The 238932-nt window shown below is 39.9% G+C and overlaps 2 protein-coding genes across 6 annotated transcripts; both read left to right on the forward strand.

The window, feature by feature from the left end:
- The first annotated feature begins 5428 nt into the window (after positions 1-5428).
- On the forward strand, positions 5429-9176 carry LOC135289018 (transcription initiation factor TFIID subunit 4-like). Its single transcript, XM_064402403.1, has 2 exons — positions 5429-5787; positions 6034-9176. Exons 1-2 carry the CDS (start codon positions 5526-5528, stop codon positions 7686-7688), a joined length of 1917 nt encoding a protein of 638 aa, XP_064258473.1. The 5' UTR covers positions 5429-5525; the 3' UTR covers positions 7689-9176.
- A 35221-nt stretch (positions 9177-44397) lies between these two features.
- On the forward strand, positions 44398-215563 carry LOC135289153 (nipped-B-like protein). 5 transcript variants are annotated; one of them, XM_064402560.1, is made up of 47 exons: positions 44398-44849; positions 86054-86197; positions 87839-88004; positions 89119-89249; positions 97748-97847; positions 98787-98938; positions 100675-100835; positions 107362-107455; positions 128319-128951; positions 148729-150231; positions 167076-167258; positions 169588-169785; positions 169933-170004; positions 170089-170178; positions 172143-172246; positions 173753-173839; positions 176010-176241; positions 176528-176679; positions 177034-177114; positions 178195-178295; positions 181196-181334; positions 181546-181628; positions 182648-182780; positions 184604-184747; positions 188171-188260; positions 188504-188718; positions 188815-188917; positions 189674-189772; positions 189879-190025; positions 191761-191895; positions 193307-193405; positions 194602-194655; positions 194947-195055; positions 195625-195761; positions 197074-197214; positions 197541-197634; positions 197745-197899; positions 198165-198255; positions 201516-201689; positions 202220-202410; positions 204191-204298; positions 208473-208673; positions 209077-209223; positions 211104-211399; positions 211722-211896; positions 212532-212717; positions 213281-215563. In XM_064402560.1, exons 2-47 carry the CDS (start codon positions 86134-86136, stop codon positions 213644-213646), a joined length of 8316 nt encoding a protein of 2771 aa, XP_064258630.1. In that variant the 5' UTR covers positions 44398-44849; positions 86054-86133; the 3' UTR covers positions 213647-215563. The 5 variants fall into 5 exon arrangements, with proteins under 5 accessions (XP_064258630.1, XP_064258632.1, XP_064258633.1 ...); XM_064402562.1 differs by having other exon boundaries at positions 212532-212758; positions 213281-213422; XM_064402561.1 differs by lacking the exon at positions 44398-44849 and adding an exon at positions 72417-72436.
- The last annotated feature ends 23369 nt before the right edge of the window (positions 215564-238932 follow it).

The raw sequence follows: 238932 nt of genomic DNA on the forward strand, positions 1-238932 counted from the left end.
CAAATTGAAAAAAATGGGACTGTCTAAACTCAATGGGGAATGGGTAACTCGGGATAAGCGGAAAATATTGCCAAAAGCCGTAGCCCAAAGAGTCCTGTATAAACTACACCAAGGTACACATTAAGGAGCACAAGGGTTAGCAGACCACTTCGCAACCCAATATATGACTATAAGGCTACATGATATTGCCAAATACATTACCAAGAGTTGCCCAACATGTTTACGGGTTAATCGAAACAACCTGAGGAAGTTGCCCCCAGGGGGTCGGCCGTTGGCAAAGAGACCATTCTCACACATACAAATTGACTTCACTGAACTTCCAAAGGTAGGGCGGACACAATACCTTTTAGTAATGGTAGACCACCTTACCCATTATGTAGAAGCATTCCCAACTACCAGGGAAACCGCCCATACTGTAGTAAAAATCCTATTAGAAGAAATAGTGCCAAGATATGGGGTACCTGAAACCATAGACTCAGACAAAGGGCCGCATTTCACCTCAAAGGTAACCCAAGATCTAGCCGACTCCCTAGGAATAAGGTGGGAGCAACACACCCCCTATCATCCCCAGAGTTCGGGAAGGGTAGAAAGAATGAACGGGGAAATAAAAAAACAGCTAACCAAATTAGTATTAGAAACTAAATTGTCCTGGGTAAAGTGCATACCCCTGGCATTACTAAACATTAAGACACAACCCCGGGCGGACACAGGGCTATCCCCCTTTGAGATGTTATATGGAATGCCCTACAACTTGGAAAAAGTACAGATAAACCCCAATATCAGTAATAAGAGTTTGAACAGTTATTTGGTTACCTTGGAAAAATACAAGAAGAAACTGTGAAAGAAGGGAATGTGGGTTCAACGACCTCCTTTGAATCTTGTATTACACCAGGTTCAGCCAGGAGACTGGGTGTTAATCAAGAGTTGGAAGGAAAATCCTTTAACCCCAAGGTGGGAAAGCCCATATCTCACCCTGCTCACCACAGACACTGCTGTGAGAACTGCCGAAAAAGGGTGGACTCACGCCAGTCGAGTAAAAGGACCAGTGAACCCTTCCAACTTCCCTGAGCATCCACAGAACTCTCAGTGGAGAATAAAAAGACCCCCAGACGGCCTAAGACTGACATTCACCAAAACACCAGAAATGGGCCGTCATCCCGATAACTGAGCAATGAGAAAGGCTAGGACCAGCGGACCAAAGGAGAGTCCAGCAGAAACTGTCATTAACTTTGCAGCCGTATCTACTAAGTTTAGCACGCTTCAACTCAGCAGCTCAAGAAGCCATAACGAACCCTCCAGACAATTGAGTTTGGTAGATTGAAACTTATGGACCCCGAGAGGAACCCTCGTTCCGACCTCTTAAACACAGTCCCTGCTGTAGCTGCGGAAAAGAACTTTGTGAGGCATGGGTAGCCTTTAAATGCGGAGGTTGTAATAAGGTTTATTAGATAAAACAAAAGTCGATATATCACTTGTGGTGCGGGAGGTGTGCAGGCAAGGATATTAGGAGGGGAGATTGAGCTCTAGCATTAGAAAGAGAAAACGGAATACCTTATACTCAATTTCAGAGTGTGTATGAAACCCCAGAACAGCTCTTGTTAGCATAGGCAAGGTAGCAAATTAAATGTTGGTTGAAAAGGTGCCGACAAATCGCCAATTCCCGTATTCTAACTGCAAGGTGCCGACATACGGTACCACACCTAAGGACCTCAATAGTCAGACCCCTAGGAAAAGACACAGACCCAGATACAGCTTTAAATAATTAGATTGCTAATTTTGAACGCCTACATATCAAGAAAAGCCGGGTCAATCCGTCCCTGTCATAAACTTTGTAAAAAGTTGTGGTGAGTCCACTGCCAGAGAGGGAGGGCTCCCAGAAAATACTTGCCAACCTTATTGGGAGAGATAACTTGGAAACAGACTCTAGAGTATCCTAACCAGTCTCTTAGTCCTTGCGAGGGTAAACTCGCGAGCGAAACAACAGCTACAGGTGCAACTTCCTGTTAACCCTCTTAAGAAGTGAAAGAGGTGTAAACTCCATCCCTCAGAAGATCCTTGCCGCCAAGAAGATAACAACCCTCGTAACTAGTCGCAAACTAGTTGACGAGCGAGGCGGAGGGATACTTAGTGAAAGGATGGAACTTCACAAAATGGGAGCACCAATAGAGCTTACAAGCAGGGATCAAAAAGGCCAGGAGACTCAAGTTGAAGGAAGGGTAAAATTGGACAGGCTGATTATTTATACCCATACTGGCAGTGGATGTTACTCAACTTTAATGCGAATATTGATGATATGGTTATTAATCAGGGAAACACTAGGGGGCAGTGTAAGCCATGAACCCTTCAAATGGTCACTTATCAGATGAGAAGATCAACGAGTCATAACAACAACTACAACTTCAAGAGTCCCCTCCTTTAGGTGTCAGCTATGTGACATTATCCAGACTCAACCCTGTTTAAATAAGATAAGGTTTTATATGTGCCCAGCGTCGAATCCAGGGAAACCATACTGCAACTATCCTGGACACTTTTATTGTGGATATTGGGGATGTGAAACTATAGCTCATGGCTTTACCCCAGGAGGAGGGAGGGACTCATATATAAGAGTCGGATGGTACCCATGGGGCTGTACCCCTCCCCGATTTGATTTTGCCGGTGGAGTGACAACGGGGGGGAACTGCCAATCCATTCAGATAAACGTGACCAATGACAAAATTAACGATCCAGTTTGGGTCACAGGAAAAACCTGGGGAGCAAGATTATGGGAACCAGAAAAGGATCGGGGGGGGCACTTTCTGATAAGAAAAGAACCAGTCCCTCATGACCCAGAACCTGTGGGGCCAAACCCCGTAATTACTGAAGAAGGGAGAAAAAGAGAAAGGGGCAATTATTCATTAGTAGAAAATCTCACAAGGAAGCCAACTCAGTCGGAAGATTAGCCACTAACAGCTCCACCTGCTCGAGAGTATAGTATGCTGTGGAAAGTGATGCAAGCTACATTCAGAGTTCTCAATACTACGAACCCAAATTTAACCAATAAATGCTGGTTGTGCTATACTGTTAACCCGCCTTTTTATGAAGCTTTAGGAACTACAGCAAAACCTAGGAGGATTAACGGAACCAATCCACGGGAGTGCCTTTGGAAGAGAGGCCAGGACAGAACCCCAGGGATATCAATAGTTCAGGTAACAGAGAAAGAGAAGTGCGTAGGAAAGGTTCCACCAGACAAAAAACATCTGTGTGAAATAAATATGACAGCCGTCAAGTCTGAGAAATCGGCTAAGTGGCTTCTCCCTACAGTAAATGCCAAATGGGTATGTAACACGCTGGGAGTGACTCCATGTATATCTATACCTCATTTCAATGAGACATTCGAATATTACATACAAGTTGTGATAGTTCCCCGAATTATATACCATCCAAAGAAATATGTATATGAACATCAGATCACTCCTGAACATCATTTAGTAAAGCGAGAACCCTTTACGGCCACAGCTCTTACAGTAGCCGTCCTATTGGGCTTAGGAAGAGCAGGAGTAGGAACAAGAGCAACTGCCCTAATAAATCAGCAAAGGGGTATGAAAGACTTGAGAGCCTCAGTAGATGAAGATCTAAGTAGAATCGAAAAAGCAATAGATGGGCTAGTCAAATCAGTGAGATCTTTATCAGAAGTAGTACTTCAGAATAGACGAGAATTGGATATACTGTTCCTACAACAAAGAGGGTTGTGCGTAGCATTACGAGAAGAATGTTGCACATATGCAGACCACACTGGAATAGTGATAGATACCATGGCCGAGCTCAGAAAACAATTGGAAAAGCGAAAAAGGGAAAGGGAAGCACAACAAAACTGGTACAAATCATGGTTCAACCACTCCCCTTGGCTCACCACACTCCTGTCCACTATAGCGGAACCTCTCATATTGTTTATCCTAACAATCACTTTCAGGCCTTGCATATTTAATAAATTGATTAATGTAGTAAAGGGAAGATTGGAAGCCGCCCACCTCATACTCATTAAGGCGAAGTATGAACCTCTAAGCAATGGGAACACAGAAGACTACTTAGAGCTCAGCAGAAAGGAGCTTGCCAGATTCAGTGAACAAAAAGAGTGACATAGAAAAAAAAGAGGGAGTTGTGATGGGAATGTGCCCTTTTTGTTCACTAAAAACAGGAGAGAGCATAAGGTTGTGATGGGAATGTGACCTTCTTGTTCACTAAAAACAGGAAGAAACATAGTGTAAACAAGTAACCGCCAACTAGCATGCGATAACATATGAGACTAAACATTGCTGAGCTAATCAACTCCAAGTTGTTCCAAGTCCCAGGTTCCCAGAAGGGGGGGTACCGAGGAAAAGTACCAGAAGCCTTCATCGACGACCACCAGAAGGCAGAAGGAGACCCTCTAACAACCGGGCAGACATGCGCAGAGAAACACCGGAAATGCGACGGGGCTAAAAAAGCGGGAAGGTACAAAAGGGAGAACGGAACAACTTTCGGCGCGGCAGTTGGTAGAGCGAGAACTCCCCTGCCGCCCAGCGCTGCAATTTACTTTCTCTTTTCTGTATTAATAAATTGGCTATATAATTGACCCGACTGGCCCATTGCGCTCATTTATAACATATTGATTTAATCTAAAGGATGGCATGAAGACAAGTCAAAGGTTAAAACCAAGCAAAAGAATTCATGGAACACCTGAACTCAAAAGAATGTATAAACTCATGAATATGCATGTACCCCCTGTAATGTAACAGTATATAGAGAACATTGTTTTAGGCTAATTTTAAATAGTGAGCTGTGTTTCTCACAGGGATGACGATCCTAAAATACCTCCGAAGAATCCCTTGGAAGAATCTGGAATTGGTTTACACATTCTCCCAGAGGTAATTAAGGACATGGATGCCCAAAGAGGGGCAATAAGGGAAGTCGAGAAAGGGTCTACACAATCCATGCTCAGGGAGGCAATAAGGGGAGTCAAAAAGGAGTCTTGACAACAGGAGATGGACAAATAGTGCTGATATGTTGAGAAAAGATTAGTTGAAGGGGAATGTAGAGAGATATGGTTGAGGCAAGGAGCAGCAGGACCGGGCGCGGAGATGCGGGACCGGAAGCACGAGCTGGGGGCCTGTGGGGAAGCCGGGACTCAGTGCCGGGCAATGCCAGACCCCGCCACCCCCGGGCAGGGGCAGCAGTGACATGTAGCCATGATATTTTAGTGAAAAAGCCTCTGCTAGGATTTTTCCTGTCCTGAGGAGCTGAGAGCCTCAGGAAAGAAATGTAAACAATAACTATCTGCTGCTGTGGAAGGCCACAGGTACATCTTTTATTGGTCCATGTGGATTGTTTTCAATCAGTGACCAATCACAGCCACCTGTGCCAAGGCTGTGAGCAGTCACAGGATTTTGTTATGCATTCCTATTCTATTCTTGTCTTTGTAGCCTTCTGATCTTCTTCTCTCTGTTCTTTTAGTATAGTTGTAATGTAGTATTTTAGTATAATATATAACATAATAAATCAGCCTTCTGATGAAAATGGAGTCAAGCCTCGTGTCCTCACACAAGGGGCAGCCTAAACAAGAATTGGTGACCCCTGGACGTGTGAAACTGGTCACCCCAGGAGTGACCACGGAGTCCAGCCTGGAGCTGAAGAAACGAGACCCTGAAGATGGGCAGAGTTCACAGCCGTGGCTGCAAACAGGAGAACCTGTTGGACTTTCCTGGAGATTGTGTCCAGAGACCGCAGAGCAGCAGAGCTGCACAGCTGGATCCACAAGGACACTGTCTAAAGGTACTGTTATTTTTTCCCTTCCTGAAGATCCTGCCATTCGCAGAAGGTGGGAGGAAAGTTGGGAAAATGTACCTTCGGAAGCTCAGGTTCCGTTTACTGCGTCAGAGAAGAAAGTTATTAAACTCTGGCGCAGATGGAGACACGAGAACGGAGTTAATAGTGTGTGGGAGAGACTGTGTTATGAGTTTTTCAGATGGGAAAAATTTCATAGATTTTTTACAAATGTTGTATACTCCCTTGATTTAGATCTTTGGGAGTTCATGGACGCTGCTTTTGAGTGGACAAAGGACCAGGGTGTTACACACCCAACAATGTATGGAGTGCACCTATGGCTCTTATTCTGTATTTTGGAAAAAAGGGAGGCTGCGGGGGACATCATTGCTCGGTGGCCCCGTCGCGCTCCGTTCCCACCAGGTTCGGCACGAGAGAAGCCTCCCAAAGAAGACGAACCGCGGGTTCGCAGCCCCCCCGCATTGCCCACGGCTGAGCAAAAGTTTTTCTCCGCTCCCTTGGAGCATGAGCAGACAGAGCTGCCTTCCCCCCCCCCCGCTCCTTCTCTTGGGGGGGATGGGAAGCCGGCCCCGCCGCTTTCCGGGCCAGTCCCGCCCACTTCGCCGCGGAATTCTCCACTCCCCCCACCCCGGGGGGACGCGGGTCCGCCTCAGCCAGCCCCGCGGGAGGCACCGGACCCTGTGGCTCCGCCTCAGCCAGCCCCGCGGGAGGCACTGGACCCCGCGGCTCCGCGTCACCCGGCCCCGCGGGAGGTGCCGAAGCCGGCGGCTCCGCCCGCGGCCCCGCCACCTCCCGCCGATCCGCCCGTGTTGCCAGGCAACGCGATCAACAACAATGGTTCCCTGGCGCCGCGACCCGCGGCTGTGCTGCTGTCCCTGGGAGCTGCAGGAGCTGCCTCCGTGCCTTCTCCCTCTGCATCACCGCCGGCAACTGAATTCGCAACGGCGCAGGCGGCGCCTGCGCGGGCCGATCCCGTGCCGAGCCCGCCGCCCCCGCCTGTCCCGCCGCTCCCTGCCGACCCAATTGCAGTGCAAGAGCATGCCGAGAATGGTGCTGAGCCCACGGGACCGCCTCAAGAGCCGACACCAGCGCCCGTGCTGCCCGCACCACCCACCCCAGTTGTCCCGCCAGTTTCCGAAGCTCCATCACTCGCATCAGACCCTGCGAAGAGCCTGTCCTTCCGTGGAGGAGGCGTGGCCCGCCAGCTGACCGCAGGAGCAGTTCGGCTGGCTGTGTTCAAAATCAGTGTGGTTCGCGGGTCATTTCGCGTGTGGTTGGGGGCTTCTCCCTGGGGGTTGGGGTGCCTGCCTCCCCCCGAGCGCCCCAGTGCTGTGGGGGAGTTGGGTCCTGGAAATTCTGCCTCTGGTCCCCAGCCCAGAGGGGATGGTGGTGCCGAGGGGCAGAAAGCAGGAGCAGTGCCATTTGCATTGCAGGAGCAAGAGACACAGAGCAAAGCAAGCATTGCTCGCTTGCTCTGGGGACAAGAGTCCCTCAGATGTGGGATGAAAATTCCTGAGAAAGCTTCTCTTCCCGAGCTGCCGGTGTGCACCGGTGCTGCTGGGGGGAGGAAGCATTGGGTCATTTCTGCACTCAAGACACTGGCAGCATGGTCCTGCCAGGTTCTGAGCACACAGAGCCCGCCTCACAGGCTGGTTCTGGGCCCTTTGGCTCATTTCCCTGGGCCAGGGCCACCGCCCCATCCAGTGCTGGGTTTGGGGACTTTGCTTTCCCCACAGGGACCTGGGCCACCATTCTGTGAGCCAGGTCTGGGTTCTCTGGTCCATCCACCAGGACCAGGGCCACCCAAGGGTTCTAGAGACCCTCTGCTGCTGCTCTTCTTCTTTTGGAAAAAAAAAAAAAAATTAATGAAGAAAAGTAGAAAGAGCTAGCAGCTCAAAAGCATTGAAAAGCCAAAAATTAGCCTCAGCCCAAGTGGTTCAATGAAGGGCTGTGGCCAGGGCATTCCAGAATTTTCTCTCTGAATTGTTCGATGACTGTCAAGGGATTTTGATAATTCTTGTTGGTTTTCGTTACCAGTTCTTTGTTTCAGAATTCTGCAAGCCTGTTTCAGGACCAAAAAGGACTTCCAGAGATGTCAAAGAGGAACATCTTCAGTCCATAGACTCTGTCCTGAAATTCAGCTGTTTGGACTTGAAACAATGAACTTTCTTTGCATGAGTTTTTACATTTTCTTATAATTTTTAAGATTGTTTTAGTGATATGATAGAATTTAATGTTTGATAGGTGAAGAATTTCCCTGAATGTTCTACAGGTGAAGAATTTCCCTGACCATTCCACATCAGCAGTTGATTGAGATTTTGATTGGCAACAGATGAACCTCAAGTGGTGTTTGTTCTCTCTTCTGCAAGGGCCCAGTAGAAGAGATTGCAAACATTTCTTTTTCTATTTAATTTAATAAATTTAAAAGGGTGAGATGTAGCCATGATATTTTAGTGAAAAAGCCTCTGCTAGGATTTTTCCTGTCCTGAGGAGCTGAGAGCCTCAGGAAAGAAATGTAAACAATAACTATCTGCTGCTGTGGAAGGCCACAGGTGCATCTTTCATTGGTCCATGTGGATTGTTTTCAATCAGTGACCAATCACAGCCACCTGTGCCAAGGCTGTGAGCAGTCACAGGATTTTGTTATGCATTCCTATTCTATTCTTGTCTTTGTAGCCTTCTGATCTTCTTCTCTCTGTTCTTTTAGTATAGTTGTAATGTAGTATTTTAGTATAATATATAACATAATAAATCAGCCTTCTGATGAAAATGGAGTCAAGCCTCGTGTCCTCACACAAGGGGCAGCCTAAACAAGAGTGACAGTCGACCCTCATGAGGCTGCGGGACGCCCCACCTGCCTGTGGTGCTGCCGGCTGTGCCTGCTGGGAGCGTCGGTGGCGGAGGAGCTGTTTGGACACTGCGGCAGGACAGAGACCCACTTTGGTATACCGTGTGTGATAAAGAGAGCGAGAACAAGGAGGAGGAGGAAGACCCATCTGGGAAATGCAGATTGTATGTGGAAGGATTAGGATTTTCTTTAAGGATTTCGTTAAGTTCAGTGGAAAAATGAATTATTTTAAGCTGTGGGAACATGAGTACCCACAGGCAGTAGTGGGGGGGGGACGGGACGCGACACTAGAACAAGAACAGAATAAGTCCCTATATGAACTGGTTAGAAAGATACAGCAACTGTATGTAACAAAGGATGAGGAAAAGGCAAAGGTGATGGCAGAGTTTTTAGAGCCCTGGAGGAATAAACCACAGAACCCAAGGAGCTCCCCAGGATAGAAGAGACAGGGTTGGCCACAAGGAAGTGGCAGAGGCATTCCCTCCCCAGCGGGGGAGAGCCAACGCAAACAGCGGTAGGGAAAGAATCAGTGTGCTATCTGCAAGGACACTGGAAGCAGGACTGTCCGCAGAGACAGCTGTATGGCCCCTGGGGGGAAGAAGCCCAGCGGGGAGGCCGGCCAGGATAGCTCAACGAGGGTCCAGGATCGCCCAGCGGGGGGCTCAGGCAACCCAGGCAAGCTATAGTGATTCACAGCTCAGCTCTTTAGTGATTTCAGCTCTTTAGCATGCCTGGGGCCGTCACCCTGGGTATCGCCGCAGCAGACGCAGAGAGAGAGAGAGCAGCGCTGTGTGGGTTCCGCAGGGTTCTTTTATTGGGGTCTCTGCGAAGGGTCCAGTGACAGCTCTCCTCTGCCGAACCGGGCAGAGTTTAGGGGTTTTTATACCTTACAGGGGTATTGAAAACTGTCCAATAGTAAAGGTCAGGGGAAAAGTGACCTATGGATATACAGAGAGATAACAGGGTCCCAAAGGCGGAAGAGAGGGGCTTCTAAAACCTTAGTCATGCTGACTTTGGTATTTCCTAGCTCAGGCTTCTGATCTCCAAGGCCTTGCAGGCCTTGTGCCTGCTACACAGCTGGATCCTCAGGAGGAGGAAGTCCAGAGGATAATGGAGATGCATTGTTAGGGGTGTCAGGGGCTTCCATTATACCAGGGACCCACCATACTGGAGCCCTTGCTAACTTTTAAGGTGGGTCTGGATCATGTGTGTTTCCTAGTACACACAGGGGCCTCACGAGCCACCTTGAATTTTATCCCTAAGGGGGGAAAATTGTCAAAAAGATATTTGATTATTCAATGAGTGAGTGGAAAGGATGAGCAAGTGCATTTTATTCTACTGTTGTTAGTAGATGTGGAGGATAGGTTTGAAATGCATGAATTCCTGTTTGTTCCTAATTGTGATTGCAATTTACTGGGAAAGGATTTGATGGCTAAAGTGGAAAAGCAAATTAGTATTGTGAAAAATGATACAGTATCTAACACTTTGGTCACTTTGTGTAAAATGTCTGAGAAGGCATATGCCAAAATAAACCCAGACGTGTGGGCAGCTCCAGGGAAATACAGAAAACTAGACATAGAGCGTCTCCAAATTACTTTGAAGCAACCAGGACAAGTGGTGTCTTCCGGGGTACCAGTTGTCAGTTTCTCTAGGCCTGGACTGAAGGCACTTGAGACAGTAGTTCATGTTTGGACTCAAGTGTTTATTATTTCTTATCAGTAAAACAGTCTCACTACTGTGAGTTTGTCAGCTTTTCATTAGAAGGCACAAAATGGCTAACAATCTCTTGTTACATGGTCTTTTAAGACTAAACTATCCAATTAAGAACTGACACCTAGATTATTTTCCCTTTTAACCCAATAACTGATCCCAAAAAGCCCACAATGCGGACTTTTCTGCCCAATTACAAAATGCCACCCAAACCCATGAAGAAGAAGGAAGAAGAAGCATAAATAAGAAACTCAGGGCAACACCCTGTGCCCTCCATCTTGCTTCCATCCTCAACATACTAAAAATCCCAAAACCTAAATTTCTCACCAAGTGATTGTCATGGTTTGATGCTGGCGCAATGCCAGTGCCCCCATGAAAATATATTCTCCCTAGTGGCTGCTGTGAGATGTGACCAGAAATAAAGCAAAGCAGGCTCCAGCTTAAGAATAAAGGGGAAAAAAATTATTAACTTACAAATATGTAAAAAGGAACAGACACAGAACTCAGAATGAAAACTTTCCAAACCATTCTTCCTCCTCCCCCCAATTTCCACCACAGCATGAAATAAAACCTTAGCTTTTCAATCCAGTCACCACCCCTCAGATGATCAACTCTCACTCCATCACCACCCCTCAAATAATCAATTCTCAGTTCATCAAGGAGAGAGGAGTCCCTCTTGTACCACAGGCTTCCCTCAGAAACATAGTTGAAACCTCTTGTGTTTCCATGTCACTCGTGGCACTGCCCAGAGAACATTTGCCCTCATGACTTCTTCCCTCCATGTCCAGTGCTCTCACCACTGCACAAGGACCAGGACTGCTTTTAGGGTTCCCCATTTAAGGATGCCTTGCCCAGTTCCAAAAAAGCAAGTCTCTCAGTTTCGGGACACCACTGCCCCCCAAATTCACTCCCTGGGGCTGAGAGGTCTTGTGAACAGAGATCTTCTTCACTGAAGACAGAAGGCACTACCACACCCTCCTCAGCCGTCTCTGTTCACGCCACTGCTTCACTCTTGGCTCCAAAGCATTGCCTCCCCCTAAATGCAGTCTCTGTGTCACAGGAAAAACATAGGTCTGTCCATGGCCATACAAGAAAGAGTCCAGCTCAAGGCCACTCCATCATCTCCTCCCACCTAGGATTCTTCTCAACCTCTTCTAACATCTTTCACTTGCACAAACTTTCACCACACTTGCTCATTTCCTCCTGTTTCATCTCTCTCTTCTCATTCATATCCAGGAGGATCAGTATTTGTAAGGTTTCCATCATCCAAGAAAAGGATTAAAATCTTCAGCCGTGCTGCCAGCACAAGATATCAAATTTCAAGGTAGCACAGGCACAGGCCCTCTCTCTCTCTCTCTCTCTTCTGGGGGGGCTGCCCAATGCCTCTCAGTGCTCCTCCAACTCTTCCATCCTGCAAGGCCTTCACCCCCCTTCTCTGTCCATGCTCTGGCCTACTTCACCCTGGGCCGCATGGCTTCCCCTCGCCCACCCAGCCTGTGGCCAGGCTGGGGAGGTCTGACCTCTTTCACAGACCAGACTGGAACCAAGAGAGAGAGTTCCTCTGGCAGTTCTCTGCTTTTTAACCCCCTGTTTTCTCAGAGGCAGTCCATGTCTTCAGTGGCCACACCAGGTGCCAATATTCAAATCTGACCACTGATTGGTTTGGCTATAACTTCCCAAAAAACTCACTTCCTTATGAAACCAGGACACCTACACTACTCTCTATAATCTATTTCACACTTTTGTGGATTTTAGTCTATCTTGACATCTAGGAAACTTTCTCCATGAATGAGGGTCAAAGTCAGTGCTCCCCTGGGCGTCAGGGCACCCCAGAGCAGACAGAGAAATATTCCCAGTGCTCTGGGTTTCCACATCTCCCCCTTCTCTTTGAACCAAAAACACTCCTTTGGCAGCCTCATCCATCAGATACACTAAAGTAGATATGGCACAAATATTAAAAGGACTGTGACACCAATCAGTATGTACACACCTATCTTCAAAAATTCTCTCCATGCTGATGTAAGAGTAAACCAACTGAACACACCATCCAGCCATGACTCATTCTCTTCCCCGAGTTTGGCCACTCCATCTTCCAACTGTTGTATGCTTTTGTGAATAGATTTTGAATGATCAGACAAATTCATGCAACACATTTTTTCAAATTCCTCACATCCATGTCCATGCACTAACAAAAGATAATCAATTGCTGCTCTGTTTTGCAGTCGCCTGTCTCACACCTTGAACATCAGCTAATAAATTGCTCAGTGCAAGAGAGGTAGCATGAGAGTGCTTACTCAACCAACGCCTCATTTGATCCAATTGCTTCAAGGCTGCTCCTGCAGCTGCCTGCAGCAGAAGCAGAGCTGTTATAAATTTCTGGCCCTTTTTCCATGTATTAACATTGTCATCACAATTGGGGTCGTATCAACTGACAGATCTTTTCCCTCTACGTCTTTGTTCTCTTATCATTGTCATGTTGGGGGTCAGTAAAGAAAGTCTCCCAATGCTGCATGGACCACCTTTGACAATGGATGGGATGGCGGGCCAAATTCTGTCCCCACAAATGAAAAAGATTCTTTGCAGTAATTGCAATGGAACCTTGTTGGACGGTGTGATCATCCTTGCTGTGAAATTGCACCAAGATGTTGCATTTCTATGTATAATATGATTTGGGGTTACATCTGTTATTTTATCCTTATTTTGTTTTGACCCAGGAAGATTAAATACTATACAGAAATCCATCTTCACTGAGCCAAGAATTTCCAATTCTTGAGGTTCATAAAGAGCCTCAGGGAGAAACGTGGTCCAAACTCCTCTTCTTGTTTGAACCATGAACACTGCATTGACAATTGTCAACCATCTGTCAGACACACATTCGACCACACCCCATATTTTGCTGAAGCTATCATCTAAAAAAAATTCTACAACATCACTGATCCCCACACCCATGAAGAAACCCAAAGTCCACAATCTTCTGTGGGCAAAGCACAGGAGTTGGAATCTCTGTGCAATCCACATCTGTGCGTCTTCTCTGCTTATGGAGTGGTCAGCATTTTCTTACACTTTATCAAGTTTCACATTCTTCACTGAAATCCACCTGGACTTTGTACCTGTTAAAACACAAACAAATCCACGTCCCCGCAGGGACTGGAGGATCTTCTCAAAACCCTGGAGGTGAAGAATGGGTCCTGATGTGAAAATAAAACACTGATCAGTTCTGTTTTGCAAAATTGTATAGAGAAATAGAAGATATCAACATAAGTTGCTATTACTAACATTCTTTGGTTATGAATGAGAGAAAACATCAAAAGCAAAACAATGCATGTAGTAAAAGAAAAAACTAACAGCAATTAGGAATCAGTCAGATAACACACATAATCAATAACACAGGTGAAATCATACAATTACCAAGCACTACAACATTGAACTGTCATCCCAAAGACTGCAATAGCTGATAAACCTTAAAACAACAGAAAATTGGACAAATCATGTCCAGATTCATGTTTCTCCAAACTCCCTTTAAAAATAGGCTCAGCTGTCATTATATGGTAAAATTGCAAAGTCAAAAGGACTTGAATACTTTTTGGTGCAGAAAACATCTGGGTTGATCGTCAATCACTCCATCCAAGTAGAGCTAGAGGTTGGCCAGAGCCTGAACTCTAATTGGTGGGTATCACTCAATACATTTTAAAACAAGACTCTTAAAAATAACAGTTATTAATAAGAAACATTAGGGTTAAAAACCAATCAAACTATCAAGTAATTGAATCGCTCTGAAGTTTCTTTCAGGATAGAGATTCTTCAAACACAGGAAACATCTTCAGAGTTCTGAATTTGGTCACAGTCAGGATTGTGAGCCTGGATCTGGACACTGAGAGTGGAAGAAGTGCAGCTGAATGAAAGACTTGTTGCAATCTTATTGCAAAGGTTTCATACCTTCTTGGTGATTTCTCATGGGCAGCTCCTCACAGCACTGATTCCTTCTCTGCACAGCCAACAAACTCCATCTAACTTCTCAACTAGCCAACCTACTCTTTTACAATACCCATCCTAATTGGATCTAGCTGTGGCCTATTAAGGGCAGGCCTGTTCCTAATGCTTGATAATTAGCACAGCTGTAACTCCTTAGGGGTGAGATTACCTTCATCACTATCTCTATTTTCTTACATTCCACCCATCCACAAAGACTGATTACCTAGTACAGACTTGAACCCCCCCAAAAAAAGAAGTTTATGTTACAACTGAACTCTCTGCTGGAGTACTTCTGTAATAATAACTGAAGAAAGCCACGAGACTAGCAGTCTGGATTTAAAAAAAAACAACATATGAGTAGTTAAGAAACAAAAAGGCAGGATCCTGAAGAGACACGTGTCTTGTAGGTGATCACACAAAGAGATAGTAAAACACATGAAAGCCGGCTACAATACCTTAATAATAATAATTCTTATCACAAAAATCTGAGAATTCACATTATATAATCAACTTATCAACAGGAAATATTTGAAGGAGTTAAGACAACCTTTTTAAAACATTCATATAACATTAACGACAATCACTATTTATCAGTATTACTTATAAAAACCAAAAATAACAAAGGTTACAAACTCAATACCAACAATGCCTAAAACTCTGAACCATTGAGGAATCAGCTGATGACCCCACAGATAGGATCTGATTGACGTGTCCCAAATCTTCTTTCTTCAGAGACGTTTTAGGTAATTGAATCATTACTAATACTTTTATCTTTACATGGTGGTTTCCCTCCCTGGGAAGAATTTTTCACAATAGAAGATTTCCATCTATTTCATATTTGGAATAACATTGATTTGCATAGTATTCCCCTTTTTTCTGCATCTTGGGCAAAATCCTAGTGCTTTCTCACTTTTCGCTGCTTCTGGACAGTTCTTTTTCACATGTCCATACCTTCTGCATCTGAAGCATGGTCCTCCAGCAAATGATGTTGCCATCACTTCTGTGGAACCGGCCTGTTGAAGAGCTGGAAGAAGTGCCTTGAGCGTTTTTGAGAATTCTTTGCGCTGCTCTTAAAGAATTTTTCCGACCTGTTCCGTCCAAACACCTGCTTGAATGGCTGTGATGTGCTGGGGTGTACCTGCCTTGCTGCATGCCTCTATCATTTCAGTCATGGTTGGTTAACCAGGCATGGCACTAATTATATGTTTGCACTCTGCATTGTCATTTGCAAAAGCGAGACTTTGAAGCAAGTGTGGCTTTGCCACTTCATCACTCACTTGTCAGTCCACCGCTTGCATAAGACAAATGATGAATTAAGTGAAAGGCTCGGAGAGACCTTGCTTTACTTCTGTGTAAATACCTTCTGGAATTCCAATTGGTTGAATTTGCAAAATTGTCCTTTCTGCTGCCTCTTTAATGTCTGCAGTCATGTCTCGAGGCAACTCTGCTGATTGATCTTCAGGTCTGTCATGGGATTCATTTCCTGCTAATTGAGCCAATGTGAGACCTGCGTGTGGCCCTCTTACATATCTGTTTCTCAGCTGAATGAGAGCACTTAGCCATTTCACATCTCACAGCAGGAGTTGTGAATCTGTAAAAATTGTCAAGGCAATGTACCTACAATCGAAAGGCACCAAGTCGTAATTGTTGAAAATGCATCTCAGAAGCTGCTTGAAGTATGGTGAGCCAAGGCCACTGGTTTTCACAGCTTCTGATAAATCTTTGATGACCTGATGATCCAGGGGTTTGCATCTAGAGTTTTCATTTTGTTTTCTGTATCTCACTGGTAATGCAATGCTATCTGTGTCTGATATATCAAAGTCTCTTTTCTTTCAATACTGTCCTTCTGATGTTTTCCCAATTTGTTGACGTGGCATCTTGTGAAATAAAGGGGCAGGAGATCTTTCTCCTTTTTAATGCCTTTATTAAGAAGAATCAGCTCAGGTGGGGAGAAATCGATGGGTTGCGCCCACGCTGCCGCTGCTCCCAGGTGTGGCACGGAGAAGGAGGAGGATGCAGCTTTGTCCGCTGGTCTGCAGACAGAGCTGGGGATTCTGTCCTCACGGGAGAGTAGCAGATTCCTGGCTTGTTTGTCCAACACCCCAGGGTGTCTCTTTAATCAGCATCTTTTCAGGTTAGGGTGAGAAGCAAAAAGGGTCCAAGCAGGTACGGGACTACGCTCCCATCCTTAGACATCACTTAAGTCACTTGTTGGCTCATGATTTTAGGGGTTTTTCTTGTAAAAACTGTAAAACTGTAAAAATTCGGGGCGCAATGCATTTCTCATCTGCATACTGGCTTTGATGTCACTCCTATGCTCCAGGGTCTGTCCCTGGCAAGCAGCTAGCATCAGGGGGACAATGGTTAATCACTGGCCATTAACAGGTAATTGAGGAGCCTCTCTCCGGCAGCGAAACCAAAGAGGTCTGACTGGTCTGACTTGTTTCTAACTCTGAAACTCAAAAAAAAAAAAAAAAAAATACAACTTTCTATTCATAACATCTTGCAGAATATTTTTTGGGAATTAAAACCAAATCTATACCTGTATTTGGTGGATTTGTATTTTGCCTGGATGCACCTTCTTCTGGCCCGAAGGGTGCATGCATCCCATGCACCCCTCCCCCTCTTGTTTGAGGCATGGGGAGGAACACCTGTGGTTATGCACACAGGGGACATGAGGGTGCAACGACTGAACCCGCCATCGGTGGCACTGCAGATGGCATCGATGTAGACATATAGAGTATTTACAGAGGATGCAGAAAGGGTGTTGACATCTTGCTCTGGAAAGGAAGTTTGAGGAAAGCGTGCACTATATCGTGGGAGGAATTCCCAAGCACATTCTCTGAGTTGGAGGAAGAGCTGTTGTAAAAAGTCTTTTGAAAATGGGAAAACGTGGGTGAATCGTGGAGCTGGACTGTTGCCCTGGGAACCAGGCTCTTGGGGCAGGCAGGTGAGGTGCTGAAGTTTTGCCTGTTGTGGGCCAAAAGCAGGATGGGATCTGTGATGGCATAGGAATGTCTTGTCCGGCTGTGATGGTTATATATATCTTGGGGTGGTGGAAGTTGTGCTCCTGAATCACCCATGGGTTGAGCTCTGCTCTCTTGATCAGTCTTTGGAAAATGTGCTGTGGCTGATGTGTCTTGTCCTGATACTTCCCATTTACCTGGGAATATATTCATTGAATTCTGTTAATCTGAAAAAGGAACTGGAAAAGGTGCTGTTTAATGTGGTTGAAGTGCCTGCAGTGGTGCTGTTGCTGCACGGATCAGCCATGAGCCGCTTTTCGCAGCGGCTGAGGCTGCCGCGGTTTAGGATGGTTTCAAAGCCTCCGCTTGGCGTGGATGGGGTGGGGAGGGATGTGATTCTTCGGGAGACGATGGCTGCCCAAACTCAGCGATGCTTGACCGCATCAGCCGTCAGCGAGGCAGGGCCATCGCTGCAGTGGAGGAAGGAGGGCGGCTGTGGCTCCAGTGGGAGGGGCAGCAGGTTGGCTCAGGGGTGCACAGAAAGAATGCACTGCCCCTGGCTGGGACTGAGCCTGCGCGGACCGGCGGGAGGGGCGGATGGTGACGTCAGACCCACTTGCCTTGGGTCTCACCCTTCATGCCACAGTCCGGGCCTCAGGGGCGAGAGGGGGTAGGACCTGGATGACGTCGGCCGGCCCCAGGACCACTCTAACTGGGCGATGGGGCAGGCGGGCCCTTTTGACGTCTTTTTCGGAGGTTGGGCGGCGGCAGAGGCTGTGGGTGGCCCGCCGAAAACAAGAGGCGTTGCCACCGAAGCCTCGGGTGCCTGTGACACCTCCCAGAATGGGGAATGGAGCGGGAAACCGGTGGAAAACAGAGTGGCTCCTCAAGCCTTCCCTCTTCCACCTCAGGGACATGCACAGGTGTAAGAAATTCAAAAAAGGACATATCGTCTTCCTCCTCTTCACCAAGGAGTAACGTAAATTGGGAACTGGTCCCCTCTTGGGGTCTGCTTGAGCCACAGTCTCCCGATCGTCCGCGGGGGACTCTTCAGGAGTCCCAAGGGGAGTGGCCTGTTCCGGGACCGGGGTAGGGGGCACACGGGGGGTCACGAGTCGCGGGGGAAGGGTTCTGGAAACCCGGGTGGGGGAGCAGTGAGCCCCTTCCCTTCTGCCCCTGGGGAAAAGCCCTCTATAGTTCAGGGGGTTTGCAAAGGTGGATGTGCAGCAGAATATGGGTATTTCTCATTATATGTTGCTTCATAAAGAACTCTGCAAGCAAACAACAGCGCTCCTGCTTTAGGGTCCCGCAAGGTAGCGCAGTGAAATAATTTCATGTTAGCATCTGTCCATAAACAGGGTTCAAATAGATTTTTTTTCTGTAAGAGATGGGTAGGTTTTCTTTGCTCACAGCAGCAGGGATTCAAATTCCTTTCTGGGAACTTTAACTGAATGTTGTTGATCCACTTGGGATTTGCACTTTGCCTGCCATATTTCATTGGCATGGCCATTAATTGTGTTGATGCCATGTCGAAATCTCCTTCCTTTAATACTTTTCAATATCTGTCCAATTGGTAGAATTGGATGTGTCTCTTGAAGAATCTTTTGTGTTATTATTTGAGATGGCTTCTGGAATATGAGGAAAGAGGACTGATACTTTGTATTTTGTGGGTTTGTGTCCTGCAAAGATGCTCTTTCTTCAGGCTTTGAAGCTGTATTCATTTTTTTCTTCTTATGTATAAAGAATTGGTGGTTGCATTCGTTGTTGCATATTATTAGAATTGGAGGGTGCAATACAATAAGCGACCAGTGGTGGCGCTGTAGCAGGAGGTTGATCATCTTGTTGGTGGCAAAATGACGTCGACGGAAATATGTCGCATTGTTCACGGAAGCGCTGAGCATGCCGCCATTTTGCTATACGGAAAACGTGTGCAAGGCGCCGCCATTCTGTTGTACTGAAGATGGGTGGAGGACGCCGCCATTGTCGAAAGGTACAGATCCTGCGCACGATCTCTGACCTGAAAGGTTTGTGAAGAATTCCCGCAGTACCGCGGCATGGTGTGTGACGGACGGTGCGAAGGGAGAAGCCATCGGTGCTGTTGAGATGCCTAAGGGCATCCAAGAACTCGGGAAGACCGCGGCTGTTGCCGTGCGGTCTGTCGGCGTTTGAGAGAAAGCAGGCAGGGAAGGGAGACTCCGCGCCGCTGCTAAGGGCATTAGTGAAACACCGATTGTGATTTCCGGGTCTGTCTTTGCAACCCCCGGTCCGGAACCCGGACCGTGTTCCCGTTCGCTCGTTCCGAGCGGTTTCTGTTCTCTCGCAACCTCCGTCTGCCCCCGGCTTGTCTCCGCCGGGCTCTGCGAACTTGCTGAAAGCAAAGCCGTGCTTGTGACGTTTAAAAATTGCCGCGGAGCCGCTGGAGCCGCCCCGCTGGCACTAAATGCAATTCCACCCGCACCGGGCTACGTTACTTCCTTATTTTCCGCTGTTTGCGGTGGCGGCGCACTTTGCGTAGCCTGATCTGGCTGTGCGGTTCCTGGCTGCGTAGATTGCGTATCTTGCGAGTTTTCCGCGGTTTTAACCTTGCGCGCCGGGAAGCGATCCGCCCGCTCTGGGGCTGGTCCCCAGTAAATCAGGGGGTCCCCTGTCTGTGGGGAGCGCTTCCGCAGGGTTAAAATGTCCCCTGTGTGAGCTGTGGTGAGCGATTTCTCAGGCTCTGCCGACGGTACTGGAGCAGGAGGGGGCGGGACAAGGCTGACGTCTCTTGGGGGCGGGACCGCCCCTGCTGACCGAAGAGGGTGGAGAGACCCTTCTGACGTCGGTTTTGGGGCATGGACGGGGGCAGGAGCTATGGGTGGACTATCAGGTAACAGGGGCGTTGCCACCCAAGCTCCGGAGGCTTGCTCAGCCGATTGGAACTGCCCCCAAGGTGTGGAGAGGGGTGGGGAAAACGGCGGCTTCCCGAGTTCCCCCGCTCCTGTGTCCGAGACACGCGCGGATAGAAAGAATCCGAAAAATGCCATGTCTGCTTCGACCGCCTCCCACACCAGCAGTTTCAACTTCGGAAATCCCCCTGGGTCCCTTTCAGGCTTTGCCTTGGCTGCATCACCCGCACCATGCACCTTCCCCGGACCAGTGGGTGACTCCATGCCAGCATTTGCAGGGATAAGACCTCCCTCTTGTAATTCAGGGGGGACAAGGGGGGCAGTCTCTTCCCCTGTGGGGGCCGCAGGTCCCTGGTCTCCTGCCTGCGAGGAAGCACCCTGCAGCTGCTGAGATGTTTGCAAAGCAGCCTCTGCAAAGGGTTTTTTGCATTTTGCCGCATGCAAAACTTCATGCACAAGTCTACCAACAGCAGTCTCACAGCACCCCTGTCCCCACGCACAGCCACATGGCAAAACTTAGCATCCACATCTTTCCACAGATTTGGGTCAAACAAGTCATTAACAGAGATATTTGGGCACATCTCCCTCACCCAGTATAGCAAAAGTTCCAGTTCTTGTCTTGGGACTCGAATTGGATGCTATTTCATCAATATTTCTGTTATTTACGATATCCGAGTCAGTTTTTGCGAGGTTACCACCCATCCTGACTCCTTGTCAGCTTACCCGACCCTAAGGGCCTGTCATTCTTGGGTCTGGTCCGTGCTGCGACATTGGAATCAGCTCTTTCCACTGGGTTCTCCCAATGTCCAAACACTGAGAAGTTCATCTGTGGAGGAGTTTTCCGGGGTCCTGGTTTTCATCAAGGGTTCCTGGCACAGTTTCTTCTTACTGAGCTGCTGCTTTTACATGGAGGCAACAGTTATCGATTTCTCTGGGTGTGGATTGAAGGCACTTGAGACAGTAGTTTATGTTTGGACTCAAGTGTTTATTATTTCTTATCAGTAAAACAGTCTCACTACTGTGAGTTTGTCAGCTTTTCATTAGAAGGCACAAAATGGCTAACAATCTCTTGTTACATGGTCTTTTAAGACTAAACTATCCAATTAAGAACTGACACCTAGATTATTTTCCCTTTTAACCCAATAACTGATCCCAAAGAGCTCGCAATGCAGACTTTTCTGTCCAATTAGAAAATGCCACCCAAACCCATGAAGAAGAAGGAAGAAGAAGCATGGAGAAGAAACTCAGGATGACACCCTGTGCCCTCCATCTTGCTTCCATCCTCAACATACTAAAAATTCCAAAACCTAAATTTCTCACCAAGTGATACACTTACACTACTCTCTATAATCTATTTCACACTTTTGTGGATTCTAGTCTATCTTGAAGTCTAGGAAACTTTCTCCATGAATGATGGTCAAAGTCAGTGCTCCCCTGGGGGTCAGGGCACCCCAGAGCAGACAGAGAAATATTCCTGGTGCTCTGGGTTTCCACAGGTGTCTAAAAAGCATTACCCTATTTCAAGGGAGGGAAAGAAGGGATTACAGCCTGTCATTGAGTCCCTGCTAAAGGCAGGTCTCTTGGAGCCATGTATGTATCCCTGTAACACCCCTATCCTGCCAGTTAAGAAACCAGATGTAACCTACAGAATGGTGCAGGATTTAAGAATATTCAATGAAATTGTCAAACCAAGGCATCTCATAGTCCCAGATCCCTATACAATCCTGAATGAAATCCCTTCTTCACATCAGTATTATCCAGTACTGGATTTGAAGGATGCTTTCTGGGGGTGTCCGATTACTAAGGACAGTAAACAGTATTTTGCCTTTGAGTGGGAACAGGAGGAAGAAGGGAAGATGGTAAAATGTTGTGGTTTGTGTTTATTTCATTAAGTTATTGTTAAATGGTTCATTCTGTTATCCCCCCACGTTTTCCCCAAGTTGTTTTTTCCCTAAGTTGTACCCTCCCTTAAAGCTGTCCCTCAAGCTATTCCCCTCCCTTTTTATAGTCCCTTCCCTGCCTGTCAGGGCAACCCTGCCCTTTTTTCCTGAATGTTCCCTGCCACTCACCCCCTGGGCCAATCCCTGATTGAAACACCTACTTGGAAATCCCCTAATCCAGGACGCCCCATTGGCCTGTGTGACCTTTCCTTCTCATTCCCCTATCCTGATTGGTCCCACAGTGTTGATGTAATCCCTTCACTCCTCCCCTGAAGATTCCCTATTGGTTAGCTGTTTGTATCCACCCCTGACTTGTATCTGAACAAAACCTCTTGCATATGAGAGCAAGGGGCTTTTTGTCCTGCTCCCTCCACCTGGAATAAACTTTCCCCGTGGAACCTCAAGACAAAGAGCCTTCTCCTTCTCCTGGTCCCTGCCGTGGCCGTAACAGTGTGCACTGTAGAGCTTGCAGCTCTTCAGGTTCAGCTGTGGGCAAACCCCAGTCCCTAGCTGTTCCCCACTCCTGTCATGGCTACCGGAGTGTACAGAGCTAGCTCAGGTTCCGGTGGGCTTTGGCAGTAGAACAATTGACATGGACAGTCCACCTGCAGGGATATACAGTCACCAGTTTTGTTCAGGCAAGCCTTGCAGAAAATAAAGAGAGTTTACTCCACCCTTAGGAATTAGGTTGGTGCGGTATGTGAATGATTTGCTTTTATCAGGGGAACTTGAAAAGGTGGTTGAAGAGGCTACTGTGAAGCTGCTTAATTTTCTTGCTAAAAAGGAACTTAGAGTATCTGAAAAGAAGGTGCATTTGGTAGAGGAAAACGTTAAATATTTGGGACACATTTTGACTGGAGGGTTACAGTGTATTATTGATCCAGAAAGAATACAAGGAATTTTACAAGTACATTTGCCCCAGACAAAAAAGGAGGTACGTGTTGGGAAGGATGAAAGTTTGACAAGAAAGCTTAACAGATACATATGCTTGGCAGAAAGATTTTTGAATGTAGAAGCTGAGGAAGGAATAGAGATGGAAGCAAGTTTTGATATATAATAATAGATGTGTAAATTGACAATAGCGGAGCCAGTCTTGCTGGATAACTAAGAAGGCAAAGGTTATGTCAAGATGGAAAGAGGTTTTATGACTTAGAGCAAAGGATAAGCTGACCACAAACAAAAAGATGTTTTTACCAAGCAGAAAGATACCACAGGCAAACAAGACTGCCAATGTTGCAAGTAGAAAAAAGGTCTCCGAATTTTCCACTGCAAGAGAACTGAAAAACAACTTCTAGCTTAAACTGTAACATACTAACTTTGTGTGATTAGAGAATAGTAACATAAATATGGTAATTATAGTAGTTATGATAGGCTATAGGTAAATGTAAAGGTATAGATTGGTTCTTCTGTATTAAGATGCTCAGCAAAGAAAAGTATATAATGCATTGTAACCAAAATTAAAGGGTCTTCAGGCTTGTCTACAGCTGGAGCTGACAGCTGTAGGTGCAGGCTGTCACCCACAACCCTGGACTGTTGTAACATCTTGGATACAATAAACTGCATTTTGCAGAGCTGCCTGAAGTCCCGCATCTCTCGTTCAGGCTCTTACTGGTATGGCAGTTTTTAGGGTTGGTGGGGTACTGCAGAGCATGAATTGAGGATTTTTCTGTTTTAGCCAGACCTGTATATGACTTTTTAACCCAAGACAGTCCTAATGTTGTGGTATGGACACCAGAAGGAAGGCAAAGCTTTAGAAAATTAAAAGACAAATTCATTAATGCCCCAGTCTTAGCTCTGCCAGACTCAGAAAAAGAAATTTGAGTTATATGTGGATGTTAAACAGGGCCATGCTAAAGGAATTTTGCTACAAGAGCATGAGGGAACACAGAAGCCTGTTGCTTATTTTTCTAAGCTGTTAGACCCTGTGGCCAGAGGCTGGCCTCATTGTCTGCAGAACTGTGCAACCACAACTGATGGTAACTGAGGCTTGAAAACTGACAAGGGGATGTTATCTGATTGTTAAAGTGTCACATCAAGTTAAAGTTTTGTTAACTGAAAGAGCCTCTAAGTGGATGACCAATGCTTGGTTATTACAGTATAAATCTTGTTTAATGGAACAGGAAGATTCAGAATTGAAAGGTAGGGAAGGGTCTAACCCAGCCTTCTGTCTGAATGGCCCTAGAGAGTGGGGCTGGGAAGAAACCCAGGACTGCATTCAAGTGATAGATCTCCTGACCCAGGCTAGGAAAGATTTACAAGACACTCCCAGGCCTGAGGGAGAAAATGTGTTTATTGATGGATCTTCAAGGGTGGTAGAAGGGAAGTGATTCACAGGATAGCTATCATTAATGGAAGGGAATTAAAGGAAGAGGGAGATCACCACCCACATGGTCAGCTCAGACAGCAGAGCTGTATGTGCTTGTGACAGCCTGTAAATTAGCTCAGGAGAAGACAGTAAATGTTTTTACTGATTCTAAATATGCATATGGGGTGATACGCGCATTTGGGAAATTATTGGAAGAAAGAGGTTTGTTAACCTGCAGGAGAAAAATGTTAGTTCATGAGAGCTTAATTTCTCGCCTATTGGAGGTGATGTATTTACCAAAAGGAGTGGCAATAATACACATTAGGGGACACCAGGCAGGGTGCTCAGAGGAGGCAATAGGTAACTGACTGGCTGATGAAGAAGCTTGGAAAGTTGCACTGTTGCCAGAAATCTTTAAGATCCTTTGCTCCCAGTAACCCCATCACTGCCCGAGAAACTGTCTTTTCCACCAGAGGAACTTGAGATAATTAAAAAGAGTGGGACAGAGGAAAGAGGGGATAACTGATTTACAAGGGATAGTAAGCAGTGGATAACAAAAGTTCTGGCCTTACAGATATTAAAACAACTTCATGAAGGGAGTCATTGGGGGTCTCGAGGACTGGCAGAAGCCTTCCTCAAAATTTATGTTGCTGTGGGTCTTTTTACTTTGGCAAAGCGAGCTTTTGAGGGTTGTTTGATTTGTGCTAAAACAAATAACAGGGTTAAAAAGAAAATTGTCAGGGGAGTGTCCCAGATTGCAAGGCAAGATGTAGTCTATTTGCCATCTGTATGGCAGTTGTCTTCTGTTAAGTGAGAAGTTTTCCTTATCTCTTCCACAACCAATCCTCTCTCAGGGGAGACATCTGCTGATAATAAGCCTATTGAGTGTCACTACATGACTGATAAGAACTATAGCATCCCATCGTGAGATGCTCTGCCCAGAGGGAGGAGCCAAGCATTCCTACCTGGATATAATCTTGAGTTCTGGAACACCAGCACAGCTTTCTCCACTGGATTTCCCAGAGGAACAGCTGCCTCTTCCACTGGATCTTCAGAGGAAGACTACACCTTTCTACAGGATCACTGCTCCAACAGAAGCACACCTTACACTCCAAGAGGACTGCAGCCACAATTCCAATTGGACTGCTACCAACACCCTGACCAACAGGGTGTCAGGTTGTGTTCTGACTCTGTCAGTGTTGTTTTAGTTTACTGCATTGTTTATTTTATCTTTTTATTTTCTTCCCTAATAAAAAACTGTTATTCCTGCTCCCATATTTTTGCCTGAGAGCCCCCCTTAATTTCAAATTTATAACAATTCAGAGGGAGAGGCTTTACATTTTTCCATTTCAGGGGAGGATCCTGCCTTCCTTAGCAGACACCTGTCTTTCCAAACCAAGAGAGGGAGGGAGGCCTTGGTCTGTACATCCCTTCCAAAGACGCCAGGTGGATTTTACTGAAATGCCCTGAGTGGAAAGGTTTAAATATCTTCTGGTTATAGTATGTCAGCTAACAGGGTGTCCAGAAGCATTTCCAACTGTTTCAACAACTACAGGATCAGTTACTAAAGTATTTTTGGAATAAATAATTCTAAGATGTGAGATTGTGGAAGCAATAGACTCAGATAGGGGAATTTATGGTACAGAAAAAATTCTTCAAGGGGTTATGACTGCTTTAGGAATACAGTGGAATCTCCATACCCCCTGGCTACCCTAGAGCTCAAACCAGGTTGAAAGAATGAATGGAGAAATTAAAAAAACCCCACCTTTTGAAGCTGGTGATAGACACTAAGATGCCATGGGTACGGCTGTTGCCATTAGCTTTGGCAAGAATAAGGGCCAGACCAAGATGAGTTATTCAATTATCTCCCCTTTGAATTCATGTCTGGAATTACTTACCCTTATAATTTTCAACCCAGTGGAGGGGTGGAAATAAGTGATGTATATTTAAAACAATATGTAGCCAAGATACTGTTTCTTGTGAAATTTCTTTGACAGGAAGCTCAGCTGACACAGACCCTGCCTTTGGACTTGGTTGTTTGTAACATCCAACCAGAAGACTGGGTCCTAGTTAAGGAATGAAAAAAAACCAAACACTGGTGGCAAAGTGGAGTGGACCTTTCCAAGTGTTGCTGACCACAGAAACAGCCATCAAGACAGATGAGCACGGGTGGACCCATCACACTCGGGTCAAGGTCTCTAAAGCCCCAGAGATTTGGACATCTCAGCTGGAGAAGGACGGGAGGCTGTGACTGACGCTGCAGGAGTGGACCGGAGCAGTAGCCAGTGCATCAACATTGGGGAAGCCTTGTGTGCCTACCCACAGCCTGCCTGCTGAAATAGCCTGTATGGGCATCCTTCGTTTCAGATTTCCAGTCACTTAGGGGCTAATAATTGCTGTCATTGTTTTCTTCATGTTACATTGTTTCTCTGCCTTCACTTGCCACAGGTGATGTGGAAGAAAATGTGAGAATTAGATTAGGAAATCAGATTACACCATTAAAATGTTTTTCTTAATGATCTCACCTTTTTATTGCCCGTTAGGTTTGGGCCAGAGGTGGGAGAATCGTTTTCTACTCCTAGGAGAAGAAGTAGCTGTCTCAAGTTTGCCTTAATTGAGTCTTTTTGGTAAGGAAAAAGAAGTGACCTTCCCTGTGGAAATATTAGTTTCTTCCATGGCTGACAGAACCAATAAGCAGCTAGAATTGCCCGACAAATCCATATATTTAAGAAAAGAGGAGCAAGAAAAGCTCTCTCTTGCTTCCTGGCTTTTGAAGAGAGAAGCTCCCCCCCACCCTGGCACAGTGGCCAGGCGGGGGAGGGGAGGCCACAGGGCCCCGGCCGCTAACATCCTGCCACTACTAAGCTCTGTCCTGCCACCGAGCTGGGCTGGGTCAGGGTCTGCTGGGCCCTGGGAGCAGCTCTGGGCCAGGTTGGGCTGGGCTGGGCTGCGGAGTGGGCTGCTGAGATTCTGCCTGGCCATTTCCTGCTGCCACTGAGTTCCTGCACAGCCCCCTCAGCACGGCCGCCAGAATCATGCTGCTAAATGAACCATCTGGGTGCCGTGAGAAATTATGCAGCTGAAATCAATGCTGTGAGCCTCAGGGCCACCGCCCCACAAAGATCATGTGACCAACAGCGAGACGCCATTACCTAATGCAAGGCCTGGGTAATATTAACTCTTTAAGTGCTGTAAAATTCCATTTAAAAACAAATCTACTGGCACCACTTCTCCTGAGTCAGAGAAAAGGAAAGGTAAAGACACGTGAAGAGAACAGCATAGAGACACCAATGTCAGTGAAGAAGGAAAAGCCAAATCCCAGATGGGATGAGAATGAGGAGATGCCTTAATCTTGGAATGAAATTCTCTTGTAAGGCCATGGTAATGGACTTTCATACACTAAAATCTCCCTGTAATTAATGAAAAGCATGGGGGGATGGAGCATTCAAATTGCAAACATGAGCAAAGGCACTTGTGCTGAAGCAAGCAGATGTTGAAGTAGCTGTTGTTATAGATAAAAATTGATAAAGCCAAATTAATAATCAAAAAAATAGAACTTATTGCACGACTGATATACAGTCTCAACAGCCACACTAAAAAGGGACAGCGTCAACCCCGGGAACTGGCACTGGGTGAACTGTGATCCGACCTCTATCGCATCAGAACCCTCTCTGTTCACGAAGTCAGTCTGGTGGAGTCAGGCTTTATACCCATTTTGTGGCCTGAAGCAGTCTCTCTTGTTATTTTCATAGTCAAACATATTCATGTTGCCTCCTTTCTTCAAGTACGACTGGAGAATGTAGTTCCTGGCCAGAGATGAATGCCAGCCAAACATATTCATGTCGTCCTCTTCCTCCAAGTCAGACTGGACAATGCAGTTCCTGGCAGACGTTAAACGTTGATGGTAGAGTTTTGGGAATCTGGTATTCGGATGCAAGTCCCCTGATAGCTTCTGCAATCTTGATCTTAGTGCTTGATGAGTGTTTATCATCCAGGTGTTCTCTGAGTCTCCACCCAAGCTAGGTTCTTTTGATTGCAAATTAGGCCTCTCCTCACCTCTGTGGTTTCACAATGGTATGCAGCAGCCTCATAGTATGAGGCAATTCCTCAGTTCCCGCATGTGGATTTGAAAACCCTCTCGAATATTTCTTTTAAACATTATAACATATATCTATTTCATATTCTACATAAGCACAAATTACCTATATATTACACTGTGATCCAATGAAAAGTTTGAACAGAGAAAAAAATGATGAAGACCCTTTGCCCCCAGGGAAGAAGAGGAAGATTTCTGTTCCCAGAGATTAAGATAATTTCAGAGATGTATGAAGAGAACCTTTGCTTCTGAAGAGCTCATCCTTAAATGTGTACCCCATTAGCTAAAGATTGAGCCCTCAAAAACAGTTGTGGGGAAAGCTGTAAGTGGAGGGGAGGGACTTTCACTGCAAAGAGATTTTCCTTTCCTGGGCGGCTGATTCACTGTGACATTGATGCCACAAAAGAACTGTTTCTTGTGGAAAAGTCTCCATGGCATGGCAAGAGAAACTCCTCTCCCTAAGTGAACTGAAAAAAGACTATTTTAGTGGTGGTAAACTGACTGACAGTCCCAAGTTTTGTCTCTTTACATTGTCAGGAGGAAAGAAAAAAATAGTTGGGGGGAGGAAGTGTTCTGAAAGTTTAGTCTGATTTCTTATTATTTTTCTTTTAGTTCTGTTAATAAAGCTTTCTTTATACCCTTCAAAGTTTTGAGTCTGCTTTTGCCCTTCTCCTAATCCTTATCTCACAGCAGAAAATGAATAAATAATTCCAGTAAGTGCACTGACGTTTGGCCAGCACTCAACCCACCATATCGAGTTGGTGCCATGACTTGGATGGCAAACCAAAACCACTACAGTAGCAAAAACCTTTAACCTTAGCAATTGCTGGATCTGCAGAAGGCCAGGAGGATCTGACGACAGGCCATGGGTGGCCAACATGCCTATTGCAGGTTACCTCCAAACTGGTCAGGAATACGTTATGTAAAGTATATTAAACCATTTTTCTTTTTTGCTACCACAAGTTCAGGGAAATCAGTTAGGATTCAAGATATATAATTATCTAATTAGAAAAAAAAAAAAGCAGTGAGTTGATGCATCCCTGGCTGGAGGGAGCACCCAAAAGTGGGGAAAAGATGAATGGCCACCTGAGAGAATCATAGAACACTATGGACCAGCCACATGGAATTCCTAATGAATCAATATCAGGTGCCAGGGAACCCATTTATAATTTAAATCAGATAATTAGGTTACAAGCGGTCTTTGAAATAATAACCAACCACACAGCTACAGCTCTTGACCTTCTTGCCGACCAATCCACTCAGATGAGAAATGCAATATTTCAGCATCGGATGGTATTAGATTATCTATCAGCAGAAGAAGGGGGACCGTATGTAAAATTAAATTACTCAAACTGCTGTTTGCAAATACATGACAATGGAAAAGTAGTGAAACAAATAACAAAGTGAATAAGAAAGTTAGCTCATGTACCAGTCCAAACATGGAAAGGATGGGAATGGGACATGTTTTCATGGTTACCTGGTGGACTATGGATTAAATGAATGCTTTTTCTCCTCTTATATGCTGTAGCAACTCTAATCTTTTTACCATTATCTTGGTTTACAAGACAGGTGTCTTCTAAGGAAGGCAGAAAAGCCTCCCTTGGAATGGAGAATGTAAACCCCCTCCCTCCGAATTATTAGAATTTTGAAATTAAGGGGCTCTCAGGCAAAGAGATGGGAATAGGAATAACAGTTCTTTACTAGTATGTATAATAAAGCAAACAAACAACAACTATGGCATTAACAACAAACAGAACCTGGAACCCAGTGACAGCCTTTTTGGCAGCGGCACTTTCCCCTTTGGTGTAGTTACGGTCACAGCCGGAAGGGGTGTTGGCAGGCTCCCAGTGGACAGGACAGGTGTGGTGATCCCCACATGGCTGCAGCTGCAGGGGGTGCTTCGGCATGGGCTCGGGGAGCACGTGGCAATGGCGGCTCGGCCAAGACAGAAAGAGATGGAAGAGAGGCTTTGCTTCACAAACCCCTGGGGCAGCCGATCCTGGTGCCCCTAGCAGGACTCTCAGAAGCAGCAGACTGGAATGGCAGGAATGAGTAGAAATCCTGGGGCAATAAATGAGAATGTCTCAAAACTTCACGGCAAATAGCTGGAACCTGCAGGGACGTGCCAGCCAGGCAGCAGGGTGCAGGCTATGACTTGGAGAAAATGCAGAGCAGTACTGAAGAAACAGCGGGGGCGGGACAGTGGCAGTCCAGCTCTGAACAGCAGAGGGAGAGGCTAAGTTCAAGATTCCCAGGGCATATGAGCAGATAGTTGACAAAAACAAGAGCAGGCTTCCGGTACTAAAGTGATTTCAGCACTTATTATAAGAAAAAGGAAAGGCCTAAAGCATGGGGGCCCACAGGCCGAGCAGGAGCATTCCTTTTGAGGATGCTGCAATGCCGGCACTGGGTCTTTTCAGCAGCAATGTAGTGATGTCCCCAATGTCCCAGATGGAGTGGCACAAGATTCAGTGGGTCAGAAGCCCCTTTTTATCTTCTTTTTTGTCCCTTTGGATTGGTTTCTTTTTGGATCCTTCATTTGCATGAAGGTTTTAAATGCTTGGTTGGCCCATTACAGTTCTGTCCAGGCTGGCTTGTTTCGCTTGGGGGGTGGTGCACTTTACATAGGTGTGTTATGGTACGTTGAGTACCGTATTTCTTATAACTACCCATTTAACTCCTTTTAGAATATAATGTGGAAAACGCCAATCACTTGTTTTTAAATTTTTAAAAGTTTAATAGTAATAAAATGGTTCTAAAAATAGCAATATAATTAGATAAAAATTTGGACAATTTGGATTAGGACAATATGAGACAATAAGAACAAAGAGTTACAGACAGTCTGGGTACCTTTTTCTGAGCAAAATAAGCCTGAAAAAGGACACACATTAACAGAGGATTCACCCTTAAAAACAACAGCCTGTTGCATATCCATACATCTCATACATGATGCATAAGCTCCATTCAAACAAAGGATTCTGTCTGGTCAGTGTCAACTTCCTCTTAATACTAATAGCGTCTTCAGGCCTAAACGAGGCGTGAAGAAGTTAGTTTCTCCTGATAAGGGAGCAATAAATTCTCTTTCTCTGAAAGATTTAGGTGTCCTGTGGCTGTTATCTGGTGCAAATACCTAATTCCTTTCTTTAAAAAAATATCCCACATACATAGATTCTATTTTAACATTATGTTATAACCTAAAACTATATTTAACACACTACTTAAGAAAATTAATGCAGCATAACTGTAGGAACGTGCACCCTGTTGATAGAGTGGCAAAACTATCCTCTGTCCCCCTAAAAAGGAAAGAAGCCTAGAAGTTTCTCTCCTCAATTAGGTGAAAAGGCATCTCATAGGCCTAGAGGACTTTACCTCAAACTTAAGGATAGCTAATTGGACAGAAGCCAAAAAGTCCCACCTGGGCAATTTACTAGAAAAAGAAGTGAACAAAGAAACTAATCGCTTTATGTGAGCTGTTTTACCAGGAGCAAGAACCTCTTGCACCTGGATCAGTTTTTCTGTTTCTTATTTTGCCTTTTAATAAACCTTTTTGTTTCCAACACTGCAACAGAAGCCATCCTGCTGATTTTATGCCTCCAAAGGTAGCTGAGCTATCTTGAGTGTCTTATAGACCTCCAAGAGCTTATGAGACCTGGCGCGAGGAGGCACATATAACACATAACTTTCTAACATAACACATATAATATTCATTTTAATATTTGTGAAAAGCCAATCATAAAATACACATTTTTCACAAATAACCAAATTAACAGTACATGCTTAATGATCTATCAACTGTTTTACAACAGTTTTTAACCTATTTTTAACATAGTGATCAGTCCCTGAGGGCTGAGCTCCAGCAATGCTGGTGAATTCTCATCGCAGTAAGCGACAGCCTGGCTGTACTCCTGTGATACCAGAAAACAAGAGAGGGCTGCCCCCAACTCTGTCTCCTTTTTTACCTGCCTCCATTCTCACGCTATTTCTGCCCCCCCCCCCCCCCCCCCGAAACCTCCAAAAGACCAAAGGAGTTTCCCCTCACCACCATCAGTACTTATTAGCAACTCAGTGGGAACAAGATTCCACAGATAACAAGAAAAGATCAGAAAAAACCCAACCCCCAACAAACATGCTTGTTCCCTTGCTTAGTGCAATTTATTCAACATATGATCAAGGGGATGCAGCTAGTAGCTGTTAAGAATAGGTTAGAAACTGTTGTAAAATAGTTGATCATTGTTAAGCATGTACTGTTAGTTTGGTTGTTATATTATAAAAGGGGCTAAAAGGGTAGTTATAAGAATTACGGTACTCAATGTACCGTATTTACACACAAGTAAAGTGCACCGCACCACTCCTGAAGTGAAACAAACTAACCTGGACAGAACTGTAATTGGCCAATCAAGCACATTAAACCTTCATGCAAATGAAGGATCCAAAAAGAAACCAATCTAAAGAGACAAAAAACAGAATAAAAAGGGGCTTCTGACCCAGGGAAGGTGTGCTGCTCCACCTAGTACCTCGGGGACATCGCTGCTGAAGAAGACCCAGCGCTGACGCTGCAGCATCCTCGACAGGAACGCTCCTGCTCAGCCTGCAAGTCCCCATGCTTTAGGCCTTTCTTTTATTATAATAAATGCTGAAATAAATCGCTTTAGTACCGTGAGTCTGGTCCCGTTTTTAACAGTAGCCATGTCTACAGATCCAGAAATGGCTACAAAACAACAGAAAATGATGTCACAGCAAATAATAGCAAAACCAAAAAGGACCCAGGAACAAAAAGTTAAGTCAATGACAACTAAGGTTTGTAAAGACAGTTGTTGAGTAAATAAGAATAGGAGGTGTTGCTATCTTATTGCAAAGGTTTCCTACTTTCTTGGTGATGTCTCATGGGTAATTCTTCATAGCACTGATTCTTTCTTCTTCACAGCATCAGCCAACAAACTCCATCTAACTTCTCAACTAGCTAACCTACTCTTTTACAATACCCATCCTAATTGGATCTAGCTGTGGCCTATTAAGGGCAGGCCTGTTCCTAATGCTTGATAATTAGCACAGCTGTAACTCCTTAGGGGTGAGATTACCTTCATCACTATCTCTATTTTCTTACATTCCACCCATCCACAAGGAGGGATTGAAAGGAATGTGAAGGAGGTGTCTTTACAAATAAACTGTGGACCTGATGGTAGATAAGGCCAGATACAAAATGTGAAAGAATAAGCAATGGGGGTGTTATAGATACATATAATAATATTGGCTTTTTGCAAATATTAAAATGGATTCTATATGTGTGATGTTAAAGTAACTGTATTATAAAGATATAGTTTTTATTTCTGTTGTTAATCAAGCTTAGGGAAATAGCTGATATAAGTATGCTTGTGTTAAAATGCCTGCTTGGATGGGATAACATCCAATGAACATATGAAGAGGACACCTGCTACAGATATGCCAACTATCAGCACCTACCGTCTGAAGACAATGTGGGCCAAGGCCAAAACTGAAGATGATGATAAAAAAGGACTAAAACCACAACCAAGGAATAAGCATGCTCTAAAAAGGTGGATCCAAGGAGGAGATATGCTAAACAGTTCTTGGAACATGTAAACTAGTTTGGGAAAAAGTTTACTATGCATAAGGGTCTATGAATATGCAACAGGCTGATGCAAGGGAAAAGGTATTTAAGGGGTATCCCCGAAGATAACAGGGTGGTCTTGGCTAAGTGCCAAGATGCACCCAGCCATAATAACCTTTGCTCTATGGTCCTTGTCTCCTATTGTCCTTTATTAAACTTTTTACCTTTTCACAGGAGAGTGAACATGTTTTTCAAAGGGGGAATCATAAATTCCATAGGAATTCCACTAATTGACACAGACTGTTACTCGCTCAAGACTGTGCTAAATCTCTGGATTTAGAAAAGAACAGAGACACAGGGAAAAAAAGAAAGCGGGGTGGGGGGGAATTACATTAGAAGGGGGTCTTAGGTATTAGGCATTTTGGGAAGTCTGTACCTCTCAAGTACCTCAGCCAATGCGGAAAGAAAGAGGGACACGCAGCTGGGAAATTAGGATAAAAAGGAGGCTGCATCCTCAAAAAATTTGAGAGACCCCAGGAGAAATGCCCCATAGGCCTTTCCCTTTATTTGAATAAAGTTACAGGACTTCTCTGTCTCCTTTTTGGACATAAACCTCTGGTGTTCATTCATTAATTTTCCTGACACCCCATGTCAGCCCAGACCCCCACGGCTTTTGCCACAGCTTCAGAGTTTTTGCTACACTTTATTTGCTCACCTCTGCTGTTCCAGCCTGCTGCTCCCAGATCCCTGCTACAGTCCATTCAGCTTCATGAGGGGCTCTGAGACCGGCTGCTTCTTGTGAATTGGCAAAGGAAAGCCCCTTTTCTATCTCTTCCCACCAGCTGAGCCGCCATTACCCCGTGAAGAGGAGGCTAAACTCGCACAACAGCGCCCTCTGCAGCCACGGGGGGATCATCGCACCTGCCCTGCCTGCTTGGGAGCCAACAGCGCCTCTGCCGGCTGTGACCATAACTAAACCAAAAGGGAAAGTGCTTGACAGCCAAGAAAGCTGTTATCGGGACTTTTGTTTGTTTGTTGTTGCTGCCGTTGTTGTTGTTTGTCTTGTTATATATATATATATCTAAAATCTTAGTAAAGAACTGCATTTCTTTTCCCAATCTTTGCCTGAAAGCCCCGTAATTTCAAAGTTATAGTAATTTGGAGACAAGGGAGTCATATTTTCCATTCCAAGGGAAGTTCCCACCTTCCTTGGCAGGCACCTGTCTTTCAAACCAAGACAGTATCTTCTCTGCATTTGTTTCTATGTCATATTATTTATTTTTTTCTCGCACGTGCCTATCCTCAAAATATCCAATAATACGCATGACACGTACATGTGCCTTTGTTTTGTGTTGTGACATGTATTCATATTCTCACGAAGGCTGTTCTTGTTCCAGAAAGTTTAACTATTTATAGTGATTTTAAAGAACATTGTTTATGATAACTAGCTATAATAAGTTTTCTCTAACAACAAAATTATGGATAACTGGCCATCCTAATACATTGAACTCTGCATGAAAAACATACTAGCAAAAGCAGAGGTATACATATTACAGCTTCTATGGAAGAGTCACTACATGATCTTTCATGAGTACTTGCATGGTATTGAAATATCTACTGGGAATACAATAAAGGAAGTTGGCAAACCTATAAAATGTTCAATAGTAACTCTAATCTATAAATTAATATAAATTAACAATGCTGTGCACACTAGTGATTTTTTACTATAGTCAAGATTTGTAAATAATTTCCATATACCTATCCAAAACCTTTAAGAAAACTGCTCAGGTTTATTCCATTATTTCTCAAAATATATACCTCTTAGGGCAAGGTTTTCTATGCTGTTCTTGTCTTCAAAGGGTAATTATGTTTAGGGAATCTGAGGGAAGTCATGTAGGATTTTAAAACAGTGGGAGGACAAATAGAGAAATTTAAACATCAAAACCTAGAATTTAAATACATCATCATACAGAAAAGGTTAATTTTTATTAATAGATCATTTTGACTTGATTTTTGAGTTATGGTGTTATAAGCAAAAAGCAGGTGCAGTTTCCCCAGGGATGAGGCACAACACTCATCAACTGAAATAATTTGCTTTAATGAAAGCACAGTATTACCATGGCGGGAGCCCTGGGACACCAATTCTAATGAAATGGGGACCTGACACAGTGGAGCCCTGCTAGGAAGTGAAGCTCAAAAGAAATCACAGGGGTGGATAATAAAACTTGCACTGATTAACATATAATATATATGAAATGTCTTGTTTTGCCCATTAGCGAACTCTGATGTAATGCAGATACTGTTGTCCGAATTCTGAGATCTTCATCTGGCTGCCAGGTTGGCACCCATACAGGGATATATGCAATTGTGGAGGGGTGGAAAGTGAATGATCTTGGGTTACCGTGATGACAAGATAGGATGTGCTCAGGACTTACATTCTCAGACAGGGGAGGTGAACTATCCTGAGCTACCATAACAAATCTCACACCCCACATATGGCTATTTGAAAATTTCATGCTAAGCATTCCTAAAAGGTGTATTCTTGATTCAATCTTTTTTTTTTTACACTATAACTGAGTTGCATCACCCAGGCAGAGACATTTATCTGTACTTAATTGCACTGTAAAACCATGGGCAGCTTCTCTGAGTCAATAATTCAATTTTATGGACCAGCTATTGTCCCCATCAAAAGTTGCTATTGCAAGTCTGTAAGAAATGAAATCACAAGTTAATACTGGTTTCTGGCTCAGTAATGGAGCATCCAAACATCTTCTGCAGTGCTGACAAAGTAGATAGACTGATGTTTGTCCCTATGACCACACTGAGAAGCAAATTGCAAATATGTGTCCACGTAGAAAATAGAAATTTTTTTAAAAAGTTATAAGAGGAGTACTCAGCATTTAGAAAACATCCACTGATGTATTTATCCTTAATAATTTTCCATTTTTATTTTATAATCAATAAATTACATTTCACTACAAATTTATGTTAACAGCCATAATTTAAAGAGTTACTTATGTTTATTTCATTTTATTGCACATGAAATTTCTGTTCTCACTGTACTGTCTTTTCATGAGGGCCACAGGATGTCTAAGAGGATTATCTGCTGCAGGTTAGAAGGCTGGTTTAGCCACTGTAGAGGACTTTCTAAAATGCTTTCACACGAAAAAATATCTAAATTGATAGCCAAATTCCAATCAACTGGCATTTGTCAGGTTTCTGGATTTTAAAAAAGGTGACTAATTTTTTAAATAAAGAATTAATTTGAAATATGAATGTGATTCATCTCTAGGTAGGTGTGTTGGTTTTGCATGGCCTAGTTTTCAGTAGCAGGGGGGCCACAGAGGTGGCTTTCTGAGAGAAGCTGCCAGAAGCTTCCACTATGTCTGGCAGAGCCAATCCCTAATGGCTCTGAAGATGCATATGCTGCTGGCCAAAGCTGGGCCAATGAGAGAGGTTGATAATGCCTCCGTGATGACATATTTAAGAAGAAATTCAAAACAAAGTGGGCCCAGTTTTTTTCTTTTAGTCAGAGAAGAGAAAGAGGTGAGAACATGTGAGGGAAACAACATGGAGACACCAAGGTCAGTGGAGAAGGAGGGGGAGGAGGTGCTCCAGGCACCAGAGCCAAGATTCCTCTACAGGCTGTGGTGAAGACCATGGTGAAGCAGGCTGTCCCCCTGCAGCCCATGGGGATCCACGGGGGAAGCAGAGATCCACCCGCAGCCCATGGGAGAGGTGCTCACACCAGAGTGGGTGGATGCCTGGAGGAGGCTGCGATCCAGTGGGAGACCCGGTGGAGAGAGGGGGCCCCTGCTTCCAGGTTTGAGCAGCCTGTCCTTGGAGGACTGCACCCCGTGGAAGAGTGACCCATGCTGCAGCAGTTTTGGGAGGACTGTTTGTCCTTGGAGGGACTCACGTTGCAGCAGGTGCAGTAGGACTGCTGCTTGTGAGAGTGGACCCATATTGGAGAAGTTCATGGAGAACTGTCTCCCATGGGAAGGGACCCCACAGCATAGCAGGGGAAGGACTCCTCTCCCTGAGCAGCGGAAGAAAATCTCGGGTGATGAACTGACCAAACCCCCACACCCTGTCTGCCTGCGCTGTCAGTGGGAGGGAGGGAAGGGCTGAGGAGAAAAAAGGTGGTTTTAAGGGCTTATTTTACTTCTCATTATCCTCCTCTGATTCTGTTAGTACTAAATTCACTTTGTACCTTTAAGCTGAGCCTGTTTTGCCCTTGGAGTGCTTTCTCCGGTTTCTTATCTCAACTCATGAACCCTTTGTTAATTTTTTTTCCTCTCCTCTGCCCAGCTGTGGCAGGGAACATGAGCAAGCAGCTTTCGTGGGTGCCTGGCATTTGGCTGGTGTCCAACTGCAACAGTAGGGGACCAGTTTCCTTTTACTTACCTTGCTTTTGGTTAATTGCTCCAAGAAGACTGTATTAGGTGTATTTGTAAAATGCAATGCAAATGTTTTGTGGTGGTTTAATTCATAGACAAATGGAAATAATTTGTCTACAAATTGTGTATTCAAATGTTCAAACAGACCTTGACACAGGCTAAAAGCATGCCATCTAGCACTTTGTCAAACAATTTCTGGGCACAGCTTGGGAGTGTGAGTCAGGAACCATTCCCAATAGGCAGTAGATGCATGTGACTATCCTGTTTTGAAGAACAAAATGCTTCAAGAATAAAGGCATGAAACATTGTGTGACTACCAGCCACAGTGCCAGAGAATAGTCCTGGGCATGGACTGTTTATATGTGGCTATTGAATCTTTTAGCTGAGATGGCTGACATTTAAGTATCTGAAGAATGGAAAAGTTCTGGGTTTTTTTCAAAGAAGCTGTTTTAAAAGGCCTAAGCCCAAGAAGCTCTTTTAACATACGAGATTTTGATAATTCTCTTTCAGTCTTAAATCTTTTTACTGACAAACCCATTAAAAAGGGAGTGGCAAGGCATTTTAAGTACAATATGATGTTTTTAGATTTCTTTAATCCATAGAACTGTGGCTTTCATCAGCTTATGCTGAATACAACAGTCCATTAGGCCATTTTTAAATTTCTGTCCTTTGCCAGAAGAAGAAGGTCCAAATTAACTTTCTGGCCTATGAAGCTGTATCAATTTACCTTTACACCTTAAAAGGTGAAAAATACAAATGCCCAAATGCTTTTATATTAATCTCCTAAATTAATCCATAGTGGTCCTCCCAGCTCTTGTATGAAATTGCACACCATTTGTTATGGAACTGGCATGCAGTTCTAGATCTCTATTATAAAACATGACAGTAAGTTGCATTCCCAGTGTCTGTCCAAAACAAGACTTTTGAGAGGATGAAGTCATATGAGGCTCAGATTAAATACAAAAATAATTGTGGGAAGTTCAGGAAGTTATAGCAGGAAGAGTACCTACTTCCTTTCTGGAGTTCACCAATAGCGAACCTAGAGAAAAGAGCCTAAGGAACATCTTTAGCCAGATTTCAAATTTCTTTCAATGATAATATATAACTCATAATTTATCTTCCCTACAAAAACAAATGTTATTAGGTCTGTTCTTACAGCCCTAATATAACAATACTGGGACAATCTACTTGTCCAGAAGAGTAATCGTAATCAATCACTGATTTATTTTCCTGCTATAGAATGTATTTCATTGTTATATATATTTTATAGCCTAAATTAAATATTTCAAATTATCTATATTTTAAATTTACTCAGAATCTCTAGTGCCTTGCATAATCAAAAACTGACTGTAACAGTCAAATTAAAATATTAGAGCTTTGCCTTCTATCATTTTTCTTCCAGAGAACTGTTTTTTACAAGTATACGTTTGTCCTGGGTTGGCTATATGATGCTTTTATCCCCAATCGTCTTGTTCTGTTTATACTGAATAATAAGTTTTACACCTTTAAGACTCTCTTCCAGAGAGTGAAGAGGGGAGGGAAGAAGCGCGCAGTTTGTTTTCAGACTGCACTCATTCCTCCACATTCCTGCTCCTGGACTGTGTTTTCTGCGGATGGACAGACAGCAGGACAGAGCTCTTTTTCCCCCTTTTTTTGCTTTTAGTTAGTTTTAGCTAGCTGAGGCAAAGAAGTTCCCTGGACTGTGATTTCCTTTTTGCTTGGATCTGTTCAAGCCTGCTCTGGACTGAACACCCAGAAGAGCACCGGCAGCTCCACCTGTGGCCCCCTGGCCGGGCCTGGGCCGCGGCGTTTCCAGCACCGCAGGGACTGATCAGAGACTGAGTGAGCCGAGCTGCAACCCGGGGAGGGGGCTGTTCTGAGTTTGCTTTTTTTTTCTCTTGGGGCAGCAAGAAGTTTTATTGTTTAATATTGTTTGGGTTCTATTGTTTAATAAACAGGGTTTTTTCCACTTTTTCTCCAAGGAGATATTTTCTCCCGAACTGGTTGGGTGGGGAGGGGCAATTGAATCTGCTTTTGTAGAGAAGCCCCTTTGGGGGTCATCTCCCAAACTTGCCCTAAACCAGGACAACGTTTTAAAAGATATAGCTGCCATAGAATTCATATCCCTTTTTCATACAAACAGAAGCACATTTTTACATAGTAGAGATAAGGCAAGTTTATCACTTAGAAAAAATTGAATTAAATAGCATAATTTCATTCCATATTAAATTATTGTTGGTAAAATATGCTAAATAATTAGAATTAAAAAAACTCCACAAACCTCCATCTTGCTTACCAGGAAAAAAAAAATATCCATAGTCACCATCAAGTTGTAAAATTAGAGCAAGTACCTATACAAATATTTTACTCCTTAATCTTCAGGCTTCCTCAGCTTTTTAAAATTTATTTTATTTTATTTTACCTGTACCACTGAAGGCTTCATCTGATACTTAGGTTGCTTACTTTTAATGATGAATATTCCCCAGTGAATTAATTACATGGTGCTATTGTTTGTTCCTTTGAACTAAAGTCAATGCAGAGAACATAACGTTCATTTTGTTATACAGCATTCATAATTACATTCTTTCTATTCACTGTTATAGTTCAGCCTTAACATCAGATCATTTGAATACTTAAATTTAGGATGATAGTTATATGTTGCATTACTATATTACATTCAGATAAGAAGCCGATTTCCTTTCAATTATTTTGAAAAAATATACCATACCATCATGATCTTAATTTTTAAAAATATTTTACTGACACATCACTTTTATTTTAAAATTCTGCACAGAAGTACATACTACTTATAAATTACTAACAGGCAAATAAAACAGTGTTTGTGCATCCCATTAACAAAATTACAGGCACCTGTATATTATACCTGTCCTTATGAAAGAAGCAACCTCTAAGAAAACATGGTGTCAGGTGTGAAGAATTTGCACTTTGCTTCTTAAAAGTGGATTACAGTAATACCTAATGGAGCAAAACATACTAAGTATTTAATTTCCCTTAATGGAAAAAAAAAATCCCAATTTGCTCATGTGTGTTACAGCACCAACTTCTAAAACAACTAATAAATTAGTTGTTTTCTTGTGCAGGTAATAATATAATACTCTGAGAAAATAGTAATTTCTACAAATTATTTTAGTTGAACAAGACTTTAAAAATATAAAATGGTGCAGTGAGGCTTTCATTGGGAAAAAAGTAGCCAAATGTGTTATGTGTTTACCATGATGTTTGCACTGGATAAAGCATATTTTATATTGCCCTGGGTGGCAAGATGTGGGTGGGGGTATGTATTCTATTATCATTTGTTAGAGGTGGAGCAGTTATCTTCTGTTAATTGGGAAATTTTCTTTATCTCTTCCACAACCAATCCTCCCTCCAGGGAGATATCTTCTGTTAACGGGCCACTGAGTATCACTGCATGACTGATAAAATTACATCATCCCATTGTGAGATGCTCCACCCAGAGAGAGGAGCCAAGCATTCCTAACTGGATATAAGCTGAGATTTGGAACACCACAGCAGCCTTTTCCCACTGGATTCTTAGAGGAAGACCAGGCCCATCTACACCACCACTGGATCTTCAGAGGAAAACTATACCCTTCTACAGGCTCACTGCTTCAACAGAACCACACCTGTCACTCCAGGGGGACTGCAGGCACCATTTCAATTGGACTGCTACCACCACCTTGACCAACAGGGTGTCAGGTCATATTCTGACTCTGTCAGTGTTGTTTTGTATTACTGCAATTTTTAAAAATTTTCTTCCATAATAAAGAACTGTTATTCCTGCTCCCATATCTTTGCCTGAGAACCCCTTGATTTCAAAATTATAAGAATTCAGAGGGAGGGGGTATATATTTTCCATTTCAGGGGAGGCTCCTGCCTTCCTTAGCAGACACCTGTCTTTTCAAACCAAGACAAATTTAGAAGACACCTAGCATTTGAAAAGCAAAATTTCAGTATTTACATTTTATTTATACACTAAATCATCAATTAAGGAAAAAAAATAGTTATATAATTAAGTTACTAAAATCACCTATGGACTCCATCAACATGAATTTGTAACAATCAGTTAGAAGCAGAATAAGTAGTATCCCTAGGCCAGCTTTGTAATTTTAGAATCCCATTTTCCTTTGAATTCATAGGTATATATGTCCACATACATATGGGTATGTGAATCCTAAAAACGTAGTTTATTAAACTTCAGTTTGTTACCAAAAAATGATAAATATTTCCCCCCTTGACTTACAGAGTTGCACTGTATTAAATTAAGCACAAATACTTAGAAACATACTTAATTTACTACATTAATTATCTTTATTGGAAATGGATAGCTTGAAGTTGTGAATGAATAAACATTTATAGGATTTGGACCTTTTGTATTAACTTGGAACAGAAGCATATAATACATTTCTTTCAGAGCCTAGTTTACTCTGTCTTCATTTAACTTACATGACTATGTACCCATTAGATATTAATATCTCCAGTACTGAAATACTGCATTCTCTAATAACATCTTCATTTCTGTACTTTCAAACAAAACCACATACACTTGTAAAACAAATTTTGATTCATCCAACATTATAGATTTAATAGCTCTTTAAGCTTGAGGGAAGCATTTTAAATCTGTATTAAAGACAGTGTTATTCAGGAAATCCTAAGACTTGAAAATATTTAAGTGCATTGGTACAAGATATTATCCCTTTGTACAAATAATATCCATCTAGCACTGAAAGAGTGTGTATATATGTCACAGGATATTTAAAGCTAGCTGTGTTCAACTGTATGGCTTAATCCTGAAGTCCACAGACAAGGACGGCTTCCTCTAAAAATCAAAATATTTTTGTCCAAGTACTGATGAGCAAAACGAGTAGGAAAAGACATAGTTAATTCATCAGATAGAAATGCTATTAAGCTGTTCTGTGATTGTTCACAGTTTTATCTGTACAGAGAAAAACCAGAAAAACTTTCAGACTAGGAGATTCTCTTTCACCAAACACTCCTTCATATTCCACAATTAAAATATTTCCAGTAAGTCTGGTGATGGCAGAGAGCATCAGCCTCCAGGAAAGGGCCCTTCATCCAAACATCAGCATTTCCCCCCCGTGTTCGTCCTAAAAGGTTGTTTTCAAAGCCACTCCACTTCGGTACGTCCACTTGTAAATTCCTCACCCCGGCAACGCTTTCAGCATCGGGTGTTTCAGTTCCTGCGATGCGGCCTATTTACACCCACACAGATGAACACGAGCGGTAACAGTAACTCCAGGAAGTGTCTCAAATCTGACACATCTCATCCACGGGGGCAGGGAGGTAAAGGAGGACGGGACTGCCACCTTTGTGAGTTCATTCTAAGACGCCTTTTTAAGCCTCCCTCCTAGGAGGTGTTATTTTGCAGTCCTCCTTCATATCCTTAAGGAAGGCAAAAATAAAACCCAAAACGTGTTCTTTTCAACGGTCAATTCATCACAAATCGCTAGCTGCCTTCCTTTCAGCGCAGGCTTAAGCATAAACTCCGGTCTTCTTCATCAGAAAGGGAGAGAAGAAAGAAACTGAGGCAGTAGTTGAAGGGGTGGGGAAGGGGAGAGAGTCACGCAGCGGAGACTCAATTGTGCCCGCTGCTGCTAGGCGAGGCAAAGTGGAGGAAATCACTCCAGCTGTAGCAGAGTTACGAAGGGAGCGGCAGGGAGCAGCGCAGTAACGGCGGCGGAAGCGACGCTGGTTGAGTGAGTAAGAAAGGGGAAGTTGTTGGTGTTTGGCGCCGGTGGAGGGAGTAATTCCTGCAGCTGTACTTCCGGTCGGCATTTTGTTCTGAGAGGGAGCGAGACGCACACAGGGGATCCTTTCCTTTTCTTTCCCCCTCTCCTCCTCGTCTTCTTCCTCTTCCCCCCCCCCCCCCCCCCAACCCCCCGGTACCGACTCACGGCTTACTCCGCTCAGGCCGTTCCCTCCTCCATTCTCCTGCACTCGCATGTACAGAGGGAGCAGCGGCCCCTTGGCAGCTGCCCTGCCCTCCCCTCCCCCACCCCTACCCGGCGGCTTGGAATGTGTCTCGGAACCGGTTTGGTTCGGCCCGTGTTGATGTTGTGAAGCAGGCTCGGAGAAAAAGGGATTTGTCTTGGCCGCTCACCCCCTGGCTCTACATGTTCGCTGCACTGAGGAGGAGACGGAAGAGGAGACAGCCCCCCTCCCGGCCCGGATTATTGTTGTTATATTATCTCCCATCCTCCTCCTGCTTGGCGGTGGTGGCGGCCGCGGCCTAGCAGCGGCGACAGCTCCTCTGAGGAGGGAGGGGGCGGATTTCTCTCCCCCTCTTTCGAATTCTCGTCGGATTCGGACGCCGATTTGCTCAGGTAATCCCCATTCATCTCCCCTTCCTCTCTCTGCCTTCTCTAGCAGCGGGCCGGGCCTCCCGGCCCAGCACTGCCGGGAGCAAAGGGGATCCTGCTATCCGGGATAGAGGGGAGTAAGTAGTGACCGGAGGTGTTTATTTACCAGCCCCCTTTTCTGCTCGATCGGGTCTGTGGGAGGAGATTAGTTCTTTCCGGGCTATCGGGAGGCCCGGGCCCGGCGGAGGGCGCAGGCCCGTCGGCCAGCGCATTTACTCCAGTTCGGGGATTAGAAAGACGAAGCGGTTTCTCAGTAACAGGCCTCAATCTGGAGAGGAGCAGGAGGAGGAAACAATACAATTAGCCGCAAATGTGCACTGATCCTTTGCCATATTTACAACTTCTGAAGTCGGGGGCGAAGTAAGTGGAGGAGTAGGGAAAGAGAGAATGTAAATACCCAGGAACAAAAATACCAGCTCTCTTTGCTATTACCTTCTCTTTTTAACGAACTCTGTTCTGAACATTTAAAACTTCGAGGGCACATGTATTTATAATGTAGAAGTTTCATTTCTACATAATATTGCAATTGATTAGTGTGTTAATCACTGACTATAGCATAAAGCTAGTGCTTGCTACATGACTGACACAACACGGATGCCCGCAGACCTAGAAAATACAGGTAGACAAGCATATTGTGTCTGGTACTCCACACAATCTCCATGTGCGTGTGCTGTATACATTACAGGAATATGTATCAAATGCAGATGAAATACTATTTTATGCTCTTAAGCAGAAAATGGGAGAGGGGTCATGTGTAGAGTGCTATGTTTATGACGTTTCAGGGGTCAAGGTGAAGATGAGATCTTAGCCTAAGTATTTGAGAATCAATAGTAAATTTAATTAAGTGAAAAGTAAGAAACGTTTAAAAAGTGTCATAATTTCTTATCAGGCCATATTCCTTTGAGATCCTGAGGTCGTTATTGGCTATTTGTGTCCATGATGTTTAAGTATGTAATTAGTTGTCATTTTAACAGGTCAAATGTGTTTTGTAAATGAGTGATTAAATGCCAGCTCTTTATTTATAAATGGTAGCTAATTTAGAGTAAGGTAAATCTTGGAGTTACTGTGTGGTAGAGTTCAGAGTGTTATTAAAAGTTGAGGTAGATTTAAAATAAGCACCCTGTGAACTAATAAAAATACTCATACAGAAATTACATAATTGAGGGAAATTTTAAGATACCAAGTTTCATATAGAAAAGAAATGTGTAAATGGCAAACACGTATCAACATTGCAGAATTTGTCTATTTTTCAGTAATTTTTTTAGTTGTTTAGATAGATCTTGTAATAATAAGTGGTAATGAATTTCTGGTATATTGTGTTTAGAGTCTTATAAACTCTGCTATCGTGTCTTTGAGTACCCATATACTTGTTTAAAAGGGTGAAGTCAATATAGCTATCATGTAGGTGTGTTTTTAATGCTGTAAATCCGTGTAGTACTCAGTGGTGTGTCCATGATTTGTATTGGTCAGAGAGCAGTTTGAATTTTAAAAAGCCTGAAGATCCTGCTGAGCCCCAATTCCTTCCTTCCTTCCTTCCTTCCTTCCTTCCTTCCTTCCTTCCGTCCGTCCGTCCGTCCGTCCTTGTGCTGCCTGGTCCTGTTGAACACTGCAACAGGGCCTCAGGCCTATGTGTGTGGAGGGAAACCATTTACACTTTGAAAAAGCAGCTTTTTAATTTTAAACTTTGTGAATTGCAGAGGGAGCCATTAGTTGTCTCTAACTGCCTCTATCTCTGTGTGTAGTTGCATTGCTGTTTTGTTTTGGTCCATGGTATGCATAGAGGCCGAGTGTAACTGCTTTACAGGACAGAAAGTAGTTTTAGTTCTTGGGTAGTTTCATCATCAAGAAGGGACACGAGCTCATTTGTTTCTTTTGTCCATCCTTCATTTTAATAAAAATGGGTTAGCTAAGCCATTGTTTGAACTTTTCTGACTTATTTAAGGAGGTTTGCTTTAAATATATATGAGCAGGAAATAAGCTACTGTAGTTATGTAGTTCCTGTCAAGTTTATCTTGCCTGGGTTGTGTTTATGATGTGCTCTTTTTTTCTTAAATCAGAAAACATGCACTTTTCTGGTATGAAAAATAGGTGTATTTATAGAGGAAACTTAAGATGATGCCTATTTGTAATGAAGTTTTTTGTTTGCTTTATTTGTTCTGAGTCATGTGTGCTTAATCCTGAATTAGTTGCACCATCACAGTTTATGTAGTTGTAAATTTTTTTGTCATAAAAATATATTTAACATGCAGAAATACTTAATGTGGAAATGTTTATAACATGACTTATTTTTTGTTTAGATCGTATTTTTAGCACATTTAAAGAGTGTGTGTATGCGAAGCATGAACCATCACTTTCATACTCCTTTTGCCCTAGTGTTAGGAGTTTATATTGGTCTACTCTTTTATCACAAAAGCGAACTGCTTAAGGAGGATGTAGTTATTTTATTCATGTTATGGAAATACAAAATTATTCTCGAGGTGTTAGTTGTAGCAATTATTTCAATTGAAAGAGGAAAATATTTTCTTGTTGTTATTTTTATTTTGTGCTTTTGACTACTGTGTACAGTTTGAATGTTTCTTGTGTACAGATTTTATTTCTTTGCTTCTTTAAAACTTTCTTTTAAAGCTGTTTTTATACTTCTTTTTTAAAATAATTTTTTTAACATTTTGATTTCGGAGAAACAGAACAGCATTAGAGAAGCAAAATTATACCCCTAAATAACTAAAAAAGTAAACATTGAAAAACTTTTTTTCATATTAAACTCTCTAAGTTGGGAAAAATTATAGAAAAAATGTATTGCTTTTAGTATGTGTATCACTTGGTTCTAAGTGTTTTTCCAATTGGAGATCTCAAAATTCTTTAAATGGTTAGATATTTTCTTTTTCAGATTATTTCTCTGTCTTGATTTGAAGCACATTATTTCCTGAAGGCGTGTATAAGTGTAGACAGGAAATGCATTTTACAGGAGCAGTTAAAAAATGCTGGGCTGCAGTCAGGGACTTTGATAAGGAAACAGCAGACTAAAATTGCAGAAATAAACTTAATCCAGCTCTCTTTCCCCGTACACTGGGCCTTTAACTACATTACTGTATTTCCCCCTTACCCTTCTGGTCCCAGTTCAGTGCTTCATACAGTGCATGGGAAATCATAGCTGACTGGTATACTGTTATAACCCACTTGATATATTTGTTTTTCTTCGTAATTGTGCAGCCTACTGCTTTACCTGCTGTATGCCATCCAAATAGTTAATGAATGCTGAAGTGTTTCAATCTATGAATTTGTAGGAATGATCTCAAAATACATATCTGTACTTTATGAACATTGGAGGGGTTTTTTTTGCACATCTGTTAAATATTTTCATTTTACAGATGGAAGACTGAAATTCAGTCAAATAGCAAGTTAACGCAAGATTTATAAGCAATTTTCAATTTGATATGCTTTATTCTTGAGATTTGTAGAGTTACTTTACAGCACTTAGGAAGTTCATAGCATTGTTTTCTTTGACTTAGTGGTTGTGAATGCTCTGCATTTCAACATATCAAGCTCATTGTTTCTCGTGGTGGATTCCTAAGAAGTAGAGAATGGGTTTTTACCCATGTCCTTAAAACATCTATTCATTTTCAGCTGTCTTGATCATGCCAAGAGCTGGAGAGGAATAAATTCTCTGTCCTGAAAAATTAAAAATAATCATCTTCCATATTGTGAAGAAACCAAAATCTCTTAAAGTTTATCAGTAAGAACGGAGACAAGAACTAGATAGTGACCCAAATCTCTCACAAGTAATTAAAACGGTGTGTCTGCAATATTGAAAGCAATTAATTTCGAGCAGGAACTAGCAACCCTGGAGAGAATGCTAAGCATTGGTTATTGGCTGTTAGGAAAAGAACTCTGCCTCTTAAACAAATAATTGTTGTAGTTGGTGTAAACTGGTTGAATGGAAACCTCTGCAGCCTAGTGGTCAGACCATTTCATTCTGATGTCAATTTGTTGTCCAGCTGCTGTATGGCTCTGTTAGGAAAGCAAGACTGTTCACAGGTATAGTAAGCATGTTCCTAACCAAAACATTGCTTTTGGGATGTAGGAAGTTCAGGTTCAAATGTCTAATCTGTATCAGACAGAGAAGTTGTTGAGCTTTTCTTCCACCATCTGTCTTTTTATGTTCTAAGCATGTGCTCCAGGCATGACCCAGAGACTGTGGATATATTGTGGAACAGGTAGGATTTTAAATTATTTCTTTCCTTGTGATAGAATTTTTTTTAAGAAGAGTTATTTTTTTTACAAATTGTCAGTTTCCAGCAAAAATTCTCTTGGATAGAAAACTTTTAAAAATTTATTTGATCTATTAACCATTTTATTCAATTTCCTTAGTAAAAAAATCTAGTGTCCCAAAGAAAGAATCTCCTTTTTTGTGTAACTCTGATTTGTTTAATGATATATATGTCATGCCATATATGAGGCAGGGATCCTGTGAACAACAAAAACAATATATGATCATTGAATGAATGACTATTATAATGCACAAGGGACTGAATTGTAGGTGTAAGTAACCATAATTTTCACATTTCTTAATACTTGAGTGCTTGGTTTTATAGTTCTGATTTTTTTTCTATCTTTTAAAAAATAATGTAATTTATCAAGCTTCTTGAATGTGAACACATCTGTGATAAGGGTTGCATTATCTCTCATGTTTGAGCTAACAATCTCTCCTCTGTGTTGACCAGGCACTCAGAGAGGATTAGGTAATGAGTTTTTAAAATTTTATTTCCAGATCTTAGGTTTTGATAGAGACTGTTCCACTGTCTTGTATGTTATTTTCCATTTAATTATGTTGCTTCCTCTTTTTTCTCCAGATATGCTTTCTGGATATTAATGATAGGGGGTGTTGTGCTTTAAGCCCAGCTGGAAACTAAACCCCATAAAGCTGCTCCCCTCCCTTCACCCCTTTGGGTGAGAGAGATAAAAGGCAGAAATTCTGAGTTAAGGACAATTTACTGGAAACAGCAATGAAATAAGAAAAATGAACAGTGACAGCAACAATATTAATAACTAAAGTATACAAAAAGTATACAAAAAAGGGTGATTTACATCCAAAAAATGCTCACCAAGCCTGAGCTGACCTGGCACGGCACGCCCCCGAGACAAAGAACAAAATTGCCCTCAGACCTTCTGCATGCATGTTTTTTCCCCCAAGCCTGAGACAATGAAAAACAATGGCTGACAAACCCTCTGGTCAGGACCAGCGTTACCCCACCACTCCATTTGCTCCTTGCTTCCCTTGGAAAAGGAAGAGAAGGGCTACAGACCTGCTGTGCCACCTTTTTCTTTCCCTGAAGTCACGCCCCCTTCTTGGAAGTAAGAATCCTTTAGTTCTGCTCCCTAGCAATGATGTGCATGGTATAAAATAACAACCTAGACACGCCCACACGGCTCCAGGCTTCGCCAGTCCTTGGCCAAAACTAGGACAGGGGAAAATTTAGAGATCCCTCATTGAATGCTGCATACAGTAACTACCTTTGCATGTGTAGAAAAAATAAGCTGAAACATGCTTTTTTCAGTCTATAAGCTGGGAAAATTTTGATAAGACTAATAAGACTGTGGTGAGAACTCATGGACAGTGCCTTGTACAGATCTAAAATCAGTTTGATTTTTAATTTTTTTTTCCTGAAGAGAAAATTAAAAATCTGCCTGATGATTTGTCTGTTAAACTCCTAGTTCAAACTGAGACTGTTGGGGTTTTTTTGGTTTTTTTTTTTTTACTACAGTACATTCTAGGTTGTTTTTTTTTTTTAAATAAAAGGAAATTATTCTTTTTTTTTTTTTCCTACTAGTACTCCCAGTGATGATTTGTTATTCCTGGCAGGTTCCTTAAAAACTGTTATTGAAGCATAATCTGTAATACAGAAAAACTTCAGTATATCCTATGAAAATTTCACAGTTATAAGCAATTCCTAGCAATCTGTTCTATTATACTAAACTTTCATAGCATCATAGAATGGTTTGGGTTGGAAGGGACCTTCAGGACCATCTCATTCCAACCCCCTGCCAGGGGCAGGGACACCTTCTACTAGGCCAGGTTGCTCCAAGCCCCATCCAACCTAGCCCAGAACACTTCCAGGGATGGAGCAGCCACAGCTTCTCTGGGCAACCCGTGACAGTGTATCGCCATGCCAATAATGAAGAATTTCTTCCCAATATCCCATCTAAACCTCTTTCAGTTTGAAGCCATTCCCCCTTGTCCTGTCACTCCATCCCCTTGTAAACAGTCCCTCTCCAGCTTTCTTGTAGGCTCCCTTCAGGTACTGGAAGGTGCTCTGAGGTCTCCTTGGAGCTGTCTCCAGGCTGAACAGCCCTAACTCTCTCAGCCTGTCTTAATAGATGTGCTCCAGCCCTCTGAGCATCTTCATGGCCCATCCTCTGGAGTCACTCCAACAGGTCTAGGTCCTAATGTTGGGGGCCCCAGACTAGAAGCAGTATTCCAGGTGCAGTCTTATGAGTGGAGGGGTAGAATCATGGTATCATTTAGGTCAGAAAAGACCTCTAAGATCAAGTCCAACCATTAACTCATCACTGCCAGGTCTACCACTAAACCATATCCTCAAGATCCACATCTACATGTCTTTTAAATGCCTCCAGGGATGGTGATTCTACCACTGCCCTGAGGAGCCTTTTCCAGGGCCTGATAACACTTTCTGTGAAGAAATTTTTCCAAATATCCAATCTAAACGTTCCCTAGACCAACTTGAGGCCATTTCCTTTTGTCCTATTGCTTGTTCCCTGGGAGAAGAGCTTGACCCCCTCCTGGCTCCACCCTCCTTTCAGGGAGTTGTAGAGTGAGAAGGTTCCCCCTGAGCCTCCTGTTCTCCAGGCTAAACACCCCCAGCTCCCTCAGTCACTTCTTGTGCTCCAGACCCAGCTCCATTGCCCTTCTCTGGACTCGCTCCAGCACCGCAATGTCTTTCTTGCAGTGAGGGGCCCAGAACTGGACACAGCACTTGAGGTACAGCCTCACCAGTGCCGAGTACAGAGGGACAATTGCTGCCCTGGTCCTGCTGGTCACACCATTTCTGATCCAAGCCAGGATGCCATTGGCCTTCTTGCCCACCTGGGCACACACTGGCTCATGTTCAGCTGCTGTCGCTCAGCACGCCCAGGTCCTTTTCCTGTGGCCAGCTTTCCAGCCACTATTTCCCAAGCCTATAGTGTTGCAGGGGGTTGTGTGACTCAAATGCAGGACCTGGCACTTGGCCTTGTTGAACCTCATACAATTGGCCTTGTCCCATTGCTCCAGCCTGTCCAGATCCCTCTGCAGAGCCTTCCTGCCCTCCAGCAAATCCACACATGGGGATTATGCTTTCCCTTTTCCAGTCAGTGGGAACTTCACTGTATAGCCATGAGCTCTCAAACAGGATGGATAGTGACTTAGCCACTTTCTCTGCCAGTTCCCTCAGGACCTTTAGATATGTCTCATCAGGTCCCATGGACTTGTGCATCTTCAGGTTCCTTAGGTAGTCTTGAACCTGATCTTCTCCTACAGTGGGTAGTTCTTCATTCTCCTAGTCCCTGCCTTTATCTTTTGCAACTCAGGCAGTGTGGCTGGAGAACTTGCTGGTGAAAACAGAGGCAAAAAAGTCATTGAGTACCTCAGCCTTTTACATATTCTGGGTAAGCAGGTCTCCTGTTTCCTTCTGAAGAGGGCCCATATTTCTGTAGTCTTCCTTTTATCACCAATGTACCTTTAGAAGCTTTTCTTCTTGCCCTTGATGTCCCTGGGCAGGTTTAATTCTCTCAGGGCTTTGGCTCTCCTAACCTGATCCCTGGATGCTCATTGTCTCTGTCTTCCTCCCAGGCTACTTGTCCCTGTTTCCACCCTCTGTTGGCTTCCTTTTTGTGTTTGAGTTTGTCCAGGAGCTCCTTGTTCATCCATGCTGGTGTCTTCTGGCATTTTTGCCCGACATCCTCTTTATTGGGATGCATCACTCCAGAGCTTGGAAGAGGTGATCCTTGAATAACAACCAGCTTTTATGAACCTCTTGTCCCTTCATAGCTTTATACCATGGACTTCTATGAAGGCGCTCCCTGAAGAGACCAAAGTCTGCTTTCCTGAAATCCAGGGCAGTGAGCTTGTTGTGTGCCCTCCTTGCTGCCCTAAGGATCTTGAACCCTACCATCGAGCTTCACATTCCCCGCCAGCCCCTCCTTGTTGTCGAGAGCAAGGTCCAGCATAGCACCTCTCCTTGTTGGCTCCTCTGTCACTTGGAGGAGGAAGTTGTCATCAACACATTCCTGGAACCTCCTGGATTGCCTGTGCCCTGTTGTGTTGTCCCTCCAGCAGATGTCAGGGTGGTTGAAGTCTCCCATGAGCACCAGTGCTTGTGAATATGAAGCTGCTCCTATCTGTCTGTAGAGGGCCTCATTGGCTCAATCTTTCTGGTGAGGTGGCCTGTAGCAGACCCCCACTATAAAATCACCTGTCCCTGTCCTCCCTTCAGTCCTGACCCATAAGCTCTCGGTCAGCTCCTCATCCATCTTTGGGCAGAGCTCCGTACATTCTAGGTGGTCATTGACATAGAGGGCAACACTGCCTCCTTGTCTTCCCTGTCTGTCCTTCCTGATACAGACTGAAGAGCCTGTATCCTTCCATTCCAGCACTCCAGTCATAGGAGTCATCCCACTATGCTTTCATGATGCCAGTAAGATCGTAGGTGTGTGCACGTCTCTCATTCTTTCTGTTTATTCCCCATGCTGCGTGTGTTTGCATAGAGGCGTTTTAAGTTGGGCCCTTGATGAAGCTGGCTTACTGGCTGGAGTGCCTGGAATTCCTTGGTGTTGTCCTTCAGCTGCTCTCCTGCTGACCTGAGATGCGTCTCCAGGCTCTGGACATTTCTTGCTGGCATTAAACTGGTATGAGTGGGATGGCTTGAAGTTCCCCTCAATGTAGTTTAGTTTTAAAAGTGCCCCATAGAAATAGCATCAGATATCAAAGAGATTAAATTTGCTGTACAGAACTTAGAGGTTTTATTATGACATTAACCTTGACAGAAAAAATTCCGTTTCATTTCATGTACATGGTTATGACATAAATATTCTGTAAATCAAGTTATGTACAGGTTCATTAGTGAAGTTGTTTGTCAAATAATGCTTTTAAATCATACTTCTGCAAATTAATTCCCTTCAGTGCATTTACATAGGTATAATTACTTGAAACTGATCTATATCAACATATTTGCTTCCTTAAATAAGTTAGAATTTCAGTTGGACTTTCAGTAAGTTTGTCCCTAAATCTTAGGGTATTAAAATATGATAAAATATTTATTCACTGAACTCTTTTATGAATTGGTGCACACAAGGCTATTTAAGAAGCGTTTTTTTTTCTTTTAATAATATATAATATTTTTGTAGAATAGTTTTACCCTGTGAAGACCAATAATAGTTTTAATGATTGTGTGATAGTTGCTTAGCATTGTTCTTGTGGTTAATTATGATAAAACCCAAATTGTTGTTAAACATTTTATGAATCTTTGTGAGTTAGAGATGGTTTTATTTTTGGGGAGTGGGGTGGGTTGTGGCCCAGAGTGCTCATTGCAAAGATATACTGGTAGGCTTTCACTTGTGATTTGTTTTCAGTAACTTTCTGCATTCTGGACACAGTTTAACAAATTCAGTGCTCATGTAGCTTACATATTCCTCAGTGGTATGTTAATATAGATGTTAATTAGCTTTAGATAATGTGAGAGAATTTTTATAATTACCTGTGTGAAAGGCATATAGATACTTTTCCACTGAAAAGGATAGAACTATCTTTGAAAACTTGCCTTAATATCTTTTAGAAATAAGAATCTCCTACTCAGCAGCCGATGTCTTAGGAGATATGGAAAAGGATGTTTGCTGTCAGTAAACACTGGGAATAATTAGCATTGGGAGGGGCTTGAGTTCTTTGTAACATGAGCCTGGAAAACAAATGTAAATGAATATTTATATTCAAGGCAAATTTATGCTAACAGCAGTACTCTATATAGTACTAAACTGCTATTTCACATTATCCAATATTATCATGTGTGCCAAAGCATGCAGTCATGTCAAATGTATGATCTGTGAAGGCCACTTGTGGTTTTACAAGCTTTAATTTATGGTTGCCCATGGCAACTGTTAAAGACAGAAAAAAGGGTGATGAATTGAGAATTCTCCCTGGATCATGTCCTGTGAGTTTAATGTGAAGAGTTTAAATTTTTTTGAGAAGATAAACAGCCTGTTCTCCCAAGAACAGATATTTTGCTTGATACTCTCCTCAGTTGTGTGTTTTATCACAGAGGTTGGTGCTAAGGTAAGATATTACACTGCTGGAAAACAGGAATGGAACTCAATAGTTTGAAAGCCTGGGTAAATAGCTAGCAAAAGATAGTATCCCTACCCATGTAGGTGCCTCAGTGTCAAATGAAAAAATGAAAGATGGGGAACTGAGAACTAGCTACTCTTTATTCCTACTTGAGTGTATATGTTAATCTTGATGCAAGTTTAAGGTAGTTGAGGCTTGATCCATTTCAGTCATTTCTGGTTTCTGTTTAAAATGCATGTGAATGAAACTAGAAGAGTATTATGCTTAATTTTTAATGCTTCTGTATTGCCAGAAGTTTCCCTTAAATGTGTAGTCTCTGGGGCTCCTTTGTACTAAAGTAATTTCCAGTTTGGAAAAAAAGAATATTGATTCTATACTTCTACAATAGCAAAGCTGTAGACAACTGAGAATCTTTTCCAAAAGTAGCCTGTGACTTGTGAAATTATGTTAATGTTTCACACTAGAAAGATTGAGCTATCTCTCTAAAATGTGGGTGTATATCACTTGCATCCCAGGGAAGAATGCAAAGATCAACTTTAGTTTTCCCTTGCAGGTGATGCTCTACATATATATAGAAACACTGTGCTCAATATCTTACTTTGTACACACTTATTTTCATTTGTCAGTGAGTGATGGTAGGCAAACAACTATAATTGTATTTTTCTCATAACAGAATGACCTGAAATACATAGAACTTATTTTGGGATATTTAAAAATGTTTAATTTTTGAGTAATTAAAAGATATAGTGATGATAATCCCATTTCAGTGGGGTTTTTATGTTTTTTTTTAAACATATGTAAAACTCTGTGACATTTAAAATGTAATTTATCTGCATTTTAAAATCTATCCCCTTGCTAGAAAAGAATGGATACTTCATTGCAAATTGTTGCAGTTGAACAAATTATGAAAATAAAGTGCTCAACATGCAATTGTGTAAATTCTATTAAAATTTTAAAAATAAGCATTACTGAGTAATCTAGTCTTAGTTTATTTATTTGATTTATCTGCATGGTCAATTGTGGCTGTTCATGTATCTGTAGCATATGGCTTACAGTTCACATTTGCCGTAGCAACAGCTGGGATAATAGTGCTGTCTGAATACTGTAGTAGTAAGCTTTGTTTTAAAGCCTCAGAGAAATTGAAGGGTATAATTAGCCTTTTCTTTCACAGTAGTGAGCTTTAGATCCTTAAGAAAAGAAGATGGTAGTCATTTAGAGTCAAATGTCTGGAGAATAAAGTACATAGAAGGTAAGCAGAACATCTGTAGGTTGGATACAGAGATGGAAGGATTCAGTGTGGATTGTTGTGGTGTGATCCTGCGAGGACTAACTTTATGGAGCAGTTCTTGGGCCTTCTCCAAATGCCCATAACATAGCTTGACAGTTTAGTCAGTAACTTGGAACAGTGTGGCCTAAGACTTGCTTCTTTTTTATTTTAACATATCCGTTTAGAATTTACATGTATTTATAGGATGCCTGTGGTTTTTTATTAATAAAATTATATCTGCAACTCATACAAATAAAGAAAATTCACAAATATGGGAATGCAGTTTTTGTGTTTTAGTCACTAATTGATGACCAACTTTCTCATACTGGAAGGTGTTACTTATAAATCATGAAAAAATATTTGTCATATATTAATGAATAGAAAAGTAGTAGCAATACATTTATCCTCTCAGATTTTACCAGTCACTTATTCAAGGAAGTAATTTTAAGACAACTTTTTTCTTTTACTATGTAGTTTGTTGCCATATTTTTTTTGTCAATGTTATTATCTCCTTACTTTTGTGAGAGCTTATATATTTGATATAATTTTGATATGCTTTCCAAAAAAGACATATGAACACTTCAACAATTGAAGTTAGAAACAGGTTTAACTAAACTAAAACGTTCTTATAATGAGACTTGTATTTCTGCATTTCTTTGGTGTTATTTTTAATATTCTACTTAAATAATTTTTTTTTCCTTTTTCATTAGTAGTCTTACTCATCTCTCCCTCTCCCTCCTCAATTTTGAAATCAGCTGTTTAATCATTAACTCACTTAAGGCAATGAAGAAGCCACATCATGAGAGACCTCTCTGGAGGGGGGGGGGGGGGGGAATTAAATTCTTGTTCTGTTTTACTTTGAAGCATTGACAGAAGAGGTTGGTTGGGTGGAATATAAGTCAAGCTGTCTTTCTCTGGTTTGTGTGTTATTACAGATTAGCAAATGAGAGCTTTGCAAGTGTGTGACATGAACAAGATGGAAAGACTTTAGTCCCTTTCGTACCTTGCAAAATATGAACATATTTCAGCTTAGGTGAGGTGGGCAAGTTTGTGGGAGAAAACTTAATTTCTGAGGAGGCATGTTTGATGATTTGCAATAATTACAGTTTGTTTTACAGTATTGCATTTTTAAAATTAAAAATATTTTAAAATGATTTAGGAATACTGACTTTCAAAGTCTGTTATTAAAATAGGTCTTGAGAAATGCTTTAGCTGATTGGAAGATATTAACAATTATGATGATTAGAGAGATAGAGCCCTTCTCCTATGAAGACAGGCTGAGAGAGTTAGGGCTGTTCAGCCTGGAGACAGCTCCAAGGAGACCTTAGAGCACCTTCTAGTACCTGAAGGCGGCTGAAAAGGAAGCTGTAAAGGGACTCTTTACAAGGGGATGGAGTGACAAGACAACGGAGAATGGTTTTATAATGAAAGAATATTGGTTTTGATTAGATATTAGGAAGAAATCCTTGACTGTGAGGGTGCTGAGGCCCTGGCACAGGTTGCCCAGAGAAGCTGTGGCTGCCCCATCCCTGAAAGTGTTCTGGGCTAGGTTGGATGGGGCTTGGAGCAACCTGGTCTAGTGGAAGGTGTCCCTGCCCATGGCGGGGGGATTGGAATGAGATGGTCCTGAAGGTCCCTTCCAACCCAAACCATTCTATGATGCTATGAAAGTTTAGTATAATAGAACAAATAGTATAGCTCTGCAAGTATCTTTTTGTTTCACTATATCTCTTATTTCCTTGGATTTTGGGGAAGTATGGAGCTGGATTTGTTTAGTCTGGAGAAAAGGAGGCTCAGGGAGGACTTCATTGCTCTCTACAACTCTCTGACAGAAGGTTATAGTGAGGTGGAGCCAGTATCTTCTGCCAAGCCTATGATGAGAGGACCAGAGGAAGTGACCTTAAGCTGAGACAGGGACGATTCATATTAGATATCAGAACAATGTTTTCTCTGTTTGGGTGTTCAGGCAGTGAAATAGGTGGCCCAGGGAGGTGGTGGAGTCACCATCCCTGGAGTTATTTTCGAGGTGTCTGGATCTGGCGCTGGGTGATGTGGTTTAGTGGTTACAGTGGTAATGCTGGATAGGCAGTTGGACTTTGATGATCTTACAGGTCTCTTCCAACCTTGATGTTTCTTCGATTCTATTCTATCATTATCATTTTTGAATATGTTGTCTTGTTTGCTTATTTGTGTTTACTTATAGCAATACTGTAAATAGTGTGAATCTTCTCTCTGTAGGGTATTTTGTATGGTTTCAATGATATTTTTCTCCACAGCAAAATAAAAAGAATGCATGGCGTCTCTGATGAAATTTCCTGAAAAGTTATGTCAGAAAAAATATTTAGATTGACATTTGAAAACAACATAGTGATATTGATGGAAGAAAATGCATTCTAATTTAAGGTCTAGCACACTTTGATTTTAACTAGTGTTTCATTTTAGAAATCTTTTAATGGTGTAAAGCTGAAATGCCTTAGTTCTGTTATTTTGAAATAAAGTCTGTTTAAATGGAAACATTTTCTAAGCTATGTCCACTTTGACAATTGACAGTTTTCAGTGAAACTTTCTAATTAAAAAAATTCTCATTCAGTTTAATGAACATCTATCTGACAATCAGGATCTACATAAATCCTTTCTCTCTACCCATTAATGGTAAGGGAAGTGGAATTTTCACCAGTGTCTTTCCCTTGTACTTTATTTATAAGGACCTTATATGCTGTAATGTAATTTGAATAATGTTCTTAAATTTCTGTCTATCAAATGATTTTTCTTTTGTACATATATAAGATAGTAGCCATTAGATCTCTTACAGATCTTGTATGTGCTTCTTGTCTTACCTGTTATTTTATAGCTCCTATCACAGTCCCCTTCAGAGAGCCTTAGCTTTGATCTCACAGATTATTTTAAATTTTGGTAAATAAGCAGGTATACTAAGAAGATGGCTACGACTTGTGGAGGAGGTTCAGTCATCTTGGGTCTAATGTGGTTTTTTTTTGGATATCCCTTTAGCAAACAGAAATTCTCTGTTTACCAGATGTGAATTTAGAAAATGCAGGACAGAGGGTTAAGATGCTAATAGTTCATTTTGTCGCCTCTCATCCATAACCCTATCCACTGTGCTTCTTTTTGTTAGGTTTGTATGATGGCAGTGGTCACATGATTGTGCAGTTTTCTATCTTCAAGACTGCTACCCCTAAATTTCCTTAAGCTTAAAAAAATACTATATGTACAGTGATTATATCAAGGCCAGCTAGGGAAATTATGGCAGTCAGCAAAGTATAGCTTTATAGCTGAATTTTCTAATTTCTTGTATTGTAAAATTGTCAGTTTAGTTACAAAATTTTGTCAGCATAATACTTGGAGAGCATAAAACCCATTAATATAAGCTTTTGTGGATACCGTGTCATGGCAACTAAGCACCACGACTTCTTTTCTTCCCCCTTCAGTGTGGTGTGGGAGGATTGGAAGGGTAAAAGTGGGGGGGGAGCCCCAAAACCAGAGAGGAAAGTAAAACCAATGAAAACAAGTGATGCAAATGGAACCAATTGCTTGCCACCAACTGACTGATGCCCAGCCAGTCCCTGAGTAGCAGCCCTGCAACAACCTCCCCCCTACTTTTATTGCTGAGCACGATGTCACGTGGTCTGGAATATCCCTTTGGTCAGTTGGGGGTCACCTGTCCTAGCTGTGTCCCTTCCCAACCTCCTACACACCCCCACCACCCTCCCCAGTGTGGCCGTATGAGGAGCAAAAAAGGTCTTGGCTCTGTGCAAGCTCAGCAATAACAAAAAACATCTCTGTATTATCAACTCTGTGTTTAGCACAAACCCAAACATGGACCCACAGCAGTAACTATGAAGAAGTTGAAGTTTATCCCAGCTAAACCCAGTACAACATGAATTCTCTCTTTTCACAGTACAGGTTCTTATTAGGAGTGACCATGCTTAGTCCTCCTAATTTTTTGAATACTTCCTTTGTTTAGTCAATTTATTTACTGAAACAATAATGCTTTCTCCACAACAGGTAGAGCATAAGTTTTGAAATTTATAAGAATTGTATAGATAGAGTTTATTCAACACTGTTGAATTGTAGTGAGAAATAGTTGATAAAAAGGGCTATGAGCTTCTGACTCTCTAGAACTGAAAAGTAAGGAAAATGTTTTTCTTTGATTAATAAAACCTGTCTATCAAGTTTTATTTACTTTTTGTGGTAAGAACCCTCCTTAATACTGCAGTTTAATTTTTATCTATGAAAAGGACAGTCTTTTAAAGTAGATTAAAAATATGTGATAGTGCTGCTGTACATAATCATGATGTATTGACTGAAGAGCCTATTCTGGATTATATATTTCTCCCTTGTTTCATGTTTGAAGTGGAAAACGTAGAGGTATATGCTTGTTTGTTTTAAATCATGTTGCCAAATAGGTTGTCAAATGCAAGAGTTTAACTGATAAAAACACTGGTGGAATCTGAAATCCTCTAATAATTTTCTAGTTTTACGTTTCTTCTCTTAAACCTCATTTTGATATTGCTCATCCAGCCACACCTGTAATTACAGCTTTAATTTGCCTAAACTAAAATAGTTGTTAATTTAGGTATTGTTACTGGGGAGGTGTTACTGGCCAGAAATGTTCTTGATAGACTTCATAGCATTAATCCTGCTTGTGTTGAGTGTGTCAATATATTACTAAAAGACCTGACAAATGTATAATTTGAAAAACCAGGCTGAAAAACCCCACCACTGGCAGGCAGGTGAGCTGTGACTTAAACAAAAAAATGTCCTTTCTAATTCCTAAAAAATAGTCTTTCAGAATATTTGATTATTTTAGTATGATGTTGGTTGCCTTTCAGTCTATTTTCTAAAACAGTGGACAACATATGTTGGTGCACTGGAAATAACTTTTTTTTTTTTTTTCTCATGAGGGTTCCTCTATGCAACTGACTGTATTAAACCACTGAGGCAGATAGTACAAGACCAGAATTTAATATTAACAGCAATCTACATAACTGTTCTCTGTACTTCAAGTTACCTGTGCAGTATATCTTCTTAGATTTTGAAGTTCCTAGCTCAAAGAGCAAGTGGTTAAAACATGGTAGGGTGGTGTAAAAGGTAGTGGTATTATAAAAGAAAACAACTCAGAGCCTTGCAACTTTCAAAGTTTCCAGCACCTACCAGTAGAGAGCATTCTGTACCCTTGTCGTGGTTTGGCCTGGAAGTGTGTTTCTGGAAAAGTCTAGGTCAAACCAATCAGTGGCCAGATTTGAAATTGGCATCTGGTGCTGGCCACTGGGGATTTGGGATATGCCTCTGAGAACACACAGGGGTTAAAAGCAGAGGATTCCCAGAGAGCTTCCTCTTTGAACCTCTCCCCTGCCCAGCTGTGTCTGGGCGGGGGAGGGGGAGGCCATGCGGCCTGTGGGGAGGAGGCCAGAGCCCCGAAAAAGATGTCTGGGCAGCCCCCCCCCCCCCCCCCCGGAGAGAGTGATAGAGACTGTGCTGGCAGCACGGCCGGCCAGAAGCGGGGGATGCGGCGAGAGAAGGTGCCCAGCAGCCGGCAGCTGTGGGAGTCCTGGGCAGACAGAGCGAAGATTTTAACCCCTTGGTAGAATAATGGAAACTTTACAAATACTGAATCCTGAATCAGAATGAGGAAAGAGAGATGAAGCAGTGGGCAAGTGTGAGGAAAGAGAGTACGAGTGAGAGATGTCAGAAGCGGTGAGAAGAATCCTAGGTGGGAAGAGATGATGGAGTGGCCTTGGGCTGGACTCTTTCTTGTATGGCCATGTACAGACCCGTGTTTTTTTCTTGTGACCCAGAGACTATTTAGGGGGAGGCAATACCTTGGAGTCAAGAGTGAAGCACAGTGGCATGAACAGAGACGGCTGAGGAGGGTGTGGGGCCATGAGTGACACGGAAGCACAGGAGGTTTCAGTTGTGCTTCTGGGGGAAGCCTATAGTGCAAGGGGGGACTCCTCTCTCCCTGATAGATTTGAGAGTTGATCATTTGAGGAGTAGTGAATCTGTGGAGAAAAGGGAGGGGGGAGGAAGAATGTATTTGGAGGGTTTTCATTTTTTAGCTTTGTGTGTGTGTTCCTTTTTAGATATTGTAATTAATAAAGTGTTGTTTTGTTCCCTCCATCCCCAATTGGGAGCCTGCTTTGTTCTGTTTCCGAGTCACATCTCACAGTAACCATTTTGAAAATACACCTTTCATGGGGGCCCTGGCATTGTGCCGGAGTCAAACCATGACAACCCTTTATCTATCTAGTCAGGTATCATACACATCTTGTGCCTTATGACTCTTGATATTGGATGAATGATATCAAATTGTAAAGAAATGCCTTTCCCATCTACTGGTTCAGAGATATCAGTCACGATGTGGCAGAAATCCTGACAATTGGATAACATTTTTTTTCCTGTTAACCAAGAGTTAACTTAAAAAAAATGAACAAAAAAACCCCAGTGAATTGCAATACACTGGGTTTTTCTTTTGTGAAATGGCATACAATATGATATTTTTAAAGAATGTTTTCTTACAGTCTGTTGGTTAAGCTTTGCTTTAACTATATTTTTTTGGATTTAACTTTCAATTTGCCATTTAGTAGGTTTCACTGAATTCCTGTGTAAGGTCATACCTTAGACAAAATATACTTTGATCTCCAAACCTGTTGGTGGTACTTGATCTAGGGAGTTTCAAAGAATGTCTTACTTTCTACAACCAAAGACTGACTTACCATTTGCTTATAATTTCTCAGAAGCACCAGGTGGTGGAACATAAAGGCTGAAACTGATAAAAGCAAGGAAATTTTTTCTTAGCTGACCTAAAACACAAGCAAGTATTATCACAATTAGCTTAAAAACATTAGGTAAATGCTTCGGGATAAGAAGGGTGTTTTGTGTTGTGCATTACCTAACATGTTGGATCTATTCCTAACTGAACTCTGTTACTAGTAGGGTTTTTTATCTGATCGTGAGTAGTATAAAAACTGACACACCTATGATTAAATAATTTAGTGAACTAATGCAGTTTCTTAAAGCAATTATAATTCTGAAATGAAGTGCCATATGTGCCTGGATAAGTTTGAGGTATGTTTTAGTCCTACTCAGGCAAAATCCTGTTTCTTCTTTCTGTTCATACCAACTGAAAGATTTGCATTGTTTTGAATGTCATCCTGCAAACAGTAATGGAGAAACTATAAGTGACTGAAAGTATCGGTCTTTCTTTTAATATGTTACTTAACAGGAAGGTCTTTTAAGTAATCAAGTTTTTGCTCTGTTATGTTTGTAACTTATACTTTTAAGTATTTCATGCAGTATTTTTTTCTCCTTACATGATCTGTGATAAATGTAAGATGAGAATTATGCATTCTATAAATTCATTCTTGTAGCTCTGTCCATGCTTGTCAGTCTTGTACTGAAGTGCTTTTGCTATTCATAATGTAAACCTCTTTTAGGTGGTGACTGCTAGTGATATTTAATAGAATCATAGAGTCATTAAGATTGGAAAAGACCTTAAACATCATGGAGTCCAACCATTAACCTAAAACTGCCAGATCCAGCACTAAACCATGTCTCTAAGCACCACAATGATATGTTCTTGAGCACTTGCAGTGCCCTTTCCACCACTGCCCTGGGCAGCCTATTCCAGTGCTTCATAACGTTTTCTGTGATGAAATTTTTCCAAATATCCAATCTAAACCTTCCCTAGACCAACTTGACGTCATTTCCTCTTGTCCTATTGCTTGTTCCCTGGGAGAAGAGCTTGACCCCTGTCTTGGTTTGAAAAGACAGGAGCCTGTGAAGGAAGGCAAAAGCCTCCTGTGAAATGGAGAAGGTAAACCCCCTCCCTCCGAATTATCACAACTTCAGAATTAAAAAAAAGGCTCTCAGGCAAAGATATGGGAAACGGGAATAACAGTTCTTTACTGGAAGAAAAAAAAAACTAAATAACAATGTAATTTAACACAAGCAAAACAACCACTGGCAGAGTGAGAAAAACCTGGCACCCTGAGAAGTCAGGGTGCTGATAGCAGTCCAGCCAAATGGTGGCTGCTCCTCCTGGAGCGGCGATCTGCAGAAGGGTGTAGATCCTTTCTGAAGATGCGGCGAAGGAGCAGCTGGGCCTCGGTTCCTGATTCCTCTCGGAAATCCAGCGAAGAAGGCTGTCTGTGGTCTCAGAAATGCTTGTTTTATGGTGGCAGGGATGCTTGGCTCCTCCCTCTGGGTGGAGCATCTCCCAATGGGATGATGTAACTAATCTTACCAGCCACAGTGAGTGATTCAATAGCCCATTAGCAGGACATTGTCTTCCTGGCAGTGTCATTGTTCTTGAAAGAGATAAGAAAAACTGCCTAACCCCCAACAGATGGCAAAATAGAATACATGCTTATTTTACAAGCCAGGACAACCCCCACCTTGCACCACCCTCCTTTCAGGGAGTTGTAGAGAGTGAGAAGGTTCCCCCTGAGCCTCCTGTTCTCCAGGATGAGCCCTCTCAGCTACTCCTGGTGCTCCAGACCCCTCCCCAGCTCCATTGCCCTTCTCTGGACTCGCTCCAGCACCGCAATGTCTTTCTTGCAGTGAGGGGCCCAGAACTGGACACAGCACTTGAGGTACAGCCTCACCAGTGCCGAGTACAGAGGGACAATTGCTGCCCTGGTCCTGCTGGTCACACCATTTCTGATCCAAGCCAGGATGCCATTGGCCTTCTTGCCCACCTGGGCACACACTGGCTCATGTTCAGCTGCTGTCGCTCAGCACGCCCAGGTCCTTTTCCTGTGGCCAGCTTTCCAGCCACTATTTCCCAAGCCTATAGTGTTGCAGGGGGTTGTGTGACTCAAATGCAGGACCTGGCACTTGGCCTTGTTGAACCTCATACAATTGGCCTTGTCCCATTGCTCCAGCCTGTCCAGATCCCTCTGCAGAGCCTTCCTGCCCTCCAGCAGATCAACACTCCCACCCAACTTGGTGCCCTCTGTAAACTTACTGAGGGTGTACTTGATCCCCTTGTCTAGGTCATCAATGAAGATGTTAAATAGGACTGGCCCCCATACTGAGCTTTGGGGAACTCCACTGGTGACTGGCTGACAACTGGATGTTGCTCCATTCTCCACCACTCTCTGGGCCTGATCATCCACCAGACAGTTCCTAGCCCAGTGAAGAGAGCACCTGTCCAACCCATGGGCTGCCAGCTTTTCCAGGAAAATGCTGTGGGAGACAGCATCAAAGGCTTTACTGAAGTGCAGGTAGTCACACACACAGCCTTTCCCTCACACACTAGGTGGGTCACCTGGTCATAAAAGGAGATCAGGTTGGTCAAGCAGGACCCGCGTTTCTTAAACCCCTGCTGGCTGGGCCTGATCCCCTGGTTGTCCTGCACATGCCACGTGATCACACTCAAAATGATCCATTCCATAACCTTCCCAGGTACTGAGGTCAGGCTGACAGGCCTGTTGCTCCCCGGATCCTCCTTCCGGCCCTTCTTGTTTATGGCTGTCACATTGGCACCTCCAGTCACCTGGGACCTCCTCAGTTGGCCAGGACCACTGGTAAATGATGGACAGTGTCTTGGTGACCTCTTCTGCCAGCTCCCGTAGTACCCTTGGCTGGATCCTATCCAACCCCATAGATGTGAGGGGGTCTAAGTAGCATACCAAGCCTTTTCCTCGTCGTTTGTCACTGTTTACCTCCATATCAAGTACAGGATGGAGATTCTCCTTGGCCCTCCTTTTGTTGCTGATGTATTTGTAGAACCACTTTTTGTTGTCTTTTACAGCCATAGGCAGATGAAGTTCTAGCTGGGCTTTGGCCCTTTGAATTTTCTCCTTGCATGACCTCACAACATCCTTGTAGTCCTACTGAGCTGCCTGCCTCTTTTTCCAGAGGTGATGCGCACTCTTGTTCTCCCTGAGCTCCATTCCAAGCTCTCTGTTTGGCCAGGCCGGTCTTCCCTGCCGGCTCGTCTTTCGGCACATGGGGACAGCCTGCTCCTGCTCCTTTCAGATTTCTTTTTTAAAGCACATCCCGCTTTCCTGGAGCCCTTTGCCCTTCAGGACTGCCTCCCAAGTGACTCTCTCAACCAGGCTCCCAAACAGGCCAGTCTGCACTCTGGAAGTCCAAGGTGGCAGTTCTCCTGATCCCCCTGCTTACTTCTCTGAGAACAGAAAATTATAATTTCATGATCACTGTGCCCAAGATGACCTCCAATTATTACATCCCACACCAGCCCTTCTCTCTTCACAAACAGCAGGTCCAGGGGGGCACTTCTCCTGATTGGCTCACTCACCAGCTGTGTCAGTTCCACACAGTCCAGGTACCTCCTTGACTGTTTCCTCTGCTGTGCTCTATTTCCAGAATAGATCTGGTAAGTTGTAGTCCCCCACGAGAACAAGGGCCAGCGATAGTGAGTCTTCTCTCAGCTACTCATAGAACATTTTGTCTTCTTAATCCTGGCTAGGTGGTCTATAGGAGATTCCCATCAGGAGATCTCCTCTGTTGGCCTTCCCTTTGATTCTTACCCATAAACACTCAACCCTACCGGTACCATCATCAAGTTCCAGACAATCAAAACACTCCCTAACATACAAGAGGTATCTAAAGCCTCTCCTTCCTTGCTGATCCCTTATGAAGAGTTTATAGCCATCCATTGCAGCCTTTCAGTCATGCAAGTCATCCCACCATGTCTCCATGATTGCAGCTATGTCATAGTTTCCCTGCTGCACCATGGCTTCCAGTTCCTCCTGTTTGTTGCCCATGCTGCGTGCATTGGTGTAGATGCACTTGAGTTGCATGTGCTGATGATACAAAACTAGGAGGAGTGGCTGATACGCCTGACAGCCGTGCTGCCATTCAGGGGGACCTTGATAGGCTGGAGAATTGGGTAGAGAGAAGCCTAATGAGGTTCAACAAGGGCAAGTTTAGGGTCCTGCACCTGGGGAGGAATAACCCCAAGTACCAGCACAGGTTGGGGGTGACCTACTAGAGAGGTAGTAGTTGGGGGATATATGTTCATTTAATGCCAAGAACAGCTTCTTATTTTGAAGAATTTGCATTGCTGAAGCAGAGACTGGGAAAAATACCTGATGAGATTGTGTATTATGATAGATTCCTTCATTACAAAATTCTCTTGTTGAAGATATCACTTCTTAGCTAATATTTTTCATCAGCATAATTCTTTCATTTAAAAGAGAAGGCTAATAAAACTAATAAGTCTTAGAGTTCCAGTGTACTAATCCCTGTAAGAAATTTAGGTAGCCTCGTGTTATCAATACACTTGTTGAATACAACAGTTTTTTGCTTCCACAAGCTAATTTAGGAAGACAAGAGTTGCCCCTAGTTTTCATAAGGTAAATTAAATACATCTTTTAAAAAAAGGTCAAAAAAAGGCCCGCTTGTCACCAGGTTTTGATCAAGTTTTGTAACTGTTGTAGGCATCACTAAGACCGCATAATTCAAAGAACTAAAAGCAAAAACTAAAAATGAAACTTAAGTGCTGTCTCCTTAAGAGGTTTTAAGAGACTGTGCCAAACTTGTAAAGAAGAGTCACAACATGCTTCATCCACAGATTAAGAAAGTGAAGAAGTTGAAAACACCATGGGAGAAAGTTGCTGATTTTTTTCACTTATATTCAATACTTTAGCAAGAATTTCTCCCACGTGAAATCAAGTCACTAGAAAAACATATTATAAATAAACCAGGCCATAAAAGCACATAATAGATCTGTAAGAAAAAATGTTAAAAGCAATTTTTGCCTTTGACAACACTACTGTATTACTGAATAGGTTATGGAATTGTCTCATCTAATTGACAGGTAGGGGAATCTTCAGAAAGACATGTTAACTATAAACCTATTTAGAATCTAGCATTGTTTACATCAATATATTGATACAATAATTGCAGAGAGACTCTACCCTCTCTTTATAATAAACTTACATGAGTAAGATTTTTTACTTTTCATACTTTCATCAGAATCAATGTCACAAACTGTTCCAAAGGACAGAGATCTAGAAAAATCTTAAAACTTGCACATTAAAGTTGCACATTTGAGTGCACACATCTGAAACCAAAATATATTTCAGTGGTTTTATTCATCAACAGCATCCTCATAAAATATTTGCCTTTTAAGGCAGCTAAGCACATACTTGGTTTATCACAGTAAATATTTGTTTTATCATCATAAACTGATCATACATCACTACTTATCCTTTGCACCATCTGTAGATAGTCTTCATTTGAGCCATGTCTAGAATTATCAGCATGATGATTAGCTGAATTTCCAGACAGTTGACTTGAAACTTTATTTTCATGGAGATTTCTCATCCCAGCTGTGACAATGGGACTGGATACTGAAGCTGAAATACAGAAAAATAAAAATAATTATACCAATATAGTCACAAAATCATTAACTCTAAAAAATCTCACAGAAAAGGCCATAATATTAATGAGCTGAATGCAAGAGGTCTAGGATTGGAAGAAGAATCCCAACTTACTTCACTGAATCCTTTTTCCACAAATACCTTGAATAAAAATATTATCTAAGTTTTAAATTTTCAAGAGACTCTTAAACCTAAATTCCATGAACAGATTAGCCAAGCTTCACTCCACATCTATCCTAATTACAGTCAGCATCACACTCATAGGTTATAGAAAACTTTATTTTCCTCTATATAATATGCATTCTCTACCTTTAATAACTTCCAAGGTATTCATGAGACACATAACTGTCCTAGGGTGAAGTTATGATGCTTGTATCCCCAGTCGTGTGTTCTGTTAGTGCTGGATATTATGTACTGTGCCTTCAAGACTGGCTCTGAAGAGCAAGGTTTGTTTTGGTTTGTTATCAGCCTGCTGGCGGGACAGAGAGACCGAGCAGTACATAGTGCGGCTTTTGCTTTTTGCTTTACTTTTTGCTGCTTGGTTTGCTCTTACTCCTGCTTCGCTCCTGCTTTGCTCCCGCTCTGCTTTTGCTTTTTTTGCTTCTGTTAGTTAGTTTAGCTAAGCGGTCCAGATTTTTTCCCTGGACTGTTTTTTCCCTTCCCTTTTTGGAATCATTCAAACCTGCTCTGGACTGGGGCCTGGGAAACACCAAGAGTTTACATCTGGTGGCTGCAGCAGCTATCCCCAGCGCTGGAGGGAGCAACAACAGAGCAACCACTCCCAGGAAAATCTTTATGAATTTGTCATCCTTTTCAGATCGGTGAAAGTGTTGTCATCTGGTATCGTTCATTTGTGTGCTAGGAGTGTTTTGCTTGTTCAATAAACAAGTTCTTTCCACTTCTCTCCGAAGAATCCTTCCCGAACCGGTGGGGGGAAGGGGCTGTGTGGGTTTGCTTTCTGGGGGGGTCCCTTTTAGAAGTTTTCTCCCAAATTTATCCTAATCCAGAACAATAACATTACATACCGGACAGCTATATAAATTCTAAGCACACTGCTAAACTTTAGGAACAGATGATTTAAAAGAATCTAACAAGAATTCTACTTCCAAGAAAGGATAATGCCTAGATACTTAACAGTGTTCATGTTGTTCAAGATTGTTTTTAGAAAAGGGAATAACAAAGAAATTCATTAATTCTGAAGGTCATCTTTGCCAGTTACTGCATACCTTGAGGATAATTCTAGCCAACGTAGCCTAGCCTACACTGCAAAGGTTTGGTACAGTTAAATAAGTTGGCAGCAAAATTTACATTACACAGGAAAAAATTATGTTTTTGCCAGTACAGATAAACAATTGCCATAGCTAACAAATAAAAAGTTTTAGGGTTTTAAAATTTTTTCTGTTGTCATGTATATGTGACAACTATGCAAAATCCGTGTGCATTAACGCCAAGGTCACTGGTTCAATCCCTATATGGGCCATTAACTTAAGAGTTGTGCTTGATGATCCTTCTGGGATTTTTTGAAATAAAATAAATACTACCACTGTACAGTCAGGAAAGCAAAGCTTAAGCATACCCAAAAAATTCCCTAGCAACTCCAAGATTTGCATTAAGCATGTGACTCCTTCAAAGAAATTAGAGAGCTGTGAAACACACACATGAAGATAAAGCTGACATGAGATAGAAGAATAAAATAAATATTAAAGACATACCTTGCTGCATCTGAGGATGTGGTGTATAACTTGCAGGATGTGAATATGGCATGTATCCTGCAGGACTTTGAGGAGCATATGGACTAGGCACTGGACTGTTCTGTTGTGCCAAAAATCTGTTACCAGACCTTTAAGACTTGGTCCAGAGAGTGAAGGGGGAAGGAAGAAGCGCGCAGTTTGTTTTCAGATACTGCACTCACTTCTCCACGTTCCTGCTCCTGGACTGTGTTGTCTGCAGATGGACAGACAGTGGGACAGAGCTCTCCTTTTAGTTAGTTTTAGCTAGCTGAGGCAGAGAAGTTCCCTGGACTGTGGTTTTTCTTTTTCTTGGACCTGTTTAAACCTGCTCTGGACTGAACACCCAGAAGAGCACCGGCAGCTCGCACCTGTGGCCCGCTGGGCCGGGCCTGGGCCACAGCATTTCCAGTGCTGGAGGGACTGATAAGAGACTGAGTGAGCCAAGCTGCAAGGCAGGGACGGGACTTTTCTGAGCTTGTCATCTCTTTTGGAGCAGCAAGAGGTTTTATTGTTTAATATTGTTTAGGTTTTATTGTTTAATAAACAGTTTTTTCCACTTTTCTCCAAGGTGATATTTTTCCCAAATCGGTTGGGGGAGGGCCCAATTGAATCTGCTTTTCTAGAGGAACCCCTTTGGGGGCTTCTCTCCCAAATTTGCCCTGAACCAGGACACCCCCTTTTACTATCCTTATTGACATGGTGATGTAATGTCTTCTATGGCTTTCTTTAGTTATAAGAATTAGAAGTTTTTTTTCATATTTCTGTATTGTAACTTTCAGATTGCGTATGTTATGTTCAAAAATTAGCCCTCTGTAATTGAGTGGAAGAAAATCAGCAAAACCAAACCACATCAGAAATGATAGAATTTTTAAATGCTTGTTCTTTGGAAATTTGATCATACGTTAAATTTATAAAGGTAATTAAAAAATTAAAGATGGAAAAGAAAAAGAGGTTTAAGGATGCTGTCACTGTATTAACCTTATTCCTTGTTCACAGAATTCAAGCATTTTGCTAAAAGCTGGAAACAACTACTGCAGTTTAATGGACAAGTGTTTCTCCCTGTCTACATTTTGATTGAGCGTCTTTGCCTATTACCTTCTAAAACCAAGACAACTCTCTATTCCCTGACAGGCCAGTGAACAAGTCTGCAAGACCCATAAATATTACTGAGAAGTACTGCTACTGAAACCTGGCCCTCTTCATAGAAGTGCTACTTATTTTCTAGTATTTACTAGTGATGTTATTCATGAGTCATAAATAATCTTGGGTCATTAAGCTTTTTGAAGAGGATTACCTGACAGTGTAGAAGGCATTGCCCAAGTATTCCTGAAGTTTTACCCAGAGGCCCTTACTGTTTGAAGGCATGTATGTGTAATTTGGATTAGGAGGTCAGGATGTTCACTAAATAGAATACAAGTTAGAGAAGAGCTTGCCCTTAATATCTGAAATAGGAGCCTGTACAAAATGATCCATTTTCATTGGACAGTGAGGATTCAATTAGAAGTATGCTATTTATTCATGAGTGCTGTCTACACAGTGTTAGATAATGGGTTAACCATCTACATATATACAGATATTTTAGAGGTCAGTTAGTGAGGTGGTTTTTTTTTTTCAGTCAGTTTATTCAGTAGACCAAAACTTTCAATGAACTGGTATGGGTTTGATGGCAAGTGAAACATCAGCTGGAGTTTGGTTCTCCAGAGACTAACAGGGGTGTTTTGTATACAGTATAAAAAGAGAAATATTAGTAACTTGTTTAAGTCTTAGATGTTTTTTTCCTGCAGTATTTCCAGGGAAAAAAGCCAGAGCTTGCCAGTGTTATGCTGCTGTATTGCAGAAGGTGTAAGGTAAGGTTTTGTGGACTGCACAACAATGTGTTAAAATTCTTAAGTCAGTTTGATTAGTGGATGTTATATTAACTGTATATCTTTATTTTAAAGTGGATATCGTATATGGTTTTATTTAAATTTATGGTTTTATTTAAAATTCAGCTTATTTTACGTTGTTGTTGCATGTGATTTTTGGCATATTGATGCTTGTCATTATAAAATTATCCTGCTAGAGGTATGGGTATCCTTAGGATTGGGCTATAATAGCTGAAGGCTTTTTTCTGGTACATGGGACTAGTAGGGTTTTTAACAGTGGACTGAAAAATTGGATGTGTTTGAAGTGACCAATTTTCCAATGTAGACAAACTCTTGATAAGATGGTAGCAACAGGTGAAACAAAAAAAAAATCTATTTTAGATTCCAAATAGTCTCTATAGTACTTGGAGATGAGATGCCTTTCATAAGCAAATGATTTTCATCGCTGATGATCAAGTTCCCATGATTTTTCCCCATCTCTTTTTTTTCCCCTTCTTTTTTTTTTCTGTGTAACTATTTGCCCATGTATATCTGAAGTCAGGTACACATCTCAAATTTAAATTATTACTGTATAATATTTAAGAATTTGGAAATACTAGCAGGCTAGACAGTAGAGTTTAGCACATGTGTGCTCTCAAAGATTTCATCACTTTGTCTCCACTGTTTCTACTAATACTTATGTTGAGTAAACCAGAGTATTGCCCTCTTGTCCTGAGAGAGCAGGAGCAGGATTAATCCTAGATTTTTCTTAATCTTTGCATGAAGCAGTGGGGGCAGTATAGAAAGAAACTTGTCCAATGAATAGAACTGAGAGAAAAGGAAAACAGTAAGACAGAATATGTGAATTTGAGGAAAGTTTTTTGCAAAATACTATTTTTGAACAGTTGGCAGTAGCAACAGTAGTAGGAAAGGAGGCATATTTGTTCTTGCTTTAGCAGTTGCAAATGCACAGGAAGCAGCAAAGGGAGATAAAGAAATGATTGGTGCTTTTTCCTGTTTCTCAATCCAACCCTTACTTGCATGAGAAATTTAATATATAGATTTCTTCTGAATACCCCCTTTCATAATAAGATTAAGTCATGTCCTTCTAACCCTCCTATTTATTTACTATATTATCCTTTCTCATTGAAATGAATAACAAATCAGAGTGGTGTGAAAACCATAGGTATCAGTGTCAGTAAGCCACTCAAACAGTTCAGCTGTTACTTCAAATTTTTCTTGTGCTTTATGTCAGCACCTGTAGTGCTATCACTTTCACTCAGCATCTCTGACTCTCGGGTTATCCTGCATTTATTGTTTTTTATATTACTTTCTGTTTGCTCTTCCTATTTCTTGATGCATTAATTTAGAGGAAGTCTTGGGACTAACTTTTGTCAACTGATCATACAACATTTTCTCCCACTTTTCTGTTTATGTACACAATATATTAGAAAATTTCAATTAATTTATGTTGTGAATGGTCTAAATTAAAATAACAGTGAGGTGATTCAGACTCCCGTGTCTCTTATGAAATCCAAACTTACAATATGAAATACATATTTCCGGGCCAGTGGTCTTTAATGTTTTTATAAATTATCTGGATGCAGGAGTTGAATGTATGTTAAGCTTTCCATTGATACTAAACTAGGAGGAGATGTTGACTCCCTTGAGGGTAGAGAGGCCTTACAGAGCAATCTAGATAGTCTAGAGGGCTGGGCAACCACCAACCATATGAAGTTTAACAAGGGCAAGTGCTGGATTCTGCACCTGGGATGGGGCAACCCCAGGTGTATGGACAGACTTGGGTAACAAGAAGCTGGAGAGCAGCACCATGAAAAAGGACCTGGGAGTCCTGGTCGATGACAAGTTGAATATGAGTAAGCAGTGTTCCCTGGCAGCCAGGAGGGCCAACCGTGTCCTGGGGTGCATCAGGCACAGCATCACCAGCAGGTCAAGGGGGAGGGGATTGTCCCACTCTGCTCTGCACTAAGGTGGCCTCACCTCAAGTCCTGGGGGCAGTTCTGGGTGCCACAATATAAAAAAGATATAAAGCCATTAGAGAGCATTCAAAGGAGGGTGACCAAGATGGTGAAGGGCCTTGAGGGCAAGGTTTACAAGTCACAGCTGAGGTCACTTGGTTTGTTCAGCCTGGAAGAGACTGAGGGGAGACCTCATCCTGTCCACAGCTTCCTCGAGGGGGGCAGCATAAAGTAAATGAAATGGAAAGCTTGCTGATATATAAAGCAGATGTTTTCTAGTGCTAAACTTCCATTGTCAATGTGTGATAGCATAATCATTTTGAATATTGACAGAGGTATATTTTTACTTTTACTGTTTTTCAGTTGCAAAGCTTCAGGAAGTCACATGCAGTTACCTTAGCTTACCTGATGCACAGTAGCCTGAAGAGCAGCCCTAAGCTAGAATATTGACAATATATGGATAGAGAAAATCTTGATGACCACAGTTCTTGTACCAAGCTAAATTAAAACTCATTCAGCAATTCATCAGGAAAATAATAAAATCAATTTCTGAATTTAGCAGTTCTCAAAAATAATGAGAGAGTAGCTCATTACTTCAGCTGTGTAACTGCCTTTTAAACCGAAAGTTGCAATAACCTTTCAGTCTCAGGAAAGATGGGATAATTTGTGGATATATGAAGTAGGTAAGTATAGTTATGTTTACAAGTTTATATAAGTAGGGTATACAAGTTGTACCTTGTATATAACAATCAACAAGTGTTCCATGCTTTTCAAAGAGAATATTGTTCACAAGAGATTTCAGGGTGGAGGATTGTCCTGATTTTTTGCCAGGACGGAGTTAATTTTTCACAGTAGCTGTGAGGGGGCAAAGCCTGGAGCCATGTAGGCATGTCTAGGTTGTTATTTTATACCACTCAGATCATCACTGGGAGGCAGAAGTAAGGAATTCTTACTTACAAGAAGGGTGTGTGGCTGCTGCTTGGGAGAAAAAGTATGGGTGCAGAGGGTCTCTTTGCCGTTTTGTTTATTGTCTTAGGGCCCACTTCATGGGTTTGGTCTGGGTGAGAATTTTTTGGATGTAAATCACCCTCTTTTTGTATACTTTTGTTATTAATATTGTTTCTGTTACAGTTTGTTTCTTATCTCATTTCTGTTTCCAGTAAATTGTTCTTATCTCAACCTATAATTTCTGCCTTTTGTCTCTCTCACTGGAGGGGCAGGGGGATGAGTGGCTTGTAGTTTTGGAGTGCCATTCTTAAACCCCAACAAGGATGCAAAGGACTTGTGGTAAATCTTGGAAATGTACTTTGTATACAGAAGACAGAACAAAGCTTTTGGCTGTTAGTGTGAAGGGGGCTAATCACAGAGGGAACTGGCTTTATTGATGGCATGGAGGAGGTGGAATGTGCATGTTGTGAGACAGTGTGTAAGTGATATGTAGCATCAGGTGGGGAAAAAGCTATGCCAGGTCTTAAAGCTGTAAGATAGTGGGGTAGAAATGGAAGTTGGTTGAAGGGAAAATATGAAAAAATGGACTCAAAATGCTGAGAAGACAATTGTAACAATGAAGTATGCTGTAGCCTGTGAGGACAAAAATGGTCTGAAACCAGAATGTAAATGACATGATCAGTTAAAAAAAAAAAAAAAGGATGCTGACAAACTGGAGGGACTGTGACAGAGGGACACCAAGATGGTTAGGGGGCTGGAGCATGAAATGTAGAGGAAGAATCTGAGGTAGCTGGGTTTGTTTACCTTGGTGAAAAAAAAGCTAAGAGGGCTTGAGATGTTGCTTTTAACTAGCTAATGAGTGTTTATACAGAGGATGAAGACAAGCTGTCTGAGGTGCGATGTCACATTCATATTCTCTGAAAAGTCCCTTTGCCCAGGATTTTTCTCCTGGGAAGCCCCTGAGAAAAAGGAAAACAATAATTATCTGATTTGCTTCTCCTCTGTTTGGCTCCTTTGGAATGTGTTCGGAGATTGTTTACCAACCGATGGTTGCTTCATTGGGTTTCTGCTGTGAATTGTTTTGACTCAATGGCCAAGCTGTGTCGAGACTCTGGAAAGAGTCACGAGTTTCATTATTATCTTTTTAGCATTCTGTAACTATCCTTTCTGTATTCTTTAGTATAGTATAGTTTAGTATTCTTTAATATAATATAGTATCATAAAATAATAAATTAGCCTTCTGAGAACATGGAGTCATATTCATCATTCCTTCCTGCCACGAGAGCACCCCACAAATACAGTAGTGCAAAACAAAAGACGCTACAGTTGCCATGTGCAGTAAGGGAAATACTGATTTGATTTAAAGAGAAATAAAGTCTCAGTGAATTTCCATCATTGGAGATATTCAGAAATACAGAATTTTCCATTGGCATTTATTGCAGATCTTCAAAGAAATGTTATAGTTGTGCATCGGTTTTCTTAGTGTGTATTAAAGAAGTTTAGAGGTGTTTTAATTGTTTTTCAAAGCCAAAAAAGAGGCAAAAATGGTGTGACGTCAAGTTTTGTGCAAAATCGGCTACTTAATCAACAGGTATATTTCTTGCCAATTTTGTTTTATAAAGGTTAGGAATCACCTGAGAATGTTCAAAGACAGAAGGGCAAGATTAAAAGTTGAAAAAGACTCCTGAATTGAATAGATTTTGGTCCAGTGTTTAGTCACTAAGTTTTCAGCCTGGTTAAGATCCAACCTAATTAAAAGCCTTTAAAATGTAAGTAATTTAACTACACAGTTGCTTTTAGAAAAGGATAATGATACTACCAGCTAACAAATGACAGTCAAGAATCTGAAAAAAGCTCAAGTTACTACTTCCTCTCTATCACTATTTTGTTAACAAAGATGTATGTTGCAACCTAAAATGCTTTCCATTTGACAGAGCTGACCTACCAAACCCTTTTAATAGCTCTTGCTCTTCTATACATTTTTGAATACAATGGACTGTATCTAATATCAGCTGCTGCTTGAAACATTGAAAAGGCTGTGCTCACCAAAAAGAGTATAATTATAGATATACTTTTTGTTGCAATGGAAGTTGCATGAGGAATATGTAGTACAGATGGGAAATAACAAATGTATGAACTGCTGAAGTAGCTTGGGGTTTTCCCTTTATGTTTGAATTTCTCAGTTAAGCTTAGTATCATGACTGCTTCCAAGCAAAGTTATGATTTTACAGTTTAATTCTATGTTCACTTCTGCAGAACAAAAATAATTCAGTAGCTCTCGGTATTGTCAGAATCTTTGATGTTGAAAGGCTCATAAAGAAGATACTTATTGTTTAAAAAGATATAAAGGAGCAGTAATAAATTTCCTGAATAACTGGATTCTCCTTGATAGTTTTAGCTGCTTTCTTTTGCAGAACTGGTGAACATAACTGCAAAACTAATGTGTATTCTATATAGCTTAAGGTTTTAAAACATACCAATTTTTGGTTTAGATTTTGCTACCTTATCAGTTGAACTTGATCTGGTACCCCTTTTTTAATGAGAAGGAGCCAGTAGTATCTTATTTTGAAACCAGGTGCAAGATTTCTTTCCATTCGCTTAAATTTAATCCCCGTGTTTTAAGGCAACAACTGAGCTTTCTCAACAGTAAGGCTCCTAAAACAGATTCTGTTTTGCATTAGTTCTCTAATGAAATAGCAGGAAATACACTTACCCGTAGAACAGTGGGAGTTTTTTTGGGGTTTTTTTGTATAGCTTCAATGATGCATTGGGCAGTTACCTTGAAAATCAGTAATTCTGAGATTTGCATTTTCCTCTTTGCCTAAAATAATGTACACTTGGTGATCATCACAATGTTTTGTAAATATAATTTCATTTTCCACAAAATTTTGATACATGTTGTGTTGCCTTAATGAATAGGCTTTTTCTTGATGCATAACTGATTTGTGTATGAAGGATGTGATATGGCCTCATTTTAAAGAGTTCTTAGTGCTAAGGCACCTGAAATAAATATTTGAGATGCTATTTTAAAGTGGAGAACATTGTTTATAAGTGCTTTTTAATTTTTATAGAAAATAAAATTAAAATCAAAAAGCTTCCTGTGCTTACAATAAGGAAATGGCTTTAACAGAAAAAGATGCTAATGCTGTTCATTCTTTTTGGGAAACTGTTCTAATGAATTTTCACCCTTTGTGATTCCAAAGTAGCAAGAAAAGTAAACATTTCCTGCTAGATAATCATGTAGTATAGGTCAGGGAAGCTGCATACTACCCATAGGTATCTGCTCTCTGCACATGACTTAGTCTGGTTGGGTTTTGTTTGTTGTTTGCTTGTCTCAATTCCTCACCTCCTCAGGGAAGGGTTATTACAGGTACAAAGCACAATTATGCTTTATGTTAGTCTACCCTTGTAGAAACTGGGTGCACACCTGTGTTAGGGGACATCTTTCCTTGAATCCACAGACCTAATTTTTTGTATGCTTCCACCACCTTTGTTGTGGCCTCTCTTGCCATTTACTGTGGTGTCACTGCCACTACTAGCACATAGGCAGCAGAGGCATCAGTGTCATTGTTATCAAATAGAACAGCAGAGGCCAAATCAGTGTGACAGTAGCCACAGAGGAAGAAGCTGGTTGCTCTAAAATTTTTTTCTAAAGGTTGCTTTATATTCAGAAGCAACTCTCACTTGGTCTAGTACAGTAGTTTTCACTAAAATTTCTTTTCTTACAGTAGCTGTAGTGATTTGAGCAGCTACTATTGGAATAGCTTTAGGAAAAAAACATTATGCTAATACTGGTTTAGAAGTTATGCTAAATAATTTTTATCTCAAGCTTTTTAATTTTTCATTTGCTTTGTCAGCATTATTCAGTCTGTTGGCTGATCACTTTTTGAACTAAACATATTAATTTCACTAGTACTCTGAATTTCATTTTTTGTGTTTCTGGGATTTCTGTATCTCTTTTTTCAAACTTAATTTTTTGTAGCCATTATTGTAGGTGAAACTATTCTGTATATGCCATAAACTTTATGGTTTTATAAATGCTGATGTGTTTAATGGGATTTTATCAGTAATAATGAGTCTTCTTGATTTCTGATAATACCCCCCCCCCCCCCCTTTCTCTCTGCCTCCCCCCACATGCTGCCCTCCTTTTTGGTTGTTCAAGTTAGCTTCATATCAGGTTTCCTGCATTACTATTTTAACCTTAGGCAGCTGCATTGGTGATTGATTACTGCTCACTTTCAATACTGACTTTTTCTGAGATTGAATTAAAATGCTTTATATTGTGATTGTGTATGCTTCTTTTTTCTATGTAACTTAAGTGTTAGACCACGTTTTGGCAACCCCATCTCCTTCCTTAATATTTTTTCAAGTATTTTTATAAGTGTTTAATTCAGGAAACTTGTAGCAAAGTACTGTCATTGTATCAAACTGTAGCTCTGGTATAGAAACCAGAAATTTGCCCTCTTGTACCTAAATCTGTCTGATCTACTCAATCATGACATCTTATTTGAATGAGAGGAAAACAATTCATTCTCTTTCTGCCTCTCTCATTCTTTAAGTGTGGGGGTTTTAAATTTTTAAGGACAGTTTATGAACTGATAACTAGCAGAGCTTCATGTAATAACTAATAAGAGTAGCAGTTTATTCCAAAATGTGGAAGCTTAAAACTGGTTGAGGCAAGGCTTCTTAAATTTATAATAGCATGTTTTATGTTTTAAAAGAAGAGTTCAATGCTTACCTAAATTATAAAGTAGCTAATAAATGAGTTGTACTGGTTTACTTTGTGCAGCTGCAGAAATCAACTTTGAGCATAATGCTGTGGTTATATCAGTACAATGCTATTCAACATATAAGAAATTAAACCAAATTTTAAAGTAGTTTCATCCAAACTAAAAATTTCATAATATAAACTACATAAAACAGAACTGTCTTTAACATGTTATATTTAATACAATATTTTAGAAAAAAAAAGCTATAGAGACTTGATATTTTAGCAGTTCTTTAAAATTTAATTTTAATCAATGTAATTTTATCTTTTTTTCCTCAGAAATATATTAGGTTAGTTATCTAAGGTAGCCAAGGTCAGTCCACTACAAAGTTACTTTTTAAATCTAAAGATATGATTTAAAGAATACTCTGGAGTATGGGGAATGAAACACTGAAATGTAAATACTAAATTTCTGAGTCCTGAGGTTACTTATCTTTCCATTACTACTGAGCCTGTGTATTACTGCACATAAACAGATTTTTCCCTTTATTTTGTTTTCCAATGTTCTTGTGAATGCACATAGCTAAGCCATGGAAGGACTGGTATTTTTGTTGAGGGGACAAGAATGTATTTCAACCAAGAGGAAAGAGAAAGGGGAGAAAATAAGATAAAAAAACCCCCTTGTAGGTCAAGATAAGGCAGTTTACTAAAGCAGCAGCAAAGGTCCTGTGTGCAAGCAAAGGAAAAAAAGCACAAAATATTTTATTTTCTACTTCCCATCAGTGAGTGATGTTCAGCCACTTCCCAGGAAGCAGGGCTTCAGCACATGTGGTTGCTTCAGAAGGCAAACATCGTGGAATAACAAATGCCCTCCCTTATTCCTTCCTTTAGCTTTTCTATCTGAGCTGGGGGGGGGGGGATGTTGGAGAGACAGCCCTGATGCTGTGCCAGTGCTGCTCAGCAGCAGCCAAAACACTGGTGTGTTCTCAACACCTTTCTAGTTACCAATGCAAAGCACAACTCCAGTTTAGCCAGACCCAATACCCTTTATCTCAACCCATGCATTTTACCTTTTTTCAGATTCTCTCCCCCATCCCACTGGGGAAGGGGGAGTAACGGTATGGCTTCATGGTGCTTAGCTGGGTTAAACCACAATACACTTTAGAAAACCCCAACCTATGAACAACATTTAAAATTTAACATTTCAGTAGGAATTTTCTTTGGAATGTTAGTTTGCAGTAAATGAGAATATCTATAATTGACAACAAAAAGGGAAGAAGATAACATACAGAAGTAGTGCTTTAAATGTGTAGTTATTACCTGTAGCATAAACTTTTTCAATATTACTGTCCTTGCTATCTTGGTTTCACTTTTTTTTTATTGTATATTATGTTATGATGATAATTTTTAATACATTATTCTCAGTATCTGCTGCCCTTTCACTGTTTCTCTTTCTCATAGGGGTTCTTTGTATCACTTCCTTTGTGCACTGTAGTTTCCTCCTCCCTGGAATGTCTTTTAGAATATCTGTTTTTTCTTATAAAGCAGCAGGAGTATATGTATATACTGAATATGCAAGTTATCTTTGCATATATGTAAATTGGGGTTCTACTTCTCTCTTTGAACTGCAACAATGATGCATTGTTTAAAAGCGTTTTCAGTGCAACAGTTTTTTTATTTCCTTAATTCAGTTAATATTAAGATGTCCTGGTTTAAAGGACAGGTGTCTGCCAAGGACAGCAGAAACCTCCCTTGGAATGGAAAATATGACTCCCTTGTCTCCAAATTACTATAACTTTGAAATTACGGGGCTTTCAGGCAAAGATATGGGAGAAGGAATAACAGTTCTTTACTAGTATGTATATGTATAACAAGAGAAACAACAACAACGGCAACAACAATAAACAAAAAAAAGTCCCGATAACAGCTTTCTTGGCTATCAAGCACTTTCCCTTTTGGTTTAGTTATGGTCACAGCCGGCAGGGGCGCTGTTGGCTCCTGGCCAGGCAGGGCAGGTGCGATGTTCCCCCGCGGCTGCAAGGGGGTGCTGTGGCGTGAGCTCAACCGCCTTTCTATATGGTTAATGGCAGCTCAGCTGGTGGGAAAGAGAGAGAAGGGGCTTTCCTTTGCAAACTCACAAGAAGCAGCCGGTCTAAGTGCCATTCGGGAAGCTGAATGGACTGCAGCACGCTGGAACAGCAGAGGCGAGCACACCCGGGGTGGCAAACAAAGTGTAACAAAGACTCCAGAGCCATGTCAGAAGCCGTGGGGTGTCTGGGCAGGCACAGCGTGTCAGGTTAAAGTATAGCAAAAAGCCCTGAAACAACGGCAGAAAACAGCGGGGTTGGGTGGGGGATCACTCCCTTGGACAGCTCACTAGTGATGGCTGGTCCCGGGGTCGGGCCAGCCCGGCGGGGAGGCCTCTCGGTGTAGCATGCACTGCCTCTGGGCTCCCAAGCAAGCAGAGGAGCAGAGAAGCAAGCTGGCAAGCCCCAGTCACAGTGCCGAAAGAAAAGGGGAAAAAAAAAGAAACGTGCAAAAACCATCGGGCAACAGGATATCCAGTCAGAGGCACCATGCCGCGTTGCTGCCGAGACTATCACCCCACCGGAAGGAAGCAGCAGCCCCTGGTCCCCAACCCTCGCAAGATTCCAGGTTGCCTCTCACCCATCACGATACTCCCGGAGCCGAGGGGGGGGGGGGGGGGGAGGGGGAGCGGCAGTGACCATTCCGGACACAAAACAAAACCAACCAACCAAATAGATGTGGGATTAAAACTATCCCCAAGACAGATTTTTTTGGTTTTTTTTCAGTCTAGAGGTAGAAATGCTGCACTACTACTGGTAGCAGCTACTGCACAAAGTTGATAATACAAAAGTTTCTAAATATTGATAAATGACTCGTTAGAGTTGGGAATGAAAAACCAAAACACATCAAAACTTGTTTGTTTTGATTTGTCTGACTTGTCAAGCCCTTAATTTTTGCATGATATTTTGATATTTTGTGTGAAATAACATGTCTTGGGCTGTCAGTTTTCTTCCCTAACTGCTCAATATTTTGAGCATTCTTCCTTTGTAACCTTCTTTGCCCTAGCCATAGCAACCACATCCCCTCCTGACTTTTGTTTTGTTAGCTAAACAAAGCAGCCCCTTCTACTCTCCTCTTGGAAAACTTAGTCTTTCCCTGACCATCCTAGCTAGCTGTCTGCACTTGTTCCACTCTTGGATCTGGATCTTATCTTACCAGTTCATGTTTCTTATGTATCTGTGGAGAAGGTATCTAATTTGTCTACTTTTGGAGGGATTTTTTTTTCCATTCAATATCTGTATAATTACTGTAGCAGTAATACCAGGAAAGAACTTGCATTATTAGTGACTGTCTCTGATGTTTAAAGCTTTCCAAGGTGAACAGGAAGGGAAACAAATTCCCCCCCCCTTGTCTTTGTGTTACATATGGGATTTCCAATTAATACTGAATAGTTATGTGACCTTAATCAGTTTTGATGCAGTTTAAATTAGGAGAGGGGAGAGCTCATCGGACATGGTCTCTTGTACGTACAACTTATGTGTGAAAGGTGTTCTTTAACTTCTTACCTTTAAATGAAAACTTAAGCTCTAAAAGTCTTGTTAGCTCTTGTGGGTTTGCTGTTACAGATTCATTGTGATAAAAGTTAGGTCCCCTTTTTTTTTTCTTTAAGAATTGCTTATTTATGGAACTAAGAAACAACTGAAATTCTTTGTATATTGGTATTCATTTCAGGTAAAGAAGCTTCAGTATCAAGTAGCATTTGAAACTGCTCCGTGTGTTTGAAGGTTGTTGTCTCCTGGATAAAAAAAACCCCAAACACAGCAACCCACACAGCATATATCTATCTGCAGCAGTTTCCTTAACTAGATTTCTGCACCTGTAATGTATTTTTTTAACAAGCAAAAGTAATTTAGTGGTGGGAATGAGCCTGTGGCAGGTTCAGCAAAGGAAGTTAACTCAGTGTTGGGTGGCAGTTTTTTGTGTATTGGTTGTGTTGTCCCTTGTCACACCACACCACCCCCACTCCCACCCAAAATAATTTAGTTGTGTGTAGATAGGGAAACACTGAAAAGTTAACTTCACTGGTTCATGAAAACTTTGTGCAGGAAAAATATTTAGAATATTATTCTTTGTTTTGCTTGGAATCTGTACATATGTATTAGCAGTGGTATTATATATTGTCATTGGTGTGGCATAAAAAAGAATGAGATAAAGATTATTAAGGAAATGCCATTGATATTTTGGTTTATATGTATTGTATATGTAATTTGCAAAACTGTTGACTTGTAAAGTAAGTATAAACAAATCACTATTTCAGAATCTTAAGTAAACAACAAAAATGCTGACAGAAGTAGTCTTACTAATTCATAAATTAACATGGGAGCCTGTCTATTATAGGTAAATGTACATAGAACAAGTTCCTTTAATTTATTTTGTCTTCAGAAGATATGCTCAATTATTTTCATTTCATTAGTATAACAATAGTGGATTGTAATGTATGGTATTTGTAAATTTTTGTTCTTTTGGAAACACAGTTCAAATTCTTGTGATGATCTTTTTTTGAGGGGGTTGATGGTGGTTGGATTTTTTTTGTTCTTTTGTTTTAAATAATGTGGACTTCCTTACAATTAGGATCTTTATAGTGAGTAAAAACTAGATGAACAAATTCCTTTTCAGTAGTTGAATATAAACTATGCTGTTTTATAGGAAATAAACTAGTTCAGTGGTGACTAAACCTTTTCTTTCTACGGAGGGGGTGAAACAGTACCTGGTAATAGTTTGATCAGAGTGCGTTTAATATTAAAGAGATATTTTCAGATAAATTTTGAAATACTACTGTTTTTTAAATTGTCCTGGTTTCAGCTGGAACAGAGTTTATTTCTTTTCACTAGCTGGTATAGCACTGTGTTTTGGATTCAGTACAGAATAATGCTGATAACACACTGATGTTTTGGTTGTTGCTGAGCACTGCTTACCCTGAGTCAAGGGCTTTTCAGTGTCTCAGGCTCTGCCAGGGAGGAGCTGCACAAGAAGCTGGTAGGGACCATGGCCGGGACAGCTGACCTGAACTGGCCAAAGGGATATTCCATACCATAGAACATTGTGCCCAATATATAAACTGGGGGAGTTGGCCGGGAGAGGCCGATCACCGCTTGGGAATGGGCTGGGCATTGGTCAGTGGGTTGTGAGCAACTGTATTGCGTGTCACTTGTTTCTCTTGGGTTTTATTCCTCTCTCTTTTTTTATCTCCCTTTTCATTAGCAGCAATAGTAGTATATTTTACTTTATTTAAATTATTAAACTGTTCTTATCCCATGGGTTTTTGCCTTTTTCTGATTCTCTTCCCCATCCCACCTGGGGTGGGTGACTGGTGGGAATGAGCAGCTGAATGGCACTTAAATGCTGGTTGGGGTTAAACCATGACAAAAATATACTAAGATTTTGTATTTGTCACTTTGCTTACTGTTTGACATTTGCACCTGTAAGTTATTCCTTTTGTTTTTGCTAACTTCTTATATGAAAAATGTCTCCTTCAAAACTGGGAAGTGAATATAGTAGCTAATTGCTTAAACTTATTATGGATTAAGTGCCGTCCACTGCATTATGAGCCAAAAAAAGTTTTGTTGCCAATTTTTGCATTGGTATTGTATAACCTGAGCAAATTGTCTTTTGATTGCCTATGTTGCATCTTTTTTGGTGAAGGACTCTACTTCTGAAACCCAGAAGCTTGCCTTTTGATTGCTTAATGCTATTTGATATTTAAATTCTACATTGTTCCACCCACTTTTGACAAAATTTGCTTACTATGCATTTGAGATTATAGTCTATGTTTCATTTATGTTATTGAATTTAAAATTATTTTAAGTAAACTGAGAGTTTTAATTTGGTTTTGTGTTTTTTTTTTTTTGTGTGTGTTTTTTTTTGTGATTTGTTTTGGTTTTTTTTTTGGTTTTTTAGTGCTTGGGAGATGGGAAGTAATGATAGCTGGCACCTGAACTAAAATATCTGTGTAGTCGCTACCATCCCAGAACTTCAGGATGAATGGGGATATGCCTCATGTTCCCATCACTACTCTTGCAGGGATTGCTAGTCTTACAGATCGTAAGTACTCTTTTTTTTTTGTCTTTGCTATGTTCCCTTCTACCTCTTCGCTTAATATACCCCCATTTACAAAATACTAAAAATAGTTTTATTTTTAAAGTTCTTAAAAGTAAATCTGTTCAAAATCAGATTTGGTATCAAACATTTCTTGTCCTTGCTAGAATTTAAAAAATATGTTCAAACAAAATATGCTAATTGAAACATGTAGGTTAAAAAAAGCACCTTTAAGTAAACCCAAAACAAAAAAATATAGGAATTCGTAGTTTGGAATATCATTTGGTAACATATCTGGGAACCCCACAAATAAAGAAAAACATATAAATGATGAAATACTTCTCTAAAACATACATATCATTATCTTCACTGGAGAGAGAGAGACATGATTAGACTGATGTTCAGATAAAGAGTTGTGGAATGTTCTGAATATATTTGAAACCTAGTTCCTTAGTTTTGGACAAAGTACAAAAAAGTTGCTCTAATTAAGAAGTGCAAAGAGTGGCTGCTAGAATGGAAATAAGCAGCTGAACCTGTGAGGCTTGTTTCTTGGCTGTGAGTAGATGAGGTGTGTGTACTGTCTTTAAATATGTCAGGAAGACAAAATGCAAGGAAAGAAAAATAACTATTTAAATTAAAAGCTGATGCTGGCACAAAACCAAATGGTTATAATCTGACCAAAAATAAATTTCTAGTGGAAACTTAGAGGAGATTTATTATTACTATAATGAAGTCCTACAACAGCCATTTCAATAAGAGAAATCGGGACAAAGATGCATTTTTTTTAAATAAAGTGTAAGCAAGAGTTTATAGCACAGTTGTCTGTCTGAGGATAACTGGACTCAGTGATCCAAGTGCTTATTCTGAGCTCTTGTTTTATTACTATGCTGTTGAAATTTGAAGACTTTTCAAGAGACACTGAAAGTATATACCCAGCAATTGAATTTAACTGCCTATAGTAAAAAAAAGCAAATACATTCAATGGGGGGGGAAAAACACTTCATGTCTTTCTGATATTCTGAATTATTGAACTGGAAGATGCTGCTTATGTGTATATATGTACCATTATGTGTGTATAATAATGGTCCATCAGAATGCAAATCATAAGTTTCTGGGCTATGGATAATTTTCCGGCACTAATTATTTGCAGGTATGGTTCTCAAGTCAAAATACTTACCTAGTAGAAGTCACTGGCCAGACTTCCAGTGCAAGAGTTTCTTAAAACACTGATTACCTTTGGTGGGATTAGCCCTTGTGTTAGGTGTGTTTGCTTCCTTCTCTGTCGTATTTCTCTGATGTTCAGAAAGTCAGGAGTGCGTGAAAGAGAAAGGCATGTCACTGCTTCACCTTATTTCTCTCTGTGTAGAAAGAAGGTACTGGAATTGACAAGTCCTGTTGCCCTAAAAACACGGAGGACTTGATGAGTAGAGGCAGTAGAGTAGGCTCAATTAACTAGCTGTTTTAATAAATGTTTTGCCGATCTTGCTAATTTTTCCAAGTTTCAAGTCACATTCAAGGTAATTAATGCAAGTAATGTAGTTGTCAAATTTTCTTCTTTAATCACATGAGGGAGTAAGAAGGTGTCCATCTTTGTATGCTTGTGTTTCATGAAATAATTGTGAACTCCTTTCTGTTTTCTGATAACAGTTTTGAACCAGCTGCCTCTTCCATCACCTTTACCTGCTACCACAACAAAAAGCCTGCTTTTCAATGGACGGATAGCTGAAGAGGTGAACTGCCTTCTGGCTTGCAGGGATGAAAACTTGGTTTCACAGCTCATCCACAGTCTCAATCAGGTGTCAACAGATCACATGTATGTATTTTGAACTTCAACTATATCAGATCACCATCCTTATTACTTTAAATTAAACTGAACTGAATTGAGAAGGGTGTTAGTATCTGAAAATTAGAAGGTGCAGGTTTTCTATTAGGCTAGCTTAGCAGATTACTGCAGTATAAGAATCAATTGTTTCTGATGGAATGCTAGTAATTGTCTGACAGCCCTTATGCATAACTATTTTTTTAATAGGTATGCTGCTTGTTCTATTCTTGCTAGTTAGGAGTGCAAACTTTGTGGTACTGATTGTGCAAAAGTCATTTGTGTTCCACTTGTGTTAGTTATGTGCACTGACAAATGTTATACCCAGTATTACACAAAAAAGATACTTTTTTGAGACACCCATGCAAGATCTATGTCAGTTCTGATTATATATTGAACTTAACATATTTAAGAATTGAACCAGCAAATATTTTGTTTTTTTCATTTTTCACCGGTGTTCTTTAAATTGTCTTATGTGTACAGCCCTGTCTTTTTCCTACGTATTTCAATCTGTTATTTTGATCAAGTGAAAGTAGTTCTTCAAAGTCATCAACGCAAAGAAAAAGTGAAAATACGGATTCATTTACAGAAAATTTTTGAAGGTTCAAAGGGAATCCTGTGATGTCAAAGATATTCCAATTTCCCCTTCTAAAATAAAAGATTTTCAAAGTGTTGGGCTGCAATGTAAATGTTAAGCATTTATGCTTATCTTATTTTCACTTCTACAGTAGTACTTTCTGGATGTTATGACAAACCATTCTTCTTTTATGGAGAAGACCACAATACAGAAATTAACATAAGAAGCATTATAATAGTGTGAAACTGACAGCCATGTATATATAAGTGCTTATTAACAGAAAATAATTTTGAAGACTAGTAGGAATACCTTTTCTACCATTCCTTTAGCATGAGAAGAAAAAAGTAGATTTAGAGAACAGTGGTGCAGTGCAGATTTGGTGGGGTTTTTTTCTGTATTTTAACAGTAAAATGCTGTCGTTTGGTTTGGTTTTGATTGGTTGTGGTTGTTTGGGTTTTTTTACTTGACTAATGGTTTCTTATAATTTGAAAATGCATTTGCCTCTTTATTTGCTTACTTCCACAATTCCAGAGAATTGAAAGATAACCTTGGCAGTGATGATCCAGAGGGAGATATACCAGTCTTGCTGCAGGCTGTCCTAGCAAGGAATCCTAATGTTTTCAGGGAGAAAAGCATGCAAAACAGATATGGGGTGCAAAGCGGTAAGGATTTTTGATTGATTATTGATTGATTGAATGATTTTTTTATGTTCTGTAAGTTTAGGGGGCTGATACTAACCACAAATATGTAGGGAGCACAACTGTGATATTTATGCCTTATCTTGTATTTGATAATGATAAAAAGGTATGTGTCATGACATCTAAGAGTAATTGTATTAGAATAAGCACAGAAATATACTCTACTAGGTGTTTTTGTAAAAAATAATGTTGAATTTCTCTACTAAGTTTAATTTCTAGGGTGAGTGATTGGGTTTTAAGTAATTTTATTTTATTTTTTTATAGGTAGGTTTATTTATTTGTTTTAGTAAATTGAAGTTGTGGAAAAAAGGCCTTGTTCTGTATTGAAAATCTGTACAATTAAAGTATATCACTGTAGTGGTTGTTTTTGATAGTCCTGAGGTAAAGAATAAGGTTGAATGAACCATATGTAACATCTCCTCCTTGCAATTCCTCTTCTCAGCAATTTGTCATGCCCTACAGATACAGTTTCAATAACTAATTATTTTCTGAGGTTTAGTGAGATATACTGCTGGATAGCAAAGATGGAGAAGGGGAGAGACCAAGCACAAGATTTATCGGACAGATTCTACTTGTAGATCTGGAGACTTCTTCATTTGCACCTGAAATATATTCTTTAAATACTTAACCATGAAATGAGTAGGGGGGTTTTCAGAGTTTTCACAACGTGAGGATAAAGCTTTGCTAGCATTGTAGAAATATAAATAGAAGTGTTACTGGAGTCCACAGGGAATAGAAAGTGTTAGGGCATTTTTGCAGGGGGGAAAAAAAATTAGATTATTAAGTTCATTCACCTAGGCTAGTGAGTAAAAAGCAATACAACATTTGAAAAGAATTTGCTAAGGACAGAACACATAATGTTCCTTGAAAGAATGCAAAAATTTCCATTAATGAAAATGTGAAAGGCAGTGCTAAATATTTAGTAGGTCATTGATACATATATCCTGAAATTTAAACTATTAAAAGAGTCTCCAGGTTCTGGGTTTGGAGGTAGCTGTTGCAGAGTATAATTTTTCCAGCTGCTGGATGAGTTGTGACTGTCCTGACAGTTTTTGCATAGTGGTTCCACAAAAAAAAACATATACTTGTCCTGGTTTTGGTTTGGATAGAGTTCATTTTTTTCTTAATAGCTGGTATAGTGGTGTGATTTTTTTGATCTAGTATGAGAATAATGTTGATAACACAGATTTTCCCACCAGTTTTGTAGAGTAAAATAATTATTTTCCAGTGCAAAAGGGAGGCATTATTTGTGAAATTATTTGTTCCAGCAGAGGCTTTTGAAAGAAAGAAGATAAAGCAAGTTAGTTTCTTTCTAATTTTTGCTAATTCTGTGCTTCAGAGGGGGAAACACTTGCTGCTTGATTTGATAGATTAAGAATAATCCTTATTGAAATAAAACCACCTATCTTTAGTTAATGTGCTTTTGCCTATGCTTGATTGGAGGTACTAGTACAGAATTAAAAAACGATTAAACATAAAAGAATAGTTGATGCTATTTTAATAAAGTTAACAAAGTGCTTTCAGAGAACCAAAAGAGATCAGACTTTAAATCTTCCTTGAATATTTAATTTTATTTTACATAATTCTAAATACTTGTACCAGTGCAAACATTGCAATGTAAGTGTGAAATTGGAAACATTGAAAGAAAGGGGGAAGAGGAGAAAAGTATAGCTGTACACAAAGTTTTTTGAGAGGAAGAAGGCTCTGTAATGAATTTTTGGAAAAGCTAGGTGAAGTGCCATATTTTTTTTTTTAATTTATTAATTTCTATGCCATACTCTTACCTGGAAATAGGAGGATCTTTAAGCTAGATGTTAGCAAATTGTGGCAGCCATGTTAGCTGTTAGTACATCCCATTCATATCTCCTAGGCCAAAAGAGGGTATACTGATGTGTTCTGGCAGCAAAGGTTGGGTTTTCTTCTGCTTTCTGAACATATTTTGTAATCTCTGTGAAGTCATGATTTGTAGAGCACTTGAGAGTTTGGTAGAGATCTTATGTAATGCATTTTGCCAGCCATAAGAATGAAATTTAGGTTCTTTTCTGCTATTTCAAATTAATCTATTCTGTTTTCCTTACTGTCTTCTTTCTGAGTATTGTTCTTTTGCCTTCTGTTGAGTCCAGCATGTGGTAAAGTCAGTGCTGGGTACTGTGGTCCAGTATTTGTAATGCCCAGAACTGAGAAGGAAAGAAGGCACTGGGACCCTGTGTCAATTTACTCTGCCTGGGGTGGGCCTCTACACCATGATCCCTTCAGCATCAGTTCCAGCAGTAGTATGGACAAACTGAATTCAAATTCATTTCTTCCAGCCTTCTTTTCTAATGCAAGATCAGAAAGATCACCTGGCTAAAGAATTACATTAAATGTGGAATAAAATTCTTGGTTCAGTGGAGTTTGTCAGGAAAAAAAGGCCTCTTCAGAAACCTAAATATTATGTGTTGAATACATGTTTATATAAGGTAAAGCACAATTGTTTTGTATCCTGGATGCACCACCCTCCTCCCCCCCCCCAAATTGCTGGCATATTTTGTTTCATGTAAAGTAGCAGCAGTGTTCAAACCTTTATTCCATGTCTTTTGATAATAGCCCCATTGTTGAAACAGGGTTTATACAGATAAGATTTTTAATTAGTTTTCAGACGGTTTTCTATTACTAGGTTGTCTGAACAGACTGTGTCACATCACTGTGGAGCATCAGTACAAGGGCAACATGTTAATTTTATTTTAGACCTTTTTAATCAAATGACAGAGAAAGTTCTGGGTGCTATCATAATTATTTATTTAAAATTAGGCTATTATTTAATTTCAGTTTTCATAATATTTTTTTCTCTTCTCAACACTGGCTTTGTCTTTCAGCAGATATCTGTTAGATCAGATAAAATACCAATAGGTTAGTCTTCACAGCATAGCTTAGGATATAGAAATGACTTAAAATTCAATTTAAACTATTTACTTGTGCATTTTTGAGGATTAAAATCTTATGCATCTTTCCCTAAGCATCAGTTGCTTTGATTTTTTTTCATCTATGGAAGAATTAAAATGCACATTTTAATGCATAAAAGGGAAAAACTTTGTAGACATATGCTTTCAATAAGAGTGTATATTTAACTTAAAAATTGCCTGATGGTGAGCAATTCTTGCTTAAGCATGCATGATGCTGTAATACAGTTTAATCATACAAGACCTTTTCTGTGATCTGGAGCCATGTTTTTGTATTCTTTGGCAGTAGGAATGCTCAAATGGATTTCCGCATATCCCTTTTTTCTGAGCCAAAAAAATTACGTTCAAGACTGGGAGTATATGTTAAGAATACAAAGCTGGCCAATACCCCCAAGTGCTGTGCAGCCTTTCGGAAGGACCGCAACAGGTTGGAGAGTTGGGAGAGAAGAACTGTCTGAAATTCAACAAAAGCAAATGCAGGGTCCTGCACCTGGGGAAGAACAACCCCAGGCACCAGTACAGGCTGGGGGTGACCTGGGTCTCCTGATGGACAAGTGTGTGCCCTTCTGACGAAGAAGGCCAACGGAATCCTGGGATGCATTAGAAAGATCATTGGCAGCAGGTCAGAGAGGTGATCCTGCCCCTCTCCACACCTGCAGTGCTGTGTCCAGTTTTGAGCTTCTCAGGACAAGAGAGACATGGAGCTCCTGGAGTGGGTCCAGCAGAGGCTGTGGGGATGATTAAGGGACTGGAGCACCTCTCTTATGAGGAAAGGCTGAGGGAATTGGGGCTGTTCAGCCTCAAGAGGAGACAGCTGAGAGGGGACCTCATCCATGTCTGTCAGTGTCTGCAGGGAAGGGTCAGAGAATGGACCAGGCTCAGCTCAGTGGGGCCCAGCAATGGTACAAGAGGAATGGGCAGGAATTGATGCCCAGGAGGTTCCACCTGAACTTGAGGAAGAACTTCTCTGTGCAGTGACTGAGCACTGGAACAGATTGCCCAGAGAGGGTGTGGAGTCTCCCTCCCTGGAGATATTCCAGACCCATCTGGAAACAATCCTCTGTTGTGTGTTTTGGGGTGACTCTGAGCAAGGAGATGGGACCACATTACCCACTGTGGTCCCTTCCAACTTGACCCATATCCCATGATTGTGTGAATGTTATTACTAGGATGATGTTTTCTCAAAACTGAGCATTACCAGCAATCAAAATTAAAGTTGCATTTAAAAGAAATTCTTAAGTATTTTAAGGTATGGAGATGCACAGTGGAGCCATAAATCTGCTGCTTAGTGATATGAACAACAGTGTAAAAAATGTACAAGAAGATATTTTACTGTTAATGACCACAGACTAATTTCAACTCCTTTTTAGACTAAACGTTTGGGCTTATTTTTACTCCTTTCTCATTACATCATTATTAGACAGACTTGTTATCTGTCTGAAAACTTTAGAGACACTGTTGTGGTAAGGGATTTTTTTTGTTTGGTTGGTTGTTGTTTGGGGGGTTTTAGTGGGGCAAGGGGAGGGGGATGGGCACTGGGGACTTAGGGTGTTTTGTTTGGTTGTTTTTTTTGAAGTTCTCTAGATTGTTTCCCCTAACAGAGATAAAGAGTTGAGAACAGCCTGTCACAGAATAAGTTTTAGGTTTTTTTAAATGGCATTAAAATGTATTACTTTTTGTATTTTCTGTCATACTTTTTTAAACCAAAAGTGAAATAAATGGGCAGGAGATCTTTCTCCTTTTTAATGCCTTTATTAAAAAGAATCAGCTCAGGTGGGGAGAAATCGACAGGTCACGCCCACGCCGCCGCTGCTCCCAGGCGTGGCACGGAGAAGGAGGGTGATGCAGCTTTGTCCGCTGGTCTACAGGCAGAGCTGGGGATTCCGTCCTCACGGGAGATTAGCAGATTCCCCTTTTTGGTCTAACACCCCAGGTCGTCTCTTTAATCAACATCTTTTCAGGTTAGGGTGAGAAGCAAAAAGGATCCAAGCAGGTACGGGACTACGCTCCCATCCTTAGACGTCACTTAGGTCACTTGTTGGCTCGTAATTTTATGGGTTTTCCTGGGACAACTGTAAAAATTCGGGGCGCAATGCATTTCTCATCTGCATACTGGCTCTGATGCCACTCCCATTCTTCTGGTACTTGGGAGGGTGCCTGTGTCCCTCCCTGGCAAGCGGTAAGCATCAGGGGGACAATGGTTAATCACCAACCATTAACAGGTAATTGAAGAAGAACTCTAACAATGAAACTAATTTACAGCAACTGGTCTGACTTGTTTTTAACTCTGCAACCTAAAAAATATAGATAACTTTTTATTCATAACAAAAAGTGTGTTTTAAATTCACAGAGGAGAAAAGAGATATATTTTTCAAGTATTTTCAAAGTGCAATCTTTGTTTTAAGCATAAAATGAAACTTCTGCATAGTTCATGCTCATACTGGCACATTCTGTCAGCTTTCTTTACATGAATGTTAAGGGTTATTAGTTTGACTAACTACTACCTAGCTGTGGTGAGAGTGGCTGTGAGAGGCGAGCAGGCAGTGAGCATGCCAGATGCTGCCTCCAACACCTCTGGAGTTTGCTCCTCACTTGCCTCTGTGCAAGGCAAGCAGTGTTCATTTAATAAAATTTTGCAGGAGTTGAGGGGTCCACTTCTGTTACTCTGGACAATGAAATGTCCTCTGTACTAAAGTATGGAGGTCTCTTATTTATTTATTTTTCAGCACAATATGAGAATTTCACTCCTGCTCTGGGCTAGTTTTTCTGGGCTAATATACTTGGAATGCAGCACTTCTACCTACCAGGAGGTAGTAATGGCTTAATTCCTGGGGGATTATTCCATCACTTCTTTTTTGGGGAGAGGGGAAGAGAAAAGAGGATGACAAGGAGGATTTCTGAAACTAGCTTTGCTTGTGTGAATATTGCAGTAATTGAAATCAGTGATAGTAATACAAAGATTGATGACTCCCAAAGACTCTGGATTAGTCAGTCGTCTATCTGAACTTAAGTTTAAATATTTGCATTGCTGATGTGCTTTTACCCATGGCTTTGGATCACTTGCTGTGGCTTCCCAAGCTGCAGTGTTGTCCTGGTTTGGAATGGGAGGAAAATTCAGGGAAGTGATGCAAAGCTTTTTGTGTAACTGCCAGTCTCTTGAACCACTGAGAAGCTGGACACGCCTCTGTGAAACACACATGTTAAAAGACAAAATAACCCGGCAACTCCCTCTTTTCTTTTCCGGTCGGCGAGGAGGTGGCAGGCCCCGGTCTTGGCCAGGCCGGGCCGGGCGGTCCTGCCGCCGGCCGGGCCCCTTCCACCCTCCCCGGGCCGCCCGCCGTCCTCCACCATCGGCTCCGGCCTGGCCGGACCGGGCCGGGCCCCAGCGGCGACCAGGCAGGAAGGCGGGCGGGGGGCTGCAGAGCCCAGGCCGGAGCAGGGCTGGCCGCGGCTGTTAAGATTTCACCGTCAGGCCCCCTCCCCCCAGCGCGGCTGAGACCAGAGACCCCTGCAGCCCATGCAGAAAACCAAAGACCAACCATGAGGCCGATCCTGACACAGCCCAGCCGCAGCTCCCACCACAAGTTACCGGGGCCAGGTAGGCCCTAGGCGGGATGTTAACCCTTTCAGTGCTTCAATCCTCCCGAGAGAGAGAGAAAGGAACAAGATGCAAGAATGTAATGGAACAACATGAAGACATCAAATTCAGTGTGGAAGAAGTTAAGTCCCAGATTGGAGGGAGGAGGAGATGCCTTGTTTTTTGGAGCTGAAATACTCTTGTAAGCTATGGAGAAAGAACTCTTGTTCCTTATAACGCATGAAATTATGGGGAGATGAAAGTGTTCAAATTTATATTGAGCAAAAGCCTCCATGCTAAGATAAGCAGATGTTGAAATGGCTGTGATCCCATGAGAAGTTTGAACAGAGGAAGAGAGTAGTCCTGTGCTTCCAGGAGATCTCTATTCCCAGGGATGAAGATGATTTTAGAAATAGACAATAAGGAGAACTTTTGCCTTTGACCAGCTCATCTTTAAAACAATACCCCATAAATAGACATGGCCCATCGACAAGCTGTGGGAAGGCTTGTGGAAATGGGAAGGACTTCATGATGGCAGGGTTCCTCGAGCGGCTGCTGTTTGTGACAAATTGAGAGCCACAAGAGAACTGTTTCCTTTCCTCTTGTGGAGAAGTCTCCATAACCTTAACAAGAGGGACTTCTCTCCCTCAGTGAACTGAAAAAAGACTATTTTAGAGGTGGTAAACTGACTGGAAATTTTAGGGTTTGTTTCTTTACATTGTCAGTGGGAAAGAAAAGGTTGTGGGGGGAGAAGAAGTGTTCTGGAGGGTTTGTTTTGATTCTTACTACTTTTTTCCTTCTAGTTACTTTTAATAAAATTTTCTTTATACCCTCTTAAAGTTTTGAGCCTGCTTTGCCTTTCTCCTAATCCTATCTCACAGCAGGAAGTGAGTGTATTGGTGATTGGCCAGCACCAAACCTACCACATTCTTTGGTGCATTGGCTGGGAAAATTTCAAATTGGGGAAATCTTAAATTGGCGAACCTAAACCACAACACGAAATTGGTGTTTCTGCCCAGTTTCAAACTGAAACCACCACAAGCGTGTATGTGAATTCTGATGCTGTTTTAGCTGCAAGACATTCAATTCTATCATTAAAATCACCTGGTTAAAAGTCATATAAGTTCTTGTGTACCTGTACCATTTCAACTTCCAGTGTTATGTGGTGGTTAGAAATTCTTTATATCTGTATGGAAGAGAGAAAACAAAAAAGATTAATATAAATTCTCCCTGATAAAGATTCAAGTTACTTCCAGGCCCATTGGTACTTGTGGCTTGCCATCTAGTACAACTCCTGAATTTTCAAAGCATGACTGTGGGAATCTACAGGCTGTTGGAGACTGTAGATGGGATACTGGTGGTTCTTTGCAACTGAAAATATTTCAGCACCTTCTTTGATAACATTCCTTTTAAGTGTGGTGGAGATGGAATAGAGAGCTGTTGTCCCTGGGTAGAAAGGAACCACTAGGGCATTAGGGGAGCAGGGAGAATATCTTGCACCACTCAGCCTGAGATGATTGTTTCTTGTACTTGATCTAATAATGGGAGATAAGTTTTCTGTGTTCTTCTGAGTTGTTGTGAAGTTTCCAAATCTTATTGTCACATTGAGTACTCCACACACAAGTCTGGGGTGTGGAGTATGTGGCCTGTTATAAAATGTTACTATTTACTAGCAGGTTTTTGGCTAAGGAACAGAGGAGGGAACTGCTGTTGATATTTATTATTGAATTAATACTCCTTTAGGAAACATTCTTTTTATGTCATGGTGTAAAATGGACATCTTACATGAAATCAATCTTTTAAAAATGTTTTCTAACAGTTGTAGATAGAAGATGTCAATGTTTGTAAAGTTTATAATCTCTTTGTAAATAATAATTTCTGAAATGAGAGACTTCATTGATTAAAAAGGAAATGCATGGAAAGTAATGCTGCTGTCTTCTTAATAGGGATGATGATGTCGCAGTTTAATATTTCTCAGAACTCCATGAGAGGTAGTCCTGCATCTTCTAATTATCAACAAACCACTATCTCACATAGCCCTTCCAGGTAACATTCTTTTTTAAATGGGGTGGGATGGGCAGCAAACTGCAAATTCTATCTACAGTGACAGTCAATTCTTTTTGCAAGTATGTGAATGGAAGGTGATCAGTGTCAGGATATATTTTGCATTTGTCTGACAGCAGGGTGAGTTTCTTCAGCTGGAAAAGCAACATGTTTTTGCTAGTGAGTAATCTTTGTATTCTGATTAGTCAGGATTCCCTGCTGTCCCTCCCTCACATATTTTTGGCAAACTTTCTTTCCTGCTAAAATAATACCCCTGCCTCCTGACACCCCTACAGCTATTTTCTACCTGTGGCAGGAGAACAGGAGAGAAGTGGCTATGTGTTCCAGCATGTATAACATTACCAATGTGACAGAAGGGTGGAAAAGAAGTTTTGTAAAAACATGGAATACTGCTGTAACAGTTATACAAAAGGCTGTTCAGAGGAGGATAGGCCCAGTAATTTGGCCAGTCTTCCATCAGCTTTCTCGTCAACTTGTGGGTTTTTTTTCAAACTTTGAGTGTCAGCAAGTAGCATGTACCTATAGAATCATTTAGGTTGGAAAAGACCTCTAAGATCATCAAGTTCAACCGTTAACCTAACACTGTCAGGTCCACTACTAAACCATGTCCCTAAGTGACATATGTACACACATTTTAAATACGTCTAGGTTGGTGACTTAATCACTTCCCTGGGCAGTGTGTGCCAGTGCTTGACAAACCTTTTGGTAAAGAATTTTTTCCTGATATATAATCTAAACCTCCCCTGGAATAACTTGAGGCCATTTCCTCTTGTCCTGTTGCTTATTACCTCCTTTCAACAATAAAGTGTCCCCTGAGCCTCCTTTTCTCCAGACTAAACACCCCCAGGTCCCTCAGTCTTCTAAAATAAATAAGAAATTTGTATAAATTTCCTTTTCCAACTTTTTCATTTTATTTTTTAGCCGGTTTGTGCCACCACAAGCAAGCTCTGGTAACAGATTTTTGGCACAACAGAACAGTCCAGTGCCTAGTCCTTATGCTCCTCAAAGTCCTGCAGGATACATGCCATATTCACATCCTGCAAGTTATACACCACATCCTCAGATGCAGCAAGGTATGTCTTTAATATTTATTTTATTCTTCTATCTCATGTCAGCTTTATCTTCATGTGTGTGTTTCACAGCTCTCTAATTTCTTTGAAGGAGTCACATGCTTAATGCAAATCTTGGAGTTGCTAGGGAATTTTTTGGGTATGCTTAAGCTTTGCTTTCCTGACTGTACAGTGGTAGTATTTATTTTATTTCAAAAAATCCCAGAAGGATCATCAAGCACAACTCTTAAGTTAATGGCCCATATAGGGATTGAACCAGTGACCTTGGCGTTAATGCACACGGATTTTGCATAGTTGTCACATATACATGACAACAGAAAAAATTTTAAAACCCTAAAACTTTTTATTTGTTAGCTATGGCAATTGTTTATCTGTACTGGCAAAAACATAATTTTTTCCTGTGTAATGTAAATTTTGCTGCCAACTTATTTAACTGTACCAAACCTTTGCAGTGTAGGCTAGGCTACGTTGGCTAGAATTATCCTCAAGGTATGCAGTAACTGGCAAAGATGACCTTCAGAATTAATGAATTTCTTTGTTATTCCCTTTTCTAAAAACAATCTTGAACAACATGAACACTGTTAAGTATCTAGGCATTATCCTTTCTTGGAAGTAGAATTCTTGTTAGATTCTTTTAAATCATCTGTTCCTAAAGTTTAGCAGTGTGCTTAGAATTTATATAGCTGTCCGGTATGTAATGTTATTGTTCTGGATTAGGATAAATTTGGGAGAAAACTTCTAAAAGGGACCCCCCCAGAAAGCAAACCCACACAGCCCCTTCCCCCCACCGGTTCGGGAAGGATTCTTCGGAGAGAAGTGGAAAGAACTTGTTTATTGAACAAGCAAAACACTCCTAGCACACAAATGAACGATACCAGATGACAACACTTTCACCGATCTGAAAAGGATGACAAATTCATAAAGATTTTCCTGGGAGTGGTTGCTCTGTTGTTGCTCCCTCCAGCGCTGGGGATAGCTGCTGCAGCCACCAGATGTAAACTCTTGGTGTTTCCCAGGCCCCAGTCCAGAGCAGGTTTGAATGATTCCAAAAAGGGAAGGGAAAAAACAGTCCAGGGAAAAAATCTGGACCGCTTAGCTAAACTAACTAACAGAAGCAAAAAAAGCAAAAGCAGAGCGGGAGCAAAGCAGGAGCGAAGCAGGAGTAAGAGCAAACCAAGCAGCAAAAAGTAAAGCAAAAAGCAAAAGCCGCACTATGTACTGCTCGGTCTCTCTGTCCCGCCAGCAGGCTGATAACAAACCAAAACAAACCTTGCTCTTCAGAGCCAGTCTTGAAGGCACAGTACATAATATCCAGCACTAACAGAACACACGACTGGGGATACAAGCATCATAACTTCACCCTAGGACAGTTATGTGTCTCATGAATACCTTGGAAGTTATTAAAGGTAGAGAATGCATATTATATAGAGGAAAATAAAGTTTTCTATAACCTATGAGTGTGATGCTGACTGTAATTAGGATAGATGTGGAGTGAAGCTTGGCTAATCTGTTCATGGAATTTAGGTTTAAGAGTCTCTTGAAAATTTAAAACTTAGATAATATTTTTATTCAAGGTATTTGTGGAAAAAGGATTCAGTGAAGTAAGTTGGGATTCTTCTTCCAATCCTAGACCTCTTGCATTCAGCTCATTAATATTATGGCCTTTTCTGTGAGATTTTTTAGAGTTAATGATTTTGTGACTATATTGGTATAATTATTTTTATTTTTCTGTATTTCAGCTTCAGTATCCAGTCCCATTGTCACAGCTGGGATGAGAAATCTCCATGAAAATAAAGTTTCAAGTCAACTGTCTGGAAATTCAGCTAATCATCATGCTGATAATTCTAGACATGGCTCAAATGAAGACTATCTACAGATGGTGCAAAGGATAAGTAGTGATGTATGATCAGTTTATGATGATAAAACAAATATTTACTGTGATAAACCAAGTATGTGCTTAGCTGCCTTAAAAGGCAAATATTTTATGAGGATGCTGTTGATGAATAAAACCACTGAAATATATTTTGGTTTCAGATGTGTGCACTCAAATGTGCAACTTTAATGTGCAAGTTTTAAGATTTTTCTAGATCTCTGTCCTTTGGAACAGTTTGTGACATTGATTCTGATGAAAGTATGAAAAGTAAAAAATCTTACTCATGTAAGTTTATTATAAAGAGAGGGTAGAGTCTCTCTGCAATTATTGTATCAATATATTGATGTAAACAATGCTAGATTCTAAATAGGTTTATAGTTAACATGTCTTTCTGAAGATTCCCCTACCTGTCAATTAGATGAGACAATTCCATAACCTATTCAGTAATACAGTAGTGTTGTCAAAGGCAAAAATTGCTTTTAACATTTTTTCTTACAGATCTATTATGTGCTTTTATGGCCTGGTTTATTTATAATATGTTTTTCTAGTGACTTGATTTCACGTGGGAGAAATTCTTGCTAAAGTATTGAATATAAGTGAAAAAAATCAGCAACTTTCTCCCATGGTGTTTTCAACTTCTTCACTTTCTTAATCTGTGGATGAAGCATGTTGTGACTCTTCTTTACAAGTTTGGCACAGTCTCTTAAAACCTCTTAAGGAGACAGCACTTAAGTTTCATTTTTAGTTTTTGCTTTTAGTTCTTTGAATTATGCGGTCTTAGTGATGCCTACAACAGTTACAAAACTTGATCAAAACCTGGTGACAAGCGGGCCTTTTTTTGACCTTTTTTTAAAAGATGTATTTAATTTACCTTATGAAAACTAGGGGCAACTCTTGTCTTCCTAAATTAGCTTGTGGAAGCAAAAAACTGTTGTATTCAACAAGTGTATTGATAACACGAGGCTACCTAAATTTCTTACAGGGATTAGTACACTGGAACTCTAAGACTTATTAGTTTTATTAGCCTTCTCTTTTAAATGAAAGAATTATGCTGATGAAAAATATTAGCTAAGAAGTGATATCTTCAACAAGAGAATTTTGTAATGAAGGAATCTATCATAATACACAATCTCATCAGGTATTTTTCCCAGTCTCTGCTTCAGCAATGCAAATTCTTCAAAATAAGAAGCTGTTCTTGGCATTAAATGAACATATATCCCCCAACTACTACCTCTCTAGTAGGTCACCCCCAACCTGTGCTGGTACTTGGGGTTATTCCTCCCCAGGTGCAGGACCCTAAACTTGCCCTTGTTGAACCTCATTAGGCTTCTCTCTACCCAATTCTCCAGCCTATCAAGGTCCCCCTGAATGGCAGCATGGCTGTCAGGCGTATCAGCCACTCCTCCTAGTTTTGTATCATCAGCACATGCAACTCAAGTGCATCTACACCAATGCACGCAGCATGGGCAACAAACAGGAGGAACTGGAAGCCATGGTGCAGCAGGGAAACTATGACATAGCTGCAATCATGGAGACATGGTGGGATGACTTGCATGACTGAAAGGCTGCAATGGATGGCTATAAACTCTTCATAAGGGATCAGCAAGGAAGGAGAGGCTTTAGATACCTCTTGTATGTTAGGGAGTGTTTTGATTGTCTGGAACTTGATGATGGTACCGGTAGGGTTGAGTGTTTATGGGTAAGAATCAAAGGGAAGGCCAACAGAGGAGATCTCCTGATGGGAATCTCCTATAGACCACCTAGCCAGGATTAAGAAGACAAAATGTTCTATGAGTAGCTGAGAGAAGACTCACTATCGCTGGCCCTTGTTCTCGTGGGGGACTACAACTTACCAGATCTATTCTGGAAATAGAGCACAGCAGAGGAAACAGTCAAGGAGGTACCTGGACTGTGTGGAACTGACACAGCTGGTGAGTGAGCCAATCAGGAGAAGTGCCCCCCTGGACCTGCTGTTTGTGAAGAGAGAAGGGCTGGTGTGGGATGTAATAATTGGAGGTCATCTTGGGCACAGTGATCATGAAATTATAATTTTCTGTTCTCAGAGAAGTAAGCAGGGGGATCAGGAGAACTGCCACCTTGGACTTCCAGAGTGCAGACTGGCCTGTTTGGGAGCCTGGTTGAGAGAGTCACTTGGGAGGCAGTCCTGAAGGGCAAAGGGCTCCAGGAAAGCGGGATGTGCTTTAAAAAAGAAATCTGAAAGGAGCAGGAGCAGGCTGTCCCCATGTGCCGAAAGACGAGCCGGCAGGGAAGACCGGCCTGGCCAAACAGAGAGCTTGGAATGGAGCTCAGGGAGAACAAGAGTGCGCATCACCTCTGGAAAAAGAGGCAGGCAGCTCAGTAGGACTACAAGGATGTTGTGAGGTCATGCAAGGAGAAAATTCAAAGGGCCAAAGCCCAGCTAGAACTTCATCTGCCTATGGCTGTAAAAGACAACAAAAAGTGGTTCTACAAATACATCAGCAACAAAAGGAGGGCCAAGGAGAATCTCCATCCTGTACTTGATATGGAGGTAAACAGTGACAAACGACGAGGAAAAGGCTTGGTATGCTACTTAGACCCCCTCACATCTATGGGGTTGGATAGGATCCAGCCAAGGGTACTACGGGAGCTGGCAGAAGAGGTCACCAAGACACTGTCCATCATTTACCAGTGGTCCTGGCCAACTGAGGAGGTCCCAGGTGACTGGAGGTGCCAATGTGACAGCCATAAACAAGAAGGGCCGGAAGGAGGATCCGGGGAGCAACAGGCCTGTCAGCCTGACCTCAGTACCTGGGAAGGTTATGGAATGGATCATTTTGAGTGTGATCACGTGGCATGTGCAGGACAACCAGGGGATCAGGCCCAGCCAGCAGGGGTTTAAGAAACGCGGGTCCTGCTTGACCAACCTGATCTCCTTTTATGACCAGGTGACCCACCTAGTGTGTGAGGGAAAGGCTGTGTGTGTGACTACCTGCACTTCAGTAAAGCCTTTGATGCTGTCTCCCACAGCATTTTCCTGGAAAAGCTGGCAGCCCATGGGTTGGACAGGTGCTCTCTTCACTGGGCTAGGAACTGTCTGGTGGATGATCAGGCCCAGAGAGTGGTGGAGAATGGAGCAACATCCAGTTGTCAGCCAGTCACCAGTGGAGTTCCCCAAAGCTCAGTATGGGGGCCAGTCCTATTTAACATCTTCATTGATGACCTAGACAAGGGGATCAAGTACACCCTCAGTAAGTTTACAGAGGGCACCAAGTTGGGTGGGAGTGTTGATCTGCTGGAGGGCAGGAAGGCTCTGCAGAGGGATCTGGACAGGCTGGAGCAATGGGACAAGGCCAATTGTATGAGGTTCAACAAGGCCAAGTGCCAGGTCCTGCATTTGAGTCACACAACCCCCTGCAACACTATAGGCTTGGGAAATAGTGGCTGGAAAGCTGGCCACAGGAAAAGGACCTGGGCGTGCTGAGCGACAGCAGCTGAACATGAGCCAGTGTGTGCCCAGGTGGGCAAGAAGGCCAATGGCATCCTGGCTTGGATCAGAAATGGTGTGACCAGCAGGACCAGGGCAGCAATTGTCCCTCTGTACTCGGCACTGGTGAGGCTGTACCTCAAGTGCTGTGTCCAGTTCTGGGCCCCTCACTGCAAGAAAGACATTGCGGTGCTGGAGCGAGTCCAGAGAAGGGCAATGGAGCTGGGGAGGGGTCTGGAGCACCAGGAGTAGCTGAGAGGGCTCATCCTGGAGAACAGGAGGCTCAGGGGGAACCTTCTCACTCTCTACAACTCCCTGAAAGGAGGGTGGAGCCAGGTGAGAGTTGAGTTCTTCTGGGGAACAAGCAATAGGACAAGAGGAAATGGCCTCAAGTTGTTCCAGGGGAGGTTTAGATTGGATATTAGGGAAAATTTTTTCATGGAAACGGTTGTCAAGCATTGGAACAGACTGCCCAGGGCATTGGTTGAGTCACCATCTTTGGAAGTGTTCAAAAATGTGTGGATGTTGCACTTGGGGACATGGTTTAATGGTCAACATAATGGTGGTGCTGCATTATTGGTTGGACTTGATGATTTTAAAGATATTTTCCAACCTTAACAATTCTACGAAACTCATTCAAAACTGACCAACTATGAAAACATAAAGCATACCGTCATTATTCTGTTTAATGGCAAAAACACCGTGGGTAAAAAGTAAGTATGCCTTTAAAAGCTGATTTTAGTAGCCATCCTGCAGAAAACAGTTTGAACAAGGTGAAGTAATTCAAGTTTTGCATGTATATATGTACAATCATGTTAATCATAATGTTGCACCTTTTTTAAAAAAGTATTAACTTTGGCAGAGATAGTTATGAACAAGGATTATTAAATCATAAAATCTAAAACTTTGTTTATCTTGTTTCTTAGCTTTGGAATTGTGTTATTTAGAAGTTTTAAATGTCTGCAGGATATTGTGTGTTTGCAATATTTGATTCCACTAAACCAGTAAGCATAAACTTGAAGGCTGACTGTGCATATACTCAAGTAAAGGACCATTTTTTGAGAAACCTGAGAATCATAGAATGGCTTGGGTTGAAAGGGACCTTAATGACTATCATGTTCCAACCCCCTACTGTGGACAGGGACACCTTCCACTAGAACAAGTTGTTTCAAGCCCCATCCAGCCTGGCCTTGAACACTTCCAGGGATGGGGCAGACACAGCTTCTCTGGACAACTTGTCCCAGGGCCTCACCACACTCACAGGGAAGACTTCCTTCCTATCATCTAATCTAGATCTACCCTCTTTCAGCTTTAAGCCCTTGTTCCTTGTGCTATTGCTACACTCCCTGATAAAGAGCCTGGCTTTGTTGCAGGCTCCCTTCAGCTATTGGAAGGCTGCTCTAAGGTCTCCCTGGAGCTTTCTCTTCTCCAGGCTGAAGAGTCCTAATTCTCTCAGCCTTTCCTCATAGCAGAGGTGCTCCTGCCCTCTAATCGTCTTGGTGGCCTCTTCTGGACTTGCTTCAGCAGGTCCATGTCCTTTCTGTGCTGGGGACTCCAGAGCTGGAGGCAGCACTGCAGGTGGGGTCTCACCAGAGCAGAGCAGAGGGACAGAATCACTTCCCTCGACCTGCTGGGTTGCACTGCTTTTGATGCAGCCCAGACTGCAGTTGGCTTTCTGGGCTGTTAATGCATGTGAGAACATGCCCAGAATATAAGTTTGTTCTTATGTTTCACCATTTGATGAAGTTCTCGTCTAGGAAACAGTAAATGAGGACTTCTGCAGTAGCTGACTAATTTTCAGGAATGACATGTGTGTACCTGAAAGATCATCTACCTAGTTAGTTAGTTCATTAAATTTGATAAATGACATCTTTGCCTTTGTCCTTGGCAGTCCATGGGTAGAGGACCTCTCCCATTCTAATAAAAAATATAATCTATAAAAGTTACTAAGCTTTTGTTCCCCGCAGTATTTTGGTGGGTTTGAGATTTATTATAATTAAATGATAATTAGTGTTTGAAAAAATAATCTCCTTACTTTCAGTGTATTAAATAAACAAGTAACTGTTACATCAGCAAATTTATTCATTTTGACTTGCAATAAAAAGCATGTAAGTTTAAGGTATAATTGTTTTATTGCATTGAATCAGAATATTATATTTCTTTACACATGAGGCTTTCTCACCAGGCAACAAGTCTTTTTGCAAGCAGTTAGAAAAATAAGTGTAATTAATAGCACATCATGAGGTTTAGATTCATTTTGCTGTGGGAGGGGAAAAAATCTAATAGAATTGGTTTGTAAATGCCTATATATGATGAAATTGATGAAATCTGGTTTCTTATGAATTTATATTCTTTGCATTGTAAGCACTTTCAGTCCATAAATATAAAACTATTTTCTTTATTCGTAAGCAGTGTGAACTATGCCTTCACAAGGCATAACATGCAGTGGCTGATCTACTCCTATGCATGTGGAAATTGGCTGTTTGGCCATTGTCAGAGGGAGTGTGTAGTTGACATCCATCTATCTCAGTTGCCACAATGGGTGTGCTACAGATTTTGTTCAATCCTGATGTGTTTATGTTGGAGGATATGAATACAAAGTTTTGGTTTGCTTAACTGTAAAAGTAAGATGGTATTCTAATAAACTTTGAGGGTATGCTAATTTTAAAAAATGCTGAATTTGTTTAAAAAAGAGAAAAATCTACTTATTATACTCAATTTCTTTGAGTTGGTATTGTAGAGAGTTCATATTTCTGTTTTTCAGCTCTTTACTATATGTAACAAAAAAACTTCTAAATGAAATCTTAATGTCAACCAAAAGTGCTTATTTAGCTGGAAGACATACATGGATTTATTTTTGTGTGCATGTTCTGGTTCTAAATTTTTAAGGCTGATTGTTTTTTTGAATTTTGTGTATGTAGTAGTCTAATAGCAGTCCAAATGACAAAGTTTTTTATATAAATAAATATTTTTGTAATATTTTTATGCTTTTTCATCCAGTTCATTTTATCAGTATATGTACTAATTTTGGTCTTTATTTTATGAAGTGTTCATGATTTTTTTTTTTTTTTATCATGGTCACTTTAGGATGGCGATCCTTCAGTAAGGAATGCTGCATCTTTTTCCTTGAGGTCACCACAGTCAGTCTGCTCTCCATCTGGAAGTGATGGAACCCTTAAAGGTAATCTAGCAGTCATATATATAATTTTATTTTTTCCCAGTTTTAAAACACAGAATTTAAAGTTAGTTCTCCCAACTTCTGTATTCCAATAGTACTAAAGAGCATGTAATTCATTTTTCGATACAAAATTATTTTGAGCCCTGATTCAGAAGAAATTTCTGAAGGTTCAAAAATTGACTAATCAGACTTCAAAACAAAACTCAAATTCATGAAGGACAGAATAATTTTCAATCCTTTCCAATATGAGGAATAAATTCTTTAAAGGAATGGTTTCAGTTGCTCTGCATAAGAAATTTAAATAATTACAAGTATTGAACTCTTAACCAGCTCAAAAGTGTTTTAACATATAATGCTTGTCTTGATTGCAATCATCAAATTCTATGAACATGAAGTTAAAAGTAGTTCAATGAACACAATATATATACCATAAATGAAGCCTGAAAACCTTAGCTGTGGACAACGAATAGGATAAACTGTAAGTCAGATGAGAAAATAATTCTTTATGCTAAAATATGTAATGCATACTGCTGTTTTTAATATTCTCCCTAAGAAGCAATGACCGAGATAGATGAGATTAGTAAGGTAGGGGTTTGGGCGTATTCTTGTTAATTTAAGTATTCAGTGCTTATGTATTTACATGGCAATAGTAAAAAGAAGCAATAGTGTTTTCTTCTCTTTAATCCTGAAACAAAATTAAATCTTTATGGGTGGTCAGGTTAGGTGGAGAGGGAGGAGATGGGGGAGATTCCAGAGAAGGTGAGGGTATTGGGGTTGTGCAGCCTGGATAACAAGTCTTTGAGGGTGGATGTAGATGATGATGATGACAGGGACACACAGATGGGATGACACACAATGAACAGACAGACCTTAGAGCAGTTTCCTCATGCCTATGAGATTATCAGGAAGACTTGAGTCAGGCTTTCCACAGTGTTGTGGAGCAAGGGTGAGACACAATGGACTTAGATTGAAGTGGGAGGTTCTGACTAGATATAAGGAAAACCTTTTTCACTATCACAACAGTCAAGCATTGGAAAAGCCCAGAGAATCTGTGCATTTTTCATTCTTGGATGTTTTCAAGACCTGGCTGGATTAGCCCTGCATAACATAGTGTCATGGTTTAGGAGTGATACTTCCCAATTCAGTGCCCCCACCAAGACTCTCCCAAACTATGTGCCCTTCTCTTGCTCTCCCATTTTCCATTCTCCTGCTGTGGTGGGTTGTGGGCCAGAGAGGAGAATTGGAGATACAGAGGGCAAAGATCATGGGTTGAGATAAGAACAATTTATTGGAAACAGCAATGAGATAAGAAAAGTAACAGTGACAGCAACAATACTAATGACAAAGGGTGCAAGAAAGGAAATTATTCACATGGAAACCCCCCTACAATAGCGGATGGCTGGATGGCTTCCTCTGCCCCACTTACTCCACTGGAAGGAGCCCCTTCTCCCCAGAAGACACTCCCTTTCCCCTTGCTCCCAGCAATGATGTTAGGTAGTATAGAATAACTTCTGGGTCCTGGCCATGCCCCCTCACAGCTACTGCAAAAATTAACCCTGTCCTGGTTGGAACCAGGGCACATGGTCTTGCTCACCCTGCTTTGATCACAAGGATTAACTAAAGGCCTCCTGAGGTTCCTTCTTAACAGAATTATTCTGATTCTGTGACTGCTAAATGATCACTGTGGTTCATCTTCTCAGGCATATGCTCTGGTAAATAGTGATAGAAGAAATGTGGCTCAAATGCAAGTGAGAAGTAATTGTATAGCATGCCAGCATTAGTATTTTAGGAGGTTTTGTGCTAAAGGACTTGTTGTGAGACTTATGTAAATGGCAGAGACTAAATGTGGTTGTTTTTCTTTAATTCTGTACACAAAATTGATGTTTGAGGTTATCAGTTTGACAACATTGTGAATCTAAGCTACTTCCATTCAAATATGTGATTACCACTGTCACCTAAAACTGGGAAATAAATGTTCCAAACAATTTTTTTATGTTAGGAAGCAAACATGTCTTCATCAGCAGCACTGGATGCATGGGGAAGTCTCCTCAAAGCATGCATGCCCAGTAACCTAACAGACCAGGTTATATTCCTGAAACTAATATATATTCACCATATGTCTATTACATTTTCATCACATTTCCCGAATACATGCATACATGCTTGTTATTTCCACAAACATATTTGTATATGAGTAGGGGTCTTTTGAGGGTCTTTGGTGGTCCTTTGGGAACATTCCATTCCTTTAAATTCCCTTTTATGTTCCTGGATTATCTGATGAATCTTTCCTCCTTGAGTGTATCTCAACTATGTGGTCAGGTCACAATGCACTTTCCTTATCATTCTTTACTCCAGTACTCTCTCTCTTTTCTCAAAACTAAGACATCTGCTGGTACATATTAATCACTGATATAAGTAAAGAAGGAAGCATTAGCTGGCATAAGACTTATTAGTCACAGATGTAGGGAGTTAACACAAGGGCACAGTAATCTCTGGCATTTGTACTAAGCACTGTATGGTACAAAACTAAGCATTAACCACTAATGTGGGGATCATATAGTATTGTGCTAAATTTAAATGAATTTTCTGACATCTTCCCCCACTGCTGCATAGACTTCTTAAAGAAATATAACTTGTTTGGTAACCACTCAGCCAGAAGAATATTTGAATTATTTTTCTGGTTAAAGTTGCTGCTGTTTCAATCGGTTGTCTTGGAACTTGTTTTGAAGGTATACCTTTCATGAATATTTCTGAAAACGACTGATTGTACAATTCAGATTGTAACATTTCAGCATTCGAGAGGCTGAAAAAGTGGAAGAGGAGCTTTTTGATTCACCTGTGTGTTAGCTTTACTTTTCTCATTGATAAAGCACACAACTGAAAAACTGTTACTAATGGTGCTACCATTTTGACTTCTTCAAGAAATTAATAAACCCTGATTGAGAGAACCAGTTCTTGATGCTGCAAGAATCTTGCCAGATGTTTACTTCCTCTAATCTTGCATTTTGGAAATGTATTGAAGAGATATAGATAATTAGTGCTATTTAGAATATGTGATCCCTGACAGTGAGGTTTTTTGCCTATAATTTGGATTGAAAGCGATTGGTTATGCTGATAAATTTTCCAGTGACAAACAGCAAGTATCTACACTGAGCTTTTTGTTGCTACTGTCATTTGTCCTTGCAAGTTTGGTTGACAAATTGCAAACTTTGATAAAGAAAGTTAGCAAAATAATTAATTGTTTGCTTGGGAGGACAAAACGAATGGCACTAGACACCAGTCCAGAGAAAAAACACAGGAAGGATGTTATATCTAATCTTTCTTATATAACATAGAAATGTGAGACGATTACTGAAGGTATGTTTACAGACTGCATTTCTGTACTTCTGAGATGGAAGTAGCAAGGACTTCTGGAGACTTGGAGACTGATTGTACAGCTCTGAATTACTTCAAGACTGGTGTGTCATGATGAATGATTACAGTCTCTTTAGGAGGGATAGGAAGGGCAGGTAAGTTTGGGGGGGGGTGTGGCACTATGTAATGGAGAGACTGGAATGTGTGGAGTTTACAGCTGGCCATGGCATGGTTGAGATCCTCTGGGTAAGAATCAAGGGGCAAACAAATAATGAAGATGTCGTTATGAAAATCTTTTATAGACCTTCTAGCCAGGACCGTGACATCGATGAATTATTCTTTGAGGAACACCTCTAAATCAACCACCCTTGTCCTTATAGGGAACTTGAACTTTCCAATTGTTAACTGGGAATATCACACAGCTGGTACAAACAGGTCCAGAAGATTGCTAAAACACATGGATGACAACTTCATGGAACAGGTCCAAAGGGAGCTGACTCAGAAAGATGCCCTCCTTGATCTGCTGCTAGTCAACACAGGATCTCATGAGCAAAGTGGTGATTGGCAGCCATCATGGCCACAGTGACCATGAAGAGTTTAAAATCTCTTGACAGGAGGAAAAGTGCCAGCAAAACCTCAACTCTGGACATGAGGAGAGCAGACTTCAGGCTGCTCAGGGAACTAGTGAGTAAGGTCCCCTGGGAAAAAACTTCTGAAGATGCTGGGGTCCATCAGTGCTGGTCATTTTTTAAACATCACCTCCTAAGGGCACAGGAGAAGGAAATTGCCCAATGTTGGAAGTCAAGCAGGTGAGGCAGAAGGCCAGGCATGGCTGAACAGTGATCTTCTCTTGGAAATAAGGCTATAAAGGAAGGTGTGTGCCCAGTGGAAGCAAGGTCAGGTGGTATGGGAAGAATACAGAGATGCTGCTCGCCACTGTAGGGAGAAAATTTGTGTGGCCAAAGCTCAGCTGGAGTTGGAGCTGCCAAAACTGTGGGGGACAATAAACAGAATTTTTAAAATACATTAATAGCAAAAGGCAGTGAAGAAATAACATTGGCCCATTACAGGATGAGGATGGTCACCTCACAAACAGGGATATGGATGAGACAGAGATGTTTAATTCATTCTTTGCCTCCATCTTTGGCTCCTCAAAGAGCTGCTGATGTCACCATGAGGCCTCTCTCAATGATTTTTTAATGGTCTTGGGAATCTGGAGAGGCCTCAGCTGACTGAAAGCTGGCAAACGTCCCAATTTTAAAGAAGGGCAAGAAGGATGATCCTGGAAACTACAGACCTGTCCAGCTCACTTGAGTGCCTGGTAGAATTATGGAGTGGAAGAGTAAAGTTGGGACAATGAACTTTAGGAAAGCAAACTTCCAGCTCTTGTAGGAGTCAGTCAATAGGAACCCCTGGGAAACTGCCCTCAGGGACAAGGAAGCAGAATAGAGCTGGCAGATGTTAAAGGAAGCCTTCCATAGAGCACAAGAGCCAGTGATCCCCAGGAGCAAGAAATTGGGCAAGGAAGGCAAAAGATGGGCATGTCTGAGTAGAGACCTGCTGGTCAAACTAAAGGCTAAGAAGGAAATGCACAGGCAATAGAAACAAGGATAGGTATCCTGGGAAGAGTATAGGGATGCAGTCCAGTTGTGTAGGGATGGGGTCAGGAAGGCCAAGGCAAAGCTGGAACTGAACCTGGCAAGACACGCAAAGAATAACAGGAAGGACTTCTACTGGTCTGTCAGCAGTCAAAAAAGCTGTTACCCCCCGATAAACAGTGTTGGAAAACTGTTAAGAATGGACAAGGAGAAGGCTGAGGTACTCTACAATTTTTTTGTCTCAGTCTTCAATGCCAACCTCTCTTTCCACATCTGTCAAATGGATGGACAGCAGGATGGGGAGAAAAGTCCCTTCCACTTTAAGATCAGGCTCATAACCATCTGAGGAACCTTAATATACATACATCTATGGGACCCAATGAGATGGATCCCAGAGTATTGAGGGAATTGTTGCCAAGCCACTCTCCATGATATTTGAAAAGGCATGGCAGTCAGGTGAAGTCCCAGGTGACTGAAAAATGGAAAACATTGTCCCCATCCTTAAAAAGGGTAGAAAGCAGGACCCTGGGAACCACCGCCCTGTCAGCCTCACCCCTGTGCCTGGGAAGATCATAAAACAGACTCTCCGGGAAGCTCTGCTAAGGCACGTGGAGGACAGGGAGGTGATTTGGGAAAGCCTGCACAACTTCATCAAGGGCAAGTCCTGCCTGACCAACCCAGTGGCCTCCTCTGATGGAGTGACTCCATCAGTGGACAAGAGAAAGGCTACAGATGTCCTTTCTGTGGACTTCTGTAAAGCCTTTGATATGGAGCCCCACAACATCTTTCTCTCTAAATTGGAGACAGATGGATTGGATGGGTGGACTCATCAGGGGAGAAGGAATTGGTTGGATGGTCACATCCAGAGGGTTGTGGTCAACAGCTCTGAGGCTCAATGGACATCAGTGACCAGTGGTGTCCCTCAGAGGTCTGTATTGGGACCAGTGTTATCTTCATTAATGACACAAAGGGATCGAGGGCACCCTCAGCAGGTTTGCAGATGACACCAAGCTGAGTGGTGCAGGTGACTCACCTGAAGGACAGGGCTATCCAGAGGGATCTGGACAAGCTCGAGAAGTGGCCCATTGGAATCTCATGAGGTTTAACAAGACCAAGTGCTGGTGCTGCACCTGGGTCAGGGCAATCCCCAGGATCAATCCAGGCTGGGGGATGAACAGATCAAGAATCACAGAATCACTAGGTTGGAAGAGACCTTTAAGATCATTGAGTCCAACTCATGCCCTAACACCTCAACTAAACCATGGCACTGAGTGCCACATCCAATCTTTTTTAAAACACATCCAGGGGTGGTGACTACACCACCTCCCTGGGCAGACAATTACAGTACTTTATCACTCTTTCAGTAAAAAACTTTTTCCTGACATCCAATCTATATTTTGCTTGGCACAGCTTAAGACTCTGTCCTCTTGTTCTGTCAGTTGCTGCCTGGAGAAAGAGACCAACCCCCACCTGACTATAACCACCTTTCAGGAAGTTGTAGAGAGTGAAGAGCAGCCCTGGGGAGAGAGACTTAGGGGTGCTGGTTGGTGAGAGGCTGGACATGCCCTGTCCGTGTGTGCTGGCACACAGAAACCCCCTGTGTGCTGGGCCATACCCAAAGAGGAGTGGCCAGCAGGTCGAGGGAGGTGATTCTGTCCCTCTACTTTGCTCTGGTTAGACCCAACCTGCAGTGCTGCCTCCAGCTCTGGGGTCCCCAGCATAGAAAGGACATGGACCTGCTGAAGCAAGTACAGAAGAGGCCACCAAGATGATTAGAGGGCAGGAGCACTTCTGCTATGAGGAAAGGCTGAGAGAATTGGGACTGTTGGATGGGGCCCTGAGTAACCTCATCTAGTGGAAGGTGTCCCAAAAAGATATGATGTAAAGACTAGATGTCCATGAGCAAGGTCAACAAGGGGAACCTGCACCAGCAGCGCATGGTAGTTACCGTGAAAGGAAATGTTGAGTGATTGTAGTGGGTGACTTTCTGTTATGGGGCACTGAGGCCCCCATCTGCCAGCCTGATAGAGCTGGGAGAGGTATGCTGCCTACTGGAGGCTGATATCCATGATGTTGCCAAGATTGCCTCAACTTGCCAAGAGTACAGTACCTGCTATTACTTTTTCATGTGGGTACAAATGATGCTGCAAGCCAAAAAGTAGGTAGGATCAAGGAAGACTATAAAGCCTTGGCGAGGCAGGTGAAAAACATCCATGCCCGAGTCATCTTCTCATCTATCCTACTGGTCAGAGAAATGGGGATCGCCAAAAACAGACACATAGTGCAGACCCATCTGGCTCTGTGGCTGGTGCCATCAAGAAGGTTTTGGCTTTTATGACAGTGGGTTGTGCTTTAATGATTGCAGCCTGTTAGGGAGGGATGGGATCCACCTGTCTTAAAAGAGCAAGAGAAGTTTTGGCAGCAGGTTGGCCAATTTGGTGAGATGGGCTTTAAACCAAAGGACTCGGGGATAGGGTCCAAAGTGGCAATACTCATGCCATTGCTTCCTCCTGGGGAGTAGGTCATACCAGTCATTGCAGTGAATGATGTTCCTTGACTGCCCCTCAAGGTAAGGATCAAAGGAAAAACCACATCAAGAGTGGTTATGGTTATGGTGAATCCTCTTATACCCCTTCTAGGGAACCTGCATGCCTGATTGCCTCTCTGAAGTGTCTATACAAACACATGCAGCATAGGTAATAAACAGGAAGAACTGGAAATCTATATGCCGTTGCAGGGCCATGATCTCATTGCAATGACAGAGGCATGGTGGGATAGTTCACATGACTGGAATGTTGTTGTGGATGGGTATGTACTTTTTAGAAAGGACAGGTCAGAGAAGCGAGGTGGTGGAGTTGATCTTTACGTGAGAGAGCAACTGGAATGTATTGAGTTCTACCCAGGGACAGATGAATGAGGTGAGAGTTTATGGGTGAGAATTAAGGGACAGGCTGATATAGGTGACATTGTTGTGGGTGTTTACTACAGGCCACCTGATCAAGAAGAGGAAGTTGATGAGGCTTTCTATGGGCAACTGGAAATAGCCTCGCAGTCACAGGCCCTGGTTCTCCCGGGGAGCTTAAACCACCCTGATATTTGTTGGAGAGTCAACATGGCCCAGCACACACAGTCCAGGAAGTTCCTGCAGATCATTGATGATAACTTTGTGATGCAAGTGGTGGAGGAGCCAACAAGGAAAGGTGTGTTGCTGGACCTTGTACTTACAAACCAGGAGGGACTGGTTGAAGACGTGAAGGTTGGGGCAGCCTTGGCTTTAGTGACCATGAGATGGTAGAACTCAGGATTCTGCGTGAGGGAAGAAAAACAGTTAGCAGAACTAGAACCTTAAACTTTAGGAGAGCCAACATCAGCCTCTTCAGGGACCTGCTTAGAGGAATCCCATGGGATGGGGCTCTAGAAGAGAAGGGAGTTCAAGAGAGCTGGTCAGTATTTAAGCACTACTTCCTCCAAGCTGAAGACCAATGTATCCCCATGAGCAAGAAATCAGGGAAAGGGGGCAGATGTGCATGGATGAGCAGGGAGCTTCTAGCAAATCTCAAACGCAAGAAAGAAATTTATGGGATGTGGAAAAAGGGACAGGCCATGTGGGATGACTATAGGAATGTAGGAATGTTGTCAGGGTATGCAGGGATATGACAAGGAAAGCCAAGGCCCACTTGGAATTGAGTCTGGCAAAGGACATCAAGGATAAAAAGAAGAGCTTCTACAAGTATATCAGCAGCAAAAGGAAGATTAGGGAAAATGTGTGGCCTCTGCTGAATCCAATGGGTGTCCTGGTAATGGAAGATACAGAGAAGGTGGAATTACTGAATGTCTTCTTTGCCTCAGTCTTCACTGCTGAGGATGACTCTCAGGAGTCGCAGACCTCAGAGGTAAGAGAGGACGACCAGAGAAAGGAAACTTCCCCTGGTCATAGAGGGTTGTGTTAGAGATTGCCTAAACAGACTCAACACCAATAAATCCATGAGCCCATGATGCACCTATAGGTGATGAGGGAGCTGGCAGATGTTGTTACTGGTGCTACTCTGTGGTTCTCCATCATCTTTGAAAAAGTTGTGGAGAATGAGAGAGATGCCCAATGATTGGAGGAAGGCCAATTTTACTCCCATCTTCAAAAAGGGCAAGAAGGAGGACCCAAGAAACTACGAGCCAGTCAGCCTCCCCCCCATCCCTGGAAAGGTGATTGAACAGGTCATTCTGGAGGTCATCAACAAGCCTGTAAAAGAAAAGGAGGTCATAATGAGTAATTAGCATGGATTCACCAAGGGGAAACCATGCTTGACCAATTCGATAACCTTCTGTGATGGCATGGCAGGATGGGTCAATGAGGGGAGAGCAGTGGATGTTGTCTACCTCGACTTCATCAAGGCTTTTGACACCATCTCCCATAACATCCTTGTAGATAAGCTCAGGAAATGTGGGTTGGATGAATGGATAGTGTAGTGTTTTGACCTTGGCTGGGCATCAGGTACCCATCAAACTGTTCTATCTCTCCCCAGTGGGACAGGGGCAAGGAAATAAGATGGAGAACAACTCATAGGTTGAGATAAGGCAGTTTACTAAAGCAAAAAAAGGAAAAGCAAAAGTTTGCGTGTGCATAAGCAAAGAGGAAAAGTTAATCTCCACTTCCCATCAGTGAGTGATATTCAGACCCTTCCCAGGAAGCAGGGCTTCAGCACGCATAGTAGTTGCTCCGGAAGGCAAACGTAGAATAAAGAATGCCCCCCTGTTCTGCTTCCCTCCCTTAGCCTTTATATCTGAGCTGATGTCACATGGTATGGAATATCCCTTTGGTTAATTTGGGTCAGCTGGCCTGGTTGTGACCCCTCCCAGGATCTTGCTCACTCCCAGCCCCTTGGGGGGGGGAATGTTGAGGGACAGCACTGATGCTGTGCCAATGCTGCTCAGCAGCAGCCAAAACACTGGTGTGTTCTCAACACCTTTCCAGCTTCCAATGCAAAGCACAGCACTGTGAGGGCTGCTAAGAGAAAATGAACTCTATCTCAGTCAGACCCAATACAGACAGTGAGGTGGATCAAGAACTGGCTGACTGGCAGAGCTCAGAGGGTCGTGATCAGCATGGCAGAATCCAAGTTGGAGGCATGTAGTCAACTGTGTTCCCCAGGGATCAATACTGGGTCCAATCTTACCCAACTTGTTTATCAGTGACCTGGGCAATGGGGATAGAATGCACCCTCAGCAAGTTTGCTGTTGATACAAAACTGGGGGGAGTGGCTGATACACCTGCAGTCTGTGCTGCTATTCAGTGGGGTCTTGATAGGCTGGAGAGTTGGGCAGAGAGAAGCCTAATGAGGTTCAACAAGGGCAAGTGTAGGATCCTGCACCTGGGGAGGAATAACCCCAAGTACCAGCACAGGTTGGGGTGTGATCTACCAGAGAGCAGCTCTGTAGAGAAGGACCTGGGAGTCTTGGTGAATGACAAGTTGAATATGAGCTGGCAGTGCAGCCTGGGGCCAGGAGGGCCAATGGTATCATGGGATGCATCAGGAAGAGTGTGGCTAGCAGCTCTGGGAGGTGATCCTCCCCTTCTACTTGGCTCTAGTGAGGCCACATCTGTAGTGCTTGTGTCCAGTTCTGGGCTCCTCAATACAAGACAAGGAGCTCCTGGAGAGGGTCCAGTGGAGAGTTACAAAGATGATGAGGGATCTGGAGCATCTCTGATGAGAAGAGACTTCAAGAGCTAGGCCTGGTTAGTCCAGAGAAGAGAAGACTGAGAGGGGATCTCATTATTGCATATACATATCTCAAAGGTAGGCATTAAGAGGATGGTGCCAGACTCTTTTCAGTGGTGCCCAGTGACAGGATGGGGAGCAATGGCCATAAACTAAAAGACAAGAAGTTCCACCTCAACATGCGGAAGAATATTCCACTGAGAGTGGCAGAGCACTGGAACAGGCTGCCTGGGGAGGTCATGGACTCTCCCTCTCTGGAGACATTCCAAACCCACCTGGATGTGTTCCTGTGTCACCTGCTCCAGGTGACCCTGCCTTGGCAGGGGGTGGTTGAACTGGATGATCTCCAGAGGTCCCTCCTAACCCTAATGATGCTGTGATTCTGTGAAAAACCCTGGGGGCAAGACTGATGAGGAGTAGCTGAGGTCACTTGGTTTGTTCATTGTGGAGGAGACTGAGGGGAGACCTCATTGCAGTCTACAGCTTCCTTCAGAGAAGAAGAGGAAGGGGCAGCTCTGATCTCTTATCTTTGGTGTCCAGTGACAGGACCTGAGGGAATGGCTGTGGCTGTGTCAGGAGGGTTAGGCTGGATATTAGGAAAAGGTTCTTCACATGGAGGGTGGTTGGGCACTGGACCAGGCTCCCCAGGGCAGTGGTCACAGCCCCAAGGCTGCCAGAGCTCAAGGAGTGTTTGGACAATGCTCTCAGGTACAGGGTGGGATTGTTGGGGTGTCCTGTGCAGGACCAGGAGTTGGACTCAATGATCCTTGTGGGTCTCTTCCAGCTCGGGACATTTTATGAATGAGACCTATCTGATTAACAGAATCTGAAAGAGGAAGAAGTTTTGTTTGCAACTCAGGCAATTATTTGAGAGATGACAAAAGGTATATTTTTTCTTTTGGTTGGTTATTTACTTACTCAACAGAGTAAAATTTCCCTGCTACAAAATTTTTTCCCTCACTTCTGTTCCAGTAAAGGTACCAGAGCAGCTGAAGTTTTATCCAAAAGTTCTCGGCTGGACTTTATCCTTTCTTTGTTATGTAATTGTTATATTTTTAGCTATGCAAACACAATAGTTGCTCTGTTTTCTTGCTATCATCTCCTTTAATTAAAAAATAGTTCTATAAATTCCTCTACAAGAAGTTAACATGTATTCTACTTCTGTTGAGCTCATAAAATATTCTGTGGTCTCCATTACCCTAGATCAATTACTTATCAAAATCCTTTATTCATTTGCTCTACTTTCCCAATACTCTGGAATATTGGATTTTTTTTTTAACCTAACACAACTTCTAAAGATCTATAGAGAGAAAAATCTTCCACAATATTTTTAGTCCATTGCTTTCCAAAGAGAAGAATTCATATATTTACCATCCTGTTTCCATATAGTTCTTCTAGGAAAACATCTGTAAGAAATAGTAACAACCCTTATGAAATTATATGATTTTGTACTCTTTTCCAGAAATAAGTTGTATTTTTTCCAGAAATTATTAATGGGTACTTTATTATTTTCTGAATAATTTGGAAAGATTGCTTTTATTTTCTTAGGTTTATAAGACCTCTCCATGGAGATTTCTCTACACTTGGTCCTTGCATGTATAGTGGTTGGCAAGAAGAATTAGTAATCTTCTCAAATCTGTAGTACAGACTTCAGTGCTCTCAGAGGTACTTGTTAAGAAAAATTATCATCTCACTCTGTCATTCAGAACAAAGGTGGAAGAAATTTATTCAAAGATATTTTCTGACAGGGCCAAAATATGCATTCATTCTTGTTACTTTCTTCAAGTCTTAACATTTTTTATGCAAGGATGCTTCTTAATGCAGCAGTTTTAAGCTGGAACAGCCAAAGCTGAAGTTTTTCAGGAGGCATTTAAAACTCTGGAGAAAGTGGTGGGACCCTTCCCTGAAAAATATTCAGAGTGTGTGGAAAGTAAATATAATATGTCCTGAAAAACCTCACAAATTTATGTTCTTTGTCTCATATGCTATCTCTTTAAGTTTAAATTTCAAGTTATGCTCTTTGAAAATGAATGTCAATATAGTCTGTTGATCAAAATAAGTAATAGTTTCTTTATATCTAGTACAAAAGTTGCAAAGATTTCCAGAGAAAGATTCTGTGATTTTAGAAAATACAGCAGTAAAGGGCTTGGGAGCTTCCCATCTTCTTAATCTCATGTTGGATGAGATGTACCAGTATCACTCTGAATAAGTTCCATCTCATTTTTTTTGTTAAAATGTCAGTAATGGAGTTTCCTTACTCTTGCCATGAAACCTGTTCAAATTCTTAGTGCTGCAAAGATTTTCCTCTAATGCTTAGCCTGAATAATTTTTGTTGCGGTTAGGCATGACACTTCTTGACTTCTTTCCAATGGGAAAGGACAAACAATTAACATAGATTTTTAAAAATATTTTTAGCAATCATTTACATATCAAATAATGTTATTGTGTCTTGCAACTATCTAATCTTCTACAGACTGAACAGCACCATTTCTTTCTGTCATCTTTGTATAAGTAATAATTTTTGAGCTTTTGTTTTTGATGTTTTTAATCTGAATTCTAATTGGTCTGCATTTGTCTTGATGTTGTACCACCCTAAGTCATAGATACAACTCTATTTAAAGACTTAGAAGGATGAGTAGTCAGAAAAGTACTGTAGATGACATTGTATACTACTGTCATATGAATATAGCTGCTCCTTTGGTGATAGATTTGTGTTGCAAGCTGTTATAAACATATTGCTGTCTTTCTGTAGAGCTTACCTCTCTTCTCATTTTGTTACAATTGCTCTTTCTCAGATAAATAAAAGGTTTGTGCTGCTTCTTACAGAATTTCTTTTGTTTAAAAAGATTATTCCACTTAGTCAAGAAAAGTGTAAATTTTGATTCTGTTTTTAAAAGCAGTTGTGGGCCTCAAACACTCAACACCAAAAGCTCATTATGATCTTAAGATTAATAAAATAACTATGTTACTTGAAAAGTTGTTAATGACAAATACTTTATGGTATTATTCTTAAGGCAGTGCTCTGGAAAGCTGCTTTTGTTCACCTCTGTTCTGTACATCCATTTTTACCAAGAACAACTGATATTTTGAATGTTTTACAATAGGGTATACTGTAGTCTTGCAGTATTTTTGTCTAGAGCATACTTCTACAGCTTGTTAGTGAAATTGTTATGAGAAGCTATATAGAAAGTCATTAAAAAGTTGAGACATGACACTCTGTAGTCCACAAGACGTTGCTCTATGGAATAAAATTGTTTTGATTTGGTGGTGCTTATTCTTAACAAATTCACTTTGGAATGCTGCCTCTTTATTATCTCAATCCTTATAGAGAAATTGTTTTCCTAGTATGTACTGAAATCATACAGACAATATGTAATACTGTGGGCAGCACTTCACCATCCTTTTGAAGGAACTGTATTTCACTTTTTGAATCTGCTGTGGAGTCACAAATTCTGAATGTTATTATTATCAGTTCTGAGACTGATTTAGCCAGGGTTCCAGGGTGAATTTGTCTGATCTCATTTTAATGAAAACAGTTTATGTGAAGGTGGTAATTAGGATTGTATTAAATTTAAAAAAACCAAAAAAACAAACAACATGGACACATTGTAGCTTGAAGTCTCTTAAAATATTTAGCAGTAGTGTACGTATGTTTCTTAGGATCTGTCATCATCTCCATTTTATCAAACACACCAACCATTCATGAGTGCAATATGGATATTCTAGTCTTTTTTTTTGCCAGCTTCTGACTCCAAAAAATATTTCATAGAATCATAGAATGGCTTGGGTTGAAAGGGACCTTAATGACTATCATGTTCCAACCCCCTACTGTGGACAGGGACACCTTCCACTAGAACAAGTTGTTTCAAGCCCCATCCAGCCTGGCCTTGAACACTTCCAGGGATGGGGCAGACACAGCTTCTCTGGACAACTTGTCCCAGGGCCTCACCACACTCACAGGGAAGACTTCCTTCCTATCATCTAATCTAGATCTACCCTCTTTCAGCTTTAAGCCCTTGTTCCTTGTGCTATTGCTACACTCCCTGATAAAGAGCCTGGCTTTGTTGCAGGCTCCCTTCAGCTATTGGAAGGCTGCTCTAAGGTCTCCCTGGAGCTTTCTCTTCTCCAGGCTGAAGAGTCCTAATTCTCTCAGCCTTTCCTCATAGCAGAGGTGCTCCTGCCCTCTAATCGTCTTGGTGGCCTCTTCTGGACTTGCTTCAGCAGGTCCATGTCCTTTCTGTGCTGGGGACTCCAGAGCTGGAGGCAGCACTGCAGGTGGGGTCTCACCAGAGCAGAGCAGAGGGACAGAATCACTTCCCTCGACCTGCTGGCCACTCCTCTTTGGATGCAGCCCAAGACAGGGTTGGTTTTCTGGGCTGCAAGTGCACATTACCAGCTCATGTTGAGTTTCTTGTCAACCAATACCCCCAAGTCTCTCCCCAGGGCCTCTCTCAACCCATTCTCTGCCCAGCCTGTACTTGTGCTTGGGATTGCCCGGACCCAGGTGCTGGACCTTGCACTTAGCCTTGTTGACCTTCATAAGGTTCCTACAAGTCCACCTCTCAAGCCTCTCCTGGTCCCTCTGAATGGCATTCCTTCCCTCCAGTGTGTCAGCTGCACCACACAGCTTCATGTCATCAGTGAACTTGCTGAAGGTGCCCTTGATCCCACTGTCCATGTCACCAGAAAAGATGTTAAACAGTGCTGGTCCCAATACTGACCCCTGAGGAAGGTCACTTGTTACCAGTCTCCACTTAGATATTGAGCCATTGACCACAACTCTTTGAATGTGACCATCCAGCCAGTTCTTTATGTACTGAGTGGTCCATCTGTCAAATCTATGTCTGCAGTTTAGAGACAAGGATGCTGTGTGGGACAGTGTCAAATGCTTTGCAGAATTCCAGGTAGATGGCATCAGTCACTCTGCCCTCATCCACCACTGCTGTAGCCCTGTCATAGAAGGTCACCAAATTTGTCAGGCATGATTTGCCCTTAGTGAAGCCATGTTGGCTGTCACCAGTCACCTCCTTATTTTACATGTGCCTTAGCATAGTTTCCAGGAGGATCTGCTCCATGATCTTGCCAAACACTGAGGTGGGACTGACTGGCCTGTAATTCCCTGGGTCTTCTGCTTTTCCATTTTAAAAATGAGAGTTATGCTTTCCCCTTTTCCAGTCAGTGGGAGCTTCACTGGACTGAGATGACTTCTCAAACAGGATGGATAGTGACTTAGCCACTTTCTCTGCCAGTTCCCTCAGGACCTTTAGATATGTCTCATCAGGTCCCATGGACTTGTGCATCTTCAGGTTCCTTAGGTAGTCTTGAACCTGATCTTCTCCTACAGTGGGTAGTTCTTCATTCTCCTAGTCCCTGCCTTTATCTTTTGCAACTCAGGCAGTGTGGCTGGAGAACTTGCTGGTGAAAACAGAGGCAAAAAAGTCATTGAGTACCTCAGCCTTTTACATATTCTGGGTAAGCAGGTCTCCTGTTTCCTTCTGAAGAGGGCCCATATTTCTGTAGTCTTCCTTTTATCACCAATGTACCTTTAGAAGCTTTTCTTCTTGCCCTTGATGTCCCTGGGCAGGTTTAATTCTCTCAGGGCTTTGGCTCTCCTAACCTGATCCCTGGATGCTCATTGTCTCTGTCTTCCTCCCAGGCTACTTGTCCCTGTTTCCACCCTCTGTTGGCTTCCTTTTTGTGTTTGAGTTTGTCCAGGAGCTCCTTGTTCATCCATGCTGGTGTCTTCTGGCATTTTTGCCCGACATCCTCTTTATTGGGATGCATCACTCCAGAGCTTGGAAGAGGTGATCCTTGAATAACAACCAGCTTTTATGAACCTCTTGTCCCTTCATAGCTTTATACCATGGACTTCTATGAAGGCGCTCCCTGAAGAGACCAAAGTCTGCTTTCCTGAAATCCAGGGCAGTGAGCTTGTTGTGTGCCCTCCTTGCTGCCCTAAGGATCTTGAACCCTACCATCGAGCTTCACATTCCCCGCCAGCCCCTCCTTGTTGTCGAGAGCAAGGTCCAGCATAGCACCTCTCCTTGTTGGCTCCTCTGTCACTTGGAGGAGGAAGTTGTCATCAACACATTCCTGGAACCTCCTGGATTGCCTGTGCCCTGTTGTGTTGTCCCTCCAGCAGATGTCAGGGTGGTTGAAGTCTCCCATGAGCACCAGTGCTTGTGAATATGAAGCTGCTCCTATCTGTCTGTAGAGGGCCTCATTGGCTCAATCTTTCTGGTGAGGTGGCCTGTAGCAGACCCCCACTATAAAATCACCTGTCCCTGTCCTCCCTTCAGTCCTGACCCATAAGCTCTCGGTCAGCTCCTCATCCATCTTTGGGCAGAGCTCCGTACATTCTAGGTGGTCATTGACATAGAGGGCAACACTGCCTCCTTGTCTTCCCTGTCTGTCCTTCCTGATACAGACTGAAGAGCCTGTATCCTTCCATTCCAGCACTCCAGTCATAGGAGTCATCCCACTATGCTTTCATGATGCCAGTAAGATCGTAGGTGTGTGCACGTCTCTCATTCTTTCTGTTTATTCCCCATGCTGCGTGTGTTTGCATAGAGGCGTTTTAAGTTGGGCCCTTGATGAAGCTGGCTTACTGGCTGGAGTGCCTGGAATTCCTTGGTGTTGTCCTTCAGCTGCTCTCCTGCTGACCTGAGATGCGTCTCCAGGCTCTGGACATTTCTTGCTGGCATTAAACTGGTATGAGTGGGATGGCATGTTGTCCCACACCTTATCACTGTTAAACCTGATGATGTCCCCTTCCCCCATCACATCTCGTTTGAAGTCCTATCAATAAGCCCTGCTAGGTCCTGGCTGATAATCCTCTTCCCCCTTTGAGAGGTGAATTCCACCTTACGCCAGCAAGCCCAGTGCCATGTAGGCCACCCTACTGTCAAAGAAACCAATATTTTGGTGGTGACACCAGCCATGGAACCATGTATTAATAGACAGAGTCTGTCTGTTTCTTCCAGTGTCTCTGTCTGCAACTGGAAGGATATAGGACAAAATTACCTATGTTGCACAATATGTCACCAACCATCCCAGGGCCTTAAAGTCTCTTTTGATCACCCTCAGACTATGTGTTGCTACTTTATTGCCACCAACGTGAAGGACCAGTAATGGGTAGTAATCTATGGGCCAAACCAGGCTAGGAACTTTCCTGGTGACATCCTTCAACAACCAGAACCTCACTCCTGTTGTCCAGAGGAATCTGGGACGGTGAGGTGGGCAGGAAGGGCTTGTTTCCCAAGGAAGGACTTGCCTCCATTAACCCCTTTTGATCTACTGCCTTCAGCCTGGCAAGGGGAAGATACAGGATCCTCTTGATCTGGTTTATTTTCTGGTGGTTGCTCCTGTCTCAGGGAGGCTAGAGCATGGTTCCACCAGTCAAACTCCTTCTCAGTCTCTGATACTTCTTAACCTTTCTACCTTCTCTGTCAGCTCCACCACCAGGCTGAACAGATCACCCACCTTATCACACCTCACCTGTTGTCTCTACTGCTGTCCAATGACAGTGCCAGGCTCTGGCTCCCCCTGCAACCTGAGACTTGGACGGCTGCATGTTTTTGTCTGTGTTGAGACATCCTTTCTGGCGACTGCAGAGGGCTTGAGTCCCCACTGAGTGGTTACCATACCCAGGCTCCTCCTGAGATGGCGTTTGACCACCACTTGAGCTCTGGAGCTAGTAGGGGTACTGAGCCCTTCCTGCACATCCTGCCGTGCAAACTGCTGCGCCCCACCCTGTTTGCCCACCCTGTTTGCAGCACTCCCTGGAGCTGTGTGAATATGCTGAAGTTGTGGCTCCTGCTGTCACCACTTACCATGCCTTCTGACTTCCTCAAGTCTACCCAAAGATAAAAAGAATCACCTTATCTGTTGATGCAGTGTTATTTTTCAGCATGAGAAATATCAAATAAATGCAATTAATAACAATTTTGTCAAATTTACTTAAATGTTTTTGACAAGGGAGAATCAAATGTCTCCTTTATTTGAAGCGCAGCTGTGAAAAACAGTAAATGTTCTATTGTTGCAACTTACTAAGTATTTATTTAGGAGATAAATCAAGAGTAAGATGTCAATAAGATCTTGAAAAAGTTTTGAGTTGCCTCTAATATTTGTAGAAACAAAAATGCAGCCTGTATTTCCAGAGAGTGGTAGTCATTGCCTTTAAAAAAAATTAGTAGCAAACAGTTTCTGCTGTACAGTATACTGAGATTATGTAAATTAATGTCTAAAGAGACAGTAATTAGAAGTGTGTGTGTGTGGAGGGGACATCACAAGAATAGGAATCTCTGGTTGAAGGCAAGTGAGAGATCTTCATAGGGTGTAGCCAGGTCTTCAGTACTGTTGATTCAGTGTGGTATCTAATCTGAAGAGGGGAAATTGAGTAGTGAAAAGATCTTGGGAATCAGGATGAGACAAAACAGGGTTTTCCAAAATTGTGGATTTAATTGGCATAATATGGAGTTGTTGGTGATGGTCAAAAAAAAGGGTAAGATAAATCCATTTCATACCCTGCTCTCTACATACAGAAGTTATAGGACTTTCACAGAACATACTAGGGAGAAAAAATAAGCATACTAGTCTATGCAAAGAAGTCATCAGTAAAGGCACACCTTTTATATGAATTGAAGCTTTGCTAGAAGTATCCATTCTCCTTTTCATTTACAGGTCAGTACATTGCTTAACAATTCTTAATATTTCTTAAAATATATAGTAGAAATTTGAGCTTCAGAATAAAGCTACTTTCTTGTTTAGTGGTATATCTTGAATAAAGCACATGAGGACTTGTATTTCAATTAGTTTTTGAGTGTTGTTAGAAGTATTGGCCTATGATGACATAAAACAGAATGACTAATAATAATCTGTCACTGCTTTCTGAAGATCAGTATTCCTCAGTGGATGAATGGGATTGGAGAAATGTTTGCATTGGTTAACAAAAGGAGGCTGGCCCTATTGGTGCAGGCAATAAGCTTTTTTTTTTTATACCAGTACTCCTTTTTAAGCCAAAAATTATAGCTCAGTTATAAATGAGACATGTTTAAAAGCTTCTCTGTTTGTCAAAGCTTTTTCTGGGCTAACAGTTAAGGGGAGCTGGTTTAATTTGAGGAACAAAAAAGTGTCATGTGATTAATTGAAGACTTGTAGGTACACAGTTTGTGGTAATTGGGAATGGGGCTGTGGCTGAGCCTCATCGCTAATGGGCTACAACTGTGAAAAGCAGGTGAACAGTATTGAAAGTAATGAGAAGTGGAGTGCTGAGGTGTACTGACCAATCACAAAAGGGAACAGAAGGCACACAGAGTGCAATGCCTGAACAATGAGGGGTATAAAAGGTTGGGCTAAAGAACAAAACGGGTAGATGCTTGCAGTCTTCTTAAGTGGTAGGTTGTTATTCTGGTGTTGATGCTTTCTGTATTTGAATGATGATACTTTGTGTATCATGGCTGTCTCAACTGCGATGCAATAAAGAATGTTCTCTTTTAAAAATTTCTCTACGTGTACTCAAAGTCTAAAATGGGTATGTGTAGGAATAGAAATTCATATGTTGAAAAAAAGAGTGGCGATAAAGCAGGTGAAGAATATTCTAAGACAATTCGTAGTTTTTAGATAGCAATGAGTGGGGGAGGTTGGAATGAGTTTACCAAAAAATTAATAAGAACCCTCAAAAAACAAAAGTTGAAAATGAACTGTCAAATTGAAAGTTAAGGAGGCTGTGTATCTTTTGATTATATATAGATATATATTTGGTTACTTAAAAATGTGTGGCTAATGCCTATGTACTGAACATTAAGTCTTTGTTACTGGACCTTATCTTTTTGATACTTCTTTTTTCTGTAGTCAGTGTGTTTTCATTGACTACTTTCTAATAGTTGATGTTCTAAATCTGCAGGTACAATTTTTATGTAGTCTTTTTTGGTGGTGGTGTTTTTTGTTTCATCTTCCCTGAAATGATCCCTTATCTACCTGCAGCAGACTGCTAAAACTCCTAGGAAATGTACTGCAATTATCTGAATTGCATCTTGATCTAGGCATGATGTGCTTCCTGCCAATCTCACTTAGACTTTTTATGAACACGGATATATATGTGCAAATACATATTAAAATTATGTAGGTTATATTTAGTGTGTTTTTATATAAAAACATGGAACAACATAACTGTTCAGTTTTTCTGAATTATTATTCTAGGATCAAGACAACCTTTAATCCAACAATCTCAACCTCCACCTTATTCATCACCTAGAGATGTTCCCCCAGACATATTGTTAGATTCTCCAGAAAGAAAGCAAAAGAAACAAAAGAAAATGAAGTTAGGCAAGGATGAAAAAGACCAGACTGAAAAAGCTGCAATGTATGATATCATTAGCTCTCCTTCCAAGGACTCCACTAAGCTTACATTAAGACTGTCTCGTGTAAGATCTTCGGATATGGACCAGCAGGATGATATGCTTTCTGGTTTGGAAAACAGCAGTGTGTCAGAGGGTGATATTCCTTTTAATGTGCAGTACCCAGGACAGACTTCTAAAACACCCGTTACTCCACAGGATGTTAACCGCCCATTAAACACTGCTCAGTGTTTGCTGCAGCATGAACAGACAGCTTTCCTTCAGGCACAACAAGTGCCTGTTTTACAACAGAACACTTCAGTTGCTGCAAAACAGCCTCAAACTCCTGTGGTACAGACACAGCAACAGGTTTCGCAACAAGGAGCTATAACGTCATATGATGAAGTAGAATTGGATGCATTGGCTGAAATTGAGCGGATAGAACGTGAATCAGCTATTGAAAGGGAGCGATTTTCAAAAGAAGTGCAAGATAAAGGTAAAAGGATTGTGTGTGTGTATATACTATATATTATAAAAGTATATATATGCATATAGACCCCATATATAAACTTTCCTGTCATTGTCACATAGTACAATTCTGTTTACTCAGTGTAGGTGATTCTATGACATTCATCACCATTCCCCTTAAAACAATGAATTGTAATCTCTCATATATACATTTTTAAAATATTTAGCATTCTTTATTTGGGATCTTAATGGATGGAAAGGGAAGTTCTTGTGTTTCAACATTCTTTTTAAGCTACCCTTATTTTGAACCATGAGACTGAGTGAAATACAATTGATGTTGTTTGTAGTTTCTAAAATTTTATCAGTACCATAATTTAAAATTTGTGATAAATTTTGGTGGTTGAAGTGTTAACTATTTAAGAAAAGTAACTAATTTAAGAAAATAAAGGGAAGCTCTTTTATGCTGTTCCTATTCATATCCCAATTTGAACCTTATGAGAAGGAGGTGTTAGACTAAAATCATATCTATTCTTTTAAAGGCACTGTAATGATTGGGTAATATATACTACGATATTGTCTCCAATGTTTGTTCAACTGGATATTCATTATTATGTAGGCTTTCCAAGTTTTAGAGATCTACCATATATCTATATGATCTCTAGCACAGAACCAGATAAGCCTGTGAAATGTTTGCTCTTCACTTCAGTAGCTGTACTGGTTGTCTTAACTGATTACATTCACTCTATCCTCTTTGATTTTTTCCTTTTGTTTTTGGTTGTTTTTTTTAAAACTTTTTTTTCCTTTTTTTTTGGTTGGTAGCTGGTTTGAAGGTCTTAGCCTTCAGAAATATCAAAAGTGGATGCAAACCCACATGTAAATCTTGAAGATGTGGTTTTTAAAGTAAATAGTGATAGGTTAGCATAAGTATTTTTCAGAAGCTTGCTCTGCTTTCTGTTTAACTACTTCTAAAAAAATTATCTTGTAGTATAATGCTAATTTGTTAGATACTCCAAATAAAAATTTGTCGAGTGGAAAACAGCATAAATTCTGATTCTAAAAGTTCATAGGTAAAAATAGTCTATTTTGGATGTACTTGCATGGAGGCAATTTACATATGGTTTGGATGATTAACCATCAGAGAATGAATAAGTTTTCTCCCTATTCAAAGATAATTTTTTTCTATTTTTAAAGATGCCTGAAGATAGAGGGTGTTTGTGTGTGTGTGTAAATGTTCTTGTTGCAGTTCCTTAAAAGAATTAACTTTTTAGGTATTTCTTATTTGATAACTAAATCAAGTCTTGTTAGAAAACATTGTGAATATACAAAGACAATGGGTGCTCACCTTAAAAGAAATCTCTACTGCCTTCAATTTTGATTTAATGAAATTGGTTACTTTGCTTATTTTTACTAATTTTACATTTATTTATGGAGAGTTTATCATTTGTCTTCTACTATTTAAAAATCTACTTTTATATCCCCATACTTTGAGTAGATTCTCCAGTGCATTTTAGCTGAGGAGCATCTCAAAAAATGCACTGTATTTTTGATTATGCACAGCAATCTTCAAACACTTAGAGTGAGGCTAAAACACTTTTTCTGTTTTGTTCTGGCTTTCAGGAGATATTGAACATGAGTTTTGAAGTTTGTAAACCGTAATTACATAGCCATGGGCAGACTGATGTGTTTCTTTTGGGGAAAGAAGTGATTTTGGTAGAATGTGATCTTACTCTTTCACCACTCTTCAATATCCATCTTACCAATTAAGGATTCCAACCTTATGCTTTCCTTCCACCTGTATCCTCTGGCAAGTCTCAGTTCTTCTTGAGTTCCTGCAATTGCTGTGAATGAGGTGCAAGAGTTGTTGCCTTCTATTGGGACAAATGACCACCATTTATTCACTGGTAGTAAGTTGCCCCTATGTGAGACAGCAGTTCTTTTCACTTTAGCTGCTGAAGTTTCAGCCATTAATTAATAATATTGAGTAAAAGGATTTTTAGCAGTCTTGAGACAGATTTCCTGAAAAATTCTTACCTTGGAGAAATATGATTCTTATTTTTTGGTAACACTTTTGCCATTGCTTGTAAGTTTGTACTATGTCTACAAGTTCATATGCTCAGGGATTGTTCTAGTTATAGCAATTTGGTTTGGTGTGACTGCAGGAAGAAGCTTATTCTATTGTTCCTATGGGAATATGTTAGAAAAATATCCAGTAACTCCTAAATATGCCATTCATTTTTGTCGAGTTGCTTACTGTATTTATGTAAAAGCCCGGAATTTGTGCATTTTAGTATGTCTACTGTAACTTCAGATTACATTATGTCAAGAAGAGAGCATGCTTGTAGCATGCATTCAGCCTAATTAGAATAGGAATGTATAGCTGATGATGTACGTAGCAAGTGTCCCTCTAAAGATCTTACTCTAGGTGCTAGCACATGGTAAAATCTGCATGAAAGCATATGCTTTTGAAAGCATTGCTGCTTTTGTAATTGAGGCATGGGAATACATATTACGGTCACACTACACTTTCTGCGTAGGCATGTGTTGTTGTCTTCCATAAATTACTTTGAGTGGAATTGTACTCACAAGTTTTGATAGAAGATTAGTGATCTCTTGTGTCATTGTTTTTAGAACTGTAGAACCATAGAATATCCCAAGTTGGCAGGGACCCACAAGGATCATTGAGTCCAAATCCTGGCCTCACACAAGACACCCCAACAATCCCACCATGTGCCTGAGAGCATTGTCCAAAGGCTTCTTGAACTCTGTCAGTCTTGGCACCATCACCACTTCCCTGGGGAACCTGTTCCAGTGCCCAACCACCCTCTGTGTGAAGAACTTTTTCCTGATATCCAACCTAAACCTTCCCTGATATACCTCCAGCTGTTCCCTCAGGTTCTGTCACTGATCACCGGAGAAGAGATCAGTGCCTGTCCCTCCTCTTCCCCTTGTGAGGAAGTTGTAGACAGTGATGAGGTCTGACCTCAGTCTCCTCTTCTCCAGGCTGAACAAGCCAAGTGACCGTAGCTGCTCCTCGTATGGCTGACATGAAATCTCTACAGTACTATGCTTCATCAGAGGTTTTCAGATGCTTCTTTTTTAACAGTAAGACTTTGCATGGATATGACATGTTCTTTCTGAGGTTGGGAATCATTAGTGTGGTGGAACTGTTTATTCCAGAGGAGAGGCAGAGATATTTTTTGGGAGGTTCTTGCTAAAATTTATACAACTATTACACTTGCCTAAGGCAATGCTAAGGTTTTGGGGTTTTTTTAATGCTGAGATGCCTTAATAATGTTTGGTAGAGGTGGGAAATGGAGATTGCAGTCCTTTGGAAATTATAGTACTTTCTGTAATAAATTCCTGATTGTAACAAAACTGTTAAAATATTTACTTCCCACCAAAGTCTCTCAAAGTAGGGAGGCAGTCCCCTTAGGTGAAACTAATACAGGGCTTTTCAAAAGTGCTGACTTATTTGAAAAACAATGTATTTTTCTGGAACCTTATTGTTATTATGCCTTTGGTTTCTGAAAAAGGAATTCTTAGTACAAAAATCACTAATGCAAAATCTCTCAGATTTGATCTAACATCTATCAGATATGCATAAGGAGAGATTTTAGAATACAGACCTTTTGCCTCCATATCTGAGTGCTTTTCAGAACTCTGTTTTTATTTTATCCCTTTGATCTATTTGGATTTTGGATTAAGTGGATTATATGGTCTTTTCATCATTATAGAGGGGTGTAAAATTTGAAAATTTGGTTTTGTCCTTGTCCTCTGTGTGGAAGGACAAGAATCCACCTCTTCCTGCTTTTTCCATCAAGGAAGTATCTCTGTATTGGTTAATCCTGCAAGTAATTTGTCTGTGTCTGTTAATTAAAGGAATGATTGAAGAGTTTGGAGATTAAGGCTCAGAAAGTTACAGTCTAATGCATCTATTATGTTTAATAGCTTCGAAACAAATGAGTCCATGAAACATGATAAGTCTCAGGTTTTCAATTCCCATTGCCTCCCCTTTCAGTGGCCTCTATACCGTCATCAGATACAAGTTCTTAATCAATGCTAGGTCTTCTTTTTTGAAAGGATGTGTAATATCACAGATCCTTCTATTGTTTATCAAGACTCAGTGTGAGTTTTAAAAAAGCAATTCAGAAGGATTAATACAGAAAGGGATTATCTTTTTCCACAAGTCGACAAGAAGTAAACCATCTTCTGCCTAGGTAAATGAGGATACTGTTGAGGAATGCCACTACTGCTGATGGCTCGGTGTGCAGCTGCAGTGGGAGATGCAGATTGTGCTCTGGGTGGTGGGAAATGACTGAAGCCCCGGGTAACGAGCCGTGAACTGGTGCCAACCCTTTACCTAACAAAGGGTATGAGGACCTGCAGAACCAGCCTGGTGACCAGCCACTCAGAGACAGCAGGAGCAGATGACTCAGCAGGAAGACCCCAAACTATCGGGGCACAGACTGTGGGGGTACCAAAGTCCAGGGATTCTTTTGTTGGGGTCCCTTCCCAGAGGCTCCAGCTTGAGCTGTTATGATATCACTGCAACATGATTCAATTACTCAAAGGAGCCAGGTGTCTGGGACTCTGCTGTGGGAAGCCTGAGGCTGGGCCAGTGAGGGAAACTTGTCTGACTCTGAGTGTGTTGTGGTAGGGAGTCAAATGGGGCACCCGTTGGTTAACTGGAGTTGCCTGCTATGAAGAGACTTCAGTCCCAGCAGTGACAGTCTCTAGTGGTGTGAGAGTGGCTCCTGAATGGTCAGACAGTAAAGTTATCTTAACAATACCTTTCTGAAGAAATTAGAAATAATGAAGCTTCATGCACACTTTCTTCTAATCACTGTCAGTAGTCACATTTTTGTTTATAGTAAAGTAATTCAAAACTAGTCAGTCACGTTCAGTCTAAACCTTTTCCAGAACATTACATTATGTTCTTGTTAATTAAGATTTAGATCTATTACTTAATTAATTACCTTAGGTTCAAGGTTTCTACCTCAAGATCTTTCATGCTTTTCTAAAACTCCCAAATACTGTGAATCAAAAATATTTAAGATATTCATGTTAAAAGGAGCTCTGAGTCTTTAGAAAGAGGAAAAGGGAAGATGATATTGAAAATTACTTGAAAAAACAGAAAGCAATCCATCTCTTTTTCAGAGACTCTTTTTCAAATTGTTTTAGTTTTTTATTTGGATTTGCTAAATTGTAATTTGAGCTCTTCCATACATGGTATAGTGTGTTCATTGTTAGATTTTAGGCTACTTCAAAGACCCTTTATATGATGCAGCTATCTTAGCAGATTTAGTAGTTCTACTTTTACTTGTAAAAGGCACTGTTTTCTGGTGTTTGCAAGAAAAAATCATTAAATCATTCCTCACTGTTTAATTGTGAGGCTAATATATATTTTTTTAAACTTAAAATGATTAGAAGCATTTTTTAAATGAGACAAACTTATTAATTTCTTTGGGATTTTTTCCCCCTATATATTTTACCTTTGAGGATCCATTTTACCTACTTTGGGAACTTAATGTAGATTCCTTGAATTCGGGAGAAGTGAAGCTGTAATAATTTTATTTCCAATAATTGGATCACTTAGGGGGCATTTGGATGCCTGCTGTGGGCCCTTCTTTTTTTAGTTCATTCCAAGCCTATAGCAGCAGACACACCCATCCCAAGAGTGTGAATCTGCCGGAGCAAAACTCAAAACTACATTATAGGTAAGTAAACTTTTTCTCTTACCTTTAAAGTTCTTATTCAGCTCCTTTCCCTTTCTCCCCATTACCCATCACCCCACAAAAAAGAGATAGAAGAACACTATCAAGAATTAAGTTTGTTTACATTTAGTTTTATGTAGCAAATTAATGAAGTGACAGAATATGTAATTATAGCCAGTATATTACCATTCATTTTCAAAAATATGTTATAGGGGGTTATTTACTTTAAAATAGAGATAGGAGTGTAGTCATTTGTCTAGTAATCTTGCTAAAGATTACATTTAATACCAGAACATGAAATGAGACAGTGTAAAATACAAATTATTATGTCTCTGTGTAGTAGGATGGTGTGACAATTGGGTACCATGTGTTTTGTGTATACAAACTTTCATTAGGTCTGCATTTTGTAGTGTTATGTGATAGATGAAACTGGCACCCAATGTAGCTTTCCCAAGAAAAAGCAGATTTGCAAAATCCAGTTCCTATAGATGAAAGGCGTTTTTTTTATGTTCAGATGTGTTTTAAGAAAAGTAAAGAGAAGTTTCTCTTTCATCTAGAGAAATTGCAATGAAGTATTGCAGTGATTCCAACTATCTAGGGAAAATTGCTTTCTTTTATATTTTTTAAGAATATAATACTGAAAAGCACTTTTTTTTGAAAAGAGAAGGTGTATTTTCAATGGTGTTTACTTTCCTTTGGTGCTCTTGTGTAACATGAAAGCATATTTCCACATTTATCCAGGTTGTGCTTTAAGTAGGGTAGTGCAAAAGCCTGCTCTTGTAAGGAGGTGTAGAAAATAACTAAAACTCAGTTTAGTAAGAAGTGTATTTTATTTTTATTTATAGCATGAACTAAGAAAATAATTAAGCATAATATACATGTAGCGTATGCCCTTGATTGTACCTGTTAAATGGATGGAAGGATTTATAATATTACTTACCTAGTAATGACTTTATTTTGTTCTGGGACAGTCACTTCTCTATAATGGATTGAAATTTTGATAAGCTTTGTTAATTATACATACTGTTCTTTATTAACAGTTTAAGCCCAGCATTTTTGTAGCTCATAATCACTAAGTTCGCTCCAACATCAACCTAAGATGATGACACAGACTTCTTTTCATTATCATCCTATATAAATGTTACTGGATCTAGTTAATCGAAAATACTTCTGAATGCAAGGTATTATGTCAGAATAAAATCAACATCTGGAAGGGAGATTACTGGCTGCCTGTGGTGTTCCAAAATCTCAGATTATATCCAGGTAGGAATGCTTGGTTCCTCCCCTGGACAGTGCTTCTCACAATGGGTTGATGTAATTTTGAGTCATGCAATGAGACTTGATGGCCCATTAAGAGAAGATATCCCCTGGAAGGAGTTAGCAGGGTTGAGTCATGGAAGAGATAAGAACACTGCCCCACCTGTTTTTAACAGCTTATGAAAATGGTGATAGAATACATACATACTTTTGGTTGCATCTTACATTGTAACCTAAGACATTATCCACCCCTTATTCTATTACCATCTACATCATACCCAAATCAATACTCTCTTTAAACTCAAATTATATATACAATAAAACTTTACACACAGCTCTCACTTAAAATTAGGTCTCCTTGTGATACACATCAGGTTTCTCCATCTTTCTGTATTACCCACCAAGTGTAACCAGGTCCTTGAACAAAAACACTTCCATGGATGGGTTTGCCTTTGCCTGTGGTGGGACTAATCTAAACAGTCATTTTTAAAATACTTCTTATGTGTACCACAGGGACTTTATCTCTATCCACTGTGTGCAATGGTTCAGACTGGGCAGGACCAGCTGGATTGATGGAGCCTCGTTTGTTGACTATCCCGGTGGCTTTTGCTAAATTCACTTCCCAATTTTTGAAGGTCCCCCCACCAAGTGCCTTTAGAGTGGTCTTTAGTAGTCTGTTGCACTGTTCAACTTTCCCGGCAGCTGGTGCATAAGGGATATGGTATATCCATTCAGTACCATGCTCTCTGGCCCAGGTGTTTATAAGGTTGTTCTTGAAATGGGTCTCATTGTCCAACTTGCTTCTCTCAGGGGTGCCATGTCTCTACCAGGCTTACTTTTCCCGACCCAAGATGGTGTTCCGGGCAGTAGCATGAGGCACAGGGTAGGTCTCCAACCATCCTGTAGTGGCTTCCACTATGGTCAGCACATAGCGCTTGCATTGGCACATCTGGGGAAGTGTGATGTAGTCAATTTGCCATGCTTCTCCATACCTATACTTTGACTATCGTCCACCGTACCACAGAGGCTTCACTCACTTGGCCTGTTTGACTGTAGCACATGTCTCACAGCCGTGGATGACCTGTGAGATACTGTCAGTAGTTAAGTCCACCCATCAGTCACGAGCCCATGGGTATGTTGCATCTCTCCCCTGATGACCAGAGGCATCATGGGCCCAATGAGCTAGAAATAATTCTCCCTTGTGCTGCCAGTCCAGATGCACCTGTGATACTTTCACCTTGGCAGCTCGATCCACTTGCTTATTGTTACAATGCTCTTCATTAGCCCGACTCTTAGGTAGGTGTGCATCCACGTGTCGAACCTTCACAGTCAGCCTCTCTACTCAAGCGGCGATGTCTTGCCAAATCTCAGTGGCCCAGATGGGTTTCCCTCTGTGCTGCCAGTTGGCCTTTTTCCAGCGATGCAGCCATCCCCACAGAGCATTAGCTACTATCCATGAGTCGGTGTAGAGATAGAGCCTCGGCCACTTCTCTTGTTTGTCAATATCCAAAGCCAGCTGGAGGGCTTTAAGCTCTGCAACCTGACTCGATCCACCTTGTCCCTCAGTAGCTTGTGCAACTTGTTGTGTGGGGCTCCATACTGCAGCTTTCCATTTCCAGTTAGCACCTACAATTCGTCAGGAACCATTAGTGAAGAGGGTGTATCGTCTTTCAGTCTCCAGTAGCTCATTATATGGTGGGGTTTCCTCAGCACGTGTCACTTGTTCCTCCTCTTCAGAAGATAATCCAAAAGTCTCACCTTTGGGCCACTTTGTTATGATTTCCAGAATCACAGGATGATTAAGATGTCCCATCTGGCCTTGCTGTGTGATCAGCGCAATCCACTTGCTTTATGTGGAGTCAGTGGCAGGAACCTTTCCTTTGAACATCCAACCCAGCACTGGTAGTTGGGGTGCCAGAAGCAGCTGTGCTTTGGTGACAGTTACTTCTGAGGCAGCTCGAATCTCTTCATAAGCTGCAAGAATCTCTTTCTGGGTTGGGGTATAGCTGGCCTCAGATCCTTTGTATCCCTGACTTCAGAGCCTAAGCAATCATCTTTGAGTCTCTCCAGGTCCCTTCTGTCAGAGGCTCCAGGAAGGACCATTTTTCCCGACCATAGTGTAGAGCACATTCTTCACATCCTGCCCTGTTCTGACTGACCCAAGGGCTACTGCATGGGCAATCTCCTGCTTAATTTGTTTGAATGCTTGTTGTTGTTCAGGGCCCCACTGGAAATCATTTCTCTTTTGTGTCACTGTCTTGGTTTGGAGACAAATTCTAGGAGAAGAATGCTCCAAAATTAGTGGTTTTCTCTAGAGAGAGGGCTTCAATAACTCCCTTTTCTTCTGCCAGTGAGCTAAATGGATACGAGGGGATGAAAGTGAAAAAAAAAAAGGAAAACTGTTTATTAACAAAGCAAGATACCCACAAAGCACAGGAAAAAAAGAAAATTGAACCTTACACCCCACCCCCAACTTGCCACGTGGCTGAGAGACAAAGATGGCAACCGCCCATCTTTGTGAGGGGAGGAGAACAGAGTTGATGCAGCAGCTGCGAACCTGTTGGATTTCTGGCATGGGTCTTCTCACAGCCAGTGAAGTTGGTGGAGTTGAGTGTCCCTTCTTTCACTGGCTCAGTCTTTCCAGGGTTTGGACTGGCCAGAGCGGCCCCACAGGCTCCCCGGCCGGAGAGAAAAAAAAAACAACAAAAAAAAAAACCTGCCGAAAAGATTTGCCAGTGAAAAGCTTCCAGACCAGGGGAAGAAAAAAAAAAAAAATCAAAAAACCCAGAAGCTTCTTGCCTACATTGGCAAAAATTAAACCAGCAAGAAAAGGTAATGAATTAACAATCCATGTAGCCACCAACCATGCTGGAAAGAGAGATTAAGCAGAGTCCATGCAGGAGCCCAAGGCTCCCCGCCCCACCCCCCGGGTCCATCTTAAAGCTACAGCAGTTGTTTTCTGGGCGTAAAGCAGACAGAGAACAAGGCATCATCATAAAATCACCCCAAGACAGTCCCAAGATAAAGAGGGTTTACAGTCATGCTGTACTCCGAGATATGTATCCTCCGAAAGCCCATGGCTCCTAGAAAAGTCTGAGTTTTTTTCTTGTTGGTAGGTGGGGACACAGCGGTGATTTTGTTGATTACCTCTGTCGGGATCTGGCAATGTTCATCTTGCCACGTGACTCCTAGAAACTGAATTTCTTGAGCAGGTCCCTTAACCTTACTTTGCCTAATGGCAAAACAAGCTTTCAGCAGAATTTGGACAATCTCTTCTTTCTCGAAGACTTCTCCTGCTATGTTCCCCCATATGATTTTGCCATCTATATTCTGTAGGTGTTTCAGAGCCTTGCCCTTTTCCAGTGCAGTCTGAATCAGTCCATAGCAGATGGTAGGACTGTGCTTCCACCCCTGGGGCAGCCAGTTCCAGGTGTACTGCACGCCCCTCCAGCTGAAGGCAAACTAGGCCCTGCACTCTGCTGCCAAAGGAATGGAGAAAAAGGCATTAGCAATATCAATGGTTACATACCACTTTGCTGCCTTGGACTCCAGCTTGTACTGAAGTTCCAGCATGTCTGTCACAGCAGCACTTAATGGTGGTGTGACTTCATTCAGACCATGGTAATCTACCATCAGTCTCCATTCTCTATTGGACTTACACCCTGGCCATATAGGGCTGTTAAAGGGTGAATGAGCCTTGCTGACCACCCCTTGGATCTCCAGTTCATTAATCATCTTATGGATGGGAATCACAGAGTCTCTGTCAGTGTGATATTGCCGACAGTGCATTGTTGCTGTGGTGGTTGGTACCTGTTGTTCTTCCACTTTCAGCAATCCCACAGCAGAGATTATCTGAGAGACCAGGCAGGATATTCAGTTGTCTGATTTCTTCTGTCTCTAGACCAGCTATCCCAAAAGCCCAATGATTTCCTTTTGGGTCTTTGAAATGCCCACTCCTGAGAGAGTCTATGCTGGGGATGCATGGGGCCTCTGGGCCAGTCATGATGGGGTGTTTCTGTCACTCGTTTCCAGTTAAACTCACTTTGGCCTCCAATACAGTCAGCTGCTGGGATCCTCCTGTCACCCAGAAATAGAAATGGATCCTGCTCCCACATACCTTGATGGTATCAGGGTACATTGAGCGCCAGTGTCAACCAAAGCCATATATCTTTGTGGGTCAGACATGCCAGGTCATCAGATACACACAGTCCAAAATATCTGATTGTCCCTTTCTTCTACCTGGTTAGAGGCAGGGCCCCTCTAATCCTGGTCATGGTACATATTGCTGTTCTGTAAATATGTTCCTGAGGTCCCTTCAAGAGAATGGGTCATATTATTGTTCCTATACCATCTGGAGTTCTCTCCACGTGAGACCGGAGCAGCATTGATGCTAGATGAGCTTCCTGTGGTAGATGTTTCTCTTTTCAGTTTATGTACTCAGGTTGCTAAGGAGGAGGTGGGTTGTCGGCGATGGAGAGAGACAGGGAAAGCTGATTCAGTGATCAGAATCTGATTTTATTGTAGGATACAAATGCTTATATACTATTTCAGGGAGACTAGTAGTGTGTACTAAAATGATTAGGTTAAAATCACATACACAAACTTATGCATATAACAACATCTCTTGCTTGCAGAGTTTAATGGGATTTTCTTTTTCCGGTAAACCCGTTTGATTTATTCTTCTTGCAATCTAGGTCTAATTTTTAAAGTTCCGTTTGCTTTTGCCAAGGCATCCTGTTATCGAATCTCTTATGTTAACCAGGTCCAAAGTTCATAATCTGTCTTGTGTCCTCCAACATTCCAACAGTGGGTTTTCTATCCCACTTCCTCATGTCTTCTCCATGCTCCTGAAGGAAAAACCAGAGGTTACCTTGTGGAGTGTATCCTCTCTCCTCGGCTGGGGGACGCCGGCTCCTAATGGCAGAGACTCTTGTTGGTTCTGGCGAGATGTGGTAAATTCCTTCCTTATGTTTGTTTCTTGGTTTCTGATGGCCCTCTTCAATCAAGCTCCAGACTTGCTCAGCCAGCTTTGTTTCCATGGACGAGACATGGGTGCATAACAGGGCAGTAACAGTGTCCTTGTGAATTCTGTTTGTTGACCAATGCGCCCACCTTGTCCTCTCCTTCCCTCCATTGCAGCATTGCTATGTAACAGGACTCTATCTCTGGTCCAAGCTGCACAAATCTCAACTACATTTGTGATGTGCACTGGACACCATCTGGGCTCTTAGGGAATCTCTCATCTTCCGAAAAAATTATCTCCAGCACAGCTAATTCCCTTAGGCATAGGATACCTTGTTCCATTGTGCTCTATTTTCTTTGGTGCACCTGGAGGTCTTCTTTACAAAGGTATCTGTCCCTTACACTTGCCAGCAGTCGCTGCCAGAGACTGAGAGTGTCCTGGGTTCTCCAAATCCCCTGGTCAATGACCACATCCCAGGATAGGGATCCCAGTTGCCTGGTCTCACTTCCATCCAGAATGGTGTCATTAGCTGTGGCGTCCCAGATGTGGAGCAGCCAGGTCTGGATGGATTCGTTTGCTGGGCAGACGAACTCCTTCCACAGGTCGCACAGCTCATCCAGGGACAGAGACCAAGTGTTGATTTCCAGTTCTATTTCCTCTGTTGGGTGCAAAGGTCCAGTTGCTTCTTCATCAGTCACTATGCGGACTGATTTACTCTCTTTGATTTCTTTTTCTGCATGGGAACAACTGCTACTGGCTTGGGCTGTCCTTCTGGCTTAGTGATGGTTCACATGGACATGGTGCCTATTGCTTTGCTTCTTTTCTCCTCCTCTTCCTGAAGATGTACCATACCAAGCACTGTCCTGACATCGAGCATGGTGTACACAGTGCAGGCCATAAAGAGAAGACAAAGCAAAACTAACACCAAGATTATGACATCCTTGATATCCAGAAGGAACTCAATATTTTCAAAGAGTGCTGTGTCTGGCCTGAAAAGCTGGAAAAAAACATTCTCTACTCTTCCCCCTTGGGGGATGGGTGCAATTGTTGAGGAGGCCCCAGACATAGCAGCCCAGACTAGGACAGGCAAACAAAATTGAGTATATATTCCGGATGATGTTCATTGCCTTGGAGGTTATCATGCAATAGGCATAATAAACCAATAAAGCAATTTTCGTACCATTCCCTGGTCTCAAATGGAGCGTCACAGCTGGCAAATAGTACCCTATGTATGGGAAAATATAGAGAGCAAGGTACAATACCGATGTAAACATGTTGAGCATCATGGTGATAAGGTTTCTGTTAATACAAAATTTTAATTCTGACTTCTCTCTGGACCGCCACACATTGGGCGCCAAAATATGTGTTAGTTTGAAAACAAACCAGTGGGAGACTCTAAGTCAGAACTATAATAGAAAAATTAAGATAAAAGCAGAAAACACTGGCTTAAACTGTCAGAGTCAGGATACAACCTGACACCCTTTTGGCCAGGGTGGTGGTAGCAGTCTAATTAAATGGTGGCTGCAGTCCTGTTGAAGTGATAGATGTGGTTCTGTTGAAGCGGTGATCCTGTAGAAGGGTCTGGTCTTCTGAAGGTCCAGTGGTGGTTCTGTAGCTCCTGTGTTCTGGGAATCCAGTAGGTAAGGCTGCCTGTGGTGTTCCAAAATCTCAGATTATATCCAGGTAGGAATGCTTCATTCCTCCCCTGGGCGGAAGATGGTTCGTGAGTTGGAGAGCCAAGGGGTGGTCAGCAAAACTCACTCACCCTTCAACAGTCCCATTTGGCCTGTGCACCAATCTGAAAGAGAATGGGGATTGACTGTGGACTATCGTGCCTTGAATTAAGTGAGTCCACCATTGAGCACTGCTGCGCCAGACATGTTGGAGCTCCAGTACGAGCTGGAGTCCCAAGGCACCAAAGTGGTATGCCACTATTGATATTGCCAATGCATTTTTCTCTGTTCCTCTGGCAGGAGAGTGCAGGCCCCAGTAAACACAGATTTTTTATTTAGGCATATGGTTATATGTTATTTGTTAAAAATTCCTAGTCTTGACTGTTAGCTTAAATAAGATAAGCTCATAATTGGCCTCTGGATGACTTGTCTTTGATGTTCAAAAATTGAAGGTTTGACAATAAGTGATAACTGCTTAGGACTGGTATATTTGGGATAAATTTATTCACTGCTGATTTAAATAATGCAAATAAGTGGTATTTTAAATGAGTGGAGGCATATCCCAATAATCTCTGAAGAGTGTTAGAGCTTTAAAATATTCCACTTAGTTGTTATGCAGAAATTTTTACTGGAGTCATCAAAATGCTTCACACAGAATTCAGCTTTGGAGGATCTATCTTTGTGGTTCTGAAGAGGAGTACAGTCACATTTATCCATCTTGGATATGAAGTCTCTAACTAAATTGCTTAGGAGGTGTAAATGGGGAAGTGGTAATTTATATGTTGTGTCTTCAAGAGAAATCAGAAATCTCTGGATTTTAAAGTTTACCAAACAATGTTAATAGAACAGAGTGTTACCATTCTGCTACAACAAATCTCAGCAACCATGCATGTGGTTCTTATTTAGCCTTGTTACCTTTTCACAAGTATTTACACAACACCCATTTCCATCTGCTAGGACATCCAGTTCTAGAGGGATTTATGCTATCATTCTATTATACTAATTTGTTGAAAAAGTTTAATCTGAGACTTAAGACAATCATCGTGTTTGCAAGAAAGCAGTAACATCGAAGACTTCAGCACTAGTGGTGTTCTGGCTGCTGCTTTGGAAAGATTTCAGATTAAATAGAAGAATGCAGATACTTCTTTATTACAGCTCCCTTCATCCAGCTACTGTCCCTAATACTTGCTCAGCTTCCAAGTATATCCATTTTCAGCATGGATATGCTGCAAATCACAATTGACTTGCAGTTTCATCAGAAATATATTCAAAGGTATCTGTGGTTATTCCAGTGCACTGTGTTTTTGCACAGAGGTTCTGCAGTAATTAATTTCTAAATCTGAAAGTACTCATTGTTTTGACATGCAGATATTTCCAAAGATGAAGGCCACAACCTGTCTCCAGGAATACTGTTCATAACAGGACAGGTGAGACACAACTGCTTGGAAATCCATTTCAAACTTGTGGTTCCTGTAATATTTTGTTTCTTGCACCACAGTGACCCATTTAATTTGACAGAACATCTCTGCTAGTTTTTACAATTAGATAGTTTATCTTCTTGCTCCGAGTACCAAGTTACTGCCTTTTGGTGAGCATGTTGCTATGTAAAGAGAATGTCCATGCAAATTTGCCAAGACAAACCAATGCACCCATAGGAGAACAACTGGGATCAGATTGTACTCTGAACAGTCATAAATTTGTTGAAGTAATTGAACAAAATGTAAATACATTTTTGTTGTATCTGTGTTCTTGGGAGGCAGGGAAGGGGGAGGAGTGAATAATATTTTTAAAAAGAAAAGAATCTGAGAACAACAAACTTGGGTACCTAACCTATAATATAATCAGAAAGCTCTTATGTGGCTTACTACATATTCCTTCCATTACAAAAATTGCTGTAAAGAGTGAAGCAAAAAGATCCTGATCACACTTAATTGGTCTCAAGAGTGAGAGCCTACCTGTTCAGAACTGTGGCAAGCTCTGAACCTCGGTCTGCAAGATTTGAAAGAAAAATGTTAGTCTGATATTTTTGCAAACTCCTAGATCCTGATAATAAATTCTGTCATCTGCGGAATGAAGTGGACGAAGCTTGGATACTGACATCTTGAAGATTATGAACAACATTTGAATGGATATTGTAAAGTTCCTAAGTTCATCTGTTCATTAAGACCCTATGGAGTCTTGGGACTCATGCCTTAACAAGACAGATTTATGCAAACTTGCATATACTTGGTTGTAAAAGAGAAAACTTCAAGACATCTGTTTTCAGAGGTTAATTACTCTCCTCACTTCTCTGATACTCTATTGATTATTCTCATATAGTTCAAAGTGAGTTCAGAATTTGATAAAGCCCAATGGTGTTTTTCACCTTTCATATTTCTGCAGCTATGATGGCAAACACTAAAGTATTTGTGCCCATTCAGTGGAGTTTTTCCATTATGCTCAGTGAAGATAGTGGTACTATGTACTCATCCTACCTTTAATGTACTAGTTCAACCTATATTTTCATAGAATATCCTGAGCTGGAAGGGACCCACAAGAATCGTCAAGTCCAACTCCTGGCCCTGCACAGGACACCCCATAAATTCCACCCATTTCCTGAGAGTGTTGTCTAAATGCTTCTTGAGCTCTGGCAGCCTTGGGGTCGTAACCACTTCCCTAGGAAACCTGTTCAGTGCCTGACCACCCTCTGTGTGAAGAACCTTTTCCTGATATCCAACCTAAACCTCCCCATACACAGTTCCAGCTGGTCCCTTGGGTCCTGTCATTGGTCACCAGAGAGCAGAATTCAGTGCCTGCATCTCTGCTGCCCCTTGGGAGGAAGCTGCAGACCCTGGTGAGGTTTTCCTTCAATCTCTTCTTCTCCAGGCTGAACGAGCCAAGTGACCTCAGATGCTCCTCATATAGCTTCCCCTCAGGCCCTTCACCATCCTTGTGCCTGCCTTTGGACACTCTCCAATAGCATAATGTCTTCCTTATACTGTGATGCCCAAAACTGCCCCCAGTAGTCAAGGTGAGGCCACACCAGTGTAGTGCAAGGCAGGACAATCACCTCCCTCGACTGGCTCGTGGTGCTGTGCCTGATGTACTCGAGGACATGGTTGGCCCTCCTGGCTGCCAGGGCACTGCTGATTCATGTTCAACTGGCCATCAACCAGGACTCTCAGGTCTGTTCCTGCAGCTGCTCTCCAGGCCTCTCATTCCCCAGTTTGTCTGTACATATGGGGTTGTCCCATCCCAGGTGCAGAATCCAGCACTTGCCCTTGTTGAACTTCATATGGTTCATGATTGCCCAGCCCCTTCATTTGTCTGGGTCTCTCTGCAGGGCCTCTCTGCCTTCAAGGGAGTCAGTAAGTCCTCCTAGTTTTGTGTTGTCTGCAAACTTGCTTCTTTTTATATACTTGGGTGAGCTTTTTTGTCCTAGGTCCAGAACCCTCATAGAGGCAAAACTGTCATTATTAAGTCTAGTTCTGAGGACCACCCTCAGGACGCACTGGAAATATCAAGAAATCTGTGAATAATCTGTAACTCCATCTTCAATCACCTTGACATTTAGTAAAAGAAAACATTGAAGGCACCCCTTTCTTCTCAGATAAGATATCAACAGGTTGTGGTTATAACTTATTAAACATCATTACCGAGTTGTCAAGAGAAGCAAAGAAGGTGCATCAAATGAGCTCTGTATTTAGAGAGAATGTGACAAATTATGATGCAATCATCTATTTATATGTTCTCAACTTGTAATTGGACATTTTGGATGATGGTGAACATTTTGAGCCCACGGAAGTTCAAGAGAGAAAATTTGTCATACTTGAATTGTTTTGGTTGTTTAATCTTAGAGCCCTCAGCATGAGGACTCTGAAAGGTGAGTTGTCGTTGATCTAGCTACACCAGTTTAAGGCATCACATCTCCTTACCATTTGCCTTGCTCCTATAGTAGGGGTAGTAGAAGAAAACCTTTGCTTGGTTCTTAGCTGGCTTGTTCAGTCTGGTTAGGTTAATGCTAGTGTCTTCGCTAGTGCTGTAATCTGATGCACTAGACAATGAAACACACTTGTAGAAATGTGAATGTGTGTTCCCTTCTGCTACAGGTGATAATCTCAGCTAAAGGGACAGGGATAACTGGTAACAGTAATGTCTTAAAATCTAGATCCACCGTTAGAGCTTTATGGGACTTTTTCAGTGTGACTGACCTTTCTGTATTAAAATGAAAAAGCTGACTGACTTTTTCATAAGAAAAAAAAAGTTTCTCAATTTGTGTTTCAAAATTTCAACAATTTTAATTGAGAAATAAGGTAGTGATGTGTGTATATGTATGTATATTAATATATATGTTTAAAAAAAAAAAATCAAATTTGAAACCTCTCAGTTTGGAAGCTTCTACTTCATGGTCATTCCTAAGAACTGCTATGAAGCTCAGTCAGGTCAAAGCCCTCTTAGTCACAGGGAGAAAAATATTTTTTGTCATTGTATGAAAGTTTAAAAAAACCCCCACATTTGTTTTAATAAGTAGTGTAAGGAAGTTAATCTATATAAGCTCTCATATGAATCCAACAGTTTTTGTTGTTGTTGGACAGAAAAAGGAAAAACCACCATGCTAAAAAGCTGCACTTTCAATTAATCAAATTTATTTTGGTTCACATGTCTATCATAAAGTTGGCAAGTGTTCCTACTTTGAAAAGCTCCTTATTTGCAGTTGACCTGTTTCTGTGTGGAGTTTATTGTATTTGTCTTTACTGTCTTTCAGACATTAAATGTTATACATAATTTTGGAGTTTTAGGAAGTTAGAGATATACAAATAGATTTGAGAATTAAAATGACAGAAAAAACCCACAAACCTGTTAAATCACTGGAGTTGACTATCTTACTACTTGTTACTGTGTTCTAATGTTAAGTTTGGAGATGATCCTTAAAAATTTTAATTCTTCTGAATCAGAATCTTCTACAAGTATAGAGGAAATTAGAAATCATAGTTATAATTCTGGTTTCTGATTTGAGAGGTTGGGGGTATTTTTGTTAAGAGTTTAATTCCTTCTTCCTTGATTGCATCCGCCTTACTTTTCCCCTGCTCCCAAAAGGAGAGCTGGCTCATGGCATCTGGTGAAAAGGCACCATAAATCTAAGCACAAAATAAGTTATTTTTCTTATACTGTATTTGAGGCCTAGACATTTTGATAGAATTTTCAACCTGTGTTTGGTCATTACTTAGACTTAAAATTATGTTCTCTGACTACAGAGAAAATATTTTATTGACAAACTACAAAATGAGAATATAAGCCTTAGTGCAGGTAGGGCTTTTGAGTTTCATGGTAGAAATTAAGTTTAGAGTATCATGATGGTAATATAAATAGGTTGTGTTTTAAATTAATATATATTTTCATGTGCTTCTCATTTCTGTGAATTTACCAAATTACAGGAGGGTAGGTACTTGGCTCACTTTCTGTTTTTCTGTATTCGACTTTTAATGGTTTTTTTTAATATAAACTGAAAGGATTATTGTAGAGTCGAGTTCTTGACACTACATAAAATTATCACTGAATTTTTTATTTCATCCATGAAAAGCATTGTGGTTGCAAGGGGAAAATACTGAAGCTTTTAAGTGTGTAGTGATCCCCCACTTATTCATATGTGCTATGGTATAGACTCCAACTCTTGGTATACTCCTTGTTTTAAAGAGAAGCATGGAGTGTTGGACTTATTTTAATAATTTTTGTTCACTGTTCATGTGTTCCCTGGCTACAATATATGCAAAGCCCAACTGAATCAAGTAGGGAGAAGCTCTGTCTCCTAATCATTGCAGATCCTTGCATAGTTCATGTATAATGAACCAGGCTTAATCTGAAAAGGAGAATCTTTTATAGTAGCATTCCTCAAAACTTGCTTCAACTGTAAATTATATTTTTTGGCCATTATTGCAGCTTCTTTATTAGATGGTTCTCTTGGGAATTGTACAGGAATTGATTTCATATGTTTTGAAGATGTTTTTTAATGATTAATTGACACGTGGTAGATTGATAACGAACACATTAAAAAGTATTAGAGAAGTTCTATTCTTGCTTTTAAATTCACTGGGTTTTGTTGTTTGTGTGCACATACATGTGGAGGAGGATTAATTGGTGGGAGTGGAATGGACATTTTTGCTTGGACATTTGCCTCTTTCTAATATATATCATTTGTGATTTTTCTCTTTTAATTTGTAGATAAGCCTCTGAAGAAGCGAAAACAAGAAAACAAACCACAGGAGGTTGGAGGTGCTACTGGAGGAAATAGAGCAGCTTCTCAGGAGACAGGTTCTGCAGGGAATGGGGCAAGGCCAGCGCTGATGGTTAGTATTGATCTGCAGCAAGCAGGAAGAGCAGACTCTCAGGCAACAGTAACTCAAGATTTGGACATCATCAAAAAACCTGAAGAAATTAAGCAGTATAATGATGTGTTTGTGTGTGTTCCCCAAGAGGACACTGTTGGAGTTCTTAAATTTAAACCTGAAAACCATCCTGAGATTTTTAGGAAAATGTCAGACCTTGGGGTTCAAAAGACAGATATCCAGCAAAATGAAAACAGACAAATGGAATTTCAGCAAAATGTGAGCAGGCAGTTGGAAAGTAAACAGAATGAGAAGAAACAGGTAGAAGCTAAACATGAAAGCAAGCATGAAAGCAGACAAATGGAAGTGAAACAAAATGAGAACAGACAAACAGAATCAAAACAAAACCAGAGCAGGCAAATGGAGATGAAACAAAATGAGGGAAAACAAAATAATGGCAAACAGGAAATAAGGCAGAGGCCTGAAACACCGAAACAGAAGAATGAAGGCAGGCCTGAAATTCCAAAACATAGACATGATATCAGAAGGGACTCAAGTAAACCATTATCAGATAAGAAAATAGAAATATCTAGGCATAAAATAGATGTGAAATCTGATCCTTCAAGGATAAAATCTGAAAGTAGACCCGATCCAACAAAACTGAGACCTGATGGGCGCTCAGTTTCTGATACACCAAGGCGTGACCATGATAGCCTCAAACAAAGATCAGAGGACAGGGAGGAGTCAGAGAGATACAGAGGAGATCCATCCAAGATCAGAAGACCTGAATATTTGAGATCCTCAAACAAAAATGAACATGATTCTAAACATGGTATTAAATCTGATGGTTCAAAACCTGAGAAATTTGCAAGGAAACATAGACATGAGTCTGGTGAATCAAGGGAAAGATTTTCTTCTGGGGATCAGAAATCAAGACCTGACAGCCCTCGCATTAAACAAGAAGGTAGAGGAGATTCTAATAAATCAAGACCTGATAAACCTGTCTTTAAATCACAAAACAGCAAGGATGAACAAAGGACAGATGGTAATAAGAGTAAAGTAAATAGTAATAAAGCACATGCTGACAGTAAAGCAGAGTTTCCCAGTTATTTGTTGGGGGCAAGATCTGGCGCATTGAAACATTTTGTCATTCCAAAAATCAAGCGTGATAAAGATGTCAGTGTCACTCAGGAATCAAGGAAAACTGAATTTAAAGGTGAACAGGACAAAGTAGAGAAGATTGGGCTAGTTGAAGATCTAAATAAAGGAGCTAAGCCTATAGTTGTTCTTCAAAAACTTTCACTGGATGATGTGCAGAAATTTATTAAGGATAGAGAAGATAAATCAAGGGGCTCTTGTTTTAAACCTAGCAAGAACAAGTCATCCAAATCTAATAAAGGTAAGTTGTCTTTTTTAATGTTAATTGCATCATATCTTGTATATGCCTTTTCTTTTAGATTTGCTACTCCTATGGTTAGAAATGAAACATACATGTTTGATAGTTTATACTCTTGCTTATATGGTGATTTTGGGAAACAAAGTGAAATTTGTCTATGGGATTGTGGTTATTGGAAATCTTGTTACAGTGTAACTAAAATGATTTGTTTATTCCAATGCAAGTTCCTAATGTGGGAACACTTAAATAGTCTTAAAATGTACTTCAGTTACAAATCTGGTAATTTATCTAGTTAAACATAACTATGATATGAATGATTAGGTGTGTCTGTATAAGAGAATGGTACTCCTGTAACTAAATTGATGTAGCTGAAGTGTTGTGAAATACTATGTATACAAGCCCTAAGATTCCTTTATGTTTTTATTTGGAAATGAAATGTGTTTTTTCTAAGGGATATTTTTACATTATGAGATAAGAAGGTGGTTACAAAGCCCCATCTGCCTCTTATACTATAAATACAGCTCTGTTGGAAAGCCTCCATACTTTAGGCTGTGTGACAATAAGATTATTAAAAAGTTATATCTTTAGGAGAATTCAGATAGTGTTGTCTCTTATGGTCTAGTGTATGCAGAAGGAGGAAAGAAATGTAAACAGTAGACTGGCATTATCAAATTAGTCATATAAACAGGAATTTATAACAGATTGTAGGTTTGATATTTGTCTCTTCTGCACATTTAACACTTTTTTATTCTTGGTGCTATAATTTTAGTTTATTTAGTTTCAGACTGAAGTAGATAATTTCATATTGTGAAATCAATGTTACTAACTGGTCAGGGTTCTTTTTTATTGTTTAGCATTTAGAGCATTTAGATTTCTTATGTAGTTATGTTTATAGAGCTGTCATGTCTCAAAAATAGGCAGATAAAGTGTCAGATGAGAGGATTTTAACTATATACAGGATTATTTATGAATGCAGTTCCGGGTATATCATTGCTCATTAATTTGAAAATAAAATGTTATCTTACAATGTTTATCTGATAAGAACTGATTTAGAAAGCTTTGTGAATGTATAGCTAAGTTTATGTGCATGTGTACTGAGTTGATATCTGTATGATGAATTTATTTTGCTATGTCTGGTCTCTACTAACTTGATTGTATTGACCCTTAAAAACTTAATTCAGCATGAGTGTTGCTTATTTGTAAAATGTTAGCCTTCTTGTTAAATATTTTCTCTTTATCCTGGAAATAGGAACATTTCCGCTATCCCTTTTTGATATTCAGAACAGGCAAAGTTTCCAGTTCTAACAATATTAGGTATCTAGAGTCAGACAGAAAAATTTGACATCCTTGCTGTCACCTTAGTCTAAAGATTTCAGATTAAAGTTTTATGTTCATTTATAAGGCATATGGAAAACTTTCTGATGGAGTTCAGCTCATATGGATAGACTTTGAAATCACACAATTCTATGTGCAGAAAACTGGTAAATTTGGAGCCCTCAGAGCTATATGCAGTGTATGTATCCTTTCTAAAATGTTTCTGAAGTAGGCTTTTTTGTAGTCTGTATTGTATGTGGTTACTTATATAGTATATTTTAGTAATGCGTAAAGGTTTTATTGACTCTAGTCCAGTTGGCATGACTCTACTAGCAGTGTCACACATGAGCAATGCATTCATTTTAAATTCAGGTTTATAGTTTTTCTGCAGTGTTTTTGTGTATTTTGTGTTTTATGAAGTCATATATTTCTTACATATTTTGAAATAACTTGGGACATAGTTTCCAGGGGAAAAAAAAGTTTGATATCAGTCTCTTTACTATTATATCTAGAATAAGATTCTTACAATGATACTAGAAATAAGTTTCATGGAAAGGATAACTGTGTTTCTCTTACAAATCAAGTTTTGAGTGTTCATCCATGCAGATTTTGGAGAAAGTGTCTGAACTTCAGATTTTTCATGTGTATTTTTAGTTTTACATTTTTTTTCCCAACTTCCTGGTAGCCTACTTTCTAGGATATAATTAAGCGAATTCTAGTGTTCATAATATAGGGTTTATAATTCATAAAGATATCTCTTGATAAGCCAAGGTCTATTTGTCAGTAACTGATATAGAACATAAAATATTCATGTCATTTCCACAATGTCCTCACTCTAATTGAGAGAAATAGCATCCAGTTTTACTCCATACCATTTTTACTTATAACTGTTTTACTACACTAGAAGATCTAATTTTCATAAGCATTCTTTATTTAGTTCTTCATATATTTCTTAATAGTTTTTAGCAAATCTTTTCTAGGGTTGCCTTTTTGCATCATTATTCCATTTCTTCTTGCATCCCTCCTGTTCCATGTTGCTTAGTATATTTTACTTTCTTTCCTTCACCTCCATGTATTTCTTGTCCTTTGTTTCTCCTTTCTCATCCTTCCCCAAGGAAATGCGTTCTCCTGGCTTTGTCACATACAACATCATTGCTGTGATTTATCTGAAATCCAGTTTAAACTAAGATTAGTTCAGATAGTTCAAAAACCATTTAGATAGTTATTCTGTCTTAAGGGACTAATGCCCATTGATTATAAAACTCAGTAAAATCAACTTATTTTAAGCTAAAATTAATGCTACATATACTGAAAGTGTATATAACTTGTTACATTTTTTCAGTAAACTTTAAATTTTAAAATCATCCTGTTATTGTGCACATGGATAAGCCTTGCATTCTACTGTAAAAAAAACAAGTAGCATTTTAAGCAAATTTTATGTACAAGTTTGAAAGTTTGTTAGGGTATTATATGACTGGGAAAACTCTAGTATGTGATTCTTAAGATTGAACCATCCCAACAGTCCCTTTTGGCATTTGCAAGAAAGAAGCAACATTTTTTACTCTCTCCTGATCTTTGAACATTTTTCTGAAAGATGCACTCTAGCTCAGAGGAAATTTATAGAAGTTTGTTCACAGTACTTTTGTTAAGGGGTCTTATGCTAAATTTTTATGGCCTGTTTTTGCAGGTCAGAATGAATTACAACACTTTTTTTTTTTTTGCTTCCAGTTTTAACATGTGTGAATGCCTTTTATCCTGGTTTTAATGTAAATGTATGTCGTTGAGGAATGCATTAAACTTCTCCCTTCAAGTTTGTGCCTGCAATGAAGAGGTCATGTTTGCTATGCTTTCATTTCAGAGCTTCAACAAATACCTTGTCTGCTGCTTATAGCTATACTGATCAACTATCTTGAGATTAAATATGTTACCAGTTTTACAGTTCATAAGATCATTCAGGTTAGAAAAGGCCTCTAAGATTATCAAGTCCAACCATTAACCCATCACTGCCAGGTCCACCACTAAACCATGTCTTCAAGATCTACATCTACATGTCTTTTAAATGCCTCCAGGGATGATGACTCTACCACTGCCCTGAGGAGCCTTTTCCAGGGCCTGATAACACTTTCTGTGAAGAAATTTTTCCAAATATCCAATCTAAACGTTCCCTAGACCAACTTGACGTCATTTCCTCTTGTCCTATTGCTTGTTCCCTGGGAGAAGAGCTTGACCCCCTCCTGGCTCCACCCTCCTTTCAGGGAGTTGTAGAGAGGGAGAAGGTTCCCCCTGAGCCTCCTGTTCTCCAGGATGAGCCCTCTCAGCTACTCCTGGTGCTCCAGACCCCTCCCCAGCTCCATTGCCCTTCTCTGGACTCGCTCCAGCACCACAATGTCTTTCTTGCAGTGAGGGGCCCAGAACTGGACACAGCACTTGAGGTACAGCCTCACCAGTGCCGAGTACAGAGGGACAATTGCTGCCCTGGTCCTGCTGGTCACACCATTTCTGATCCAAGCCAGGATGCCATTGGCCTTCTTGCCCACCTGGGCACACACTGGCTCATGTTCAGCTGCTGTCGCTCAGCACGCCCAGGTCCTTTTCCTGTGGCCAGCTTTCCAGCCACTATTTCCCAAGCCTATAGTGTTGCAGGGGGTTGTGTGACTCAAATGCAGGACTTGGCACTTGGCCTTGTTGAACCTCATACAATTGGCCTTGTCCCATTGCTCCAGCCTGTCCAGATCCCTCTGCAGAGCCTTCCTGCCCTCCAGCAGATCAACACTCCCACCCAACTTGGTGCCCTCTGTAAACTTACTGAGGGTGTACTTGATCCCCTTGTCTAGGTCATCAATGAAGATGTTAAATAGGACTGGCCCCCATACTGAGCTTTGGGGAACTCCACTGGTGACTGGCTGACAACTGGATGTTGCTCCATTCTCCACCACTCTCTGGGCCTGATCATCCACCAGACAGTTCCTAGCCCAGTGAAGAGAGCACCTGTCCAACCCATGGGCTGCCAGCTTTTCCAGGAAAATGCTGTGGGAGACAGCATCAAGGCTTTACTAAGATCTGGGTAGACACATCCACGGAGAATGAGAGAAAAATTTAAGTGTGGTAAGGAGATGTCTGAGTTGGCTTATAATATATTTAAAGGATTAACTTTCTAAAATAAGCACCACATATGTAATTGCATATTTTAGTTATAGGACAAATGAGTGTATTTTCAAGAATTGTGCAGATACACCTTTTGAGTCTTCAAATATTACCTGAAAAGGCTTTGTTATTTTAAAAACAAGTTATAATTTCACTGCAGAATATAATGCTGCATGCTACTTCTTCTTTATGTAGATTGTTATTCTAGAATTTCATTATCTGTACAGTGCAGAACTTTAAACACAGGTTTTCATTGATCACTACAAGTCTCTATGCTCTCTGCTGCAATAATCTAAAATATGAGTGAAGATTTGCCATTTCTTCAAAGGTTCTCTTCATATTTTTACAAGTGCAGCTAAAAAATTTACTGCTGCTTAATCATCTTTATGTCACAGGGTTGAAACAATACTTTTAGATATTTCTGTGCTCTATGCTTGTGCGTTTGGGGTTTTTGAGTTCCAGATTACTTTTTCAGTGCCTATAATAACTATAATTTGTAGTCAGTGGCAGGCTGTAGCAGTGCAAAGTTCCATTGCATTTGTGTAATGTGATGGTCCATCTTTGAGTGCTAGTACTGCTGAAAAGTCTCACTTGTGAACCAGAGTAACCAGTTAGGCCTGATCTTTTAGGTAGGAGTGACAAGCAAGGCTCAGTGAGCAAACTTCTGATGCTTCTTACAGTCCTCTGGACAGCACAGCTGAGCTACTCACCAATACCTTTTGGTGCAGCTGAAAACTAGACAAAAAAGGAGTGTAAATAAATTTTAAACATTTGCTTAAATCCTTCATGTATAGGACTTCTACAAAGACAAAATTGACAAAACTTTGAGAAAAATGTCTTATGGATGTTAACTCATCAAGAAAACTTTAGAGTTCAACTCAAATTTATTTCCAAAATAACTATCTCTTGATGCTGAAAGTGGCATACTGTTGTACTTACTGAAATCAGTGGGGTAAGCAGCTGTGCTGCTAGGAAATAACTGGAATAAAAGCATATTTCCTGGAACTCAGATTGCTTACTACAGATTGTCCTTTTGTAAAGATAACCATTGGGAACGTCCTAATTCCACAAATCTGAAATTTGGAATTGCTCTTAAGAGTTCCTGGTAGCAATTGAATTTGCATTTAGGAGGGCCAGAGGAATAACTCACTGGGCATCTTGCATGTGCATATACTACCCCATGGATCAAGCATGTTAAAACTTTCTCTGAAGTTCTCTAGTAAATTATGCTACATTTCAGAGAAGTAAAGGATATATTTAGTGGTTTACAGCTGAAGTCTTTAAAGCTTCCCTTAAACTCTAAATTTAACTGAATTTGTAGAATAAACATCACTTTCATGAGAATTATACAATTTTCCTGATTTTCCTCTTTTCTGAGGAATTGGTGACTACCTCTTTTCAACTTAACTAGTCTAGAAGAGAAGCTGGCTGTTCCTTGTGACATTAGAACTATTTAAAGATATGTTGGGTTTTCAAAGGATCCATTTTAATATACTCTATGTTCACTTAGCTCTATTTTTTTTTCTCCTTTCTAGAATGAATAGGTTCATGGTTTGAAAAATATTCGAGGTGTAAAAATATATATATATATATATATAACATCACTTAAATCCAATAGTCTGGGAAGATCTTGGTTTTCTAGCATGGATTGTTCCCACTTACAGGGATTTTTTTAAGTATGGTGCATCTCTTCTATTCCAAAAAGTGTGCTTGGATGTGTGAGCATTGTACATACTCTCTGGGGCCTTTGGCTTTGATGTCAGTTTTTCAGAAGTAGATGTTGGAAAAATGACCTGGGTTGACAAGGAAGTGAGTTTTTCGGGAAGTTGTAGTCAAACCAATCAGTGGTCAGATTTGAATATTGGCATCTGGTGTGGCCACTGGAGACGTGGATATGCCTCTGAGAACACGGGGTTAAAAACAGAGAACTCCCAGGGGAACTCTCTCTTGGTTCTGGTCAGTGAAAGAGGTCAGACCTCCCCTGCGCAGAGAGAGAGAGCCTGTGCCTGTGCCAACTTGAAATTTGATACTATGTGCCCGTAGCACGGCCAAGAAGGGGGGGGGGGGGGGGGGGGGCAGCGAGAAGGTGCCCCGCCGCCATGAGAGTCCTGGGCAAGCAGAGCCCAAGATTTTAACCCTTTTCTTGGACAATGAAAACTTTGTGGAACGTTAACCCTCCTTGATTTGAATGAGAAAAGAGACAGACATGAAATGGAAGGAAATGGGCAAGTGTGTTGAAAGTCTGAGCAAGTGAAGGATGTCAGAAGAAGATGGGAAAGAATCCTAGGTGGGAGGAGATGATGGAGTGGCCTTTGGCTGGACTTTTCTTGTATAGCCATAGACTGAACCAGTTTTTCCTGTAAAACACTGCATTTAGGGGGATGCAATGGCTTGAGCCAAGAGAGTGACCTGCTGCAGTGACACCAAGTGCAGGAGTGAAGAGAACAGAGAAAGATGAGGAGGGTGTGGTGGTGCCCTCTGTCTTCAGGGAAGACGATCTCTGTTCTTGAGACCCCTCGGCCCCAGGGGGAGTGAAAATGGGGGGGACCTTTGTCCTGAAAGTGAGAAACTGTTGCTTTTCTTGGTACTTGGCAAAGCATCCTTAAAAGAAACCCTATAAGCCGTTTTGGTCCATGAACGGTGGTGAGAGCACTGTATCATGGAAGGAGGATGTTACGATGGCAGATTTTCTCCTGGTAGTGCCATGTGTGACATGGAAACACAAGAGGTTTCAACTGTGTTTCCTGTGGAAGACTATGGTAAAAGAGAGACTCCTCTCTCCCTTGATGAACTGAGAATTGATTATCTGAGGGGTGGTAACTTGACTGAGAATCCAAGGTTTCGTCTCACTGTGCTGTGTTGGAAATTGGGTGGGAGGAGGAGGAATGTTTTGGAAGGTTTTAATTTTGAATTCTGTGTGTTCCTTTTATTATAGTTGTAGGTTAATAAAGTGGGTTTTTTTCTTTATTTCTAAGCTTGAGCCTGCTCTGCTCTGTTTCTGGTCACATCTCACAGCACTCATTTGAGAAAAATATTTTTTCATGGGTGCACTGGCATTGCATCAATGTCAAACCATGACAATAAGCTACTATTGGTAGATATTGGATAAACTGATATCAGGTAGACAGAAGGAATTCAGCAGTTGCACACTGGAGTCCTTTCTTGTGTTGATCTGTTACCAGTACAATAGGAGACATTTTCAGCACACTGCTTTGCCTGGAAGTTGCTTGAATTATTTCCTATTTTTGTCTTTGCCACTAAGGTAAATATTTTGATTCTTGCTCTCACAGTTGTTCTTAAGTCTTCTCTTGATACTAAGAGTGAAATTTACTTCTTGCACATCTACTTCTTAGCAGCTTGACCAAATATAATAATTTCATTGTTCTTTGGTTCATCTGAAATATTTTGTTTTGTTTGCAGATTTAGGAGTGCATTGTTTAGCTAGTTCACTTTTGAAAAACTATTTTGGTACATGTAAGTGATAGAAATTTATTGACTAATTTGTCAGCAATTTATTCAAAGTCTGAAACTGCCTTTGGTTCATAGGTATGGATGATTGATCAGGTTCCTCTTATTTTTGGGAAAAGCTGAAGCTATTTTGCATAATTTATTTTTGCAACAATGCACTGCAATATGTAAAAATGTGGGCCAGCAATTTGTTTCATATTACAATATACAGTGTTGACTTGTTCATGTGCATAAGTATCTAAATATGGATGTTATTTCTTGGCATATGCGCAGGGATATGTGATCAAAATTTTTTGTTTGAATTTTCTTCTAGACAAAGGGTAAATTTAGCAAAATACAAATAAGGGAAACCCTCACATTTGCTTCTGGTAAATGAACTTTTCTGTTGCTTGACATTTTCAACCATTTTAAGTGGCTGTTTCTGTGTAGGAAAATTTAAACTATTTACTTGAAATTTGCAATTTATTTTTGCTTCATGGTAATATTACCAATAACAGAAAAGAAAAAGATGAGACATTTTTTGTTCTTCAAATTACCAAATTGTTGTTTGCATCAAATAAAGGTTACTTAAATATGTTTATTGTTTAATTATCTTTTGAGTATTTCCTGTAGTATTTTATATTAAAAGCTAAAATATCAGCAATTTTTTGTTCTTCTTGTTAATGTAATTAAGTTACTTTGAAGAAGTAAAACAAGAGTACCTTCATGTGATATTTTCAGTGATAAAGTATGAGAATCTTTCCATGATAGAGCAAGGTAAAAGCAGATGATGTGCCTATAGTCACAAAAAAGGTATAAATAATGGAATTTGTTTTGCTTGTTCTCTGCAAAGATCTCGGTTGTATTATATTGATTATATAGGAGTTTGATGAGAAGAAAAATTGAGGTTTGATTTGATTATATTTAATGAAGATATTTTTTCTTAGGTGAGGCCCCATGGCTCAGTTTTTAAAATAATCAGAATACATGGTTGGGAAAATGCATGTCATAAATTCCAGATGACAAGCATTAATAGTGGATTCATAAAAGCGAGGTTCTTTGTGCAGCACTGCATTTATTTAAATTGTTGATCTTGCTCCATTTTATTCTGAGTACTGCTATATTTTTTGTGAAGTATCTTGCAAAACTACTGTAGCCTTCTTTTATCAAATTTTATAAAGATGAGAAGCCAAGGAATAGCAATAAGGAATAAAATAACTTGTGGCTATAGTTGCTGCAGAAATCAGCTTGAGGAAATAATTAATATCGCTGTAAAGTGAGTTCTAATGCTTCTTGGCATCTTTGGAGAATATGTATTGGGTATATTCCTTGATCTTTGGATCCTTCAGGGTGCTCTTTGGAAATCTCTTCCCACTGTCAAAAATTTCTTCTAAGAGTAAATTTGTGCAATTGAAAAATCCTTTTTGAATCTGTGCTGCGTAGCCATGGGTAATGATGACATCTACTACATCATGGAATTCTTCCGTTTCTGTGTCCAGATTCTTCTCTGACCCACCAACCTGACTGTGTCCCATTTCTTAAAGTCAGAGCTAATGACTGGAATATAACCAGAGAGCTTGAACCTCTCCTTTTGCTTATCTCAAGGCTTAGAGCTTTCCCTTTGTGTCAGTATTAGGGTAGATGAGGAAAAATTATTTTGAAAGTTGTGTTCAAGCAGGTTCTATGAAATTATATAGGACATACTTCTAAACAATACTTCTCTCCCTCCTGCTAGGGGATGCTCCTGCCATACTTTCCACACCTTCCACAAACCTTAAGGCAGAGAATGGGAAAGAAAAAAGTAAATGCATGACTACTCAGATTATTTTCATCAGTATTCATCTTGATGGTGTGTTTCAGCTGATGATATGGGGTTGGGAACTCCCCATGTGTGGAGACATAAGGCTTGACTCCATTTTCTCAGAAGGCTGATTTATTATATTATGATATATATTATATTAAAATACTACATTAAAACTGTACTAAAAGAACAGAGAGAAAAGAATGATCAGAAGGCTACAAAGAACAAGAAGAATAGAATAGAATAACAAAATCTTGTGACTGCTCACAGCCTCGGCACAGGTGGCTGTGATTGGTCATCAAGTGAAAACAATCCACATGGACCAATGGAAGATGCACCTGTTGCATTCCACAGCAGCAGATAGTTATTGTTTACATTCCTTTCCTGGGGCTCCCAGCGCCTCACAAGGGAAAAATCCTAGCAAAGGATTTTTCATAAAATATCATAGCTACAATATGGTATTGAGATAAAAGTGTAACTTCTGTCTTATGAGCAGATGTACTTTCCTCATGCCTTAAATTCCATTTTGATAAAAGGATAGTGTTTTCCCTATTTCCCCTTCTGTTCTTAAAACTCTCCAGGGCACAGAATTATTTGGAGTAGTGTGATGCTGGTGAGCAGGGGACTCTGATCACCACAGACTAAGATGTAAAGACGTAATGGAGCACTTTAAGGGAGAGCACAATGGAAATCATGAAATTCAATTTTCACACTAAAGGATAGCTGAAAATTTTCAGCTTTACCCAGTAAGCTATTCATCAATCACAGGTAGTCATGTGGCCCTTTGCACTGTACTGCCCGAGTGCTATACTGTAACAGTACTGAACTATCTTTAAAGAGTGTTTATTTTCCAAACATCTATATAAAGCAGGGAAGTACTTTTATCCCCTTTTTGCTTTTAGTTCTTAATATAAAATAGAACCTTATCTGCACAAGTGCATGTAATAGAATTGAGTCTCTGCTGTTGTAGTTACAATGATATAGCTATCCAACAACAAGAAGGTACTCTTGTTATGGAGTAAGAGTATATTTTCTTTGATTTATCAGAGTTTGAAGGTTTGTTGAGCTAATCCAGAAAGAAACTGCTTTCCTTCCTGTATATATATCTGACACAGGACATTTTATCAGTGTAGTTATAATGATGACCCAAAATGACTTGAAAGAGTTAGACTGTAACCTAGTCATACATAAGGGAGGTAGACCTAAAACCACTGGAACATCCTCTATCAAATGCTCAGAGAGGGCATGTAAGGTGAGTTTGGTATCTGGGAAGAACAGCAAGACTGGATATACTAGGCATTGGCAAAATAAGGAGAGTCCAGTAAGCATTTAATGTCTTCTGTGACTAAAAAGGAGTGAGGGGAGGGCAAAACTGAGCTGTAATATGTAAGTTTTTATTTTTAATGTCAAAATGAAGATGTGTGGCAAATCATTAATGTTGAAGTTACAGAATGTAGGGAGTGGCTAAACTTAAATTTCTAAACACTGAGAAATACAAAATTAAGATCGATATCCACACCCCAAACAAGTGTCATTGTTCCTTCTTAAACCCTTGTGTGTTCTTTTCTATAATGTCTTGATATGTGGGAAAATTTGCACTTTAAAATACAAGGTATATATAGATTACAAATATGAAATTGCATTAACTGCAGCTTTGCTTATTACAAAGTATTAGCACACAAAAAGAGAAAAGAGCATTTATGGGAAGCTAATTTATGCAAAAGATTTCATTATCATAATTTTCATTTTTATATGAACTTCAGGTGCAGTTTTTCTTCAAGCACTTGTTCATTTGTTGCAATAGATATATGTGCAAACAAGAAATTTTAATGTCATGGTTATTTCAAAGTAATCATAGAAGCAAACTGATATGGATTGTTTCCACTGTACTAACCATCTCTTATGGAAAATCGGAGTTTAGGTTTATAAATATTTTTGAATATTGATGAGTTGTTAGTTAATAGGAAATTACAGCAAAATGTAAACCATACATCTGCTTTCCGTAGTTGGAAAAGCAAAATAAATCATTAGTGAGAAGATTTGGTTTTGATTTTATGGTAGGAACAGCCTCTCTGATCCTGGATAGCTGACCTAAGCATCAGCAAGCATCGTCCCCTTTTCCATAGCTGCTTGTTTGAAGTTACCATATCAAGCCAGGTGAAACTAATATGAACACACTAATTGTTATGTCAAAATATAGTTGTGCTTTCCATACTGAATAGATCTAATAAATGTCCAAAATAATGTTATGTTTTTAGTGTGGTTTTTTTATGTTCAACCTCTCTTGAAGGCATTCTGGTGATGGGTGCATCCGCCTGAATCAGGGAGATCTATTTGACTTCAAGGCAAAGCTATTTTGGATCATTCCAAAGATTAGATTTGCATAAATATTAGCTAAAGACTGTTGTACAAACTTGAAACCATCCATCAAGTTATGAACAAAAAGCAATGCTGAATTTGAATTAGATCCTTGCCTTGCCATTCTTTTTTTAAGCCATACATGAAGAAGGGTGTTCTGGTTTGAAAGCAAAACCAGTGAGAGACTCCAAGTCAGAAATGAAATTTATTAGGAAAAAGAAAATCAAATTACATGCAATAATACAAAAGAAACACCACTGACAAAGTCAGAATACCACCTGACACCCTGTTGGTCAGGGTGTTGGTAGCAGTCCAGTTGGATTGGTGGCTGCAGTCCTCCTGGAGTGGCAGATGTGGTTCTGTTGGAGCAGGGATCCTGTAGAAAGGGTGTAGTCTTCCTCTGAAGATCCAGTGGAAAAGATGGCAGTTCCTCTGAGAATCCAGTGAAAAGACTGTCTGCTCTGTCCCAAAACCTAGGTTATATCCAGGTGGGGATGCTTAGCTCCTCCCCCCTGGGCAGAGCATCTTATAATAGGCTGTTATCATTCTGTGAATCATGTGGTGGATCCATTAAACAGAAATGGCTCCTGGAGGGAGTTATCTCTGAGTCATGTGGAAAGGCATTGATGAGCCAATTAACAGGAGATAAGGAAGAAACAATGCCCCTCCTGGTTTCAGCAGCTCTTGAGGATGGGAATAGAATATATCTTAATATTGTAACCTAGGACAAAGTGAAATACTATATCCACTAGGCATTTATAGAACTCTTTTCACTGTACACGGCAAAACCCTTTGAAAAGCTTCTCAGATTAAAATAGAATATGTGAGGAGGTTTACAGACCTCGTTTTTAGCTGTATTATATTTTGTCAAGGATTGCTTGGTGAGCAACAAGCATCTTGATGGTCAGTGAATATTCACTAACAGCTGAAGATTCTAGAATATCTTCTCTAAGTAATCTTTTTATAATACCAATCAAATAAAACCAAGCATATGTTCTTCCTTCAGCAAGCAACGAGTAAGTCATGAACAGCATTGCATAGGTTTAGAAAAGCACTGAAGAAGTGGTTGTTGATATATGTGGTTCATCAGTATGAACTGTTCTTACAGCTATTCTGTGATTCATCCTTCAGTTTCACTAATGTGGAGTTTATCAGCATTGTGATTCCTTAGAGTGGAACAAAGATTTGGTTGCAATGGCATTCTTTGTGGATTTTGTTTATTTTAATAGTAGCAGCAGCTTTGAGAGTATACTGAAGTGTTGTCTGAAGAACACTGATGCCTATAGTCCATTTCATGCATACCATATATGCTGATCATGCACATTGCAAAAATTTTAGTTATTCTGTTGACAAGTAAAATTTTTCAGAAAGTAGAGTAACAGGAAAGTAGGTACCAGCTCTTTGCAAACTTATTAAACAAATAGAAAAACTTAAGTTGATCATACATGTTTTTGTAGATGCCTTCAAATGGTTTTGTGTTCTATTGTCTTTCAAATGTTTTTGAAAAATATCCTGTAAACTGAAAAGACATTAGTATGGGGTTTGTAACCTAATGTTTGTTGCCATGTGACTGGATTCTTATGGTGAACTGGATACCTTAAGTATTTCTCTATTACTCTTTACAAATAGTACATTTATTATAAAATATGGAGCTATAAAAATGGAATTTAGTAAGATGTTTCTAGTGAAGATTGGGTTGCCCTGACTCAAAATAACAAGTAATAAAGTAAAATATTTTTAAAATATTGACTGAAGTTTCACAGTATATAGTATCCCTGAAATTCTTCAGAAAGGATAGGGAGTCCTTTTCCATGTATATCAGAATTGTTCATACATGTACAGTCATGCTCAACTCCTGTGTACTGCATGAGTAAAACATTTTTTAGATTTGGTTATTTACAATCCTCAGCAGCTAAGGAAATTGGGCATTCAGCAGACTCATTCCAGGGAGCAATGTGACAAAAACACTTTATAGATAGATTATGGAGCTCTTTGCAATAATTTATTGTTCTCTTTTCTGCTATTCCCTTCTTTATTCCAGAAAGCTTTTCCTATTCCCTAATAAAAGAAAAAGGGGGAAGCTTATATTGTCATCTGAAATATCTGTAACAGGAGAGAGTACAGTTTAAGCATTAGTTTAAGTTATATTGGAGAACATAGAATACTTAAAACTTTTGAAAAGGAAATAAAGTTATTTTTCCAAATATTTACAGTACTTGCATTTTTATTTTTAATTTATGTATAATTAACACTGTGGTAATTGACTTATTTTTAAAGACTGAGTAGTGTTCTACCTCCAGAACAAAATCAATAAGGAAAGCAAGAATAGATATTCCTAGGAGGTATGAAAGTAGTAGCTTGTAATTTTTTTTACTTCTTGTTTTGGTGAGTGGGGTTTTTGGGTTTTCTTACTTAAAATATATAATTTTTTAGTCTTACTGATATGTTCTTTGTGCACAGTATAAGGAAAATAAGAATTAATTCTGTTCTAACAGTTCCTCACAATGTTCACAATCTTAAAATTGCATCATTAAACATTCAGGCATAGTTTTAAAACTGAATTTGAAATTGAATTGAATTAGAATTTGGTTATGGAACTCTTGCCAAGATTGATATACAATCCATTGCTGATTTGTTTCATTTTCTTATTTCCTTTCCAAGCAATCTGTCTTACTAATTATTCTGCTTTTAAATTTACTTTTAATTGTAAACTAGGAGAGGCTTAAAGATATATTTGTAGAAAAATACTCCTGCTAACATAAGTACATTTAGCCCATCTTGCATTTAAGCATCTGTATGAATCATAACGCAACTTTTGTTCCTTTCCTTGCAGCTGGTTTTTGCAGTATATTTGGCCAGATTTCCTATAGGCTTTATGCTCTTGTGTATTGTCCCCCCAATTTCAATGAAATTACCAACAGTGCATGGAGAATCCATGTTAAAATAACCCAGGATCTTAGGCCCTCTAGCAATTTCACCTGTAGAAATTGTCTTGAACATGTATGTGCAAAGTTTCCTCTAGTCTGAAGCTGAATGTATGCTAACTCTCTTCAGACATCGCATAGGCATGCAAAGAGTATTAATGTAGGGATACCACTGCTCAGACATGGCTACGCAGTATCCAGATTAGACCTGGTTGACATCCAGTCAGCTGCTGATGCACACAGAAGAACTGATCTGTCCATGCTGTCTTTATTTCTGACAACCTTCAATCTAGTGCCCAGTCCACAAAGACTAATAATTTCAAAGCACCGTGGTAAACCACACTGTGAAATGTTTTCTAGGATTTTTAAAAGCAATATTATGAATTTTAGAACTTTGTCAGGTGGTGACTATCAAAGGATGGAAATTAAAAGCAAATAAATGAGTGACTACAGCATGGGGGAAGCAGGAACAACTTTTGCTATCCTCGAATAACTTTTCCTACCTCAGTTTGAAAACCCCAATATTTTAAGTTAAATCCTTTTTAAAATGCACTTAAATGGGATGACTTGATGAATATACCTGAGAATTGTAGAAAAATAATGTTCTGATCATTAGTTTCATTGTAGAGATATGTGAAACCAGTAATATATGAGTTAAAAACATTTTATTGCTGGAAACTATTTTCTCTTATTCGGGCTCTTCTAATTCCAGTTTAAGTCATTTAAAGTGGGGGAAGAACTAAACTTGGATTAGAAGATGGAATATTTGTCTAAAAATTGAAATAAATTTTAGAAAGTTATGTTAGTGATATAGTTAATGTAATTTAAAAAGTGAATTATCATCCAGAAGATGATTTCTTGGAGAATTTGTGTGTATAGCAATTGGCAGGTGATTTTCTCTCTATTTCTTGGGAAGGAGAGAGAGGCATTTATGACAAAGGCATTTGTCCTGTTGTTGGAAAAAGGTTAACAGTTTAGTTCAATAATCTTGAAATCTGTGCAATAGGTTCTTTGATAAAGATATCAAACAAACCCCCAATAAATATTTTTTTAATTAATTTGGTTTCCTTGTGTCACTTGTAAAATATTTTGACTGTAAATTCCTTTATAGTGACCATATGGGCCTAATCATAGTTTCAAAATGTGCTGAGTAATCATGTGATGATATCTAAGTATTTACCTCTGTGGAAAAGAAACCCGATGTGTTTCAGCTTGCTGTTTTTCTATACTAAATGAAAATATTTCAATTATGCTTTGTAACAAAATCAAGCAAAAATTTGGATTGCATTATAAAACTACTAATAAGAGGTAAGAAAAAATATCCGAAGCAGTGATTGAAATATCAATGATTTTGTCTGTATTTAGTGATAAGACGCCACAGATTCTGCCACAGATTGTCTCTAACTGCTGGAAATAGGAATATTAACTGTCTTGTGTGCACTAAACAATTCAAATGAGAATAAACAACTGTTAACTAGGCAGAATGAATCCTTAAATTACATACACTGTTATAAAACCTGCTGATTTCAGAGAATGAACCAAAATAAGACTAAATTTTGTGGAAATAGAGCAACAATGTCTTTTTACAAAGGAAATTCACCAATTTGAATTCATTTATATGCCTAACAAAATATTTTATTGAAGGAGATGTGTATGCAATGTATTGTGTTAAGTTCTACTTGCAGTGTGAACAATAAATGCAACTTTAGAAAGGGCTGTCAAATACATACAAATATGTCTCATTGCACTAATATTTATTAGAGGATATACTTTAAGCAGTTCCTGAGAAAGGACTTTAATGTTGAGCCTTTATTATTATCTTCAAGTTCACATTTGTTCTTCTTACTCTTCACTAATAGGTAGCATAGATCAGTCAGTGTTAAAGGAATTACCTCCTGATCTCCTGGCAGAAATTGAATCCACCATGCCACTTTGTGAACGTGTGAAAATGAACAAGCGTAAACGAAGCACAGTTAATGAGAAACCAAAATATGCTGAAATCAGTTCTGATGAAGACAATGACAGTGAAGAAGCTTTTGAATGTAAGTAATACATATAAGCCCCAGTGGCTGTTGAAATGCTTATATGTGGAGTAAAGTAAATTATGGAAAACTTTCACAGTAATTATATGCTTTAAGGGATTCTAGGTTCATTACATCCACTCAAGAGATCTGGTCATCTTTCTAAACAATTCATTGAGGACATCTGGGTTAAAAATAAATTATAATATTTCTCAAAGGATACTGTAAAACTGAATTCAGGTAAAACAAGACAAAATGATCAAGAGAATGAAAGATCTGTGACAAGTACACTGAATAGATTTGTAGTGTTACAAATATGTATTTCAGAATTCTTTTGGTTGTCCAAAATTGAACTTTAAAAATATGGAATAGTTATTGTTATAGAAGATAAATTTCTTTGAGTATCTCCTGAAGAAAGGACATTTCATTAAATTAAATTATGAGAATTTAAAATTTATTAAATCTCATTCAATGAGTGATAACTGTGTTATTGCATAAATGTTTGGCAAAGTTTAGAAGGAAATTGGATGTTTATATTCTGAGTAGTCTTTATGTATAAAAATTAATAGTAACTCTTTAATATTATTAGTACTTACATTTTAGTCATTTTTATCTGCTTCAAAATAAACTTTGTAGAGCAATAACTGATTGTGAATAGCTGTTCCCATGTTCATGTTATTTGTCTTGCAGAGTCAGCACAACTGTAGCACGTTCTATTTTGTTGCGCAGCATCGATAAACTGATCAGTTTAAATTTATGCTTGAAAGCAATATTGGAAGTTACTTTTCTCATGGAGATATAGCTGGGGTCAGAATTTGTCCTACAGAGCATAAATTGATACTGATGATTTGTAAACTGTGGAGACAGATTTAATCTACCTCCACAAAATGCTGCCTCGTGGGGGAAAAGAATCAGTTGAAATGTGTAAAGTCTTTTCCCATAAACCCACTACTTTTCTTCTCCAGTATGCTCACTTCAGTTATCCCAGACAGCTCTTTGTTTCTTCAGTTGCAGTTAACTCTCAACCGTTTTAAAATTGAGTGTTAGTAGCTCAGGCCTTGTGAACAAGACTACACTGCCTCCAGAAGCAAGTCTGATTCATAAGCAGAACACCTCAAAAACATGAACTAAGTTATTACCTTTAACACTTGAACCACCTCTGTGCAGAAGTTTTCAAAAGTGGAAGCCCTCTAGGGTGCATTGCAGAGCATTAGTATTACCTTTTACTCAATATTGGTTTCATTAGTTCTGAGCCTGGCCTGACTATTGACTATATCCTGGTATGTTTCCTATTCTTCTCAATAAACTGGGGTTGTGGAAAGAGCTTGTCAATTCTGTTCCAGTTCTGTCTGAATGCTTGGAGCCATTTTGCTCAGAAACAACCCGCTGTACAGTCATACCTCTCTAAACTTCAGGAGGCTTTGGTAGAGACACAGAGATGTCAGGGCTGCTATATGCAAGTTGACATGAATAATAAACTCTTCTGATGTAGAATGTAATGTTTTGGAGCCATTTTGATCTTCATAGCAAAGCATAGCATTTGCTTTCCTGTTACCTTAGATAATGGTGAGTTGGCTGATTTAATGGATGAAATTATCTCCTTTCTCCATATCCTTTTTTTATTACATCTTAGCACTCTTTACCCTTCAGGACTATATTTGAAAACAAAGAAATCTCCATTCTCATCTACACACACGCTTTATTTCCACCAAGTTTCTGGTTTTGTATAGAACATTTATCCCAGTCTTTCAACATTCAGTTGTGCGAGGCTTTTTGGCCCTAACTGAAAACTGATTTTAATAACCTTCTGCGGTATATACTTGCTGCCTGGCCCAGGATTGTGACTGCAGCTTTCTCCTTTACACTGAATCTCCTGCAATATAAAGACAAAATTTTAGTTGTCTTGGCAAAACAGAATATCTTTAAGTAACTAGGTTACCAAGTCTCATTAGAACTCACTGTGTTAGACGGGCAAAGCAATCACTGAATTGGAACATGGACACCAGATAATAGAATTTAGACAACCTTAGTGTTCTCTTATGAAAGGATGCAACTTATTTTGATTTGTTCTACTTTCCTTTGTATAAAATGACAAATGCCATGTAAATTTTTATTTTTAAATGTTTGCTCATCTTTCCCAGTTTTAGGGGCTTTTTTCATGTAATTCAAAATTGTTAGAATTGTAGAAATAGTTAGAATAATGCCATAACAGATTTTTATATGATAGTTTTAGAGTGTTTGCTTGTTTTGCAGAACATCTATATGATAGTATTTAACTTGCAAATGTATAATTTTTAGCTATTAAAAGTAGAATTTTTGTCCGTATAATGAAAATGCATTTTATTTCTAGCTTCTCGTAAAAGACATAAAAAGGATAGAGATGAAGCTTGGGAGTATGAAGAACATGATAGAAGAAGTTCTGGTGACCATAGGAGAAGTGGTTATTGTCATGAAGGAAGGAGGACTTCTGGTAGTGGCCGTTATCGTAATCGCAGTCCCAATGACTCTGAGATGGATGATTATTCTCCTCTTCCTAGCCTCAGTGAGGGTAACTGATGGTTTTAAAAAAATAATTTCTTCCATAATACTAGTGCATTTTTAAAGGATATGTTAAACATTTCAAAATAAACATCTTTATATGTAATATTGAATATAAGCATAAAAAGTGTAAACAATCCTTTATTCTCTTAATTAGTAGCTAGAAAAATGAAGAAAAAAGAAAAGCAAAAGAAGAGGAAAGCGTATGAACCTAAACTAACACCTGAAGGTAATTTTAGAATATTTATTTTCTATAGTTTGTATTTTCTGGTTTGTATATAAAATAATTATATATACATTTCTTTTTCACCAGAAATGATGGATTCTTCTACTTTCAAAAGATTTGCTGCTTCAATAGAGAATATTTTGGAAAATTTAGAAGACATGGATTTTACAGCTTTTGGTAATATGACAAAAATTTTCAAAATGCTTAATTAAAAACATAAGAAAGGAATTTGCATCTCCGTATTTTCAAACTTCCTTCTTTGTGATTTAATAGCCTATGAAACACACTGTGGTATACCACATTTATATGGCTTCTACCTTTAGTGGAGGCCTTTACAATTTAATTTGCTACTACAGGAAGAATATCCTCCTTCCTCCCTGCAGAGTCCAAAAGGGACATAAATCACAATGAGACAAATAATAGTCCTCTGGAGTGGAAAGGATACCTCTTTGGGACATCATTAGGGTATCTTCTGTTAAACGTATCTTTGTAAAGAATGCTAACGTAAGATGGCTGGATGCCAGGCACCCACCAAAGCCTCTCTCTCACTCCCCTCCACAGCTGGACAGGGGAGAGAAAATTCACAAAGGGTTCATGGGTTGAGATAAGGACCAAGAGAAATCCCTCATCAAATACCATCATGGGCAAAACAGGCTTGAATTAGAGGTATTAATTGAATTTATTGCTAACAAAATCAAAGCAGAATAATGGGAAGTAAAATAAGACCTTAAAAACACCTTCCCCTCACTTTCTCAGATCTTCCTCCTCCCTCCCAGTGGCACAGGGAAACAGGAATGGGGTTTATGGTCAGTTCATCATCCATTGTTCTTGACACTTCTCAGGGACAGGAGTTGGAGTCCTTCCCCTGCTCCAGCATGGGGTCCCTCCCATGTGAGACAGTTCTCCATGAACTTCTCCAACATGGGTCCTTCCCAAGGGCTACAGTTCTCCACAAACTGCTGCAACATGAATCACTCTTACACGGGGTTGGTTTCAGGCACAGCCTGCTCCAGTGTGGGTCCCTCACAGAGTCACAAGTCCTACCAGGAAACCTGCTCCAGCATGGGCTCTTTTCCCCATGTGTCTGCAGGTCCCTGCCAGGACCCTGCTCTGGCACAAGCATCTCATGGGGCCACAGCCTCCTCTCAGGCATCCCCCTGCTCCAGCATGGACTCCTACACAGGCTGCAGGTGGATCTCTGCATCCCTGTGGCCCTCCCTGGGCTGCAAGGGCACAGCTGCCTCACCATGGTCTTCCACCATGGGCTGCAGGGGAATCTCAGCTCTGGCACCTGGTGCACTTCCTGTCCCTCCTTCTGCACTGACCTTGGTGTCTGCAGAGTTGTTTCTCACATATTCTCACCCCACTCTCCTCTTGCCCCAATTACACCTGCACAATAACATTTTTTTGTTCTTAACTACATTATCCCTGTGGCATCACTGCCACCTCTGATTGACCCAGCGTTGGCCAGTGGCAAGTCCATCCTGGAGCCAGCTGGCGTTGGCTCTGTTAGACATGGGGGAAGCTTTCAGCAGCTTCTCACAGAATCCACCCCTGTAGTCCCCCCACTACTAAAACCTGGACATGCACACCAAATACACCAGTAATTTCTGAGGCACATAATTTTGCATCTGTTGTGGCCTTTGGCCTGACAGAGATTGATTATTCAATTCAGCAGCAGAGTGCTTATTCTCTTATGGATGGAGCACTGAATCACTATATGCTCCTTATCTATTTCAGTAGCAACTAAGCCAATTTAGCATAAGTGTCTGATGAAGTAGCTCAGGTTGACCAACATGACTTTATTTTGAAATGGATAACAGATCATTTGTTAATTTTTTTTAGAACTAGAACAAAGGGAGCAACTTAATAAGCAAATCATTATAGCTATGGTCTCTGCAACCTTGGATTAAAAAATATTTTTAATCTATGACTTTCAGTCATATTTAACAAGTAGTCATTTTAACACCACCAAAAGTTGTCATCATCAGTCTTCATTAGATGGAACTATGATATGCTAGCTATTTGGAAAATGAGTTCTTTTTCGTCAGTTGGCTTTTTCATATTGACTGTAAAATTCTGGTTGCCTTGAAGTCTTATTAGAAATGTGATTTATAATTTTTTTATTAATTTCTTTTAAGGTGATGATGATGAAATTCCACAAGAACTGCTACTGGGAAAGCATCAGCTTAGCGAGTTGGGGAGTGAATCTGCAAAAATCAAGGCAATGGGCATTATGGACAAGGTACATCTTCATAGTATTTAACTCTTTTTGAACATTTAATTTTGTTAAACATACAAAAAATTGTGCCCCCTCTAATATTCCACCCTCTTCAGGTGTATCTGTGACAAATACTGTGAACAGTTGTGCTTCTGCTCAAGTGCTTAAAAAGTTCCCACATCTTAACTGTTGTCTCTAAGCCAAGACTTAAATGATCTTCTGTGTTAGGGCTCACTCAGAGCACTATATGCCAATAGGTAACACATGCCTGAGCAGTAAAATCTAATAATTAATCTACTTTCACAAAAGCACATAATTTGCTCCTTACAGCTACTGTTAAGCAACTACAGTAAAACAGAACCTGCTGGCAAAGTCAAAAAATCCACCCTTGCTGATATATGCCATTAGTGCAATGTAAATATCTGATGTCCATCCAGCATCATACTGAGTTGCCCACTCCCTTCCTCTCTCCTAAGAGTCCTTTCAAACTTTAAAGATTTAATGCTTAAGCTGATAGTAAGATTATTTTTTTGTAGACTGCATATTGTGATTTCTTTTCCATATTCTTCCCACCTTCTGTTTAAGGGAACTTTCGGTTGGCACAAACTGTTAGTATCACCCCTTTAGAAACAGTATTCTTGCTTTCCTTATCTTCCTAGAACTATTGGCTTTGGGCAGTCTTGTATTAAATTCTTACTTTACCTCCTCATTACCATTTTTTATGTTTATGAAGTGTCTGTGAAGCCACTTATACAAGTCACAATGAAGGGTTTTCTTTAGTCTGAGATTTAGATATTCTTCATGGCTCTTTCTTTGTTCTCTCTACCTTCCTTTGTAGCATAATATTAGCCTGAGTGTTTCTGTTTCCTTATAGTTCTGACCCTTAACCTCTGTTACCTGTTTTATTCACATACATACTTACATGTATGCATAAAATCAGAATTTTTTTGCTTCTAAAAGTGAGCACCAATAGTATCTGGATGAGTGAAACTAATTCTCCTGGAGTTCAGCGTATTCTACAGATTACAGATTCTACAGATTCTGTAGAACATCAGCAAGTGAATTTGAGTTACTTTTTTCAACATGCTAATTTTTAAAATTAACTGTTATTGAGAATACGTTTCCTTTTTATTAGAACTCAAGTATCAGGGAATTTTATTTCTGCTTGTCCATACAACTTGGATTTTGTCTTAATAAAGATCTATATAGTCAACTAGAATTTGGGATTGATACTTGGATTTGGTAAATTTCTGTTTCTAGAAGCAAATGCAAAAGCATATAACTATACAACAATAATTACAGTTATGCAATTTAAAATACATTTCTATGTATTTTTCTGGTTGAAAATGAAGTTTGATTGCAGTCTTAGAACATATTTTCACTAGTTTAATTCTATTATCAGCATTCTAAATCATGCTGTGTCAGAAACCTGACAAATCAAGATCCAATACTTAGATTGGACTTTTTTTCCACAATTTGGAAGCCTTTATGTTCCTACAGTTGTTTGATGTGTTTTGTTTCTTGTTTTAGCTCTCAACAGAAAAAACTGTAAAAGTCTTGAATATTTTGGAGAAGAATATTCAAGATGGATCAAAACTTTCCACATTATTTAACCATGTGAGTTTTCAAATTACATTGTTTCACACCATTGTGTAGAATAGGGTTTTCTTCACTTGAGTCCTATATAGTGATAGTTTCAAATACTGTATGTGTCTGAAAGGAATTCCTGATTTAATATGCATGTGTTTAAAAGATTGTCAAATTTTAAGATTTGAAGTAAAATTATAGTTTATATTATTTCAGTATTTTTTACTATAGTAAACATGTATTCAGAGCAATTAGGTTATCTTTGGACCTAATTTTAAATATTATAGTTTCATCCTGAAATATTCATGGTGACCGGTGTAACTTGCACCATCGGGCATTTTTTTTTCTACTTTTCTATGTGTCCATAAAACATTCCTTCCACAGTGGAAGAAATATAACAGCCTGTGCTTTTTTATAAAGGCAAGAAAGATTATTTTTCTCTGTACCAGAGAAGTTATTAAAAATGTCACCTGGTTTTGCTATTAATAACATTATTACAACATTTCAGTAGTGCAATGTGGTCATAATTAACCTCATGTATGTTTTATGACTTGTGCAAACACAGACATACAGAGATTCCATACCCTGTGCTAAATCTAAATCACAGAATCTGCTAAGTTGGAAGGGACCCCCAAGGATCATTGAGTCCTTATATGGTCATATTTGATAAGACATGTTTTAAACCCATTGATATAGATGAGTTGGTCTCTGGACAAAGTTGTATTCTCATGAGTTTTGTGTGACTTAACAGTCTTTTTGTGTAAGAATTCTCTCTAGTGGCAAAAATTAGACTGATCAAAGCAGCAACTGGTATGTATAAGCCACTGAAGAAAACACTAGATGAATTAGTTTAGATTTTGATTAAGGTACATAATTCTCAAATAGAGAATGTGACAGTCTTCCTTCATAGTGCTTCCCAATGATACACAGAAAGCTTCTTTGTGATTTACCAGAAGAACACAGTGAGATATTGAAGACCTGTAACTTAGGGTTTGTCTTGGTTTGAAAGGCAGGTGTCTGCTAAGGAAGGCAGGAGCTTCCTTTTGAATGGAAAATGTAAACCCCCTCCCTCTGAATTAATTATAATTAAGGGGCTCTCAGGCAAAGAGATGGGAATAGAAATAACAGTTCTTTACTAGTATGTATAATAAAGCAAACAAACAACAATAGCATTAACGACAAACAGAACCTGACACCCAGTGAAAGCCTTCTCGGTCGCAGGCACTTTCCCCTTTGGTGTAGTGATGGTCACAGCCGTCAGGGGCGCTGGTGCCTCCTGGTGGGCAGGGCAGGTGTGATGATCCCCATGCGGCTGCAGGGGCCGCTGTGCTGCGAGCTTGGGGAGCACGCAGTAATAGCGGCTCGGCCGAGATGGGAAGGTATGGCTTCGCTTCACAAACCCCAGGGGCAGCTGATCCCGGTGCCCCAGCAGGACTCTCGGAAGCATCAAGCTGGGCCGGCAGGATGTCTCGGCAGGCAGGGGGTGCAGCTCTACAGTGCAGCGAAAAGCTCAGAACAGTGCCGAAGAAGCAGCGGGGGCGGGGCAGCGGCGGCCCGGCTCTCAGCAGGGCAGGGAGAGGCGAGCTCAGGATCCAAGGCACCCGACTAGACGGTGAGAGGTCCCTCTTAGTGCGGTAGGTGTTAATAAGGTCCCAGTTCAGTGGCGGCTCTCACAAGCAGAGGCTCACCCCACGGCAGAAGAAGCAGCTCTGAGCTGGTCTCTGGCAGCAGCAAATTCCCTTCCCAAGCAGCAGCTCCAACCGTCCTCCTCCGAAGCCGAGAGAGAAAGCACTAGCAGCTGCCCCAGCCCCTTCTTTTACCTGCCGAATTTTCTCGGTATTTCTGCCCCTCTGAAACTCGTAGATAAAAGAAGTGCAACCAGATGCCCTGCTCCCCTGAACTCAATCACTTATTTTGTTTTCTGAAGTACCCAGTTAGTGTTTCCTAGCAATTTATGGGAAAAAATTCTATACTAAAAAGAAACAAAAGGGAAGAAACCTAACCCCCAACAGGGTTACAAACCTTTTGCTAGTAAAACAAACATTTGTTGATTTCTAAACCAAACTATTTTTGTATCATAAAGGTAATACTGCATTTTGTATGTGTGTATGTAAGTATATTAAAATAATGTTATATTTTACTTGGTAAGGAAAAAATTTAACTTCTTGTTTACAGTCTTGTTTTCTATCACCTGTTACAGAACAATGACACTGAAGATGAGGAGAGATTATGGAGAGATCTTATTATGGAGAGAGTGACAAAATCTGCTGATGCTTGTCTTACTGCTATCAATATTATGACATCACCAAATATGCCTAAAGCTGTATATATTGAAGATGTAATAGAAAGAGTTATTCAATACACAAAATTTCATTTGCAAAACACTCTCTATCCTCAGTATGATCCTGTGTATAGAGTGGATCCTCATGGTGGTTAGTATGCTAAATGTTTTGCATTTTGTTGTCATGTGCATATCTTGAGGTGCAGGTATTCAAGAACGGTTTTAAGAATCTTGGATCCATAATTCAAAGCAGTTATGAAAATATGAAATTCTTGCTTTCCAGCTGATTTTACTAAATAGTTTTTATTTTGTAAAAAATTTCATTTACAAAGCTGTAGTCATGGACTTGTTTTGGAGACATTTTTTGAGGAAGATTATCATCGTTCTAATATCTGATGTGAAATACTGAAAAAATTGAAGATTTTTTTTTTTTCTAGGTGGTGTTTTAAGTTCAAAAGCAAAACGTGCCAAGTGTTCCACCCACAAGCAAAGAGTTATAGTGATGTTATATAACAAAGTTTGTGACATTGTCAGCAGTTTGTCAGAGTTGCTAGAGATACAGCTTCTCACTGATACAACTATTCTTCAAGTAAGTGTTATTAGAAAAATTTTTGTCTGAGAATTTTTTTTTTTCCAGAGACTGAAAAGTATAATTGTCTCAATGACATGAAATATGAAACCAGTACAAACTTTTGAATAATTAACAGCAGTGACTGGTTTGTTCTGTAGTAATGTTCACATCTTAAATAGCTTTTATTGTACACTTAAGAAAAGTTGAATCTGATTGTATTAAAATATCCTTTAATAACTTTATTTGTAAACCATATGAATGAATACATGTTGTTGAATACCTTACCTGATGAATTAATAATCTACTTGTGAAAATGCATAAATATCAGTTTAATAGTCAAATATACTTACAATAACTTCTTTTTGTTGATAGATATCATCTATGGGAATAACACCTTTCTTTGTAGAAAATGTCAGTGAACTACAGCTATGTGCCATCAAATTAGTGACTGCAGTAAGTAATTTTTAATTTGCAGTAGTTTCATGTTCTTCTGAGAGTTATTAGGGCATTTACATAGGCTGTATTTTTGCTGGTAGAGAATTGGAGCTTAGAACTAATTTTATTCTTGCATGTTTTTACAGTTTGGTATCAAAATCTAGGAACAATATTAAAACTACTTGAGCTCCTCCCATTTGCAGAGTACTCTATAGGAAGAAATAGCCCACATAAGCCAAGGAATTTACTTAATTTTGGTTATGCTGTTTAAAGTGTAAACACAAACCCCTTCCTCTTACCTGTTCTTTCTCATCTTAAGAAATCTTAACAGTGTGATTTTTCTTACCTCCTTTGTTAAGATTAGTTTATGCAATGGTATAAGCCATAGAACTAGTAGGATAGTTCTATATAATATATAATAGAACTACATAATAGAACGAGTGCTTTTCCTCAGAAGAGATGGCTATGTGAAAAATTCATGGGACAGATAAAATATTTTTTTCAGGAAAACTGCAGTGCAACACAGATGTGTTTGTTCAAGTGAAAGTTTTTCATCTTTCTAAGGATTATGTACTCCAGTATTTATAAAAGTAATTCTGCCTGAACAAAAGGAGAGGCAAACTCTACAATCCTGACCCCATAAATTGAATTAATATTTCATGTCAGGCAAACATCAAAGCTTAGTTTTCTCAAATGTGCTCTAAAACTATACATGTGTTCACATTTAATGTATGTTACCACAGACTTTTGCTCTATACTGGAGTTTGATAGCTTAGCCTTACACTGTTTGACTTTCAATGTATTGTAGTATTGGCAACAAAATTTAAAACACATTATATTTTTAAGAGCTGTTACACATTTATGCTATTTGAAGATTTAAAAACCTATATTTGAAAAGGGTTTTATGTATTTTATAAAGAAATGCTTGCTTTAAAAAAACAAAGCAATGCATTTAAAGCAAGGTATGTATTAAATATAATTTATTTAAATGTCATGTAAAGAGTATTTTTCTATATATAATTTTTAAAATCTATTTAACAAGTGATATTTTATGTAACAATAAATAGTTTTTTTAACAATTCTGTTACTGTTAAATAGGTGTTCTCCAGGTATGAAAAACATAGACAACTAATACTAGAAGAAATTTTCACTTCTCTCGCAAGACTACCAACCAGCAAGAGGAGTTTGAGAAATTTCAGGTAAATTCTGACAGATTGATAATTTGTAGACAGCAACATTTACAGTTTTTTAGATGTAGGATTTTAGGCTTCAGTGTTAACTTGTTCTTTAAAAATCTGTGACTCAATGAGCTATGTTTTGTTAGAGGTTGATATTTCAAAACCTCTACATTGAGAGCAGAATTGTCTGACAAATGTATTTTGTAATAATCAGTTTCTTATGCCATCATATTTATGCCTGCTTCCAAAATGTCTTGGTTTGAAAGACAGGTGTCTGCCATGGAGGGTGGGAACCTCCCTTGGAATGGAAAATATTACTCCCTTCTCTCCAAATTATTATAACTTTGAAATTAGGGGCTTTCAGGCAAAGATATAGAAAAAGGAATAACAGATCTTTACTAGTATGTGTATGTATAACAAGGCAAACAAACAATAACAATGGTAACAACAACAAACAAGAACAGAAAACCCAATAAACTGTCTCTTCCCTGCTCTTGAAACAATTTCCCCTTTGGTGTAGTGTTGGTCACAGCTGGCAGGGGCGCTGGTGGCTCCCGGTGGGCAGGGCAGGTGCGATGATTCCCCCGCGGTTGCAGGGGCCGCTGTGGTGCGAGCTTGGAGACCACACGGGTAATGGCAGCTTGACCGAGACGGGAAGGGATGGGAAAGGGGCTTGCTTTACAAACCCCCAGGAGCAGTCAATCCCGGTGTCCCAGCAGGACTCTCTCGGAAGTAGCAAGTTGGCATGGCAGGAACAAGCAAAATCCCGGGGTGGTAGATGAGATGTCTTAGAAACTCTGCAGCTGTAGCTGGGAACGCGAGACGTCTGGGCAGGCAGGGGATACGGGGGCTACAGTGTAGCAAAAACCTGGAGCAGTGGCAAAGATACGTCAGGGGGCTGGGCAGCAACCGCCCTGCTCCTGAGCACAGCAGGCTCCCTTGGGGGGGAAAGGGGCTCGGGGATCCCAGGTTTTCCCCTGAGGCAGCCGAGCAGATGGTTAGGGGTCCTTTGTTTGGTGGAGTGTTAATGAGGTCCCAGTGCAACGGCCACTCTTATGAGCAGAGGTCCACTCACAGTAGAAGAAAGGCAGAAGGAGACGGAGCCCCGCAGTGGTGATGAATTCTCCTCACAGCAACAGCAGCCTCTCCCCCCCCCCTCCAATGCCGAGAGCTCAAGAGAGCTAGGGGCTGCACCCAACTCCTTTTTCCCAGCCCAATTCGATTCTCGAGGTATTTCTCCCCTTCCCAGAGAAACCCCCAGGTAAAAAGCGAGCGTCACCAGCTGCACCCCTCCCTTGATCTGTGGCCACTTCTTTTGTCTCTCTGAAGTATATGGTCGTTATTTTCTCCTAGCAACACACATAGGGAAAAATTCTTTTTGCGAAAGAAAGGATCTTAAACCCCAACACAAACTAATTGCATTATCTTATCTGTCTCACTAAGTATGTAAATGACTGTAATGTTATTATGAATTCAAACGTTTTTTCTTGGAAAATTCTTTGGTTCTGTTTATATGGATTTTATACAATGTCATTGCTAAAGCCTAATAGGAAAATTCTGGCTCAATTTCTTTGAGGATATGCTCAGAGCACTCTTTCCATGAAATCAATCTAATACTCCTTTGATTGAGTCTGCAAATTATTCTAAAACGTTTGGTTTTACTATTGATTTTGTTCCTTGCTTCCATACATCTTTTGCCTGGAGACAGACAAGTTGTCAATTAAATAAATTGTCTGACCCAGGGTGGATGAACAGGAAATATCCAGGAAAATTAAATTCATGGAAACTTTGAAGTTGAATTCAGCAATTCTAATGTTAACATGAGTGCTTATTCCTAGTATTTCCTATTGTTTTGTTTATAGACATCAGAGAGATCTAGTAAATAGGAAGGTGTTAGGCATAGGAGTATAAATGGTAGATACCCTCTTTGAATTTGGACCTTTACTATAAGGAAGTTACTGTCTCAAGACCGTGACTGCACTGCTTATCTCTAGAGTCCTAGCTCTAACTTGTTGTAGGACATTCCCTGTCTGTGGCTATAGTCATAAAGGGTGCGGCTTACCTAAAATTTTATAGGAAAATATTCTCTCTGTACAAGTAGTTAGAGATAACTTCATAAAGATAATTGCAATCTGTTTTGTGTCCAGTTATTATTTTGATAATTTAGGGAGAATGATGTCAGAGATTATCACCTTTTCATATTGTTAAAGGCAGCACTAAGTGGTGTTGATGTACATATGGGTAGTAAACACCACACTATTTATCAGGTTAAATCACTTGGAAAGGGAGAAATGTGAGGTGGAGTGTATTCATGCTGGTCATACCAACTTAAAAGACAGTCTTGCATGCTGAAGTTTATTGTCTGTTGCACTACCTGAAATTACCATAGGTGTAACTCTTGTAGAAGCCAGTCCAGGTCATGGTCACTAATTTCTCATTTAAAATTCCTGCACATTTCAGATACATTAAATAATATGTAAGTAATAAATTATTATTACAAGCTTGGTCTATTTTTTTAATGTTGTGTCGGAAATTGATATGGCATTATACAGAATCAGCCTATTAGTAAGTGCCTTTGCATGGATGTGTTTGATTTATTAAATATTTCTGAAGATTTTTCTGCTGCTGAACTTCACAGACACTCTGATGTCCCATCTGTGAGGTGTTTCAGTTCATCTCTTTGGACTGAGAATAATGCTTACCATTTTAGTTAAACCAAATCTTTCACTGCATAAGAGAGAAGCAAATGACAAGATAAATGTGTATAACACAGATTCCTAGCTTTGATTATTATTTTAGAAAGATGTTATTTAGGACAAAAAATTTCTGGGGTGATTTTGGGTTTTGTTTGGTGGGTTTTTTGGGGTTTTTGGGTTTGTTTTTTTTGTTTAGTTTTAGTGCTAATGCTGTCTTATTAACAGATTAAACAGCAGCGACACTGATGGAGAGCCTATGTATATTCAGATGGTAACAGCACTAGTTCTACAGCTAATTCAGTGTGTGGTGCATTTGCCATCAACAGAAAAAGATTCTAATTCAGAGGAGGAATCAAACAAAAAAGTAAGTTTGTTTTTTTTAAAGAGCCATAATTATTTTATTTTTCTGCTACAGGAATTACTTTGTAGGTATAATATTTTATTATGGTGCTCTAGTAATCAAGCCTTTTAATTTTATGTCAGCTCTAATTATTTGATGAATGAGAAATGCTGATCTGGAAATTATGTTTCTGTGCATGCTAAAATATTAGAAAAATACATCTTCTTATTTTTAGGTGGATCAAGATGTGCTTATGACTAACTCATATGAAACAGCCATGAGAACAGCACAAAACTTCCTTTCTATTTTCCTTAAGAAGTAAGTACTGTTGCATTCTTTAGTGTATTGATGAAACCAACTCCAAATAAAATGTCACACCTTAAGACAAACCAAACCACTTTGCAATCCTAAATGACTACTAATAAAGTTACTTATAACAATATATTTTATGGATCTCTGAGAGAGCTACCTGTCTGGAAAAAAAAAATTAATGGAACAGACAGTCTGCAAAGTTTAAGAACACATTTAAGAATTTGTCTGATAATTTATATAGGATCCTTTTATCAGGGATCTTTTACTCATTTGAAACATGGAAGAGAAGGCGGAGTAAATATTTAGGTGATGAAACCAGATTATTTCAGTCATCAAAATTACCAAAATATAAAAACCCTAAAATTACTTTCATTTAGGTGAAGTTAGGAATGTCAGTAGCTCAGCAGGGGAAAAAAAAACAAACCTGATTAACCAAAGGATTTGTGAGAAGTCCTGAGTATTTTATAATGTTGATTTCTGTTGTTAAGCCAAAATGCTGTTTATGAGCTATCTGCCCATTTCTCTGCATACTTCTGGTATAATTAAAGTTAGGGATGCCACATATAGGTGAAACACTATCACATATGTTATCTTTTGATTTTTTAACATTCTGATTTTAACCTTTCTGGAACATAATACTGTGAGTTAAGTCAGACCAGGTTTAAGGACTAAACACCTTCTGAATACTCCACTCTAGCTTGAGCTTTGGAATTTTACCTACTTTGTTTATCCAAGTTAATGCAGACTTTACCTCAAAACAATAAATAAAAAACCTTAGGAACAAAATTCTACTACCCTGGGTTAACTGCTTTACTTGCAGTGCAACTTGGAGTGATAAATGTTTGAACTATTTGTCTGTAAATGGAAAAAAACAATTTTTCTGCTAATATTTTGGATTTCTTTTTTTTTTAGAATTGCATAAAATTGGTTTTCTGGCTAAAAATAGGATTAGTTCTCTTTGCATCAAAAGAAAAGCTTAAATGGCTCTTAAATTCACTTGCAAACATGCATTTTGTTTTAAACAGATGTGGAAGTAAACAAGGGGAAGAAGATTACAGACCACTGTTTGAGAACTTTATTCAAGATCTTCTTTCCACAGTCAATAAACCAGAATGGCCAGCTGCAGAGTTGCTACTCAGCTTATTAGGAAGGCTATTGGTAAAGGATACTTGTTCTTAATTATTATATTAATTTATTTCTTATTACAATGAAATGTGTTTATTTCAGCTCAAACTATTGCAGGAGTGTTTTCTGATTGTTGACACATGCATGCAGCATGTAAGGATATTCTTACATGTATCACTATTACATAATGCATAGAAAATAAAATTTAGGTCAGAAGATCATTGATATGGAACTTAATAAAGGTCATATGTATACAGTTTCTCATTAATGTCCTCTTCTAAGACTCCATGACATTTTCCACATTAAAAAATGCCATTCTATAGCATCTAATAAGTTTAGTTATTCATAGAACCGTAGAATATGCTGAGCTGGAAGGGACCCACAAGGATTATTGAGTCCAACTCCTGGTCCTGTACAGCACACCCCAACAATCCCACCCTGTGCCTGAGAGCATTGTCCAAACACTTCTTGAGCTCTGGCAGCCTTGGGGCTGTGACCACTGCCCTGTGGAGCCTGTTCAGTGCCTGACCACCCTCTGAGGGCAGAACCTTTTCCTGATATCCAACCTAAACTTCCCTGACACAGCTCCAGCCATTTCCTCAGGTCCTGTCACTGGTCACCAGAGAAGAGATCAGTGTCTTCCCCTCCACTGCCCCTCACAAGGAAGTTGTAGACCACAGTGAGGTCTGACCTCAGTCTCCTCTTCTCCAGGCTGAAGAGACCAAATGCCCTCACCCACTCCTTGTACGGCTTCCCCTCTAAACCCTTCACCATCTTCATTACCCTCCTTTGGATGCTATCCAATAGTTTCATGCATATTCACTGGGAATAAAGTCAGACTAATACCTGTAATTATTCATAGAATCATAGAATGGTTTGGGTTGGAAGAGACTTTAAATCTCATCTCATTCCACACCCCTGCAGTGGACAAGCAGGGACACCTTTCACTACACCAGGTTGCTCCAAGTCTTGTCCAACCTGGCCTTGAACACTTCCAGGGATGGGGCAGTCACAGCTTCTCTGAGCAACCTGTGCCAGTGCCTCACCACTCTCACAGGGAAAAATTTCTTCTCAATATCCCGTCTAACCTTGCCCTCTGGCAGTGGGAAGCCATTCCCCCTTGCTCTATCACTCCATGCCCTTGCAAATAGTCCCTCTCCAGCTTTCTTACAGGCCCTCTTCAGGAACTGGAAGGTTTCTAAGGTTTTATGGACATTCAGGTTCCTCAGGTGGTCATGAGCCTGATCTTCACTTAGAGTGGGAGGGACTTTGCTCTCCCAGTCCCATACTTCTCTGGACTATTCCTTTAGCACAGTACCTGAAATCAATTAAGTAGTTTGGTCTTTTATAAGTTTGGTCTTAAAGTTGTACATTTACTTACAGATTGTGACATTTTACAGAATGTGAATATTTTTGTAGTAATGTTTTTTGAGAGTTGTTCTTCAGTATTAAAATGCAATTAATACAGTACTTTGAGCTTTTTATTTGGAAAATATTTTATGGTCGTGTTCCTGGTAAAACATAGCTTTCTTTATACTTGTGTGAATAATGAGGAAGATGTATTTTGGTGCTATACTATTGCAAAGGATATCTGCTTTACTAGATGTCTGGTTTGTTTTAGTTTTTTTAAAAATATATATTTTTATAACAGGTGTATTTGTAAAGCAAAAGACTCAATAAAGGAAAAAAACGTTATTGTAAAGTAAGGACTGTATCTGTGATGTAATAGTAAATTGCATAACTTTAAGCAGCATGGAAATTAGGTGGACTTTTTAATAAGGTCAAACTGTCTTGTAAGAAGAATCTCAGTTACAGAAATAAATAGTTTTCATAACAGCTTATTCTGCTTTTCTTAGGTTCACCAGTTCAGTAACAAATCTACAGAAATGGCATTAAGAGTTGCATCACTTGACTATCTTGGAACTGTAGCTGCAAGACTCAGGAAAGATGCAGTCACTAGCAAAATGGATCAAGGTTCTATAGCCAGAATACTCAAACAGGTGTGTGAAAGATCCCATGCCAGTTGGATTGAGATGTATCTATTTAAAAGCCTAAACATTTTAAAGATGTGTGAAAAACTGGTATTTTGGAGAATGAGTTTTCATCGTTGTTCAGATTTCTGAATCAAATATACTCAATTTATAAGTATCACATTTGTTAATTCATGTCTTTCTCACACCATCTTCCTAGTGATCATTTTAAATGGTTAATTAAAGTGGTAAAACAAATTTTCTGGTGAGAATATAGATGAAATAATGGAGTGACAGTTGGATTATATCTTAAGAGGCCTTAAAATATATATGTGTGTATGTATGTGCATTTGCTATTGCAAAATGGTAATTGAGCTTATGGCACTCATATAGAGACTTTTGAGAGTTAAACTGTTAAGCCTATAAGGTTAGTTTTTATGTGATGGAACTGATATTGGTTGTGTGTGTAGGGGGGGTTGTTATTTTTGTGGGGTTTTTTTTTACTAGACTTGCATATATCTTTCATTGGAAATTACATATTTGCATTTCTGTTAATGCTCCTTATCAAAATGTTTCCAAATCTGCAAGGTTGGCACCAGTTAACAAAGCAGTATGTGCATTTGGACTCTCTGTAGTACATTAAGAAAATCTTGGGCCTTATGGGTATTTTTAAAAATGTGAACTTTTACATTTCTTATGAATGAAATACTTTTCATTCTGAACTACTAATTGTTCTCAGCATGATGAGATCTAAAGTTGAGTAGTCATATCAAGGTGGTTTCCCTGAAAAGATTCCAGATCTACTATATGTATTTTATGATGACTGTTACAGACTTATTTTGAAGGTAAAACTTGTGCAATTTACAGGCATTCAGATAAAGTATCAAAATTCATCTACTTCTTCATGAAGCTGATACTTCCCATGACTTTTGTCAGTTTGGATTATTTGACTATGTATAGTGTCAAATCTTTATGTTCATGCCTTATTATAATTTATACTTCTGTGTGCTAAGGGGGTGTAGTTCTCCGTTTGCAGTGATTTTGACAATTGTACATTAGACTTCATAGGGAAATATTTTAGAAGAATCCTTTTCTCTTTCCTTATCTCCAGAAGTTATATAATAATATTGAAAGATATTCTAAAAAGATATATACCTGAGTGGTGACCTGAATTTTTCTATTTGTTTTGAGTTTTTTACAGGATCAGGCAGAAACTAGGCATTGGCATCCACAGAAAATAAAATAGCTGTGGGCAATTGAGGGCTAAAAGCTTTTTTCAGTTACTCAGGAAGCTTAACATAAATGATGGCATTGTGAAAAGTGTATATTATACAGTACATTCACTCAGTAGACTGTGTTGTTTATAAATGATTTGTAACATAGAAACAAATTACTTGAAAATGTGCACAACACCTAAGCTTCACTTTGTTGCTCAAATGGCAAGAAAATAAGATCCATTGGTAGACATATTCAGCTTTAGTCATTAGAAATATCTTAAATTATTCTTTTCATTTAGAAATGAACTTATATCTCTACAGATTTTTCTTTCCTGCTGAATTGAATACTTAGACTGTTGGATAATTCCTTCTACCCTCTGATATCATTACCAGGATAATCCCCAATGATTGATGAGTGCTTATAACTCTGTCTGTTGTGGTTTGGACTCATGAATTGTATAATTAGATTTAAGAGAAAATCTGTTCTGTTTTGGCATTTTTAAACAGATTTTTTTCATAGAAATCTGTCTTAGATTATCAAGTTGATTTGAACACTTGTGCATGCTTTTCATTAATTTACCTCTTGATATGCTGATCTTCTGGACTTGTACCTTTTTCCACTTTCTGTTGCTTGCAAGCTATATTATGTGCTACATTTGTGACAAGATTCTCAATATATGCTGTTCATACAGAAGTTGATGGTTCTAAGTTACAGGTTTTATTGCTGAAGAAGAAAAATGTTTTGTAGCTGAAGAAGTTTAAGCCAGAAATTATTCTTCTACTTTTATTATCAATATTGAATATGATTTGTTGTGGGCTTCACAGTTTCTTTCTGTTTGTTCTGGGTTTTTTACTTTTAAAATAGTTAGGCAATTAAGGTTCATCAAGCAACTTTTTCAGCCTTTTTATCCACAGAATTTAACATTGGTTGAAGGCCAGACTTTCCAGTCACAATTTGCACATCATAGGGTACCAAATATAAATTAATAAACCTACATTAGTATTATGTCTACTGTAGACGTCTTTTGAATTCTTGAACTCATTAATTTGAGGGGGGAAAAAAACCCTTTTTTTCTGCTGTAGCATCAGCAATTGCAAGGACCTGCACATTTCAGTGTAATACTAAGGAAAAAAGAGTGGTTTAGGATTTTGGGTTTATGCTGTCTTGTAGGTGTTGAGAAAGTAAGTTTCTGATTCATTAACAAGTTAATTGATACTGATTTAATCTCTAACTCCTATATGGGGAAAAGTACATTGTCTGATGGTCATATACAAAATCATTGTTCAATTTACATAGGCTAGAATTATTTAAGAGATCAGGATATACATATTTCCTATAAAATAGACTCTTGTAAAAAATATTCTGGTTTTAACATTCATACATTTTAGATATTTACAAATGTGATGCATAGTTCTCAGAATAATATTTCATATGTAATCCTTTTTGTTCATCTTAAAAGTGCTTCACAGGAAAACTAATATTACCCTATTCTGTAGATAGACTTTATGTACTAACTGGAATTTTTATAAAATGTATCTTTGTTCTCAAGGTTTTTGACCTGATAGAAACTGAGTCTCAGAGAGTATGATTCTTTAGTGCTAGAGTTTAGGGGTGTTTGGGAATAACCTCTGCAAGTTCTTTGCTAAATGAATTGAGCATACTTGCTACACTTTCTCTGTATCAATGCTTTAAACCTGAAAACAGTTATACCAAATATTTTGCAGAGGGATAAGTTATTTTTATTTCTTTGACACTTCCCATATGTTTTTACTGTTGTCTGTGTTTCATATTTATGTTCATTTGACTTTTTTGCCTTTTATCCCCTTTTCACCTGTAAAGTCATTATTTCAGTGTTTAATATTGTTGAGAGAGCTAATGATGCCTTTTATAGGTTTAATATTTTTTCAGTCTACTATGTGTGATTTCAGCCTTTTGTTTTTCCTTGGGAACAGAGGGTCTTCACACAAGATCATAAAATGAAAATGAATCAAATCAGTCAGTCTGTTTTAAACCAAGTCTTATTCTGCTGTTAATCTTTTCTTGACTTTGGAGCTACGGTCTAATTTGGTTTAGTCTCTATAAAGTTTAGAAGTAATTGATTAAAAATTTGTTAGTTGTATTGATAATTGCAGAACATTAACTTCAGTGTATTTTATATGTGGACATACAGATTTTCAGATGATAATTACCACTGTGCAATATTCTATTTTAAAACTATCTTTCTATTTCCAATAGGTTTCAGGAGGAGAAGATGAAATTCAACAGCTGCAAAAGGCTTTGCTAGATTATCTGGATGAGAACACAGAAACTGATGCATCATTAGTGGTAAATTTCAGCTTTCTGATGTCAAATATATATAAAAATAATTTTAGTAACATGCACTGAATAAAACTATTTTTCTTCATGCATGTTAAAGATTCGATTAAATTGTCACCCTAATGTATAATGTTGATTGTGTTTTCTGAAATATGGTTGATGCACTGAACTCACTTAATCTCATATATCTGTTAATTTCCCTCTTCTACATCTGTTGTTTTGGTTTTTGTATATCCTGCTGTATTTCTCCAGTTTTCTCGGAAGTTTTATATAGCTCAGTGGTTCCGTGATACAACTATGGAGACAGAGAAAGCAATTAAATCTCAGAAGGATGAGGACTCATCTGAAGGAACTCATCATGCAAAAGATGTTGAGACCACGGGGCAGATCATGCATAGAGCGGAAGGTCGCAAAACATTTCTTCGCAGCATCATTAAAACTGCTCCATCTCAGTTCAGTACATTAAAGTACGTTTGAGCACCAGTGCTTTATTAACCATGCATTTGACATTTTTAATAATTTTTTATAAACATGTCCTAATTAAAACTTTGAATTTGTTGCAGGATGAATTCTGATACTGTGGACTATGAAGATGCATGTTTGATTGTTCGCTACTTGGCCTCTATGAGGCCATTTGCCCAGAGCTTTGATATTTATTTGACACAGGTAAACTGTGCTGGAAGTCTTAGTACACTGAAATCAGTTGGTTTCTGATTCCAAACACTTTTGTGGGAGTGTGCCATATCTGTTCATTGTTCAGCATGGGTATTTAACAGGCCACAATAACACCATGTGCTTTCTGTATTAATGACATAAGTGCTTATATTTCTTTTTCTTGCATACATTTTATATGTCGTATTGTACATGCATTATTTTAGTTGTTAATGGATGTAGATGGCAAAATCAATATCATAGATGTACACAGTAAAAAAATAATTGCAAAGTGTTGAAATCTCTTACAGTTTCTGCCAGACGCATGCTCATCTGGTGATATTAACTCATTAAATTGATCTTAATTTGAAAATACCAGCCAGATAAGCTACTTGCTTGCAGTGCATGTTACTGTCACTTTGGAAGCTGTTTAACCAGTGTGTTTTCTTTCCTTTTTCTGGGAGAAGAGCACTAACATGTTGTCATGGCAACATATTTGGACTCTGGTACTGGTTTGGTTTAGCTTAGTTTAGGTTCTGTTACTTACAGTGATCTGCATATAGAGCCATTCTTAAAAGGATAGTGCCCAAGTCCACTTCTTCCATTGAAAGAACCATGATGAAAGGCACAAGTGAATAGCAAAAGTAGAGTTTAAAATGAAGGGATTTCTTATTTTAGTTACTTCATTTGCACGTTATTCTGCTGAATTGTTGCCTGTTAAACAGTTTGCTACCTTCCCAAAGCAAATCTTTGTTTTTGTTCTTTTATTAGATTCTGCGTGTACTTGGTGAAAATGCAATTGCTGTTCGAACAAAAGCCATGAAGTGTCTGTCTGAGGTTGTTGCTGTAGACCCCAGTATTCTAGCCAGGGTAAAAAAAATCTGAAATATCCATCATGTATATGCATTTTTCTGTCACACTTAAAAGAAATCTTTAATTCTTATTTTGGATTTGTGTTTTATTTGTTCCTTTTTAGCTGGATATGCAACGAGGAGTTCATGGGCGGCTAATGGATAACTCCACTAGTGTAAGAGAAGCAGCTGTGGAGCTTCTTGGCCGATTTGTACTCTGTCGTCCTCAGCTTGCTGAGCAGTATTATGATATGCTGATTGAAAGAATATTGGTACGGTGGCTTATTTATGATGTGTCATTGGAAAATTTGTTTTCAACTGAGTTTAGACGGTTAATAATATGGAATGATGATTCCAAGAGTATGTGCTATGTATATTATTATTGTAATGGGGAGCATCATGATTTAAGACCAACCTTCTAAAATGCATTGCTTTTCAGTGAGGCTTTGTTACATTGTTGTGGTTTCACCCCAGCCAGCAGCCAAGCCCCACACAATCGCTCGCTCACAACCCCACCATCAGGACTGGGAAGAGAATCAGAAGAGTAAAAGCCAGAAAACTCCTGGGTTGGGAGAATGTCAGTTTAACAAGGAAAGCAAAAGCCGTTCACACAAGCAAAGTAAAACAAGAAATTCATTGAGCCCTTCCCAAGGGCAGGCAGGTGTTCAGCCACCTCCAGGAGAGCAGGGCCCCATCCTGTGGAACGGTGACTTGGGAAGACGAACACCATCACTCCAAATGTCCCCCCCTTCCTCCTTCTTCCCCCCACTTTACGTACTGAGCATGATGTCCTATGGTCTGGAATATTCCTTGTGTCAGTTGGGGTCACCTGTCCAGGCTGTGTCCCCTCACAACCTTCCATGCACCCCCAGCTCCCTCCCCAGCATACAAGGAGCAGAAAAGGCCTTGGCTCTGTGCAAGCTCAGCAATAACAAAAACAACTCTGTATTATCAACTCTGTGTTCAACACAGACCCCAACACAGACCAATGCCAGCCTCTGGGAAGGAAATTAACTCTACCCCAGCCAGAACCAGCATATACATCAATAAGTAAATATATATAGAAAGTTGTACTGCGACAGAACCGGAATTATATTCCTTTTCATTCCTTTATTGAGACACAGATTAAATGAAATGAGGAATTTTACCACATCTCTGAAGTCTCAGATATGGGTTAACTCAGATCAGTTCAGCACTGTGGATGATGAAAAGAGTCTATAACACAGTCATTTAAAGTTGTCATTTGTAATCCAAAAGAAAGTAAAAGATAAAACTACCTTGGTTTTTTATGCTATGTTTTAGTGCTTTAAAAGGCTTTTTATTAGAGTTGTTTATAAAAAGTGGGTTTTGCCTGGATGATCAGTTAAAATACAGTGTTAATTTAACTTTAAGATAACACTAGCTTTTAGCATTCATGTTAGGTTTTTAGTCAAATACTACTCATTTGCTATAGTTACATGATAAAACATCTTTTTAAAGTGTTTTGGAAATGTCTGTATGAGCACACATAAAGGCGCTCATCCTGGAATTTAGATTCAACATATTTTGAATTAAGTAATATGAAATTAAGCTGTTCATCCTTTTCCTTAGATTAAGCCTAGGAAAATGGAAAATATTTGCTGCACATATCATCCATAAGCTTTATTCAAAGGATTTTGAAGTATTACATAAGCAGTTCAGAAATAGTAGCTAAAGCATCAGCGCATCTAGCTTGTAAGATCTTGAATTAAGAAGTTGCATTATACATTTGCAACATCATGAGTTCCTAATTGGGATGATATAAATGGAGGAAGTGTTTCAATGTTTTGAGGACTCAGCCCAAACCTTTAGAACTGTTGCAAATAAAGTTATGCTGACCTTTCGTATAAATATGCTCCAGAATATTTTAGCCGTGTTTTCTGAATGCATTTTTCAGGTCAGATTGTGTCATCTTCAAATATAATTTATATAATACATTATTAATATGTCTGATTTATTTTCAAGAGCATAATGTTTTTCTCCTCACAGGATACGGGTATCAGTGTCAGAAAAAGAGTCATAAAGATACTTAGGGATATCTGCATTGAACAACCAACATTTCCCAAAATTACTGAGATGTGTGTAAAAATGATTCGGAGAGTCAATGATGAAGAAGGCATTAAGGTAGAATGAAACATATCCTTCGGGATTTAAATTATCATAACTGGTTTCTATATTTTGATGCAAAAGTAATAAAAAAAGTATTTCATTGCTCCTTTGTAATTTTTTATTTTTATTTATTTTTAATTTTTGAGAGCAAATATCTTTCTACATTGCTGTCTGACTTGGTTTTCTTTTTTCTATTTTCTTCAAGTTCTTGCTGACAATCAAAGGATTTTAAAAAGTTGTTATCTAGAGTTTTGGGGTTTTTTTCTCTTTGCAAGTATTGCCTCTGATACTTCTCTTTTCTAAGAAGTAAAATTAGTATATAATTCCTTTCTGAAAACAAAATAAACTTTGTCAAAATTAAGTACTTGATGTTACTATATACCAGATTTATAAGTTCTGCATATAAAAAATATGAAGTATTAATCTGTGAAAATTTTGCATTAATTCTGAATGTTTAATGGATCAGTTATTCCCCCTAAAATGTTGCTTATGTCATCATATTCTTATCTTTGTGTGATGTATATGCAGAAGGGTAAAAACCTAAGATTATGTGTTGAATCATAAACCTGACACTGATGGTTTTTGTTTGATTTGGCAAAAGTTATTTTAAAATTGTTGGGTAATTAAGAATGCACCTGTAATAATTTTGTATCACACTTTCAGTGGGATTTGAAGTCTGGAACTTTAAAGCTGCAACATATAATTTTACCACTTGAGATATGTTAATGCCAAGTGGCTTTCAGGGCAGACTTAATCAAGAAGTAGATGAACAGCTGGATCTAAGGTGCTGCTAGGAAAGGAGGATGACCTTTCCCTTGCCTTTCCAACAACCTCATAAAGATGAAGGCAGTACCTGCAATGTGTTTTTTTAAGTCTTCATAGATGGGGAATGCTTCCTACAAGCATATGCTTTATAAGTAATTTGGGAATAGTTCACTTTCATTCTGTTCCATCTTTTCCTCTATACAAAAACATTGTAAGGGAACCAACTTCCTGTGTTTGGGTAGAGAGACTTGACTTGTCTCTCTTCTTTGCCTTGTCACAGCTGTTCTGAAAATGCCAAAGTAATCTACAAGTGCTGCTAATTCTGCTGTAGAAATTGTAGTCTTGTGTTCAGTTGTCAGTTTCTCAGGCCTACTATGCTTTCCTGAGTAATGCAGATTAGTGCAAGGAAAATAGTAACTATTTAGTGTAGCATCACTTTCCAAGTGATCATTTTTGTGAAGCTTGCTTAGAGACCAGTATAACTGCTGTAATAGTAATCTGGGTCTATCTCAGATAACATTCTCTACAACAGTATAATGTAGGTTGAATAATTCCTTACGGAAGTGCACATATTGTAAAAAAAATATTGTATGGATGTATTAGTAATAATACCTATGTGCCAAGATAAAATTATTTATTTCTGCTAATTTTTTTCCTTCAGAAATTAGTAAATGAGACATTCCAGAAGCTCTGGTTCACTCCAACTCTACATCATGACAAAGAAGCAATGACTAGGAAAATACTAAACATCACTGATGTGGTATGTTAAACAAATTTTAATTAAGTTGCATGTAAAATTCCATTATGTTTTTAGTATCTTTGGAATATTATCTGTAGTATTTTAGAAATACACAAGTAATTTAATTAGCAGATTAATTTCTTTATATGTCTCCTGACATAGAATATATGCTAGAATTATTAATCTGATGGAACAGGCTATAAGAAACTTTAAATGCTCACTAATCTGTTGGCAGTGATAACGGAGACCACATTATATTCAGGTTGTGGAAAGTACTTGTTCAGTTAAAACACCACGAGTTTCTGTTATATTGAACATTTTCCAGGAAATGCTAGTAGCAGCATATAATTAAGCCTAACTAAGAAGTTGTCTCTTAAAAGAAAAATTTCTGCAATTGATAGCATTTCTTTTGAAAGGTTATCAAGCTGTTTCAACAAATGCAAGGTCATGTTCTCACCCAGGGTAAACTAGTATTTGCATAATGTTATCTACTTTTTAGGAGAAGCAAATTAAATTGTGTCACAAAAATCTGTTTCAAATAAAACGCTTTTACATTTGTAGTGAAAACGTATTGGTAAAGCCACTGTACCGAAAAGGTATTTTAATATCAATTATACCAACATGTAAATATCAAATAAAAGTACTCTCCTCATTACTTAAAAATATTTGTTTAAACTGCTTTTTAATATTTTTACTAAATTGTAGTGTACTGTACATTTTTCCAGAATGACCAGTCAATTTATTTGACTTCAGTTTAATTCTCAGTTCTCCTGCCAATTCTTTTTTGGAACATCTCTGAGCTGTTCCTGACACATGATACCAGTGAAGGCTTAGTTTGTTTATATAAAAATATGTACATGCATATATATATATATATACACACATGTTCATTTTTAATACGTCAGACTTGTATTTGTGCTTTAATCTGTACAAAATGTTGTTCTACGAACCCAAAATTTGGTTGTCATTAGAGGTAGCAATCTCCAGTAAAATGTGTAGGCCTTGTGTTGTATGGGATACAAATTCTGAGATCACTTAAATGGTGAGAACTCTTTTTCAAATGCAGGAAAATGTTTCTGGTCTCCAAAGATATCGTACTGAATATTTATGAAAATATATCTGTGCATGTTTACTGATCTTTTAAGATGGCATCTGTATTGAAGTAATTTTTATTCAGATGCCTTTTTTAACCAGTTTATTCTCAAAACTGCTTTTAGGTTGCAGCTTGTAGAGATACAGGCTATGATTGGTTTGAACAGCTTCTTCAAAATGTAAGTAATGAATTTTGAATGTATGGCACATTGTAAGAATTTTTAAATTTGTTTTGGTACTAAAACATATTGAAGGGAGACTGCAAGACCAGTCCTTTACAGTAAACAAATTCAATCCATGCCCTTTAAACATCTGACCTTTCGCTAATTCTCCATTGGTGTAACTTTTATGGAGAAGTTAAATGTTTTTGTAGTGCAAAATCCTTGTGTACCTGTAGTAATTGTTATAAAACCAGTACATATCCAATGTAAATGAATGCACCCTGAATACTAAATAATTTTCTGCTATAGCTGTTGAAGTCAGAAGAAGATGCCTCATATAAACCTGTGAAGAAAGCCTGTACTCAACTTGTTGACAATTTGGTTGAGCACATTCTTAAATATGAGGAATCCTTGTCAGGTAATAGTGTTTACAACCCAGTAGCTTCTTTTAATTTTATGATACTGTAACAGTGGTGGTTCAAATTACTATTGTGTAAAGTTACTGTTACAGAATTCCTATTACAAAACTGATGGTAATGAGTTATTGCATTTATTTTGATTGAGAACCTTTGAGCACTGTGTAATAATAAAGCTTCCCTAATTTTCTCTACCTAATCGCAATAACAGAGCTAATTTTAAAATAACTTGTTCAAACTTTTAGATCACTAAAAACAAAACAAATGTGTCAAGCTTTATTTGTATTAATATGTTCTACAGTTGTAATAGGAATCATTGGCTAGGTCAGTGTTCTGTATATAGTAATTAGGTTAAAAACTAGTGATATCTTTGAAGCATCTTTGCTTATTTTACATATATTGTGATCACATACAAATGTTAGCACATTATGTTCTCATCTCTAATCTAATAAGAATATTTTGTATTGATCTTGAAAGATATGTTATGAAAGAGATTCATATGATGCTTTCTTTGGCTATATGATTTTCATTGCTCAAACATTACTTTGTGCATTTTCTAATTTTTTTGCAGATTCTGACAACAAAGGTGTGAATTCTGGTCGCTTGGTTGCTTGCATAACCACTTTGTTCTTATTCAGCAAAATCAGGCCCCAGCTAATGGTCAAACATGCCATGACCATGCAGCCATACCTGACCACTAAATGTAGTGTAAGTAGAGAAAATTAGAAAATCAGTCTTTTTTTTTTCCCAGATAATTAAGCATGGAAATTAATGGCTGACTTGTATGCTTGATGAAATTGAAGGTAGGAAAAGAGAAATAAAAATTATGTTTCTATGATTCATGATCATATCTTCTAAAGATATTAGGTCCTTTTATGATCTCTATAGCTTCCAGCATGCTGTTCCTCACCCTCTGCCTTCACATTTTACACTCGAATGAACTGAAACCTGTGCTTCTTTCCCTTAAAGACTAAAACACAGTTTTCCACCTGTTATGAAATAATTTCTTTCAATTGTTTTATTTTATAGTCACAGTTTTAAAAGTAGTTAAGATTTAATAAATTAATCTTAAGACTAAAGGTATGGTTCCATAAGATAGAGTGATCTAACATATAGCATAAATATTAGAAGGAAAATGTCCTGCTCTATCCTCTTCAGCAATTTACCTCTTTACCCTAGCTCTGGTGGTTTTGTATTTCTCTGTAAGACAGTTTAGCTCACAGAAATGATAGAGAGCTACAGTGCTGAATCCCCCCAGTCTGGGAAAATGGTCCCCTCCTCTGAAACACTGCATTGCTGTCTCCATTTTGATTAGCACAGTTGGCTCAGTGAAAGTTGTGATGAACCCATCATCTGGCAGGAGCAGAGGAGGATCATGCAGCCATGGCTCAGGGAAGAGCTTGACTGAGTGGGGGGGGCAGCAATCCATTACCTTAGGTCAGCTGCCCAGGGAAGAGCAGGCCTGAGAATGCTTGTTAACAGCTTAGCTTGCAGGTATAGCCTAGAATTTTACAGTTTCAGCCCTAGAGCATTCTTTAGGCATACCTACAACAGACATAGAGCTGCTTCTGATCAAACAGTATAGGAAAAGATTATCTGATTATTTACTTGCTGCCAATACCTGTTGCCAGGTGTTGTGCATTCTCTACTGTGCATGTGTCAGGAAGAGTTCCTAAATTTGTTTTAGGACTCCAAAAAATTTTCATGACCAAAAGTTTTCAGGTCTGTCACAGCCTTGATGACAGGTGAATTCTGCTTCTATCGATTTTTTTAACAGAAGTTCTGTATAAAACAAGAACTTGCTTTCAAAATAATATGTAACTTAAAAGCAGATGTAAACTAGATATTATTTTAAATCTTTACCAAATAAATAACTTGCATAAGATACATAATTGTATCATACTATTATGTAATTGTATTATATTAATAGGTATTATATATGTATTGCATAATACATATTAATAATACTTAGAGGTAACACAGCCAGAAATGTTAAATGCTATAAATGCTGTTGTTTCAGACCCAGAATGATTTCATGGTGATCTGCAATGTTGCAAAAATCTTAGAACTTGTAGTGCCACTAATGGAACACCCAAGTGAGACATTTCTTGCCACTATTGAGGAAGACCTCATGAAACTCATCATCAAATATGGCATGACAGTAAGCTTTTAATTGCTACTATTTGGTTAATTCCATTTCACATTGTGAAATACATAATTTTGGTTTAAATAAAGTCCGTCTTCATTATAAAGATAACTTTTGAGCCATTAAATATCAATGTTCTTGGTTTACTTGTGTTTGTATCTGTTGTTGCTATATTTTAACAATTATAAGTTTGGGCATGTTTTCAGAGCAGTCTAGGAGATGGACATTACATCTGTTAGATAGTTACTTTTAGTTCTACATACCTTTTCCCTGCATAACATCACAAAAGTCTCAGGTTTAAATTCTAAATATATAATTCATTTGTTCTTTCTTGCACCTAGGTTGTTCAGCATTGTGTGAGCTGTCTTGGGGCTGTTGTGAACAAGGTCACTCAGAACTATAAATTTGTGTGGGCCTGTTTTAATAGATACTATGGTAAGTAAAATCACAACATGTACATGTCACTCTTCAGTTTCGCCTACAAGTCTTATTTTAGGGGTACACCATGATTAAATACTGTGATCAAAACTTTTATCTTACTGTAGGTGCACTTTCAAAATTAAAAAGTCAACACCAAGAAGACGCCAATAGTACAATACTTACTGCCAATAAACCAGCACTCCTTAGATCACTTTTCACTGTTGGAGCACTGTGTCGGCATTTTGATTTTGATCAGGAAGATTTTAAGGGCAACAGTAAGGTAAAATAACTTGTATTTATTCTCCACGTCTTGTGTATATTGAATGCTCCACTTCAATTTGAGAACACAGTATTCCTAGGCCCTCAAAGCTATGCATCTCTTCATAATACATATGATATCATTTTCTGGGTTGTAAATACACGGTTTTGCAAAGACAGTGCAGTAAGATTGTGTTTCTCCATTTTGATATATATGGTTGTTTTAAGAGATAGAAAATATCTGTTTCATCTTCAAATAACTATTATTTGTGTTTTCATTTCCTCAGGTTAACATTAAGGATAAAGTACTTGAACTGCTGATGTATTTTACAAAGCATTCAGATGAAGAAGTACAGACAAAAGCCATTATTGGCCTTGGTAAGAAATATTAATAGTTTTTATTATTCTGCTCTAGTAAAAATCCATGCATTTATTTGTGTAGTGGCAGGGAAGTTTGTTTAAAATCAAAGTTCACCACATGTTTTATTTGAGACCTGGCTATAGAAATGTAGTCAAAGGGATACTTGGAAGTTGCATACTTCTGCTGCAGAGTGGATGCTTTTGACAGTGAATACCTTTCTGATGTATGACCAAGTCTTAAAAAGCGTCAAGTTTCCAAAGTAAATGGAGATGAGGGTTTTTTCCCACATACAAATATGTTGTAACTCCAAATATTGTTTTTCAGTCCTCAAGGTATGGTTAAAGAATAACTAGGAAAAATGATGGAAAAACTTTGAGAATTTTAAGTGTAGGGGCAGAAATTCCACAGAAATTGAGGGAACACTGGCAGTTTATACCAACTGAGAGATGCTCTGTGAAATTTCATGAGGCATTGAGATGATGCCATAGTCTAAATATTGCAGCTTATTTTGGGTTTTTGGTAGTATTTCAATTTTAAATAGATTATTTGTCTGAAGGCATCAGTATAGTATCTCAGTGACTTGCAGTAATGCATGAACTGCCAATGAGTGATTTGTATCATGTTCATCCTCTGCTCAAGGAGCAAAACTACATGTAAGAGCATCTTGTTTGGACAGATAGGCCTTGGTTTCTGGAAGAGTTCAGTTCATGGTTATGGCTTAGTCTAAAGAAAGTTGTCTCCCATGTGTGTGAGCTTGCATTATATGGTTTAACTGTGTATAAGAATTTTCCTCCTTATGCTGCTGTTTAGGTGGCTTTTTAGATATCCTGGTACAGTTCAGGCTAGGGAGGACTGAGGATAAGGATTGAGACTGAATCTTGATTTGATATTCTGTGAGGAAACCATTGCAGACAGCTGAGTGGGATTAATGGCTTTAAGTTGCCTCTGTTGCAGGAACAGTGCTATAGTGCTAACAACTAGCTGGAGGTTTTTCTAGGCATTGTATCAAGATGCACAACACTTACTGTAGTCCTTTCTAATTTAATTGTTCTATACAAAATATTGCACATGTTATAGGGGCTGCCTTCCTAACCGTAGACATGATTGCTTTACTCATGGAGGCTGAGTGTTGTATTCATCAGAAATGTTCCTGAATTACAGACTGAACTGTGATCAGTTTGGGGAAGAGGCGAAAACAGGAGTGACTATCAGTAGGCATGCCTCAGATTTTTTTATTCTTTTTTCTCTGCCTGTAAACATGTCAGTCTTTATCTTAATTAAACCTCAGACAACTGTTTTCAGTGATATATTAGTCTCATCTAAGTACTGGTTCCACTTTGAAGGTAGCTGCTTGGGTGTACAGAGATGTAGTAGGCAGTGCAAAGCTCTGTTTTACAGGCTGGTAGTATTGAGTCAAGTTGTCAAATACATTCAACATTTATGTGCAGCAATAAGGTGAAAATTACTAACAAGCTAATTCAAAATTTACACACACTGAAGACATCAAATGAAGAGTGTGTACTTTCCTTTTGGAAATTATTAGTGCATCCTTACAGTAAGGACACTCAACAGTTTTAACCTTTGCTTTGGGATGTGTCACTGCTGTTGAGAGATTGAGTTTAACCATAAGCGTTATGGTTATGCTTCTCTTCCAGATGTGTACTTGCAAGGCAGATTGAGGATAAAAAATTTTTGTTAGTATCTAACAGGAATTGTCTTACTCAGACAAGTTCAGTGCTTAACCTTAACAGAGTGAAAACAAAGGTATGAAGAGAAGTGATGTGAGAGCAGCCCTAAGATGTGAAGTCAGTCCTCAAATGAACACAGCAGTTGCCTTTTTTCATCCCCTATGACAAATTTTTATGCCAAGTAAAATTTCTTCCCTGCTTACAGGGGATGGAAAAATAATAATTTCCCTAAGAGTACTGGTGGTTTTAGATTCTTTTAAATAAGTGAATGAAAGAAAGGGAGTTATAGATTGTTACACATGCATGCAAGTGATTTCCATTTTCAAAATTAAACTTAAGAAATGGGTTGGACTTTCTCAGAGGTGGTCAAGTTATCAATATATACCTGTATAGAGTGGACAATTATACTGCCTACTTCAAAGAGGAGCATCATTCCTTTTTCTTTCACCTCTTTCCCCTCTATCTCCTCTGCCTTCTTTCCTTTTCCTGTTTTGAAATTGAAATGAGATCTTAAATGAACTTAGGTCTTGCCCTAGACTTAGCCTTTACCTACACTCTTTTCTGTGTGCAGAGAACCAGTTTTAAAAACCTGACTCAGTCTTCCCTTTGTTACACCCACTTTTATACATTGCTTTCACATAATTTTATTTGCTTTCATTTTTTCCCCCATTCTTCTTTTATGTTTATGTTTTCTGTGTGTTCATTCAGAGTCTTAGTTTCCTATGGTCGTGAAAAATGCACTTCATGTTTGCTTTTCTCACAGTCTTAAAAAAATTAATCAAGTAGTTAAATATAGTTTAAATTGGGAAGTTATGTTCCCATTACTGTTTTTTTATGATACTGGGTAAGAGTCTGTTGGCAGCACTCCTAAATCTACATATGTGATCTAAAATTATATATGCTGTTACCTATTTAGATCAAACTTTTTATGAAATAAAGACTTCCCTGGCTAAGAATAACCAGTTCTTTGTCAAGGGTAAGGCTGCAGCTAAAAGCAGTTCTATAGTGTGTATCTTCTAACAGATGTAGTCTTGGGAATGCTTCAGGTAATTTTCAAGACGTGACCTTAATATGTATATGAATAATAACAGTGAGAGGTCTAAATTTTATGTTATTGTGTTTGCTATATTTTTTCTTTTAAGATTTTATTGTTTAAATACCCAGGATATTTAGCATTTTTTCCACATTTTCTCTGTCTCCATATGAATAACTCTTCATAGCTTCAGCACAATGTTTTTCTCCAAATGTGTTAGAAAAACAATGAGTAATTTTTTAGCAATGTTCCTCCCTTGCTCTTGGGAGACTTCCTAGTCATTGAGATGCAGACCAGTACACTGGACATGCTTCCAGACCTATATAACTCTTAGTTCAACTGCCCTGGGTAGGGACCCCATCTTTATCTATCAGACAGATAATACAACTCCTTATAAACTTAGAATGGTGTCCATATGAAAAAGCAATATTTTTTGTTAGCACTACACTTGGGACGAGATAAATTTCATACCTCCATTTTGAAGAAAGACTTAAGAAGCAGAAATACAACTTCTAGTTAATAACATGGAATATTTCCTCTTTTCTTCCACCCTTAGGATTTGCATTTATACAACACCCAAGTTTAATGTTTGAACAGGAAGTGAAGACCCTGTATAACAGCATTCTTTCAGACAAGAACTGTTCAGTAAACTTAAAAATCCAGGTATTAAAAAACCTTCAGACCTACTTGCAGGAGGAGGATACACGTATGCAGCAGGCAGACAGAGACTGTAAGTGCTGAGTTCTTCTGTGCTGAGGCAGGCAAAATCTAACTTTCTTGCATACAATTACTATATACATGAACTGAGTAATTTAAGATTGTTATCTAATTATTAATATTGTACACAAGATATCTTAGAATAATTTTCAAAAATTCATTATGTGCATAGGTATATTAAGACATGTAGCTTATTATTTACTTTCAGGATGTATAAATCCTGAAAGCAATCCAGAATGCATAATTGCTGTAATGATACTATTAATACTTTTTATCAAAATATTCTCTAAGGTTAATTAGCAGATACAAAATAAGAAATTGTAAAAATTAAAACCTTTATTGAGGGATGAGACTTTAAATTTGTGTGACTTTAATTCTTTAATTATATTTGCTGTCAGACTGCTTTATGTTTCATGAGATCCCATTCTAATATGGTTGAAATGTCTTTGTATTATAAAGCTTAAAGATAAGTATGCATCAAATAATAGCAAAGTAAATGATTATACTGTGGTGAGTGTGCTATTGCTTCCATCCTTTTTACAGGGAAAAAAGTAGCAAAGCAGGAAGATCTGAAAGAAATGGGTGATATTTCCTCAGGGATGAGTAGTTCCATCATGCAGCTATATCTCAAACAGGTCCTTGAGGCTTTCTTTCATACCCAGTCCAGTGTACGCCACTTTGCTCTAAATGTCATTGCGCTCACATTAAACCAGGGTCTCATTCATCCTGTTCAGGTATGGTAACCTTTTATGATGTGGGGTTTTTTTTGGTCTTCAGGTTTCAGAGTTTTTTTATGCTTGCTAGATACATTTTTAGTTTTTCTCTTGCAGCTATGTTACAGTAATCTCTTATTGTAGAATGGGGCCTTTACAGAAAGCATATTTTGAAATTTAGATTCCAAATGATGTATTTTCTTGTCTTTGGATCAAGATCTAAAAGCCCAGCCAGTGCCTAAAGTGCATGTGCAAATGTACATTGGAGCATATTTCTGTTATGAATTACACGTGTATGCCAAGCTCTTTTCTTAATTCTTTATCCTGAAAACTGTGACAGCTTGTCTCCACCTCAATTCCCATGTCCTCCAAACATTATGGAATTCCAGAGTCAATGTCAGAACTTCAGTTATTATCACCATTATTCTTTGCTTACATAATATTTTTGTAATTATTTGTTTATAACACAACCATTGTGCATGTTCAGTCATAACTGGTGGTGTGTGGTTTGGGTTTTTTTAAATGGCATTTTTTGTAGTGTAAATTGACTTTAGAGTTTGAGAGAACTGGAAATACTACCTGAAACTTCACACAACTTCTATCATTTATAATGTCTTCGAGTCTCAATGGATATGAGTGACCAGTGTTGTCCCTCAGAGGTCTATATTTGGACCAGTGTTATTTAATATATTCATTAATGACACATACAAAGGGATTGACAGTACCCTCAGCAGGTTTGCAGATTACATGAAACTGAGTAGTGGAGGTGACAAACCTGAAGGACAGGGCTATCCAGAGGGACCTGGACAAGCTCAAGAAGTGGCCCATTGGAATTTCATGAGGTTTAACAAGACCAAGTGCTGGTGCTGCACCTTGGTCAGGCAATTCCCAGGATCAATCCAGGCTGAGGGACAAACAGATCAAAAGCAGCCCTGGGGAGAGAGACTTGGGGGTGCTGGTTGGTGAGAGGCTGAACATGCCCCATCCGTGTGCGCTGGCACCCCAAAACCCCCTGTGGGCTTGACTGATCCCACAGTGTGGGGAGCAGAGGAGGAGGGGATTCTGCCCCTCTGCTCTGGTGAGACCCCACCTGCAGTGCTGCCTCCAATTCTGGGGTCCCCAGCACAGAAAGGACATAGACCTGTTGGAGCAAGTCCAGAAGAGGCCACCAAGACGATTAGAGGGCAGGAGCACCTCTGCTATGAGGAAAGGCTGAGAGAATTGGGATTTTTCAGCCTGGAGAAGAGAAGCTTTGGGGTGACCTAACTGTGAACTTCCAGGACCTGAAGGGAGCCAACAAGAAAGATGGAGAGGGACTTTTTACAAGAGCATGTAGTAAAAGGATGAGGGGGAATGGCTTCAAACTCACAGGGAGTAGGATTAGATTAGATATTAGGAAGAAATTCTTCCCTATGAGGATGGTGAGGCCCTGGCACAGGTTGCCCAGAGAAGCTGTGGCTGCCCCATCCCTGGAAGCATTCAAGGCCAGTTTGAATGGGACTTGGAACAACCTGGTTTAGTGGAAGGTGCCCCTGCCCATGGCAGAGGGTTGGAACTACATGACCTTTAAGGTCCCTTCCAATCCAAACTATTCTATGATTCTGTGATAACACTGGTCTTTTGTGTATTTTGTACTATTTGCTTGAAAAAAGTAGTCAGGTAGTAAGTTGCATAAAGCTTCCTATTCTAGTTTCTGCAGTAGTCCGAATATAACATAAACAATACTGTAATAAAAGAGCAAAGAGTGAGAAAGACGAGATACAATGACTCTAAATAATAATTTCATTTGGCTTTTTTCAAGTGTGTGCCGTACTTAATTGCTATGGGCACAGATCCAGAGCCCTCTATGCGAAACAAAGCTGACCAGCAATTGGTGGAAATAGACAAAAAGTATGCTGGGTTCATTCACGTAAGTAATTTTTATTTATCATTTTACAAAATACTGTTACATTCTCTGGTGACTCAACACTTGGATAGGCCTCAGCTGCAGAAAAATAATATAAATAACAAATAAACAATAACTATAAGCAGTTGTAAAGAAGATCCCAACTCTTTCCCCTGTTTGGAGATTTCTGTTTGTAGAAATAGAAAGGATATAATAATTTGAAGCATCTCTTCCAGTCTAAAAATTCCTTTAATTTATAATCCACGGTAGTGTTTTCCTCACTGAATAGTATGTTAAGAGCATTTATTTGATGAGGTAAGGACAGCTGTTTCATAATGTTTAGCAATGATTTTCCTGTATTAAGAGAGAGCACTTTGTAAAAGTAGAGGTCAGTATATATGTATTAGAACTTTAAGACATCAATGCTTTATAAATTGTAATCTAAGCAGAAGGAACATAGGAAGATTTTAAGTACTGAGGGATCTTGCTGAAAGGAAAATCTGAGGGCTAAGTGAAGACTTGTGGAGTTGTGGCATGGTGACGATAGTTCTGCTAAAGATCTGAAATTGAGTTGCAGCACCCCTTCCTTATCTCAGAAGGCCTCAATCTTAGTTCAGTGTGTGTACTGCATTGTGGGACTTTATAAATCTAATAGTATTCCACTGAAATTTGAGCATTGCACTGTTCATGGCATCCGAAGAGATACCTAACTGAAGTCAGACCTCATCACAGTCTACAACTCCCTCGTGAGGGGAAGAAGAGGGGCAGACACTGATCTCTTTGTGACCAGTGACACGACTTGAGAGAACAGCTGGAGCTGTGTCAGGGGAGGTTTAGGTTGGATATCAGGAAAATATCCTTTACCCAGAGGCTGGTCAGGCACTGGAACAGGCTCCACTGGGAGCTAGTCACAGCACCAAGCCTGACAGAGTTCAAGAAGTATTTGGACAACACTCTTGGCACATGGTGTGATTCTTGGGGATAGTGCTGTGCATGGCCAGGAGTTGGACTCGATGATCCTTGTGAGTCCCTTCCAACTCACCATATGCTGTGATTCTGTGAATGAAGTGGTGATTGGCGGCCGTCTTGGCCACAGTGACCACTGAGCAATCAAGTTTAAAATCTCTGTTGCCAGGAGGGAAAGTGCCAGCAAAACCTCATCTCCAGTCATGAGGAAAGCAAACTTCAGGCTGCTCAGGGAAATATCAAGTAAGGTCCCCTGGGAAAATACTTTTGCAGGTGCTGGGTCCATCGGTGCTGCTCACTTTTTAAACATCTCCTAAGGGCACAGGAGCAGGCAATTCCCAGATGTCAAAAGTCAGGAAGGCAAGGCAGAAGGCCAGCTTGGCTGAACAGGAATCTTCTCTTGGAAATAAGGCAAAAAAGGAAGGTGTGTGCCCAGTGGAAGCAAGGTCAGGTGGTATGGGAAGAATACAGAGATGCTGTTCACAACTGTAGGGAGAAAATCTGTGGGGCCAAAGCTCAACTGGAGTTGGAGCTGGACAGTTGTGCTGGTTCTGGCTGGGGTAGAGTTAATTTCCTTCCCAGAGGCTGGCATTGGTCTGTGTTGGGGTCTGTGTTGAACACAGAGTTGATAATACAGAGTTGTTTTTGTTATTGCTGAGCTTGCACAGAGCCAAGGCCTTTTCTGCTCCTTGTATGCTGGGGAGGGAGCTGGGGGTGCATGGAAGGTTGTGAGGGGACACAGCCTGGACAGGTGACCCCAACTGACACAAGGAATATTCCAGACCATAGGACATCATGCTCAGTACGTAAAGTGGGGGGAAGAAGGAGGAAGGGGGGGACATTTGGAGTGATGGTGTTCGTCTTCCCAAGTCACCGTTCCACAGGATGGGGCCCTGCTCTCCTGGAGGTGGCTGAACACCTGCCTGCCCTTGGGAAGGGCTCAATGAATTTCTTGTTTTACTTTGCTTGTGTGAACGGCTTTTGCTTTCCTTGTTAAACTGACATTCTCTCAACCCATGAGTTTTCTGGCTTTTCTGATTATCCTTCCCATTCCACCAGGGTGGGGGTAGAGAGGGGGGTTGAGCAAGCAGCTGTGTGGTGCTTAGTTTCCACCTGGGCTTAAACCATGATTGTGGGGGACAATAAAAAGAGCCTTTTTAAATATGTCAGTAGTAAATGGCAGTGCAAAAATTACATCAGCCCATTCCATGATGAGAATGGCCACCTCACAAACAGGGACATGGATGAGACAGAGATGTTTAATGCTTTCTTTGCCTCTGTTTTCAACGCCAGTGACAGACCAAGTGGGTCCCAGTGCCCTGAGCTGGAGGACCATGACTGTGAGAATGATCAACTCCCAGTCAACCCTGAAAATGTGTGGGTTCTGCTGTTCCAGCTGGATCCCTATAAGTCTATGGGGCATGATGGGATTCATCCCAGGCTACTCAGAGCTACTGATGTGATTTCAAAACCTCTCTCAATGATTTATGAATGGTCTTGGGAATCTGGAGAGGTCCTAGCTGACTGGAAGCTGGGGAATGTTGTCTCGATTTCCATGGAGGCCTCCAGTCTCACTTGTCAGTCTTGCTTCAGTGCCTTGTAGAGTTATGGAGGAGATTATTCTGGGAGGTATTGAAAAACACCTGAAAGACAATGCAGTCATCAGTCACAGCCAGCACAGCTTCATAAGAGGAAAGTCCTGCTTATCAAACCTGATTTCCTTTTATGACAAGGTAACCCACCTGGTTGATCAAGGGAAGCCAGTTGATGTCATCTTTATGGATTTGAGCAAAGCTTTCAATACTGTCTCTCCCAGGATCCTTCTGGACAAAATGTCCAGCCCCCAGCTGCATAAACACTTCATGCGGTGGGTGAGCAACTGGCTCACGGGTGGGGCACCAAGAGTTATAGTGAATGGGGTGACATCAGACTGGTAGCCTGTCACTAGTGGGGTTCCACAGGGCTCTATCCTTGGCCCTGTGCTCTTCAACATCTTCATTAACGACCTGGACACAGGACTGGAAGGGATACTGAGCAAGATTGCAGACAATACAAAACTGGGAGGAACTGTTGACTCCACTGAAGGCTGGGAGGCCCTGCAGAGAGACTTCGAGCAATTAAAGGACTGGACAGTCACCAACCATATGAAGTTTAACAAGGGCAAGTGCCAGATTCTTCTCCTGGGATGGGGCAACTGTGGATGTACAGACTGGGGAAGGAGAGGCTGGAGAGCAGCTGTGGGAAGGGACCTGAGGGTCCTGGTCGATGACAAGTTGAATATGAGTCAGTGGTGACCTGGCAGCCAGGAGGGCCAACCATGTCCTGGGGTGCATCAGGCACAGCATCACCAGCAGGTCACAGGGGAGGGGATTGTCCCGCCCTGCACTGCACTGGGGCAGCCTCATCTTAAGTCCTGGGGGAAGTTTTGGGCACCACATGTAAGGATATAAAGCTATTAGAGACCATCCAAAGGAGGGCACAAGGATGGTGAAGGGCCTTGAGGGGAAGCCATATGAGGAGCAGCTAAGGGCACTTGGTCTGTTCAGCTGGAGGAGACTGAGGGGAGACCTCTTTGCAGTCTACAACTTCCTCATTAAGGGAAGAGGAGGGGCAAACACTGATCTCCCTTCTATGGTGACCGGTGACAGGACCTAAGGGAACAGCTGGAGCTGTGTCAGGGGAGGGTTAAGTTGGATAGTAGGAAAAGGTTCTTCACCCAGAGGGTGGTCAGGAACTGAACAGGCTTCCCAGAGCAGTGGTCATGGCCCCAACACTACCAGAGCTCAAGAACTGTTTGGACAAACTCTCAGGCACAGTGTGGGATTGTTGGAGTGTCCTGTGCTGGGCCGGGAGGTGGACTTTGATGATCCTTGTGAGTCTCTTCCAATTCAGGATATTCTATGAATCTATGATTCTTGAAAATTATTTAAATTTGGGTACCTGGCTGTAGTCGGTGAACAGATCATCTGTATGTTTCTAACATAGAAGCAGTTCACATTACATTTTGATCTCTACCACAAATTCTGTTTAAATCTGTATGCTTTCTCAAAAGGCAGTAGTGCACCTCAGTGTGTGTTTAAAAGTTAAACTTCAGATGAGGAACCACTTAAAGGGAAAAAAGATTAAAAAATAGCTAGAAGTTTCTGTTGTCAGGCATTTGTTTAATTTCCACTTTCAGTGTTACTGCTTGAAAGCAATGATTTAAATAAAAATAAGTACTTTTCCATTTCAGATGAAAGCCGTGGCTGGTATGAAGATGTCTTACCAGGTACAACAGGCAATCAATACCTGCCCACAGGATCCTGTGAGAGGTTTTAGACATGATGAGTCATCCAATGCATTGTGTTCACACCTATACTCCATGATTCGAGGGAACCGTCAACACAGACGAGCATTTCTAATTTCCTTACTCAACCTCTTTGATGATACTGCAGTAAGCACCATATTTCCTTCACTTATAAAGAAATAAAAATATACCATTGCAAGCTTAAATTCTCCTTTTGTAATATATTTTTCTTACATAATTACTGATAGCTTTATTTCCCTAAGGTACTTTGTTTTGCTTTATAATATCAGGTATTTGCCTAATAGAATGCATTACTCACTCTTGCATCTTTCAGTATCTTTCTGTACTGTTTAGGTTGTTTAGAAATAACGTATCTTTAGGTATGACTAAATTTTTCACATATATATATGTTGTTTAGAGTGCTTTTGGGGGGAATGTAGAATAAAATTTGTGATTTCTTTTCTTTTGTTTTAAACTGTTAGGAACACAGGATAAGTGTATAATAAGATATTTGTATGTATATTCATATGTACTTTTTTTTAACTTCCAGAAAACAGAGGTGAATATGCTCTTGTACATAGCAGACAATCTAGCCTGTTTTCCTTATCAAACACAGGAAGAGCCACTGTTTATAATGCATCATATAGACATTACACTATCAGTTTCTGGTAGCAACCTACTACAGTCATTTAAAGAGGTATGTGCATTTATATTTTAGTATATTTATTGTGGCAGCATAAGCTTCTATATAATTTGGTCAATTTTTCAGTGAATACAGTACCATTATTATGATATGGACCAGTATTGTTAGTTTGTAACTGGTAGTTAAAAAACAACCCTTTCTGTTCTGACCTGTATCTGGTAGACACTAGTTAAAAACTTTCCTTATATTGCTGCTTATGTTATTAAAAATTAATGACAATTTTGAGATATTAATATTAAATCTATATAATTCCCTAATATTTCTGAATTCATTTGAATTAATAATACTTGCATGCATCATTTTAATAACAAAATCCCATTTACTTTTTCTTTTGTTGTCAAGTAGCTGATGGCAGTGCCATGTGTGTCACCTAGGAGAATTTAAATACATTATTTATTGCAAGAAAAGAGTGTGCAGTATGTCTTTTCTTAAGGTAGCATATAAGAACCCAAATAATGGTATAGTATCTGTTGCTATAGCAATACACAATCTTGTAAGAAAAAGGCCTTTGTTTCTTGTGCTGTGTGCGGTTTTGGGATGCTTAGGACAGGAGAGACATGGAGCTCCTGGAGTGCGTCCAGCAGAGGCTGTGGGGATGATTAAGGGACTGGAGCACCTCTCTTATGAGGAAAGGCTGAGGGAGTTGGGGCTCTTCAGCCTCAAGAGGAGTCATCTGTCAGGGGACCTCATCCATGTCTGTCAGTGTCTGCAGGGAAGGGTCAGAGAATGGACCAGGCTCAGCTCAGTGGGGCCCAGCAATGGTACAAGAGGAATGGGCAGGAACTGATGCCCAGGAGGTTCCACCTGAACATGAGGAAGAACTTCTCTGTGCAGTGACCGAGCACTGGAACAGATTGCCCAGAGAGGGTGTGGAGTCTCCCTCGCTGGAGATATTCCAGACCCATCTGGAAACAATCTTGTGTCATGTGCTCTGGGATGACCCTACTGGAACAGGGAGGTGGAACCAGATGACCCACTGTGGTCACTTCCAACCTGACCCATTCTGTGATTCTTAAAGACTTCAGTGTCTTAATTTCCTGGACAACTTTAACAGTAGAAGGTCCAAACTGTCAGGAAACAAATCCATTTCTAGAATTTCCAATCTGACTAGTAAGTACAAGTCAGAGTTGATACCTGGAAAGAACACTGCTTTGAATTCTCACCCTACCAAAGTCAATTTTTAATTTGCCAGAAAAAGACAGCACATTCTTTAGTTGGGGGACCAGAATGTAGAGGATGAAATCCTGCTTGGGACATCTTAAGTTCTGTGTTATGAAAAAGCATACTATGTGCAGTAATAATGCAGGTATGAAATTCTGTAGCTCTACAAGTAATGGAACTGGATATTATTAATACTGTATATGCTGATTTGAGGGGCTCTCTGGTCAGCAGTGTAATTAGTCTCATAGGATTTTAACAGAGACAAGGATTAAAACCAGCTTGGACTAGTTTGTACCAATGTACATATGGAAATATATGTAACATGCAAAAATTATATTCAGGTGAAAAAAATGACATTTTCTTCCTGATTTATTGTATTTGGCTTTTACTTCATTTTACTGTCTCCGATAACAAACTTGAGCAGTCTTTTTAAGAATAACATGCCAGTGGAGTACTTCTTGCTTCAGTTCTTTCTGTAACCACCTTGCAAAAAAAGTGGACTTTGGATCAATTTTTCAGGGACCTTGAATTCAGCTTTTTTATGTCATAAATTATTTTAATCTTTGAATATAAAGTTATGAAAATCAAGTTATGAATTAATAACATTGTTCAGGGAATTTTTCCTAATTTAAGTAAATAAGTATTTTTTTAGAAATGTACATGACGCTACTTACCCTAATTTTGGAATGTCTGTTAACTTCTCTGTCTCACAGTCTATGGTGAAAGACAAAAAAAAGGAAAGAAAGCCTTCATCAGACGAGGAGACTGAGAGTGACAGTAACAGTGGTAGTGAGAGCAAAAGTGAGGAGGAAGCTTCTAAGCCTCGGAGGTTACGGAAACGAGTAAACTCTGATTCAGATTCTGATGAAGAAAATGATATAAATGCCGTGATGAAATGTTTACCAGAAAATTCAGCTCCTTTAATTGAATTTGCAAATGTCTCCCAAGGCATATTATTACTTTTGATGCTGAAACAGCATTTAAAGAACCTCTGTGGATTCTCTGATAGGTAAGGATATTTAGACAATAGGCCATCTTGTTATCTAGTGAGTTCTTTGTAAGGATTAAGTTTGGAAGAAGTTGGAGGGAGATGTATAGTTGATTGTTAATAATTGCAGTAGATTTGTATAAGAGAAAAACATAAATAGAATCGGTTGAATGTAATGAAACTGGCTTAGAAAAAATATTGATTTTATTTCTTACCAGGATGTCTATTATATACAGAATGGTTAAAATATAACTACTTCTATTGAATATTTTTAAAAGCTTTTCCTTGAAATTGTTTTGGAGTTTGCTTAAAAGCTTTCTTCCCTTTTGTTCTCTTTAAACAGTAAAATTCAGAAATATTCTCCATCTGAATCTGCAAAAGTGTATGATAAAGCTATAAACAGGAAGACAGGAGTACATTTCCATCCAAAACAAACTCTGGATTTTCTGCGGAGTGATATGGCTAATTCTCAGATCACTGAAGAAGTGAAGAGGAGTATAGTAAAACAGTACTTAGATGTAAGTAAAGTTGCTTTGCAGAAAATCTGAAATCCTTTCAAACTAGGTAACACAGTGTAAACTTGAAAGTAGATGCTGATGTGTTGGAAGAAGATTTCAAAATGTTATGTTTCTGGTGATGGGTATATGATAACTCACAATTTCCTTTCAGGATGTTTAGCAGTATTACCTTTCAAAGTATTCTAATAAATTTAAACACAATAAAATTAATTTCAACTGAAGGATATTTATCTTTGCAGAGTATTTTCTAATTTCTGGTATCCATCATGTATAACTCTACCATATAACTTGTTCACTTTATCCCTGACTGTTTCTGTCATAGGAACTGAGACTAGATCTAGTGTATTTACCCTTTTTTTTTTCTTTTTTCTTTTCCAATTCTTTAAAATATTAACTAGAGAAAACTTGCAATTTTGGAAACACAGGAAGAAAGCTTTTACATATCTACTAGAAAATGAAAGTAAAATGTTTGTAGAACAAAACACAAGCTGTTAAAGTTTGAAGTTTTCTGCCATTTGTTTTACATTGTTTCTTTAACTTTTCATTTGTTTTTTATTTAATGTAGTGTGATATGAATGTCCGGTTTTAAAGTTTGAATGGAAAGTGATCTGTTTTTTGGGGGGTTTATTTAATAGTTCAAGCTCCTTATGGAACATTTGGATCCTGATGAAGAGGAAGAAGATGGAGAGGTGTCAGCTAGCACAAATGCTCGGAACAAAGCAATTACCTCACTTCTTGGAGGAGGCAGCCCTAAAAACAATACAGCTGAGACAGAAGATGATGAAAGTGATGGGGAGGATAGAGGAGGAGGCACTTCAGGGGTGAGGCGGAGGAGGAGTCAACGTATTTCACAGCGTATTACGTAAAATTATTTTTATGTGATTATAAATGTCAGTCTATTATATTAAATGTACACCAAGTAATGTAATCAACATGAAAGAAAGCATTTTGTAGATAGAGATTCTCTACTTAACCATTTATACAAGTTTTGTAGAAAGTTTAACAGAAAAGACAATAAAAAAAACCACAAACTAGAAAATGAGATTTATCCCATATAAAAATTTATTAATTTTCCTTTGGAATGTACTGTGTGTTATCCTTTTTATTGTTGCCAAGTTTTTATGTAGCTTTATGATTCGTGTGTATATATAATTTTATATATCAATAAGAGGTAAAGACACGGGTACAAATTAAGAGTATGTGGTTTTACAAGGATATGTTAACCCCTTGGCGCTGGCGGTCGCGGTGCGTCTCATTGCCGGCAATGGAATGTGTGCCGGGGAATCCCAACTCCCGGCGTCAAGGGATTAAAAGCAATAAAAGCAATAATTTCACTAAAGTTCTTTTGTGTAACACTTGGTCTTTTTTCCCCCCAATGTTTTAGTCATTGAGAAGGTCAAAACGAAATTCAGACTCTACAGAGTTGGCAGCACAGATGAATGAAAGTGTTGATGTCATGGATGTCATCGCTATTTGCTGTCCAAAGTACAAAGACCGACCACAAATTGCAAGAGTAGTACAGAAAACCAGCAATGGCTTCAGTGTTCAGTGGATGGCAGGCTCCTACAGTGGCTCCTGGACTGAGGCTAAGCGCCGTGATGGCCGCAAACTGGTGCCTTGGGTAGACACTATTAAAGAGTCAGACATTATTTACAAAAAAATTGCTCTAACGAGTGCTAATAAGCTGACTAATAAAGTTGTTCAAAATTTACGATCGCTGTATGCTGCCAAGGATGGAACTTCCAGCTAATGAATTTGTACACACAGCCAAATTTACAGGAATTGAAATATCAGAAAAACTTGAGATATCAACTTTCTGGCAAAAAAAAAAAAATCAGTTAAATGAAGAGTAAGAATGGAATCTGGGACGCAAGAAAAAAGAAGGAAATATTTGGTAAACATTTATGTGGGAGCTTCCTTCGCTGTTGTGCAGCAGAAACTTCTCAGTTCATTTTTACTCCCACTGTATTATAGTTTAAAAAATTGTTTATACCTTGAAAAAAAACTTTCTGTTAAAAAAATAAACAAGTGAATGTTGGAAATTAGTCTGTTAATGTTCTTAATAAAGTGTTCTTGGAGTTTAACCTAGCAGCGGATGGCTTTCTTTAGCATAGCCCAGTTCCAGGGAAGCATTGTTTTTACAGGCTGTAAAGTGGCAGAATCTCCCGGATATATAATTTTTTCTGTTGAAGAAAAAAAAACAACGCATGCAGTATCTATGACCTATCTGCAGGAGAAGTTTTTGTAAATGTAGATTTTGATGTATTAGGTCACCCTGAAATAATACAAGAAAAGGGATCTCCAGCAAATCTGGTGGAATGAATACTGCAATAAATTTTTTTACTTCTCTTTGTTACTTGTCTGTTTCCATTTGAATTTCTTATTGTAAAGATCTTTTTAAATCCATTTATATTATTTTGCAGCCTTTTATGTAAAATTTACTGTACTAGTGGTTTTCAAAACATGACAAAATATTGTTTATACAGTTTTATAGGCTTACTGAATAATTGATAGCTTTTTATTTTTATCCCTTAAAGGGTGTAAACACAAGTTAACTCCAGGGGTTTATTGTATCCTGCAGTATTTAGTATTAACTATATTATTTAGCACTGTGCCAAACACATTTTCAAGAGTACATTTTGATATAAAAAGAAAATATAGTTTATTCCTTGTATGCTTCAATTTCTTTATAATGCTGTCTAAATGGTAATTTATGATAGTTTAAATTTGGGGAAAGCTGGCTATTTTGCTTGGGCTAACTGGCCATGTATGCATTTCTCTGGGTTAACATAGAGAGGCTTGTATCAAGAGAAGGTAGCTACCATTATCTGAGGAGTGAATGGGTACGAGTCTGGGTAATTATGCTACAATCCTTCACAAATGAAATTTTTCAAAAATGTTTGTATATTAGCCTATCTTTTTTACTAATTGAAATGTTTTCACATTTTGTAAATTGAAAAAGTACTGTTAAGCTTTGTTTTGACCACGTTGCCACAAGCCTTTCAAAAGCAGTTTGCCTTTCCAGAGAGTAACACAACCAGCAGATTTGCAAACAAAAAAAACTAAAGTGACTGAATTTTTTAGGGACATATAAACCCTGCTGTCTTTTCAAATATGTTTATCTAAAGCAGTTGTTCCTTATTAAGTAAATCTTTCTCTTATGTTTATTTTCTTTTATGAATTTAATATGTGGTAGGAGGCTGTTTTTATTAAACTAGCTTGCAGAATTCTAATACATTATTCTATTTGTGAGGAATAGTATCAGTATTCCAAAATATTCTCATGTACATAAAAAGCATTAAACCGAATTGATTAATAACTCCTCAGAATCTAGTTAGTAATTGTTCCCATGGGAAATGCCTTTTGACTGTTTCACCACTGGAATTTTTCTAAACAGAAATCTTTTCTGACCTTTTTGTTTTCACAGTTAATGGTGTTTTTTTGCCGTGCAAAAAGCCACATCTTATGCTAAAATGGGTGTTGTTAAAGTACGGAGAAGCAGAAAAAGCAGAAGTCACCCCTGCAGTTCTGGAAGCAGGACATTTTTGTACTAAACAATGAAATACTGTATTTCTCAGGGCTAGGAGTGGCTTTTATAGTGGGAGTTTGATACTTTGAGAATATGCCGCATGATATGTCACATTACTAGTAGAAAGAGTTAAAAATACTTCACAAGGAAACTACTGAATGATTAAGAAAAATAATTTCAAACAGATGCACTCTAAGATGAAGTTGTCACTAGTCTGTTAGACATTTCTGATGCTATTACAGAATCTTATTTTTAATAGGTAATACAGATGTTTCCTTGTTCATAAACAATTTGTTTCCTGGTCATGTGACTTTCCCAAAAGCAAAGAGTGGCTTTTTATTTCAAATTGTTTGGTATTTATTAGAATAAAAATATCAGAAATAAATTATAATTAAACAATAGAAACCTGAAGTCTAAAGCTGTCTTAGTTGAGAGGATTTGGACAATTACTATATTGTGTAATATGTCAAAGGGCATACATGCTCCTTGATAGTATCTGTTAGATATACTAAATAATATAAACTTATAAAATTAATTCTAGACTATTGAATAAGATTTTCACTAGTTAAGAGTTGAATTTTCCCCTTCTGTACTACCCAGAGTAATATCTAACTTTGTTTTGCCTATCACAAGCATTTGAATTACTTGCTGTGGAAAAAAAAAAGGTAGCAGAGTTCATTTTTGGGAAATAAATTCTTATTAGCTATGTATAACATGGGCTGATTATTTTCAGAGATTTGAAATAGAAAGCCCAAGGCTGCAGCTGTAATCTATGCAGTGCGCTCAGAGTAGCAGTCATGGGTTTTACCAACATGTACCACATTATTGACAACAGCATGTACCAAGATTGGGGGTTTTTTAACATTAAAAGAAAAAGTTTTTTAAAAAAGTGCTGCATTGCAGTAATTGACACAACAACATTTTACCCCTTTGGGTTTACATAGCCTTATAGTATTTTTTTCACCGTATGGCTATAGATTTTTACATACATAACTATTATTGGGGGTTTTTGTCTTTGAGCACAAGTTCTGTACATGGAAACTTGTTGCAATAGCTTACCTAACAAAGGGATATTTTCAAGCTTTTAGAATTAACACTAACTATATTGTACTCTTTAAGAAAAGACAGACAATTTCACAATCTAAATAAATAATAATTATCTCAAATCTTTTACAGCACTTCAGTGCTGTAAAATTGCAGAATAATTATTATTTTCATTATCTGCAGCTATTAAAAACACAATTGTTTATGACAAAGCTAATTACAAATAAGTATTTTTCTAAATGATTCAGTATGCCCTTCTGTATTTTTTTAAGTTCTCTATTGCTTATATTAATGGCTCCCAATATGTATAAAAGTAGGCATGGACAATATTTTGCAGAAATATTTTAGTGAGGTGTGGTCATTAAAAAGCTATTTAAAATTTAAATCAAACTGGAGCCTTTATTTTGCTGTTTTGTCACCAGTGAGGGTATTGTCACTGTGAAATAATTGGATTGTGCTAAACATTAGCTCTAACACAAAGTACCTTTTAAGACTGAAATAGTTCTTAAATGTATTTGTGGCTAATGCCAAAAAAAACTCTGATCGGGTCTGACATATCTGGTGTTAGTGAAACAGGATGTTCTGCCTAAATGCAGATGTTAATGCTCTAGGGTAATGAATGGATCAGTTCAATTGATCCTTACTGTAAAGATATTTTAACTCTGAGCCACAGACAAATATTAATGGAGTTGGACTCAAAGACTTTTGTTATGTACCCAGCACTCTGAAGTCTCATGTGATAGAAATAGCAAGAACCCCAGGCACACAGTTTCTTCCACTCACTGAAGAGCCTCACTGTCATGGTTTAACAAAGCCCTAAATGGATGCTCACTCACTTTCCCTTGGGTATAATGGGGAGAAAATCAGAAGGGTAAAAGCCAGAAAACTCCTGGGTTGGGAGAATGTCAGTTTAACAAGGAAAGCAAAAGCCATGCACACAAGCAAAGCAAAACAAGAAATTCATTGAGCCCTTCCCAAGGGCAGGCAGGTGTTCAGCCACCTCCAGGAGAGCAGGGCCCGATCCTGCGGAATGGTGACTTGGGAAGATGAACACCATCACTCCAAATGTCCCCCCCCCTTTCTCCTTCTTCCCCCCATTATATATACTAAGCATGATGTCCTATGGTCTGGAATATTCCTTGTGTCAGTTGGGGTCACCTGTCCAGGCTGTGTCCCCTCCCAACCTCCCATGTACTAGTCCCCTCCCCAATTTGGCTGTACAAGGAGCACAAAAGTCCTTGGATCTGTGTAAGTGCTGTTGAGCAATAATGAAAACATCCCTGAATTATCAACATGACAAATCCAAAAATGGAATGGCAAGCCTTTATCAGTATTTCAGTGACTATTTTAAAAAATTGTTTTGACTTCAAAAGAGCTTTTCTCCATAACTATACTTAATGAAGCTGTGCTGAAAGGCTCATATTTTTGTTTTGAAAAGGTATCCTAGTTCCTAAAAGCTAGAACAGTGATTTAACTGATTTCCACCTCCCCACGGGATTGACTATTAAACAGAATCCTACTTCTGTGTTTGTAAGGTAGCCTGTCTTTTGGAAGCTGTAGTTATGAGCACTAAACCATTTCACATGGCTTTAACTGTCAGGTTTGGATGTAAACCCCCCTGCATTTTGTTTGTCAGTTCATTTTCAAAGCACTTCCTTCTTACCCTTCCTCAAAAATATCTCCTGCTTTTTTTTTTTTTTTTTACCTTTCCCTTATTTGCAGTACTCTACCCAATTATAGAAGACTACAAAATTTGTTGGAAATAATCCATGTCTGTCACTACAGTTAGTTTTAAGAAACCATACAAGGACTCATCTGTTTCTTATTTTTACTTCACAGAAGTACAGACTGAAGAATTATCCACTATTTGGACAACAGCCTTCTCTCTCTCTTTTACTTCTTTACTTCTCTTGTAAGGGTTTCTGCTAGTACAGAAATAATACAGAACCTGAATTGCACTTAAATGGCTATAAGCCAGAAATACATATGTGGAAAAGAAATTTAATGGATTTGTGCTTCCTGCTTAGACTAAATGTGGTCTTTGAGCACAGCTGAAGAAAGTGCAATTCCTTTAGAAAATCAATTTGTTTCATATTCATGAGAATTTTTTTATTCTGAAGAGCTCTCTGTGGAGATGGATTTTCAAATTCAACGTCAGCCTTGAGTATCTCCCATCTGATGCATCCCTGCAGTTCTGAACAGTACCGCTTAATCTACATAGAAAACAACAGGTCAGATTCAAGTAATACTAAATTCTCCGTGTTTTGGATGACCCATCTGTTCTTTTTATTTGCTGTCTGTTACAAATGGAGAGGGGAGAGCTTGGACAAGTCCCTGCCTCTGCCCATGCCTCTGGCAGTAGACAGTAGCTTTACTGAGGCGTCCAGCACCCCAAAACCACTCTTGCTCACAAGTTCTTAATAATGACTGATCAGGCCTACTACAACATGAATTATTTATTGAATAGACCAAGGAAAACAGACATAAGACTTAGACAGACTTACTACACAGGATAACACAAAAAGAACTACTAGTAAAGATAAAGTGCACGATTATAGAGGCAACTTATATTACAACTAGTAAAGAAATAGTATAGATTAGGAGTCAATGTCACTTATCAACGAATGATAGTGGTGTGCAGAAAATCTCCTAATTTCTCTCAATCCCCTGGGGAAGTAACTTGATGTGACTGTCATCGAGGAGAACTCTCTAACACTCAGAGTGTAGAAGAGATTTCTGATTTCATGAAAATCATAGTGGTCTTTTATAGCTGTAAAAGTGCTTGTGTTCTGCAGTCACTAATTTTAGGTTTTCCTTTCTCACCATTCAAGTCAGGATGTGTATTGTTGGCTAAGGAGGTTCTCAGCAGAGATAATTCATCACATGACAAACTATTCTGGTCTGATTTTAGTCATATGAGGAGGGGAGATAAGGTTTTGCTGCATCAGGGGGTGAAAGATCCTGCCACACTGTCCAAAACTACTGGTTGGAAATAAAAATGCACATAGGAATATTTACACATTTTATAAAATTCTTTGTTCCAACCAGCTTGGTAGTAGGTCAGAAAACTCAAAATTTTAACAAAAAAAAATTTTAGAACTCATCACCATTTGTGATTATTTGATGTGAGAAATGCAGCCCACTCCTCAGTTGAATTTTTAAAAATTTAATAAAGGACAATAGGGGACAAAATCAATCAAGCAAAAGTCACAGCACTGGGTGCACAGCTGTAGCCAGAGGCACACCGGCTAACCATAGCAACCCTTCTTATAGACCCTTTCTATTGCATTGGTCAAATACATGTTCATAAGGATTATGCATATTCAAACATTTATTTGAACTTGTTTACATGTTCCAGGAACTCTTTAGCATGGCACCTCCTCTGATCTGCCTTTTATAGAGTATGTGCAGTAATCTTGGATGAGGTTTTGAGGGTTGTGTGTCACCCCCACAACGGCTCCCTGTTCCATGGTTTTAGCAGGTGACAGTTGTTGATAGTCAAAGTGTCAGTAGGAGGGGTCCTCATCGCGCTGTTCCTCAAATGTTATCTGATCATGCAAACGGTTTAGCTATTTCAGCCATTGCAAGTTAACCACAAGTACTCTAAACCAACATCATCTACTTCACAAATGTGTCTGAGTTATTTTAATTATTGTGCCAGTTACAAAAATAAAAGCATTAGTTATTATTTCACAACTATAGCTACTTCTGCAAAAGTTAACATTATAATATAACGCACAGCACATAGCATCCACTTTAATATTTGTGAAAGCCAAAACTATGTGTTTATCATATTTGATTCAACTTGTGCCCAGTTGTCAGAGATTTCGGGAAAGGCAGAAATTGATTCCTTAAATAATGTATTAATGAAACAATTTACTCCTCAAAAAATTCTGTCTGCCATGTTCTCAAAGTATCAGCTGTGAAAAACACCAATGACTTGTTTTAAAATTTTAAAAGTTCAATAGTAATAAAATGGTTATAAAAATAGTAATACAAATTAGAGCAATAAGAATTTGGACAATCAGAGTTAGGACAATAAAGGACAATAAATAAGCAAAGAATTACGAACATTCCGATGCTTTCCTCAAAAAAGCATGCCCACTAACAAAGGATTAACCCCTAAAAGCAATAACCTGTTGCATATTCATATATCTCATACATGATGCAAACATTCCTTTCAAACTAGGGATTTTTCTGTTTATTGTCAACTTCTCCCCCTTCATCTTGTAAATCATGGTTTGGCTCCATGGAGTCTGAAAGGAGGTAGAAGAAGCCTGGTTCTTCCTGATAAAGATGCAATAATTATTTTCTTCAGGATTTTAGTGCTTTTTGCTTTTATCTCTGTGCGAAGAATTTCTTGATTATCTTTTCCATTCCTTGAGCTAGTTAGAAAAGTATCTTACATTGCATAGTTTCTATTTTAATATTATGTTGTAGCCTAAAACTATATTTAACACACTACTTAAAAGGATTAATACAGCATAACTTTTAAACATAACACATATAATATTCATTTTAGTATTTGCAAAAAGCCAATCATATAATATGCATTTTTCACATCAGTGGTATTTTAAAACCAAAATATCACAAGGAAGGGGGAGATTATGTTCTTAATTTCTTAATTTCATACAATTTTATGAGGCAAAAACTCTGAAATAAGTTACCTCCCCTTAGTTTACAACCTCTCTCCTCTACCAATAAGGAGAGACAAATGTGAAAATATATGTTATAAATGCATAAAAAAAATTTATTAACAAGGAGAATTTATTCCATAATTAAAATACAATCATAAAAAGGCCACAAGCAAGGATTAGATTGACGGTGAACCAGGGTAACAGCGTCAGGTGAGACAGGTGGGGCACTTTGGCTCCTCTCCCCTGTACATCACAAAGAGACAGCTCTTACAAAGTCTTTTTATACATTTCTAAGCTCTAAGGGTTGTCGGGAAGGTTTCTTGCTTTCTTATCATTGATGTTATTCTTTTAGCATATTCATGTAGTTTTTCTTTTCTCATTGTCGCTCTTGCTGAGAGTTTCCCGAAACTGGTAAATAATTCACTTTGTTAGAGGAAAATCTCCTGCAATATACATTCTAGGAGACACATATTTATCTTATTGATTGTGAAAAACGCCAATCACTTGTTTTTAAAATTTTAAAAGTTTTATAGTAATAAAATGGTTATGAAAATAGTAATATAATTAGAGTAATAAAATTTGAACAATTGAGATTAGGACAATATGAGACAATAAAAACAAAGAGATACGGACGTCCGGGTACCTTTTTCTGGGCAACACAAGCCCAAAAAAGGACACCCGTTAACAGAGGATTAACCCTTAAAAACAATTGCCTGTTGCATATTCATACACCTCATACATTATGCATAAATTCCATTCAAACACAGGATTCTGTCTGGTCACTGTCAACTTCTTCCTCTTAATCCTCATGCCATCTTCCTGTCTGAGTGAGGTGGGAAGAAGTTAGTTTTCTGCTGATAAGGGAGCAATAAATTCCCTTTCTCTGAAAGATTTAGGTGTCCTGTGGCTTCTATCTGGTGCGAGTCCTTTCTTAAACAAATATCTTACGTAGCATAGTTTCTATTTTAACATTCTGTTATAGCCTAAAACTATATTTAAGAAAATTAATACAGCATAACTTTCTAACATACACATACAATATTCATTTTAATACTTGTGAAAAGCCGATCATAAAATACACATTTTTCACAATCCCCCCTCTTATTCTTTGTAAATCATTTGGCTTGAGCAATATTCCTTGTTTACTTGCATCTTCTGGTCTATGCTGGCAAAGTAAAACAAGGGATTACACAAGGAAGAAGTATCAAAACAGTTGTAACACATAGAAGGAAAAAAATCTTAATTTCTTTTATCATCTCATCTCTAATACATTACTCCACCAGCTAGGTTTTAACATTGTTTTTGTGATACCCTTTACTTCTCTTAGAATGACTTTTCTGTGGTCCTCAGTTTTCATCAATCTGATAAACTTTCCACAAACACTTCCTTCTTTAGCCAATAGATAGTCTAAAGCCAACCTATTCTGATACACAGCAGCTCTTGTTTGCGTTTGTTGCCTTTATATTAATTCCATTACCTTACCAGTTGTTTTACCAGTTTTGTTCGTTATTATCTCTACAGCAGCTTGGAGTCTTATAATTCAATTTAGCATATAAATTTGGGTCTGATATCCCCAACTCCCATCTTGTACCCAGGTGGCTGGCCCATATGTTTCTAAGATACATTCAGGGGCCATTCCTCATCTCCTCATTTTTGGAATCTTCCAATCAAATCCCTTTTGTTTCTCTTTGGATTCTCATAAACTGGTATCTCTAACTGATCCCCATCAGGTCCTGGCAAAAGAAAAAATCCTGGTTGTATGATTCCCAGAGTGCAGCTCTCTTTCCACTGAGAGGGGAGTTTTGGGTATGCTCTTTTTCCACATATCCAAAATAGGCCATCTGGAGCTTTCCAATAGTCCAACTCTTGCTGATCTATATTTTCCCGGAATTTGGAAATTTCTGGGATGACAAAATAAGAATTTTTTCCTGTATCATTACATTGAAAAAGTCTGATTTTATTATCATACTTACAATTTCCCTTTTTAACTTTTTCCTGGATCCAGTACATGGTTGGTCCTTCTGGGATCCACCATACAGAAGTTCCGTTACTAACCTTATATCTTTTACAGGGAGTTTTTCCTACTTCATGAAGGATCTCTTTTCTAGTGTGCCACAGACATTCTTCCCCTATGACTATTGAACTCAAAATCCACCCCTCTGGTAAGTTTTCTCCACTTACACTTGTTTGGTTCCACTTAAGGAACTCAGTTGGGCCTAAGCTGCTGCCTTTCCTTGGCAATTCTTCTGACATCAAAGCCCCTCCACAGACCCAACAATTCCTTATGTTGAGTTCTCTACTTATTCTTTCCCCCAATTCCACAAACTAATTTTTTTTTGCTCATTCTTGAGATATCTATTTCTTTTTCTAATTGCTGTTCCAGTTTCATATACAAATCGTGAATTGAGATTGGCACAGGTTTAGGTGGTTGTACTGGCTTAGCCTTTGTGTTTGCTCTTTTACTAAATCTCGTGCTCTGTTCCCAATAACATAGGTGAAACAAATCCATCTCTACTCTTTTGGGCATTGTCTTCCCATCTAGTTACCATTTGTTCCTAAGTTCTCTGCAATCCAGTACTTTTTCCCATTGTGTGTGCAATTGCCTAATTTGAATGGGTTGTAACAGTGACTGTTGACATGAGTTTGAGAAATAAAAAAAAAGGAACTTTGGTGTCTTTCCATATATAGCTTGCGGTAACATCTATGGCATGGTCTTATTGATATCCCAAAAGGGAAAAGACAACAAATGAGTGACAGAACCAGGAATAACAGAGGTCCAGTATGGCTTATACTCCCACCTCCCATGCCTATGGGGTTGCAACCCACAGCAGGTGTATTTGATCTTCTTGGTGGTGAATATAGAGGCCAATCTGGTCTTGCCCTCTATTTCCTTGTCATTTCTCTTAGCTAATTTCTAGGCAAATAGTTTTTCGCATTCCTTAACTGTGGTTTCCCACCATTCCTCAGGTATCTCCCATTCAACAGGCACTAATAATTCTCATCCACAAAACCAAGTTCTTACTTTAACACTTCTTGCAACAAGAGCATAACTTTTTTGACCTACAATACTAATTATTCCTACAATTCAAACATTTTCTTATAACCAACTATCATGTCCAGTATCAGGATGAATTAAATAAAGTTTACAGTATGGTACTGATGGAAATGGTAATTTCCCTTTTCCCCTATACAATTCACAGGCTAAGGTCACAATATAAGAATTCTTTGACCAAACCAGTCCTGATCCTTCTGTCTGAAGTATTCCTCCCCAAGGAGATTTATTTAGGCAGTGCTTGAAACCAGTGATGTAAACTTTGCCTTATTTATTAATTGTTATTCTTTGTACATTTTTTGGATCATGTGGGTTTTCCCAAATCATTACCACTCAATCCCCGTTTGAAAGTCAATTCGGTATCACCCGGTTTAAATGTGATATTCCATTCTTCAGGTTCCTTCACAAGTATTTTGATTTTGCTGGCATGAATTCACCCTCTTTTCGTGGTTTGGATTGCTGTTTCAGTAGTACCTGGAAGGGACTTCTTAACAGCATAGTAATAAAAGAAAGAAAATACTGCATTAACTTTGACCGTTAGCTTTCTTCAAAACTTTCTGGGTTTAGCTAAAAGCTTTCTCCACAGCCGCCTCTTCTTCTTGTATCCAGCTGTGCTAATAGTTGCAGAGGCAAATTCTTCTTTTTGTGTACTACAGTTAATTAAATAAGAAAGTCCAGACCGATTTTAATACGAGATGTATCACATCTATCACATCTATTGCCTTTTTTACCTTTTTTTTTTTCTTTACCATTTAACTGTTTTAACCTTAGAGACACATTCTATTCCTCAGAACAAAAGCCTCCTCTTTTTAACAGGGAACAAAACCAAAAACCAAACAAAAACTAAAAAACTCAAAAAGATCACACTCTTACTTAAAAACTTTAACCACTTTGTGAGGTTTGGAGAGTCAGCAATCTCTGCTCTGATTTTCTCTCTTTTAGTGCTGGCCTCCTCCCTCTCTTTTTCACAGCATTGCTGTCCAAGCTGTTCTTCGCCCTTCCCCTGCTGCTGCCACTTCAGTGCAGGGCCCTAGCCTGCGGGAGCAGGGGAGAACTTACAGATAGCCATGAGCCTGGGGACCCTGGGGGCATGCCTTGGGTCCCTTTCGCCCTCTCCCCGTCTCTCTCTTTCTCTCTCTCTCTCTCTCTCTCGACCCACTTGCCGGGGCCGACGCTGCCATCCCGGACTCGGGACCCCGATAGTCTGGTACCCACTCTGGCAGTTCCGCCACTGAGCCAGCTCGCTCCTGGCCGGCAAACCTGTGTGATCTGCTCCCAACACCGCCGCCTGGTCCCCTCTGTGAATTGGTCCCTGCCGCAGCCCCTGAGACCCCGCAGCTCGTACAGGAGCAAACACCTCCCAACCTTGACAACCCCAAACTTGTTGTCTCCACGTGCTCTTGACATTCTTTTTCTTTCCTTAGTCAACATATCCTCTCTTCCCTTCAAGGAGGGCCCGTTCTGCTAAAGCTTTTCCAGACCCTAGTTCGGCATTGAGCAATCTCCTAACAACCATGTGTTAAGACACTTCCATGCCCTTTATGCAGAAACCTCATTCACACTTCTGCTCTCTTCTAGCATCAAAACATCAACACTCCACATTCCAACATACCAGAGTCTGCTAAACACCCCTCCCCCTTCTTCAATTTCTCTCTTCTCTTCTTGCTTTCGTTTTCTTTCCTTATATTTTTCTCTTCTTTGATTCAACACACCAGACTGTACAAGGTGTACACACAACTAGTTTACTTCCAAAAGTAAGCTTACAACTTTCTTTTACTAGGATTGCAGTAGCTGTTATAGCTTAAATACATAATGGCCTGCTGTGGCTTAATGGATCAAACATCTTTGATAAATAAGCTACTAGTTTCTTTACTCCTTTCCACTCCTGAATTAAAATTTTATGAGCTACTCCATTTTCTATATTTACGTACAGATGAAAGGGATTTTCCTAACAATGATAAGCTTAAAGCTGGTACTTAGGCTAGTTTTTGACTTCAACTCTTCTAACTTAACATTACCTTCCTTGGTCCATTTTTCATAAAAAATTTTACTGCTTATGTGTACCTCTCAATCCATAATCTACAATATCTCCATAGTCTAAGTAGTTTTCTGATCTCCCTCTTTGAAGACAGAGGGGGAAGGGATAAAATTCCTGCAATTCTCTCATGGTTGAGTTTCCAGCTACCTTTATTTATTGTCCAAGATATTTTAGCTCTGGTTCTACAAATTACAGTTTCCCTGTTGATATCCTTAATCCTTTTTCCTCCATAAAATTCAGAAGTTATATAGTAACTTCTCTAACTTCAACTTGTGGTTTCTCAAAAAAAATAGTTTTTATTGGGCTTCTTTACAGGGAGAATAGGGGTATTATGAGAAGACATATAAAGTTCTTTTATTACTAGCTTCAAATTTTCCCATCCTTCTAAAGATATGGGATAGTGACATACACGTATGGGACAATCTTCTCTCTCAATCGTAACCCTTATGGGTCAATATCAATATTTAATCCTCCCCTATTTCCTTCCCCAGCCCAAACTTTTTTTTTTTTTTTTTTTTTACAAATAAATCCAGAGCTTAACAAATCCAAACGTCTGCTTGGATACTTTGAAATGGTCAACAAGCTAATTTATGACCTCCTCATCTCATTTTTCTCATCACTTTTTATTTATCCTTTTGCAAATTATACATCTTTCAGTTATTTGCTTTGCTACTCTAAAGATCCCAATGCACCCACAGTTCCTAAAAAGATGATCACACAAAGCTTGAGTACCCCATTGGGTTTTCTGATGCATGTCTTCTAATATTCCCTAGTAAGCATTTTATTAACTAATTGTCTTCCATCAGGAAGTTTCTATTTCCCTGATTCATCTTGTTCACCACCTATCTTGTTTAATTCTTTTTTCTCTGCCTCCCTAAACTTTGGAATTTCCAATTTTTCTCATTTGGAATTAATATTAATATAACTCTTTCAGCTCCATTTTCTGCTGCATCTTTAGATTCCTGATCTGCCAAATTATTTCCTCTTATTTCAGTGATGTTAACTTTTTTGTGTTCTTTAATGGGTACTATAGCTATCTCTTCTGGTAATTTTGATGCCTCTAAAACTTCTAAAATGAGCCCCTTATGCACTAATCCTTTTCCTCTTGAATTAAGTAGCTCTCTTTCTTCCCAAATTTTTCCAAAGGTATGTACTACTCCAAAGGCATACCTTGAATCAGTATATATATATATTTCCTTTCTTGTGTGCTAAATATTCCAGTGTTCTTTTAGAGCATATAATTCACAGGTTTGAGCTGACCAGTTGATGGTAATTTTCCTTTTTCAACAGTTTGAATGTTTGCAGTATTTTCCTATCAACTACTGCATATGCTGTATTTTCTCCTTTTGCAAGGAGTTGTATTTCTGTTAGCTAACATAACTCCCAAAGGGCTATCTTGCGGTATCTCTGCTAGTATGCTTTTATTCCCCCTTTTTCCTGTACCCAACTTGAAATAAATGGGCAGGAGATCTTTCTCCTTTTTAATGCCTTTATTAAGAAGAATTAGCTCAGGTGGGGAGAAATCGACGGGTTGCGCCCACATCGCCGTTGCTCCCAGGCGTGACACGAAGAAGGAGGATGATGCAGCTTTGTCCACTGGTCTGCAGACAGAGCTGGGGACTCTGTCCTCACGGGAGAGTCGTGGAGTCCTTAGCTTGTTTGTTTAACACTCCGGGATGTCTTCTTAATCAGTATCTTTTCAGGTTAGGGTGAGAAACAAAAAGGTCCAAGCAGGTACGGGACAATGCTCCCATCCTTAGACGTCACTTTAAGTCACTTGTTGGCTCGTGATTTTAGGGGTTTTTCTTGTAAAAACTGTAAAACTGTAAAAAAACCCAGGGTGCAATGCATTTCTCATTTGCATGTAGTCTCTGGTGTCACTGCCCATTCTCTTTACCCTGGAGGGTTTCCCTTGGTATCTTTTTGGCAAACGGCCAGCATCAGAGGAACAATAGTTAATCACTGGCCATTAACAGGTAATTAAGAACTTTTTCTTTGGCAGCACACCCAAAGAAGTCTGACCGGTTTGACTTTTTTTTTTTTAACTCTGAAACTTAAAAAAAATACAACTTTCTATTCATAACACAACTTACTGGTTTTCTATTCCATTTTCAAGATCTTATCTATTCATCCTCTGCCTCTGTTTCTCACTCTCACTAACAGCTTAAACACCGCTTTTCTTTCAACTGCTCATACCCAAAAATAAAGAACCTTTTTCTCACACTACTTTTCAATACATACACCTCCCTCCAAGGAGATATGGTAAAGCTTAAAATGCACAATCTACATTACATATTCTTTCATTCCTCTACATTCACTCACTTTTATTTCTCATTCACTTTCACACATTCTTTCACACCCTCAGGACACAAAGCGGATCCCTGTCACCAGGGAATCACGGGCCCCTGTGGCCCCCCCTCGACTTGGGGTTGGCCTCTGGGTTTCAGTATCGCCAGGCTTCCTGGAAGGGCCTTGGCTCTGGTGCCTCTAGTGCCAGTTCACCTGTGAGGCTGTCTGCGTGTCTCTCACACTCTTTAGCCACAGCCCCCTCCACACACCAGGGAGAACAGTTGCCCATTTGCAGGTCATACCTTAGCCACAGCTCCCACCTACCTGGGAGACAATGGCCTGTTTGCAGGTCGCACACACAACAAGACAACAGTAAGGTACCTTTTACTTTCAAACCACCTATTAAAATTTTAGGTGTTACTGGCCAGTCCCAGTGCTATTGGATATTCCTCAATCCAGCTGTGCTGTTCAACCCCAGATGCTCTTGGGAATTTTATCCCTCAATCCAGCTGTGCTGTCCAACCCCAGATGCTCTTGGGCATTTTTCCCTCAATCCAGCTATGTGGTACAACGCAGATGCTCTTGGGCATTTCATTTTTTTTTAATTTTTTTTTTTTTTTTGCTGTGTTGGCAACCCTGGATACTCTTGGGAAAAATTTTTATCCCTCCATCTAGCCATGTTGTCCAACCCTAGATGCTCTTGGGCATATCCTCAACCGGCAGAATTCTGCTCAACCCTGGATGTTCTTGGAATGCAAATCCCTCAACCCAGCAGGTTTTTAGGGCCCATCTTGTCCCGTTTCCTAGTGGATTGGGCTAGGAAACTGCTCTCTTCCTCCAAGGGGTCCAACCCCTCCCTGAGACCCAGTCCCAGTTACCCCAGGGGATTCTCTCACTCCTTTTAACATTCACTTTGTCCCTTTACTGGCCGTTTTCCTCGCAGAAAGATGGAACCACAGCATGGGAGACTCCACACTCGGGTAGCAGGTCTGGGCCAACCATCCCGCCTCTCATTCACAAACATTCATCCACCCATACCTGCCCCCCCTTTTCCTTTCTGGGTTCTTCGTGTGCACTACTACTCTTAGGGGGCCAATTACCGCGGTTTTAGAAAGGGAGCCTTTTCCCCTTCTCTTTGTTTTATTGCCTCCCTTTGTCCACAGATTGTAACCTGCATCTGTCGGTTGCACCAGGGAACCAGAGCGAGGCTGCCAAATCGAGCAGGGCGCGCCTTCCCCACTCTGACTCTCCTAAGGCACTGGCAGTGAGGTGCGAACCATCCTCTGCTACTATAATTGTGAAAAACGCCAATCACTTGTTTTTAAAATTTTAAAAGTTTTATAGTAATAAAATGGTTATGAAAATAGTAATATAATTAGAGTAATAAAATTTGAACAATTGAGATTAGGACAATATGAGACAATAAAAACAAAGAGATACGGACGTCCGGGTACCTTTTTCTGGGCAACACAAGCCCAAAAAAGGACACCCGTTAACAGAGGATTAACCCTTAAAAACAATTGCCTGTTGCATATTCATACACCTCATACATTATGCATAAATTCCATTCAAACACAGGATTCTGTCTGGTCACTGTCAACTTCTTCCTCTTAATCCTCATGCCATCTTCCTGTCTGAGTGAGGTGGGAAGAAGTTAGTTTTCTGCTGATAAGGGAGCAATAAATTCCCTTTCTCTGAAAGATTTAGGTGTCCTGTGGCTTCTATCTGGTGCGAGTCCTTTCTTAAACAAATATCTTACGTAGCATAGTTTCTATTTTAACATTCTGTTATAGCCTAAAACTATATTTAACACACTACTTAAGAAAATTAATACAGCACAACTTTCTAACATAACACATACCATATTCATTTTAATACTTGCGAAAAGCCAATCATAAAATACACATTTTTCACATCGATGATGTATATCGAATGCATATTGCTGGGGTTTGGTCAGACAATCTTCTGGAATCAACATTTCTGGAGACGAATATTCAGGCTAGGATTTTGGTGCATATCACTGTAATCTCATCAGAGGGAATTTCCCGGGACCCTCCTTTGGTATGCTAGTATTTTCATCAGGCAAGATTACTGTAGTCTCAGCACGAATTTATACATGTCATCTATCACATATATAAGTGAAAAAAAATTACAGTTTAATAAAATAGCAATAACAAATATATACAAAGGTGCTGAGTCACGTGCTTCCCCCCAGAAACAAAGAAAACAAGGTGGTAGCCACCCAGGCAGCCCATGTGGCCCAGGGGACAAAAGACAAGATGGCAGCGTCCTATCTCTGGACCACATGGCCGAGAGAGAGAACAAAGGAAACAACACAGCAAGTGATCCTCCATGTTTAAAGCAAACAAACACCCTCCCCACCACAAACAAAACAGCAGGGAGCAGGGGAAAAACAAAACCTCGGAAAGAAGTTGAAGGGATCAGTAGCATAGGTAGTGTTCTTTATTCTCCCGGTTGGAGGCTGTGACCTAAGAAGGAGATGAATGGATCAGGTGAATGACTAGGTACCCAGCAGTAAAAATTCAATCATTTTTTTTAAAACACTTTTTCTCCATTTTTCTATTAGGGTTTTCTAACTGAGTATGCATGAAATTCCATAGATTCTCTTTTTCACATTTCCTTCCTCTAGTTCCATATGTATTTTCTTAACTTACTGATACTGCCATCTTTCTGCAACTGATCAGTTTGCACATAAGACAAATGTATTATGAGAATATTTTGGTTAACAAGGAGACATATAAATTACAAGCTCTGTCATGAAAATAAGACTGTGTGCTAATGTAGCAGGATACACTGCTTAGAATGGGGGTAAAACAACTTGAACAAGACCCTGTTTGCAAAGCTATTAGTGGTGAATGAAGAAGGGGATGTAACTGAAAACTTGTAGACACCAGTTTGGGTATTCAGAGAGCAAGCATTCTTTATTGACAGCACTGGGTTCACAAGGGACAACTCCAGCTAATGTGAATGTCAGAGACAAACCTGTATCTTTTTATTTTACATATGCATTAATTTAAATCATATTTCCCAGAAATCTATTACATATGTATGCTGATATTTGCATTTGTCCTGCCTTTTGACACCACCTACTTGGTTTCAGTTTTAGGTGATCTTCAGCGTGTTCGGGTGTATTCTGTGACCCTTGCCAGTCACACAGTGGTCACCTGTATACTGCCTTTTAGATGAACTCCTTGGTGCTCATGCACATTTATAAGGAGAACATGTAGTTTTCCAAACTCGAGCCAATCTGTTTTTTCCACTTTATGATCAGTACATCCTGCATTTTTTGTCTGTACAGGCTATGGTCCAGACCAACTTGTTCTAACCATCCTTTTGTTCTTGTGTTCTGTTACAGATCAACACTCTGATTTCATCTTCCTATTCACTTAAATCCTCCCATATAAATTCTCCTCTTTAAGACATGGATAATTTACCAAGTCTTATTCTATTGAATATCTATACTTAAGGGCAACACATGCATTCAAGCACAAGCTTAAACATTGTACTGTAATAGAAAAAGCAGACATTTACACATATTCCAACAAATAGACACTTTACCATTTCAAATCAGGAAGTCAAGAAGTGAGCTTTTTCCAAATTTCTTCAAGTTCCAATGAAGTGTCATCCTTTTTAATTTCATGGAAAATTTTAGTCTGCTCCCAAATGTGCTGTAAGTCAGTAGAAACTCTGACTGGTCAATAAAAACACAACAGCTTGAATTAACTACTGCCCATACTCCACCTTGTGAAGCTAATATGTTTAAAGTGATTCAAACTAATCTACTCCACAGTAAGATACTGTAAAGCACACCTTTATTGGCCCAGCCAGGGGGAGCATGCAGCATGCAGGGGGATGACACCACACCTCCATGTGCATGTCTGCCATATTCATCTTACAGAAGTTATTTATATGTTTATGTACTAGTTTGAAAGCAAACCAGTGAGAGATTCCAAGTCAGAACTACAATTTAATAGGAAAATTAAAATAAAGGCAGAAAACACTGGCTTAAACTGGCAGTCAGGATACAGCCTGACACCCTGTTGGTCAGGGTGGTGGTAGCAGTCCGATTAAATGGTGGCTGCAGTCCTGTTAAAATGGTAGATGTGGTGATCCTGTAGAAGGGTCTGGTCTTCCTCTGACATTCCAGTGGTGGTTCTGTAGCTCTTGTGTTCTGGGAACCCAGTAGAAAAGACTGCTCTGGTGTTCCAAATCCTCGGACTATATCCAGCTAGGAATGCTTGGTTCCTCCCCCTGGGCAGAGCATTTCATAATGGGACGATGTAATTTATGAGTCATGCAGGGAGGCCTTGATGGGCCATTTAGCAGAGATAGTCCCCAGAGGGAATTATCAGGGATGAGTCATAAAGAAGATGGAGAACACTGCCTCACTTAACAGATTATATGGATGGTAATAGAATACATACCTTTTGGTTACATCTTACATTTTAACCTAAGACAATTTACAAGTTTGGCATCCACCCTGTTTGTTCGTTTATCTAAAAGTTACAGTCTCAAGGGGTTGGGATCTTACATAACTTGTGGTTTTATTATTTTAGGGTTACAAACATGGCACGCTATTGTTATCTAATACATTCATCACACACCTATTTTGCTGATACATACCTAATTTTATTTTTATACACTTTGTTGCTATATTAGTTATACTTCCTCTATAACTGGGTATTAATTATGTTCCTATCCTTTTATTACATTTTTCTATCCTTTGTGACAGTTCTTCTACTTATCATTAAAACGGCAGTTAGTATGTGTCTTCCTTCTTATTGCTTAGCCCACAGGGGCTAGGCCCTTGTCCTGCAGAAAAGCAGTTAGCCAAACCCATTAGCTCGCATTCCTTTCCCTTATCATCTTAGTCCACTTGGGTTTATTTTTTTCCAAGAGCAGCTAGCATTAGCCATAGCATCTACTATTTGCTTATCATCGTAGCCCCTGCTGGGGCTAGGCTTCTTGTCTTGCAAAAGTGGTTGCAGTCAAGCACAGCAGCCAACACCCAACTTTTATTAATCTATACTTTATACTAAGGCACTTGTGTTAAAGGAGTCCTGTTTCAAAAGCAATCCTATTTTGAGTTGCAATTCTGCCTATTTCTGAAATTTCCTCTTGTAATGCTTGTATGGCATCAGTGGTGCTATTACTAGTTGATTCCATTACAGTTGATACATTTACTAAAGCCTTTTGTATCTTAGATACCCCTAACCATGGAATGAGCCATCCTACAAAGAAATGAAAGGCTGTTGGCCTCTCATCCAAAGGATTGCTAGATCTTTCTATCCGATGTACATAGCTTCTGACCCACCCCTTCTTCTCATCTAGTGAGTACGTTGTCAGTTTCGGAACTATTGCTCCTAAAGTAGATGATTCATGCTGTCATGGGGGTAAAGCTTTTCTAGCAGTGTCCTGACAAAGCCAGTACCATCCCAACCCTATAGGGGCACTCCAATATTTTCCTTCAATGTTCGGGATCTTATCTAAACCTTATACCTGAGTTTTCCTAGTACAAAATGGGTCATTTCCTACTAATATTTCAAGACGGTCCTTTTGAGACTATTTTCTCAGCTGTTACACATTTTACATAGGTAGTATTAAACATCTTTACCTTCCAGATGGTAAGATCAGTATCCTTCCAATCAGTAAACTTTGTTGAAATAGTGTCCCAGTTTAGTTTTGGTATGGGGATTCCAAACAATTCTACTCTCCACTTTATATAATTTGGAAAATGTGAACATACTCAGAAATTTGTCCGATTTAATGCTTTGAGTTCTGTATAATTTGGAAATGCTTATTTCCATTCCATTCTACCTCTAGGGAATGCCACTTCTCTTGTTTTAGAGTTAGATTTACATAATCTTGTCTTTGTGGGATTTTATAATTTGTATTCCTCCCATTTCATTTTAAAGGTAGCCCCATAAAGGTAGCTCTATCCCAATTATAAACAAGAATCCATGAAAGCTCGGTGTTGGGCATAAAATTAAATTCCTTTTTTAATTCCTGCATAAATTAATGTCAAATCCAGGGTTCAGCATCATGGTTGGCAATTCCCAATATTTCATTCATCCTACTCAACAACAAAAAATAAAATCATGTCATTTTGGCTATTGTGCAGTCTCAATTTCTATTTTTACAAAGAGATCACTTCCTTTTACTGAATTCTCAGTTGTTTTGCGAATTATTCTGAAGACTATTTCTACTGACCTGTTAAGTAACTATATTCCGTTGTCCATTTCCTTTCATACGTTTCTAATAGGCAGCAAATGTATCCAAGAAATAGGGCTTGCATCCTTACCATTTTGTTTACTAAATCTGTAACACCCATACTCCAAAATGCTTGATAATATGCAAACAACAAATATAACAAACACTGAGCATAAATGCAATCTAGATCAATAAATGAAATAGAAATGCTATGTGTACAATTAACTGGCACTTAGCTATTTTTAATTTCGTAGGCTCTTGTTGAGTACAAGCCCATTCAAGAGTGAAGGTCTTTAATAAGGAATAATGAATCCACAGTCTCTTCTCGCCAGTCTTAACTGCAGCGTAAGTGGTTAGCAATACCTAGAAGGGTTCTTTCCACTGTTAGGCCAAAAGGTCCGAGTCCCATGTTTTAATAAGTGCCCAATCTCCTGGTTGGATAGAGTGCATCAAAGCATCCAGTTTCAGTGGTCTGGAGGTTACAAGGTATTTTTTTTTTTGTAATGCCTGCAGAACATGGCCTAAAGAGATCAAATACTTGCTTATTTCCACATTTCCTTGTATATGCAAAGTCCCTGGAATTACAGGGGCCTGAAACAGCCTTCCATACAACAATTCGTATAGACTCAAGTTATCTTTGGATCTTGGCTGTATGTGAATTCTTAATAATGCTAATGGTAGTGATTGAACCCAAGTTAAAGAAGTTAAAGAAGTCTCGACATATTTTGCTTGTTTGCCTCTTTGAGGATTGATTCATTCTTTGTACTTTCCCACTGGACTGTGGTCTCCACTGGACTGTGGTGGAGTATGTAGATACCAGGTTAAACCCAGGACCTGATTTACTTGCTTTATAATTTCAGCTATAAAATTGAAGCCTCCATCTGAGTACATTCCCAAAGGTATTCCAAATCTAGGTATAATTTCTTTGAGCAATATTTTTGTGACTTCTCTGGCTTTGTTGGCACGACAGGGGTATTCTTCTGGCCACCCAGTAAAGGTGTCAACCAGTACTAAAAAGTATCTGTAACCCATTTTTCCATAGTAATTCAGAAAAATCAATTTGCCAATAGTCACTAGGTGTATTACCTTGTTGTAAAGTCCCCAATAAAAGGTTTTCTGGCATTGTTAGGGTTGTTCTGCTGGCAGACTAAACATTTGCTCACTATTGGTTTGGCAATTCCTGTCATTACCACACTAACCAATGTTTTCTGCATATTTTTGACCTAACTCAATTCCCCAACATTCTTTCATGTTCTCTTCCAATAATTTCTTTCATTGTACTGGTGGAACTACTATTTGCCCACTAAGGGTTGCCCTCCAGACTCCTGCTTCTTGAGTGGCTTTTAACAATTCAATAAACTGTTTATCTGCAGAACTGTAGTGGGGTTTGGAGTCAGGGAGTGTTATGAACTGGTTTAACACAGAAGACCAAAGGAAACTAAGCCTCTGTGAATAAAACGGATCTAACCCAGAAAGTTTTGAAATATGCACAGAAAGCATGATTAGTGTAGTGTAGTGGTTTTGGTTTGCTACTTTGAGATTTCACCAATTTTGAGATTTCACCAATTTTGAGATTTCCTGGCCAATGCACCAATGCACTCACTTCCTGCTGTGAGATAGGATTAGGAGAAAGGCAAAGCAGGCTTAAAACTTTAAAAGGGTATAAAGAAAAAATTATTAACAGTAACTAAAAGAAAGAGTAATAAGAATCAGAACAAAACCTTCAGAACACTTCTCCTCCCCCCACAACCTTTTCTTTTCCACTGACAAAACTTAAAATTTCAGTCAGTTTACCCCCTCTAGAATAGTCTTTTCTTCAGTTCACTCAGGGAGAGAAGCCCCTCTTGTTAATGTTATGGAGACTTCCCCATAAGGAAAAAACAGTTCTCTCATGGGTCTCAATTTGTCATGAATAGCAGCCGCCCAGGGAAACTTGGAATTGTGAAGTCCTTCCCATTTTTTACAAGCTTTTCCCACAGCTGTGTTTATGGGCCATGTGAACTTATGGGGTACTGTTTTAAAGATGAGCTGTTCAAAGGCTCATCATAATGTTCTCATTATCTGTCTCTAAAATCATCCTCGTCTCTGGGAACAGAGGTCTTCTTCTCTTACTGGGGGCACAGGACCACTCTTCTCTCCTTCTCTGTTCAAACTCCTCATAGGATCACAGCTACTTTAACATCTGCTTACTTTGGCATGGAGGCCTTTGCTCACTATCAAATTGAACCCTTCATGGTTTCATGTGTTACAGGGAAACAGTCTTTCTCCATAGCTATTACAAGAGGATTTCAGCCCCAAGATTAAGGTATCTCCTCATCCCTCCCATCCGGGACTTGACTTCTTCACTGACCACGGTGTCTTCATGTTGCTCCTTTACATGTTGCATCTTGTTCCTTTCTCTCACTCAAGGGAGGATTGAAGCACTGAAAGAGTTAACATCTCACCCAGGGCCTGCAGATGGTCGCTCAGTGCTTATGGCAGGAACTTCAGCTGGGGCTGTCAGGATCAGCTGCATGGCTGGTCTTTGATTTTTGCTGCAGTCAATTCCAGACGCAGGGCCACTCTGCATGGGTTGTAGGGCTGCCTCTGGTCTCAGCTACATGATCTTGTGTGGTGGCCACGCTGGGGGGAGTGGTCCTGGCGGCATGATGTTAACAGCTGTGGCCTGGCCCTGCTTCGGCCAGGGCTCTGCAGCCTCCCCATCCTTCCTGCCTGGCAGCTGCTGGGGCCTGGCTCAGCAGGGACAGGACTTGGTGAGCCCCCCAGACCCCTGGAGAGGGGCCTGGCCTCCCCCGCAGCAGACCCTGCCCAGCCCAGCCCAGCTGAAACAGGGGCCAGGCCAGCATTGTTACCTATTCCTAGGCCAGAAGGAAAAAAAGAAGTTCCCATGTTTCTTTAATCTTTAACATGTGTTTTTCACAGAGGCGTGTCCAACTTTCCAGTGGCTAGAAGCTTTGCATCACTTCCCTAAATGTCTCCCATGCAAAACCATGACTGTCATGGTTTGACCCTGGCACAGTGCCAGGGCCCCCATGAAAGGGTATATTTCCAAAATGGTTGCTGTGAGATGTGACTCGGGAACAGAACAAAGCAGGCTCCCATTCGGGGATGGAGGGAAAAACGCAACACTTTATTCATTACAATATCTAGAAAGGAACACATACAAAGCTAAGAATGAAAACCTTCCAAATACATCATTCCTCCCCCCTTCCTTTTCTCCACAGATTCACCACCCCTCAAATAATCAACTCTCAAATCCATCAGGGAGAGAGGAGTCCTCCCTTGCATCATAGGCTTCCCCTGGAAGCACAATTAAAACCTCCTGTGCTTCCGTGTCACCCATGGCCCCGCCCAGAGAACATCGGCCCTTGTGACTTCTCCCTCCCCCATGTCCAGTGCTCTCACCACTGGACAGGGGCCAGGACTGCTTTTAGGGTTCCCCGTTTAAAGATGCTCCACCCAGTTCCAGAAGCAGCAGTCTCTCAACTTTGGGACACTAGTCCCCCCCAAATTTCACCCCCTGGGACCGAGGGGCCTCATGATCAGAGATCTTCCTCTCCGTAGAGACAGAGGGCATCCCACACCCTCCTCAGCTGTCTCTGTTCTCTCCACTGTTTCACCTCTCAACTTTGGGACACCAGTCCCCCCCACATTTTACCCCCTGGGGCCGAGGGGCCTCATGAACAGAGATCTTCCTCTCCGTGGAGACAGAGGGCATCTCACTCCCTCTTCAGCCGTCTCTGTTCACGCCGCTGCTTCACTCTTGACTCCCAGGTGTTGCCTCCCCCTAAATACAGTCTCTGGGTCACAGGCAAAAACACGGGTCTGTCCATGGCTATACAAGAAAGAGTCCAGCCCAAGGCCACTCCATCATCTCTTCCCATCTGGGATTCTTCTCTCCTCTTCTAGCTTTCCTCACACTTGCCCATTTCATCTCTCATCTCTCTCTCCTCATTTTGATTCAGGAGGATTCAGTATTTGTAAGGTTTCCATTATTCTACAAAGGGGTTAAAATCTTCCCTTCTGTCTGCCCAGGACTCCCACAGCTGCCGGGCACCTTCTCTCGCCGCATCCCCCGCTTCTGGCCAGCTGTGCTGCCAGCAGTCTCTATCTCTCTCTCCGGGGGGGCTGCCCAGACATCTCAAGTCTCTTCCACCCCTGCACGGTCTCCTCCACCCCTGTACCTCTTGGGGCTCCCGGCCTCCTCCCACAGGCC

This window comes from Passer domesticus, chromosome W (assembly GCF_036417665.1).
Source record: "Passer domesticus isolate bPasDom1 chromosome W, bPasDom1.hap1, whole genome shotgun sequence".
NCBI lineage: Eukaryota > Metazoa > Chordata > Aves > Passeriformes > Passeridae > Passer > Passer domesticus.

What these genes read in the sequence shown, in the direction of transcription:
- LOC135289018 (XM_064402403.1), top strand. Translation starts at nt 5,526, where the DNA reads ATGAAAATGGAGTCAAGCCTCGTGTCCTCACACAAGGGGCAGCCTAAA. An exon ending in CACAAGGACACTGTCTAAAG is followed by an intron (nt 5,788 to 6,033) that starts GTACTGTTATTT and finishes CCCTTGATTTAG; the next exon opens with ATCTTTGGGAGTTCATGGAC.
- LOC135289153 (XM_064402560.1), top strand. Translation starts at nt 86,134, where the DNA reads ATGAATGGGGATATGCCTCATGTTCCCATCACTACTCTTGCAGGGATT. An exon ending in TTGATATTTATTTGACACAG is followed by an intron (nt 188,918 to 189,673) that starts GTAAACTGTGCT and finishes TTCTTTTATTAG; the next exon opens with ATTCTGCGTGTACTTGGTGA. An exon ending in ACCCCAGTATTCTAGCCAGG is followed by an intron (nt 189,773 to 189,878) that starts GTAAAAAAAATC and finishes GTTCCTTTTTAG; the next exon opens with CTGGATATGCAACGAGGAGT.